Source organism: Rissa tridactyla, chromosome 1 (assembly GCF_028500815.1).
Source record: "Rissa tridactyla isolate bRisTri1 chromosome 1, bRisTri1.patW.cur.20221130, whole genome shotgun sequence".
In the NCBI taxonomy this organism is placed as follows: domain Eukaryota; kingdom Metazoa; phylum Chordata; class Aves; order Charadriiformes; family Laridae; genus Rissa; species Rissa tridactyla.
The window spans coordinates 81,638,303-81,926,660 of NC_071466.1; the positions used below are offsets into that span (position 1 = coordinate 81,638,303).

At 39.0% G+C, this 288,358-nt stretch overlaps 1 protein-coding gene across 1 annotated transcript; it reads right to left on the reverse strand.

Annotated features, from left to right (window-relative positions):
- Positions 1-70,464: 70,464 nt before the first annotated feature.
- Positions 70,465-220,454, reverse strand: ANOS1 (anosmin 1). The gene is made up of 14 exons (XM_054188862.1): positions 220,179-220,454; positions 188,427-188,474; positions 136,412-136,474; positions 133,043-133,265; positions 127,569-127,753; positions 119,228-119,357; positions 109,437-109,639; positions 106,887-107,034; positions 101,774-101,926; positions 83,099-83,193; positions 80,710-80,881; positions 79,239-79,459; positions 76,337-76,478; positions 70,465-75,654 (listed from the first exon to the last, which is right to left on the reverse strand). The coding sequence occupies exons 1-14, from the start codon at positions 220,371-220,373 to the stop codon at positions 75,596-75,598; spliced, it is 2,037 nt and encodes a 678-aa protein (XP_054044837.1). The 5' UTR covers positions 220,374-220,454; the 3' UTR covers positions 70,465-75,595.
- Between the last annotated feature and the right edge of the window lie 67,904 nt (positions 220,455-288,358).

Below are 288,358 nucleotides of genomic sequence, written 5' to 3' on the forward strand. Positions count from 1 at the left end.
GGGACAAGCTTTGCAAGCTTTATGGTCCAGGCATGTTAGCTCCTTCTTGATAAGAAACACATCTTTTTAAGGATAGTTCCAATAATTAATCCAGCAACTTCAAACCGATTAGTGGGTGTCCAGGTCACTGAGCTTATTAATAATGACATCTTAGAGTATTGGTGAGACAATATGTCGCTTCACCTCCAGAGAACTCTAGGAATGTCATCGTCTCCATTTGAATTTCCCTATATCCTTCTCCAGCTTTGTCATACCCAGACCCAAGAATTACTTCCAATTGGTTGACCTCAGAAAGCAAGACCATTTCAGAAGAATGTCATGCACAATTTACTGCTCCATTTCATCTTGCACTCATTTTTCCACACATCTGCGGTTGTTTCCCAAGGTGTCCAGAGCCAGCTGGATACACACTTGTTAAAATATATTCATCATTCTGTAAGTATTAACAATCATCAAGATCCCGATACAAAGCAGTATTTCTTCGGCATTGGCTAACATCAGTTAAAAATGGCAAGGGCCCAAACTGTAAGGAATGAGAGAAATGGATAGGAATCACAGAAACCTTTTCGTTTGAGTCCAGATTTCAGTATTTTAGAGGGTACCAACAGGTGCACTTCAGCACAATAGAAAGCAAGGCACAATCAACCAAACACACGTACGCTTATCCCATGACTAAGTCATTGCCTATACATTACTGTATACCAGTGAGATCCTCAGTAGGTCCCCAAGTCCCAGAGTAACAGTGTAGTTGTTTAGACAGCCAGTCCTTTGTGTAAAGAGACATCATCTACCTTTAGGAAACTGATTAATAGGTCTAAATCAGAAGGTCAGTTTTACCAGTATACATACACAGACACAGGGAAGAGGTAGACCATTGCAAATATGTTCCTGCCCTGAATCACCTTATCTGGAGGAAAGCAAGGGAAAGCCAAAGTTAGGCATCTAAAATTAGGCTGTGGGGATTCCTCACAGCAATCAAAAGGAACATAGCCTGAATATGCAAAACAGACGTGGTGAAATTTCTGATTTTAGAAAAATTAGATTGGGTGAAACTGAAAAAAAGTATAAGCTGGAATAATTTTATGGTTGAATATGAGCCTCCACTCTTCTCAAAACTGGCCACTGTACCAAAGTTCTGGTGAGGAACATAAGAGCAAACCTTCTGGCCCTGATTCTGCCGCGTCTGCATTTTCTGTAAACTTTGCCATCTGAAAGTAGACTGACAGCTGATGATGCAAAACATGGAAAAAGGGAGAGGAGGGTTAAGTGGCTGCAGAAGAACAAAATTTCTAATAACTGTTGCTTAAAGGTCCCCCTGGCTCTCCTTTGAGTCTCCTTAATGAAATAATAAATGTATTTTTACAGGTTTGCAACAGCACAGAATATAGAGATTAAAATATTGTCTAAAACACCGCATCTTATTCTAAGGAGAACATTGGTGAAGAAAATCTGTGGATTATGGGAGGGAAAGGGTGGAGAGTCAATAGGGATTACAAATCCCCAGTGTATGGGATGATCCGCCATGGGTAATAAGTGAAATCTCTACCTCTTTAAACGAAAAAGCTTCAATGTGTAGTCTTTTTTAGTGGCTGATGAAGGAAGAATTAGCCTTGTTGGACATACATTTTCTTTGCAGTTGGTGTTTTTCTCTTAGACTGATATGGTGCTACATTTCTAACTACAGATAAATGCTGTAAGGGTTTTCCTAGCTGCTGAAAATGGCTATATTGCAGGTCAAATTACCCCTTAGAAACACCCAAATGCCCTTCACTCAAGGATACATATTAGTAGACATATTAGGAGATTATGCACCAGCATCCTGGCTCACATTTACCGGGAAATGACCTGCTGAAGACCTGTTGGATGAAGTAATTCCAAAATAACACCTTATTTGCTTTACAGAATACAAAGCAAGATCTTTCATAGGGATACAAGAAAGAAAGGTGCGTAATTCACTGTTGGTCTGAGAGCTGGGCTGATTTGAGTTCCAAATTTGTGGATTGTGGAGACAATTGCGATCAAAAATACCTGATGTGTTTGTTCACACACGTGTAGATTAGGAAGGGGTTTTAAAAATAATGTAACTTCCTATAAATAATTCCCAGCACTGTGTAGGACTGATTTTAGATGCTACATCTCTGGGCATTAGTAACATGTTATTGGTACTAGTCAAAATACTAGTCAAAATACTAGTCAATACTACTAGGATGACCATCATCTCTACATGTCCCCATTTCTGCCTTGCATGAAATCTAAACTGATTGCTTTCATTATGTTACCCCTTATGACCTGCATATCACATCTAATGCACACTTATGACACAGGATTCCCACTTTAATTTTACAGGTATTTGTAATTTTAAGTGCTCATTATAAAACAATTAAAAAATAATAATAAATAAAACCTTTGACTTGGAAAAAAGCAAAGGCTTTGTAGCTCTTTCCCTGACTTTCTGTGGGCAGTGTCTATTCTACCAGTGTCAGGCAAGCACATCAGATCCCAGTGACCTGTCCTTCATGGCAGGCCCTCCGAGGTATGGTCATCAGTACACCTGATGGCTCTCAAGAAGATCTGCTCAATAACCTTCCCTGGCACCGAGGTCAGGCTGACAAGCCTGTAGTTCCCCGAATCCTGCTTCTGGCCCTTCATCTTCTTACCTGTCATGCTGTAAGATAGGCAAGAAGTGTATTCTTCATTTAATAGAATCACTGGGCTGGGCACTGATGTCTGGCTAAACAAGGCTGCTTTTACCTTGAAAAATGCTTAATGCTTGTGTCAAATTGGGAATGCGCAGTGCAGAAGTGCAGTTTGTGGCTGGCACTGACTACCCATATCTGTGTGGTGCTATCAGCCAACATATTTCTGGACTGTCTTTGGTCTCTCCTGTTGGCAAGCTGTGAACACTTGTACTTTGCACAGTCATCAGAAGCCTACAGATTTGTCCGTAGGCATTTACATTTATTTAAAGCAATTTAAATTTCTTCATTTTTTGGAAAAACATAACCTTATTTCCATATTTATTGCAAAATATCTCTTCTGCAGCTGATTTAAGTTGCTGAATCCTCCTCTTTATCTGCCTGTTATATCTTCAGTGATTTCTTGTAAGGTTTTATGCTCTATCACACATTTGTAAGTAAGCATATGTTGCTCTGAGTAGGACATAAAATGCTTCTGCGGTATGACCTCTCTTGTCAATCTACAGCTATAGCAAGAGCAATCTCTTGTTTTCTAATCTAAAAATCAAGGGTCCCTTTCTTCGTCCACCATATAGCAAGACACAAAAAAAAAAAAGGAATATATTTCAAGTGTTTCACTGAATAAGCCATTACCTTGAATAAGGCTTTTGTAATGTCAGTGCACTGTGACTCATGTAATTCAGATCTGAAGCTAATATGCAGTTTGAAAACGTACCCGCTGCTGAGATGATTCCTAAACAGGGAGGCAGAGAAGTGATTATTAGATAGGACAAGACATGAGCTGAATTACTGAAATGTGCAATAAAGAGATCTCAGCCTCTACAATTTGCCTGTCAAAAATGAAGCTTTTAATCAATTTAATCAGTGTAACAATATATTAGCTCAGCAGCCTGCCATCTCAGCATGTAATTTTAACTATAAAGAACATTCTACAAACACTATAAAGCCCCAAAGTGCTCTTTAAAAAAGTGTCTAAAACATAAACAAGGTTTTTAATAGCCTGTGTCAGCAGGACTAGAACAAATCACAGGAATGTAATGAAGAAGCTTTTTCCTTTTTTTCCCCAAAAAGGATTCCACGGCTCTTGCTAGATAATCTGACTACACTCCTCTTTCTTTTGTGGAGGCACAATTTAACCTTGATTTGTCGTCTTCTCTCCAAAATATCACTATTTTTCATGCCTCGTGGAACTACTTATACTAATCTTCATTAGTTCTCTCAGGGTGCTGAAGTCATCCATTCCTAATTCCAACAATGTCCTGGCACACACACTAAAACACAAAGGAATGTTATAACAGTATTAAGGGCAGTAAAAAAATTCACTCTCAAACTGCACTGTTAGAATAAATTTTCATAGGAAAGTATTAACTGTGTATTATCAATAAGTTGAAAGAAGGTGAAATCATCATTTGTATTATTCTGTTGCTTTAAAACATTTCAATGAAGAAATTACTGTAATTAACTTTCTGTCATGTTTTCAGTTTTCCAGTGACTCACTGTGAAAACTGCCTCCCTGAGCCTCCCACATGCACAAAAGTCACCACATATTTGAAAGTGAAGAAAGCTAAAGGAACAGGCACATATACAAGAGGGCTTGAACAAAAAAATGGCATACATAAATGCATTTTTCTGTGTGACCATGAATGCTTGCAGTAGTATTTTAATGCAGTATGGTCTGAAAAATGAACTACAGATTCACATCATAAATGCGCAGTTCTCTATGTGCAGGCAACTACGTAAACTATTTTCTGCTCTTCCACCCTCCAATGCACCTGGCCTGCCCCACAATTATGGGAAAGGATGGTTGTGGCTTTGACCTTCTGTGGTGCCTTCCCTCTTTTGGAAGTTAAGCTAGGGAGCAGTGACTGAACCTTGCAAAGGGATAGAAAAGTGTTCTGCGAGTTGCCTTTCCACAGAGCTGAGTGTGCTGAAAAGCCTAATCCAAACTAGCCCCTGAAGAGAACTATTTGAATCTTTGTTTTGTAAAAGGAGAGAATTAATTCTTGCTCCTCAAAGGAGGAGACAACATGTGCAAAAGGCCAACAGCTGCACCATCACATTTGAATCTTAAAAATCTATCCAACTGGAGAAACAGATGTGAATTTGGAATAAATTTAAGGATGTCTCCCTCAGTGCACTAGTAACAGGGATACAGAAGGCAGCAGATTAAATCCCAGGACTGCCATTTATGCCTAGGCATATATGTAAACTACCACATTAAAGAAGAGACACTTTACGGCTCTGTGATACAGCCTAAACAGCAAAGCGCTTCCCCCAGAATCAGTACTTTTCAACTTCAGTAGAAATGCTCACAAAAGAAAAATAAGTTCATGGAGGTAAAGCACATAGAGACACCTATCAAACTCAATGCACAGGTCACTTTGAAAAAGTACTCTGCATATCTATATATAACAACTGCTCTACCCGTAAAGCTCAGTGGGATCCTGGCATGTTTATCACTTCATATTTGTTGTGCAAATTGATAAGTTGCTTGGAGAAATCTCTGATCTTGTGATCAGTTTTATAAAATGGGATTCTCTGGGGTTCAGTGAATCCCTGAAGATTGCTGCTCATTTGCAATCACCTGTTAAGGAATAATCTGGATTTCATTTTCTTAGTTCTTTCTTATGTAGCTCTTATCATATGAATACATATGGGAACACTTGTCAACTTTGGTGAAAACAGCCAGAGTGAATTTACTTCCACGGTATCCATAGCCCCTTTTTTTCATTTGCTGTGATGAGCAATGTGAATATAGACGTGTATGTATACACACTTGTGTATAACAGTTTGTGTGTGTCTGTGTACTTTGATGACACTATTTGTGAGAACTCTAATGGAATAATCGTATCACTAACACAATAGCTGCATCAAATGCTGCAGCTTCACTAGCATCAGCCATCTTGAACTTATTTTGACTTCCCTCTTCATTCCAAATGTTTTAGATATCCATCGGAGGAGTAATAATTATTACAAACAATTCCTTCTTTTTTTTTTCTGTTGAAAATTGTTCATTGTTTCTGTCAGAAATTGTTGATGTCTGTCTTAAACTATATTCATGGCAAAAAAGATCCAATCTATCATGAACAAATTTATAGAGCTCACATGTGGCTATTTCATAAGTTTTAACAAGGTTAAACATACTGAATAAATCATTCACTTCAAGGGGTTTGCATGGTCTACTTCTGTTTTAGAGCTTTGCATTGTAAAGTAATAAATACACAAATAAAGTTCTGCTAATAGCCACTATTATACAACTGAAATGGGTAATCAAACCCCACAAGATATTTCCTATTTACATGTTGTATTAATTTGATTGACTGTAAGCTATGTGTTAGTCCAGTCAAAATAGATCCCATAGCGTCAAAAACACATCTGGTAGGGAATTCTAATATTCTAGGCACTGTATCTCTTGTAAAATAATCCTTCTATATCTATCAACAGCTAATTATTTTAGACAGCTAATCAATTCAATTATTAGCCAAATATTTCAAATCCTTGGCTTGGAAAATCTTCATTTATTGTAGCAAATGGTGCATTTACACAATATATTCTCTCTGGCGGAGAAGTTAGCTAAGACGCCCCATTCCTCCCTCCCTATTCTAGGATTCATTCTCATGCTTTATTCACTGTCCTTAATACAATTGCTTATGAGGACACAATGTAAACCAGGTCACTTAGATTATTTTGATTTAGAAAAGAAAGACTGAAAACCATTTCTGCATTGCTCCTTACAGCACAGAACAAGTGAGAATACAGAAGATTCTTATGGAGGGCAGAAAAGCGTTCAGAAAAAAGCACGTCTAGATCTTGATATGCAAACAGCCTAAGAATATTGAAATACACAAGGCACATTTCCCAGAAGAAAGCTTTAATTACCTGCATACAAAATATCTGGAAGGACCCTGATGTCAACCTGGTAAACCATCAGTCAAGAACGGAGGACCAACAGGACTGGGAGAGGATGGCTGGCAGTGGCAGGTCAGTTGTCTGGTAGAACTCCATGTCCTAAACTCACACAGAATTTTCCACTTCTTTATTCCAGTAATAAAATATAAACAAAGTTAAACTTGGCAACAGAGAACTGGAAACACTGTTTAACTCAGTGCCTAATCATGAAAGAGTTGGGTTTGTGTTTATTTGCTCCTTTATAGATCTTTTTTTTTTCTTCTGGTGTCTTAGAGGTGCCCAAAACAACAAACGCGTTTTTGGGTTTAATGTTCCCTATCAACTGTAATGGTTCCCTCCTCATGATCTGTCATTTTAGATGCCACCTATCTGTGGTGACAAGGTGTTCAACTAAATATCTTTGAGTCACTTTGCTAGGGCCAAGAGTGTAATTTTTAGATATTTTTTGTTCAAACATTTAAGTTTCCTCCTTGGATCTTGCTCAAAGCTCATGGTGTTATTTGAAAAGTTAAAGTTAAATGAGTTCTAGCAATTAAAAGTCTGTCAGACTGACAGGCCTGTAGTTCCCCAGATCCTCCTTCCATTCCTTCTTGTAGGTGGGAGTCATATTCGCAAACCTCCAGTCAACTGGGACTTCCCCGGTTAGCCAGGACTGCTCATAAATGATGGAAAGTGGCTGGGTGAGGACTTCCATCAGCTCCCTCAGTACCTTTGTGGAGATCCCATCCGCGCCACCATAGACTTGTATGTGTCTGCATATACCTCTTTACTCCTCTTTACTGACTTACGATTTGGGTCTCTTCAGTCTGGAAAAAAGATGACTGAGGGGAGATCTTATCAACGCTTATAAATAATTAAAGAGTGGGTGTCAGGAGGATGGGGCCAGGCTCTTTTCAGTGGTGCCCGGCAACAGGACAAGAGGTAATGGGCACAAACTTGAGCATAGGAAGTTTCACCTAAACATGAGGAGGAAGTTCTTTGCTTTGAGGGTGGCAGAGCACTGGAACAGGCAGCCCAGAGAGGTGGTGGAGTCTCCGTCTCTGGAGACATTCAAAACCCACCCGGACGTGTTCCTGTGCAACCTGCTCTGGGTGACCCTGCTCTGGCAGGGGGGTTGGACTAGATGATCTCCAGAGGCCCCTTCCAACCCTACCATTCTGTGATTCTGTGTGATTCTATGGAGAGATTATAGGCACCAAGCTCAAATGGAAAGGTAAACTAGACTTTTACCTGGTCAGATGAAACCTACTGTAATTCACGTAGCTCCTATGCTTTTGTACATTCCTTATTTTCTTAGCATATCCCACTACTTTTAAACAAGTTTTGAGCCACTACGTGACTACGAATCTTGTAAAATTTATTTGATACAAGCAAATAGAAGGAAGACAACAAATATATTTTAATTTTCAACTTGGGTTCTGCATTCTGATCTCCCACGGAGTTCAAAACACCCTATTAAGCTCATTGTTAGATCATTAACATATATGTCCTTAAAGAACCATGTCTTTATATAGAGAGAATTAGACAGATTACATATGTATTTATATTATGTATCCTTAAAATCCTATGGTTTTAAATGCAAGAAATTCTATGTATAAGAAACTGAGGTTTTAAGAATATTCAAATCACTCTACGCTATAGCAGAAAATAAATCTCTATTAGGCTGATTTGTTAGCTTGCTTTTAAAGAAAGGTCTCTTTCTTTAAGATCTCATATAGTTGCAGGAAAGATAGTTAATCAATATTCTTTAGTGGTTCAGCACATCAAGATTTATATATTCTAAACAGCTTTCTATTTTTTTTTTCCTGTGGGTATTCCTGGGGAAACTAGTACAAAAGATATTACAAACTAAATAGAAGTCTGATAATTAATGTGCAAATGCTAGAGTTACTGGGCATTAATTCTCTAGAAATGACAGCTACAGCCAAATATGATGTGACTTACATGTCAGGGGCATCATGATATAGACAAAGACAAATCTTCAGATTAAGCCTCCCAACAGTAATATTCTAAAAGCCTGAGACCATTAGTTTTTGCTAGGTGCTTATTAATCTCTTTAAAATGGGACTGGTGGCTTCAGTTTCAATCCCCAACATGCACCACAAATGGTCAGATTCTTAGCATTATAAACAGAAAGGCAAAATTAAGAAGAAAAAAAAATCCTTTTGTCTTAAAACCTGGTAATTAAGGACATCTTCTGTAGCCCTGTCATAAAACACTGTCCCTCCAACTTCTTACCATTTTACAGCAAGATCCATTTATCCTACGTACCATTCTGTTGCAGTGTTTGAGCAGAGAGATCGCTCCTCCTCACCAAAATGTGGAGCCATCTGTTTCCTGAGGTCCTGCAAATTATTATACAGAGCTCTCTGTGGATCTCTGATTCCATCAGAGTGGCCTCACATCTACTCTTCCATCATGAGCCTTCAGCTCATTTAATTTATAACTGTTCTCTCAGTTAAAGACTTTGTACTCATGTCAAATCTTTCCATAGTATAATCTGTCAAAGACAATTTTTGGTTAATAGCTTTGATGAATGTGCCAACTCTGTATATTTTAATATAATAACAAAAATGGAAGGTTTTCTGTTATGGGAAAAGAAAAACCTAAATGAATAAAAAATGTCCAGACTTTCCTGTATATTTTTGTTGTCAAATCTGCAAATACGTTGGCTGAACAGCACCTCAGCTAGGATTCTGCTTCAATATCAGCAATGCAAAGAAAATGCCATTCTTATTTTTTGGTAGATACAATAAATATAACTTCATGCCTATTCATACAGTCACAGATATAAAGCATGTCCATACTTGCTCTAATTATTAATGAAGTCCTGCTCCTACTGACTTAATCATCAATTTTTCCATTGACTGACTTGGGAGAAAGGGAAGGCAAGCTTCAGCTTGTAAGGGGCGAAATGATACAACAAATGTGGGATATTCCACATCTTTTCTAAAAATCCTATATTACTGCAACCTCATCTCAATCAATACGACAGCAGCAAAACTCAAGGTGAATACAATGGTATAAATAATTTGACAGATATGATTAAAAAACTGCTGAAAAACAACATGAATTTACTATTATTTCTTAACAAGTCAAGCCATGCTTTTGGCCCAGGCACTACCAGCCCTGACTGTCCCTTCCCAGGCCCCCGGGACTCCCCGACCCTGCCCAGGGCCCAGACCCCGTGTCAGCCCCCCCGGGGCCGTCAGCTCCTGCCCCAGCAATGCTGCAGCAGGGCCAGTCTCCAGCTCCCCACAGCCCTGCCCTGCCCCGACATGGGTACCACTGAGCCAGACACACACGGGCCCGTGACCCATCCTTGTCACTGTCTCCGGGGAGGTGCCCGATGCCCAGGGCTGGGGCCGCCCCTGGCTGCCCTGTGCCTGGCTGGGGGTGGGACGAGCCCTGGCTGCCAGGCCCTGCCATCACCCACCATGGGGAGCCCCCACCAGCCTTGAGGTGCCCTCAAAAATTGAATTCAAATGCAAAGAAATTTACCATACTTCATAAATTTAAAAGTTTTCTAGTAAATCTCTTTAATAGAAGTGATTAAATCTTTGGGTTTGCTTTTATTTGATACAACAATAAAATAGAAGGGGGCTGTTTGTTTGGGTTTTTTTTCCAGTCAGTACACCCTGAAGGATTAGAGTCTTTACCTAACAAACTGTTTTTAAATATTGCTTTGTATACTTACGGACATAATGCACTAAGTAATGCATCCATAAATTGAAAGTCATGTATTTAAAAAAACTCGGGTAGCATTTGTTACAAATTTCCATGAAATTATAAACTGCAAAAAAAAAAAAATTGTTTTAAGATTTCTATCAGAATAAAAACATGCAAATTGCAGAACTGATCATGTTTTCTTGCCAGAACAATAACACGAAAAAGTAAAAGAGGAAGTTTACCATTACATATAAATCGAGCTAAACATAATGAAAAAGCATGTCACAGAATTGTAAAGAAAGCAGCCAAAATGATAAATAAAATTATGCTAGTACGAATTTGTAATAGACCGAAGGAGAGAGAATGAAGATATATAATCCTATCTGCAACTTGGCGCTTCAGCAGAGAGAAAAATATGCTATTCAAGTGGCTGTCCATGTGGTGATGCCCAGCCTGCAGCATAACAAATGTAGTTAGCTTAAATACAAGTATAACTATATTCAAAGATAATATGAGTCTTCATATGACATATTACTTTTAAACTTTGTCTTAATGTTTACTAAATGGTATACCACATGGTATATCACATTACTTTTAAGAAACAATAATGTCATTCAAAAAATTATAAACTCAAAATCCACAGTGTGCTTTCTCTTTTTGGGTGTTTATTTCCTTCCTAGTAAGACTGCAACCTAACCATGCATTATGTCAAGTAGAAGTACATATGAATCATATCTGTCTCTAATCAATACTGAAAATTATTCCAAATCATTCATTCATCGCCATCATTATAAACAGACATATATTCTAACCTTGGTTATACATTTACTCCAAAGATTTTGAGAGGACTCAGAACGAGGACTATTGTAGCTCTAGGAGAAACTGACTTGACTGTCCAAAACTGAACCTATCCTAAAACAACAATGGGCACAATATTACCCAGGACAACTTTATAGATCAGTAACAGGCCTGAATGAGTCACATATAGAGAGTAAGGAGTAAACAGGTGTCCTTTTTTTTTCACCCAGCACACCAGGATATATGATAAAGGAGGAAGAAATCATCTTCAACTTCTACTTCTTCTGTGCTTTCTGACTTCAGTTCTCAGCCTATTTCCTTCTTTTGCCCAGACAGACCCATCTCTTCCTTTAAGTCATCCACGCAGTTCTAGTGACAAGCCTGGGTTAATATTTATATTCATATTCATATTTACAGACCTTAAATGTTAGGGGAAAATAACTATTTGCCTACTTTTCATTATAATGTATAGAAATTTATGTTCCGGATTGGATTATCCAAATCAATATGAGATAGGAGTTGATAAAGTTCATAATATGCTAACTGGAGTCTAGTCAATACATCATGTAATAACTGAGGCATTTTTTTTCCTCATCTCTCAGTCAATATAACCTGATCCTTCAGGCAAAAGAATAGATTTAAGAAGCTTCAGTCTCCTTCTGTTTATTCCAGTATAAATCAAAAGAAACCTGACGAAATGAAATTAGTTTTGCTGATGTGAGGTGCGTGTGAGAAGACATACAAAAATGAAAACTGAAGGTCTAACTTAGATAACAGAAGCTTTTCTTAAGTGCATGCAGAGAGATAAAGAGAAAGAGGATCCACAGCAACAGTGATGAGCGGGGAACAGCTAGAATACTCAGGAGAACATGTCGATAGAAACCAGGATGCCTTTCGTTTCCACTCTTCTCTTTTACAGCTCTTCGATTACACAATGACATACCTCTAGCTGCAATACACAGTCCTGATTAATGTCCTCCAGTTAGTCTGCATTTTTCACAAAATGCAGAAATATATATAATTATAAATGCAAATATATATATATGGGCAGTATGATCATATACACATCCATTGTGATTTTACTTGTATCTCAAGTGCACATATAGTGTACACATAAGAAGGAGGTACAGCTGTCTTATTAGCTAGTAGCTTAGAGAATCACCAGTAACTCAGCAAGCCAGTCTGAAGTGATCTGAAATAGATGGGCTCACCAAACTGTTCCAGCCAAAGTGTTCCATTTTGGGGGAAAAAATTAAATTTTCATCGGACCAGAGAGATGAACACATGTGAAAGTGTGAGCATGGCTTATTGGTAAACCACTCACGGGGGTTCAGATTCTCTTTGTTGTGTGTTGTGAGACATTATTAAACACCCCACAATTTTTTTAGGTGAAACACACCTGAAAAAAAAAAAGGTTAGGCAGCAGCTGATCATGGAATTTCAGGCTGTATGCTAGGAATGATAATACTTACAGTAAAAGTCTACCGCTTAACTCTTACTTTAATCCTCCTGTTAATGATCTGAGTCTGTGCCAAAATGTGAAGATTTGCCCAAAATTTTCAAAGTTTCATACAGCTCAGTATTTTGAAAATAACTTTAAGGATCAAATTACTGGTCTTGACACAATGGCTAAACAAGCAGGTGTTCAAAGTAATCTTTTAATCATGGTAAACTCAAAATAAGATGCCTAAAAGACCATAACAACTCCTTTATATATTTTTGTGGTTCATCTATTCCAGCTCAGTTTTATCTGCAATATCTCTATATTGTGGGATGATTCCTTAGTACCCACCTATACAAGGAATGACACAGTACTGAATCCATAATAGCTTTGCTACACATAGTAAATCTTAAAAATATAGAATGTCTCTTCTTCCTGACATATATAGGCAAAAATATTTGGCTTTAAATGTAGAGAGTAAGACAGAGATTGCTGAACTTTTGAAATCATACATGCTAAAGAACTTTATTTGTTGCACTAATAATTAGCTTACTCTAGCTAGCACAAATTGTGCATTATCCTTTAGAGTCAGGTGGCATTTTATATTAGAAAAATAATAAAACACCCTTCTTTTATCTTGTGTCTGTGTCTCTCATGCATGACTGAAGTCTTTTAAATCTTGAAGCACTGATTAGGTGTATAATTGACCACGTGGTGGAAGCGTTAACTTCCTCTCTCTAATATCCCTAATATTATGGCTTCTTGTGTCAGTTATTTTAGCCTAAAGTAAATATTTTGTATGCACAAATGCAATGTTTTATAGACATACACACACATACACACAGACACTGATGAATGGAATATATACATATTCATATACATTAATATACTTATATATGTGTGTATATATATTTGGATAGACACACACACACTGGTGGATGGGTTTTTAGTTCCAGGCTTTTGATGGCCAACTGCTTGGGATTCCATTTGAGGAAGCTAAACAGCTGAGGATCAAAGGTGTTTTTAAGAAAATAAAACTGATCAATACAAGTCAAATGGGCACACTTGTAGCACAAAGAATGTTAAGGAAAAGAACTGCTTATTTTCAGTCATATGTCTTGTTTATGTTAAAACCCAAAAGTTTAACAAACACTGCTGAGAGTGGATATTGGGACTTATATTTATATATGTAGATATTGTTTTATCTACGTACATATTATGTACAAACAGCATAGACAGATATAAAGTTCATTATGGCTTAAAGTTATTACTGACTAGCGCACCAAATTATATTTGCCAGGCTTCAAAAACGACAGAGGACTCTAGAAGAGGAACTAACATTTTAAGCATACTTGCTGCACATATTGCAGCAATTGTTACTGTTAATGCATTGATTACAAAAGTAAAACACATTCCATTATGTTGGAAGAAAGAAATCCCATTTTAACAAAATGGTCATTAAGTTCCAATGATCTGACTGTACAGCCTTCAGACTTTAGAGCATTTGAGAGGCTGATTGTAGGGCAGAAAGGCAACAGAGTGTCTCTGCAACAGATAGATCTGGAGAAAGTTTGCTGGGTGTTCAAATGGTATAGAGTTTTGCTTGGTGATATAACACATGGAACAACATAATCAGAAATTAAAACTTAGTGGTACAGATAATGAAGTCACACACAGAGAAGGACATACACATGGACACAGAGTTAGTTGTACTAAATAAGGTAGTACTCTATTTAAATCTTCCTGCGTTTATACAGGTTCCTTTAATATAGCCTCCAGATCTGTTCTAGATCCATAACACATATACATGTTATGGAAAAAACTGGAATGTGGAACTAAATGTAATTCCATGGAAAAGCTAAAATAAACAGCCCTTGAGCTCTACTCTTTGGAAAAATCCAAAGAGTCATTGGAATCACCTCTAATGAGACCTAAAGAGCAAATTATTGAAAGAGGAAACCTAAAAATCTGTCTTTCAGGTAGACAGAATTGAGATGAGCCCAGTTCAGAGATGGGAGCTCCACTTCAAGTCTGTCTCCCATAGAACTACTAAAGAAAGCACTAGTTGGTATTTATGGGTCTCGTGCCCATAAACTTACTAGGAAACAGATAATTTGCATCAATTCATCTCAGGAACAACAGTCATTGAAAAGCTACAGATTGTAATGACCTTTAACCACCTAGTCATTTAGTTGAAATCTGAACAACTGACTAGTCCCAAAGAAATTAAAATTGCAATATATATCTTAATCACTCTTTCCTTAGGATGACTCCTCTGACTTTAAAACCAGGCTTCAGCTAAAACTGGTGTATTTCCCACTGAGAGAAAATATGTTGCATCAATTTGGCTGATTTCTGAAAAAGAACAATTCATGTCAGGTTGATTGGCCAACTGTCAGCTACTAATGTTTGGCAACACTCAAAGAGTTACATTTGCAATAAACGTTTCTATAAGTGCTAAGAAGCAGTCCATGAAATTTCTCCCAAGTTTCTTATCTGGTTCGCCCATCTGGTCCTGAAGAGAGCATCGTGTGGAGATAGTTTTGTAGACATTATACATCTACGTGGTAACAGAGGATACAGGTAGAGCTGTGCAAACACTGAAAATGTAGCCCACCTGCAGCAACTGTCTTTATGAAACCTGAAAAAAACCTGATCAAAATACAGGGGCAAGTCCGCAGCAGCTGAGAAGAACAAGCCCGGAGGAGAGCAGAGATGCTGAAAATGCATGATCTTACTCCACAGATCTTGAATTTGCTCTGAGAAAACCCAGTCTCCAAATCAGAGAAACTATTTTATGTTATACCTAATGGTACTAATGACATGACACAGCAAATGAAGCTAAGGAGAAGGCAGCAAAGTTGTGTTCCCTTGTTCCAGATGTGTTTCACATATTCTCCGAAGCTGAAAGTTTGGTATGTGACCATACCTGGAAGACTGTCCTCTCATTCTGAGGCCTGCCAATAGCCAGATTTGTTTTACTGCAGAAGAAAACAAACACACCCATCAGTAGATGTGACACATCATATCGGTTACGCACTACAATCTCATATTTCTTATAGAATTACAGGTCATGTCTGTATTACTAAATTAAATAGATCTAGGGAACAGCTACTTAAATTAAGCAGTGTTAGTTCCAAGCACTGTAACTCGATATGTACTGTTAAACAAGTAGAACCCCTGATATGTCCTTTGTACGTTTTTGGCCTTCTCATTTTGCTCCCAAACCATTCCTTGGACTAGACAAGTGTTGACACGGGCTAGGAGCCATTCACAATAAAGTCTGGATGCAGCTTTCCACTTTTGCAGGACAAGATTGTCTAATGTTATGAATGTGGTCCATTTCACATCAGCTGTCCTCAGCACAGTCCCCAGCATATTTAATGTCCAAGACAGAAGCAGACTTTGCAACAGACACATCTTGCAGCAGGGAGATTCTGATTAGATAAAAGGAAAATTTCTTTTAACCATAACAATGGTCAAAGATTGGCACGGGTTGCTCAGAGATGCTGTGGGCTCTACCTGAACAACCTGATCTGCTTCAAGAGGGGAATAGGACTAAATGACCTCCAGAGGTCCCTTCCAACATAAACTATTCTGCAGCTTTGTGATTCATGTTCTGAGTCAAAATCCACACTAGGCTGTGCACACAGGTAAGGATAATTTCATCCAACAAAAGCTATTATTTCTGAAATTGGCACCATGGATCCGATGGATGAATTTTCCATTTATTTTATGACAGTAATTCACATCATTTGAATCCCGAACAAGACCATTTTAGAAAGATGACATGAGCATCATGTTACATAAGGTAAGCAATAAAACTTTGTGCATTCACTTAACAGACACATCCAATCAACACATGAATTACATCTGGCAAAAATGTGAGAAGAGACATGAGAAAAACTCTACCAAAACCATCTAACTCCTTAAGCAACAGTCCTGAATGCAGGGAACAGGATCTAAACAGCTCTCCACAAAAGTTAATTAACACAATCTCTACCACTAGAAAATAGGCTTGCACAGACAGGATCTGGGTCATGCATGAACTTTGGTATGGACGCTTTTTTAGTCTTTTGAAATTGCGACTTAATTTAGATGTTAGATGTTTAGATGTTGGGGTCCTCATTTTACTGAGTAGAGTTTTCAAAAGTCCTGGAATTCCTCAGTAAAATATGACTCATTTTCAAAATTAACTAACTCACCTAAGAAGTATTTCCCGCTGGAAGTCAAAATGGCCATTAGCTTATACATGGTATGTAACACAACAGAATGTGTGTGTGTCTGCGTATTTTTCCACTATGAGAGTCATCACAACATATTTGTACAAAATGATTTCATATCCATTCCCTTTGATCACAATGATAATAATTTAGATCGTAAAGATATAAAACCAAAGAGCCATTTGCAAATTCTTGCAAGAGTTGAACAAATATGAAACGAAAGACAGATACTGAATATTTGCTGTGAAGTTATAAATTGTATGTCTTGAAATGAGCTTTCTTTCACGCAGATTTTATTATTTTTCTATGGCATGACATAATTAAAAGCACAGAAACATTTAGGTGAAATTTATATATTCCTTGTATTAAATTTATTACCACCACTTTCTAGATTCTGTGATCAAACGAAAATGCGTGATAAATTGTCCTTACCCATGGATCATTTACAAAGTGTACAAAAATTATTAATGGTCCCACCACTTCATGCTTAAGCAGACCTTACTCACAGGGATCACTGGTAAAATAAACTACAACAGGAACCATGTCAATGCATATATGAAGTCCTTAATCTGCAACTGTGCAAATGAAGCAAGCCCACATACTGATGGCAAGCATAGTTTTTCAATACTGGAACCGTTAATGACCAAACAGAAAAAGTTAATTAATATTATGGAGTATTGACCTCAATGATTTCCCTTCTAATATGAAGACATTTGAAAATAAGACTTCACACACAGGAGATTCAAAAGGTGAATAGTTAAAGAAGTATTCCCTTCCCAATTTGGGGTAGGAGATGGAGTATGCGACCAGCTAAAGCAGAGACCTAAAGGCCGTCTGGTAGGGACTGCTCCACTCTGTGCTAGGGCACTTCAGTCCAGTTTCCTCTGACCTCTCTCCTCCATGTCCTTTTGGTTTGACCACCAGCTAGGTGTTGACTACCACAATACTAGTCTTTCAGTGTGTTTTGCTTTTGTTTTTTTGATCTTTCTTTTCTTGTTTCTTTGGAGTGCAGTAAGGCTAGGGAAGGCATTGTAGCACCTAATGCAATGTGGCCCCATTCCTCATTGATCACAAGTCACCAGGAATTAACAATAAAAATTGTGACCCTTAATAAAAAATTACCAAATGTATTAGTTTCAATTTTGGGAAATGAAATATTGCTTTTGAAATTTCTACCTTCGCAACACATGCCTACAATCAGCTGGACATAGCTAGTACTATAAAACACATCCCTTCAGGAGAAACACTGTAAAGGTTGTTTCATCAGGAGGAAAACGGTGGTAAAAGAAGGTGCTTTGTGGATGAATAAAACACCACAGAAGAAAGGAAAATGACTGAATCACCAATGGAAAGTCACAAATAAATATTGTATTTTCTTATATATAAGAATATATATAAGAAAAATGCATCTGCTAAATTATTTATGAAACATAGATTTCATACAGAGGTCTAAATTCTAGTCTATATGTTAAACCTGATCGTTTTCTTCCCCACCCTTTGATTTTGTGGCTTTAGAAAAGTATTATGCTACCAAAGAGGATTAAATTGGATTTGAGATCCATGATGGTGCTATTATTTCAAGCATTTAGGAGCAGCTTTTTGTTTTTGTTCGGCATTAGGCAAACTGAAAACCTTCAACTTATCCTTCCTGCTGCGGTACCCTGTGTAATGTCTGTAGTCTGCTTAGCTGGGACTGATTTCTGGGTACCTGTCGTTCTGTTTTTCTCTTAATCTAGTCCATTTTCAACATTACAGAGAAAGACTATTAACATTCAGTTAAAGCTTATGTAAAATATAGCTTAAGCTATCTAGCAATGTTAATCTTGGCCCTAATACAGCAAAGCTCTTAATATTTCTTAATATTCTCATTACATTCCGCAGAAGAATTGAAAATCAAACATATACCTAGGCATGGAGTCAGCTCGAGGCTTTCAGCATTATCTGTGTTATAACGGTGAAAACAATAAGAACACAGAAAAACTGAACATTTTAAATCAGGAAGGGCATAAGAAATGTTTCTGAGATTAAGTTAAAACCAAGAGAATACGCGAATTTCATTTTTATGCTAATTAATGTAGCTTGGACACAGACTTTTAAACTAGAGCTAGTTGTATAATATCGACACTGATCTTTGCTTAAAAGGTCTCTCTTTCATCTGGAGAGTCAGATGGCTCACAATGGATGAGGCCAGACTAAAGATCTCTCTGGATACCTCTGTGCTGTATTAGTAAAGGGCCGGAGGCTGAGGTCAGCACTGGACCATAGCATCCTTACCGCCTAATTGTTAACAGCACTTCCTGGCTCTTTTTTATTGGAATACTCCAGCTCGCTCTCTCCAAGACAAATTTCTTACAGAGGTGGTTAGCCCTAAACACTGTGGACCAGAGCCAGCTGGCAGCACTCAGCCTTTCAGCAAAAGATCATTCCCTGGACTTTTATTTAGCAATATAGATGGAACTTCAGCTTCCATGGTTGGGAAATAGCTCAGAAAATTAAGCTCCCTTTGCGAGGTGCCTGGCTAAAGATCACATGTCTCTCCTTCCCCTGCTTTTTCTCTTCATGATCTCTCTTCTATTGCAAAGGTTGTGAAATCTTTTTAACTCTGTACATGGATTTCTCAGCCTCTCTGTCTTTCTACAGCTAAAATAGGGTATCATTCCTCTGCCTCTGGTTTGATGGAGCTCCTGAAAACCTTTCAGAAAAAAAGGACTTTGAAAAGGACTGGTTTAGGTTTTAAGTAGTCCTTTCTCTATTACAGTGGATTACACAATCAAAACACAAAATCAGAAATTTTATAGTACCATCAAGTTAAGAAGTTGTTTTTATTCTTCCTGACTTTTTCTTGATTGTCTAAACCTCCCACAGGTCTAAATCAGATCATGACACCAGACAAATGTTTCAGCTTGTTGAATGTTGTGTGTGTCACATGCTATAGTCACAGTTTAGTCTTATCAAATGGATAATGACCGGCTGAAGGACAGAATAAATGTTCATATTCTTGTAGTGATCTGAAGCATTTAAAACATGGCTAAACAACACAAAGGAAAATAATTCCAAAACAGGTAGATCGACGACTTCTGGATATCTTAATGAGAGGAAACATAATTTCCTTCAAGACATTTTCAATAATCATATATTAGCTACCCCAGCCTGTTAGAAATTCTCAGATACCTTCATTTTTCCTTGTGCCTAACACTGACAATAACGCCACTCTCTACATTCGTTTGTACTCTGAACTGTGTAGTTTTGAAATTTGCGAATAGATTCTGCTGCAGTTTTGGATACAAATTATTTTTGATAGAAAACATTCTCTTGGTCTGATTATAATCAGCAAGATATTTTGAAGAGCTGTGAGTATACCAAGGAACAGCTGATAAATTTCTAAGCAAACAAACCAACCAAACAAAACCAAATAAATAAACAAAAAAACCAAACAGAAACAAAAAAAAACTAACCCCAAACCAAATTATTACTCTCAGAAAAGAAAAAAATAAAAGAAAACAACTATTTTTAGTGCATGCACTAAATAGTATATATATCACACTGCTAAGCAAGGCCTTGAACTGCAAGAAAGTGTCTTAAATAAACTGAAAATATCTCAGTAAATGGAGAAGTCAGCTATCACTTCATTTAACTGATTGGTTTGTAGGCAGGATAACATGTTTATGACTCTTCAAAGTGAGTGAAAGAAGGCTGAGATAAATTCTTGCCATTCAAAATGACATAATGGTAACAGTGGCTATGAAAAAGCATGAGAGATTATTCTTGAACAATTGCTGGAAAGTGATACATGTAATTATGGTAGATTAAATAATACAGATTTCTCTAACACAAGGAGAGTGTTTTTATGGCTATGATATGTGTGTGATGACATTAATTTTCCTTATTTTATTGACTTGTGTAAGATAATTTGTACATTGGCAGAAGTATAGCTGTCATAAAAGATATAATATTGACTTTAAAAATGTCTATCAACAATTGTCAAAGACACCATTATATAATGCAGCTAATAATATTGGGCTTGGTAGCCAAGTGTTACGAAAAAATTGCAGCTAAAAGAATCGAGCTAAATATTCTCATTGCTATGGATTTGCACGCCAGGAATCTAGTAAAAATAGCATTGTGTATACATACTTCAGAAATTGGTCATAAAGTATCCAAATGAAAGTTTATACATCAGGACATAAAACACAAAGCATCAGTCACATCACTGGATGTGTGGTTTTCTTACCTAGCTGGATGGACAAGTAGGAGCACTGATTTCAGCTTTTGAGAATATCTGGCATCAGGTAAAACCTTGGAGGCTGCTAAGGATCCTAGCATATGATATGTAATGTTATGGACAGTAACGCTAACAGAAATGTTTTATTTTTCCAAGGCACTAAGTCAAAAAGACATAAACATGGCTTATCTACCCTACTGTCTCAAACTGCAAAGGCACGGCAATTTGCTTCAGTCCAGCTGAACAGATAGAAACTACGCTCCCTTCTGGAAAGAAGATCATCAGAAAAGTTTAAGGTCAGATATACTGAGAAAGTCAAACTTTCCAAAGAAAACAAAAGTTCCCAAGAAATATAAAGGGATATTGATGAATCAAGCTGCCTAAATTCAGCACACAAAAGTAACAGATATTGAAATGTCTGGTATTCAGTCAAGATCAAACCAGAGAACATATACAATTATTTATAGTCTTGGAACTCTACCAAAGCAGCAAATGTAAAAGATAAGCAAGTTCAAAATGTTCCCTAGGTGAATGTTTCTACTCTCAGTCAAGAGAGAACAATGTCAGCTCTGCAAGACAAATGTCACCTTACAGATAGAACACTGAAGTTTGTTCAGGAATATCTCTGTTTAGCCAAACCCAGTATCTTTGTTTTTTTAAAGCAAACAAGATGACAAAAATTTGTGTCACAGCAGAAAGCGAGGCTGTAGCTGAGGTTAGTTTCAGTCCTTCTGTGATATGCTGTAACAGTCAGAATAATACCTAGGCACATGGGGTGAAACCAGTGACACGCAGCTTCTACATTAAGAAAAGATGTTATGTCCAGAAATCCAGAGCTCAGATTACTGGAATGTTTTCAGGTTGGTAAAATGTTCTTTTTATTTACGGATTTTTAAAAAGTATTTTTAAGCCATAATGGCCCACAACTGCTTTAATAAAAGTAAGCTAAGCAAGTTGTGAGGGTGGTGAGGCACTGGAACAGGTTGCCCCGTGAAGTTGTGGATGCCCCATCCCTGGAAGTGTTCAAGCTGGATGAGGCTTTGAGCAGCCTGGTCTAGTGGGAGGTGTCCCTGCCCATGGCAGGGGGCTTGGAACTAGTTGGTCTTTAAGGTCCCTTCCAACCCAAACCATTCTAAGATTCTACTTAAATTTCAGATTACTGAATCAAATTGAATCTTAACATCTCAAAGAAGCACTTCTAAGAACAAAAGTGATCAGAGGGATGGCACACCTCTCCTATGAGGCCAGGCTGGGAGAGTTGGGGTTATTCAGCCTAGAGAAGAGAAGGCTTCTGGGAGACCTTATAGTAGCCTATCAGTACTTAAAGGGTGTCTACAGGAAGATGAGGACAAACTTTTTAGGAGGGCCCCTTGCAATAGGACAAGAGGTAATGGTTTTAAACTAAAGGAGAGTAGACTGAGACTAGATATAAGGAAAAGAATTTTACAATGAGGGTGGTGTAACACTGGCACAGGTTGCCCAGAGAGGTGGTAGATGCCCCATCCCTGGAAACATTCAAGGTGAGGTTGGACGGGGCTCTGAGCAACCTGATCTGGTTGGAGATCTCCCTGCTTATTGCAGGGGAATTTGGACTAGATGGACTTTAAATGTCCTTCACAACCCAAATTATTCTATGAGTCTATGAAGTTTCTCAATTCCCTTTATATATTATCATGATTCCTGTCTAGGGTGGGGTGAGTGGGCACAGAGATCAAAGTTCCCCTGTCCGTCTCCCTCTAGTTGTCTTTTTCATTGTTGATCAAGTGGTCAGGCCACCACAAAACGAGAATAAACAGAGACTGAGGGCAGAATGAGAACAGTACAGAGGAAAAGGTTTTACTTTGTGAAGAAAAAGTTGATGACCTAGGAAAATAGGTTGTGATTTATGGAGCTCATTTTAGCTTTCAGAGTTAGTGGAATTTCATATTTCAGAGTTACATATTTTAATGCTGAACAGAAAGACCAAAATGGTTATATGCAGCTCATACAGACTGGGAATTCCCATGGCCCTAAGCATGTAAGCAAAACTTCTTTACCCCATTTCTATAAGGTCTTTTTTTCTTTTGTTAGCATTTTGCACATTTGACCTCTAACCTAACGCTTGCTGCAGAAAGACCCCATCGCACCCTTTTTGAGTTACGGAACAAACATGAGAAAAATTTCCTTCTTAAGATTCTGCTATACCTCATTTATCTTATCATTGTTTTCACTCTGCAAAGATATGTTAAGCTTTTTCCAAGCCCCCAAGGCAGCACAACAGTATTACAAAAACATTTGCTGAAAGCTCTCAGAAAGACCTCCTACACTGCGATTCCTAGTTGGCTGGCACACCCATGTGTCAGTTCTTTTAAATCATGTGTCTCGGCAGGTTTTACACACGTGCTCATTCATAACGTATAAGCTTCTTGGGTTTGGGGGCTCACTTTCTTTTATCACAGATTGACATATTGTTGAAATTAATCATAGGTTACTTTCCCTTATGGCTGCTGCTGGGAAGTTGGGTGTGTTGGAAATCCTGTTGTGATTTGGGATAAAATATTAATATCAATAGCAGCTGCTTTGTGTTATAATGCTTGTAGAGTTAAATAGTAAGGTAGTTATTCATATTATAAGGTTATCCTGGAAAATTACCATACTATTTGTTGTGTTGTGAACCCTGATCTAAATAGGCCTTAATCATGATTTTGTTTATCTTTCATATGCAGATCTTATTGCCATACAAGGACAACTTTTTTGCAACAAGCATCTATGACTCAAAGTTTCTTAAAGTGCCAATGTCTACCCTTAGCACTTTTAGAGAACCTTATTCCAGCAAATCAAACCCAGGCTGTTTTGAACTGCATTCAGGTCAGGAACATTTACACTTGATGATCATCAGGCTATAGTGTGAACTAAAATCACAGTTTCTAATGTGTCAAACCTGAATTCTACCCTGCAGCTGCAGGATCCCAACAATTTAGAGGTTCAAGCAGATGTCACCTGGTGGTGTTTGTGTTCATTTATTTTGGTCCAGGTGACTTGCTCAGTTGGTGCTGAAAGCTATGCAATTTTAAAAGAATTTTAAAAGAGGTATTTTGAAAAAAAAAAACAAAAAAAACAAAAAAAAACACCAAAAACTGTTGCATCTTTAGAATATTGTTCTTATCAATAACCTCACAAAGCTACCATTGATTTAAATGGAAAATAGATCATGCGCCAAGTGAATTAGGGAATAATTTGTTGCCGGGAATCTAGGCTAGGGATAATGGTTAGGCAATATAATAACTGATGAATATTCAAAACTGGCAGGGACCAAGCTAAGGAGAGGAGAGTAAGAGTTAGTACACAGACAAGGAGATGCAAAATGAGCTGCTAAAGCCAGAGATCTGATTAATCAATCAGCCAGCACATTTATTGAGTAATGCAATGGCATATATCCAGTTAGAGAAACTGGAGGGAGTTCAAAAAAGTCCCCCAGAATACCTAATCTACACACATACTCGTGATGGAATATCATTTGCCCCAGGAAAGTGGAAAGGCTGTTTTGGGAAAGGACATACATGAGACATAAGATAGCTGTGAACAGCTGTCCTGTTTTATTTCAGGGTTTTTTTTTACCCTAGAGGTGAAAAAGAAAGCAAGAAACAGTCACTGCAGTGTCATTTCCTGGACAAATGCTCTCCTGAAGAAGGATGTGCTATTGTGATCTTTCTTTTGTAGACTAACAACAGACCCTGTTCCCTGCAAACATTTTTAATATGTGACTTCTAGACAGACATTCCTTCAGCATGTACATGATAGTGCAAAGGTGGTGGCAAAAAAGATATTAATCTTTCTGGGCTGAAACTAATTTTGACCAATTTTTTGGTGCTGGGAAAATATTTTTGTGCTGCTCCTGCTACTGTTATTGTAAAAAAAACAGATACAAAGCATGAGAAAAACAGTAGGCCTATGGTCCCTGTTTCGTATTTCCTTTGGTTTTTTGCCCTAGAGTCAGGTGATTGGCGCTGGCATCCCAGTCATCACCTTCTGCTTGAGAAAGTGAGCAGGTGATCTCAGATGAGGAAACAGCTCTAAATTATCAGGTTGTGCCACGTAGCTGATCCCTGAGTCCCTCAGGTGCCTGTGGCATCTTTTTTCTAAGGTCTTTTCAAATTTTGCTTTTGAACCACAACCTTTCTCCCAGCATCTACCAACTGTGCCAGCTGCTATCAAATCTGACCTCTTGTTATGCAAAAGTATTTCCAGTCTTTCCTTAAGGCCAATCAGAAAGCAAATATGTACTGCTTTTAAGCTGTCAGTATGAACTACTTCCCTTCTGGGTCCTTCTCATGACTCTTCACACCCTTTGCAACCTGAAGAGTGCATTTTGTGAGTAGCTATATGGGCAGGTGTCTCCACCTCATCTACTCAGTCTTTTGGCTGAGTGTGAATTCTGCACCACTGTATAAGCAACTCCATGTAGGCTGGAAATCTGTTGCCTGTGATAGCATGATGGAGATTGCCGTTTTGTTCCAGCTTACATCGTGCCGCCTTGTAAGATGCAACATGTCTGAGCATGGCTTCGATTAGCTTTGCACGTACCGTTAGCCAACTCAGATATGACCCAGTAACTCAGACTTTCTTGTGATATTTTTGAGCTAGAAAGAACAGGGGCTACCACAGTATGTGAGTATTCCCTGGGCATTAGATAAGAAGAGGTCCAAACTGTGCCAGTAAAAAGTATTACAAACCGCACATAGACCACAGCATTAGTTCTTGTGGTGGTCTTGGACCTAATTACCTGGAGAACTTCCAGAGACAGGAGACAGGGAATCTTTCATAATCCATAACACAGGTTTAAGAGAGATTACATCCTTCTCTCCCACTATTGGTAAGAGAGATTATATTGCTGAAAGCCTGAATTTGTTGAGTTTTAATGAGTGACACATGCATGGGAATTGCATTGCCCAGCAGAGAGAGACAGAAATGAGACTGGTCTGTGTCTGCTTTGGCACAAGTAGCTGGCTGTGACAAATGAAGAGCCTTTGACGCTGACCTCCTATGCTACTCAGGACCCAGCCACTAATAAAGACTATAGAGAGATGCAGAGCTGCAGGTGGAAAGAATCTCACACAGTAGTTAGGAGAACGTGACATGTTCTGCCAGATAAAATTTTGTCCCAGCGTGGAAATGTGTCCATATGGACGCTTCCTGTGTGTGTCCATTTTCTTACTGACCTTAACCTCTAATGCAACAAACAAATTAGTGGAAATCTAGGTCACCAGACATCTGAGACGTAAGCCTTTCCTGTGGACTGTGCCACTGAACAATAGAGAGAAGAGAGTGTGGGAATTGTGTATGCAGTCTTAGAACTGAGGGAAATGCCTGATGAGGGTCTGTTCTCCTCTGGCTCTGCTCCATCACAGATAGCTCCATCCGCTGGCCAGATACACCTCTCTTGCTGCTAGTGGAGTGTGGTGCTCACAGTTTAGCATGTCTAGGCTCCTGCTAACTTGCAGTAAACTGTGGCAAAGAATGCAAATTCTGGGAAGGTGACCGTAGTTTGTTACATGTTGTGGCCTTGATGAGAAAATCTAAGATGTGGATAGGTTTTCATCAGCCCCTGACAGGTATTATTACTCTTTCGCCCCTTTGCTCAGCAATGCTGTTATTTCATGGTGTCAGGGAAAGAAGTAAAACCAGCAAACATACATCCAAGGTCCTTCTTGAAAAAGAACTGATGACAAGTATGATGAACAAATGGGGCACAGAGTGAGGGAGAACTGTATTGACATAATACACATTCATCCTGCAGGCCTGAGGCTTCCCAGATATCCAGAGAGGTTAAAAAACTAATTACTTATTTAAGAGTACTGCCAGAATTAAAGGGGAGCATATTGACTGAGTGGCCTGGGCGTCTTCCATAATATTTTAGGAGAAGTTCATGCAAATGGGGCTCTGCACATATCAGAATTAACCTGCAGGATGGAATATTCTATATACACCTTGTTGTTATTTGCAACATTGAGGAAGAATACTCTTTCTTTTCAACGATCTCAAGCAATTTACAGAGAAACAGTTGTGCATTGAGAAAGAAAACTGAAAAGTACAAATCACACTCTCATTCTCAGAATAGTCAAGGGCCTGATTCATCAGACTACTTAATAAAGTCGCTTATGCTGTATTTTCTAACAGAGATTATAATTTGAATTTTTTTGCTCATCAAACTTTTCTTTTTTTTAGTTAAAAAAAAATCCATTTTCTTTTTTCCTTTGCATTTATTTAGCAGGAAAAAAACCCTACTTTAGCACCAAATCTTATCCATAGGGAAATCTCTCATCCTGTTTAGAAGTGTAGATTACTGAAAGCCACCTGCAGAAGGTGTGATTAAAACAATATGGGAATATTTTTATTGTTGCATTGTACAACTGCAATGTCTTTTAAAAGAGGAAGAAACAGCATGTTATTAATGTAATGTACTAAAACCCCTGAATGATACTTCTATACATTAGGAAATTAGAAAACCAGAGTTTCTTAATGCTTGAAATGTTGCATAGCATAATTCAAATTAAAACAGCTGAGATATATAAAAAAACCTTTAAAACATTCAGATGCATACTGCAAGTGGTGACATATTTATACTGGAATTTCTACATGTGTTTCCTAAAATGAAATTCAAATGATTGACCAATCTGAGCAAAGCACACAAGTTGGGCAACATGAAAAGACGTTCCCTAAGACAGAATATATATGATCCACAGTAAAACATCAAACTAGCATAAGCATCATAATAACAATAATAAGCAGAGCCTAGCAAGCTAACTAAAGAATTTATGCTTGAAAATGTGTCCCACATGTCTAATTTTGAAATTATGAACACAACTTTACTGCTTTACCTGTTAACAGGATGAATTAATACCCTACTACCCTAGATTTAATGCAAGCAATATAAATGTGCTGTAGTGTGCATTAGCTGTCTCAACTTAGTGGTAGAACACTCAGTTTTATTTCTGTCCAGTCCTGTTTATCCATTTCCACTCTTTTCGGATTGTAAACCTAAAAAAGTGATTTTCCACTCTGCTCAGCTTTCATAACAGGCTTATATGTGACCGACGATATGGAGAAATAGGTGGTTGTAATTGCTTTGATAAAATAGAGTTTCAACAGAAAATATTAGTTTGTCAAAACTGAGACTTGGTACTTTCACCGTTGTTAACACAGTGGAGAGAGAGACATTCCCCAAAGGAAAAGCAGAAGAGTGGGCAAAAATGTTATCACTCATGGTCTTTGAAATTGCTCAGATCTATAAACATCCTGTTTTAATACCTGACACAAATGAGAATGATGTTGAAAAACATGTGAACGTGTAGTAATAATTTCCTAAGTCCTAGATGAGTGCTACAAATCTAGATGCAGCAAAAAAACCCAAATTATTCTCTGGGTCAGAAAATTTTAAAATTTAAAATTTTAAAAATTGTTATTTGCAAAAACACTGGTATCGATTAGTTTTTAAAATCCAACTCAGTCTGGAGAAGGTTTATCGCTATACATACAAAGCAGAAGTTATGGAGAGAAGAATGGTTAAGAAAAAAATGCTATTCTCAAGGTTTGCTATCAGCCTAGTTTAGGTCGCTTCTCTCTCAGCAGCTGACTGTCAGTTCTGAATGCAGTTTTGCACTGCATCATCCTCACACTTTAATTAGAGACGGTATTTGTGCAGGATTTTATCCTCCATCAGAGCCTTTGTAGGTGACAGAGAGAGGTGTTGAGATCCTTGTTGCCTCTTCTGAATTTATGTTTCATGATCTAAAAATGATTGTAAGTAAAGATTTTTTGTTAGTAACTATGACTATAGAAGTCTTGATAACATTCAACAGCACGCTGTATGATATGTGTGTGATTTTTTTACCAAAACCTGGATGAAGCAATATTTAGTGTTATTTCTCCATCAGGGCTTAGAGGTTGGCAGTAAGTCATACCTTGTGTGAGTATAATGCAGCTGAAGTGAATATTAAGTGTTCTGAAAAACACCACTCAAATTATATATCCTCTTTGTTTTTCATTGCAAAACATTCCAGCCTGAGACATTGACCCTATTCATCTCCCGTTGAAAATAGTTATCACTAGTACTTAAAATGGATTTCTGGATGTGGTTATGTAGGTTCACTTTTCAGGAGAAAAAGAAAGGAAAACATAAAATAGATGAAAACGCTGCACCTCCGAAATTAACTGGAAAACTCTTATGTTGTTAGAAGTTTAGAAATATTTCAAATGATGAAATTACATGTTTTGTATCATATTTTTGCTGTCTTAAGCTATGAAAAATTAGGATGTTAGGGAATTACATATAGATGTTTGTGATACATATGGATTTTTCAGAATTAAAAAATATATTTGGATTCCCCTCATATGTATTCTTTACCTTTTACGGTAATAGCTTACACAATTATATACAGTGTATAGGACACATGTAATACAATGGCATAATAAACCTGTTGCATCATAACCCGCGTTGGTATTTCACACAAAAATTTCATGAAGAACTCTCTGAATATCATACAATATCATATGTTCCCATTTCCTACATGGTAATACTGAGAAATTAATCTGTAACAGCTCCTTCTGATGAACAAGTGGTAATGAAAGCCTCAGCCTTAGAAATTCCAGTAAGTGATACTGTTCTACCATTTGTCTTAATTTTTTATGAACTTTCAGCAATTATTAGCATTACAGCCCCAACAGTCATTGATGAAAGCTCTTTCAGCAGTACCACAGCCACATATGTCAGCAGAAATTAAGAAACACACAGATATTTCCATCCCCTTCCATAAGTGTATCATTTGTACCCGACTAATGTAACATGAACTGACAATAACTTGGTGTTTGCTGGAGGTTATTTCTAGGGAAAACAAAGCAGATTTTTATCCTGCAAACATACAGTGGTCTTTTTAAGACAGAAGATTCTCTAATAAGGGTGGTCTATTTTACAGGATTTCCTGCATCTAGAAGAATCTATCTTTGCTCTTTGCATTTGGGAAGTTAAAAAGCCAACACACAGGTGGCCAGGAAAGACTGGACTAACCTTTTCCAATTATGAACTAGCTGGGTCATTGGGAGCGCCTGCTGGCATACATTATATTATGCGGGGCAACTGTTTGATGGCAATACAACACTGCCCAAAGTCAATTTTTAAATATATGCAGATTTGCACGAATCCCTAAAAGTGTATGGAAAAAACATACACTTTGTACCAGAACTGTGTGCTGTTGGATCATGAATCATTCCGATATCTCTGGTCTAATACTGATCATTTGGAGTCCCTGCATCTTCTCAACATGAACTACAGAGTAGCATTTTATATTTCTTCCAACAGCCACCATGTGTTTTCAATAAGAGCAGCAGTCTGCAGGTGCAGTTATCTTTTGCAGTACATAAATTTTAAGGAGACCAAATTCTTTTTCTCCCCTAACAAAGACCTCTGAGACTTGCCATGCAGTTGAGACCTTACCATGGAGGTGTAACCTCTGACCTCCACTGCAACATGCAGCAGAAGAAAGCGAACTCCCCGGTCTGTACGGAACACCTGCCTCAAACATCTGCAAGCAGCAGAGTCGGCAGTTTAATGAACTGGCCTGCTCACAGCCCTGTGATTACAATAGCTCTGAAAAGATTCTTAAGGAGGCCAAGACTAAAAACGCTCAGGATAGTATGATTTATAACACTAAGATGTTGACCTTTTACAGCCTTGGTATTATCAAGCCTCATACTTCAGGTTGATGTAGCCCGTTAAAAACAGCAGCCCACTTGCTTGTTGCATGCTAATGCTTTACATGCTTAGTGGTTTTATGCTCCCTTTTACTGATGGAATTGCCCCCATTTGGAATATCCATTGGACAGAAACCCCACTGTAAAAGCTTGGAGAGAAAACCTCTGTTTTCCCATTTCTCCATTTGTAACAGTAATATTTATATCTGCTTATGTAGTGAGTTGAGGTACCTGAATAAAACCTTTTTTTTTTCTTAGAGTTTGCACAATCCAGGCCACTGTAAGGATGTCATATATAAGTCCCCATAGATTCTAGACTATGTCCTACAATCTGTCTTGTCTCTCAAGCTTGCTGGGACTCTGTTGTGGATAACAAAATATTTCCACCCTTGGGTTGTTGGGCGTTTATTTCTTGTGGGGAAGGATGTTGCTTGGAGAGCCGGGTGGCTCCTAAAGGGAAAACGGTATGTAATAGGTTGTTTCAAAAGCATCATTTGCTTGGGAAAGTGTTCTTCTGTGGGAGCAGACAAAATGCCTTTGACAGCCTTGTGGGTCAGTTCTCCCTACCTACCAGGGCCTATATGTGTGCATACGATGAAGTAAATGGCACTTGTTCTCTCAGCTCTACACCATCTGGCTATCCTTTATGAAAAACTAGTCAGATATGAGCTCTTTTTCACGGTACAATAACTGGGGTTGTTTAGCCTGGAGAAAAGGAGGCTGAGGGGAGACGTTATCACTCTTTACAATTGCTTGAAAGAAAGTTGTAGTGAGGTGGGTCTCTTTTCCCAAGTAATGGCCTCAAGCTGCGCCAGGGGAGGTTTAGATTGGATATTAGGAAAAATTTCTCCACCGAAAGGGTAGTCAAGCATTGGAACAGGCTGCCCAGGAAAGTGGTTGAGTCACCATCCCTGGAGGTACTTAAAAGATGTTTAGATGTGGCACTTAGGGACTTAGTGGTGGATTTGGCAATGCCAAACTCAAAGGTTAAGAGTTGGACTTGATGATCTCAAAGGTCTTTTCCAACCTAAATGATTCTAAGCTTAAGAAGTATGGCATTCATGCCATTCGTCTCGTACTGAAAGTAACATTTCTGACTTGCTGAGGATCTGAATTCACACTGAAATCAAGGAACAACACTGATACGCAAAAAAGACTACCCAGGATCAGGTCCTATGTGTCCTTGTTATAAACACGGCATAATTCTTCTTCCACTGCAAAACTTGTAAAACAATTTTCTGCTGAGCCTTTGCCAAATATAAATCTTACTTAGTTATCTAGAGCATCCTAATTGAGTCATTAGCTCTTTCCACTTATCTGATCATTGCTAAGCTTATCTTTCCTATTTGGCCACAACTTTTTCTTTTTCTTTTTTCTATAGCAAAAAGTGCACAACATAGTCTCATCCCTTTCACCGTAATAAGACTGATAAATCTCTAAGGTCCCTAGGATTATAAATGAGGAGAGCTTGCCCTTTGTTAGCTTGAGTGTTTGGAAGCTGAGTTCCCAGACGTATTTATGTACTGCAAATTGCAATGTTGCAGAGTACAACTTGAGTGCCTGGCCTTATTTCCTCAGATAAATTATTTTCCTAAATCTCTTTAAAACTGGATTTATCCAGTCGTGCTCTATAGTGACATCTGTAATGGTGGTACCCTGAGTGTCTTAGACCAGGAAATCTGCTGAACATACTGAAGTTCCCTCTCTCTTTAACTGCTAAATCTCCTTCTAATTAATATAAGACACAGGGGTGGGAGAACATAGGTATAAGACTCAAAAGACAGGTTCATTTTAACATGTTACACTGTCACCATATGACAAAAGACCACTAGGTCTGAGAAGTGCTTGCAGCTACTCAAGACACCCTGTTCAATTTAATTTGAAAAATAGATAAGTTTGAGTATCGAACAACCTTTTAATGTCACGGAAGGAGGAAAATCTGTTAAAGAAAATTTTCTTAAGTAATATAATCTCCTATGGAAGTTTCTTTCCAGCTCAGTTTTTAATGTAACAAACAGTCACGGTTTCTTTTAAATGTCCCTAAAGTTTTCTTCCTGTTGTTCTGTTGTGAGAACAATTCTAACCTAATTAGGATACTCCTTTAATCTGATGGAAAAATTGTGAGCATGGAGGGACAAAAATGTCTGAGAAAGAACAGGTTTACAGGTTCCCAGCTAATTCCATTTCAGGACAGAACTGTCCTGCTAATGCCCCTCTTTTCCACCTCTGATTTGGGTACAGTGTAATTTTTACCTGATGGAAATCTATACGAAAAACAACAGAAAGACTACTCTATCTCAAATGAATCTCTACTCTTCTAGGTATCTAGGAGAGTAAAGAATTATGAAGATCTGCAGGAAGTGTATTCACACTTACAAATTACATATACACCAGTACCTCAAAATTGCACAACAGGCTTTATCCATATCCATGTTGAATCACCAAAAAAATGAATTTTTTTTTTTTTTTTTTTACATGGAAGAATCATCCATCCGATTGAAAAATCCTGTCATTAGGGATTTATCCCAGGGATCACTACTGGCTCCTATACTATTCAGCGTCTTCATTAAAGACCTGGATGATGGGACTGAGTGCACCCTCAGCAAGTTTGCAGATGATACAAAACTGGGAGGAATGCTTGATACAGCAGATGATTGTGCTACCATTCAGAGGAACCAGAAAAGGCTAGAGAAATGGGCAGAGAGGAATGCATGAAATTCAACAAAAAGAAAAGCAAAGTCCTCCACCTGGAGAGGCATAAGCCCATTTACCAGTAACTCACTTGAAAGTGGCTTGAAAGAGAAAGATCTCTGGGTCTCGGTGGACGTCAGGTTGACCAAGAGCCTGTAGCGTACTCTCAAGGCAATAGAGATAGCAGCCTAGGTGGCATTAGGCAAAACATTGCCAGTAGGTCAAGGAAGGTGATCCTTCCTTTTTGCTCATCACTAACGAGACACATTTGGAGTGCTGGGTCTAGTTCTGAGCTCCCCAATACAAGAGAGACATGGACATACTAGAGTGAGTGCAGCAAAGGCCCGCAAAGGTGATAAAGGCACTGGAGCATCTTCAACACGATGAGAGGCTGAGAGAGCTGGGACTGTTCAGCTTGGAGAACAGAAAGCTCAGGGGGGCATCTTAAGCATGAGCATGAACATATGTTGGGGAGAGTAAAGTAGAGTGAGACAGACTCTTCTAAGTAGTGTCCACTGGCAGGACAATGGCACAAATTGATACGTAGGAAACTATGAACACCAGGAAACACTTTTTTACTGTGAGGATGACAGCACTGGAACAGGCGGCCCAGGGAGACTCTAGAGTCTGTATCCTTGGAGATATTAAACACCTGACTGGACGTGGTCTGGGCAACCTCACGTAGTTTACCCTGCTTGAGCAGGGAAGTTGGAATAGAAAGTCCCAAGAGATTAGACAATCTAACCTCATCTATTCCGTGTGATTCTGAGTAATCCAGCCTTTTCATGTTATAATTCGATATCTGTTCTGGGATCCATCTTACAGGCTACATGGGACAGATGGCCAAGATGGCTTTCTGATCTCAGCACTGAGCACTGACTCTGCAGTGTTCATAACCATGGTGTGTCTCTATCTGCACATAAATACTATGGCTACATGAAGCACAGCAGGTCAGATGGAATCATCCTCTGTGACAGATTGTCACTTCATCTACCCTGCTTCAGGGTGGACTGCAGAGAAATGGGAAAACAAGAATCTATTCTTGGGTTAGTCAAGGGTTCATACAGGATACAGGAAAAGTTCTTAAAGTGCCTTTAATCTAATAATTTTAAAAGTTAGGCAAAACTAGGCTAACTTCTAGGACTGTAACATATGACCAGAGACGTAAGAACTTTGTGAGTAAACACTGACCTGATAAGGTGGCAAAGCTCTTCTTCCTCTCCAAGCAGTCGGGAGGCTAATTGTCTCCTCGAGCATTAAAAAAGGTGGAATAAGTATGTTCAATGCCCAAGACAGTTCTGCCAGTCCATGCAAGGTTCATATCAGCTATTTGATCCTCAAAGTAGCAGAGTAACCCTTCCCACACAACAACTGAAGTGCTGTTCCTTTTGACTTTATTATGAAAACAATACTTGTTTTTAAAACTTGAACATCTGTTTTAATTAATTTTTTTCTCCCTATAGAAAATGTACAGGTTAAAAGAGACATTTACTAATGGAAAAGACTGTTTTTCATTAACAGTTACTGGCATGACAAAACAAAACAAAACCCTTTCATAGGCTTAGTTCTAACAATTTTACCTTTCTCGGCTTGCAAGTTCTTCAGTTCTTTTAAAATTATACCACATAAAGCAGAAAGAAATAGTCATTGAAAACTACAATGATAGGATTTTACTGTAAAAAAGAATCAGAAATGAAAGACTATATTGTGAAAAGTGTATGGAGTAATTAGCACATTGAGTTCTTTTGAAAGCTGCTGGCACTGTTTAGAGATTAAGTCAGCCTTTGGCATTGCTGATCATTATTATTTCGGTGTTGTATTTTTAAAGGCGGATTTTAATGGAAGGCTATTGGATTAGTAGTTTGGAAAAAGGTTTGCTTTATAAGGCAGATTTATAATGAAAGTCCATATTCCAAAGGAATCTACCTTTGGTGATGCAAATTGCTATATATGCTTTATGCTGAGCTTTTACCTGAAAAGGCGACTTTGAACAACAGCTAGTTCATCTCTGATCTTGTGAAACAACTGTATCTTTTCCTTTGCAAAAGAAATAGAAAAAAACAAATCCAAAACAGGCTCAAAATTTGACAATTTGCTTTTGAAAGGGAGTTTCAAAAGAGTGTGTTGATACCTTTAGACGTGTCTCAATCCATTTCCTGATTCTTTCATATTTTGTTTTGTCTTTGGAGTTTGAATGAACTGTTGACTTCCTCATCTCCTCATCAAAAATGGGATTTTTATTTTTTTCACTTGTTAGCTTAGATATATGAGAAATATATGGCAAGCCACAAGCCTCCCAAAGCACAAGGTTTTATCAGGGCATTACCCATTAATATTTGTGAAGCAATATATGAGGACAATGTAAATGACACAGTCAGAATCAGCAACCTTTTTCTTCTGTTTTCTGTTGGTTTTTTTTTTTCTGTTAACATTCTATGCGGCTGTCTAAACACAAACACATATTGAAAAAGCAGATATTGAAACTGAATTAAGCTTGCATACAGCAATTTCTGAATTTAGATGGGATACGCTAATTCACAGGACATACATTGTTGTATATTTACTGCAGTTCTAGGGAATACTAGGGGATCTCTACCTTAAGGATAATATGAAATACTAGTATCGTCAGAAACTAGGGACTAAACATTAGAAAAGAATGTTTGTCATTGCCTCATTCCTTCTTCTCAGATTAAAGCAAAAAAGAAAATTTCAGGGTATTCATATTTTCTTCTACAGGAAATCATACAACTTCCTATAAGCACAAATGGTGACATGACTTAGATTTCCAGAAATCCAGAAATTTCTATTTGAGCGTAGTTAAATGTTGCTCCACTTTTGCTGTGATCTTCAGTTCTGTCGACTTATACAGGATTTAAGCAGATCCTGGCCTGAATCAAAATGATCTCCGGAGCCTCAGCTAACATATTATCATGAAAAGAACATCACCAGCAGAGAAGCTTGTAAGCTTAGTTTAAGACAAGGTGATTGTCTTGTTGTAGAATCCACAAATGAAAGCCTCTGAAGTCTGAGAACCGTTCAAAATATTCACAATAACTTCTCTGCTTTTCTTTTTATGCAGGGCAGAATACTTTGGAAAGGCCTTTTAGCAATACTTTTGTTTGAAAATATTTACCGTTATTTAAATATTGCTATCAATCATCTATAATGCTGTGAGGGAAAAAGATGGGAAGAAGATAGGGTAGTCCAACAAGGCATAAATAAGTTTTTTTCCTTCAAGAGAATTCAGTGAGAAGTTAAAATCATTGAGAATTGCATTGTTTATGGCTTTTTTTAAAACTGTTCTGCTCAAACACAAAGCAAGTCATGCTGCTCAAGGAAATCTCTCTTCAGTTTATTCCTAAGGTTCCAATGGGGACCATTATAATCATCAGAAATAATGATAGATCTCAGATATTACAAGTGCAATGAAAACCAGTTCCCTCTGGGACAAGAAACATTTATTCTGAAGACATCTTACAAAGAAATTATTACCAGGATACACAATGAAAGATGAAAACAAAGGCTGCGCTTTTTCTCTATTTGATATGTCGCCCTAGGGTAACATCAGAACCTTGATAATTTTGTAATATTTCTAAATCACTTTGTTCTTATTTCTTTTATGAGCTGGTGGAAAGTAAAGCAATTTTGAGCAATCAGAAGTCTTCCGTTAGCTACTTTATACCATCAGCTCCTAATTACACAAAAAAATTAACATGCCTTAGAGAACTTTACTTTTTACTAGGATGAAGTCAAATTTGAGATTTGCCCTTTTACATAAAAAAGCTTGTATTCTGTGTTAGAATGAGGCAACAATTTTATCTGCCAACATTAGGTGATGTAATTTTTTAAAATGCAAATATATGTAAAGTAACACTCCATACAGATTTAAGCTGTAAATAAAATTATTCTATTCATGATTTTATATTGACTTCTCATTAATATGGTAATATCCTATTAAGTGTAAAGGCAGTCCTTAGAATCAAAGTAAAGATTAAATAAAATTAAACGACTCTGTCACAGCCTCAATCTTTTATAGATACTTTCCAGGTGACTAGTATGCCTGACTGTTAAACAAAGCAAATATGGACCATTTGGAACTACTTGGAAATCCTTTCATCATTTGCTTAAAAGAAATGTGTCCCAAATAGTTCAGCACATCATTCTCTGGAAACCATTTAACTAATTTATAAAAACAAGACCACTGTTGAGAGTGTGGCCTGCATCTACCAGGCATAATGATGCTGCCTTATGTTTGGTTCATTCTGGAAATAATCAGTCACACACGTGCCAGGAATAATAGTTACTACATGCTCAGAAAGTACCCAAACACCAGGGACACGTGTACCTCATTGACTAAGTGAGGAGTATAAATCTACATCAACAAGCATCATATTCTGATATTCATAAGATATTTTATTTCAGCTGCTGACAGTTTCAGATCATGCTTATATCTAATGCATCATAGTTCAAAAATACCATGGAGATAAAGCATATGACCAAGAAAAAGAGAGGGCTGTGGTCAACTGAGAAGTGAAAGCTGCAGAAAAAAGACAAACAGAAGACAAATGAATAGTTTTCTGCGACAAATTTTCAGAGCAGCTGGAGATATCAAGCAGACATCAGTAACAAAATATCCCATTTCTACACATTTAATGTAATATGCAGTTATTATAAAATAAAATTCATACAGACCAATAATATCTGTTAGAAATTAAAACCAGGATGTCTCAGAAGCACAATCTACTTTCCTGGGACCACTCACAGAATTGTGTTGTACAATTTCAGGAAACTCAACAGAATCAATTCCATAACTATTCTTCTCAGAAATATTTTTGGCAGGAACTTGCTTCCCTAAAACTCCCTAATGATCTTTTTAGAAAATCAGCCAGCCGCCTATTCTACCTTTTTCTAAAGCTTTTCCATCCCAGGTAACAGAGTGAACTGGGGAACATTGCTGTATATAAAGAAAAAAGAATACTGAAGGCTGTATCAGTTGCATGTGATTAGAAAGATTTTGTTAGCGCTTTCCCAATAGTTCATATGTTCCTGTGGACTACAAAGTGTCTTTTGCTCTTTAATTCATTCAGCCTATGAAGAATCTCAGCCCATTTTGGAACTGGAAGACACTTTGCCTTCATGGGTGATGGACAGCCACCACACACTAGCATTATCGACAACAGTCTCTTGTTCTCTTGTCTAGTTCGCAAAGTATTTATGGGGATATTGGATATATCCTGTGGTGACAGGATTGGCAGCACAGTCTTCCCTTTAGCACTTTGATGGAAGAAAGTACGTCCCTTTAGTTACATGATTTAATTGAATGTACACTCAGAATAGCTACACATGGGCCAATAGGTTGAAACAGATGTAAATAAGCATGTGTGAGTCAGATTTAGTAGGTGAACTAACCAGTAAAATTTACTTTTACACAGAGGCAACAGACAGAAAACACAACTGACCTACTATGGGCAGGGTACAGAAGTTACTGTCTAGGGGTCCATGGGTTGCCTTAACATAAAATCAATGAGGGTTCAGATTTGATCTTGCAGGATGAAAGGATTAGTGCATCTGAGAAATGTCAAAAAAACAAGATTACAGTGCATGTGATGCCTAAAGAACTGAGGGTTAAGTATGCACGGGGTCTCCGCTGGGTCAGTTTGCTGGATCTGCTCTTTTTCTCCAAAGACAGAGCAACCTACTAGCAAATCTTTGCTGAAAACGTATTATTAACTCTGCTTGCATTATAGTTCATCTTAGAAGTATTATACATTTCATATCGAAAGCTGCATCTTTAAAGTGTGATTAATACAGAGTTAGGTCTAGGTAAGCTAATGGAGGACTTTATGGCTGTGGTAAGACGTACAGCCTGGGAGTGATTGATCAGTTGGAGTGATCTTACTGGCTGTTTGTGGGACAGGAGGGCACCACCAGAGCCCCAGGGGTCGACCCCCGTGCTGGGCCAGGGCCCAGGACCCCATGTCACCCCCCCCCCTTGTTTACAAGCACGCTGACGACAGACCGTCATGGCACTTGTTCTTCCTGCATCCTGCATCATCCTTACTACCATGTGATTTTTGCACTAAATTCTCTGGAATAATAAGAGGTTGTGCTGTAGCCCACTGGAGTGGTTTTACTATAAAATGAAACTGGGGGATAAGTGACACTGCCTGAGCTTCCACATGAAGGGGTGTTAGGATGATCAGGCAAGGGGACCTAAACAGTTTAACAGGATACCCTGGTTCCATCATTTCCATGCTGCCTCTGGAGGGCAGTGACAAGAGAAACTTATCCAAACTCTGGTCTTTGTCCCAGGCCTCCCTAGTTGGAGCAGTCCTATCTAGGGCAGGAAACAAACCAACAATTAAGCAATGTGGCTGGTCAGTCTTCTGGTACTGAAGCTCACTGCCTGGACCTCTTTCACACAGACTCATGGAGGCAACACATACACCTTAATTACACAAACCAACTAAGCATATCCTGCCTGAGAATTTATGATGCTTTTCCTAACTCCACTACCTATCACAGGATCACAGGATGATTAAGGTTGGAAGGGACCTCTGGAGGTCATCTGGTCCAAGCCCCCTACCCAAGTAGGACTATCTAGAGCCAGTTGCCCAGGCCACGTCCAGACAGCTTTTCAATATCTCCAAGACTGGAGACTGCATAACCTCCCTGGAAAACCTGTGCCAGTCCCCAGTCACCCTCACAGTGAAAAACGTGTTTCCTGATGTTCAAAGGGAACCTCCTGAGTTTTAGTTTGTGCCCATTGCCTCTGATCCTGTCACTGGGCACCACTGAGAAGAGCCTGGCTCTGTCCCCTTTGCACCCAGCCTTCAGTATTTGAACACATTACCTGACTCTAGGTACCCTTTTGTACCTGGAGTTGGGCAGTGACTCTGAAAGAAGCAGGTGTGCTCAGTCTGTCAACACATGGCTCCGTGGCTGGTATCACTGCAACAACTTTGGGGTTTTTAGTAATGGGATGGCCTACACGGCACCAGGCTTGCTGGTGTCGAATGGGGTGCATCTTTTTGCAAGAGGGAAGAGGGTGTTCGCTCACGAACTAGCAGGGCTCATTGACCAAGCTTTAAACTAGACTTGTTGGGGGAGAGGGATATTACCCGGCTTGCTCGTGAAAAGCCAAGGGAGGACACTCCAAGGTGTGAGGGACAGGTGGCTAGCAAAGGCCTGTTGCTCTGAGATGTGCTGGGTATGCTGCAGCACACTCAAAGTCTTATGTGGACAAGCAAGGGGCTCCTGAGGCAATTGGAACCAGAGGGTCACAATAAAATGCCTCAAAGGAAGATCATCTGAAGAGCAGCACGAAGGAAATGCAGCCACTCCAGCCTGTAAGTCAGTTTCATTGGCACCCAGCTGAAGTGCCTCTATGCAAACACATGTAGCATGGGAAACACACAAGAGGAGTTAGGGACGTGCACATGCCTCCAGGACTATGATCTCATTGGCATCACAGAGATGTGGTGGGACAACTGCCATGACTGGAGTGTTGGAATGGAGGGATACAGGCTCTTCAGGAAGGACAGGCAGGGGAGATGAGGAGAGAGCATTGCCCTCTATGTCAATGAACAGCTGGAGTGCATGGAGCTTCACCTGGGGATGGATGAAGAGCTGACAGAGAGCTTCTGAGTCAAGATTAAAGGGAATGCAAGGGCAGGTGATGTCACAGTGGGGGTCTACTACAGGCCACCTGACCACAATGACAGAGCAGATGAGGCCCTCTATAAACAGATAGGAGCAGCATCATGTTCACATACCCTGGTCCTTATGAGGGACTTCAACCACCCCAATATCTGTTGGAGGGACAATACAGTGGTGCACAAGAAATCCAGGAAGTTCTTGGGATGTGCCAACAACAATTTTCTTCTTCAAATGGTAGAAGAGCCAACAAGGAGAGGAGACATGCTGGACCTTGTCCTTACTGACAAGGAGGGGCCAGTGGGGAATGTCAAGCTCAAGGGTATCCTTGGCTGCAGTGATCATGAAATGGTAAAATTCAAGATCCTTAGGGCAGCAAGGAGGGTGTGCAGCAAGCTCACTGCTCTGGACTTCAGGAGAGCAGACTTTGGCCTCTTGAGGGACCTGCTTGTCAGGGTAACATGGGAAAAAGCACTGGAGGGGAGAGGGGCCCAAGGAATCTGGTTAGTATTCAAGGATCACCTCCTCCAAGCTCAGAAGTGGTGCATCCCAAGAAAGAAGTCATGCAAAAAAGCCAGGGGGCCTGCATGGATGAACAAGAAGCTCCTGGACAAGCTCAAAATCAAAAAGGAGGACTACAGACGGTGGAAGAAAGGACAGGTAGACTGGGAGGAATACAGAGAAACTGTCCGAGTGGCCAGGAACCAGGTCAGTCAAGCTAAAGCCCAGATAGAATTAAATCTGGCCAGAGACATCAAGGACAACAAGAAATACTTCTTTAAGTATGCCAGAGACAAAGGCAAGACTAGGGAAGATGTGGGCCCTGTCCGGAAGGAAACAGGAGACCTGATCACCCAGGATATGGAGAAGGTTGAGGTACTGAATGACTTTTTCGCCTTGCTCTTCACTGGCAAGGGCTCTGACCACGCCACCAGGGCAAAACCAGGAGCTATGAGAGTGAAGAACCACCCTCTTTAGGAGAAGATCAGGTTCGAGACATCAACGACACAGACAGTGGGACTGAGTCAGCAAGTCTGCCAATGACATCAAGCTGTGTGGTGCAGTCAACACGCTGGAGGGAAGGGATGCCATCCAGAGGGACCTTGACAGGCTTGAGAGGTGAGCCCGTGCAAACCTCATGAAGTTCAACCAGGCCAAGTTCAAGGACCTACACCTGGGTCACGGCAATCCCAAGTACAAATACAGGCTGGGCGGAGAATGGATTGAGAGCAGCCCTGAGGAGAAAGACTTGGGGGAGTTGGTGAATGAGAAGCTCAACATGAGCAGACAATGCACACCTGCAGCCCAGAAAGCCAACCGCATCCTGGGCTGCATCAAAAGATACGTGGACAGCAGGTTGAGGGAGGTGATTCTGCCCCTCTACTCTGCTCTTGTGAGACCCCACCTGGAGTATTGTGTCTGGCTTTGGAGTCCCCAACATAAGAAGGACATGGACCTGTTGGAACGGGTCCAGCAGAGGGCCACGAAGATGATCAGAGGGCTGGAGCACCTATGCTATGAGGACAGGCTGAGAGAGTTGGGGTTGTTCAGCCTGGAGAAGAGAAGGCTCCGGTGACACCTTATAGCAGCCTTCCAGTACCTAAAGGGGGCCTACAGGAAAGATAAGGAGGGACTCCTGTGTGTAGTGATAGGACAAGGGTAACAGTTTTAAAATGCAAGAGGGAAAATTCAGATTATATATCAGGAAGAAATTCTTTCCTGTGAGGGTGGTGAGGCACTGGAACAGGTTGCCCCGTGAAGTTGTGGATGGCCCATCCCTGGAAGTGTTCAAGGCCAGGCTGGATGGGGCTTTGAGCAACCTGGTCTAGTGGAAAGCGTCCCTGCCCGTGGCAGGGGGGTTGGAACTAGGTGGTCTTTAAGGTCCCTTCCAACTCGAACCATTCTGTGATTCTATGATTCTGTTGTGGTTTGGGGCTAATGAAGGGAGAAGCAGAGGCAGTGATCTCTTCTGTGATAATGAATTAAAGACACAGCATGAGGTTCAGGCCAAAACAACTGACTTCTTGTTGTAACTCCAGAAGCAACTCCAGTATTTCCTAATTTTCAAGTGCTCAACTTTTCAACTTAGATATAGTTTAATAAGTTTGGGGGTTGTAATGGAATACAGTTTTCCCTCCAGTTATGGCACAACATAAAATTCAAATGGTATCTAAGTTTTTGCACTCACCTAACAGAGTTGGGTGCATCAGTGACTACGAACTATGTTTGACTAATTATATCTTTCCACTAAAGGGGATTTATTTTAATGTATAATACCATTTGAAAACCTTGTGTCAGCCAAATTCTTTTCGCAAAAACATCTGTGATAACATAAACAACAATAAAAGTGGTCTAGACCCACCTGGAAAATCATGTTTAAGCTACAAACTGAAAAGTAATACAGTCTTCATTTTGCAATTTACATAATTCACATTTTACTTGAAAAGAAAAATAAAAGATAAAAATCAGTGGCACAAATGTTTATTATTTACTTATTATTGTGCATATACATACACAGCCTTATGGTATGCGTGCATACACACATATATACACATGCTGGTTCTAGATACAGTGAGGTTTTATTGATAAGCAAAAGTTGTCAGGGAGAATCTCTGACCTGGGTCAAGCTGATGAGGAAAAACTGATAGGTCATGAAGGTCAAGACCTCTTTCAATTAACCCCAGACCATGTGAATGGCATTAGGTAATTACTGGTTTAGATGTGCCAGGGTGGATTAATTGTGTGTCTTGCATTTAGACATTGCATTTGGACATTGAAGTAGTTATGACTGAAACTAACAGTATACTACTACAGTCTATTACCCGTAAGATGGTAAATACTGATACTTAAATACTACATAAAATTTCAGTTTATAAGCAATAAATTAGCATGATGACCAAAATACTGTCATTAGTCAGATGAACCTCCCTCCAAGGCGTCAGAATGAGAGGTAAGCATGCTACCATTTTATTAAAAGTGTAGCTATAGGCCCTTATCCAAAAAGCATTGAAGTCAATGAATGACAAGAATTGTAACCAAGAAAAATATGGGTATTCTTTAAAACCATTAACAGACAATAAACTTTAAAGAAATGCATATTTTTGATGTATGAATTATAAATTTATTCTATCTGGCGCTATAACTAGTTTTTTATAGCTAATTTGTCTACCTTTCCAACATTCATCATCATCTCAATTTTACTTAAGAGAGCATAAGTATGTTCATAATTCCAATATTTAAATATTTCTGAGCAAGCAGACCACAAAGGGTTTTTCACTGAATTAGGGCTTAGAAGATTTGTTGATTACTCCTTTCTCTACTAGTACCCACTGGTTAAGAAAATTTCGTTTCACTCCTATGTAAAAAGAGGGAAAAAAACAAGAGACGTGAGAACTGGAAAAGTGGAAATGTTTTGAAAGATTTGCCTCTTCTCAATTATCATGTTCCACTTAGGGTGACAAATGGCCTTAGACTGTTAAATTGGTTCTTAATACTGTAAAGCACTTTTGGACTTTAGGCGCACTGTAATTGGGCACACAGAGAAGTGCAGCTGCCAAACATTCAGGGGCATGACTTTTAATTCTGACCTGGCTTGATCAGAAAATTGCACCTCTATTAGCAGCTACAGTTTAGGCCACAAGGCTATTTGTGTTACCCTGGCTTCAATATTAAGTTATGAAATCTCAAAGCTACATAATCAATGCTACAAAATTCTTCAGCCCATGTGTTCAGATGCACAGATCGCTACAAGCAGATCACTTTTGAATGCTGGCTTTCTCCCTGTGTCAAGACATCATGACCCTTGAACAGGAGTCTCCAGTCTCCGCCACTGTCCCCGCCTCTGCTCAGGATCCAGGCAAGCTGGAGATCGTCTTTCCCAGTGAGTGGGTTCCTGGCCCAGGACCTGTCTGCTGGAAGCAATACCAGCTGTGGTCTGAGAGACTGGTTAAAAATATGCTTCCTTCTTTCACAGGGGAAAATATGTGAAGAGCAGCCCTGGTTACAAGCAAATGTACTCTACTGATGGTTGTGTGCTTCAATAACAGTGAATGACTTATGGCCTAATGACTGGAAAAAGAAAAGTGAGAAGAGAAAGTTCAGAGAAGGTGAACAGACGGTACCTCTTGTGCTACAGAAGAGTAGCTGTGTGTAGGTACCTGGAAAAAATCTGAAATACGAAGCTCTGTAAAGCTTTGGAGCAGTTCTGTCCCTCTAAATAGCATAGTGTGCTGGCCACAGTTTGGGCTCACAAGATAAGCTACTGCTTCTTTGAAAAAGAGAATTCTTCATCAGTTTACTAAGGTGGCTGATGTTACATCCATGATATTAGCATCCCTTAACAGCTGTGTCCACAAGAAAGAGTACAGTGATGTTCATGAGAGGGAGAGACTATACTTCAACTAGAGCAGGCTTTAGGCTTTGGATTTTTATAATACAACAAATTAAATCGAAAGACTCACTTTTTCAGAGCACAACAAAAAACTTGTGCTTGGCTTAGCTCTCATGCAGTTTCTCATCTATATGCAAACATTTAGTGCACAAACTAAACTAAAGCAGAACACAAAAAAGCCTCACAAAACAGCTCCGTATCCACCCCATTCTGATTGCTCTTTTTCTTTCTCCAATACATCAGCAAGCCACTCTCAATGGATATTTAGGGAATATATTTTGCCTAAAAAGCACACGTTTCCCAACTGTTCTGCACCTGAAAATACCAGTTAAGCTAAACTAAAATCTTTATATTAAAAGCTTTGAATTTCTATGTATCTGGGATAAAAAAGTTTATCAGAACCAGAATACGATTGCCAATAAGAGGAGGAGCAACACAAAGCGGTCTCTCACAGAGCAGACTCGCAGCTGGGTCTCCACCATTGCAATGAGATGTGTGAACAATAAAATTTTACTTTTTATGGGCTGGATGTCTGCTTTTCCATGGCCAGGTTTATTCCATGTAGAATAAAGTATGGAGGTTCTCTGAACAATCCTTACTTTTTTTAGGCAGGCAATTGGGTAAAGAGAGAAAGAGAAAGACGTTGTGTTCCCTGTGGGATCTTCAGTTTGGGCTGCGCTTTACTAGCTACACTGAAATAAAAAATAATCTCCTTCCCAAAACACGGGGAAAGAGACAAAGTGCCTTATAACAGTCCTTGCCAAAGTTTTATTGCAAAGACTAATGCAGCAGGATTATTGACCTTTTTTGACCTTTTGACCTTGGTTAACTACATCTTTAAAAAAATACCATTTGCTGCATGCATTTTTCCCCATGAATGGGAGTAATTTTTTAACCTTGTGGTATTTGTTAGGCATAGTTCAGTCAGGACTAGGGAGAAAATAAATGTTCCAAACATAGCTGGTGGCATTAGGTCTGAGCTTTATCACTGTAAAAGATGTTTACAAATAGTCTTGTCTTTTTTCTTTTTTTTAACTTTGCACCAGGAAAAAAATACTATTCTTCCTCTCAGCTTGAGAAAAGAATAGAAGATTCTGTCTTGAAATTTCTTTCTTGAAATCCTCATGAGTTACACACAAAATCCAATGGGTAGTATCATTAAAGTATATGAGCAGTCTGGCTATGGTTTTTGTTAATCATTTAAAATGAAAACAGTACATATGTCATTATAAGTTGTAGACCTTTAGAAATATAATCTCTTCTTTCAATTGATGTCCCAGCTTCTTGTTTTACGTGTTGGTTTTAGTGACAGAAAGCACAAACTTTATGACAGAATGAAAGGCTGAAAGCACCTAATTAATTATAATAATCAAAAAGATTCAGATTTCTGTTTGCACATAGTGTGTGTACTTACATTTTAACTGAGACAGAATCAGCATTTCCCTGTACTTTTAAATATCAGAATTACTTTGCAAAAATATAGCAATTTCCATTTCAAAGCTTTTCCTTTTTTCTTTTTCTGCTAGGAGTGTGTCACAAGGAATTATTTCTCCCTGTTCAGTTCTTTACACAAACACGGACTTTATGAACACTCACAGTTATTTTGTGCCCCTTTTTCAAAGCCAGAGAAACAGTACTGTACTGCCGCAATTGTGCTGGTCCTCAAAAATTTCTTTTTTATAATATCACAGTTCCATTCATCTCGATGTTAATTTTTGTGTGTAAATATGTTGCCTTTACAGTCTCAGAACTAGAATTTTACAAAACCCAGAAGTGATAGAATATGGGCTGTGCTAGAAGGAACATCTCCATTCCAGCCCCATTGATTCACTGAGCCCTGACTTGGTGAATTGTAAGGGGTAGTAAGTCTTCCACCTACTAGGTTAATTACAAAAGATATTAAAGACTTAGTCCCAACAATGTTTTGTTCTAAGAGTAGTACCAATGCAAGCCTCTGTTGCACTTGCGAATTTCAAAGATGTCACAAACCACATATTTTCTGCTTTCATTATAGCGCTGATAACATCAGAGCTACCAGGGTCTGTGAAGAGTAATGCAGTCAGCAGTTAAAGCTCTCTCAGCTGTGGCAAATGATGTGCATGGCTCTAATAAAGTTTACTATTTTACAAACGTGCAATAAAAATCCATCACATATTTTAGTGCAAAACAAAGTCTCAGGTGTTTCTGAGATTTTATGTCAATCTACCCACTTCTGGATGAAAAGTAAATGCTAATTATTCCCAAATAGCACTTGTGAGGTAAACAGCTATTTAACTGGGGCAAAGAGGTGAACAAAGGATAATATTCCCACCTCTGCAGGTTTTCCAGGTCAAAAAATGGGAAAATGTATTTTAGATGTAAAGCAAGATAGAAGATACTGTATACTGTAGCAACTGATGGACAAAAACATGCTTCAAATTAAATATTTATCTACCTGATAAGAAGGAGCCGATTTTGGAAAAGCATTCAGCTCTTCTCTAGACCAAGCTGTTATTGGTATCTTGAATTAATATTAATTAAATCACTCAGTATCTCCTTAATCTTCGTTGACTTTTCAAAAGAAATAAATCAGAGTTTTCCATTAACTATAATGTAATATGATTTAGCTAATGCTAGTGAATAGTTCTACAATGTGATCAGTCCATTTCTCCCAAAAGTATTCCAAAGCACTGTATCTCCAGTCCTTGGATTAATAAATACATATGTAGGAAAAAAGAGGGGGGAAAGGTAGGCATGTGAGAAACTAAACTAATCAAAGCAGTTTCTTTTAAAGTTAACTTCATTTTTCTATGCTAGACTTAAAACCTCTAACACCCGCCCTCCAGGTACATACATTTAATGCTGTTTAGTTTTTGTACTGAAACACCAACAATCAAGAGATGCAACCTTAATAAATGCCATTCAGAGCATTAAATCCTAGCCCCTATATGGCCTTATTTTACAGGTTTGTGAAGTGGAACTAGAAAACTTCATTAGCCTTTCAGCCGAGTATAAAAAACCTGAGTGTTAGCCAGTCCTCCCAGTGTAGAGGACTCTTTATGAATAACCTGGGAAATATTCGGGGAGAAAATGTGGCTTGTTCCCAAATGTCTCCAAAAATCTTCCCTTGCATCATAAAATCCCTGGATTCTGCTGCAGGCTGGTACAATTTAGAGGCTGCTTCAAGGATTCAGGGGAGAACAATGATTGATTAGTCCTTTCTTGTTTTGTTTTCCTTTTGTTCCTCTCTTGGGTTACGCAAGGCAACAAATTATAACAGAAAATGGATTAAACTGCTCTGGAAATTATCCAGATCACAAAGAGTAATAGTTCTGAAGAACCACCATATTGTTAACGCCCAGAAATAGTTATGTTTCATTATATGATTAATATATTAATCCATTATGGAACGAATGTCACTGCTCATCCTTTGGTAGTATCCTATAAAAGATGTTATAAGTGTAGTAATAAAGTTTAGACACGCTCAACTATTTATGCTATAGGAACATACTGAAATGTTACTACACTCAATACTATGTTATTCTAGAATGATTTTTTACTGTTAAAATACTGATTTTTGACCAGTGGTAGTGATACTGCTCAAAGACAGCACTGCAGTTCTGCAAACACCTGTATCAATATTTTGCAACCATCTGACTACCATTTTTATCATAGCAAGATTGACTTCCAGCCTCGTTAGTTTGACTTAATCAATGAGCAAACCTTTAGCATTTAGCACACACCTTTTGCTTAGCTTTTGCTGAATATACACTGAACAATACAACTTTAACTAGAAGGGCCTGTTTCTCACTTCTACAGTTAATTTGCCTACTGAAAGCAAGTTTCCTATTAGTTGTGAGGACAACAGCATTTATATTGTGTATTTTTAAGTAAATTCAGTCAGTCTTTAGTCCACCAAAATCATTCAGTATGCATGCTTAGAAAGCTTTAAAGGGGGGTAGTCGCATGCGCGTGGAAGCTTACTTTAGATAGGAGTAGTTCAAAGCATTTACATCAAAGCCTTAATTTTTTTGCCATTAAAGACTGTGGAGGTGAGTTTGGCAGACGCAAAGTCTTGCATTCAAAGCCAGAGGCAAATGTATATATCTCTAGGCTTGTTCTGTTCATGTTTTCATTAATTGCAAAGAATGTATTGCTTTAGGCTTACTTTACACTAGATAAGAAAATCACTTCAGCAGAAGTAATTCTTTAAATCACCCACAGAATTATCTTAGATGCAGACATTGAAGAATTTTGTGGTCCCTATTTTGCTATGAAAAAATATTTCAGACTTCTCTTTATCTTTTGCAAGAAGACCCTTGCCCTCACCAGTAGAAGATAGTTTACTTATATGCTCGGCAACGCTAATGGTACTAATTCTCCAAATTGTTCTGAGATGGGTGAGTTATGGGAATTTCCTCCATTTCCCAATGGGAGGAGAATACTGAGTGGTGATCAAGTGACAAAAGAAAAGATATTTTAGTGGTTCTATGGCTCTAGAGTACAGTGTGGATAATTATAAAGCTTATATTCTTGAACCTGACGTACCTGCAGTGTCCCATGTTACCCCCATTAACAGGAGCCAACTGTCAGTGTCTCTGTTGGCTCCTCAGCTACGTGTGAGAGGGGAAAACAGAAGAAGAGCATTTTTGCTGGTGGAGTTTTTGTTATCTGTGGGAGTTGCAGAGACAAAAATAAAGGAACTAAGGAAGTAGAACAGAAGAGCAGTGAAAAATAAACTGTATGTAAGCTGCTAGTAGAACCTTCAGGGTAAAAAATATTCATTCCTTCAGGATAAGTAAGATCATGGATTTAGACAACCTTATTTTAATATGCTTCTTATTCACCATTCCCAGTTACAGCTAGAAAGCATCCTAACCAGTACCAAACTGGTTCTGGTAGGGAGGTGATGGTTAAAGACCAAGAGTTAAACAAAAAGGGAACACTCACTAAGGTGATCTTGAGCAGAAAGACACAGAATCACAGAATCACAGAATGGCAGGGGTTGGAAGATACCTTTGGAGATCATCTGGTCCAACCCCCCTGCCAAAGAAGGTTCATCTAGAGCAGGCTGGACAGGAACATGTCCAGGTGGGTTTTGAATAGCTCCAGAGAAGGAGACTCCACCACCTCTCTGGGCAGCCTGTTCCTGTGTTCTGCCACCCTCAAAGTAAAGAAGTATTTCCTCATGTTGAGATGGAATTTCCTGTGTTCCAGTTTGTGCCCATTGCCCCTTGTCCTGTCACCAGGCACCACTGAGAAGAGTCTGGCCCCATCCTCTTGACACTCACCCTTTAGAAATTCATAAGCATTGATGAGATCCTCTCTCAGTCTTCTCTTCTCCAGGCTAAACAGATCCAGGATCTCTCAGCCTTCCTCATAAGAGAGGTGCTCTAGTCCTTTGATCATCTTTGTAGTCCTCTGCTGGACTCTCTCCAGTAGTTCCTTGTCTTTCTTGAACTGGGGAGCCCAGAACTGGACACAGTACTCCAGACGTGGCGTCACCAGGGCAGAGTAGAGGGGGAGGATAACCTCCCTTGATCAGCTGGCCTCACTCTTTTAAATGCACCCCAGGATACCGTTGGCCTTCTTGGCCACAAGGGCATATTGCTGCCTCATGGTCAACTTGTTGTCTGCCCTGGACTCCCAGGTCCCTCTCTGCAGAGCTGCTTTCCACCAGGTCAACCCCTAATCTGTACCACTGCATCGCATTATTCCTCCCTAGGTACAGGACACTACACTTGCGCTTGTTGAACTTCATTAACTTCCTCTCCATCCAGCTCTCCAGCCTGTCCAGGTCTCTCTGTATGGCACCACAGCCTTTTGGTGTATCAGCCACTCCTCCCAGTTTTGTGTCATCAGCAAACTTACTGAGGGTACACTCCGTCCCCTCATCCAGGTCATTGATGAATATGTCAAACAAGGCTGGACCCAGTGCGTTTGTCCATCAAGGCGTGGACCCTGGGGAACACCACTAGTTATAGGCCTCCAACTAGACTCTGTGCCACTGATCACAAGACCTTTGTGCTTGGGGTACCAAATGGTTTTGGTTTCAGCTATGGAGAATCACGAAGCATGAAACAAACTTTTCAGAAGAAGCCCTAGCAGAGATGGGGAAGCTCCTTATCCAACATGTCAGCAGTTGATGTGCAATACTTGTGGGGGTAGCAGCCCCTCCAGCTGGAATGAGATCAATATGCAGTCACCTTGAAATGCCTGGAATACTAATGCGGTAATTAACATTAATACTAATGCTACAATTTGCAAGTGAAGTCTAAGGTACCTGGAGTCATCTGTGGTTGGAGAATTTTTGGTCACTGGGTTTTCACAAAGATTGGTGGGTGGGTGTGGGGGTGGGTGTGTAACAAATCAATCAATTTAACAGCCTTAATTAATTATATCCCTATGAAGCGTGGACACTCAGATAGATCCTTTCCCTCCAACTGGAATGGAAAGATCGGAGGGAAGCCAAATTCTTTGGTCTTTCTATAAGCATTAAATTATGACTGGCGTTTTTCAAATTCCAAGGCCCTGTTTGCTCTTACTAAAGATTGCTCTATGTCACACACATGCAAGTAAAGAAATCCTGAAGGATGAGAGCTCTGCCTGTGCTTGGGGCACAAAGGAAAGGCTTTTTTTGGTGTTTGCTTTGGTTTTTATTTTGTGATGAGTAAGAGCTCAGGCCAGAGTTTATAAGCACATAGGACTGAGCTCTCAGTATCATTGTCAACCGCAGAAGGTTACAAGAGGAAAGAAACAGCAGCTCAGCAGGAAAACGCAAACACATGCTGGGGAAGTTAAGGGTTGCAGTTAAGAAATGAAAGAAGTTAATGCTTTGGGAAAATGATAATTTTTCCGAAAATTCTCAGGAAGTCTAACTGTATTCTTGGAGATCTATGGTTTTTCAGGATTGCACAGCTTTTGCATTCTCCCTCACACGCACAAAAATCCTCCAGTGCTATGCACTACATAGTTCTGCTGAGAAGTGAAGCTCTCCATAGGAACAGCTCACCATTTTCTCTGCATTCCAGTGAAGCCAGTGTTGGAACACCGCTAAGGTCCCGGTACCTGGGTTTTTTTGTAGGTGGTTGGATAGAAAAAAGCCTTTTTGGAGGGTCTGCCCGAAAGACAGCGGTAGCAACACAGGGATTACAACTCTCAAGGCTGTGCATTTGCTTCAGCCGTGCATGTATGCATACTAATGCCGTAATTTGATTATTTTTTAAAAGGGCATGCTCGTTGCTTGGTTGGTTTACTAATCAAGGATTTGAAAAGCAAAGGTTTTCTACAGTAGGGATTAAATTATCTGCCTTTATGGTTTGTGTTTCTTTTTGTCCCCTTCTCCCTTTCTTTTTATTACCTGGCTCTTTACTCCCTCCCTTCTCAATATCCCATTTACTCGCCGTTGTTTAAATCCCCTGCCTCCTCAGCCCCACTTCTGGTGCTGTTCTGCTCCCATCTTTCACCACCCTTTGTTTGTTACAAAGAAGATGTGACTGTAGTTACACACCTGCTATTCTCATTTCATGATAGCATCAGAATACTACTTTCCCTGCAATGTGAGACCAACAGCAGTCAGAGCTTTTTGTTGAATTTTTTTTTTTTGCACATCTTTTTGAATATTTGGCATTAAGTGAAAAATAGTCTTTTCCTTTCACATTACTGCTGTTTTGAACAAGCAAGGTTTCAATTTCTTTGAAGATAAGGGAACAAAAAATCTATTCTTTGGACATGTCTTTGCTATTTTGCTGTATAATGACAATATTGACTCTTCTCCTCATGCCATTAGATCATCTACCTCGAGGCCAGGGCAATAAAGATGTTCAATTTCTCTCACCTAACCTTGACATTTATTTTAAAATTGCATATGTTGTGAAGACTCTCTCATAGATAAAGCATATACGTCATAACCACCTCCCTTCATTTCAGATTATCTAAAATGTAAATCCCTGCTCATGCTACCTTTACCTCTGTTTTCTCTAAGTTATTTCAGAGTTGCTTCCTCTAGTTAATTCCTAACTGTTGGAAGTTAATACTTGTTTTGCTTTTAGTTTTGTTTGCTCAGCGTTACCCTGATTTGTGCCTTGAACTTACCCCATCACCATCCCTTTCAAACTGTTTGCACTGTTAACCGTGCCAACTTTCTATTTATTGCCTTTTTTCAGCCCTTTTTTCCAACAGTTGCCATGTGTTTGCTATTGCCATCTGCTTGATGAACATTTACATCTCACTTAAAAACCTGTCTATGTTCACATGGATTGTAGAAGGAGAGCTCTTTTTGTTGGTTTGTTCATAAGTTAATTTACTATCAAACAAAAAGGAAAAGTTACCTGAAGTGATTACTTCTTCTTAGTCTCCATTTTGCAGGGTGGGAAATATAAATTAGTCTTAGGTACAAATGTAGAATGAAGTATACAGTTAGTGCTATGCAACTTTTGTGTATGTATTTATTAACTGACACAGATAAATATATTTAGGGGCAATAGCTATAAAGCTTTTCACAGTTTTTACTTTGCTTTGATTTAGGTTTTCATGGTATCAGCTGCAGTATCTGAGTTAGAAGTTAATCTGTCGCAGCTTTGGGAAATGTATAATGCTAAGATTTCATGGAATGCTATTACTATTTGCATATCCCTCAAATCAATTACATAAATGAAGCCAATAAAGCTACAAGCCAAATAAAGCATTATCATCAGAGCAGCTTTTAGTCATGATTATGTACACAGAACTCTGAAATAGCACTCCTTAAAATCTCTAATTTCATCCAGTTGCTTTTGAATTTACATCAGTGAAACTCAAGGTAAAAAATCATTAATTCTCTTTGCAAAGAGATGTCTATAATATCTTGGCAAATATGAGCGTTGTTTATAATTATTTTATGAACGGAAATTAATTCTACTGTGTATTTGGTAGCTGTATTGGAATATTAGATGTCTTAGAAGATGTGATATCTTCAATACCACATATTAGAATTATTAGATTACCGGATATCTTAGAATATGTGGAATCTTCAATACTGAGAGTATTTTCTGTTATTATTGATGTCTTGTAATGCTACAACTTTTATATGAAAAACTTGAATTCTATATGATCACTTTCACAACTTGTACATTATAAATGAATTTACATCTTCAAGCCCAATATTGTGAGTTTTTCAGTTTTTCCTTAATTTGACCCCTACTGAAAAGTTTCAAGTTTTTTTGTTTGGTGGGGTTTTTTTAATTAAGATGAAAATTCAGGTGTTACCTACTTGGGTCCCATCCAGGGAACAGGCAGTTTAAGCCAAGAATCTGTAATGTGGAAATAATTCAGTCTTCTGCAAAAACTTACACAAGAAGTTAGTTCTTTTACAGCATTTGTACATTGACTGTGAAGCAGAATGGGGAAATTTGGAATTATTATTTTTATTCTAATCATCTGTCAGCAACTTTCACCCTTTTCCTTTGACCTGCCTCGTTGTCTGTATGGTCTAATGAAACTGAGCTACTCTGGGACACTGAGAGAACTGAAACGAAAGAAGAACATGAGGTAGTCAAAGGTTCTTGTTTAATGAACCTTTTTTAACCTCCTACATATTCCTTCTCATTATGTTGATTTCAGTCTTAGAAAAGATTTTTAAAATATATTCAGAGAAACTGCCTGCTGTGGAAAAGTTTGGTTTGTGAGGAATGTGGTGGTATGCCAGTTCTTTCAGCATGGAAAGAGAAAAACTAAGAATGCTTACCAATTAAGGCAATTAAATTCAGCAAGTCAGAAACAACTGCAAAATAGCCCTGCTAAGACTGAAATGATATAACCACAGCGTAACTGTGCAATCCTAGTAAGGATTTGTGAGAATCAGTTCCCGTAAGACAACCTTACAATAAAATTAATTTGTGGCTGAAGACCTTCACCAAGGAAAGTAGCACCTGGGAGGAAAAGAACCGCCTCACTCTTTATGGTGTGACTAGATAGCATAAACCAGTAGAGACTAAATAAAACATTATTAAAGTCGCTACTGAGCAAGGAGATAATGGAGTCCTGCAAAAACACACTCTAATTGGTAGCACCTAAAAGTCAAAATAGCTATGTTGAGTTATAGTAGCTGAGAATGTAGCCTTTTATCTTCAAAGAAGTCCAACTCAAGGAGCTTTGAATCATATAGGACTGAAGTAATATTATTTCTCTCGAGACAGTTTCTCAGTATGGCGACATTGCTACAGGGTGAATTTATTGATTGCATCTTTCATGCTACTGACCATAAGGAAGCTGCACCGTATTTTCTCAGATTGCAAGCTCACCTTTAATGATTTCATCTGCAGTGTTCCTGCCTTGTGGAATGAAAGAGAAACTTGTTAATTTGCCCTTGACCTCAAGGGATAACTGTCATGAAAGTCATTGTCCCCCTTAATTACCTTAATATTTCCATTACCGCTGTTATTTCTAACAAGAGTACAAACTCTTTCCTAACCAGGTCTTGGCAGGAAGGATCTGCCCTTTTCTACCTTTAGCAGTCGGTCTAGCTATAGTTTTAGATGTTCAGCCCAGGTATACTTTCATTCCTCTTCAATTGTACAGAAACAACCCAGTTTGTGCAAATCTCTAATATAAAATACAATTCTACCTTAGTACCATTATTGTAGGTGAAAGTGAATATTGAGCATTGTTAAAAGAGGGAGTTAGTCTATAGAGACTCTGAGATGCTGTAGTAGCTATGAGGAGATGAATAAAACTGTTGTCATCCCAGATGCTGGAATTCCACAGGGAGTAGCAGAACCGACAGAGTTGCAAATATCTGTGACATTATGCAACAGTTAAATCAGGACTCATCAAATTTTTGCAGATTAGCCACATGCCTATTAAAGATCTGAATAAACAATGCTGCCTTCGTTTTTACTTTCTTGTTCCAAACCCAATTATGCTACTTATAAAACTGGTCAATCCAACATCCTCAAACACACCGTGTTCTCTCTGTATTGATTTTCTAGCTGTTGCCTGTTCAGAGACAGCAGCTTAGGATTGTACGTTTACTTCATACACTTCAAATTTTGTCAGCACGTCTTATTCTTTCTCCTCCTGAAGGTATGCAGCTGGATAGTAGCATTTGTGGGAGTACAGCGCCAGTACTGAAGCCATAATAGTAGTACTGGCGAAGGGAAACTGGAGGGAGAGGCAGCAAGTAGAAGCGAAAGAAAAGAAGACCAGAAGGGAATAATTTATCTTGCAATATAGGTGGCTTGTCCTAGCAGCATACTTTAATTACCTTATTAAGCTAACTAATTTGGGTGTTTTTTAAAAATTATCCAATAAAGACAGAAATTCTAGAGTCTAGACTGAGTATTTTTCTTTTTAAATTCCCTGTCTTTACTTATTTTCTACCAAAGAAACACCTAGAAGCTTGAGGATATATTTAGCTATGCATTACAGGATGTTAGGTAAAAAATCAGTCTCTAGCCAGAAGAATTTATTACCCAAATAGATAACCAAGAAATTGCTGTTACCTATATTTCACTAGGACAAAAAATCAGGAAGCAGCAACATTCAGTGATTTGCCAAAGGTTATACAGCAAATTGTGGCACTTTGAATTCAGCTCCGATCCTTCTGTCTTCTACTCCTGGGAAAGAGGTCGGCCTTCCCTGCCGACAGGATGGGTGTCCAGCAGCGTTTTACTTAGACCTCTGCAGTAAGGCTGTACCGGACTAGGTGAGGACTCAAGCTCCTTTGACTATATCCACTTCCGTGGATATACCCTAACAGCCACTTGGTCATTCCTTTTTCCACACGCGCTAAACAGCATTAAGGCAAATGTCACCTGCAGAGCTGACAGAAATAAATTGCGCAGAAGTGATGAAGCATGGAGAATTATTTAGTGATAGCGGAAACTTCAAGTCAATACTGACCTTTACCCAAGTGGCAATATTTCTAGGTGATGAATAACTGCAGAGATACACACAGTGCATACATACCTTTCTGAATCTTTGACTTTCTATGTGGTTTTTGTCTATTTAGCTAGTATTTATTCTTCCTCTACTGTATTTGTCTATTAAAAGATATCAAAATGAAAGCAGTCTAACTGGTTTGGTTTTTTGGTTTTTTTTCCCCCAAAGATTTACTTATTTTATTACCAATTTCAAGACATTTTTTATCTAAAGCAAATGTTAATGTATGACCTTCTGCAATGGCAGTTTTACATCCTGAGGTGACAAACAGATTTTAAAATGCACCTGGTGCCTTTTCTTTCTCAGTCATAAGTGTGCTTCAAAACCTGTGAGAATGTACCATGACCAGCATTGGTGACATTCCTGGAAGAGTATGGTGTAACTCAGAGTTGACTAAGGGCAGCAGAACAGAACTGTCATTGAAACATTTTCTAATTACACAAAAGATTACTGACAATTTTGGCCAGAAGTCCAAGTAAATCACACCACATATTTGCATCAGCTGCATGTGTTTAATGCCACAAATTTTATCTCATGAACTAAAAGCATTCCCAAAAGTACTCTTGAACTGGTGGAGAACTTTGCTGCAGTAAGATGTCTAATTCTGTTAAATTAACAGGGAACACACCATGTTTACAATCCATGCTTTCATTTGAACGGAAGATGTGCTATACAAATAGCTAGTTATTTTTCTTGCATTCTAAAATTGGAAATGATATAGAAAAACAGTGTTTATTGTCTTACTCTATGAGTGCACCGGTAGGTTGTGCGTGACTGGAAAACTCAGTGGAAGGGTGACGTCCTGTAGTGTTTTCTTGGTCCTGCCCTTCCGAGGGGAGACTGGGAATGTTTTCACAGCTCTCTGCAGTTCCTTCCCCTCTGCTCTGCAGGCCCAGGCTGCCTTCTCCAATCCAAGGCTGTAGCGGCAGGGGGAACGACCAAATGATACCTTCGGATTCTGGACATAAGGAGCATCAATTTAGATATAAATCAGTGGTAATTGATAATATGGTTGAAATAATAGTGAATTGATCTATGTTGGTAGTTTCTTTTTTTTTTCTTTTTTTGGTCCTCCACAGTAGATGTATATCCTGGAACAAGAAATCCCATATAGCTAAAATATAAGAAAAAAAACTTTCTTTTTCTTCACTTTCAGATGACAACTAACAAGTCTCTTTTCAACAAGATTCTTATAATAAAGGCATCTGTCACTGTTCTTTTTGAGTCTTTGATTCAGTGGCCATTAAACTACACTAATTTTACAAGTGATTACAAATAGGATTTATTAATTTATTAGTAAAATTATTCGTGGACAGAAGAAATATGCCTAGATGTTAGGTTTATATACGTAAAAATGATCTTTGGAACTTATGAGAAATGCCAAACAAGGCTTTAGTCTTGTAATATTGCACGTGTATGACACCAATGCATTAGTAATGCAGACAAAAGTCAATTCTAAAAAGCTACCACGCATATAACAGATTCTTCTTAAGATATCTATTTCATACTATGAACCCTTTTTATATAAGTACTCTACATTCACTGAAGCCAAAGGAACAGCTTTTATATGTAATGCGATACTATTAGTCCTTTTCAATTTTAACAGAAACCCTCTTTTAGAAAAAAAAGTTCTTTATAAAAGCAATTAGAAGCATCCCTGTATTAGCAATACAGTATTGTTTGAATTGCATACGGCTTCACGTATTTTCTGGAGAAGTACAATAGTGTATTAAGAACTGTTCTATATAGAACAAAAAAATAAGCAACTCATGTTGGAAGTCAGCAGTTTTCTATTTAACCAGTAATAGCTTTATTTTAATTATTATCCCAGTAAAACATAATAAATAATTTTGGAAAATTGAAGACAATAACTGATTTCATTCCTTAAAGAAGGGCCAATTCTGCAGTTATCTCGCTCCAGTTTAGAAATATATTTGAGTTATATTTTTTCCCAGTGCTAGTTCCAAGGCATTTGGTATTCATCTTAAAAATGGCAATTTTCAGAAAGTGTCTTACATTATGGTCCAATCCTGCCCATGTTAAATTCAATATAAAGTTATCACCATTTTCCATTAAATGACTGTTATCACTGCAAATTTGCCAAATTGTACTTTCCATCCCAGCCTGTCAGGGCATTTGGGAACCAATGAGAATAACTTCCAAGTTTCTTGAAGGATGCGCTGAAACATTGAGGAAAAGATATACAAGCATTAACGAGAAGAACTGGGAAAGCTCCTTTCAGGCAGGTTGTTAAGCTATGTTCACTTGCTCTTCTAACTGAAGTTGAGACAGAGATTTGCCCAAGTACTGAACTGAGAAACGGTGCTCCACTGGCCTGGAACTCCAGTTGCTGGTGTCCCTGGCTAAAGCATCTGCCCTTCTCTGTGGCATCCTGCCCCATGCTGGCTTCCTCTAAAACTCTTTCAGAAGCATTTGCTGAGGCTTGACTACGCCTACACTGAGCTTACCCACCTGATTTCCTAAGGACACAGTAGACATTTAAATAGATAATTCACAGTGAAACTTTCCTTGGACTCCAATAGACTAAACTAGGTATAAATAGGTAACAGTGACACACAGGCTTCAACTGGGAACCAGAACAGTTCTGGGAACACTCTTCAAAGACAACTAAGTTTTAACAGTGAGAGAGAAAACTAATTTTTCTTAGTTTTAAACATGCAGAACAATGATTGAATGAAGAAAAATGTCATGGATAGGACACAGAAAGTGCGTGCATTACAATGACACAAAATGCGTGCAACTGATAACTTTGCTGCTTCAAAGTGAAAACCAAAACTGAATGTAAAATGAAAGTCATTGGAGTGACAGCAAAACAAAAATAGAGATTATTAAAGTGATAATAAAGCAGAAAGGCTTTTCTATAATTTTCATCTTGCCAGGAGCTTTTTGGAATGTCAACATACAGTGACCACTGCGTGAATGTTAGAGGAACAGTAACAGACTGGCAAATGAAATGAGGTGAAATGATGCTTGCCCAATAGTTTGCATCCAAGATAGTTATTCGGGTTGTTTGCCCAAACCAAGCCTTGTCTCACTTCAGTATTCTTCCTCCAGTGTTTTCTGGACATCTGTTACTAATGAAGCTGACATAAACTGCCAGTATGGCCCTTCATACGTGCTGAGATACCACTCACATGCTTCTTTTATTACCTTTCTAATAATTATCCTAGTTCTTTGTGACATCCTCCTCTGCAGGATTTTGCCTCCCGAGTTACAAAAACTTCGTGGACTGCCTGGACAGGATTCATATCATCTTACTTTAAGTAGCTTCTGCATAGACATCTGTAGGTTAGGTTTTCATTCAAAGTTCTTTTTTATGATGTAAAAACAATAGACATTTTTAATGAACAGTTACTCAGATCTCAGCACCTTTTAAGTGCTTCTATTGGTTAGAGAGTAGCTAGCACAGATACAGATGTCCTCTCTGTAGAAGTCTCAAGCCAGGACACCTTAGTCAGGTGAGTTCCTACCTCCATGTCTTACTGCATTCTTTCCACGGGTTATGCTTGAGTAGTGATCAGCGACTACCAAGTAATTACATTATTATCACCAAATTCTATGCTTAGATTAGTCTGATTTTCATCTCCATGACCATCACTATGATAGTGTCCGTCTTCTTTCTCTTTTAATTCCAAGCACTATAAAGAGGGCTCTGAACACCCGCAGGAAACGTATGTTTCTCTGTGATCTGGATCTCGGAGCGGATGTAAGCACCCTGCACATTTAAGAATATCTTCTTGCCTTCTTCATTAGTCTCCTGCTTGCCTTTTCTGAGCGAACTATACCCTTCAATATTAATGCTGTGACACGTGTGAATCATCTGACAAGTTTTTAATCTACCAAATGTCATTTATAGCAAACTGTTGTCCACGTAATAAAGGCTCCAGTTCTTCCTACTTAATCCTTACATTATCTAATACTTTTGGTGGACCAACCCACCATTCTTGTTTCTATCTCTCCTCTGACCTTGTGGTAAATGCTTCTTTTCTTGCCAATTTTTAGACTTCTGTTAAGGGCGAAATAGTTCATTGTGATGTGTTGGGTTTTGTGAACCTGTCTCAATAAATCAGTGTATTGGTGTGAGAGAGGTGCAGTTCTTCCTTGTGCCATAGGGTTTATGGAACATTATTCCATGGTCAAGGCAGCTGACATTCTGCTGGGAGTGCCATCTGCTCACTCACATATTTATCTCCGTGTCACATCTGTCCCTAAGCCTTGACCTCTGATCAGCAGAATTGACACAAAAGCCACCTGAGCTCCTGACCCCTTCACCTCCCCGTTCCCAGAGCCTTACAGTAGCTTTTAATCTGTGTAAACTCGTTCCCAGTAGTGTTATTAACATCCACATGGAACATAAGCATGGGGTGGTGTTCAGAGGGTTGGAGGACCCTCGGCAACATTTCAGTAACACCAAGGATTTGGGCTGCTCAGAGGCAGTATGCCTCCCAGAATGTCAAGTCTTGTCAACAGATGGGTCCCACTGTCACTCTCATCACCACTGTCATTGACAAATCTTATGATCTTGTCACAAAAGAGGTGTTACTTGGTGTTTTTCATGTAACCTAATCCTTTAAATTCTTAACTTCATGAGAATTTCACATTCTTTTCTTCCAACCTCTCCCCCTCCCTTACTGTTGCTCTTGTAAAATTATAACTTTTTTATTTACAGAGAAAAACTCAAAACCAGAAGTCCCGACTGGCAAGAAACCAGAATGTAAATTAAAATGAAAACAAAACAAAACCACATATTTTTTGTCTTTAGAGAAGCCTACGATTTTTCAAGCATATACAAGTTTGGTAATTCCAGGGATTATTTTGCCAACCACAGTTAAAAGTACAGTAGAATAAAAGAATACACACTCATCCATCCTTAGGGGTAAGCAGTTGAAGAGAAGATAAATGTCTTTAGTAATAATCTTTTGCCTTAGCTAAACCTCTGGCTGCATTCTTGAAATACTTCCTGAAATACACTTTTGTAAACAGTGCGAGTTCATAGTGGAATGAATCTATACGAGTGCACTGCAACAGACAAAGTCATACTTCTGAAGCATTTTAAGGGACACGTAATATTATATCAAATCAATCTTTTTGTGACATAATGATTAGCTGCTGTGAGAATGCATCCTTCCCTTTCTTTAAATTTATAACAAGGAAGCAGGTTGGGATAAGAAAATTTTAGGGAAAATCTCTGAAACGAAGCCAAAAGTATAAACATTCTATAGTGCAAATAGCAACCCACTATGGAAAAAAAAAACATTGCTCATCTTCGTAAACATTTACTTTTTTTTGGTCATTTTTAGATCCTTTATGGGAGAAATAGACTCATTTTGAAGAAGACTAAATCACAAAGACAATCAGCTGCAATCTAGCCTTTGAAAAGATTTCTCATAGCTTACTTATTGAATCACCTGGGAGGAAAGAACAAGACATTATATATTGGAAAAAGGAAACTTCACACAAATCTGTGAAGCACTAAAACATCTCATAATGTATGCAACAAGGAATGCAATAATATTGCTACATTACCTCTATAAAAAGTAATGGTGATATTATTCAGAAAATTAAGCAACCTAAAATCTATATTAGGCCCAAACAGGCAAGTCTTTTGCCACAAAATAGTCAGTGATCAGAAGATAAAAACTTTGTAAAGCTGACATATAAACAAGACATGCAATTTTGAGACTGAAGAACACAGTGTTTAGTAATTGGAATTTTAAAAAACATCTTGAATTGAACTGAATAATTGAATTTCCTCTTAAATGAGTGGTGAAGAAGCATTGCTATCCAACTCAGGCAAAATTCAAGATACCCAATGAAAAAGTAGGGGGACAGTGGTCAAGAACGAGCAAAGGCAAAATCGCAGAGAAACAAGGAAGCCTGTAAAAATGCTTTTTAGAAGAGTGGATTTCCCATGGCAGAATTCTGCCTGTTAGGGACAAGGCAGAACACAGCAGAGAGGAGAGAGGCTCAGCCAACAGAAGAATATCCAGGATGTGTAAAGGAAAAGTCAGAAGGACTGTTTGTCAAAACGCAAGAATTGGAGAAAACACCTAACCAAGAGTAAGTGCTTCACGTAACCTAGGATCTGTTTTCAAAGTCAACAATGATGAGCTGGTTGCGTTTGTTAATCTCAAATCCGGCAGTACTACTATTAAATTTAAAATGGATTTAAGGGCAGAGGTGACTGTGATTTGTAAAGAGACTTTACAAGAGATGATCCCTGGAACCAGATGGAGCGGTTGCAGATAGCGCTCAATAGCCCTGGGGATATATAATTGCCTTGTTTAGTGCAAAGTCTACCTTAGCAACACAGGGAAGGCATGTGCTTTCGGAAAACTTACCATTAATGGGATTCCAAACACTAAAATGCCTAACTAAATCACAGTCACTGAGAAGGAGATTAAAAGCAATTGGAGGAAACTTGGCCTAAATTTTGCAATAATGGCAATCAGCGTAGAATTTAGTGAAACAAGAGATCTTGTTTCATGCCTTTGCTTACCTTTTTGCCATTCTTACTGTTTTTATGGCAGGAAGAATAAAGAATGTGGCAAGAAACAAAGTAGCAGTTATTATTAAACTGGCAGCGTGGTGTGTCCTTACAGTGCTGACGCTAGTCATCGCTTAGCTAAGCCATACATAGATTTTTTAACGCCGTTAACATGTGTTAAGGGTAATATGACGTTGATAACTAAATGCAGTATTCCAAGATGTCCAGCTTCAAAGAAATGCTGCAACTAAAGACTTCCCAACGTTGCACATGATTTTTTCGGATCCCCATGACATATTAAAAACGTATTTCATGGATTGATGCTATAGAATTTGCAGAAATTTTGTCTCCAAGTTTCTGACTGATTTAGTCACTTCATTTTTCTATCATTTCTCGGAATATCTAGGTGATATTTAAGATAAAAATAAGGATTTTTGAATCATATTTATTAATATTTTTTTCAATCTTCGCCTCATTAAAATCTTTCTTGTTCCCCTCTAAGTCCTTTTTTTTATGGCTTTCTTCCCACAGTGGCTTATCAAAATGTCTTTTTTCAAGCTATGAATATGTTCATTTAAGGGAAAAGCTAAGTATTCTCCTACCATGGGAAAGTTTACTAGGATAATGGTAGCAGCCTGCCAGAGACCAGAAGAAGCTTTCTTTGTTGTTCTTTACAGTGTGCTGGCTCCATGGCAGTGGCACAGCTATTGAATTTGCTGGCAGACTGACTATACCAGAAGCTGCTGAGCAGCAAGATGCACAGCAACGAGGTGCGCAGGGAGACCAGCGTTCACATCTGGCCTCCTTTTATTTCTGGCACCAAACCTCTGGTGGGCTATAGTTGCTGATCTTTATCCGCTTCTTCACAAGGCCTTTAAGAAATTCCATAAGTTTTATTTCTCTTATCTGTGGCTGTGTGTTCATTTAAAAAAGTGACCCTTTTTCTGGTTTCTGAGTCACGATGAACTGTCTAAGGAGGAAGAGAAACATTTACTTGATCTATAAGTATTTCAATATTTCCCCATTAAAGATGACTGTAACGTATGCTTCACAATGCCTGGAAATGGCTTTCTTACAATTGTAGTGCAGGAAGTCATGCATTTAGACTTGTCTTTTGGATATAAAGGAAACCTATTGATTTTGTAAGTCTAAACTTCAGAATATTTCACAGTGACTGCTGCTGAAGCCTCACTGTAAGTTGCTAAAAAATGGAGCAGCACGCCTTTCTTTCCTCTGAAGGTAACTGATTCGTTAGGCAAAACTGGAAACTGATGACTGCAGAAATGCTTTGCTTGCGTCACAGTTTCCCCACAGTTAGGACAGTTGAGGGATTATATAAAGTCTCTAGGTCTCTTCATTGCCTGTCTTCTCTTGTATGCAAATTGCCTCTGATTTTTAATGTTTGACTCTCACTATTCTGCCTATAGCAGGACTTCTACAGAGAGAAAAACTTTTGCTGGAGACCTAATGCCTTGCCAGAAGGACTGAGCAGGTGCGGCTCCAGATTTCAACTGTGATGGGGGATGAACCTCCCAGTGGGCTCAAACCCTGCCTTTAGGAAGTACCACCTTTTCTTCTGACTGACACCCAGTGCAGCTCCTGCTTTTGGTAGCTCAGGACCTTGTTACTGTAGGTGCTCTCATGTTGCATAAAAGCAGAGCTCACTCATTTGTAGTCACTGCTGAAACAACACAAGGGTCTTCTGGTTTCCTCCTTGGAGGCTCCCTTCCTCTACCCAGCTCAAGACCTACAGCCTCTTTACACGCAGTGTCAGGGTTTACCCTTTCCGCTTGTAGGGCCTTGATTTACTCGGCTTTTCTTAAGATCCAACACAGTCCCTCTCCTTTCAGCAACAGTGTTTGACAGTGATGAAACTGACACAGCTATTCCTCCAACACTAGGTGATATTTGTGTGACCACCTGAGATGGGGTAGACCACAAACCCATGAATGTGAGGACCACGTCCAGGGGAAGAGTCGCTTAGGAAAGGTCAATGTGACTTTCCCTGAGCGCATGGCAACACAAGGGAAAAAAGGAAGAGCAGGGACAGCAATACATCACCACAGTGGCAAAACAGTGAAGGCTAGTGGAGACCAGAGGTGTGCTCCCACACAGGTCCAAACACGATGTCTCAATGTTTTGCTCAAATTCTCTCATTCTTGGAGGAGCTGAGCTCCCTGCACAGTGCCAGCAGGAGACACAAAACCCTGTCAGAGTAGCAAGTGGTGTCAGTCCCAGCTAGTACCCCAGCCATGGTGGTACTTCGCACTGTGATCACAAAGTTTCAGCTCTGCATCTGCAGATGTCTGGGCTAACAGCAAATCAAGGTATTTCTATGAGTCTTCTGCAAAGCACAGTTCAATGGAAGTAGGTCTGTGTGGGTTCCAGCACGACGGTTTTTGTGCCAGTCTTCTTTGCGTTTTGTCCACTCTACCCACCCTCACCTAGTCCCCTCAGAAAGGCAGCGTCCTGAAGGTGTGAGGTGTTCCTCTCTCACCTTGCTGTGGACACGGGAGCTCAGGACCATTCTGCTTCAACAGCAAGGGCATCTCCCCCTGACTGACATGGCTCTCTATGCCACATTTGCTCCTTCTTTTGTCAAGGCTATGCTCATGCAACCAGTTACACCACTTCTCTCCCACCTCGCATCGATGGGCATCTCTGGTGCTGAATCTTTCTTCCCTGCTCACCCTACGGTTCTGCAGTGGGATGAGAGACCTTTCCGCAGCATTTTCACTGAAGGCGTTCCTTTCTCTCCACTCCCAGGCAGCTGTGCCCTCTCCCCCTGCCATCCCCAGGCACGGGGCTTTCAACATCTGCAGCACCAGCAGAGGCAGCTGGGTGCCAGGCACCTTCTGCCGCAGCCACAGCAGCCTGACCTGCTCAGCTCGGCTCGGCTCCCCAGAGCCCTCGGTGGTCTCCTCAGAAGCTCATACCCTGCTGAGAGTAATGTATTACTTGACCGAGGACCGATAATTTTGGTAGCTGCAGCTCCCCAAACCAACAAGCCATGGCATACAAAAGAGGCAACACAAATGGGCCGTTGCCATTGTCAATTTAATGTTTAATAATTTGTTGAATGTTAATATGTAAATATGGTAAACTATCAGGTGAGTCCTAATTCATTCAGTTCTGCAAGCTAAGCAACCAGTATGAATTCTCTAGAAACACGTCTGATCAACTTCCCATTTCTCAAGGCTTGTGAGGTAACTAATGTCTGACAAAATAAAAATATATTGAGAAGCTGCAGGTTTCATTTTCTGCTGGCTTTGAATTCCCAGGGCCAGTGTAAGAAGGGTTTCAACACAAACCTACCGAGAATAAAAGAACTTACAAGCACGAGCTTCGAAAGAATATTTTTTGATTTCTTTGTAATTTGACAGGCCCATCATGCAACTGAAATTATTTATGCCATGTGTTTTTTCCCATACAATTTCCTTGATAGTTAAGATGTCACTATTTGCCTTACTGCTGTTTCACGAGTAGTTAGTAAGAGAGGATGTGGAATCCCCATCCTTGATTGTCTACAAAACATGAAAGGGCAAGGCCCTGAGCAACCTATCATCTATGAATGATAGCATGCAATAAACTATTCTAGAGACTTTGAGGTTAGCTGAGAGAAAAAAACAAGTTTCCTAGATAAAGTCCGAAAACAGCTACCGGAAACACTGGCTACATTATTTGATTCATAGTTTCCCAATAATTGCATATATAATTTTTTAAAATAGGAAGATTTTTTCAGTCAAAGGTTGAATTTCAGGGAGAGAATCCCAAAATGAACTGTTCACTCAACTGAGTTACACTGCTCTGTGCAAGCTTTCTGCTGACTGATTCTGAGAACGATGTTAGGTAAATATTAATTTTTTAAATCAAATTTAATGAAATAAAAACATTAATTTCTTGCTATTAGTTCCACATAGGTTATAAAGTTACTTACAAAAGTTACAAAATTGCCCACAAAACAAATGTGGGATCATTTTAGGATTTCATTAAAGCATTGAGCAATCTCTATTAGTGTCTGGGAAAAAAAGATAATTTAAGCTGCGTCAGCTTTGTCATTCTTGATATTGTTCAGGCACAGAAGTTTATATTGTTCCCGCTACATCTCTCTCCAGACTTCTGCTATTCACCCACCCTCCCCTGCTTTGCAGATGAATTGGGATCAGTTTTGCTCAGTATAAGTGATGTATTTAGCTAACCTGAACACAATTTATTGACTTAACAGCATTTATCAAGCTGCAAATATGAGTGATAACTATCAGTTTAATATCCTTCTGTGTGCTTGCTACAATTTCCTGTGGCAGGCATGGCTGTTGTTTAAAAAGACAGTAAGGTTTCCTATTCTCCAAAACTATATTATGTGCATAATAATTTAAATGAGATACAGCTGCAGATACACTTTATATCTAAAAACTAATATTATTTTGTTGACAAGGAGCCCTTTATTGAAATCAGGTCTAAATATATGAATGTATATATATTATCTTAATGGCTTTATTTTTTATTGGAAAGGTATCATAAACGTAAATCTTTATATCAATGAGCAGTGAAGAGAAACCTGCTTTGCGTGTGTCATGTATGACTAAGATTAATAAATGAGACAAGTTCTCACACTGAACATACAACAAAAGCAATGAACAGTGATCCATTATAAAACAAAGCCAAAAAAAAAAATGAAGTTCAGGCAAAAAGATGAGACACATTAATACAATCTTTAGAAAAATGGAAAAGTACAGAGTTCGTTCAGTAATGCACCATTAGTGTTTACTGTATACCTCCGGTAACTCAGCCTTTCATGAAGCACCTTTAGCCAATTAAATGGGATCCTTTGCGATGAGACGTATTTCACTCAAAGCAAGAAAAATGCATATGGATCTTCTTTGTCTTCAGTATGATTCCATAAACACCAAGCAAAAAGAACAGGTGTCCCTAAGTGCTCTGAGAGAACCATTAGCATCCACCAGCTTATTTTTTTCTTGTATATTCCTGTTTTATGAGTTACAGTCTGCTGATTTTGGCTTGCAGGTATGTTCACTGAAAGTCTGAAATATATTTCAAGCAAGTATTGCAGCACATCTCATAAAGGAAATTTAAAAGATTATTTTGAATGTTTGCAATACTGGAAATGGGATGTCCGCGGAGAAACAAATACACGAGATCACTGGCTTCTTTTTGTGCCACCTTCTCTTCTGTCCCCTATCTGCCTCCTCTACCTTTCATTTAGATAAAAATGACAGGGTGGAAATTACAGCTTATCACTCTGCATCTACTAATAACTATGCAGTCTGAACCATTTAAATCAGGCAACAGTTTCTAAATAAAATTATAAAAATATGACAAATATGTTGTCTAATCAGTACTAATCAGCAAACCCAGACTTACTTTTAAACATTGACAATTTTGAACTCATTGCACGTATTTATGACTGGACAGCTTGTGACAAAGGCAATCAAGCTCTATTCGGTGTACAAATACATTTGCACACGAATATAAAAGGATATTTGTGCGTAGCATATTTGCCTATCTATCTCTCCTGAAAAGTGACAAACCACTATTTCCAGAGTTGATCTTCCTTTGAGGGGAAACAGACCTCCCGAATGTAGCTTATTGTTAAGTAACATGAATAAATCACCATCACAGGTGAGGAACTGGGTACAGCGAGCATTCATAAATTCTTTAGTTTCTGTGCCACATGGCACTCTCCGTAAATGCTTATAGCAAGGCATGTATTAAACATTAATCTAGGCTCCTGACAGCACCTTGAGTTGAAGCAGGGAGGCCTATTAAGCACAATCCGGTTAAGGGGGGACAGAGCAATTCGCTTCTGCTCAACCGCGTCCCCTTCGGATCTGCAGGAGCCTCGCACATTGGCTCGATTTCAAAGGTGACGTTCTCAGTGTTCTCCCCCGTGATTTCTTTACCCTTACAGGTGCTGCGTTGACACCGGTGGGCTAACAGTGTTTTGGCTCAAGGTCTTCCTCAAGGAGGCTGGCGTATATCCAGGCGATGACAATGCAACACCTGGGATAAGAAAACAGAAGTATAGAGGGTTTTGGGGTTTTGTACTGTAAAGAGCTTTCATTGTATTCATTTTTTTAATGAAAAGGAATCTTTTGAGTGCATTCTAGTTCTAGATGCACAGAAGCCAAGTGGCACAGAAGCACAAACCCCAAATGAGCAATGCTGTTCAATACATAGCAAATTTTCTTTATTTCATATGATTCACATCATCCAGTCCTTGTTTCTTTAATTCAATGTTGAAGAAAACATTTATTTATTATGGAAGGAAAAAATGAATGGCTATTTTAAATTGCAACACACCAACTATTTATTATGTCATCTTACCTATCCACAGTGATATATCATTCTTGTCTGGATTTGCCGAACCATAATGGCAAATATAACTGAAATAGTCCAACTTGCAGAGAAATTTAACTATATGGGTTTTTCTAAACAGCATTCAGTTATGTAAAAGGACAACCGAACCCCAAAATTTAAGCAGTTATTCTAATGAGAAAGCAACACCAGGAAATTTTGGAGTTTATATTTGAGTTAACAAAATCTAAATGTTTATTAGGCAAGTCAAGAGTAAGTCAAAGGCGCATCCCCAAACTATAGATATTGCATCTGAGAACAACAGAACATCTATGACAATTTGAAACAGTTTAATGTTTGTACTAAGACAGATATTTATATTTATTAAAAGTAAAGAATTTAAATCATAGGTTATGGCACTGTAAAATAGAAAATACTCCAAATCTGGTGTATACATAGATTTCACCATGATTTTCATTCATGAAAATCTTGACTTGCAGGATCAGGCCACTGACAGAGATCCAGCAACATTTAAACTATTTTAAGTTAGTATTACAAAGGGTGAACAAATCTTCACTGTGAACTATCCCATTAAAACAGAGAAAGGGATGGCAAGTTCTTGAGTCTAATTTTTTATTTCAAGGATTGCTTTGCAATGTAAAAGACTGAAATCATACCTAAATTTATTTTCAGATTATTTTGATCACTTTCTAAAGAAAACAAAATGCTGTAGTAAGCAGAGGACAAAGTGGTATGACTTTATACACAATGAAATGTAGACGTAGCAAAGGTACTTGGTGTGACACTGATTTTTCTTAGATGACTATGTCTTCAACTTAAGAAAAACAAAACTATAAATTCTGTATGGAGGAGATAATGTAGCAAGATTTCGATGTAGGATAGTTTATTACCTATGTACAAATTCTAAACATGAAAATAATGAGTAAAAGAAATCAGACTCTATTTACATTTACATTTTTTTACAAACTATTTTTTACAAGAAGTGTATTTTTTTTCTCTAAATAACAGGACAGACACATAAGACCAATCTTTTTGTATTACATACATAAATAAATATTGACTTTAAATGAGTGTTATAGGAACATAATTTCTACAGCCAATTTGGGTAACAGAGAAGCAGTTCTGTTACCTCTACTACAATATAATTAAGTAAAAAGGAAAAATTTTACATATAGAGCTCTGTTAATTACTTTGTAAATTGTACCTTACTAATATATTCAGTAGAGGTAATACAGTCATTACATTTCATGCCCACAACTGAACAATGAGTTTTGGCATGCAAAACCATATATAATCATCAACATCTGCAGGTATTCATTTACATTTTTTAAATAAAGGGTATTCTTAATTATTTAAAACTACATGCAACAGCTTATTAGCATCATATTCCTGGTTACAATGCACAAGTTTGCATAACATTATTTTTAGTAATTGATGTTCACAGGTACTGATCAAAAGGGTAGGAATATACTTGGCACATAGTATAAGAAAATCAATTAATAAATAAGTCAATATCACAACTACATTTACATATACACAAGACAAAAATAATTTTTTTATGGTGGTGTACACAGAACTTAGAACTGTCTGGGTCCCATACTTTGTTCTATAAGGCCCTGATTTAAGAAAGCGTTCAAGCGAATTTTGACATCCATGCTTTATTCGAGACATCACTAAAGCTCATTCTTAGCTGCAGAGGTTTACTTCTATCCCACTGACTTCTTTTGTGCATATGGAAGTTTCCTCTGCCGCGTACCTTCCTGAATCAGGGCCTGCTTATATGAAACTCTCCCTGACCCCAGTTGGGAGCACGCAGATGAAAGTATTGTGGAACAAATTGACTCAGTATTTAGGCTTCTATACAGTTCTGCTAATGCCAACAGTAAAATTCCTGTTCACGTTAGCAATAAGTATTTCTTTGATTTTTTGTATGACCAGGCCAAACGTTAATGTCAATGTTTGCATCGCCATACAATGTCCTCAGCTCTTTCTGAAGCCCCTAAGTTGAAGATGTTCAGCATTTCAGAAGTCAGACCTTCTATTTATTGTCTATGTGCTATACTCTTAATGAATGTTCAAGATGATACACATAGTAGTACATCACAAGCTCTGTCTTATTTGAACAAACAACTCAAAAATGGTCAAAACAGATATAACAAGAACAAACAATTTTCTTCTTAAACAAAAATCACCGATGAACACAAAAAAAAATCCACCTCACAAAACAGTTAGTGAAAATGGCATAATCTTACAATTCTCCTTTAAGAAACAAAGATAAACAAAATGCATCCTGAAGTCAACTGACAAATCCATCAGAATCGTACATAGCAAATAATACATTAGTTTAAAGGTGCATAATATCTAAAAACATCCCAATACCTATATTAACTCTGTATTACACAACATCATTAGAGAAAATAAATCTTTAACTAGTGAAACAAGTAGTGAATTACAACTCTATTGCTGAATTAAATGCTTAATGTGACTTAGGCTAGTAAATTAGGACAATACCCTGTACAATTCAGCGAACAAGGCTTTATGAATTAGGCACTAACAACTTCAAATCCATACTGCTAAATTCAAAGAATAATCAGGAAATCACACATAGTTGGCAATCTAACTTCCGTGCACGAGCTTTGTTGACCTTGTATTTTTCATTTTTGATTTGGAGGGTGACTTGAAAGATGAGCTGATAAATTGATTTGTAGAAGGAAAAAAATAATTTACATCTTAGTGGACTCTACATAATAGACTTGTTCAATACAATTCTACTTCATGAACTCTTTTTTTTTTTTTTGATTTCCAGAATCTACTTTAAAAGTGAAAACCCCTCCATGTTTTTGAAAAGTACGTTGTTACTTTCAAAAGTGGCATGGTTCAAAGAGACTGGCATCAACAAACAGTAACCATTTTGATTCATTTCAGAAGAACGAGGTTTCCCCTCAGGAACCAAGACTAAGGTTATGATTACTGAGGGCTGCTAACTTCCAGTTTATCGCCAAGACAGATTTGGCATCATTGTAATAAAGACCGACATCCATGTTCTATGCCTTACCATGTCACTACGAATGAAATATAATTTCATTAACATTAATCAAGTCACTACAGATTTGCTCCAGCATAACTAGGACAGACTGTGATTGAAGGGTTTGGACAGAAGTTTTCAGAGAAGCCCGAGGTTAATTACTTTCCCAGCTCCCACTGACTCCTGCTCTCAGCAAACACCACAGAGATCACTTCTAGACTTATCGACGCCCTGTGCAATCCAAGTGTCGAAGCAGTGCTGCACACTGTTCTGGTTCAAATTGTGTTTTCTCTGTAAAAACTTGTACGCACAGAACATTTCCATGCTGACAAGTGTCTCTGAAACTTTGGCCTTCTACCAAAATTGAAAATAAACCTTTATACTAGAGATTTTTATGAAGAAGAGTTCATCTGTTAATTTGCTAATGTATTTTGGAAAAGAGGAGATGACAGAACGACAGAGGAAGGAATTAAAAGCACCATAGCCTTTAAGATTTGTAAAACTACTGTTAAAGGCCCAAACTATGTAGCAATAGAAATTTTCTGGGAAAGTTCTTGGTCACTGAGTGCATATCAAAAAAGACAACAAGCAAAGTAGAAAGAGAATGGCAAAAAAGAGCCCTTTAAAACTGAAGGTAGAAACGTATGAAAACTGGAGTGAGTGAGTGAGTGATCAGAAATTAATTGTTTCCTTCACCCCCTGTGGTATCAATCCACAGGAAACACAAAGCTATAAACTTCAGTACAGACAAACTGTATTTGAATATTTTGTGAATTCTCTACTATGATAAACATAACTCTGATCCTGAGTTTCAGGTATGTACTTATTTTCTCTGTATTTACTTTCCAGTTTGTCATCAAGAGAAGGAAAATATATTTACCACTAACGTCTGAGCTCCTCACACTGAATACCTCAGGCACATATGAAGTACAGGTGAGTCTGTAGCATCTGCTGGGAGAAAAAGTGGCCACCTAGTCAAGTTTGACTACTAAGCGTTTGCGTTCCATTAGCCTCATCATACAATGGTTCAGGGAGCAATGGAAACTGTGCCAAAGAATGCAGGAGCACTTTGAACATCTTGAACATGAGAAGCTGATTATGAGTATTTGTATGGACGTTTATTGGCAGATACTTTCCACCCTCTCAGTAATAAATCCAAGCAGTTTCTGTTTACTATCGAAGGATGTCTCTCTGTGTGGCAAATTATTCTAGACAGTTTATATTGCACAATAAGGCAATATGAATTCCCTTATGGTTAAAAAGGGCACCCGTCTGTCTAAATTTGAAAAATGCATTCAAATAAACTATAAGCCAATGTTTTCCAGATGCCAGAATATTGTCACATAATTCTTTCTGTAAGCAGAATAGCACGGAGCCAATACATCCATCCTTCTGTTCAAAAGATCCATGGGGAAAAGAGATACATGCATCAAAAGCCAAAGCCAAAAAGTAGCTCTACGGCTACTTGAATAATAAATGTGCCTCAGAATTTCAAATTCTAAAATGTTCATGTTAACTATTCCGATTTTTCACTAGAAAATCAGTTTTTCTTTTCAAGATATTACTGTATCTTGAAATATTATGTATCAAAAAATGGTAAGTGGCAGTTTAAATTTCATTCTGCCAGGTTCTATCAATTAATTGTATTAATTGCCATAGATTTTCAACAATTCTATTAATTTCCATTTATTTCTTTACAATGCTACATCTATCCTGGATATTTTTTAGCTATTAACTATGTTAATAAAAGATCTACATGCTAAAACATTACCATTTCAGAACAGATGGTTGATAAGAATGTATCATCATTTTCCTCTGTGGTGATACTGCAATTATCAAATACCGACTATTATTTTGGGGTTTCCGCTACTGGTATTTATTTTACTTATGTCCTCAGACATATGGAGATCTTCTTCAACAGCAGAATACACTAGGGTTTAAACTGGTGACAGGCAGAGCTGTAAGTAAAATAGATCATTTAAACACGCTGATGAGAACATGGCCTCCGGTGTTCAAAAGTATGTATACATCACAGGACAACCTTGCAAATATTAACATTGAAGCCACTAAGAGAAAAAGCTGTATACACTGCACTGTTTCAATCTACAAATACAAAAACATTATAATGAACACACTTTTGATTTTCTCACAGGTGTTGCGCTGGATACGATCTTCATTTCGTTGAACAGTGGTGGCACTGAAATGATTCTTGCTGTGTGTTTCATCCTGGCCTTGGTGCAAATACAAGTTGTCATGGCTGAACTACAGAGAAGTAGATACTGATCGTACAGGATGGTAACTTCCACTGGAAAACTGGGTTCATTGCTCCTACAGATATGCCTTTTCCTAGCCTCCATTTGGTAGCTCAGTTTTTCTCTCAGTTATTTGTATAATCATCTGAAACAGTCTAATATTTCTCTGGGGGTGGCTTGTAGTGATGTGGATGATGTTGCTTCAGATGAGGTCCTAAACAAAAGAGCAGGAAAATATGCACACATCAAACCCTGAATATGTAACACCATCATTTATCTGTACTAAAAAGTCTTCATGAGGCCTTCAGCTTGTAAGTGAACTGCCGGTGCCCACAACTATGTGCATATTCAGTCCAGACAACTTTAGTGACTGTGAAAGGATAAAAGGTTTCAAGCAGATGAATCTTGGACTAATTCATTATATTTTTTTGTTGAGCTTCGCAACATTGAGCTGTACTTGTCAGAAACTTATAAAATGCTGGAAATCGCCATTATGAGGCCTGCACTGCTTTAGAAATATGATCAGGCTCTATCCATGCTGGACTGAATGCACCCAGAAAAATCAAATCTTGAAAGCTAAGCAATCCCAGGCCTAGACAGTACTTGGAGGACAGACCATCTTTGAATCCCAAGCACTATAGGCAGAAGCCCAAGAGCTGTGGTGGAATAAATGGCAAATGTCAGACCACAGAAACCGAGTGAGAGAAAGACTGCATTTGCTTCCATCATTGCTGATGCACAGTTATGGGGGAAAAAAACCAGTATTTTCACACATCTTAAATTCATGGAATGCTACTGGAACCAATAAAGACTCCAAGGCTCAAGCTAACTGTTTGCATGTGGAGGACTGAAGTTCTGTCACACGTAACCACATGTCACAATGGGGTACTACGTACTGTGGGGTGAAAATGGAGGCAGGTCAGGTGTTCGGAACGATTTTATCGTAGCTGGCCCTTCCCCACCAGTCGTCAGCACTTGAACTTCCAAGCGGTATAGCATCGATGGCCTCAGATTGGGCACGGTAAGTACATAATGATCCTAAAAATAAATAAATCACATTAATTCTCAGAGCGTCTAAAAATAAAACATAGTTGACCTACTCATACAAAGCAGTAGTTTTAAACAGGTTCTGTCACTCTCAGCATCCACATTCTTAGAATTCTTAGAATCCTCTTAAAAGGATTTAACATACGTATCACTTTGTTGAGAGGGTTTGTTTTGAATTTTTTGCTTGCTGTTGCCTTTGAGCATACTTTTTACCATAATGCGATGGTTTCGTGTATAAGAGGTCCAAGTCGTTCCTTAGTGTTTTTGAAAATGGATGATGTGCTGATCACTAAAAAAATAATAATAAAATTTTAACTTCCTAATAATTCTTTTTAACAAACATGTTCATTACATAAACTTTTTTTTTATTTGTCATCTTTCTGTGAATTCCACTAATTGGTAAATTAATTCATGGCAATTCACAGGTCTGGCTGCCTGCTGCACTAATGAAGATAAGCGTGGCTACACAGATTTCAGCATACTTGTACCAATCACAGCATGAGAATCTGCCCTTCTGTTCTTAATCCCGTTTTTGGCATGATGGCCTCAATTTTCACTGCTCCATACCTTGCGTGGTCACTTACACCTGTGCAAAATAATTTCAGAGTAAGTTTATAAATGCTCCCAAATGGGAAGACGTATGACTAAAGACTGAAGAGCATTAAGGAATCTAAAGTCCTGAGTCACCTTACTCCAAGCTGAAAAAGACCAGTCCCGGGAAGGGGACAGCGGGGCAGTGATGCCGGACAGTGCGGGCACAGCGTGCTCCTGCCACCAGCCAGGCTGGGCCAGCCAGGAATTTGCCGGGCAAGTTCCTGTGACCGGCACTGCACTCAGCACCATGTGGGGGGCTCTAAGCGGGCTGTAGGAATAACTGATAATTTGCTGTTACTGCCAGAGCCCACAGTGAAGGGGAAAGGAGAGAGAGAAAAGGTGGGGGGGAAACGTGTAGCTTTACTGCCGAATTAGTACATATTCTGAGATAGATGGGGCTGCTCTTTATAGACCTTGCTGAAGCTGTTCCACCTCGTATAACATACCGAACAGGTAGGAGAGAGAGAGGAGTGCACACATCGCACTCAGACACTCGCTCTGCCCATTCTGCCCATTCAGGTGCTCCTCCAGCATTTGGGACCTCTGGGTTTCAGCCCCTGTTGTGTAAATATTAAATTTTTATCACTCAGAGGCTACCAACGAGAATGAGTGAATGATCATCACCGTAAAATACCCTAATTGTAGTGGTTTCTGAGAGGTAGAAGATACTGTTTCAGCTCAAATCAGTTGCAATAAATAGACAGAGAGATACATATAGTGATAGATAATTAAATAAAAGGAATCCCCAGACTCTACAGTAGAAAAACAGAGAAAAACAAAGAGAAAACATTAAAGCATAATCCAATGCAAAGGAGTGTTTTAAATAAAACTTTATATGTATTTCAGACCTAACTGGACCAAAAGCTTAAAAAAGGAATAAGAAATTCTGAATAAAATATACACCTGCTCCTAAAAATCAAGATGAAAAGTGAAGTGAAAAGTAACATCTCATGGTCCGTAACTTTGCTTATCATTGTGCTAAAGTGGCTGTTTGAAGCCGAAGGTCTGTGACTGAGTAACCGCTTCAGGCAATCTTGCAACATGGCTGGCTGAAGAGACCAAGGCTGTATCTGCACTGTGCTTCCACGCTGGACTGTGGGTCGAGCTTTGAGGGAATTGGTGCAGATCACACCGAGTCTGTACTAAGCCGTAACAAAACAGCTCTGCACGCCGCGTGGTAGCTTGCCCCATGCTTGTAGAGCATCCGCGGTCAACTTTGTTGCTCTCACCCAGAACAACAGGCTTTGAAACGCGGGTGCCCTAGCCTTAAGGCAGTCTGCTAGGAACTAAGACAGAATGGTGAGAACCTTGCTTTGGATTTGTGGAAAACGCGTTGAATGTAAGATGTGTCCAAAAAAACATTTTACGCATTCTTTAATGAAACAAATGTTGTGAAAAGACTTTCAGCCAGCTCTGCTCTAGACAGAACCGCCTTGATCCACTTCCCTGAAGTGAATGAAAAGACTCCCAATGTTGTTAGCTGACTTTGGATCAAGGCCAGCTGCTTAAGCCTTTTGTTGACTTTGGTGGGTCTGGCAACAGAGTCGGAATGAAGTGCTCTTCACCTGCCTCTGTCAGAGGAGGAACTGAAATAGCAAAGGCCATCTTAAAGCAAATAGGGGGAAGAATTCCAATTGTTAATTCTCACGCTTTCAATAAACAGTGAAATCTACTTCTCCTTTAAATTATTTGTCTGTCAGACAATGGTGCATATTGGCAGAGGGGGAAGTGATTTTTATTTTTCTTAGAGCAATGACTGACTCAAAGGAAGAGAAAATTCTCTTAAATCCGTCAACTTGGATACCAAATAATTAGTAAAAATATAGTAATGACCAAGTTGAACAGCCTGATCATCAAAAGAAAATAAAAACTATTTATTGCCACACAGATGATCTTTTCCTCCCCTCAGGCATTTCTCAGACAACGGTTGCTAATTTGACAATTGTGAACATTAAAATGTTTGATGTGTCATCAAGAAGAGTAGCTGTGCTTTGTTTCTCCAGCAAGGAGGAAAAATTAAGCACTTCCTGCTCCAACTTGCCTGCAGAGCCAGAGAACGCTACGTGTGACATCTGCATTACCACTAAACATTAAAAATAGGCCACATACGCACACGCTTATGAAGCCGCTAGCAAAAGAAAGTAACAAACAACTTACTGCTGGCAGTATCTGCGACTGCGAAATGATGCTGTTGGGTAAGCTGTTCTGCCGGCTTTCTGTGGTTACTTCTGCCCAAGTGACTTGAAAGCCAGTCATGGGCTGGCGAAGGTCTGCCTTAGATATCTTCCAGGAAAAATGCCCAGTGATGTTACCTTCCTGGACAATGAAAGACGCAGATAGGTTCTCGGGTTTGGCCAACACTTTGGGTAGAACTGGCACTATAAATTTGGAAAGCAAAAAGAGAAGCTAAACTTTGAGAGATAATGTTCATTTAGTTCCACAAATCAAGGTCAGACAGAGCGCGCTTTCTGGTGTTACCCAGGATCCTGCCAGCTTTCTGCCATCGTATTTTCAGTGTTAACCAAAGCCCGTCTTTGATATATTCTGTTGGCATTTTGTGCCAAATTTAAACGCCGAATCAAATCCTGTCTGCTGCAGGTGACAGAAAGGAAAGCCTGTGGCATGTAAAGGCATACGCGCCTCATTCACAGGCAACCATCCTGCCGCTCCTCTGTATTTCAGAATACCTGAGCTCTGCTTTTCAATTTTGGGATCACAAAGAAAACCCACAGGACCGCACAGAACTCCATGAGGCAGGAAAAAAGTGAGATTCATGCTCTAAAACTGTAGTACAATTTAATAGGGGCACTCTGATTAGGGGAAACATATGCCTGAGTTGCAGTTGCCCAGGAATAAGGTTGTAATGCTGCAAACTGTCCAGAGGGGCGGTGAGGAAATGGCAATGGTGGCCAGCAGGGCTCTGAGGCGACCCACGAAGCACGGGAGTACCCTTGGGGACAGTAAGGACTCAAAATGAGAGGTCCACCCTCTAGCTGAAGAGAGAGGTTTCCAGACGTGGCTGTCCAAAGCCATGGCTGACCTGACCTAGCGCTGACAGCAACCCTGCTTCAAGCAAGCGGCCGGACTGGCTGAGCCCAGAGCTCCTTACCAACCAGCATCTCCATGATTCTGCAATTTTCCATAACCCTCTGGCTACACCTACCATTGTGAGAACACTGTGAAAGATATGAGTGCCTTTATTTTTTTATTTGAGAGCAGAATTAACCTAAACAAAATCGAACTGAAAAAGCAGCTTGCATCAGTAGCAAAACATTTAAAAGATGGGTTATGCCAGCATGATTATGTTTACAGTTATCATCTGTCACTATAATGAATATAACTGGGAAACAGTTCCTCCTTATAAAAATAAAAACTGTATAATAACAAATGTCATCATACGTTTATAAACAGTCCACTAAAATTATCACCTAATTGACAAAACGGTAATGTGGCAGCCAAAATCTATACTGCTCTGTATTTTAGTTGATTTTTCATATAAGCATTAGTCATATTTTTATTTGTTCTGAATCTTTCATTTCCCATTTTAGAATTGATTTTAAGGACTTTTTTGTTGGTGATTATAAATGCATTTGAAACTATTTAGCTACTTTCCCAGATCATGCCTTACCTCCTTCAGCAGGACAATTAATGTGCTTGTGGTTTTTTTCTTTAAATGCAGAGCAAGGTGGGGTAACAAAGAAAATGCTCTCAGCCTTAAAACGACCTTTAGATTTTGCAGGCAAAACAGTTACTTTATATTTGCATGAAAATGACAGGTCCTTCAGAATCATGTAGTTTTCCTAGAAGAAAAAACAAAGAGATCACATGCTGCAAATAGAAAAAAATAATTGAAAAAAAACTGCTCTAGAAAAAAAATAAATTGAAAAATAAGGTTGGCAGAAGATGAAAAGTTTTCTCCAATAAAATATTTTCATGATATGCTTAACACATGCCAACATGGCTTTTAGTCAGAGAACAAAGCAAACGCTGCCTATGTTATGATTATTTTTAGTAGCAAAACATTATTTGCATGGTATTTGGATACGTCCTTCAATTCTACAAGAGTTCCTTTGCCACCCTGCATCAAAGCAACTGGCTTCCAGCATTTAGAACAGTCTCTCTGACATGATGGCAAGGGGGGTTGCAATGTGAGGATGTAAATGCTAATCGAATTAAATAAATGTAAGAAAGCTGAGTTAAGCTGCTGTAAATGACAGGCTTCCTCTACATTTAACTTTTTTCAAGTGCATTCAAAGTCCAGCATGGCATTATGGATCCATTTTTTCCCACTTTAGTACATTAACTACTTCTAACTTCTTATCAGGAAGAAAAGCTCTACAGCTGAACTACAAAGCACAATTCTCTGTTTAAAGACAATGTCTGGAGAAGAAAACTTTACACAAAACTTAAGTATCCTGCTAAATTCCTACATTGTCTAAAGCACTTTTGAAAATCACATCCTGAAAGCTTTAGCACAAATCATATATGAGAAAAAAACGTTTGGTTTTTTTTTTTCTTTTCCTGGGAAGATGTCCAATAATACCTTACTGGATAAGGTCAGCAGTCTTTCACTGTCTGTTAGATATTTACTTCCCTTCAGAATCACTACTTTCCAGCATTTTTCTGCATAACTCACTCTTTTTTCTAATCCCAAACTGGATTAGTCTAACCTTCACTTGGAAGGCCATTTCCAATGGAACACAGAGATTGGGCTGGGACTTGACTCCTCACCTTCCACCTGCCAAGAGAGTGCTCTAATAGGCTTGACTCCTGCTTAAAATTGTGACAGGACTATTTTTATTTATTGTGACAGGGCCTAAATGCTCAACACTGGAAACATAAGGTCTTTATCCACCTTGACCTATCACACCCAGTACCAAACTTTTTGTAGCATCAAGTTTCTTTTGCTTCCTTGCAATTATTTTCTTCCTCAAGAGAAACCCAGAGTTTCCCAAAGTAGATTGGACCAATTACAGTAAGATGATTTAGACAAAATAAATGAACTAATCCCACAATGCATTTGGGCAGATGTACAAAGAGTCTTTCCTGACCTCTAGTGGAAATAAACTTCTTAAATGTTAACTTTCTATCTTCAATGTGCATAACCTGAAATATTGGGACCAATCATAACATTATGTCACAATCATTTTTTAAATCCACCTCTAATATTTGCTTTGCTGACCCCATGAAACAGTAAATCTTACAAGCTAACAGCCTTCTGTTTGAGAAATTATGTCTTTTGATTTACTCTACTTTTACATGCCATTAACTCCACTGAATTGATCCAGTAGTATAGGTCAGGGGAAGAAGGAAAGGTGAACTGTGATTTCTTCCATTCTTCATAACCCACTAAATCAATTGTGATGCACCAATCACATTACTGTATTGTTCAAATAATGTGTTACAGAGATGGATGACACTAGATTGCAAACAAATTGAGTACGAAGAACTGCCACTGCAATATATATTTGGGCTGACATCCACTTACGTAGAGCTTCTCTCCTAATCTGATATCTGTCTGACTTCCAGATTTAATGTCTAGTATTTTTCACCTATCGTCCTTTTTTCTTATTCCATTATTCTCCTCAGGGTTATGAAACCCACCTGCATGTCTAAAAGAAAACCTAGTTTATTAATTAGTATTATTATTACTGTTCAGTATTTGCACTGTACTAGAGTCCTACAGTACCAGTTATAGATAAAGCTCCATGTTCTATATGCTGTAGAAATATGTAAGTACTTAGCTAAGAAGTTTGTTTGCCTGCTCTTGTTTTCTGAATAACACCGACAACAAAAAATACTATTTCAGCCAAGCGTGGATTTAAAAAAAACCAAACAAACAACAAACCCCCAAACAGTCCAGATTTTATCTTTTGCCAAAGAGGAAAACATAAAAAAGAAACATTCTTATCTGTGAAGCACGGTATAAAGGATACCGTGTTATGTTAAAGAACCATCCTTTCTCTTGCTGCTTAGAAGCTGCTCAGAGTCAGGCAGAAGGCTGAACGGAGACTTACGTAAGTCAGCTCAGTTACTTTCCCAAGTCCTTTGGTGTCATTGTGTGCACAGGACTCCAGTAACCAGTGGACTTGGAATTGATTCATGCTGATATCTAAGTGATATAAAAAGAGAGGAAAAGACATATATTATAATTATGCTTTCACCATTGCAACTTTTCTGGCTTCTCTGGATAAAAATAGAAGGAGTTTTAAGTATCGTAGAGCTGGTAGTTTCTCACTTGTTCCTAAGCATCCTTCAACAGAGTGGAGACAATATTAAACACTTACGTAATTTAAACCTTATATCAGCTAATGGAGATAACTTTAAAAATAGTGAACTGGCTTTTTCACATATGTAAGCATATACCGCCTACATTCTTTTAAAAATCCAGCATTTAAAATGAGCATTTAAAAAAATCTCAATGCTGCTAGTCCTAAACATCCTGCAATGATAGGAATTATTTTGTCAACTGCCTGTGACTGTTTATATTGTCAGAGCATTGCAATACTGCTGCCTGGCACTGCTTGAGAAATCTGTGTCTGCAGACATGTGAAAATGGCTGTAAATCGCGGAGCTTTCTCCTTTCAGAATGTAGCATAAGACCTGTTCAGTATCTGTCCAAACAAAATTCTAGTCTTGACTTTTAGGAGTAATACCAAAGGCTTCAGTTTGCTCCTATTTAAATGAATGACAAAACTTGCTGCAGTATCAATAGTACAAGATTTGAATCAATTTCCAGGTCTTCCAGCTCCCTGTCTAATACTGATTGCATAAGGAAGAAAAACAAAGGGGAATAAAGATTTAGACAAAAGAAGAACAACTCATCAGGCAGTGCACATACATCCTGTCATTTTCCTGGATTTAGTTCTCCTAACACGGGGGACGCAGAATTATGTCTGTTATTATTAATTAGCTTGGTATGACATAGCCACTAATGCCATGTGCCTGATTGTGGGTTTCAGGACGGAAAACAAATACCTTTGATGCCTTAAGGGCTGATCTGGCATTAGACTGCTATGAGCAATTTGGATGCAGAAGGGGAGGATTGTAAACTAAAGAGAAAATAAGTAGTGTCTGAAACTAGCTCAAATGGTATTCCAGTAAAAAGACTGATTAGAAGCTCCTTGAAATAGATTTTTGCAGCAACTATCTTCATAACAACATGTATGCTAATTATTTGTGTGATTTCTTTGGAAACCCAACTTTTTTTTTTTTTTTTTTTTACAAAAGAAATCTATAAAGTAATAACTTGCTGCTTTGTTGGATGTGCTTTCACTTGCCTCTTAGTTGCTGGGCCTTGCCACTTGATGTGCCTATTGGATGAAGACACAAACTCACAGTCCATTTGTAAGCAGGTTTCATCTGATTTCGTCTGTTCCAGTTCACTCAGTTATTGCCTGTCACCTGCTTGCACCCCTCTCCTGGGGCAAACAAACCAAACACCTAGCTTCTTGGGATCTGAAAACTTTGTGCTATGTTAATCACGATATATTAATGATGTACACTGTGTGCCAATTAACCACAGTGACTCTGTATACTATCTGATAATCACAATTTACTATTTTAAACTATCTGCATGTAAGGTGGACTGTGGACTGCTCTTTGTAAAGCTACAAATTGGCTATTTTCACTTATAATAACTTTCACTTGCAATGCGTAAATAAATCGCTCTCTCTTTGGTAGAGATTATCAAAGCCAATTAAGCCTTGCCATTATCGAGCCACCAAGAACTGGATTAAACACATACCTCGGGAAGGTCACTGAATATCACTACATGGGCAACTGAGGATTTATCTTTCCCATAAAGATAGATAAATCCTAAATATCAAGAGCTCACAACTCAGCAACCACATATAGCAGTGTAGACGTTTACTAAGCCTCCGTTCCGTAATGTAATTAAACAGGTTGTAACCCAAGATATTTGGTATTTCCAGCTCCTGGCACAGTAGAATTCTGTTCATATTTTATTGCAGCTCCACCTCCATTCCTTATGTGAGCTTCTGCTCACAGGCAGTTCTTGTCTTCCTTCCTACTTCTCCTCTCCAGCACCAGCAAACTCTTAGTAACCCATTCACAAAGAGCTGTCTTTTCTGATAACTTCTCTGTTTGAGCTAGAATATCATGAAGAAGTTAAAAAAATTGCTATTTCCCTTCCTATCAATTTGGACTGTAAATGCAGGATGAAGGTTTTTAATAAACATAATTTCATTATTTTCTTAATTAAATAAAATGAATAAATGAATCTTGTATTTGACAGTGCTCAAATCTGGTATTTTGATAATAACCTATATTGAAAAGGTGAGATTTTCTTTCTTTCAGTGAGTATGTAATTAAAGTTATTTCAGCAAGGGTTTTGCACACATATATAAAAGTACATCAACAGCTATAAACTGGAATGCATCAGGACGCACCAGCTAAATTTATCCAAAACTTTTTGGTAGAACAGGCCTTTTTGACTTCCCTGAACTTTTATTTTCAAGAGTAAAACTTCTTCAGTTCTCATCTCCATCTTTGTCGTTGCTGTTATCTAATAGATTTCTTCAGCGGAGAAAGACTTGGGAGTCCTGGTGGACAACAAGTTGACCATGAGGCAGCAATGTGCCCTTGTAGCAAAGAAGGCCAATGGTCTCCTGGGATGCATTAAAAAGAGTGCCGTAGCAGGTCGAAGGAGGTCATCCTCCTCCTCTACTCTGCCCTTGTGAGGCCACATCTGGAGTACTGTGTCCAGTTGTGGGCTCCCTGGTTCAAGAAAGACAAGGAACTACTGGAGAGAGTCCAGCAGAGGACTACGAGCGTGATCAGGGGACTGGGGCACCTCTCTTATGAGGAAAGGCTGAGAGACCTGGATCTGTTTAGCCTGGAGAAGAGAAGACTAAGAGTGGATCTCATCAAGGCTTATAAATGGTGGAGGGGAGAACTTTGTAGAGTGGGGCTGATGGTTGGACTTGATGATCCCAAGGGTCTTTTCCAACCTAAATGATTCTATGATTCTATGAAATATCTAAAGGGCGAGTGTCAAGGGGATGGGGCCAGACTCTTTTCAGTGGTGCCCAGCGACAGGACAAGGGGCAATGGGCACAAACTGGCATACAGGAAATTCCATTTAAACATGAGGAAAACCTTTGAGGGTGGCAGAGCACTGGAACAGGCTGCCCAGAGAGGTGGTGGAGTCTCCGTCACTGGAGACATTCAAAACCTGACTGAACGTGTTCCTGTCCAGCCTGCTCTAGGTGACCCTGCTCTGGCAGGGGGGTTGGACTAGATGATCTCCAGAGGTCCCTTCCAACCCCTACCATTCTGTCATTTAAACATAAACATGTTAATTGCTTTTTGTTAAAAAGAAGAATGTAAAAACAGTTGCTAACAATAAAAACAATTTTCTCCTTTTACAAAATCTATCCTATCAGGGTCTATAGCCTGAGTAATTTGGGTTACAAAACTGAAATATAATAGGGAAGTAGTTCCTACTCGAGACAGAAACTTTTTAAAAAATAGGGAAAGGTGAGACATTTCCTGATTAAATAAAGCTAGAAGCATGAAAAACTCAAAGTGTATGTGCATGCATGAAGTATGCATATTAAATGAAATGACTGATTTAGAAATTATCTTTAAATTTTTTAAAAGCAAAAGGAGACAAGATGTATGGAATGATCTAAAAAGCCACATAAGCGACTTAAAAAAAAAAAAAGATTAAAATATGCATTTGTTTTATAAAATTACTCCAAAAGCTCATCACTCTAGAGTTTTTTTATGCAACATTATACATCTGATTTTGTGTTTACAGCACATGCAAAAGAAAAACTTCTCCCAGCCTTCTCTCCAGCAATATACACTCTTCTAGTGAGATCACTACTATAATTTTATTTAGATTCTTGTTTTCAGCTGTCCATTACAAACTCGGTGGTAGCTACTGGACAAGCGATCCAAGCTGCAGTCTAGCGGAATGTCAGCCACTACCGCCAAAGCTCATAGTTCTGAGTTCAGCGCAGCTGAAGTTAATACATGTAACCCACAGACACATCTTTTTCTGAAAAGTCATTGGAGTAGTTAGTGCTAACAGAATATCCAGTATCTAATGGGAATGATTTTGGCCAGTTCTATTAGAAAGCTCTGCTATCCCTTCTACAATAGGTATGTAATACTGAAAAGAAACTGCCAGACTCCTTCAGTCTGGTTCCCTGATATTTCAGGTATCACATTATAAAGCCTTTTTTTAATATAATCAATCACCTTCTTAATAGTTTGGAGTTTTCTTGATTCTGTACTTCAAATTATAAGTCTTTATGAAGCTTTATAACTTCATTGTTCTCATGGTTAGAAAGTATACCGTTTAACACTAAAAAGACTGATGGTTGCACAAACAGTAAGCATTCATCTTTCCCAGAACTCAAAATATTTGTATAGAAACACTGATTTTGAAGGACATACTAAGTGGTAGCACTCATTCGAGCAGCTCTAAGCTTGTGAAATTAGTCAATATAATAATCATTTAAGTAAGAACTCCTTAAAGGACTGTTAAAGCAGACAGCTTATTCAAACAATTGCTTTTAGTCTCAAGCTTTTTTAGAAAGAAAAAGAAAAAAAAAAAAGCAAAACCAAAAATTACTTTAAAAAACCTGTAAAGTTACTGTCATGGACATGACCTTCATCACCTCAAGCTAAATATTTCGTGATGTTTCACAGAGTTGCACAAAACTAATCCTCCCAAATAAGCTACTAGCTAATGGTAATTATTTTGGCTATGATTTTTGAAGTAATTTTTTCTGAAGTATAAAATGAGTTCCTAGCTTTAAGAAAACATTCCTATACAGACATCACATAAGCGTGTTCTTAAAATTCCACATATGCTTAGCTGTTTTACTCAACAAGGGTATGCAGCCAACTTTGCTGGACAGAAATCTTAAATCTCTAACTAGAAATGTATTGATCAGGGGATGCTCTAAAGCATGTTGAAAAGATGTCTCTTGATTCCCTCCCTCCTGTGTTTCACCCAAAAAAGCCTTTAACTCCACATGAGTATCTCCACAAAGCTATCTCTCTATTGATTGTGTTTATGAAGATGTTCTTCATCAGATTTATCTTCTTTCTCCCCCTCCCCAACCAAAACCCTTTAGTTCCATTTCATTTAAAATAAAAAAACATATTTCAGGGTTTTTTTTGGGGGGAAATGCACATTTATTCTCTAGCTTTAAGCTGTAAAAGCATCTCAAAATCCTATTAATGCCAATGCCAAATATATCTGTTTGCCACTTTGAAAAGTTTGGGTTCGTATGCACAATTTAAGCATCTTAGACTGAAAAGTTTTGCTTAAAGTACTGCAACATACCCTAAGTCATGGCTGCGTGATGATTAGTAGGAATACCCTAGGCCTACGTCCTACGCTTGCTAAATCTCATCATCTTGCCACAGAATTTGAAGCTCGAGACCCATCCAGAAAAACCACCCGATACAATGATGATGATAACGGTCTTTGCGTAAAAGTACTTCATCCTTAGAGTTGTATATTACGGTGTTTGATGGGTGGTTGTTGGATGATCAGTCTTTACAATTTGATATAAAAATGCCAATTAATGCCAGCTGTGACAGCACTATTATGCAGGCAATCAAATTACAATAATTTATTAGAAAGAAAAATCAAATGGGATTTGCTGGAAAACAAGCTTTCAGAGCAGACGTATTCAACAACGGCAGCTCAAATTAAGGTTTAATTACAATAAAAATGTCTGGCATCAATAAACACAGTAACATCAAGCTGATTTCTGTATCATGACAGGATTTGAAGTAATTAACAAGCAGTGTCTGATAGATCTTCCAATTCGAATAAAATATGGTTAAAAAGTAAAGACTCTAAAATAAGATATACTTATATGAAAACCTTTATCCGGCAGCGTAAAAACACTAATTTAAAATAAATAAAAAACATATGTCAAATGAGTATTTCAGTAAAAAAGGAAATGGTGTTCTGTATTTTTTGTCAAGTTACCTCAGCAAACTGACTCCCTCCAAAGTATATACATATAATTAATATGCTAACTGTATGTCAAAATGAGTTGTTATCAAAGTTTGGAAGATAATTAGCCATGTGTAAACCTGCTGTCTTCATTCAAACCTAACCTTTCTTCCAACAGAATGCCATAAGGAGACAGAAATTTCTGTGAAGCTATTCAGTAAGAAAATTAGCAAAGAAATTTGTTCTGCATGTAGCTAAAGCTTTGGATTTATTATATATTGTTAAATCTGATACTTCATACAGCAAAAATTGCAATGATTATTTGCGACTGGCCACATGGTTTTTGTTTTTCTTCTCATACTGGGGGGTTAATCTTACAAGCTTCTGAGCACTCTGGCCCTGATTCAACAAACCACTTAAGCATATGAACAGTCGTGTTGACTTCAATAGTTAAGAGTAGCTAATGGATCAGACCAGAAAGTTTAGTAACCACCAAGATCAAGACACTAATGACCATACAAACTAGAGTTAAAAGGTGGTCTTGAACATGTCTTCGATTGTCTTGGACTTATAGGAAGAAGGGGATATAGCAAAATTAAGTAATTTCCTTTCTGGATCATACGTCTTGCAGCATTACTGCTCTAAAAATAGGCTATAGCAAGGGGTAAAGATTTTGTATTTAATATCCCAGCACAGGGAAGAATCTGCTCAGGGCACATGAAGTGCATGTCTCAGTATCTACAAGCTTGATTAATTGCTTCTACAGCAAAGTTATGTTTACGATTTTGGGGAGCTCTGTATAAATCCTGTATCAAACAACACACCATTCAGGGCAAAAATTACTTATCTCATTGTATTGAACGGTGAAGCTGTGCTATGGTATGTAAGTGTAAATGTACCAATGGTAAATGGTGAAATTTATGATCCCTTGCATAAAGAAGAACATTTTATCATCTCTGCAGTGCCCAAAGATACGTGCAAGTGAAAGGCTTCAACACGGCACTGCTTCCAACCCACCATTCTGGCAGAAGGATGAGCAGCAGTGTTTGCTCTACAGTGTAACCTGCCTGTATTTCCACACCAAGAACTATTATGTAAATAGTTGAGATGACAGAATATAATGAAGTGTCTCCTGCTCTCTCAGGCTTGCGCCCCATCTGTTTATCAGGCCACCATTCCTCTCCAGGTCAACACAGAGTTCTACAACACGCAAGTTTCCATAAACACTTTTTCTGCTAAGACTCGGTTGCTGGAGAGGTCCTGAAAAATATGCAGGGAAGGCTTAAATATGGGCAAAATCCAAGTGAATAAAGGAAGCAGTGTTATTTACTACTAGTTGCTTCAGTTTTGGAGACACGATTAGTATAAAGTAATCCACGTGGTATTTGCTGCATTGCAATAACAGCACGACTGAAGAACAGTTAGAGAAGGAACACTTCACGGAATCACAGAATCATGGAATTTTTCAGAGTCGGAAGGGACCTCTGGAGATCATCTAGTCCAACTCCCCTGCTAAAGCAGGATTGCCTAGAGCACATCACTCAGGACGGCATCCAGGCGGGTCTTGAAAATCTCCAGAGAAGGGGACTCCACAACCTCCCTGGGCAGCCTGGTCCAGTGCTCTGTCACCCTCACCGTAAAGTTTTTTCTCATATTTGATCGGAACTTCCTGTGTTCCAGCTTGTGCACGTTACCCCTCGCCCTGTTACTGGGAACCACTGAAAAGAGTCTGGCTCCATCCTCCTTAGACCCACCCTTTAGATACTTGTAAACATTAATAAGGTCTCCCCTCAGCCTTCTCTTCTCCAGGCTTCTCCAGTACTTCAGCGTACTGCAAAGAAGCAAAACATGATCTCAGTCAGTACTTGACCATAACACCTATTTATTTCTTCACATACTGGTTCACAAGTCATTCTATGCCTCTCTGAATCACAGCGTTTCTTGCCAACATTTGAAATCTGAAGCTAATGATAAGACATGGAACAAAGACAGAATAACAAGTGTCATTTTACTTAGGGTAGTTTAGCAAGTGCAAAGTGAGATGTCAGTCTTAGGATACACAGGTAAACACAATTTACCTTCAACTAATCATAAAACGTTGCACCGATATGCTATCGCATTGTGAGCCTCTCTGCACTGCTCTTTTCCCTGTAAAAATTATGTTGTTGATGTGTTCTGTCTCAGGCATTTTAAGTAACTTATCTTAAAAAAAAGAAATTAAAACAGCTCTGGCTCTTTAGCTTCCTGTGCATTGATTCACCCAGTGGTACAAAAAAAAAAAAAAAACAAACAACCACCAAAGTGTCAAATGTTTGGTTATGAAATTCATGGTATTCATGACACCTCTGAGAAGAAGAATGTTTTAATAATCACCTATTCAAGCAGTATGATTAAAATAAACACCAAAACCCTCAGCTGACATTTAAACTTCATTCAATAAATGCTTCCTAACAAAGCAAACTATACTGTTCCCTGCTCTTATATGGAATAAAAGCGGTATCGTTTAAATCACAAAGATTTTGTTTCTCACATTATGCCATTTAAAATAAACTTTATTTCTATAGAACGCATTTTTTGTATCATACAATGATAAGCCTTTCCAAAAATGATATTAACAATTAGTGTGTAATCTAAAGACAGGCCTAAGCCACAGTATTTGTGTCCATATCTAGACTTAGGTAGCCTCAAGGTTTAAAGATGTTTATATTGAGGGATTTAAGTTTGGGATCATCTCTAAGCTGGATTACCTCTACCCTCACTCCTTTTCCCACACACACCATCCCATACAAAGTGAGTTCAACAGTATCTCGCTCTGGTTTCTATTACAAGGAAATTTGCCTCTTGCAAGCTCCAAGTCTCACAATAGCTGCTTGTAGCCTGAATAGAAGCTTCCTACGTTACTGCCTCATAGCCACATTTTCAAAGGTATCTACGCATCCAAAACCTGCGTTTAATAAAAAAGAAAAAAACTCAACCAAACAAGTCCAAGGCTTGCTACAGTTATACATCTATTGAAAATGTCACCAGGTACTCTATCATTAGCTTTCGCCTTCTGTTTAACTTTGACAAACCTGGACATTAATTTAGGTGGGGAGGCTATATGGAGGGTAGGTAATCTGTGAGTCTTTCCCCGTTCCAGAGTGAAGGTACAGACCCAGCTTACCCCTAACTCCGCAGTGGAAGGAGGCACAGAGTTGTACCTGCTACTCCCTTCTCTCTCATAGCCTATGCAAAAGCCATACAGGTGGGTTTGCACGCACGTACAATGCTCCATCAAGTTCCAAAACTGGACTTTCATGGTATGCATCAGGGCGTGCCGTATCAGGATGTTGCTTTGCTGAACTGTTATTCATAAAGTTAATGGCATTAATAGGCAGTTTCTAAATCTGCAGTTTAAGACTACTGAGTCTACGAGAAAACAGAGTGAAAACAGGTTAAACATCTATAAAATCATGTGCTTACAGACAGGGTGAACAGAGCTTGACTGTCTTCTGTCTCTCAAATGTAAGAATTAGTATTCAAATGAAGCTAGAATAAGTGGCTTCAAAACAAATAAAAAAAACCCCACGGTTCTTCAGAGAACAAGCACTTAAAACTCTGACACTCCATAAACCAGGATGTTTCAGATGCCCAAAATTTATGTGATGCTGTTGCAACATTGGATATTATCATTGAAGATAGATGCATTAGAAGTGAATAAATACAAGGAAATCACATTGGGCTCAGGAAATCCCATGAACTAGAAGTTGTCTGAAGCTGGGACAATAATCTGCAGAAGTATCATTACACGCTTACCCTATTCTTATGTTCCTTTGCATTTGCTTTTGACCGCTGACAAGAACAGAATACCTGGTGGGATGGATCTTTGGTCTAGACTACTATGAATATTTTTATATTCAGCTTACGGTTGCAGCAGTAAAAGCAACTGGTGTTTAAGAACTCATTCATCAGCTGCATACATGTGACGTTTAATTTTAGTGTCAGATACTCTTTTTTGGTGTCTTTCCCTCCAACTCTAGCTACTCATTCAAATAGTCCAGTTTCCTTCCTTGTCTGTATTGTTTATGCAACTGGTTTTATGGTCCCCTTATAAACAAGGCTAATTAAACAATACAGGTTAAAAAGAGGCATGTGGAGGAAAATTGACCCAATTTACAAAAAGACACTCATTAGTTTAAACCATCTTCACCATGAGCATGATGACTCACTGCTGATAGTTTAAACTTTCCTGGATCATAAGCAAAATATTCTACTTCAGAACTTAGGCAGGCTAAGAGAGCGCTCATGAGCAGTTATTACCCCGTTGCTGACGAAAAGTATCTTGCTAAACTGCAGTACCTCAGTATCTTTTTCCTCACAGTAGAAATGGTAGCATTGTTCCAGGTACGATAGGTAAGCACACAAGGCAAAGCTTTGACTGAATGAGACCTAGTGATACAGTTTAGGGAAAGAAGGGGAAGAACTGGATGGCAAAAAGCTTCCCGTTTTAGCCCTCAGTTATTCAGACTGCCTAACAACAGACATTGCCAATGACAATCTTAGTGACACTATAAATATATATATTTGTGGGTATATATCCAATTTTTGTATTTGTTGTTAAAATAATGAACTTTATAGATTATGGTAATACTCAAGAAGTAATAAGAAACGTAGAAAACTATACTGGGATGACAGATATTATTGAAGGAACATAAAGATACTGGTTTTGAAAACATTTTTTCCTGAAGAATTAAAAATCAGGTGAGAGTTTATTTATTAGTTGGCCGGTTAATTTTTTTAATGCCTTGAAGTGAGTCAAGTCTTGATAAATAATTTCGCAATGCAATATTGAATGTGTATCTGCAGTACTCCTCCCACATAACAATGCTCTATCTTTGGACTGCACTCATGGACCAGGTAATTTGCAATTACATTTCTATTTGATCTTGTAATGTAACTTCAAAAGAAATCCAGCTTAAATTTGTATTCAGTTATTAAGTTGGAGTATAAAAAGAAGACTTCTTTTAAATGCATAATTTAAGTCAAATTAAATAGTCTTTCACAATTACTAAAGGTGTTCTGGAGTACGATTCAGGTCTTACTGAAGGCTTGAGAACAGCATACATTATGTACATTTTAAAATGAAGCAGTAAGGGGATCAATCGTACAAAGTTAGAACTAGTTTGATTAATGTTCTGGATCAAACCAGTACAGCACAGCCACAATCTGCCTTCAGCAGGCATCAGTGGGTGCCTGCTAAGCAAAATCAATCTTCTGTGCTGTCTGAGCTCTGGGACCACAGTGGGTAGTTTTGATTTGGCTTCTGATAATTTGATTTCCTGGCAGACTTTGAATCACTTCCAACGATATTCCTGGGACTAATCGTTGGACAGACTTGCCCCTAAGTCTCTCACACCAAGGACTTTAACCACCTACCCTGAAAGGTACGGAGGTTTGGAAGCGAGTGAAAGGCATTCTGTAATGGTTTTCTGTTGTTCCTGTGGAAACATGAAGAAATGCAGGAAACTGTGCCCCTGAAACGACTCCCCAGCATCATCCCATTGACAGGCGAGATGCCACTGAGGCTGCCCCTATTGTAAATATGACTTTAAAACTTTACTATTTGTCCCACTAATCAATTGCATACTATTTGAGAAGTTGCACACTACCTGCTCTACCAAACTGTTATTATTTGTTGATGTTTTTCATGACTCCCACCAGCAACATTTTAAGTATAGTTAGCACGTCACATTTGGACATAAACCAACCTGTCCAAGTTCTGTAGTCAGTTTACAAAGTACAACTGGAGATGGTCAGATGCTCCCTTTTTCAGTCTCTCCAGGCAGCAAAAAGGCAAAGAGATTTTAAAAAACAGCAGTGGAATAACAAAAGTTTTGTTCCTGTAACTACATTAGGGCCTATGTAAGACAAAGTAACGGAGGAGTAGGAATCACGCAGAGGATACTTCTGACAGGATACAGGATATTCTTTTAACTCCGGAATGATTTCCCACAACAGCTAAAGCTGACAGCATTACTTACCTCCCCAGTCAGGATGCTGGGGAAGCCCGTAGGATACAGGCCTCTGAGACAGCTGTAGCACATGTGGAAAAGCAAAAGATTCTTGTGCTTGGGGCAAGCTATACTAATTAAATCCCTAAATACAAATGCACATTATGTGTACCAAAACAATCAGCCTCTGCTGAGCTAATGTCTCTGTATTCGCATAAATATGAGGGGAACATATTGGTGTATACTTCGCTATAATTAACAGCAAGGTCTTCTTGTTGAAAGAATGATCTGGACCACGTTGATACTTTCAAGTACAAATATTTTACTGCTTAAATATCTATCATTAGAAAATGGCCAGCTGCTCAAACACTGATCTTCCTAGTGCAACAGTTAGTACCAAACCTAGTGTTAAACAACTACTGCTGAACTCTTTACAATAGCAGCTAGAAACTCCAACTGGTATTGAAGGGTTTCATTAGCTTCAATGGCACTAGTTCTGTGAGAAAGGACCATAGGATAACATGGGGAAAGCTTTCAATTATTTTAAAATCTGACATATGAAATACCTTATTGCAAACCAAGAGTCAGCACATACAGTCACTTCATTTATCTCCCTGAACTAAGTGAAAGTTAATTTTGTTTTCCTAAGATCTGGTTTTAAAAGCATTCGTGGCAGCTTTCTGTTTGCTTTGCCTTGCCTTGCATTTTATTCCTCCCTGTAATTTAATTCATTACTCTTGTTTGGTTGATTTATCAGACAATGGAGGATTCTTTGCCTCTCCCTGCATTAAGTGTTCTTTTTTTTTTCCTGCTTTAGCATTTACCAGGAACACAAAGAAAGAAGCCTGAAGCCAAGCCTTAATGCATTTTAAATATTTGTCTTTTTAAGCAAAACCAAGGGGCAGATATATTGATTTTAGATATCTAGAAGTACTTTAAATGTTTAATTTAAACAGGGGACGTACATGCTCACAGACTTCATTCAAAGAAAACTGAAGGAAACTAAAGCTTTACCTGAGCAAGGAGAGTTACATTACACTCAAATAACAGACACTGAGAAAACAGTACTGAAGGCAGAGTAATGGGTTAGAAAATATTATTGTGACATATTGCTTTGGAAAGAAATCATCATACTAAATTACATTTAAATATTTTCATGTATTATAATTATTGCAGCAAGTGATGAGAATTGATGCAGCGAGCTTATAAAGAATAATTTTTTTCTCCTTCTGTCTATGGGAATTATCTTATTTTCATACCCTGAAGATACACAAATTTGCAGCAATTTGAAGGCTTTTCAGCTGAAGTCCAAAATCTCAGCTCTCTAGTTGCCAAACCACTGAGGAACAGAGGAAGCATAAGGATTTTTTTTTTTTATTTTCACACTTTCAGTCTTGATTACTGCACAAGACACTGAGGATCTTAATTTTTCTAAGTAGCTAATCCTTTTAAGTAAAGGGTTCAGAATGCATCCAGTCTTGGTAATGGATGGTACTCTGTGACTCCAGCACCAAGGAGTTAAAAGTGATTTGTTTAAATTGATTTCAGTGTTTGACATAAATAGCACATAATTTCTAATTTCACACAGTCGAGATGGCCAAAAAATCTGGCCACAAGCAAGTTCTTCTTTTCATTTACAAAAGTGGGATTCATGCTCTTTAAGGAATGTACTGTGTTTCTCTAATCCCAGGCCTAAGTCAGAAGCAGCAAGTGAAAGACATTTTCTTCTTTCAGAAAGAAGCTATTGTATTCATATAATTACAATATGCTTTTGTGATGACTCTGGCTAGCAAAATTATGTGCATTTGCTAAGCACCTTGCACTGCTTGAAGTGTGGAGTTATTTTTGCTAGCGTACATCCTGAAGCAAAATTATTATTGCCATCATACTGAAGCATTCAAACTGAAAGATTATTTCAGAAAGAGATTTATTTTAATGTAAAGTCCAGATCCTACATTCCATTCATGCCTCATGCTTACTGAAGCTAATGGGACTTAAGAAGAACAAGCCTAAATAAGTCTTTCCTGCTACCAAACTGTGGCACATTATGGTGCATATATATGGAAATAGGATCTTCCATCCACTTACTCAGACTTTAACTCAAATGCTGTGTTCAGTTTCTGAGTACTGACAAGCAATCGCTTCTTTACCATATCATAAAGCCAGTCCAGTAACAGTTTGCAACACCCGCTCTGTTGCAGTTGCTGCACAGGATAGAGGTCTGATGCATTCTATCCAGAGGGATGATATAAAAGCAAGAGCTTCAGCCCTGATGTTGTCGTTGTGGTCTTTCACTGTCTTCCTAGAGGCACATCTGCAAATGACAGGAATACATCTTCTTCGTAGTAATGGAAGAACTATCTTTGAATGTCAAGAGACGTCACTGTACATTCTGGAAATCCTAAAGTACATTGCAGTAAACTCCTAGGTGCCCTCTGCAGACCGACATTCATAAAGGACAAATTCCCTGTCATTCAGAAAACAATAACAACATCTGTTTTAGGGCCTTACAGATAGGACTGAACAACTTGATTTAACTTCAGAGTTCTACTTTGAGCAGATGGTTGGACCAGCTGACCTCCAGAGGTCCCTTGCAACTCATTTAAATTATTCTATGATTCTGTTCTATTTTGACCTTTTTAGAGAGAGTAAAATGGTTCAAATTCAAAATCAGAACAACTTCTCAGCTAACAAAGGGATTAATGAAAGTAAAGTAATAATCTAAAACAACCTAGGAACATGTTTGTGTTTCTTAAGTAGTCTGAGACTGCAAGAAATCCACACAAGTCTTTCCTTCTGTTTATTTCTGTAATCTGTGGTGTGCTGTGATGCTACAGTGTGGTGAGGCAATACAAAACTCTTCTATAGAGCCATCTTGGGTTTGGACAGAATTTAAAAAAAAAAATAATGCTCTTAGGTCTAAGTAGAATGGCAGAGCCACTGAATTTGAGAATGCAACAAAAATTTCTGAGAAGCCATTACTATAGAAAATGAGTAACATTCTCACAAAGCGACAGACTGCTGGTTTAGTGGTTGCTAAAGTTTTCAATACAGCTAAAAGACACTCTATATCACCACACCATGCTGGTTTAAATATCTTCATCTTAAAAAATTACAAAATCTAAATAACATATTTATTTCGTCACCTGTGCAACCATCTCTTTTTAGGACCATGAAGTCTATCACAGAAAGTACAAAAAAAATTCAAAATCAAACCAGACAAAGCATAGATTGCGACAACCAATTGAATTTTTGCTTAATTTACAAATGTCAAACATATTCAAGCTTGAGACTCCTATGTCTTGATGTCATGGGAACTGTTACCATTATCAATATTTTTCTTTCACATGGCTTCATGATGTTTTCTTAAATTTTATTTGTTTTAAAGTCACACATCCTAATTTAGGACTACAGAAGTGTTGTTTTTAATAGCAAACCACAAAATAATGAGAACATCATAGCAATCAACAGGGACTCCTGTTTTCACCCACCGTGAAGAAGACAAAGAGGTCAATGCCCTGTCAGGAAGGATTTAAACTCTGATTGCCTGTCTGCGATCAAAACAGCCCAGATGCTAGCGTTTTCCTACCAGTATAGTGGCGTATTCCTACCAGTATTTCCTATGACAGTTGCTTCATTCTTATACCTGCTACAAATCCCTAAACATGACTTGAGACAGTGCAGTTCATAAAGGGGAAAGAAGCGTGGGTACAGTTCCCAACGCAGCTGGCTCCAGTAACTGCTGTCTTTCATAAAGACAAGACACAGCCAATATCCTTCTCCTGCTGTGTTCCTTGCTCTGCAGTAAATTGTCACTAGTAAATTTGCAGTCAGTACCTCATCCAGGTACTACATAACCTCCAAACTCCTGTAAGAGCTTATAGAAGCCACTAGCTTCTCGGGAGCAGGTAACTGGCTATATTTCAGTTCCACACGAGGCAATGGCTCTTGCTGAGTTACTGCATGTGCTGTCACTCAGAACACAGATATTTTCTTCTTAAAAAAAGTAAAGAAAAAAGTGTGACAAACTGCCATATTCTGCCCCTCTTCACACACCTTTGTTATCACTGTTCGTTATGTGAGAGAAATGAAGGCAACTTCCACTGCATGGCTGGGGCATATAGCTAAATACCCTAGTGTATGTCACAGCTTGCTCCCACCACATCACCAAAACGTGGTGTCTGGGTGTCCCTCTTCTGTAACTGGATGTACATGGATTCACACAAGACGAGTAGCTGTACAGTCAGCAACTCAGGAACTCAACTGGTCCAACCCTGGCACAAGGTGACAGTATGCAAGCCCATGTCATTTCTAACAGATCTGTGCCACGTCTGTCTTTGAAGATCTCCAATTTTGGAGATTACACCACTTCCAAACACTATAATTTCCAAGCTATAAGATATTCCCTGACTTAATTTAATGTTAATTGCCTCTTGTCTCAGCCACTATGAGAATGCTGACTACCTTATTTATTTTTATAGGCATTTGTAAATTTTACTACAAATATTACTGCCAGGTATGTAACACAGTGTGGGATTCACCTCCAGACTTAGATGTCAACATTTAAGTAATTACGGTGCAACATCTATTTCTAAGTTTGATGTTCAAGTTACCATTATAATTAGTGGACACCTAGTTCAAGATATCTACTTCAGAACAGGATGAATATTGCTGTCTGGTCATGATTTTTCCTCCATTAACTATAAAAGTGAATTTGGAAAACTCCTTGTAAGGTGAATTTCACTAGGGGTGCTGGCATTTTGGTTATAGGACAGATAATCTTCTGGAAACAGGCTGTCAGTAAAAGGGCTGCAGCTGAATCAATTATTCCACTGGGATGAATCTTGCCTGTAGACTGTGAGTTGCACAACCCGGCCTTACACCTGTGGGAGACATCATCGTCTCCTTATCTTGGAATGATGGAGATTGCACAAATCTTGTCCCTTTTTTTTTTTTCAGTCCAAACTGCTCAGAATTGAACCTCAGGTCACGGAGAGATGTTTGGCATCTCCAAGCCTTCTACAAATGAGTTGTCTAGGCTCCCTGCAGTACTCAGTAAGGAAGAGAAGCATCTCCAGAGAATGATTCAGCTGCTGTGTGGGATGAATTGCTTCAGAAGTCACCTGCTTTTCTTTTTTGACTATAAAAGGAGTTTGGACAATGAGTTGACATCTCACTTCCAGAAGGCTAACGCTTAAGTCCCAAGCTCAGAAAATATAAATCACACTTTGGATAACCAAAACCATATTATTAGGTAAACTTAGTATTCACAATTAAAAATGCCTCAACGTTTATTTAAACTTTAAATTATTCCAGCTTTCCATGAAGTTAGGCAAAAATGAAATATAATGGAGAAAGCTAGAAAAAAATAAACTAGCACAGCCGAGATAGAGACAAACATCTAAAACGTGTATGTAGTCAGGCTGAGTGAAAGCTGGCAGATTTTGTGGAGGAATAAACATTTGATTTGAAAGTATTTGATACAACAGGGCTAGAAAGGTAACCATTCAAACAGGCAGGCACTTTTTAAGAAACAAAAGATACCTCTCACAATCCGCACCATCCAGTGTGACATATTCTTATGTTACATAGCATAACTGAATGGTTATACAGTGTTCAGGGTGGTGCTGCACACATCTAAAGCCAAAAGAACTTAAATATTTCAATGTTTCTCAATAATTTTCAATATTTCAACATTTACAATATTTCAATATTTTTAAGAACTTAAAAAATCTGAGAGGAAAAGGTGATTATCCATTTTGTAGCCCTTTATTTCAAACACAAAAATTAAATGGATTGTATACGCATGCTACTGCTACACATGTAGATTGCTCCAAGTTAAAACACTAAGTGTTGGCACATTTTCAAATAACAGCATATGAACCTGTTAGGGCTAAGCTGGAGCAATGTGTAACAATCTACATGCTCCTAGAGGGCAAGAAAGGAAAATCTCTTTTTTGATTTCTGAATTGGATTAGGCACTCAAAATTTATGGCATTTTCCTTTAGACTGGAAGATTTAAAGATAAAATTGCTGTTAGATTTTTCTGAAAAAGAGAAGGGTGCATGCAGCAGAAAACCAACTTAAAGATTTTTTCAGTGGTTGTGGCCAAGTATTCATCCTGTTATAATCCGAGGCGACTGATAAAGCTTTACATAAAGCCTACTGTGGCGTTAACATGAGCCAGTAAAACTTGAAATTTTGTGCTTCAAGCTACTGTTTAGTTTTTGTGACAACACTGCATTATTTCCATATACTTTCATTTCTTGATTAATTTCTCAACCGACAAAGCCCAACAAGTGATACTGCAGTGGTATCAGCAGAAAATCCACCTGGGAACTGTATGTGCTTGAGACCCTCTGACCACACTCAGGGAGACAACATTCACAGCCACAAAAGCTCTGTTGAACCTAAGGCCAAATTCTACTCCCCTATTTAAAACTTTACAGAAGCAATTTCCACCAAACTAAAAATTACCTCAGGTCTGGGAAGACTCACTTCACTGTCCCAACATGACTGACTGTAATTTTTGGGTAGCTGATTTATGTCATTTCTCTCTGACAGACATTTACACATCCCTAACACAAATAGGAGAGACAATGTGTCACTCTAATGTGACAGTGAAGTAAAGGGAGGGTAGATGTAGGATTTACCTTTGAATGATTGTACAAGGTTCATTGTATTTTATCAATGTTCTGCAGTTGAAGATAGTTACTCCTTAGAAAAAATAGTAAAATAAAAATTTGACAAACCTGTCTTCTTCCAGTAGACTTTGACCTGAAGTTGATTGTCCTGATAGAAAGGAGTTCCAATTTTAAGAAAACGAGCAGGTTTTCTCCTTTGAAATGTTGGGTAAGGATCTACCAGTCCTTTCTGGGGTTTCCCAGCAGAAGATGTCTGTTCCTCTGCAATACATAGAACAATCAGGAATTATTTAATTAAGTACAGTTACATGTAATGGTGCTGAAATGCAGAAAGTAATACTACCTTTAATCCAAATTGTCTTATTTCAGCATTTTACCCAAATTAAATTAGTATAAACTGTCTATAATGGTTGAAAAGCATATCATTTGTTTGAAATTTAGTCAAAAAATATTTTGGACAGAGAGAGAAAAAAATAAATACATTTTAATATGAAAACGCTCTGTAAATTTTCAAAAGAATAATAGAGAAAGGGAGTGTACTTATACCCCCAAGAACAAGAAATGTTAACACATTGACTTTTTAAACAGGCATAGTATCTAGCAGTAGTTCTGTATAATCATTCATAGTCTTAATATTTGTGCAGTGTTTGAATATACACAAAACCCACAGATGGCATTGAGTGTAACCCACAGAGTGCCACACATGGTTATTACATCAAAGTAAATACAGTCCTTTGGTATGCTAGATAAGAACATTCTGGTCAGGTTAAAGATCTTTCCTGCCCACTTTCCTGTTTCCAACAGTGAACAGTCAATGCTTAGGAAAACACTGTAAGAGCAGAATTAACTTTGAGCAATTCCCTTGGTGTTATGTGCCTAGCTTCCAACAAGCAATGGTAAGGGGATGTCCTTCATCAAGTATTTAGTTTGGCAACAGTTCACCAGGGTTGACAACATTTCTAGATATTTTCAGTTGAAAAGGCAGCAATGCTGATTCAAACTGCATTTACATTGCACACTTGCAGATATATCAGTTCTAAGAGGACAGTATTTGCATCAGATTAACAAAAAAAGCTGTATTTAATTCAGTAATAAACCTAAATGAAAAGTAAAGATTCTAATAATTACGAAGTGGCAATTATTAACTACATACTTGAGAGAAAGAGGGAAAGACGCAGGTTTCAATAATTACCGTGAGTAACACGTGAACTTGAACACTGTGCCCTACATGCAACTTCAGCTGACACCCACCTTCTTTTTGGCCAAGTTTTACTTTGTCAATCTTTTGATTAATCTGAGACAATTCTACTTTTTCTTTGCTTCTTTAAAATTAAACTACCAAATATACCTTTAACTTAAGCAAACATACCTTAAACTTAAGCAAATTCTTTCTCAAGATAACCATACTGTTTATACTGCCTAAAAGGAAATCAAAAAGTGATTGAGAGAAGTACAAACTTAAATCTATTAGGTATACCTCAAGTTAAAGTATTTTAATTTTACTAAATCTCTGCTTTGCTATTCTTTGTCTGCTCCACTTCCAGAAAAACCAGGACACCAATTTAGAATATTTCTATATAAAGATCAAGAGAGAGAGTCTTGCTGCATTTCCCAGAAGAGAAGCATGCAAATATAGTGAGGCAATGTATTTCTGAGTGTGGGGAAATACAATGCCAGAGGGCCGGGGTCAAAGCTCACAGAGGTCTGTAGGACTAAATTACTTCAGCGGGTTATGGACTATTCTCTATTCTAACAATAGGAACCGACACCTAAAAAACGAGAGCTTAATTCCACAGAACTGAGTAAGTGACAGTGGGACTTCAGCAAAATTGGCATGTTACTTCTGGAACTACTTCCCAAAGGCCATGAAAGTCCCCAAATAAAGAGGGGGCGTGAATGTCATGTCCTAGATAACATTTCAGGCAATATTTTTTTTTTCTTTTTCATATTTCTCCATCTGCTTCTGAGTAGTCTCAAAAGTACCTCAAGCAGGACTGGCTCTGTACCTAACTAACTTCAGTGAGATTCAGAAGATGAATTTGCATCTCCTCCAGGAGTAGTTTTTATTGTCTTTTCTATGTAAGCTGTAATCTACCCATTTTTTAAAAATGTCCAAAAAGGTCCAAATACACTTCTCAGCAGAGTACTCTATCCACTAAAATGTTTGATACCAGTGGCTTAGGCTCAAAGAATCTTGAATCCTCTACTTCATGGTTTTAACAGAAAGGATGCTCAGATTTGTCGATAAACGTATTATTGAAGTACTCTACTGCAAAACAAATTGCGTTTTAGTTCTTGCAGAGATACTGATTTGCAGTTAAAAAGAAAATATTGCTAATTAACGAAATGGATGTTCATAACTTGAACATAACAGTCATATATTTGAAGTATATGAGAAAACAAAAAATATTTTTTTGGTTTTTGCTCTTAGTATAGTATTACTCCGGTTTAAAAAAAACAATACAACAATTAATTAACCTTTAATCAAAAAATGTCACCACAGTAAAGTGAAATAAAGCACAAGGCATTAGAAAGTCTATACTAATTAGACATTAGTAGATAGCAGACTTTCACAGAAACTACTGATGGACTGGTTTATGAAGTAAAACAACCATGGAGAGGGAAGATTATCCAAGCAAAATTGTGGAAGGAATTTAAATCTAGCTGTGATGATGACAGGAAAGAGGTGCCACTGGGGTGGACAGAAAATGATGAAACCACCAAAGTCACACATGAGGTATAGGGTAAATGAACTCCATTTGGTAGAATATCTGTAAATAATAAATCTGATGTGATCTGCATCAGACTCTGAAAAAAACAATGCTATGTAGGGGAAAAGTGAAACAAAAATCTTCTCCTTGCGCAAACCCGCTGGTGATATAGACCATGAGGGACAGACCATTAGTGAGATCATGGAGAGTGGATACAGCACCACCAGCAAAAGTGTTTCTCACAGTAAGTATAGAATGCTACCAAAAATGACACAGTCCAATCTCAGTTACTCAGCTTCAGTTTAGAGGGTTTTTGTTAGATAGAAAGTCTTTATTTACTATCGCGTTTAAAGAAGATGATGATCTGACCTAACGTCATGACTAGCAATAAAGCCTGACAAACATCAGTTGATTAATGATCCCTGCTCCCAAGAGGGGAAAGTTTATAAAGCTATTCTCATAGTAAAATGAGAGAAAGAAATTCAACAGCTTGAGAGAAAGAAATTTAAGAGCTTGTCCAATGTCACTTTGGCTAGGTGTGTATAATGGCACAATGAACTTTATCCTAGTTACCAGGACACAGCTCAGCCGCTGAGTCGGGTGAAATCCAGACACTGGCCTTCTCCTGTGACCTAATGTAAGGTAAACTCAGTTACGTGTTCTTTCTCGGGGCTGTGACATAATCTGGTGAAATGCCAGTCAAGATGACTGGAATTAAAACTAAACACCTTAAAGTTTGTCACAGAGATCCAGGACTTCACAGAAAGTTCTAATCACAAGAGATAAGAAGACCTGTCATGGAAAGTAGGGATGTGTAAAAAAAAAAAAAAAGGAAATATTTGCTTGTTTATCTAGCAAAATGTTCTTTGCAGAAAGAAAAAGAAAAAAAAAAGAAAAAAAAAGAAAAAAAACCACAAGCAAAACCAATGAAATATGCTTAGGAAAATACTCAGCAAAATGAAAACCTCTCTCATAAACACCAATGACATGCTTCTAGTTGAGCTCAGTGGCTGAGCGTACTGGAATTAAACACCCAGTTCCCACTGTAGGTTTTCTTCTACTACATCTCCTGTGTACATATAGAAAAGAAAAAAACTAAATGTGGTAGCTCAAAGAAACTTGTGTTATCATGCACAATCCTGCAAACTAGGTCACTTTTCCAGGGGATGACAGAAAGCACAGGTACAATCTAGGAGAGCCAGTATGAAAAGGCCATAACTCCTATATTCACTTACATTGGGCTTCACTGAGCATTTAACCCAAACTTGCCTGATGTACACACTTGTGGAGACTCAAGCCCATATTCTGGTATGGATTTCAGGCAAAGATTCAGTGTATTGAAGAGATGAAAACTTGGCCCTCCGGTGTCTCTTAAAATGGACCATAAAGGTAGTGAAAATGAGCTTAATATGGGAAAAAGAAGGGTCTTCAGGTCTATTTTATCTTTGTGGTACTTAACGTGGTACATTAAACTGGGAAGCAAGTGTTGATATGAAGGTCTTGTCATAGCTAACTACTACTTTAAAATATTTTATGTATATCCAAACTGTATATGCTTGCAGAAGGGTTCAGCAACAATAGCAATGTATCGGTTAGGGTGAGAGCAATTACAGTTATGTTACGAAAATGGAGACAAGTGAAGTTTAAATTTCAAATGTACTTTAAAAAAAGAATGTGAATGGATAGAAAATGAAATGCGTTCAGGACAGGATATTTAAAATTATATTCTTTAACATATTATCAAAATTTTGCTGTGTTGGTTAATCGAGGACACGTCAGCAGTAGGGCACTAACTTGGTATTGTAATTATACAAATAGCATTTAACTAAGAATCATGGTTTACTTTCAGATTCAAATATGGTTTTCAATTGTATTACTTAGCATGTGAGGTTTAAAGAAGATCTTAACAAGAAATAACCTGACATCTAAAGATCTCAAGATTCTAATTTGAATGTGGGTCCTATGTGTGCAATAATTTCTTGAGAATTCATTGCATGGAACATTTTCGATTCCTTAATAGAAGAGCTGATGTTTTATATTAGTTCATAGTAGATACACATTTGTGTGGTCCAGGAGTCTGAATTAATGGGCTACTCAAAATAGTCAGGAGTTTGAAAAGCACTGCAAGTTAAAACTGTCCACTTGAGACAAAGACACCGAAATGGTTCTACTCCAGCCACTGACAAATACAGTAAGTATTTATATCTGTATTGCATTTAAAAAATATTAACACCACAGTCGTGCAAACGCTTCAATTTTCGTTGCATTTGTTTATTTCAGGTGAGTAGGATCTAAGATAAAGAATTAGGCACAAACTGTCACCAATTTTTAGATAAGAAATTTAACATTAAAAGCTTACTCAACTTCACCGAGACGGGATCACTATGATATAAACCAGAAAGCTTTAGGAAAATATTTATTTTTTTAATTTGAGAAATCCTTATATAGAATATTCGTATTCCAGATAAAGAAGAGATAAAGCATTCAGGTGATTGAATACAATTACTCACTATTATTCCTGGTGTCCTGAGTCGTGCTAAAATGGAGAGAAACCTTAGCACTTTTTAGGCGTATCTGACCCCAGCGCGTTACTGCCTGCAGTTCGACATTGTAGTTGCTGTTGGGTTGGAGTCCCTCCAAGACCACATAATTTTGGGCCTATAATAGAAAAGAATAAATATACAAAGTAGTTATAGTATTACTGAAACATAGACCCTTATTAAAAGCAGGCCTGTTATCTTAGGCACCCTACTCTTTTGAAATTAGAAAAGAAAACTCATGTAGAAATTTCAACAGAGCAAAATTTCTTTTTAAAAAAAAATGTTTATTCAACTCTGGTTTTCTGTGTCACTTAAAAAGAACTAACCTCCCTGATGTTTACATAATTTTGGCAAATACAGACACCTATTGTTTAGGTCAAAACTAAAAGGGTTTTTTTACATATAACAAGTTTTTTTCTTATGCCAAAATTATTTTAGCCGAAGAAATTTAAACTTCTTATTCCCCAATTTCTGCCTTAGCAAAGAAAACGGAATTTTTTTTTCTAGAGACAGTCATACTGAAGACAGCTAAAATCCAACATTCAGTACATTTGTCAATATTTTCTATTTGTTGAAACTGTTGAAAACAAAAATGAAAAAACCCCTCAAAATTCACAATCAAAAATACCCCCTCATTGGTAAGAATACTTTTCCACTATAGAATGGAAAACAGAAAAGAAAAAATACAGTTTCCATTATTATGGAAGTGTCTTAAATGGGGAAACACCACAGTAGGATTATCATTCTCTGGTCAATAATCCATAAATTAAGGCAAGTCCCAGGGTATTGCAAAGAAGAGCCAAGGCTTCTCAGTATTCTTACACTTCTAAATTTTTTTAATGTATTTATAAAAATGCCCTTACAGCCCGTGTCTCAGACAGAAGACATTACTCCATGATTTCATTAGAATACTTTGTATCTCTGAAGTTTGACAGTCAATCTAGAGTGAAAAACTTTACCATGTATTGCCATATTTAACACTCCAGGGACTGTCAAAAGCATTTCATATCAATTACCCTTACTTGTTTTCTGCTGAGATATTTATAACATTGACTATAATGCTCAATTAATGCTGCTCATACTGTAGTCAAGTTATTTGAATGTCTACCTGGAATGATTTCATGTGGAAATCATTATAAAATTATTTGGACTAGACTACATCTAAAGATAAAAACTGGGTAAAAAAAATCTTCAATGATCTTCAAAAAATAAGATTTTTCCACCCTTAATTTCTTTTTTTTCCAATTTTTTGCAGTTTCAATTTTTAGACAGAAGAGTTGCTATAATGCTCAAAGGACCATTGGTTAGCAATGGCCTCAGGAGTGTCCTGTGGTGGAAGTGAATCTCACTGGCATTGCCGTACAGTTTCATGACTGCAGAAGAAAAGGTACAATGAACCAGGAGTAATATGAAAGATACTCTGAGAGCCTGCCTTTTCTCTGAAATATGCCTTGGCTCTTCCGGATTTCTCTATATTCAAGGTTAAAGAACCAAGTTATCTCAGCCCCTGAAATTACTCCGTATCGTCTACATTTGTGGGGACATTTCCTTTTCCTGCCTGCCCAGCACAGAGGAGGTGGTGGAGGCTGTGCAGCCTCCAGACCCCGATCACCCACCAGTTCCCATTAGAAGAGATGGGAACCATGAGACGAGGCTACCATGGTGGCGCCTCTACTGTGTCCAATCTGCTGTAGATGAGCTCAGCACACAGTCTCCGTTGGCTTTATTTCTCTCAGGGTTAGGTGACTGAGGGACAGAAAGCACTATAATCCTCCAGCTGTCATTCATCACAGTGCAAATGGGCAGCCAGAGACAAAATACAGTGTTAACATAGACATGGGAACAAATTCTCACAATGCATTTATTAAGAGCACTAAGAGTTAAGTTCAGCCTGTTATCTGTAATTGATTCCTTTTTCTATTAATTACTTTAAAATAATATGCAATATGCACAAGTATATCACAAGGCAAAGTTTTCCAGTAAAGCATATTTGATACATCATTTAAGAAACTCATAGGAACTCGCCGCAACCGAAATATGTCAGATCTTTGGTACAGCAGCCTATTCAAAGAGCTTTGGGTTTGTTTTTTCCTTGGACCTATACTGACTATTTAATGGTTATTCTATATGATAGTGTCACAAGTCATATTTGCACAGTGAAAGAACAATGTGACAGATGATGTTAGGCTTTTTAAATAAAACAAGTACTGTATCTTTAAGAAGCACTAATAAAATAAGTCTGAATTTAGAGGACAAAGAGCATTTAACTTTCTATTCATCTTTCCTGCAAAATCTTCTGGTATTTACCTGCATTTTAAGGCAGAAGTCTACTTTTCTCCCTGAGTTCATTGATAGAGACAAAAATTGCCTATGGGGTTGGTGATATTAAAAATGAAGACCACTACCAGCTGCTGAAATTATTGCAATTTATCACATATTTTATACTTACACTCTACTTACACTCTATTTTGTGCCAGAAACAAGCCATATTTCTGTCTCATTTACTATTTTCTTACTTACCCCATCAGTAATCTTCCTTCTCTTTTTTTTTGCTGGGATTACATATTTGCTATATGTCCAGCTCCAGAAGACTTTGTAGTGGTGCACTGGGATATCAGGCTCTTCTGGAAGATCCCACGTAATCAGTACATTTACACTCCCATCATTGTTTGCACTGATATTGGCAATTCTGATATTAGATGGAGCTGGTGGAGCAGATGGATCTGGAATTTAAAACAAACAAAAAGATTCGAAAGTAAAGATCATCTTCAAGAAGGTAAAGATCAGGCATACATGAGATGGATTAAATATTCTCAATAAGTTGAAGAAAATTCAGGCAAAAATTTCCCATAAGTGATATGTCTTCTTGTAAATTCTAGAAATTCAAGCTCTACTGAAATAAAAATTATGGGTTAGCATCTAGTTTTGTCATTATTCTGTGTTGTTGATAGCTCACAAATATTTTGAAGCTTTATCAAAAAGTTCTAGATGATCAGTTTTACTTCTGTCATTCATTACTTTAAACATATAGTGAGTGTAAAACACTCGTGTTCTACAAGTGGCCTTCTATAGTCGTCACAGAATGGTATGGTGGAAACACTGAATTTTTCAGTGTTGCCAGACAATTCTCAGATGATAACATTATGTTTCTACATGTTGAATCTTTCTTCAAAATTCTAGTATTGACATTTACCACCGCAGACATAAACACTTCCTTAGAATAAATATAATGAAGATGTAATGATATATTATGATGTCATAGAAGTCTATAGGTTTTTTTTTTTTTAGAACAGCAAACAAAACTAACTAGCCCTTTGTTTTATTTTCCTATTCTGGTTTAATTTCTGGTCAATATCAACTGAAATATTATTCCTTCAGTTGTCTCTGTGCTGACCCTACAGTCAAGGACACCTGACAATACTGAATGTTAGGTCCTCCTTATGGACCTCTACACAATTTCCGGGCCCTGAATAATATGAATCAATGGAAATTTTGCAACGGATCTTCTGAAAGCCTAATTTGCTATTTACTAACTCTTACTTTTTAATCCTACTTTTTAACTCCTACTTTTTTTCAAATGCCCATGGTAGCCAAACATTGGTGACAAAATATAAGGAAACTGCAAAACCAAAATTTAAGTAAAAGTAAACAGCGTGACTCAAAAAAAATTAAAAGTGAATCAGGCAGAATAAAGGAAATTCATACTAATTAAGGTACGCTATGAACCTGTAGTCAAGAAAAAACAATCAGATCAAAAACCCCATTTTCATGTAACTTTTTAGACAAATGAGCCAACACTTATTTGCCAGAAATAAAACTGAAGGTGTGCAGAGAGGACACCAGGCATTCGCTTACTGCATGGTTCACCTACATCTTTTTATAATGGTAAATGAGCTGTTAAATAAACTTTCCAGGCATACTAAGTTCATCAGATAATCCTTATGACAAACGGTCTCACTGAAAAATTCCATCGTTTAGTTCATTGAAATTGACACATTCAGAATTAACAAAGACGGCATTTCCTTTTTAAAGATCAGCAGATGTGAAATAATGGCTTATTCCTGTTATTTAGCAGGACTCTTGGTTAAATAACAATGGATGCTCCTGTTTCCTCACACATGCCATTTCAGTTAAATAGTAATGGATGCCCCTGTTTCCTCACACATATAATTCAACCGAACTTTTGGCCATAAAAGTTACAAAGCATATTTGAGTTTAAGAATTCTGGAAACTTAACTTAATTTTCAAAAGAACAGGAACTCCTTATTTCTTCTCACTCATTTTTTTAATCAGCTTGCAAGCCAGTTCCCTTTATTTTATTTTTTTTTCTGGCTTTGGAGAAGCATTGCTCTTAATAATTATTTCCTTACCTGTGAAGTAGCCAACAACTCCATCTTAAAGTATACAAAACTATTTATATTGGAGGGGATATATTTAAGACATTAATTTAGTTAAATGGTTTGTACTGTTCTAAAACACAACTTTTCAATTACTTCTATTGTTTAATAAAATAAGTAAATATAAAATGAAATACAGGTACAATAAACAGAATCATGATACATAAATCCAAAATTTTCATTAAGTATTCATTTTCACTCATTTAAAATGTTAGGGTTTTTATATGTTATATGACAATGTATTATGGCAATAAAACATTTATAACCTGAAGTGCAACATGATCATATTACTGTAGGTGAATTATTCAGGTTATCTCCCAGCAGTACTGTGCATCATGTATTATGTATACATAACATATGGGATAGAATTAAAGTGTTTTAGAGAAGATGTCTTCACAAACGGTCAGATATAAGCACAAACAATTCTAATCATAAAACATGTTTGTCTTCATTCTGCATCTACAAGAGACTTTGACAGTCATTAATAAAATCTAAAAGTTAAATGAAATAGCTCTTCTGGAGAAAGTGTTTTACATGATCAAAATTATTTTGAAGCTCTACTCACCAATTTTTCCTAGATCTAAAAACAAATGAACGAATTGACATTCCTCCTTTTCAAATGTTTCTGTCCCCATAGGAATGCAAGACAGTGCGTAATTTTCCTTGTATAAAGTTAGCGATTGACCAGAACAGAGCTTTTATATGTCTCAGAAGCACAAGAATACATTTTTTTAAGGTAAGTTCAAACACCCCTGTTTTTCTCAGCAACATAAGCAGAAAAAGAAAAAAGTAAGGAAGAACTATGTGCATACTGAAACCAATAGATCATTTCCTCTGACTTATGGCAATAGCTATAAGCTATAGCACCAGTCAGCTACAATTTCACCCTGTATTTTTTATAATTGTACAGTTTATTGCAAACATTACTATATCAGTAGCATTTCTTCTGTGTTCACTAGAAACAGTCCAGTCAGGAGACAAAACGCTCATCCATATTTAAAAGAAAGCCTAGTCGTGTTTCTCCTTTGCTATGGAGAGTGTAAACATTGTACTAAAAATCACTGGGTAATTACAGTTAAGGAAAGAGAGAACATCCTCTTAAAAGGAATATACATGTGAAATAATACAGTATTAGCAGAACCATCTTCCTGAGTGTTCCCATTCTTCAAAGTCTCTCTTTTGCAAGCCTCACAAATGTCATCCACAAAAATGCCTTTGAACAGGAGGAAGAGGGGTGGTGGCAGCAGTAGAAGACAGAAAGGAAGGAGATCTGCAGTTGACAGACGTGGAAAGGCGAGACATTGGAAAGTGCCACATTTTCCAGAAGAGCTCTTTTAAAGCTAGTAGACTAAGCTGGAGAAAATAATAAACTAGAAGGACATAGATATCAAAGATGAGCAAAACAATTTATTACAGTTTTGCGTTTAATCATCTGAAAAAAACCTGTCTGATTGTAGAGACAAATAGAGTAAAATATTTCTTGGATTTGGGATCTATTACCTGCAATATGAAGCCACTTAGTGAGCATTTTATACCAGCTGAGGATCCATTCCATATTAAGTATTTCAATACCACTACATAATTTATTAATTTATTTCTATATACTTCTGTGATGCTCATCACTATGGCAGAACTACCATTTTGTAAACCAAAAAAAAAAGAATATTCATCTTGTCTTTCATCTGAAAGGACTGAGTTTCACAAGCAAAACTAACATGTGAGAAGGAAGAGCAGCAAGGCAAGATATTGTGATCTCTGCTATTAGATTAGTAAGAAACCCAAACCCCACCCTCAAAAAACCCAACCAAACAAAAAAACAAAAAAACCCCGCCTAGACCCCTCCAAAGCCCCTCCTCAAAAAAACCCAAAGCCCCCAAAAAACCCAAACCCAAAAAACTGTTAAGTATAAGAGCATGGTCCTCCACAATACATGCCTGCCAGTTACCAGATAACAGATTAGTTGGCTTTTTTCTGTTTTTTTTTTAAGCCTTCACTATTGCATTATTGAAAAGCCATGCCTGTACAAGGTGCTCTGTTATGCTTATATCTATGCAGACATTAAAAGCAGTTTACAACTCATGCTGAAATACTTCAAGGTTTAATAACTGGCACTGGAATATAAAGTTTATATACGTAAGTTGTTTGTTAACCTGACTGTGAAGCTAAACTGTCATTCTGCTGACCATGAAGCTAAGAGCCATTCTACTGTTAGTCTTCATATATCTGTGATTGCTTTGACTGACTGCCCACATGTATAATTCATACACATGAACATTAAATTACTGGAATGGAAACTACTGCCAGTTTTTCAAATTTAAAGTTCTGAAATTTCATATACATGAATTTATCTGAGTGTTAAATCAAAAGCCTTTGGTTTGCAGAAAGAGTGATGCTAGCTGCAGCTTTTCCTTTGCAGTTTATACTACAACTCAAATAAAATAAAAGTCATTATATATATACTAGCGTTTGGCACAGACAGCTGTCCTCAAATCCGAAAAAATTCTGGTCTCAGCAGCCTGACAAATAAATCACTTCTCACTGCTAGAAATGATAGCTTCATTAGGTCAAGGCTGAAGCTGCTGTTCCAGCACATGGAGTAAGTACTGCATTTGTCTGGATTGTATCTGGCTTGAATATACCCAGAGGACTTAAATTCTTGTCTTGCTGGCTACTCAGCCATCACAACCGAAACTCTGTCTCCAGTCCCCAAAAGGGAGGATTCCTTGCTGCAAATGAAAGAAAAAAAGAAAACCCTCACATTGTCACCATTTCAAAACGCATGTCTTCCCACACTCATATCTGTAGACATAGTGATAGAAAATTTATATTTTACAAAATTTTTTCAATCAATAGGATCTAGAAGCACTTTGCAACCTTAACAAAACAGTACGGGCAAGCTGTACACAAGAATCGCATCTCACGCTGTGGCAACGCATCCACTTTGGCTTTAAATGTTGCAACTGTAATGAAAACAGTAAATGATTTGGGATATATGTCAGAGAAAAAAATAATGACATTGGAACCGGAATTCTCATTCTGAGCTGCAAAAGTGATAGCAAGTTTCACTCTCATTTAAATCCTTTTTTATTGAGCTTTTTTTTCTGACTTAAAATGGATCTCCCATTGCTATCTTTTAAACATTAGACTTTCTAACTTTAAAAATCTGCCGAGGCTGCTCTACAGACAAGTTTCCAACCATTAAACAGTTCCAAGGCATAAGCGGGACGACTGTCTTTGCCCAATGGAAATGGCGCACATAAAGCAGCTGTGCAACAGTATAAAAAAATCATTGGTCCCACAGGAGCAACAGAAAGAATTTTATTGCCAGGAGTGGGTGTCTGTTCTGGTTTTACTAACACTCAGTAATGTATGCATGAAATCACATCCAGCATGGTACTTACGGGCTGTGAAAACAATGTTTTCTGCTTCCTTTTTCTCGACAATTTATCCCATGTATGCTAGCAACTACCTACACGTTGAAAATAAAAACCTTTAGCAGAGGTAGAAGCATTGGATGGTTTGGGCTCATTGAGTTCATCTTATAGTCTCTTTTTGTCTCAGAAAATGTCACAGTACCTAACTACAGCCCGGTAAGATAATGCATTATATGGGAACGCATAACACTGATCCCCCTACCTGACTGCAGTCTCTGTTACTAAGAGTTCATTCTCATCAGAAATCATAAGATGCTTGAAAAAAATAGCCTAAAAACTCTTACCCAAATGCAACAAATTAAAAGTTGTATTACTAGTGCCAAGCAGTTGGGTTAGGTTATCCAGTGCCAGCTTAATGGGAGAAAAGCACAGGAACCTTTTCATCCAGGGAGACTGCTTTATGGATTGCAGGAACAGTTCTCTCCTGCTTCCAGAGAAAATGAAGCAGCTTGGAGAGAGACAGTCAAGATAATGAAGAGAAATATATTTGTACCTTTAGAGATCAAAATATTCTGCCAGGCATTGTGTTAGCTTTATTTATTGCTGTTATTGCAAATTGCTGCCACTCAATTTAAGATGAAAAGGAAAGCACTCACAATTTAAAAACCCTGAAAAGTGAAGTGGAAACCACTGTCAAAATAGCAGAAAGTTTTGATCAGTTTTAGCTGACAGTATCCATCTGAAAATCCATGTGCAGAGTTTTACTTCTAGGAAAGAACCACTCTCTCAGGTGCAGTATTCACTTCATCTTCTAGCCACTTTGCTCCAAACAGATAGGCAGAGTCTAATGCCGTTTTCTTGCAACTTTGGAATCACATTTTAGCAAAATGAAGCATTGCTTCATTCCCCGTGAAGAGTCATGCGGACAAGCACACACAAACCCTTCATTTCCTTAATAAAAAAGAAATAAACAGCATAAAAAAATTCTCTCCGCTTAAGCTCTGAATATTTTAATAGATTATCTCAGCTATGTCACTTTGATTATTTATTATTTACAGATTAATGCCATAAATGAACACATGAGGCAGTGTAAAACAGCTAATAAACCTTCACCTCAAATGTTTACAGCATAACAGCATCAAAAGCTGCAGTAGATAAAACCTCAAATCACAATTGCATGAGGAATGGTAATCTGGAATGCTTGATAAGATACTCTTGTTTTCCTGTTTTTGTCTTTTTCATGACTGGGAAATTAAACTAATTTGGATAATACGAAGCTTTATTTAGTGATAGAAAAGTTAATGGAAGTCACATACCTCAGAAGACTTAACATTATTTTGAATAAAACAAAATGTTACTTTGCTGTGTCTCCTTAGAGATCACATTTTTTGCATCCACAAAACACACAAAATAGTATAAAACAGTATTGTGGTAACCAGACAAAATTCTCTCTCCAAATAATTACAGCAGCAATGTTTTTGAATGTTCTTTTTAACAGCTTAAAATATTTAGTGACAGAGACTTTGTGGTGCCATACTCCTCCCTAGATTCAGATTATATATCATGTTTGTCCTCCTTTGAAGAAAAAAACAAACCCAAATAATTTGCTATTCATTATAACTTACAAGCGATTGGTAAAAGTTCAGCATCTTGTGTGAGAAACTGTCCTAGGAATTGCTGTCATGTTTCCTGATCAAAGGCTTTATTTTCGAAGAAAATTCTGTTAAGCCTGACAAAGATAATAATCTTCTCCTGGTCTTGGCACAAGAGGCTGAATTGAAACAGCACAAGAACTAATGTGAATTTCTGTCCACATTTCACATAAATGCAGCACAGTCAGTCAGCAACCTTCCAAAGGTGATGTGCCAAAGTCCGTTTTCCTTTTCCAGACTGGAGGTTAAACGTGTCTGCAGGAGCTCATCAGGGGCCAGTAGATGCTGGCACTCAAAAAACAGGCACATCTGAGCAGCAGCTTCTTGCCTCTGCCAGGCAGGGGCCGCCGCTTCCCACTGAGCTCCAAAATAGTAATTAAATGCCTGTATGACACTATAACTGTTACGGATATGAGTGCCTACTTCAGGACATGGAGGCTAAGAGATACCAATTGAAGCATCCCAGCATCATTCCCGCAGTCACCACCTTGCAGCATTTCATCTGTGTCACCTAGTGCTTCTACACATTTCATGTGGCAAACATGGTATCTTTATAATAACCACTGACAATACCAAAGCCTCTAAAATAGTCAAATGAGCTGCCAGAATAGGATCATTTTGTCTACGAAGCCGATAGCTAACTGAACTCCTTGCCAAGGGCTGGAGTTTAGATTTGAAAATTGTTATTTTGAGGCTCATAGAAGCCTTTTGAACAATGCCGGCTACATACTTTCTGCCATTACCAAGATCCCGTTATTTTATTTGGTAAGAGCATGCAGAGGTACTGCTGGCTCCTGATGTCCTTGTCACAAAGTCCTGAAAGCGCTCCCCACCTCCACCAGACAGCCATGAACAGCACTCCAGGAGAGCAAGTGCTTCAGGAGGAGCTGCAGGGACCACAGAAAAAGAGGACTCTGGTACCTAACATGTAACCATATCAAAACCACAAGCTCCTGAAACACAAACCACTGCCAGCTGGGAGGCTATTCTGAAGAAATATCCCTATGTGCTTATCCTGCTCTTATGCTGTCTCCAAAACCCCACTTTTGGCTGGGGTCAGTTACTGGGCTAAAGAGACCTTCAGTATGACTTACCATGGATTTTCTTATATTCATTACCAATGTAGGTATTTTGAACAATATACTCCTGTGGCTAGCACACTCAGTAGGAGATTAATTTTTTGGAAAGTAATACAAAACCTGCCTGAAAACGTCACGCTCAAGCCAAAAACTCAGTGATATCATGATATACCTTTATGTAATTGCAGTTATAGTTGGTCCAAGCAGAACAGTTGGAAAATCTTTACAAACTCAGTGAAACATCTGACAATGATCTGAGTTTAAAAAAACACCGTTGCCTGATTCAGCAACACAGTGCTATATCTGCTGAAGTGTTGCTGATGAAGAAAAGTAAAGACAAAGCTACTGCTGCTGCTGAGTCCTTGCAGGAAGCTCAAAACAGCTTGAAGGAACAGTATTTTTGATGTGACTGAAATGGTATGCTACTTAAGTATAATAAATTCTTAAAATACTACTTCTTTTATACTTGAAAAGGTTTGTGGTCACAGCAGTAACGGGATAGCTATGCCAGCCAACCTTCCCACCACAGATGTGGTTATAGCACCAAAAAATTATTGAGTCTAATGTATACTTATTCAGTAAGTAATTAAACCACCCATAACAGCAAAAGCACTTCCATGCCTCTATAACTGCATCTACAATAAGACTTTTTCTACCACTGACTATGCCAAACAGCAAGCTAAAAGCTAGGATGGGAACCTGTGCGTGGCAACTGCCTGTACTGCAAGATAATTCTATCTGCAGAAAGAGGAGGAAATGCATTCCTTGAAGTATGCTTTATACCACTGTAAAGATTCTGTCACTACTAAAACAAAGACAAGTCTTTCTATTAGAATCACAGAATCATAGATACTTTTTATCATTAGAAACTACCTCTATTAGTAGAGTGAAGAGTGATAGATCTCATTCTTTAGCATTAAAGTCAACTAGCACAGTCTGGCTATGTCCACATTATCAACTGCCTTTAAGAGACGGCGACCACATCCAGACCATCTGTCTGTTGGGAATAGTTTCTGGCCTGTGCTAATTCCTATACTATGCCTAAAAGTCATCCGGGAAAATTTTGCTTCGTGTGGGTCAAAGGCACACCGGGACAATGACAGCAACTTCACAGGATGGGAAATCCGTTTCCACCTCCCCCATCCACCAATTACTGTTAACTGGCACAGAAATAATTTTCAAAGTTATTTTATTACCCAAACCCTTGCAAAACCAGAAATGTCAACAAAAATTCCTACAATATTTTGTGGATTGGCCGACATGCCTTTCTAATGAACAGAATCATGCTACTTAGCATTTACACCCTTTTTATTCTTAAACCCTTAAGATTAGTGCTAGCAAGGGAAAAGTTACATTAAGAGAGCCTGAAGTTCCATCAAAACAATGCTGATATAATTATTTAGATATAGGCAACAAAGTATTTCAATACTCTGCTAAACATATGTCAGCAACATATTTCTCATAACCAAAAAGAAAAATACGAGAAACCTCTTGGAATAACACACTGAAACCCCACTTCCTTCACGTTTCATGGTCAGGGTCATGTTGTTTGATACCAACCGTGCAGAAAATGTTTAAAAGGAGGTTTATTCATTGAGACCCCTTACTGATAAAAGAATAATGACATCTTTAACCTTTAATTCCTTTGCGGACTTCAAACAAATCTCACACCATTTCTAAAGCCAGTGGCAAAACTACCCAAAACCCCACCTGTTAAAAACCTTCTGCCACAAAAGTAGGCAGATCAGGTTGGGCTCCATGTGTGAGGGAGATGAAGGTGAGCACCAGATATAGTGAACGAAAACTAACCTTTCGAGGATCGGAAGTGTTTGCTGGGTGCCGTGAAGCCTCTCGTCCCGTGCACGTTCACAGCTGCCACACGGAACTGGTACCACCTGCTCGCTCGGATGTCAGGCAGCCGAACCCGCTCCTCTGTAGTCTGGTGGGGAAAATGTCATGCTTACACACATTGTTCTGACATGGCTAGCTGTGCTATCATCTCCCATGCAATACCGGTAAATCAGACTGAAGGGTAGGGAACGCACTGCTTTAATACGCACCAGTGTTGGCAGGCTGTATGCAACCACCCCCCCGACTCTGAGCATCATTCTGCACTGCAAAGCATTTACGTCTGCGAACAAAATCATATAACCACCCAATTTTACAGTGCATTGCAGGTCTCTTCTAGAAAAAGTAACCTTTAGAAAACTGGTGAAGTGTTAAATTCACAAAATTAGTTTTCCACTTATCACAACCTTCACCAATGTACAGGGCCTAGCTGTTCAGGTGTTGATGTTTCAGGGAACTCATTGCCCCAGGCCACAGGACTCATTTCTCCAATTCTCAACTCTCAGAGAATTAGGGGTCCAAAATGGCTTCACAAAATCCAGTGCTGTGAGAAGCCGCCTTTTCTGGTTCACAGGAAACACGAAACCCTCAGGTAATGAATGTAAGCCTTCTTCAGATCTTTGGCACTTATGTCAAAAAGACACCCACAGCTTTAACTCTTCCCTGCAGACCTTTCTCAGGTCATAGGAGATGACCTTTTCTCCAACAACACCCACTGAGACTGCTAGTGTCACGAGTTCAATTTCCACCTTCTGAGGGGAGTGCCTTAACCGCTGAAATATGGAATAAGCATAGATGCACTCTGAACCCTTTCAGTAGGAGGTGCTTTACATGCTCTTACTCTGAGCCCTGCTTTCCTGTGTCTTTTTTTCCCCTTTAAACTTTTAAAGAGCTATCTTCTGCACTGTTTTTTTATTTTTCCTAAGGCAGAAACACCAGAACTGAACACAGCCTCCTCGTAGCCCCTGAATCACTGCCAAGTACAGAAGACGTAGCATTTTTGTAGAACTCACCAGAAACTCATCCACTTGTTGCAGATTTTAGTTTTTCAATCACCTTTCAATTATCCAGTTTTCAATTTATTTTAGGATGTCATGTTTATTGCATTTTAATTCTTTAATAAAAAAAACCACATAAACCTGAACCAAATGTCCTGTATATGTCCAAATCGTTACTGATTATCACTACTGACCAAACATGCAAGCTCATTAAAAACGTAGTGACATCCATTTATTTTCACAAGCTCTGTTTTCTATAACTTCAAAAATCCACCTTCCTTGGCATTATTTCTGTTTTTTGCTCTTTCCAGTCTGTGTAAGAAAGTAGCAGCAGCTGACCTGACTCAGATAGCCAGAACTTGAGGAAGTTGCTTCAGCTCTCCAAAAATGGTATTTTTAGAGCCCTGACCAATACAATTTGTAGGTATTATCCAGCACTTTATCTCCTCATTTTGTGACAAGCAAAATTTAAGGAAATGGATACCTCATTTGTGTGTGCATGTAAAGGAAAGAGAGCCTTTCTGAACTGCACTATGGACTGCTCTGAGACTGGTAAGCATTGCAGACTTTGAGCCTCTCATATTGCTGGTGCTCGGAGTCCCTCTCCGTTCAGACAGCTGTATTTGTCTTTTTAGCACAAGCAGGGGTAAAAGTCCTGATGCTTTCATTGCCTGCCTTATCTTTCCTTTTTTTAGCTTTTATGTTACTGGTAGAGTGAATTATCTCATCCAATGACAGGGATCCCCTAGGCAAGAAAGCCTACCTGAACTAACTTTTACTATTATTTTCATTTTATGGAGCACTCAAATGTCCTAGCTTTTTCCAGCATGCAGGCCCACATACTCAAGAATTTACAGACATGACACTGAACTAGAGTAAAATAAACTGTCACTATATTAACAGAAAAAAACCCCAAGGATATATTCAGGCCACTGCTGCAACTGAGATCAGGGTCCGGATCAATATCTAATTGTAATTAACTAGTTACAACACTGTGGGTTTTTAAAAACAGATTTGCTGAATTTAGTTACAAGGCAAGCATATTCTGAATAGACTTGACCCCAAATTCCTGAGCTAAGGAATCTTGCTTGTCATTTGCATCAGCTCGGTTATTTTGCTAGGACTGATTAAAAGAAAGGATTTCAGTTGTGTCAGTCTTCCATGGCAACCGTGAAATACTGTAACATCAAATAATCTGTCAATCCATATCACCGAAATTATTTTAATTTATGAACATGCCTTGGGCCTATTACTTTCATCATTCGTTTTGTTGGCAAAGCTCCTGTTAAACTCAATGGCACGCGGGAGGTGTAACTCCTGCATTAGAGAGTATAAACTACTTTGGCGCCTCTAAGCAACCTTTACACAGATTTAATAAATTTCAAGAAAGAGCTAAATACTACTGAGATATCTTATACCACCTAAATGGTAAATTGATTTTTTTTTTTTGTTTAATTGCTTCAGTTAGTTCTGATTTCAGTTAGTTATGATTATGAGATCATAATATTCATAGTCCTTTCAATATCTGCCTTATATTAATGTAAGCCCACTAAATAGTATGCTGAGTGGTATTACAGTAATCAATGGACTGTTTCACTGTGTTCATTCCCTTCCTTTCACACTATCAATCCTGGATTCCCTTCTGTAGTGCAAAGATCTAATGGAAATAGGAGAGGACAGCCTTACCCTGCTGAGTTCATAGCTCTACACCTTCTTTTGAAACTACGCACGGTGATAAAAGAATTTGCAGTTCAGAGAGTGAAGGGATACCATCCAGGGTATCAGAAGAGCTGAGTTTTTTTCCTGTGATACAGAAGAAACCTGACAGTGCTGCATCCACTCCTCTATGAAAGGAGAGCAGACATCCTCTGTTTCGAGTGAATGCAATCCCACACAAGGTGGGCACTCTCTAAGAATGCTTAACAAAGCAAGCCCTCTCCTGGGAGATGGAGAAATAAACCTTTACTGTGCAGGACTGGTGGTGAGCTCCAGCAGGGATTTCTTGCTCTCAAGAGTTCAGAAAATTTTTGTGATCCTCAGAACCAGAACTTCAGGTGTCTCTAAAACTTTTAAGTTTTAAAAAAGATTAGTTGCCCGCAGAGTTTAGACATCTCCAACATGAAGCACTAAGGTTTGTCACAATCAAGCTAGCAGTAAATTCCACTCCTTATTTGTCTTAATAAAAGAATAAATTAATAAGTAAACTTCATTATTGTCTGACCATATGTATACATATATGTAAGTGTGTGTGCACACATACTTGGCATCCATTCACACAGCACAGACATGTTCTGTCTGAAAATAATTAACCTGGCATATTTGAATTAACTTCATTAATCAATTTAATATAATTAACTATCTAAGTTTCCAATGTAAACAGTAATACTATTATTTTTAGAAAGCATTAGCACCAAACAGAATTATAAGTTTGTTCACAAGATATATGGTATTCTGATAGGATAGTGCAGCAGGTCCTGCTCAGCTGGTTAAACCTTAAAAAAACAGTATCATAAGAAACCTGGCATAACCACTTAGGACACTGTACATCATAGCCAACTAGGTTAATTGGTATCTTATTTTCCATAGTTTTTATATTAACCAATGGAAATTACTCAAACAGCTAGTTATGTCAAGTTTTTGCAAAAATGTGCAGTAAAAAAACCAAAGTAAACAAAATCTTTTCTTCCTGAAAAGAACTAAAATTGTTTTCAACGTGTTTGCTTTCTTTATATACTTGGAAAGTTAAATAAATAACATATTAATTAATTGAGCCCTCCTCCTTAAAAAGAAAACATCAAAAAAGACCTCATGACACAATAAAATACAAAGGAAACAAGCTTCTTCAAAATTATTTTTTCAATCCCAAGAAAAAATTTACGAGACATGAGAAATTACTTACAAATTAGCTCATGTGAAGGCAATAGGAAATCAAGTTTTTTGAAAAGTAAACACCTTAAATTAAAGTTCCAGAAGACTGGAAACTGGCTAATGTCACCTCCATCTACAAGAAGGGCATAAAGGAGGACCCAGGAAATTACAGGCCCATCACTCTTACTTCAGTCCCTGGGAAAGTTACGGAATGAATCCTCCTGGGGGCTATCACACGTCAAATGAAGCATGTGATTGGGAAAAGCCAGCACAGAGTCACCAAGGGCAAACTGTGCTTGACAAACCTGATCACCTTCTAGAACAAAGTAACCTGCTTGGTCAATGTGGGGTGAGCAGGGGATATTCCGGATTTCTCCAAGGTTTTCAGCATGGTTCCCCACAGTCTCCTCCTAAAGAAACTGATGCGTTACGGTCTAGACAAGTGGTCTGTGCGGTGGGTGGGCAACTGGCTGACAGGCCCCACCCAGAGGGTGGTGGTAAATAACTCCTTTTCAAACTGGCAACCTGTCACAAGTGGGGCCTCCCCAGGGATTGATCCTGGGCCCAACACTGTTTAATATCTTCATAAGTGAACAGGATGATGGGATCAAGTCTACCCTGATGAAGTTTGCAGATGACACTAAACTGAGTGGGGAAATGGACACTTCGGAAGGGAGACCCATCCTGCGGGAAGACCTGGATAGGCTGGAAGAGTGGGTTTAGAAGAACTTTATGAAGTCCAACAACGACAAGTGTAAGGTTTTGCTCCTGGGAAAACATAACCCAGGAGTGCAGCACAGGCTGGGATCTACCCAGCTGGGGAGCAGCTCTGTGGAAAGGGACCTGGGGGTCCTGGTAGACAACAAGCTCAATATGAGTCAACAGTGTGCTGCCTGTGGCAAAGCCAGCCAACAGGACGCTGGGTTGCATCAACAAGGGCATCACCAGCAGAGGCAAAGAAGTCAAGAAGTTACTCCTGGTGAAATTCCAATTGGACACAAGAGGAAAATTTTTCACAATGAGAACAATCAGCCATAGGTACAATCACAGAATGGTAGGGGTTGGAAGGGACCTTTGGAGATCATCTAGTCCAACCTCCTGCCAAAGCAGGGTCACCTAGAGCAGGAACGCGTCCAGGTGGGTTTTGAAAGTCTCCAGAGAAGGAGACTCCACAACCTCCCTGGGCAGCCTGTTCCAGTGCTCCGTCACCCTCAAAGTTTTCCTCATGTTGAGATGGAATTTCCTGTGTTCCAGACTGTGCCCGTTGCCCCTTGTCCTGTCATCAGGCACCACTGAGAAGAGTCTGGCCCTGTCCTCTTGACGCTCGCCCTTTAGATATTCATAAGCATTGATGAGATCCCCTCTCAGTCTTCTCTTCTCCAGGCTAAACAGATCCAGGATCTCTCAGCCTTTCCTCAAAAGAGAGGTGCTCCAGTCCCCTGATCATCCTCATAGTCCTCTGCTGGACTCTCTCCAGTAGTTCCTTGTCTTTCTTGAACTCGGGAGCCCAGAGCTGGACACAGTACTCTATATGTGGCCTCACGAGGGCAGAGTAGAGGGGGAGGATGACCTCCCTCGACCTGCTGGCCATGCTTTTTTTAATGCACGCCAGGATAGCATTTTGGCCTTCTTGGCCACATGGGCACACTGCTGACTCATGGCCAACTTGTTTTTCACCAGGACTCCCAGATCCTTCTTTGCAGAGCTGCTTTCCAGCAGGTCAACCCTTAACCTGTACTGGTGCATGGTAGTTCCCCCAGGGAAGTGTTGGATTCCCCATCATTGCATACTTTTAATATTCAGCTGGACAGGGTGCTGGGACATCTTATCTAGACTGTGCTTTTGCCAAGAAAGGTTGGACTAGATGATCCCTAAGGTCCCTTCCAACCTCGTACTCTATGATTCTATGATTGTTGAAAATTATAACCCCATTTCTTCTTGGACAGATAATAAAAATAGAATATTGGATGAGGAACTCTGATAGAATATTATGAATTTTTTTATAAGAAGATGCAAACAAAAACTTCGCATAATTACATTACATATGGGCACAGGCATAGAGAAATTCAGATCCTCACACACAGCCTTTTTGATCTTCAACTGCTTTTTACATGCTCTCTAGCTTAAGTCACAGAGTAATGAAAAAGCCAGCATCATCTCCCCTGGACTGGAATGCCCCAGGAGTTCTCAGCTGAATGGCTGAGCTCTTCACAGCCTTTGCCTATAATTAAGGTCTCATAGCCCAATGTTTTGGAATCGTACAAGAAAAAATCTCAGTTATAAGGACAAGAAAAGCCCTGAGGCTGTGCACACAGTCACTTTAGTCAAACTGGATATCCATCCTTGTGGCTGATATTACAAAATAAATTCTATTGCATGCGGCCACACTTAACAAATTTGACTGCCTGGTGGGATGTCTAAAACTACAAACACAGAATTACTCTACAGAGACAGAAATTCAGATTACTAGCACCGCTCAAGGGTGTCCAGCCTGTGTGTCCCATAAGGTATACACGGTTCACGAAGCCAGTCAGGCATCCTGAAGTTTGCTCTGAACTGACATCCCCAGTGGGGTCCATCACACAATCAAACACGTGTCTCTTGTGATGCAGAAGGGACAGCGAAATTCTCAGTAAGTTGTAGGAGGCTTCTCCTGACACAGAGATTAACTGAGCCCCTTCTGCCTGCCTGTAACAGACCCCCAGGAAAGGCAGCTGTCAGGATTCTTATCACTCTTGCACAGGAACACGTTTCTGAAACACTCTCGCCTGTACATCCACTGCAAGAAGGCAGAGGGTTCTACATGCTCCACTACTATGGAGCATATATATGTAATGCATGCTTCCAGAAATGTGCATGACATCTGTTTCTGCAATGAGAAAAAGCACAGCACTGTGCTACATTTGCAGTCTGGATCCATCAGCCAGAAGAGTTGGGCTTCTACAGTCTAGCACATATACATGGCACGGTAACAGTGGTGAGTAATTCAGATTTGGCTCGTTTTTGCAACATGGTATTTTCCTAGTAGCAAAGGCAGGAGGTTGTTTGCTGAATATGGAGAACACAGATCTGCACCTCAGTGGAGAGATAATAAATAAGTCACTGCAACTTTATCAGGTTTGCTGGCATGCACGTTCCCTTGGGCTTGCACAAGCAGGGTTTCATGCCAGGATCTGCTGCAGGTGACTTTTTCTGAGCAAGTCTCTAACATAGTGACAGCTGCCTGTAGCACCACATTGAAGCTAAGAACTTCACTGCTGAGTGTTCAGTTTCACAAGCTTGACATTATTGTAAGATAGCTTTTTCCTACACAATCTGAATTGAGAATGAACGCAGATTGTCACAGAATTTAAACTCCCTCCTTTAGTTTGTAGATGGTTCTATTTATTCTCTTTCCTTTTTTTCCTAGCTATAATGACATTTTGCAGGTCTTTTCAAAATCAGCATTTTACTTTCCTTGTCAGCAGGGATGAGGGTGAAGCACTTAAGATAAACGATTGGAACTCTGCCATCCAGGTGGACTGTCAGCATGTTAAAAAACAGATTGAAACTGGGAAGGAACTAAGTGAAAATTTATGCTCTGTTGGCTGCTTCTCATTAAGAAACATTTGCTCATGAATCTTACATTTTCAGTCTGGATTGCACTGAGTGATAAGAGCATGACATCATAGTCTTTCCTGAATTGGGAGGGTAACATCTGAAAAAAACAACTTTACAAAGAATAAAGGTTTTAGTCTTTTTTTTCAGTCTGTTTTATTTAAAAAAAAATAAATAGTCTTTTCACCAATTGTCTTCTCTTATCTTTTTTATAAGACCCAAGCCATGCCTTGGAGATTGTGCACTGAGTCCCACTGGCCTCAAAAGAACTGTCTCTTATGTGCTCCTTCAATGGATTTTGGTATCTAATTCTACATTTTTCAAGAGATTTAAGAGCTTGTGGCTTTAAGAGACTTTGGAAATCCCATCTGAATAGATCATAAGTATATTCTTACAAGAAGGTGCTACTCACTGGCCTTATGAAAATTAAGCCTCCAGCTAGTCCTACAGATTTTTATCTATAGAGAGCAAACCCACAAAATAAACTCATTTTGAAAATGTAAACCTCTGAGTATTTTTTCTTTTGGGGACGAGGAAACCACTATTTACTTCTTTACTGATATATTCACCATTTTTTATGAAGTCATTTTCAATACGTACCAAAAGCATCTGATGTTTCTATAACTGAAAAACTGGAAGTGAAAATACTGAAGTTCAGAAGCCTTGGAGATCTGGGTTCTGTTTCCAGCTCTACTGTGACCTGGAGAGAGACCCTACAAAGGGATCCCTCTGCATGAGCCTCTCCACCTGTAAGTGACCTAACTCTTCTCCAATCTGAACAGGACCTTTAGTTCACAATCTGGAAGCTAGGGATCCATATGGCTTTACAAAGTACTGACCTGTGCCACAGTTTGCCAGTTGGTAGCATCATCCTCACTTGGATGGATTCCTTGATTCCACCTCCTCTGAACAACATAGATCACAGGCTCAATGGAAATATTGAATTTTGAAGACCACTTCACCTCCAGGTCTCCAGACTGAAGTTCTATGAATTTTAATTCTTTCCGGGGTTTCAGTGGAACACCTGTAATAGGAAAGTGCAGACAAAAATATGTGAGTAATTTACAAGATGCAATTAAAGCCTATGTAGATGACGGTGTATAAAAAGTTTTTTAAAAAAGGAGACTGTTGGTCAGACAGAAGGAAGAAAGTGGCGAATGGACAGGCTGATGAGCATGGGAGTTTCAGAAGTGGTCACAGCCGAACTATTTCTGCTAACAGTAAAACTTGTTTTTAAAAAATCTTCTCTTCAAAATTATTTCTTTATTTCATTTAAAAACTAAAGGATCTGAAAGTTGTAAGCTAAAACTGATCTCACAGAAAACACTTTCCAAGTATGCTTTGATGACCCGCAGAAAGATCCCTTTCATCCCAAGCTATACCTGTTGTTCAGTTTTTCACCTGATTTGTCCTTAAACACATCTAATGACAGAATTTCCACAGCATCACATAGTAATCCATTCCAATACTTCTCTATCCTTACCATTAGAAAGCTTTCTCACTACCTTGTTTAGTCTTCTCTGCTGCATCTTAAACTCAATACTTGTCCATGATGTTCATGGATCATGGAGAACAGATTCTTTCTTTCTTTACTCTCTGGAGGAGCCTTTATGTACCACAAGACTGTCATCATGGCTCTGAATGTTTTCTTCTTCAGTCTAATAACCATAGCGCACTCCATTTTCCTTTTAAATCAGTGTTTCTAGACCTCTGAACATTCTTGCAGTTCTCTCTGGAAACCCTCCCGTTGGCCCACAGCCCTTCTCCAGAGTCACGACTAAAACTGGACACAGACTGTGTCTGAGCTCTTACCACTGTAGACTAGAGAAGTAGGCTAGACTAGAAGTCCTACGTTAGTCTGATATACTTAAAAAAGCTGTTTGCCTTCTCCATGGCAGCATAATCTTACTGACTCACAGGCAGCTGTATTGTATGATGTGTCTCTCTCCACTCTTCCCTAAAGATCTAGGAAAGGTAATTCCAAGGCATCTCGCAACAGATGTTCTATCTAATGCATGCTGTCCAATTGTTACATTTCAGAGACAAAGATGTCTCTCTAAAGTTTTACAGTAATTTCTCATTACACAGTGACACTGAAGAACAGTTATTTCTGTTGTTTCTACTGCTGGTAACATCACCTTTTTGAAAACATCTGCAGTAGCTCGAAGGAAAAAATAACTCTTCAAATTTGGCATCTCTTGATTAAATCAACAAATCAAGCGTTAGACACATTTCTCTAGACAGACTTTAGGAACTCATATTTGAGTACGCATCATTTTGTCACTTCAGGTAATGTCAAAAATAAGATTTCTATGCTGACATATAAACCTTCTTAGCAAGTTATCGTATGCACTTTAGTTATTTTGTCATTTCAGTGGGTGTCCACATAAGTCCGGCTGTGTGTGTTGGTTCAATAGTCTCCTACTCAGTCTGCCACATATGACCAAGTAGCAAAATTTCCTTAGGTGAACGAACCACTTCTATATTTTAAGAGATCTTCTCCTAAATCTGATTATAAAATTAGCTATAAGTAAATAAAAATTGATATTGTAGCTCTTGAAGGAACCTAAAATCAACCTGAGGAAAATCCAGTACTTAAATCTGGTTATCACAGCAGTTTAAACCCTGGATATCCTTCAACAGCCAGCAGTCTTAGTCTAATACAACGAACATCACAGAACATGTCAGTTCGCATTTCCACATTTGAAAATCCTCCTTTAATTATGATGTACAATAATCCTACAATTTGCACGTTAAGAAAACTTCCATCTGCTTTGCATTAGGGGCAGTTGGATTCACTTGATTGCAAGTATCCCAGCCTCTCCGCTGTTACGTAATTGCGTGCAGATGGAGCGCAGCAGCACACACAACCAGAGCACAGCACAAGTGCATTTTAAAATACTTTTGTAGAACCAGCACAATCAGTTTCATATCCAGATGTGTAGATCCAATCACTCTTCAATGTGCTTTTTATTATGTAAATGGTCAGCCCTTTCATCGTGCTGGAACAAATTAGTCCTCTGAAGTCTGCAATGCGTAACTGAAGAATTCACATCACTGATTGCTGTATGCATGCAATACCAGAGCCCAGGAAAAATGTTTCTAAAGGTGTGTTTCAGATGGTACATGCATCCCTGTGACATGAAAAGAATAAATGCACTCTGTTCCACCATAAGAATCTGTATCTTAACTGTTGGTTCCCTGGGAATTCCAAAAGTTTCCATGGACAGGTTTTGTACAGTAAAAGGGTACATTCATGGCATCAGTACGATTGTAAACATAGTTGTTCGAAGACTCAGAGATTTGCACCTTTACAACTGTACACTATTTTTTAATGCAAAACTATTTTTCTTTACGCATGACAAGAGCCTTTAAACTGTGGACGGCCATCCGGCTCCAGCTATCCTATTATGATATTGTCATACCATCATACCCTTTAAATATCATAGTCTTCTTTTCACAATTTACCTTGCCCAGATCTGCAGTTTGGTCTGCTGTATGGATTGCTCCCTTACACCTTTCAGATAAAATTAGTTAGGCTGGTTTAAAGAGCATGAACCCTAAACCTTTGTTAAAAAGCGGTCCTGGAAAGTTCACACAAGTAGGTGTATCATCACAGCTGACAGACCACTAACTTCTGAACAGGAAAAAGGTGATGGGTGATTTTTTTCAGCTGTCACCAGCTGAGTGGAGAAAAAGATACATGTCCTTGTCCTTACCTGGGGACGCATACATGCACATTAGACAAAGTGAACCCAATCAAGCATTTTCCATCCCTTACTCTTCCTTAGGGTTTTTTTCTGCATTTTTCAACTCTTTTACTTCTAAGCAGAGATATTGTCCCCATTTCTATCTCTGAAGTACCAAATCTACTTTAGGCACTTACTGTTATTTATAACATCATTATGTCCATATAGAAAAAAAAGAAAAGATGCAGACCATGGAGAAGGGACACTTTCTGAAATACTTCACCAGTTGAGACAATGTAAAGGAGGTGGCAAGTGACAAACGAGTAGGAGAGAACATCTGATATCTCCAGTAAAGGGAACTAAAAATGTGAAGACTATGTAACTGATTAGTAATAATCCCAGCAGAGATGAAAAAATGCAATGATAACAGACAGTTTGAAGATTATAGCGAAAGCAAGCCGGTAAACAATTGGGATAACAAGTAACTGGACTCGTTATGTTAATCCAACAACATTTGCAATATGTGACTTTGGTGCGAGTGTACTTTCATTAACATGCTTTTAGAATTGGGCTTTAGCACGTAGTAATAGAGGACAAATCCAAGAAATAACATGGGTAATTTCTATCTGCTCTTGTAACTAATCCCCAGAGCTTGATCAACGGTGGAATTATAGAAACTTCTGTAGACTCTTAGATTCAATCTGAGTTCATTTTCTAGCTGTGAGCGCTGTCATAATAATCAGTACTAAACTTATTCACTAGATCTTAGTCATGCTTGCAGAGTTTGCTCTTCCTTAGCTACAGGAAGGTCATTTACCCCTGGAGGAAATGAATAGCAAGCTTGTTCTGTTTCTATTTGTCTTTTGTTGCAGAAAGACAGGTTGAAAACGCTAATTAGCTGAATTCATCAGCTGAGAAGGCAGTATAGTGTTGGGCTTTCCTTCCTCTGCAAGACATATATGCTATTACAAGCAAGCACCTCCTGCAGATATGTGATAAGATGTTAGAGAAGGTTAGTTCTGTTCCTATATAACTAGGCTGAACAGCAGCAGACTTTCCAGTGTGGAGTTATACAACCTATCATATCCTGTCATATCCTGCGTCCTCTCCAAATGCATGTCATCTTATTTCATTTGTTTGCCTGTTTGCTTGTTTGTTTTATTTTTACCTTTTCCAGCTCTTTCATTTACTGGAATGCTTTGCAGTTGTGGTATGGAGCCTGATCATGTAAATCATTACACATACAACACAAATGACAGTTTATCACTCCAGTCATTTGTCTCAAGAAGATGAAAGAAATAACTAAGTGATCCATTTTAATAATTTTCATTTTGACAGGTCTTGTGTATAGGAGTATATTAATTTCTTATAGTTTTAAAGGGTTTGCTTTGAACTACCTTGAAAGCAAGAGAATCTTCATCAGTTTTATGCTTACTCAATGTCTATGACTTCTAGATCAAATTTTCCCCATATATGTAAGTAAGTAAGACAGTGCTTCCTGATGGCCCATCCTGCACACTCAAAGACAGGATTCAAAAGTCAAAGCACATTATTTCTGACATACATTCTCAACACTAGGGACATTCAAAAAGATGCATCAACATTTCAGTTAAAGCAATGAACTTAAAAATAAAATCACCATCTCCTTCACATATTTTACCATTTTTCCATCCACAGATGGAAATAAGTCTGGATTGATTCGGACCTAAGCCTGGAGCTTAGTTCAGAGTTACGCTGATTAGGCTCTCCACAGAGAGACCACGCTATCAGAAGAATAACTGATTAATATTTATTTTTTATCACTGAAGTAAGGAGAATGAATTTCTAACAAAACATTCCGACTCTGTGGAACAAGAAAATGCCTTTCATAAAGGGTCATTGTTCTGCATTAGGAGCATATTTTCAGAATATTTCCATGTATAAGGCTTTTTTTTAATTCCAACAAATTAAAATCTGGAGTTTGTCTAAGCAAATAATTTCTTAGTCTATATGTTCTTGCTGATGGATGTCAAGGAAAACCTTTTTTCCACAGAATCTCAAATCAATTAAAACATTTTGAATAAGATTGTCTTACATTTAAATAATGAATTAATATATATATGTGGATATTATAATCTTTCACTACTGTGTTCTTTCATCATTAAGATCAGCAATGCCAAATATACCACATTGATTTGTTCTTTTACAAGATTATCTCACACTTCCTATTCGGTAGTCTTACCTGCTTGGCTTATAAACATAAATGTTATTTGTGGTTAACATGACTTGAACTATTTATTGTTAAATATTTTCCTGCTGCATTCTCTCTCATCTGCATCAAATTAAGTGAGATTTCACCTAAATTGGCAAGTTTGTTCTGCTTAAGATGATTCACAATAGCCACATGTTTACATTCCACAGATTTCCAGACATGGGCTTCACAAGGGGAAAAAAACTCAGAAACTTGAGCAACATTTTTCTCTGGCATTCCACCCTTTCAGTGTCCAGTCACATCTCTACAGGCGCCTCTCCTTTTTCTTCCCATCCATACAAACTCCTACAAAATGAAAGTCCTGGTTTTCTAGGAGACTTTATTATCACCTGAAGTTATTAGCCCAATATGAGTACACATTAATAATCTCTACCTTTGTACAGATTTTTTGGAACTTGGCACGTATGACCGCATCCATTGGAACAGCATTTCTTCACTCCAGAACATTCACTATCAGCTTCACAGCTTTCAACACAGGCAGCTGCAAAACCACTGGCCTTCTCAGGTGCTGGGCAGTCCCCTTGCTTCACAGACAGGATGTACTTAAGGAATTCACAGCTAGTTAGGCATTCATAATTCTTCTTGGGGAAAAGAGGCTAAAGGGAAAACAAAAGAATTGTTTAAAGTTTTCAACAGGAAAAAAAAAAAAAAAAAGTTGTACGTTTTCCAAGACCTCCTAAAGGAAAATTCAGATTTTCAGCTTTTGCAAGACTATCCCTGAAGATTTATATATTCAAGCCACTTCTAAAAAAGCATTCCAAGTACAGAATGATGAATTCCCTCAAGTAAGACCACCATCTTTAATGGAATAAAATTGTTTATATCTGCCAGCTTTCCCTTGTTTTCTTCACATTGGCTGGCTACAAAGTTGCTCAATGACAGATTAAAAACATTCCCAATATAAAGGGGAAGCAATGGTCAGAGAATCTTTTTTTTCCAGACTACCCCACATTCCTCCCTTTGTACTTCATAACACTTTACCCACAATGTCTGATGAAATGCCACTCTAGATAAGTAAGTGAAATCTTCTTTCATTATACTGTTTGGACTGAGTTGGCTAAGTAAGAGAAGATTTTGCAGCATCTTTATGTTCCTGCCAACATACTAGTAATTGTATAATTCTTCATGGAACTGGAACTAAATTTCTGATAAAATGATCAGCAGAAAATACAGATTAAAATTAGCCTTAAATATATTGATTAAAGATCAAAGTAAATGCTACTTCTTTGAGAAATAAAGTCCTAGACATATGAGAGGTTGCTTCAATGCATAGACATTTTATAGCATGTGTACTACTCAGAGGTTTGCAAGGTTCACTTAAAACTGTGTTAAAAATAGCATCTAGCACCCTGGAGAGAATATTGTGTGTGACATGGGGATTTCATCTCCTCTTTTATCTGACGCTTTATTTAGTTTGGCGCAAAAACAGCTAAAGTGATTCCCTTACAGTGATTGGTGGCACTGTAGATGGGCAACCCATGTAACACGTTATCTATAGCTTGCCTTTCTATCTCAGAGCAACCAAAAACCTTCCACTCTGACAGATCTGATTTATAGTTACCTAAGGCTACACAGGAATTATAACCCACTCTCCATCCAACTATTCATGCAACTTCTGCAACCTCCTTCCATATTCAAATGTTTTACTTTCTTATTTTTACTGTTCTCACATTTCTGGCGCAATGAGAAGGACTGCGTTATTATGGAGGCCCAGGTATTTCACTGACTATATGTCAGTTTATTCTCCAAAGCCACTGTGGTCCAAGAATGTGCCACCACGTTACGTCTCCCACCTTGTCCTACAGAACAGTCCAGAATTTTTGAATCAAGATTTTAAGGATGCATTTGGGTGTTACGGTTTAACGAACCTAAAGGCTGCCGAAATGAGCAGTCCTTATATCTCCTACTGACCCCAGTGATCCTTGGACATGCGCTCCTGCTTTTCTCCCCATTGGAATGCACCTGATCCCATGGTTAGCCAGTTAAGAAGCTAAGCCAGCAGGAAACTGAATTTATGGGCAAAAAAAGGAGTCAGGTAAACTGCCTCCTTTCCTTCTTCACACATAAGGTTCCTTTAACATTCGTACACCCAGTCAGTAGATTAGAAGTAACATACCAAGCAGGCATCTTGAGAAACACAGAGCTAAATTGTTGCTTCCAGATTTTTTGCAAAATACAAAAAAATTGAAAACAGTCTCAAAGGAAAGCAGCCTTGTTTAATTCAATCAAACAATGTCTATGGAGCATACGTGAGTCAGAGAGAAAGGAAAGTGGTCCTGTGCGCTTGTGTGTGTGTGTGTGTGAATCTAATTTCAAATCCTAAAACATCACAAATTTGCAGCTACTTAATTAAAAACTTTATAGCTCCCTGAGGCATAATACGTCCTCAAGGCTTCTCCTCCTCACCCTATTTCACAGCTCATTTTTCAGTTAGCTGCTAAATGTGCTGCTCTTCATTATGGGCCTTTGAAGTTCTAAATTTAGCTTCAACCAGAAAACACTAATCAAAGAGGGATGCTCACTGTTTTTAACTACAATAGAACAGTGTTCTACAAATGTTTTCCTTTTAAACCAATTTTATACGTATTTTCACCCATATCTGGAAACACACAGCCTGAGTGAGAAGTGATATACAAGAATGACATAAATTAGATCCACTAAAACTGCTTTATTATACGACCCTAGAGTTTTGTATATAAGCAAGCAGCAATTAATCTGGGTTAAAGAACTCTTACATGAGAAATTTTTACTTTGTCTTCTAATGTAACTACATAGATCAGTAATCCAGTAATCCCTATTTACACATAGTTGGATCTAAATTTTTTTTCAGCTGAAATTAAAGCTTTTCCTAATCATCTTCATGATGCTTAAAAACATTTAAACATAAGACATGTTCTTCTACCAGAAAAAGAATGCCCACAGTGATAAGGGCATTGATTCAGTATATCAGCAAGATCAATATATCAATTAAGGTCACTTCTATTTTCTAATAGGAAAATCCTTGAATACAGTTGTATCTTTATATCGATTTATTAAAATAAAGCAACTTTCTATTGAGATAATATTTCCATTCACTGAAGAACTGCTGAATTCCTCCAACTCATCAGAGGCATCCAATAAAAGCATCTCTTTTTTTGTACTAGTTTAACTGATCTAGGTTTGCTTATTCACAAGGTTATTCTGAAACATGATTCAGAAACAGTTTTCCAAAGACTTCTTCCTGAATAATTATGTATTTTGATAGTAGTTTTCTGAACTAGGACTCCACAACCCAGCTACTCCAAGAGAGATACTATTTTAGAAATCAGATTGACTTTCATATACAGGAAAGCCATCTTTTCCAGCTACCCTGCACAAGGATTTTCACACAATGACATTTTATTTTTTAAACACAGATACTCTTTCTTACTCATGGCCAGAAAAGATAGAAGGGCGGAAGGGCATGTGGTAGAAATAGCGTCTTACAGAAGGGACTTAACAGCACCTTGTGAGAGAAGCTGTGTAGGTGTGGCTGGATCCTGTCTTAAAACTTCAAGTTGAGATAAATGATTTTGTCAGAAAAAAAAAATCTTTTTTTAAAAACTCAAACTTAATATGGCTAAATTGTTTTATGCATATCCATTCGAATGATGACGAATGCTGTAAAAATCCTGTGTTTGTTAGCTGTCCCCTTGAAGCTAATACTCTAAATGAAAGCGACAGCTAGAACAAAGTGAGAAAGAGTGCCCTTGAGCTGACGTACCTCACAGAAGCTTTGGCAGTGGTTTTTCTTCAGGTCCCAGGACTCTTTGCAGGGCTCCAGGCACTAGGAAGAATCAGGAGGCAGAGAAATGTCAGGAAGAGAGAGAAAGAAAGAAACAACCACAAATGACCCCATTTCTTCTCCAGTTGTTTGTTTGGCCCATAAGAAGTTAATGATAGGCTTTAGAAATCCACTTCTCATGAGGATAAGATTGTGTCATTGAGTCATGGTGTCAGAGCAAGGTCATGCCAAGCCATGGTTAGATTACAAGAAATATTTGCAGTATTTCTTACTGTACAAGGCAATTGCCTCACTTGTTTATGTGCCATCCTATTTTCCGCCTTATTGAGTCTAGGTCCTAATACCATTTAACACCGTGTCACTGGATCACAGAGACAATGTCAAAAGCACTACTCGAAACTAAAGAAAGTTAAATCATCTCCTCGCTGACCAGCCCAAAGATTAGACAGGCACATTGCCTTCCCAAGCGAGAAACTATTTCACCAAGCTACGGAGTAAACTCAGCAGAGGTTTAACCACTATTCCTGTATAAATAGACAATGTTCACTGGTCTGTTAGCAAAACCACTTTATTTCAAGTACCATATTGTCATTTCTTCACCTTCAACCTCTACTGCAATGGTTATACACGGAGTTGAGATTCAAACTCTGCAAACCAGAGTCAAGCTTCACAGCAGAGCATAAGTTAAAAACACACTATTGAGAGCATTTACTGCAGCTGAAACATAAATTTAGGCTCATATTCAGGAACCTTTTATTTTCCTTTGTTACATATATGATCTAGGAAAATACAGGCATTGTATTGTTAGTAACACCTACTCCTTCTTTTAATGGTGGAAGATACTTATTGCACCAAAACCAAAGGCCTCTGACATACAATTTAGTATTTATGTAATTTGTTTCTCTTATACATACTATTAGATTGCATCCATATACATTTATGCTATTCAAAAACAAGCGTTAATACATATAGGCTGTATCTCAGCTGTCCAGCTATATCATTAATGTACTAAAAAAATTAGTGTTTTAAAAGTTAAGCATTTTTCTTACTAGCAACAAGGCCTGAAAAATGTAATAAAGCCATTAGTCACAGAGGTTACAGATTCTGGGAATGAAAAATACCACTGAAATATTGTCTCTATATGTATCTTGGTATTTTAGACTCAATTTCTAGCTCTTCAAAATTCACAATGTGCTGTATACAGAGTAATTAGAAGGATACATTATAAAATGTCACTGAAGTCAGTAAGTTTAATTAATTCCAGATTGTTGTTCCTCCTGTGGTATAGTTACTGCACATTTGAGCCCAATTCCACTGTCATGACAATTTTACAATTCTCCTAACTGTCTGATGGATTTAGCTCCAAATTACAGAGGTATAATTGGTGTAAAAATAAAATGGGCAACATTTTGATCACACTGGGACTTTGTCAGTGATCCCCAAGGCTGTCAGGATTTCCATATCCTTGCCTCCTCTGAATTCTTGCTTCACTGCTGCACAGCCACACAGAGTGCATCTAAACCAGCATACCCACAAACTTGAGATGACAACTAGGACCAAGTTCATGCTGACTGGACCACCTTCCTTGCTGGCTCTAGAGCAAAACAGTTTCCTTCTAGTGTACATAAATTTGTCTTTTTCCAGACACCTCAGCTTTCAAATAAACTCTGTGTCCTCATAAACTTTAGCCTGCCTGATTCTGTTAAACTTTATCATCCCATTTACATGTGTCACTCTGTGCTGTATCTTTTATCTGCAAAAAGTTGTGGGTTTTTTCTCATCTTTGACATGCTTTGCTATGAATGTGCATCAAGATGAGTCTACTGAAGAACATACATTTTGCAGTGCTCTGCAAGGTACTGTAGAAAAACATTTCACCCTCCACTCTGTATCTGTCTCCCCCATTTTTAGTACCTCTAGCCAAAGCAAGCACCAAGTTGAAAATTCTCTCAAGAAAATAACAAGTGACGTGTAGTATTCCTCAGGAGTTGATACTGGGACCTGCGCTGCTTAACATCTTTGTCAGCAACATGGACAATGGGATTGAGTGCACCCTCAGCAAGTTTGCCGACAACACCAAACTGTGTGGCGTGGTCAACATGCTGGAGGGAAGGGATGTCAACCAGAGAGAGAGGTGGGCCTGTGCAAATCTCACAAAATTCAACAAGGCCAAGTGCAAGTGGGTGCAAGTCCTGCACGTGGGTCGGGGCAATCCCAAGTACAAATACAGGTTGGGCAGAGAATGGATCGAGAGCAGCCCTGAGGAGAAGGAGTTGGGGGTGTTGGTTGATGAGAAGCTCAACACAAGCCGGCAACATGCACTTGCAGCCCAGAGAGCCAACTGTGTCCTGGGCTGCATCAAAAGCAGTGTGTCCAGCAGATCGAGGGACGTGATTCTGCCCCTCTACTCTGGTCTTGTGAGACCCCACCTGGAGTGCTGTGTCCAGCTCTGGAGCCCTAAGCACAGGAAAGACGTGGACCTGTTGGAGCACATCCAGAGGAGGGCCACAAAGATGATCAGAGGGCTGAAACACCTCTCCTATATGGACAGGCTGAGAGAGTTGGGGTTGTTCAGCCTGGAGAAGAGAAGGCTCCGGGGAGACCTTATAGCAGCCTTCCAGTACCTAAAGGGGGCCTACAAGAAAGATGGGGAGGGACTCTTGATCAGGGAGTGGAGCAATAGGACAAAGGGTAACGGTTTTAAACTGAAGGAGAGTAGATTTAGATGGGATATCAGGAAGAAATTCTTTACTGTGAGGGTGGTGAGGCACTGGAACAGGTGAATGCCCCATCCCTGGAAGTGTTCAAGGCCAGGCTGGATGGGGCTTTGAGCAACCTGGTCTGGTGGGAGGTGTCCCTGCCCATGGCAGGGGGGTTGGAACTAGGTGAGCTTTAAGGCCCCTTCCAACTCTAACCATTCTATGATTCTAGAAAAAGAAGAATCAGGCCTTACACAGACAGTAGCTGAACGCTTTCTGGCAGCTATCGTTCCGTGTATGATAAAAATTAAAGTCAAGAAAATGAGAGTCAGAACTAGTGGCAATAACATATGTTTTCTTAAATCCAAGTCTTCAGAGAATACCAAAAAAAAAGCATACATGTTAAAATTTAGAATTTGGATAATACATTTCTAATAATTTCAAGGTAACTCAGCAAAGGCCTGACCCAAAGCTCTCCCAGACCAACAGGAGTTATTTCACGGGTGTTTAGCTTAGCCTTAATGTCTGAAAGGAAAGCACACAGCATTTCTCACCAAAAAGAAGAGTTTCAAGGAAATACCTAAAACACCCGTGGGAAAACTATTCCCACCCAGCAGGTAAACACATCCAGGTTTTCTGGATTAGTGTAAATGCGTGTGCCTGTTATAAGGACACTGAAATCCTCTATCCAGGATAAGGACAAATCTAGGCCGAGCAGCAGCTTGCAGCTGGTTTGGGCTGTACTTTATGTAATAAAAAAATACCTTGCAGACACTACCACCCGCCCTTGGAAGCTAAGCTTAGGTATGTAGATGGCAGGCCACCAGCAGGCAGGAGGGCAGCAGTGAGGGAAGCGTCCTGGCAGTCCATTTTGTAGATGTCACTGGTCCCTTGGAGCCACCACTGACCGCTGCCTCGGCACCGCCGTAAAGGCTCCTCTACTGCTGGGGCGGGAAGAGATATGAAAGAGAGCATTGAACCAGTCATTACGGGACGGTGGCACCCTTCAGAAGATGATGGGTGTTAATCACACTGACTTTGCTAAATTGAATCCTCCTAAAGCACCTGTTTTTTCATCTCCTGTTGTTAGATCTGGAAGCTGTAGGCTTACTTTCTTCAGCCAGACTGCTGCAGAGTTTTTATTCAGTATTAATCAATTGCATCAAAAGCCAAAAGGAGTGCTAATAGAAAGCACCCCAGCATTTGCCATCATTCAAAATTGGTGTGTGTGGGCACATACAGACTCATACACATAAGTATAAATGTATCTATTAGATACTATTATAGATCCATTAATATCCAGACTGTATAGAATTAGGAACAAGGGCAAAGTACTGTTTCATTCAAGAAATAAGGATTACCATTGCTTTAAAATATTTTGGTTTATATTTTATTTCTTTTTTTTTTAAATTTGCGGTTAATTGTCCTGTTAGAGAAGTCTTTTTTGTTCTAATTTTTAAACTATAAACAAAGCAACTATGAGATTAGCATATGATGCATGCCATTTACATTAGTTAGTAAAGGGATTTTCAAAATAGTCCACCAACACTTAGGAGATGTTGCCTTTGACCCGAATGGAAGAGAGTTATACCAACACAGCAATTCTGAAATCTAATGAATTGCAAAACATCATTTAAGCATTGAAATAAATATTTATTCAAATCCTGTATATTTATTAAATATTATATTTAAATTAAATAACTGAATATGACATATTTATAACTATTTAAACAGTAAATTATTATTTATTTCAGAGTAGAAGAGTCTACCCACAGTATATTTGTCTAATAAGGCTTGTTCCTTCACGAAAGTGGAACCAAGTCATATGCAAACTGTTGCAAAAAGAATGAAATCAAAGTGTGATAACTGGAATATAATTATTCTTTTCATCATCATTCACCATTCCAGTTGCACACATCAGAAAGGTCAGAAACTAATGATTTATGTTTACAGTATATATTTAAGTGTTTTGCTATTCTAAGGTCTTTAATTAATGGAACTTAGATGGTTTTAAAAAAAAGGAAAAAACCACCTTTCACTGTACAGTCTCCCAAGAACTTGCCATGTCATAAAGACAAGTACCTGAAAAATGCATGTCCTTACTATCAGGCACGGAGCAGAGAACATTCTTGGGGTCAGTAATTTTACCAAAGTCAAAGGAGAATATAGTGTTCATCACTCTTACAGAGAACCATATTGTGACAGATACACTTGAATATACAACTGCGCCTGAAAAGAACTGCAAGAAAAGTGATTTTCAATCTGTAAATCTTAGCACAGTGGCAGTAAACACAATGCAAAACATAAACAGGCAGCACGAGAGAAATAACTGATTTTGAGATTTCTTTTTTAATCTACATCTGCTGTTTATCAATAGGAATAGAAATTGTTACTTTCTGTGTCTCAAAAACTGGACTGTGCGTTGTCTGAAGAACACAATTTTTTGGTTTCAGAACAGTAAATGCACAGTTGAATATTTATCCAGTCCAAATCAATTAATAGCATGCTAGCTTGGTATAACAATACTAGGTATTAGCAATATCACATCATAGAACATACTATCTTTTAAAGAGTTTGAACCACTACTTTTCTTCTTTACTATAAGAGTCATAAGGATGCGTTTAGTGAAACTATTTCTCATGATAAAACTGAGGAGACGCATCAGGAAGATTTATAATTTAAAAAATTTCGGCACATCAGTTACTAAAAAATATACTCTCCCATTAGTTCTGGATTATATTTTCCCAAAAGATCCATACACACAAAAAACAATCCTCAAATATTCTCGTCCTAGAAGATACATCTCATTTATTTAATGCCAAAGAGAAATATCAATATTTACACTACTGTTTGAATCAAAGACCAAATTAGATTGTTCAGCCTGATGCATGAGTCTGATTTGGTACTTCTGCACTTAGTAGGAGATGGTCTAAGCCTAAGAGCTATACGTACAAGGAAATAATTTAGCAGAATAAGAGAATATTAATTGTGCATAAAAGTAGGTAAGAATCACAACTCGTTAACAATTTGAATTGAAACATAAAAAAAACATCTTGGGATGGGACCAATCAATTCATCTGAAGGACTTTGCCTGCCTGCTTCAGGAATGAACATAATTTTTGTCAAATCATTTTATAAAATCTATTTATACATTTGCCTCTCAGCTTCCTGTGGTAATGCATGTCCTCATAAACTTTAAGATGTGTGCTTTCTTTCTATAGATTTAAGGCAACTTACTTGAATTCTGCATATAAAAATGAAAGAAGTGTTTGGTTACAAAACTGAAGTTAGACACACTTTTTTAAAGATCCCTGTTCTATTTTTTTTTTTTAATCTCCAGTTTAAATCTTTGACTGGCACTAAGGTGTGGGCTGCCTACCCACCCAGGACACACAGGTGTGACTGTTTTATAATATGCGTTACAAAATGAAAAGCTCAGGTAAACAGAACTACATACAGTGAGAATTTCAGGCACTTAGAGTGAGGAATCCTACAGAGACGAGTAAGCGAATCCAGAATTGTGACGCAAAAAACCCTTTTCTCATTTCCACACTGGATCATTCTCCATGCTCTCCAAAACCCATGCTTGACAGTTTGATTGATTCAGAGGCTTCATGTTGAGTAATGTTCCATGTGAGTGGTTCACTGGATCAGGGTATTGCACTCAAGCTTGTGGGCACCTTTCCTACTGACCAAGTGCACTGCAGCACTTCAGATATGAACCATTTCAGGTGCTCGTGCACCCTATCAGGTCAGGCACCCACAGTACACATCTATCTTGTTTAAAACAAACTCATCAAGGTAGAGATACACTAACTAATCAGTCCGTTCCTCAAGCCAAAAAAATCCGTGACCCCAGCGAGGAGCGTTCAACGGCAGAATCAGTACCTGTCGTATTAGCTTGTAGGTTGATACATGCTGCTTAAGAAGCCTCTGAACCTTTTGTGAGATCCATTTTAAACCGAGTCAGTCTCTTGCTTCTCCGCCTCTTTGGTGTCTCAGCAGACTGAACCACTGGAGCACGAATCATCAACTTTATAGAAACTTGGTGTGACATTTTAGCTCCTAAAATTCAGTTACATTTAATGTAGACTGGGAAAGGTTTAAGTATCTTTAAAACTTTGAAAGTCTAATAGGAACAACTATGAAACGTATTCTGTTATGTAAAATAGCAGTTGCATGTGGCTGCACGGAGTTACTCCTCCGTTCATGTCAAAGAGATTCTCATGAGAATTACACTAGCAATATATTTCCCCTGTAACTGAATAAACAAATGGGTTAAATGACAGAGAAAGGTTCCCTGTCTGTGTTGCCTGTTTTCCCTACTGTAGGTCAGTGAGCATCATGATTTGGTGAAAAGGAGCGATTTTGTATTCGAGGATCAAGTCTTAATTAAATTAGTTACAGTTGGGGTTATTCTGTGACATTATCATGTACACTGGGAACCCAGCTGATACTGTCTGAAAGTATTGCTAATTGTAGAGCTGGTTTTGAATGAAAGCCAGGTCTTAGATTTTAAATGGTCACTAAAGAATGTGCTACTTGGTTAGAGTGATCTGGGTCTTTAAAATCCCTTTAAGGAGCACTTCTTAGCCTTTCTTGAAATGTATTTTTTCTTGTTCTACACTGATGACATCCTGACGTGTACTGTGATGGGGTAGCTGACAAGGAACAGGTTACTAATGTGGAATTTGTTATCATCTGCAAGTACTAATTTATTCTAATTAATAAAAGTATATATATAGAAAGAATAAGAAAAATCTTTCACTTGTAATAAACATTCGGACGGTGCATCCTTGTGTTTTAGAACAGATGACCACTTTTGTATTTTCCAGAAGTCAGCTGCTCAGAAAAAAGTAACAACAAAATACCTGGTCCTGGCACTGAAACTAAGGCATTGATCTCTCTGTGGGAGATGTAGTTACAGCTACCTTAACTCTTCTGAATCCTCTTCAATTGTAAAGTAAAACAGTGCAGCACAAACCTCCAGGGTCCGACAGGAGCAAGCAGGGATTGACAGGGATACGGAACAGAAACCACATGGCCACATTCACATTATATCACATCACACAAGGGTCTAACTGCAGTGGTTGGGATCAATCTGAGGCTAACACCCCGAAAGACGTTTCTGCTTAATTCACATGTGACTTCACCCAGAGCAATTTGGTATTAAAGTACTAAAGGTTAAGTGATGAGAATACAGCATTTTGTGTTGAGTTCTAATATCAGAAAATAAGAGGGAAGATAAGCCATGCAGCAGTGATCTTAGTCAACAGGAATGAAAGCCGTATTTCCTGGCAGAACTTGCTACATCCTTTCTGAAAAGACTAGGAAAAGCTGTTTAACAAAGATCCAAGAAATATCAGTACATATCTAACTGAGATTTATTTTTAATAATTCTTATCTAAGAAGGATGTTGTATATAACTTGCAGGTGAAAAATGGAACTTAGGACACATCATTTGCTTTAGATAATTTTCCAGGAAATAGATTCTTTCTTTTCTCACTGGTTTTGTTTGGGTTTGGTTTGTTGGGTTTTTTTAATAAAAAGATGGTAAATGGCATCTTCCAAATATATTCTAAATACAAACCTACAAAGTGAGACCTTCCTTATCTGGCACCTTGAACTGAAGTCTCGAAAGATATGAACAACCCTTATTCACCTCAAAATGGTGTTGATACTGAAATAATTTTTACAATTACATTTCAAAACCAGCAGTACACGATTTTACTTCTGATTTCTTATCCAAGCAGTATGTTCTCAATTGTTTGTTGTAAATTGTTTCTGTAGATGGGATTGCCAGTGTCTTGGAACCGACCACTAAAACCTCCACTTCACCAAACCACGCAAAACACGGCTACAGTATCTTCCAATTACAAACTCTGAAGGACAAAGAAAAAAAGTAAAATATTCAAAATAATATTCAAATAAGTAAGAAAAGGACAGCATACTATTTCTCTGAAGCTGTATCTTACCGCTTAAACAGAGAGGTGGACAACCCTTGATTTCACCTTCTTTTACTCAGCCTCTTATGGTCTCAGACATACAGCCACTGAAGTTCTAGGTGCGACTGTCCTGTTACCAGCACTTTGGAGAGTGGTCTGGTCACTTGAATGGTCATTTCACGGGAAAATGAAACATTTCTGGGAAACTTTACTGGCTGCAAAGTTGAGCAGCACAGTTTAAACAGCTATAGCAAATAACTGCATTCGATGTGTATTTATTCTACTTGGGTGTGGGGGAACTAAAAGCACACACAGGGACATGTATTACTGCTCTCCACAGTTACGCAAACTTGCTAATATCAAATCAAGAGGTAAGGTAAAGGAAATATTTAGAAGTGTAATTTTTGGATATCTAACGAAAGCATCAGCTTGAAAAAATAATTTCCTTTTCTTAATTGCCTAGTTCACTTCAGTAGACAACATCAGGGATGCCAATACCACAATTTTATGTGTTAGCAATCTGATTCACTGAATGCCTATCAATACTCAAAGCAAATAAAGGAAGTCTTATGACTTAGGATCAGCATCAATATTTCCTGGAATAGAGATAGTTAAAGGGCTAGTCATATTATATTGGTTAAGTCTGTCCAGACCTTTGCGTATACAGAGCAGCATTACAGGCTTTGTTCCTAAAGTGGAGGCTCTGTTTCAAAATTCTGGAGAAAAATGCTGTTCTGACTGCACTGATCTCTGAAAATCCATCATTTCAAATCTCCATATGCTCCAACATCCTGCATTAGAGCACCAGAAAGACCAAGAGCCTTGCCAAGAACTTCAGGTCAAATTTTGTGGAAGTCCATGTAGCCTTTGCTATGAATTCCCAGAATTAAATAGAAAGTGAAAGCTACCTGAAAAGTTGCGCATGTACTGAAAGCAAGAAGCATTTAATGTGTTGGAAATGAAGGAACTGTTTGACATGAAATATTGGGAAAGTAAATTCCTATTAAAAAAAAAAGAAGCCATCATTGCACTGTAGCAGAAACACAGCATTTTAATCTTTGACTGAAAATAACTTTTAGCACTGACAGCTTGATATCTGTCTGTATGGCTTAGTTTTCTGGCATGTCAAACTTTGCCAGCAGAAGTGTTTGTTTGGAAGGACAGAAAAACAATCCTAGGATGCTTTTCATGTTTCTATTCTTTGTTACCAAATCAAAATCATGGCCATCGATGTCAACAGAAAACTGGCTCCCAAACATTAGCTTGTTCCAGACCAGTTCTTTTCAAAGTTTGTTTACAGGGTTTTGTACCAGAAGATGAAACTGAGACACGTACTTTCTTCCCTTTTTCCTCCCTCATAGCCTAGAGCTTAACACAGTCACCAAAAAACAACTTTGAGTTCTTATTTTGTCTGATTTTGAAAAATGGAATTGAACTTAAATCTTCTACATTCAAGATGAATCCCCTAAACTTTAAATATTTGCTGGAGCTTTCTCTCTCCTGTTGAAGCTGTTTTGTCTGGTATAAGCAATGAGTTCTTCTCTAGAGGAGAGCCTTAAATGTGAACCTCACCTTGAAGAGGCATGCCCTAGCAGCACTTTCTGATCCTCATTAAGTTCTTTTGAAGTGTTTCTAATAGGTACAAATATTTTTGTTATGTCTCAGTGCAGTAGCTATTCTACTACCGCTTCTTTGCTACAGAGATAATATTTTTCACACTTTCCTTTTTTCACATCTTTGTTTCCTCTACCAACCTACTCTGGCCTTAAAATTGTTGTTCCAATTATCCTAATTCAAACTGTTGCCTCAAAGGTAATTTTCCTATTCTTCCATCGCCTTACTTTTATGTGCTGCATCAGGTGCCAATTAGTTCTCTTTTTTCAAAACTATTTCTAGTCTTTATTCTAAATCTCCACATTCTGAGGTTTCACCTTTTAAGATATAAGCCGTAGCATTGACAAAATGCTATGAAGCAGCACGTCAAGCCTGGAGCACTAGTGTGCACACAAGATATATAGTGTTGCAAAGTGCAGAAATTATTTTAAATCAAATGAAGAGTGATACAGTCTAAAAAGTTTAAGAAGCTCTCCTCTAACAGACTTCTTTCTGATAGTGATAATAGCTTTAATTGCTTAGTGCCTTCCTGTGCGATTGCTTACGTATGGAATTCTTTGGTAGTGTAGCTGCCATATTAATGAATAATGAAATGAACTACCTGAATTAAAAAACAGTAGCAGTTTTGCTTCTCTGTCTGAACTTTCTTCCTTCCAACTGCAGTCCTGCAGTGCAGTTTACCAATAAACTGATTTATCATGTTTGCATCTGTTCCACCAGTCTATCACAGATCAGTCATGCCAACTCTTTCTTTCTGCTTTTAAAGCTTCTCCAAGATCGCGTTGATAACCTACAGAGTGAGCAACATGGCAGAAACTTTCCACTTGTAAGTCCCTACTGTTTCTAGATCACTGTTCCCTGCCACCCTTTCCATGCAGATCGGGTCCAAAGGAGGTAACCTAGTAAAAATGACTAATATTTAGTGCTAACAATATGGGTCTGCAAAACGTAACAGCTTTTCCTTTCCAGATATTAAAACTGCGAATGGGCTTTCACAATGTGTTTCTAGCAGTAGCGATAGTGATCAGATGATGGATAACTTTACAGCTGCACTCAATGATTTTAAAGGTCTTTTCCAACCTAAATGATTCTGTGATTCTATGAAAAGAAACCCATCTTACATTCTACAATGTCTTTCTCAGAAACTGCCTTTTCATTTCCCAATAGTTGACTATTTGCTTTAGTTATTACATAATACTTTTAAAATAAAAGTGAGCATAAATATTTTGACATTTTATATATGCACAGAATTTTCATTTGGAAAACATGATTCTTTTAATCTCAAACAGACAAGGGAAAGCCTTTTCAAGCTGGCACTTTCCCCTTCCAATCTGTTACAAGGCAGCCTCAGATAACCACACACAGTCTTGTTATAAACACCATCTTGCTATGCAACTTAAAGTGTCTGTCAGAAAGTCAAGTTTTTTGTTGCTTTTTTATAAATGAGTTAAACTAGTACACTCTTCTGATAACAGATGACTCTCCTTATACATCACCCTGCAAATTCACACATACATTTCTGAATGAAAGAGCCGCAACTAAACGTTCTTTTTGCTTGTATCCACCACAGGACTATGGTTTTATAGACCACCTAATAATCAGAGACGACAAAAAAAAAGGGGGGCCCTCTTTGTCTAAATCGTTACTTTGTTTCTCTCCCCTGGCTTTCTGTTTCCCTCCCAGCACTACCATCACCATCAGAAACGACATATTCCGCATTACTAAACAGCAAGAGCCATAGGGCTTTTCACTTCTAATTTCACGCCATAATAAAATGCAGTGGTTGTTTCACTGGGGGACCTGAAAAGCCTTCCTTTGTGAGGCTTGTTTGACGGTCAGGTTAAGTATCACACTCTGGCAGCAGGCATCTGTGCGTGCCGCTTCACGCAGTTATGGCAAGGGGGGAGGAAACAGAACTGAAAAATGAAAAGGAGTTTGTCTTGAAAAAAATATTCATCCCCTACTCTGAAGCAAGCCATTTACGTTCTATTGCTTGGCCCAAATATTTTTAAATATATCTGCTGTCTGCCTCATCGATAAACCAATCGATCTAATAATAGCAAGTCTAGAAAGTTTTCAGTGTCCTCAGAGTTACACTTGTTGCCTTAATGGAAAAATCTATTGACCTGAAGTGGGCAGATGATACAAATTTGTGTAGGTGAGAGGAAGGGAAAAGAAAAGGATCTGAAGAAATAAATCTGCATTTTTATTAATTTCAGAGTAAACAAATTCACAAAAAAAACCCCAGTGATGGTGATCAGCAATAACAAATAAATATGGTGTTTCTAAAAAGTACCAGCATCATATGTAAAAGAAACATTGCTTCGTTCTATAATAGAAGTTAAAATTGTGTTAATCCCAAGTACAACAGGAACAAAATCCCAAAATGTAACAGGAAACTCTGTTCTAAACTTAGTTTTAAATATATTCCCACTACACAAAGAATGTTTTTCTGTCCCATGTTTAGAAACCCTATTGTATCCATTGAATCTTTTGTAAAAAGAGATAACGTGATTCCTTTTCACAATAATATCTTCGTGTCTCTTAACATAGTCTACTGAAACACCAAAATGAGTAAAACTTTATCAGTTTACATGACAATTCATAGAATAAACACAGCTGGATAATAATGTAAAAGTTAGATAGTTTCACATATTGTTTGAAAAAAAAAAAAAAAGAAAGATTGTGATTTAAATAATACAATGTCTGAATAACGTAGAAAATCAAAAGTAAACTAAAATAGCTATCTTGTTTCAAAGGAATTTCTGTCAAAAGTTATTAAATAAATGCCTTCCCTCCTATTATTTTTCAGTGCATGCTACACATAGGCAAGAAAGCACTTAGACGCTAAATTTCTTGATAAATCTAATTGTTGTATTTTTTAGGTTATGGTTACGTGATGGGCATAAGCAAATCTAAATCTACAATGCTACCAGAAGAGGAGCAGTCACGTACTGGGACTAGCACTCCTTTGGATGTAAATGTGCTGAAACAGGCACCTAGATGAAAAAGTGACCAATTTTAGCCAAGTAAACTTCCCCATTCAGCTCGCTCAGTAGCCTCATAAAAAGTAGCTGCCTGGGTCGGGGACGTGCACAAGAGGAAAGGAGAGAGGAGTGTGTAAGCACCTCTTTAATTGATAGCCTGCTCTTACAGCAGCTTAAGCCAGTCATAAAACCACAGTCTAAAAAACAACTACTATCTCGTTTTCCCTCCAAGGCTGAGTAATAAAGGTTGACATTATGCTGTTGAGAGGGAAGTGGGACAAACTGGCAGCTGAGTTAATAAATAAATAGCCCTGATTAAACTATGATAGAACGTAATAAACTGTTAAATCAATCCTTGGCCTTGTGCTGGAAAAATCGAGCTGGATACGTTTTCCCTGGCAAGAGGTCTGGGCCAGTTCACTGGCCATTTCTTCTTCCCGGGCAGAAGGGAAGGCGATTCGGCTGTCCACACTGCGCCCCAGGAACACATTCTGCTTTCAGCGTTCATGAAAGCGGTAGTTCCCTCTGCAGCTCCAACAGGCATCATTGCATTACTTTACAGTGTAAATTTAGAAAGTTAATTGGGCAAGCAAAATTTTCTTTAAATATGAAATTTGGCTGGCAGATATTACTCCTACAAGGATTCTAGGATTGTCACCGAGTATGTAGCTTTTCTTTTTTTTTTAACTTTAGCTTGGAAGCTGAGAATTTTGATTCATTATCGACTGATTTCTAACATTATTAAAACATATTGATCCTTCCAGTCGTGGACTACAATACAAAAAGCACAAGACTGATAGTAATATACGTCTAGTCATCCTAAAGTGACCTATTGTAGTGTGCAGATATTAAGACAATGAAATGGAATACAATTGTGATAAAGGTGATGCTATAGCAGAGCAAAAAATGTAAAGTGGAAATTTGGGATATGTAATGCTTCTAGTTTTCTGCCATTCATCTTAATGGGACTCTTGAGCAAGCTCTCAGAGGAATCAAAGAGAGTAAGATTACGGAAGCATGTTGGTATTAGGTCCCCAGAGAACAACTGTCTGAAAAGCAGCTCTTTGCACAGCACTCTGTATGCTGACAGATGAAATTAATAGCTTGCCTTTTTATGTAAATATATGCGAGGAAATGCACACTGGTTAATGAAGTATAGCCATAGGGTCAAACCAGAAGTCATAATTCTAGATTAAATCAGCACAGATTGCAGGTGCCCAGCAATCCCAGGAACTGACTCACTGTCATTGCTCAGAGGCATCCTAAATCTCATGGTAACGCATATCTAGATAAGGGTACTAGAATACTAATAAGAGTACTAGTTTGGATAGAAAGCATGTACCTTTGAGCTGCTCTGTAGTTACTGTCATTGTAAACTGCAAAACCTGACAATCCTGAAAAATCTTCACTGAGGGCCCTGGAGTTGCGGCAGCTCTAACTGGATGTCAATTTTTACCACTCATCTCAATACCAACAGGGTTAGGTTGGGCAGTAGTGGTACGATGGCAAGGTTGGAGGACTGTGTGCAAAAGGAAGAAAGAAAACAACGGCACTGGATGAGGGGAACAGAAAAGAGGGAGTGGGGAAAAACAGTCCTGCAAAGCTTTTCATGTGAAGTCATCTGTAAGGATCGCAGTACATCCTTGAGGGTATATTAATGTGTAATCAAATACTGCGGCTTTTCATTCAGTCAGGATGCTACCAAGTTTTCTGTTTTCTATATAGCTACCTGTTTCAATGAAATGTTTTAGGGATTTTATTTCAAGAGTTAAACTCTCCCTTGGAAACCAAACATCAGGAAAGAAAGTACATAAGGTAGCTCTACCTCTTCCCCTCCTCAGCTGGACAGGAGAAGAAAATTACAATGAAAGGCTCCTGAGTTGAGATAAGAACAGGGAGATCACTCACCAATTACCGTCACAGGTAAAACAGACTCAACTTGGGGAAATTAACATAATTTATTGCCAATCAAATCAGAGTACAGTAATGACAAAATAAAACCAAATCTTAAAACATCTTCCTCCCAGCCCTCCCTTCTTCCTATGCTCATCTTCACATCTGAATTCTCTACCTCCTCCCTCTGAGCAGCACAGTGGGACAGGCAATGGGGGTTGTGGTCAGCTCATCACATGTTGTCTCTGCCCCTCCTTCCTCCTCAGGGGGAGGACCCCTCACACTCTTCCCCTGCTCCAGCACGAAGTCCCTCCCATGGGAGACAGTCCTCCATGAACACCTCCAGAGTGGGTCCTTCCCATGGGCTGCATTTCTTCATGAACTGCTCTAGTGTGGGTCTTTTCCACAGGGTCCAGTCCTTCAGGAACAGACTGCTCCAGCATGGGTTCCCATGGGGTCACAAGTCCTGCCAGCAAACCTGCTCCAGCGTGAGGTCCTCTCTCCATGGGATCCTAGGTCCTGTAAGGAGCCTGCTCCAGCACAGTCTCACCATGGGGTCACAGCATCCTTTGGGCGCATCCACCTGCTCCAGCATGGGATCCTCCACAGGCTGCAGGTGAATATCTGCTCCACCATTAAACTCCATGGGCTGCAGGGGAACAGCCTGCCTCGCCATGGTCTTCACCACAGGCTGCAGGGGAATCTCTGCTCTGGAGCCTAGAGCAGCTCCTCCCCCCCTTTCTTTACTGACATTGGTGTCTGCAGAGTTGTTTCTCTCACATATTCTCACTCCTCTCTCCTGGCTCCTGTGGTGCAGCGGTTTTTTTCCCCTTCTTAAATATGTTATCACAGAGGTGCTACCACCATCACTGACTGGCTCAGCCTTAGCCAGCAGTGGAACCACCTTGGAGCCAACTGGCACTGGCTTTGTTGGACATGGGGAAAGCTTCCGGCATCTTTTCACAGAAGTTACCCCTGTAACCCCCCCCAGCTACCAAAACTTTGCCATGCAAACACAATACACGAGCCCTACTGTGGGATTCAGCTTCAGATATCTGGGCTGCATATCTACATGCAAGACAGGGACCCAACTTCCCTTCAGCCGATGGAGATCTAGCCAATACAGTCAACGGCATGTGGAGAACCTCTCAGCGGTCCAAATACAGGTATCTCCTACAGGGTGAGATAAGTAGTTCTCTGGAGGTTATGGACTTTACTAACTGCATTCCTGTTGACAATGGAGGGAGCCTGGATACCTCCATGATGTGTAAATTGTATAGAATCCAAAATTCAGGTGTTTGAATTTCATGTCCCACCACTGGTCAAAGTACTGTTAATTTACTTAGCATGATGGGATTGTTGTCTTAGGAAACCATTTCTTTCTCTGAACTGTAATATTCCAGAATATTCCTCAAAGTAGAATACTTCTGTAACAAGTATTTCAGGCACACATTTCTAATCTTGTGGCTGCATTATATTTCTTAAATGTAAGAACACTCAGTCATAAAATTAGATAGCAAAGTATTCATGAAGAGACTTCTGAACAAGACATAAGATATAATCTGGTTTGTTTTGCTACCAGTCACATTTGTTACATGAGTTCAATCATTTTTACTCTCTCAACCCAATTTGAATTTATATAATTTTCAATTGCTGTAACATTTCAAATATGTTTAGACCTATGTATGAAACCACCAAGGCACTATTTGTTGCTTATTCAAACAAACTGTCTTAGTCATTTTATACTTTCCACAGTATTTCTTTGGGCAAGTAACTAGAGACTAATATATAAGCACCTTAGGGTAACCATCCTATATTTGTTTGAACAAATGCACAGTTGATGCTGTATAATAAAAAAACAATTCTCTCTTTTCCCTAACCTCCACAAGACAGTTAGATAAAATTTTTCTACCACCATGTAAAATTGCCACTGCCCAGCGGCAAAAGTGCTAGCATACTGAAAATGCTTACAGAATTACTTGTAACATAAAACAGACAGATAGTCTTTATTGTAAAGCCAGTTGTTACAAGTCAAATCACAAAAACTACCCTTTTTTGGGAACAGTGAAAAATTTTTTGAATAGTGTTTTTTTATACACAACAAAATGAATAATATTTCAGGATTTGACTATTAAAAATATCTTAATAATGTCTGGCTGTGAAGAAATATAATACCTCTCTCCTGCATTTTACAGTTGCTTAATAGAAAGGCTGTAAAAGCATCTGACAAATGTATTCTTCAAGTATCCTAAAATTTGCTTACACATTCATAGAGAAATGACCTGTTTTATGGTTTAACCTCAGTTACTCAGTATCATAGGACCAATTTTGTGCTTGAATTAACATATGCAATGCTCATTAAAATCAATAGGAGCCACCCAGGCAACCAAGGAGACAGAGTCTGGCCCAAAGTGCCAAAGCATCTTAAGAATAATTTATGTATTTGGCAAAAATTCTGGAACAACATTTAGGCCAAGCCACTTACATAAACAATCTTTCCATTCATATCCTTAAAAAAGGCAACAGTAACAACAGCTGTCACAGCTTGTTGTCCAAATACACCTTTCTCTTTTTAATTTTAACCTCTTAATCTGTACCTGCATTTTTAAGAAATTAATTTGAAATGATGTTTTTTTCAGTTCTTTTCTTTTATGAATACAATTTTCCTTCAGATGTTAAAAAGTAGCTTGAAAAGGATATTCTTCTAAATTGTGGCCATTACAGCTGATTTACTTACTTCTTCCTCAGTCCTTTTATGTGTCTTTTTCTTGTTCAGTATAAATACTAAAATCCTTTCCAGGCCTGAAGATGACCAACAGAGATGGTTATATGAAGGTGCTTTAGACATTAGAGCCTTTCCAGAAAAGGGGCATCACTGTAGGCAAAGATGGACTTATCTGTGTTAGAAAATTTATACTTCTTGAGTGTATTTCAGGCTCTACCTTGGTTACTAAGGTTCACGGTATGTACAAAATCATTCTAGTTTAGATGAAGCTTACAATATCATATAATGTGCTTTTAAAGATAGAGCCTATCACAGTTAACACAAATTATTCTGTGCCTGTAACAGCCCTTTTACGCCATCATAATTGCACCACTATAAGCATTTTGCTAGAGGACTATCAAAAAGCTCTACCTCTCCAATCTATACTGCCAAACTAGCTGCTGATATAGTTTTATATTCTTCTCCTCTCCTGGATCTGACAACAGCATAACTAAGGTGAGGTGTTAAGACAATTAACATATTTTTTAAAAGAGAAGAAGAATTCTAGCCAAAGATCATTATAACTCAGTTCTCGAAAAATGTCACTGTATCTCTCCAGGCACAAATCCAATCCAAGAAGTCAAAGGAAAAAAACATGCCGTCCCCATCTGTAATGCATTTTAGACTAATTTATTGCCACTAACTGTTCTCAAGTAACTGACTTGCTCTGCAAATACTATAAGCTAAAGCTTTCATTTAAGAGCTTTATTTTATTTGCTTCATGGATCGTTTTGGCACATTTTGCTATTTCCCACTGCAAAAGTACAGCTAAATTTCATATACTCTGAAAACCTCCATGTAATATCTCAGAAGAAAGAGAGAATACTCTGCAGTTTGTCATTTGCCACATTAATAATCCAAACTGCTCCGCTTACCCCCAAGAAGAACAATCAATCACAACATTTGCTATATGAATCTCCAGAAGTTATTTCCTTCATGAAAGCATTTTACTGATTTTCCTAAATGACACACCATCTTACGGTCAGATTTGCCTTTAAAAAAGAAGTAGAAATGTAGCTTTAAAAGTATCGCTTTGACTACTACAACATAATATACAGTATAGAAGATAAGGACATTTGACGTTTGAAACAGTGACTTGAAAACATAAAGAAAGCAGAAGCAGACTAAACAGTGGCATCTACTTCCCAAATTTACATAAGGAACACTTCCATGAGTCCAAAATACTCACAGTCCTCTCACTATATGCTTGATGGTGTCTACATCCTAAAGCTTTTCAGGATGTTTTTTTGTTTTGTCCTCACACCCAGTTATGCCGGTTCCTTACAAAAGCTTTATTCAACTTTATGCAGATTACACACAAGACAAGACCCATTGTGGGCTTTACCTTCCAGTGCACTGCCTGCTTGTAGAGCCATTCAAACCAAGCACAAATCAAGTGATACAAAACAGAACAGTAGTGTTTTCCAACTCATTGGATCCAGTTTGGAAATTAGAGATGGTGTCTTTACAAAGCAATCGGTGAAGGTTAAGTGAGAGGCATACAAACGTATTAGTCAAGATGTACTTGAGAAAAGGCATCCTCCCCCACTGCTATTAAGTAAAGTACTGCAAGTGAGAGGATACTCAAGCTGAATTGTGTTTTATAATAACGGAGAGCACTTTTGCAGAAATGAGCAGGTGAGGCTCCAAGAACAGCATAAACCAAATCAACTATAGGCAGACGACCTGGTTCTGCCCTCCCTCTCTGTCTGGGCTGCCCATTGTGTTTACTCTTTTGCACTTCAACTGAAAAAGTGAACACACTTTTAGGGTGTCAATGCTGAAAACTCTCCCTTTGCTCATCTCCTCCACCCCGAGAAGTTTTCAGCCGGACATGTGAGCTGACCTTGTTCACTGCAAAGTCAACATAAGGTAGTGGGAGAAAACAAGTAGCCGGCGGAAAGGAAGACTGCCTCTTGCCACGTCAACCGATATATAAAACAGCCTTATGGCCAGCCCACCCCAAAACATATTCTGTTTTGAAATTTTCCTTTTTCCTCATGCATTTACTAAACTGAGAAAACTTTTGGATTTTAAAGTGACCACCAAATAAACCTTTTTTTTTCTTCTACTTCTGCATTTTAAGATGTGAACTGTTCCCATGATCCTCAAAGAAAGGAGTATTGCATTCTAAATTAATAATGCCTTTTTTGCATGTTCAAGGTCTCATATATACAGACATAAATTTGAGCGTCAGAAAACACACTCATAAAGAAGATCGTTATGTCAACGTGCTGCTCTATGGCTGGTCTAGTGACCAAATTCTCACGCTGAAATTAAAATTCCGTCATTAAATCATCTTTGATAGAGAAAATTTGCTACTAGTTCAGGCAGAAAGCTTATACACTTTTGGGCTGGACAATAATATTTGCAATCATATTCTGACCTTCTTACTTCACTGTCAAACTGGCACAGGTGTTAAGAAGCCTTAAAGGAACAAGTTATGGGAGTTGAAGAATTTACCAGGTTGCAATTCTGGGCTCCCAGCTGCCTGCAGCAAGCATTCCCAGATCTCATACGGGGGTATGATACACAAGAGCATACTGCCTTTGTCTGTTCCCACTCTAGAATGTCTCACCTTCTAACCCAACTACACATTCTTTTCTCTGGATCTTCACAAGAGACTTGGGTGCACGCAGTTTTTTTGCAGTGTCTATTCTGGGGAAATTCTCCTTAAAAAAGCTCAGGGGCTTCTCAAGTGCTTCTCAGCAACATGAAGAATCCAGGCTGGAGGAGCGAGATAAGTATTTCTTACTTTTCCTGAAACTAGCATTTTGGTAGATAGTAAAAATGTAAATGAACAGATCTTTATCAAACCCTGAAAAGCTTAAAATGCAAAACATCAAGACATAATACTAGCTAAATTAATAATAATGAAAAATAATCAGAGGAAGGGGAAGGAATTGCATTCTGAAAATTCTGTCATAAGAAATAAGATTCGTAAAACTGAAAACAATAATCACAAGTAGCCAGTACAGCTTCAAAGTCAACTGAAATCAACGATACCTTTGCATTTACTTCAGCAGGCTTTCAATAGGACTGTAATTGCTTTAATTGAGTCTTGAAAGATAACCCGTGATCATATCATGTACATTATCATAATAGATAGTTGAAAACTCAGAATGTTAATCACAAAAGGCCTTTTTCCTCACTTGTTTACCATCTCTGTAGTTTGAATGAATGCATTTTTGTAAATATTTATTCAAGTTCGTATTTTTTTCACCATTATTTTCTAAACTAAGACTTTTACATTGTTCAAACAAATTTATGTATTTCTGTTTACTCAAGGTGTGAAACAGCTTGCCTTCCAAATAAAAGTTACAATTCTGTCCTACCATTTCCTTCCAGTGTAACTCATTTTTCATTTTATCAATGAAAAATTCGCAGGTTGTTGTTTCCAAAGTTGAGCATGTTTTCAGTGCAATGTTAAAACGTGAAACATTTAAAACTTTGTTTACTGAACTTCATCAAATTTATAGAAGTAAACATTGCATGCAAACGTTTACATATTGTTGTAAAAATATCTATAATCTGTCCTAGTAGTTGTTGCCTATCACTTTGAAGGAGCAGTAAAATTATTGTACAGGATTTCGCAGCAACACTTGTCTCCTCAAGCTTTTCTACAAAACAGAAAACATTAATTTCTACACAACCTTGCAACTGTATCAGTTTCCTAGAGCTTTTTATCAGTTTCAAAAATATTGTGTCTAATTACTAACTTTGTTAAACTTGATGGTAACTTCATTTGCATGGCCCATAGGTGTTGCAGTCACGCATTTATAATAAAGAATTGTTCAAAGAAAATGCGTGCAGCTCAAACTACAGTTCTTAATTGTTAAAGCAGATCCAAATTAGCATTCGCAACCTGCATCTCCCTAACAACAGGCTTTCAAGCTGAAAGCAATTTGTAATTCAAAAAGGATTTTGGTCAATAGATTCTGAGCATGCAAAACATGTTTGGCACTTAAGAATTCCAAGACCTGTTGAAAACTTATGAGTTTACATTTTCTTGTTTCCTGTTATTTTTCAGTGAAACATTATAAAATGGGTGTATGATTGGATAAAAATTGGAATTATTCCCAGACATTCAATTTAGACAAGGTTTATTGCTAATATCTGATGAAATCTTAATCTATATTTACAACAGCTCTTTACTTTGACTCCAAATGATGTAATGTCCTTATGGTTTAATAAACAGGAAAAGATGTTGAGAAAAAGAATCTCTTTTGTAAATTTGAAACACATCAGCCGCCTCTTCAAAATGTTTGTCTGTGCATATGTATGGATTATAAGTATAGCTGCTGCAATATGTTTACTCTAATAACCCATGCAGAAAAAATCAGGCTGATTCATTGATTAATTATATAGTTAAGTTGTGTGCAACATCTAATACTGAATGCGCATAGATTACATCCAATTACATTTTTATGAGAATTTATGGTACATAACAAGTCATGAGATTTAAAAAAAATAAACAGTACTTTCCTGTTACAAAAATAGAAAAGCACATACACAACAGTTTATATTTTCCCGTATTTGGTTGTCTTTGGAAGTCTGAAATGCGTACACATGATATGATGGAAGTAATAAATGGTATTAGTATTTCTGTACTGCACCGCACTTTTATTTATAAGAGTGCTGAAGAAACTTCTGAAATAGTTTTCCCATAATTTAAAATGTGATTTCCCCTATGCGGTCTGTTCATGACTTGGGCAATATATGCCTGCCTTTTATTTGCACTGGAGAAGAGGAACGGAGAAGAACAAAATAATAGACTTCTCAAACCTATTACACAGAAGAGTTGCTCACCATTTTGGCCATCACTTTAAGTCTTCTCTCCCTCCCCTCTTCCCCTCAAGCCTACCCCTCTAGCTTGATGCCCTCATCTGACATACCTCCACACCTATCAACTTCTGCAGCTGTATCTGGCCAGTTGGAAGGGCTTGCTAACAAGATTTATGTGGTGAAGGGAATGTAACATTTTAAGGCAACAGAACCATGCTGCAACAAGGAAAATGTATGCCTATATACAGACATGATTATGTCTACAAAGACACTCTGTATTCTTAGAGAAGAGCACTGATTCCAAATGGGGAACAAGACTCCAGAAAATTGGAGGAAGACCACCTCCTGCACAGCTCCCAGATAAAGTACTTTGCCCTGAAGAGTAGAAGTGTTCCAAATAAGTTCCTGATCACGTTGAAACAGATTCAAGTATTATCTCAGGCATGAGAACAAATAAATGTAACATCCTAGTCCGTTGGGGATTTAGGACAAAGCAAGAACTTCTCCCTGAAACCTTAAAGCTGTAACTATACTTTTTTTGTGCATCAGGGGGCACTCAGGTTTCATCTGTGTTTTTATTTCGTATTTGTCATCTTGCATATTTTTGTTAGATAGGCCACCAGTGGTGTGATAATTCAGCCTGTTGAGTGAAAAAACATGGGAAATCATGTAAAGGAATTCTGAAGTCCATTTTAGTAAAAATTCTCTGAGACTGAAACAACATTTATATCAATTTCACTTCTTACTTTCTGAGCCACACAATATGTTCTGCACATTGTCATGATTTTAGGAGACATGCCATCTAGGAAAAAGCAAGACCCACAGATCAAAGACTTGGCTGACAACTTTGTAGATTATTTCATTATGTAACCACTCTTCCACCCTACCCCCAAAAACAAAAGAGCTGCTACAGATGACTTCTGATAGCAACTTTTTCCTCATTGTAGTTTTAAGACACACTAGAACGATTGACAGCTTACAGAATGTCCAGCCAGACATGTATTTCTTTCAAATAAAATTACAAGTATGATCATTATGGGTTTATCCAAATGCTTCGTCCATCCCCATGCCCCACACATATAAAAAAGTTAGCTGTGATTGTTTCCCACACACAGCTGATATATTAGATGCTTCGGTACGAAATTATTCAATCAGAACATGAAACTAAATTTGTCTCAGACTCACCCTTACATATGGTGAGGTCTCTTACATATGATTTAAATAAGAAAATTAAAGTCAGTTTTTTACTGAAGCTGAAAAAAAATACAGAAGAGCAACATAAAAGAGTAGAAAAGTTTTACTGTCACAGTATAAGAGAAGGTAAAGCATTTGATTTCCTATGAACCAGATTATTATCTTTTATATTCCAGGTCACAATATAGGAAATAAATTATTACACTTTCATAACATTTCACATCTCTGTCATCGAACTTCAATCACCATCACTAAAAAGACTGAAATGATTTACACAGCAGCATAAGACAGCTTTACCCAAAGAACCAGAGAGAATAAGTGGGTACAGGAGGGAATGAGACGTGAATTTTTAGGTTTGTTTCTGCATATAAACACAGAGAAATACTCGTGTGATAGATAAATGCATTAGCTTGATGTTTCTGAAGCTTTTTGAGAGGTTCTTTTTGTGGCTATACTGCTTTGATGGTCATATCACAAACGGTGTTGTATTTACAAACTGAGAGCTGATGAAGGTTTTGGTTGCTCTGCCGCCCTCATACTGACTACTTGCTCCTCAGAAAAGACTCCAGAAAAGGACACGTGTTCCGTGCTCATCTTCCTCACCTAACAAACCCCCATCTTAGTATTTACCAGCATTAACGTTTATGAATTCTGTTGATACAGAAACTAGAATTCATCTCTCCCTTTCTTTCTTCCTGTCTTTGGGACAAATGTTGAGGTGCTGCACTCTAACCATCCTGGGCTATGCTAGCATTAGCTCTGAAAGCTCATCAGCATAAACCTGATTATAGTAAAGCACAAAGTGTAATGGTTACATGCAAATTTCGATTTCCAAATGTATGTAACAAGAAATGTATATAACAAGAAATGTATATAACAAAACAGGGATTCCTGATTAGGGATTGACAATAGATTTAAGTTCTGAAGTCCCCCATAGCATTGCAAATACCTTTTCCTACATTTCATATTAGCTCTGCGTACAACACTTGCTTTAACAAGGAACTCTAAGGTAGTATGACTTCAAACGTTAATACATATACATAACAGATCTTGTGCTTAACCCTGTGTAATAACTTCTGAACATTTCTGGAAAGACCAAGCTGTGCCCAGTAGGATAGCAAATGGAGGTGCAAGAAGTAGGGAAAATACTACGTGGGCCACCTATTTACTTATTATTTTCCTGCTCCACTACAACAATTGTTATCACAAGACATTGTGTGTATCAGTACACCGCTAAGAGTTGACTCTCTATTGTTAGCCATGCAGGATTTTACTACAATCAACACAGTAAACGTTCATGCCAGACCAGTATACATTGATAAAGTTAAAATATTTCATCAACCATTATTATCTTTAGAGGACACTAATGTAAAACAATCTATATTAGAGTAGTTTCTCATGTGTAAGAATAATCAAGCTCTTTATCTATTTATCTGTGGTGCTGGAAATAGAGAGCTGAAGTATGGCAGAATTATTTCACACCTATCGGTCTATCACGGTGTCAGTTATCATACAAAAGAAATGAAAAATATCAGAATTAAGCCAAAATGTAAGTCAAGCCAAAGGGAACATATATTACATTATGACACATTGACTATTTCATAAATATCCCAGTAAAGCTTCCACTTTGGCAAAGCCATTTATACTAATACAGTCTAATCCTTTTCCTACTTAACACAAAGAAATGTAATCAACACATAGTTATAGCTAGAAGAATCTGTGAACAGGGTTCATGATTTCCTTGGTAGAGAATATAATGAGTCCTTTTCATTGTCGTGTTATTTACTACACTTTCTTTGTTGTACTGAGATCAGATGTCATGAAAAATGATTATAGAATTCAGTGGTACTATCCAAGCAGATACTAGCGACCAGGCACCCTGGTCCTGAATGTGTATCCTGAAAAAAACTTCCCTAACTTGTTCTTAATTGGAAAAAAAAAGCAACATAAAACTGGAATTAAAATTTCACAAGAAAGCAAGCCTCTCCTCCATCAGAGTTGCCCTTGGTTGCTATTCTCTTTATGTGTCACGTACTCATATTTCTTTCTTCCCCATCTCTCATTATTGATTTATATAATATAACACTTAGATTTGAGTTGGTGCAGACACCTAGCAAAGACATGGGACAGCAAATGTTTCCTTTTTTCACTGAAATACTTCATTCTACAAAGACAGCTGTAGGAGACAAGTAATGTTTTAATTTCAAACACTATTACAGCTTTCTTCTCAAGAAAAAATTCAGTTCGTAGATAAACCCCTGTATGTAATGCCAAACATGGAATGGAATTATTTTTCAGTACAACAGCAGATCTAGTGATATCTGTGAGCTTTATTAATCCAGAAAAACTATGTCCAACAAAGTCCATGGGAGGTAAATACCATTCCGTTTTACAGATGGGGAAGTTAAAGAAGAGAGAGGGAGCACAGGATTTGCCAAGACTACTTAAAGTATATCAGCAATAAGAACATGTGTCTCTCAACTCCATCTAAATCAAAAGAATCTTGCTCCTACCTGAGATACAGTCACCTATAAGCAATTCACCATTTAAAATCACTTTCTATCCCTGGATGACAGCATAGATACCCCCAAGCCTTCAGTACTATGTTCAGATTTTTCTGTGGTGATCCCCATATCCCACCTCTGACTTCTGTTGTGCTCCCTTCACGCCAGAGAACACTGCACCCTGAGATTTCTTCAGGCAGGTGGCTCTGTGATTATTTTCAGTCAAAAATGAGGCTGGTTAGCAAAAACTGTAAATTTTTCCATCTTAGCTTGTTTTGACTGAAGCAGGTTCACTCATTAGAGTAGCAGAGTGGAGAAGCAGTAATCACCAGGATGCTATGGAGGGGGAAGAAGTGATAAACTGCTGGGGACAATAAACTCTTCAGTGGTACTATAAGAACCCAAAAAAGTGTAGTACACGAACCAGAATCTGAAGCCCAGCTTGAAGGAAATATGCGTATAGTGTTAGCCAGAGAAGCTACCTAGTTAGCAACAGACTAACCTGAACTCTGAACAATCGTTAAATGAATGCTCACAGTGGGAAAGCCCAACCAACTGAACTTGAAGAACAGTAAGAGCAGAGAGGATGAAGGTAAATTACAAGTTCCAAAGGAGAGGAGAGAAAGGGGTTGATTTAATTCTCATCCACTGACTTACAGCAGCCTGATTTCTCACTCTCACCAGCAATAAGAGTGAATGAAAATCAAAAAAAACAAGGAAACTATTTAGCCAGTTAGCTAGTGTACCAAATTAAACACTGGCACAACTCTATTTAATGACAATATGGTCATATCACAACTCATTTTAGAATAATGTGTATTTTCTTCTGTATTCCTCTTATAATTGTGAATTACACAAGAAGTACAAGCAGTGTCTCCCTTGTGAATAAAGTCAGCTGTAATTATAAAGTGACCGTATAACCATCAGTCCTAGGTGCAACACTGCTCAGTGATGAAGATTGCTAAAAATTAAGCAATGATACTTTCTTGCAGCTCAAAAGACAGCCTGTGCAAGCCTAAAATTAGCACATACCCCTCCTCCAAAGCATTTTATCTCTTCCTTTAAAAAAATTCACATCAACTTGAATGTGAATTAAATGCTGCTTCTCTTCTTTTTCCTCTTTTAAACAAAATCTACATTTCAAAGGAAACAGACAATTTTATGTTGGATAATGAAGACAGTATCTGACAACTCTTCCTTTTGTGTTTCATGTTTCACATCTCCTTTTTTCTTCATCTTAAGACACCTGGTTTGGCTGGTAAGAAACGCATTGTCCAAGGAAGCACATATTACAAACAATTTTTTCTTAGTATATAACTTAACGATGAGACCTACATCTATACCACAGAATACATGAAGTTGGAAATGACCTCTGAAGGTCATCTAGTCTGACCCCTCTGCTCAAAGCAGAGTCAAAATAAAGGATCACAAGTCAGCAGGAGAGCACCTGGAGTGCAGCACAAAGACATTCCAGCCACTCCAGCCAGTAAGTCAGCTTCATCGGGGACCTGACTAAAATGACTCTATGCAAACGCATGCAGCACAGGGAACAAACATGAGGAGTTAGAGACGTGCACACCTGCACGACTGTGATCTTATTGGCATCACAGAGACATGGGGAGATGGCTCCTATGACTGGAGTGTTGGAATGGAAGGATACAGGCTCTTTAGGAAGGACAGGCAGGGAGACAAGGAGGAGGTGTCACCCTCTATGTCAATCACCAGCTGGGGTGCATGGAGCTCTGCCTGGGGATGGATGAGGAGCCGACTGAGAGCTTCTGGGTCAGGATTAAAGGGAGGGCAGGTGTTGTTACAGTGGGAGATTGCTACAGGGCACCTGACCGGAAAGACCGAGTGGATGAGGCCCACTATAGACAGACAGGAGCAGCCTCATGTTCACAAGCCCTTGTCCTCAACCTGAACAAGCCGGGGACTTCAACCACCCCAGTATCGTTGGAGGGACAACACAGCAAGGCATAAGCAATCCAGGAGGTTCCTGGAAGGCATTGATGATAACTTCCTTCTCCAAGTGATAGAGAAACCAATGAGAAGAGGTGCCATGATGGACATTGTTCTCACCAACAAGGAAGGGCTGGTGGAGACTGTGAAGCTCAAGGGAAGCCTTGGCTGCAGTGACCATGAAATGGTGGAGTTCAGGATCCTTAGGGCAGACAAAATAAAACACAAAAAGGAAGCCTGCAGAGGAGATGGTAGAAGCAAGGACAGCTAGCCTAGGAAGAATACAGAGAAATTGTCTGAGCAGCCAGGGGTCAGGTTAGGAAAGCTAAAGCTCTCATAGAATTGACTCTGCCAGGGACGTCAAAGGCAACAATAAGCTTTCTTCTAGAGGTACATCAGTGTTGAAAGGAAGACTAAGGAAAATGTGGGATCTCTCCGGAAGGAAACAGGAGACCAGGTTACCCAGGATATGGAGAAGGCTGAGGTACTCAACGACTTCTTTGCCTTGGTCTTCACCAGCAGGTGCTTTAGCCATGCTGCCCAAGTTGCAGAAGGGAAAGACAGACATTGGGAGAATGAAGAACCACCCACTATAGGAGAATCATAGAATTCTCATAGTTGGAAAGGACCTTTGAGATCATCAAGTCAAACCATACACACACACAAAAAACCCTACAATGTCTGCCACTAGAGCATGCCCTGAAGTGCCACATCTAGATGTTTCTTAAATACCTCTAGGGATGGTGACTCAACCACCTCCCTGGGCAGGCTGTTCCAGTGCCTCACCACTCTTTCAGTAAGGTAAGGTTATGGAAACCTTACTAACCTTCAGACCATTTCCTCTGGTCCTGTCATTATTCACCTGGGAGAAGAGGCCAACACCCACCTCTCTCCAACCTCCTTTCAGGTAGTTGTAGAGGGCAATGAGGTCTCCCCTCAGCCGCCTCTCCTCCAAGGGCTAAACATGCCCAGCTCCCTCAGCCTCTCCTCATATGACCTGGTCTCCAGACCCCTCACCAGCCTGGTAGCTCTCCTCTGGACACGCTCCAGCACTTCACTGTCCCTCTTGTACAGAGGGGCCCAGAACTGAACACAGGACTCGAGGTGAGGCCTCACCAGTGCCGAGTACAGAGGCACGATCACTTCCCTACTGCTGCTGGCCACGCTATTCCTGATACAAGCCAGAATGCTGTTGGCCTTCTTGGCCACCTGGGCACACTGCTGGCACATGTTAAGCTGGCCGTCCACCAGCACCCCCAGGTCCTTTTCTGCCGGGCAGCTTTCGAGCCACCCCGCCCCAATCCTGTAGCGTTGCTTGGGGTTGTTGTGACCGAAATGCAGGACCCGGCACTTGGCCTTGTTGAACCTCATACAATTGGCCTTGGCCCATCCATCCAGCCTGTCCAGGTCCCTCTGTAGAGCCTTCCTACCCTCAAGCAGATCAACTCTCCCACCTAGTTTGGTGTTGTCTGCAAACTTACTGAGGGTGCACTCAATCCCCTCATCCAGATCATTCATAAAGATATTAAACAAAACTGGCCCCAAAACTGAGCCCTGAGGGACACCACTGGTAACCAGCCGCCAAGACGATTTCACCCCATTAATCACAACTCCCTGGGCACGGCCATCCAGCCAGTTTTTTACCCAGCGAAGAGTACACTTGTCCATGCCATGATTCGCCAGCTTCTCCAGGAGAATGCTGTGGGGGACAGTGTCAAAGGAGATCAAGTTTGAGACCATTTAAGGAACCTGAAGGTGCACAAATCCATGGGATCTGATGAGATTCATCTACAGGTCCAGAGGGAACTGGCGGAGGAAGTTGCTACGCCACTATCCATCATATTTGAGAAGTCATGCCAGTCCAGTGAAGTTCCCACTGACTGGAAAAGGGGAAACCATAACCTTCATTGTTAAAAAGGGAAAAACGGAAGACTGGGGGAACTACAGGGCAGTCAGTCTCACCTCTGTGCCTGGTAAGATCATGGAGCAGATCCCCCTGGAAACTCTGCTAAGGCACATGGAAAATAAGGAGGTGATTGGTGACAGTCAACAGGGCTTCACTAAAGGAAAATCGTGTCTTTCTCTCCAATTTAGAGACAAATGCTTTGCAGGTAGATGATGTCAGTAGCTCTTCCCTTATCCACCAATGCTGTGAACCCATTGTAGAAGGCCACCAAACTTCAGGAAGAAATTTTTCACTATAAGGGTGGCAAGGCACTGCAACAGGTTGCCCAGAGAAGTTCTGGAGGCCTCTTCCCTGCAAGTGTTCAAGGCCAGGCTGGAGGGGGCTCTAAGTAACCTGGTCCAGTGGGAGGTGTTCCTGCCCATGGCAGGGGGGTTGGAACTTGATGATCTTTAAAGTCCCTCCCAACCCAAACTATTCTGTGACTCGATGAAAGTAAGTTTCTCAATATACAGAGAGAGAAAAGGGTGTTGCTGTTATATTTTTTTTATACTGAAGCAGCAGGCCCATGCTCTAGTTACATTAGGATCCTATGTAACTATACGCACAAAAGCTCTGGAAGAAATAATTTTGTGGCCTGACAAGTTTCCCATACAAGTAAAAATGATTCAATAAATGACTACACAATATAAAGAATAAAGGTAACTGCAATGACCAATATGCTCAGCCTTCACAGAATATCTATTTCACCATAATCTTTTGAATAGAAGCAACACTAGAGAGAAATTAAATGATACTGTCATAACAAGCTACATAACTGCAGCATTTTAAGGGCTGGTCAAGTATACATTGTGGGTATGCTTCAGTGTGGGTATGCTTGGGCACAGGCACTACTTGAGGGTGGACTTCAGACATGAACTAGCTACCAGACAAAAAGATAACTAAAAAATACTATGGCTTTAGTATTTCTTTTTCTTGCAACTTCCAACATATCAGTCACTAACAGAGATTTAATCTATTTTATAAATACTGACATGAAGTTTAGTATGATCCCAGTATTTTAGACAGACATAATCCTTCAGTAAGATACAGTTTACAGTAGATGCAGACAGACACTTTATCTAGACGTTCTTGTAAATACTACTCTGTAGGTTCTAGGAGTTCAGGCTGTAATCATCTGTACAGATTTCTGCACCAACAAGGAAAAGCAAATCCTGAAGTCATATGAAGTGTTGTAAGCAGAGCACCACTGTTTAGCTTCAGAATTACACTGAATTACATCTGCAATGACGATACTGCAAGTTCAATGAACTTCAGTGCTGTTCCTCACCCACACTGACACTTTCAGAGAAAATGACACTGACTTTCCTGGGGACTGGATGTTAGTGAAAAACATAATAGAGAAAGCATGTACAAGTGTCTCTAAATTGGGGCCCAAGTGGAGAAATTTATGATGGACAATCACAAATGTTCTGTAACAGATTTCTAGCTTTCCACTGGAACCTCTCACCACACAGTCTCTTTTTAAGTGCCTAAAAAAACATGTCTCTCAAAGTATCCTGATAGTTGTCATTATTTTGGAAGCCTGGTTATGTTCAAGAGCAAACATGGCCATTTTGGATATAAGCTTGACTGACCATATTCCAAAAATATGTACTGTAAACCAAAAATTAAAATCAGGATGACTCTTAAACTAGATTTCAACCAGAAAAAAAAAGTTTTAAAATATCATTTAATGTTAAATAAACAAACAGACAAAAAGCTCACAAGAACCAAAGTATTCACCAAGATGAACAGCTCATCTTCACTGTTTCCATAGCTCAAAGAGAGTCAGCAGTCCCAAACAAATTTCGGCATCTGCGTCAAGCCACAGTTTTCTCAGTGTGGCATAGCTTATACTCCCTGATAGTGCAAAAGTAACATTTTGTGAAGCAGCAAAAACAGGAACAGATATAGACAAATTTAAACCTGCACTTAGATCCAACTAAAACTTACAGTTTTCAAACAAAAATTCTTCCCAAATTCTTTGCTTATGGAGGGAAGGATGTCTCTACTTATCTGAATGGACTAGTGGACCCCAGGGAAGGCAGATAAGTTTTCCCAGGGAAATTATGTTTCAGGACGGAAGCTGAAAGATGAGGTGCGATGATGTGTAGGAGAGCTGGAAGCAGAAGATGCTAAATGTTTGTGTTTCTTTTCTGCCTTTTCATGGCAACTCCCTCTAATAATCAAAGGCACATCCTTGTAAATGCTAGCAAAAGTCACAACAAAGGTTAAGCCTAATCCACATATTTGAAGAATCAAAATGCTCTCCAAGCACATAGCACTTTAAAAACAGAGTTTAAGCAAGTCAAATTTCAAAAGCAAAATAAATGAGCATATTTGAAAATTGTGCATTTCTGCATAGGTAGATACTGGTTTACATAGATAATGCAGCAGAAATAACAAGTAAAAATGTTATACCTCTCCCAGACACCAGTTTTTACCTTATGTTATTTTTAAAAGCCCAGATATGGGAAAAGACAACTAGACTTGAAATATGGATTCTGTATAAAACCTGACATTTCCCTACCCAAGGTGGTTCAATAAAAACCTCCAAGGCCAGGCACAAAGAATTAATATGTGTGTGTTTTTGTAGCTGTCTCCTGCAACTTCCAAATAGAAAAATCATTGCAAGTTTGGAGCTCAGTCAAAAAATCTTCAACTTGAAGGAAGTTATTGCTGGCAGAAGACTTTATATCACTACAGTGTCTTGACTTACTTACACTGAAATTTTGACTGGGTACAAAGTAAGGAAAGCCCTAGGAAACTGCTATGTTGGATTTGTCCTGTGGGAGCTGTGACCAAGTAAAGGTCTCTGGATTCGGGTCTCAAAAAAAGCCTCCTTAGCCAGGCAACTGAATGTCATTGCCAACATCAATTCATCTGCTTCAGTGAGAAAAAAAAATATTTATTTTCAAATATATATAGATACATAGATACATACTGTATTGCTAATCAACAAAAATTATTTTCTCAGTTGTTAAATGAATGGGTTCAGAGCATAGAAACATGTAAAAAACACAGAATAGTTTCAGTGCTTTCAGTAAAAGTCGAAAATTCTGCTATTAAAACACATTCAGATAATTAACGTCTTGAAAATACATCATGGTATCTTACATAATATCTAGTCAAAAACCTTCATATCCCACATAAAGGCTGACTAAGGGGGTCAGGCTGGTATGTATACATTTGGATTGAAACTCCCATTCATAGTTTTACAATTTTCTTTCATACACATTTCCAACATATTTTTACTATTTCTCTCTCCATAAACCAAGTATCACTGATGCACTTGCGATATATCCTGCAGTTAGAATATAACTGGAATAATAATTTAAAAAAAAAACCTTTCTGAGAGATCCAACTGCATGTCATAGTGTTCTATATTAAAAGGCCCAGGAAAAAGGAAAGGACCTGTTAAGATTCTCATCCTTTAAAAGAAACGAAAAGAACTGCAAAAGAAGAAAACAACAGAAGGGTGTCTCTTCATGTGTTTTTCCTTAAATTAGTGTTAGGGAATGTTGGGGGGGCAGTTTCTTCCCCCCCCCTTTTCCCCCTTACCGCTCTCCCTTGCTCTTTCTTTGTTTTTCCTTCCTCTGTGGGAGAATGCTATTATACATTAAAAATGTCTTTTCAGTAATTTGTCATCTGCTTTGAAATCATTCCTTTCAATATAACCTTTTGTTAAAATCAGGCAGAAGAACACGTCCCTTTTCTGCAGAAAGGCACAAATTAAAATTCTACCTCATACACAGTGGATGGGCAAATTCTACTGACAAATTGCATTACATGAGCATTAATACTTATAGTTGGAAGATGAACATATTTGACATACTTAGATCATTCTTTGTGGTGTAAAAATTTGAACTAGTGTACATTATCACTTTCGTATTCTTAAACTTAGATTGAGTATCTCAAGATCCTCCTAAAATGGATATCACTTGACAAATGTTAAACTTTGTACTTTTACAAACTATTCTTACCTACTCATACTGTGTGTACTAAAAGGGAGAAAGCAAAAAATGTATTTTGAAGCATATGTTGACTTAGAACATAAAATCTTGTCTTCTTTTCACCTACGCCAACGTCACCTCTGAAGTGGCAATGCTATTATAACCCTTATTTCCAATCAATTTCATATTACTTGAAGTCCTGCATAAACACAGACTTCAAGGTTGGACTTTTATGACTGCCCTATATATTTCAGTAAGTCTTAAGGAAGTTCACAAACCCACTTCTTTACAGAAAAATGTCCCTCTGCTTTTAGTGGTCAGATATTTAAACTACCTCTCGTGTCCTGAAGTGCAGAGACCATGCTGCTAATGCCTATATTTGTGCATATAAATCTCTCATCTGTCAATCCAGTTCCCCATGAATAGTCTATTTAGGTTGGGTTTAAAGCAGTGGGAAGTCGACCTACACGAGAGAGTTCTCTTGTAAAATGACCGGAGGTCAGTGTTATTATCTCTGTAGGCTACCAATGGTGCATTTGTTCCACCCTGTGTATGAGTCATTCATTTATAATAAGCTCCACTGCTCTTTGAAAGTGCTGGGAGGGATGGGTACAGAAGCTTATCTTCTGTCAATTGGCTAAAGCATAAGAAGACTCAAAAAAGAGATGTCCTCAGTATTTAACTGTTCAACTAGAAGATGATTAACTTTGTTATAAATAAATTAGAGGACTTACATCCAAATCCCAGTAAAAGTATGCTATAATCACACTTTCTATTCAGACTGCCACTTTGTTGTATGTTTCCTTCATTTTTGAAGTTCTCATTGTTTATAAATACCTACTGAAGATGTGTACTGCCATTAGCAACTTCCCATTAAAAGCAAAAGTAGTTATAAAAGCCAGCTAAAGCAATTAGATTAAAGTACAACTACATTATCAAGATGTGATTTTTATATCCCAGTGTTTATCTTTCATGCATAAAATTTAAATAATCCAAATAAAACAAGCTCAATATTCAACTGAAAGTAAATTATGTACAGATTTAGATTCAGATTTTCCAGAGAGCCTACAGGAGTTAGATGCAAAACCCCCATATGGTTTGAACACTGTGGAACATTTCTCTTCTATAGGTTTCTTGAGGGAGTGAGAGAGGAAGGTGAGAGGAAAACACAATAAAACAAAACCATTTCAGAATTCCTGCAATCACTGACATTTGTAAATGGCTGTGGAATTCATGCAAAAAAATTATTCTCCTACTCAACATATTTGTACAACACGTTTACACACTAGCTTAATTCATAGTTATTTATAAATTATAATACAGAAGCATTATTTGAATGTTTCATACGCTCTTCTTATGATGCACTCTTGTCAATCTTGGAATCCCTTAGACAATTTAGCTGCTGTTATTTTTTCCTAACTTATTCCATTCCCCTGAGGCCTCTCCTTAAAAGCCTTTCCACCTGTTCTCTTTATAAGATGTGGCATTTTTAGATGGTAGACCATAGAACTAAAGAGAAGTTAGTTAAGGCTTTCTTAATACAAGAGACAAAGGTGTCAAGACAGATAAATTTCTGTGGCTTTGTCTTGAAAAGATACAGAACAATACAACTTGGCAGCTTGACAATTCTTCCAGGCTTTGTTTACTGTTCTTGCAACATTCACAGTAAATGAGATCACCAATCAGACAAGGTCAGAATATCATGCTATCCAAATGCTGGATAAAATATAGCAGAGAGCATGCAAAGCGAATGTCATACATCATCACAGAGGAGCTCAGATTACTGTAGGCATACAGGACCATGCATCAGTAGTACTTGGATTCGATGCAACATTTACTACTTTGACAGAACATGCCAAAATAACTGCATATCTAATTTATTTAAATAAGAAAATATTTTTACTTCCTTTAATAATATTCTGGAGCCTTGAACAGAAAGTGTAATCATTTTTTTGAGCACAATTGCAGACGCTACAAAAAAGGTGGGTTTTTTTCCATTGCACAATAAAACACTTCTGAAACCTATTCATATCCTTTCCAGGTTATATGATGTCTACTTTCAATTCAAGTACCAAATGTGGGGTCATTTGCAAAGCTGAAACAGTAGAATAGAAACATGGGGCGGAAAGGTCAAAATAGGCCTGACATCTTTACAGGCCTGTCTTCTCACTGACAGATTTCCCAAAACACACTGTGCTTCTTGTTAAGCAAGTGTCACAAGTTTCTTTATTGTCTTCTTCCAAGGTGTTAAACAGCTCTGTACTGTTTGATAACCTGTCATCACCCAACAAATGTTAGTAATAAAGAAAAAATGCACTAGCTTTCCATGACAGCCCTATAAAACATACTCAAGAGCTTTTCCCTAAATTCACCATTTGATAAAACTACAATAAAAAGTACAACTGTATTGAGGTATTTCAGCCTTTCCCCAGAATAAAAAGCAAAAACCAAACTGTAATGCACTTAAAATGTCACTGTGAACTAAAAGATCAATCAAGTACAAGCACAAAACACACTTACCCCACACGCATCTGTTTGAACTGAGCTGATCTACCCAGAAAATTGTGACAACTCAGGGGGAAAAAAAGCCCTTCAAATTGTTATGATATAAGCTCTTCTTTTTTTTAATTCCATGATGAACATCTTCATGTTTTTTTAATAAAAGGTAAGCTAGAGAAGTAAAACCACAGCTTATTTTCTACCAAGGAGAAGATTTCGCAGGCAGATGGCAGAAGCGCAACAAGTCTCCACTAGAAGGATCCTGCTGGTAGGGCAGGAACAATCCCCACCATTTTTCAGCAAAGATATAGGTATGTGATCTACTTACACTACAATGCTGCCTGTTCACTGCTCCTTCACCACCCCACTGCCCTCTTACTATTTCTTTTACAGAATACCAGCAATGTCTTTAACATTTTGATACGGTCTGCCAAAAGTAGAAGTTTAAATAGTCATTAAGTGCGTCATACACTTCACAAACACTTTTAAATCAGTATTACATCTGACGATCTTTCTACCACTGAAGCAGTAAAAAGGGGGAAGAAGAGCTGAATTTCTAATTAATTCCATCTTCCCATATTAGTAATTAAAAACATTCATCTATATGAATAGTGTTTGCAAATCTATTTTGCTGTTGATGTTGTCGGCATAAAAAAAAATTAAAAGGAAATCTTTAAAGAACTGCATATACATACACCACTTCCTTACAATAACTACTTTCAAGTGCATTATAAAATTAATTTGCATAATGTTGGACCCAGGAATAATGAGGAATAATGAGGACAAATAAGTCTTTCCCTGAAGATGATGATGACCTACTTACTTGCCATTTAAGGAATTAAATTCTTCTTTCTGCAAGACTTTCAAACCCTTATTAAACCTAAGAAATATGAAAATCAGATGATTTCCCCTACAGCCAGATATTACTTTGAATGAAGTACATATTGTGATTTTATGCACCACTATTATCCTTTAACAAAAAATATATTTCCACACAATAAAGCTACATTAGTTTAGTTCTCTTGGTTTCAGTTTATTTAATGGTAAGAGTAGAAATTAAAAGGAAAAAACAAGGCAAGAAAGCTACCAATCAAATGTCTTCTTTTTTTAAAACACTAATTTGTAATTCAAATGTATTACGTAACTATGGATTAATTTTAAAATATTCCGTTATGAAACCAAAAGATTTAATTCATCTTTTGAAGAAAATGAGCGATTAAAAGGTGATTATTTTGTGTATCATGACCCCACCAAAAAACGTAGGTCACAATTATCGTAGGAGTTGTGTGTGATGACGCAAATTGAAAGATAACTTTGGGGGAGGAAATTGTGCAGCAGGAACAGCTGAACTCTAAAGAAACAAAATACTTCTGTCATGCAGATACCTTCAATAATAAATAATGGCAGGAAAATAGAACCCCAAATAATATATGAGCAGAACAGATCTCCAGCAGAAAGATGTTAGAGGTTTTCTCTGAGACACTGGTGGTTTTTAAGAAATATTTGCTAAGACAATGATCTTCCAAGGTGGCAAAGACAGGTTTGGTAATGTTTTCATTTATTTGAATACTTACTCATCATCAGCTCTCTGTGTCTCGGTGCTTCTTTACAGCTACAACTCCTAACCTTCCAAAAATCTCACCCAAAAAACTCCAGTTCCCTCCCTTGCTCATAACGCTGTAAGAGTTTTATACCTGCCACCCAGTGAGTGAATAATGATACCTTCAGATATCACTCAACAGTGTGGTACGGAAACAAAAAAAAATTAGCAACCGTAGCCAGACTGATCTCTGCCTGCTGGGTCTGACCATACCTCCCATGAGCACTCCTGCCACCCAGACGCAAGCACAGTTAGTTCTCCTCCCAACAACAGCTGCATGGACCAGGCCGGGGACGTGTTCAGGGCTCTGGATTGTATTCTCAGGCCAAACTGAAAGAATTACAGACATTAGGAAGACCAATACATCAGAATCCACGTGATGCTAAAGCCTGATTCAAGTGGATGTAAGTTGAAAACAATGATAAAGTGGCAACTACTATTTAACCAATATCTTCATTGTTTAGTATGGCTAACAGGGTGTTCCTATTTACATAAAACAAAAAGAAGTCTCTTTCCCTCCCAAAGGAGTTTAAAATTCAGTTAGTAACAATATAGCTAAACATTTCACATAAACCACAAAATTGGAGGTATATCATTCCTAATATATAACTGCTTTAAAAATTGATTCTGCCTTCCTAACTCTGGAAAATTCCTACTATCTTCAGTTCAAAACCCAAGTGCCGTAACTGAACTGTCTTTTCTTGCTCATGCCCTGATTTATTGTGAATATTTAGATTTAATATATTTTGGATAAAACAATATCACATCTGTGAGAAAAAAACATAGGCACCTGTTTTCTCTATCCAAAGTCAGAGGTTGCAAACTCTGACATTTGTTGGAAACCACAGGTTTTACATCTTAAAGCAAACACAACCTTTGATATTCTGGGGTAAAGATCCTTGTTCATAACTCAGTCTCCTGGTTCACACTCCAAAGGAAAAATCCCTCTCCAGAATTAATTACGGCAATCCTTTCATTCCTAAGTGCATCTGCTGAAAATGTATTCCTGAAAAAGGAAATCCCTTTTATGCCTACACTCACCAGCATCAAAATAATACAACGTTGCATAGTTATCTTTTGTCTTCTTTCATTTCAGTGTAGTGGACCCTGCTGGTATTCTTGCATGGGGAACTCCTTAGGTTGAACGTGAATCCAAAATACCTCTTCACATTTCCCATATACATTAAATACATATGTCAACACTTGAGAAACATGGCTATGATTTTCCCCTTCAATTTACACCCCATGTAACTGTTCACTTATATAAAACGAGGATGCAAACCAGTTTTAAATTAGAGTGCAAGAGGTAGCCTTTAGACCCAATTGCAGATACATAAGTGACTTCAGAAAGATTAAGGTACTGAAAAACAGGCCTGAGTTTTCCTGTCATTACCTCAGTTTTGGGGAATTATATCTGTATAGTTCTATGCTACCTCTGTGTGCTTAAATTCCTCAGACCATTAAAACAGCTAAAAACATTTTATTTGGCTAAAATCAGAATGCATGTTTGTTATCCATATAGTAGGTGTGATTGTTATGGAAGAACTGTCAAAAACAGTTACCTTTTTGACCTGTTAAGCTGAGGTTATACCCCGAACTGACTTTAAGCAGAACTTTCTAAGGAAACCAAATGAGGGGGATCTGCTTAAAATCCATGGCACAAACACAGCTCCTTAACAATGCACCGTCTCAGAAACATTTCTGTCTGTTGTGCACAGAGAGTTATTCTAATATACAGACAGTGCTAAAAAGCAATTAACTCTTTAATGCCTGATTAAATATCACACAGTGCTACAAAACAAAACCTCCAATTTCTGTTTTATGACAGACTATGTTCTGTGCCTAAATTGCTTCCCAATTCTTTGCAGGCACTCAAAAGTGGAAAACAGTCATAGCTCCCACTTCCAGCTCAATGCTTTCCTTACAACTCAATGAGCACGTGGAAAAAGGGCGCTTACATCCTTGTCTGTGTGTCTCAAAGACACTTGCCTTGCTCTCAGCACAGTATCCTCATCTACCTAAGCATATTTTTATACCTCCTTCAATGTTATAGTAATCAAGAAACTCCAAGATAGGTCACTTGAAAAAGCACAATCTTGCCCTGTGGATGGATATAAAGCTTGTTTAAAGTCAGTATTCCTTACTTCAGTGGGTTTTGAATAATGCCCTGGGTCTAATCAAGCAAAACTCCCTTTAAAGTCAAGGCTAAGATACAGACATGCACGGTTTCCAGGCTCTGTCCCTTTACAGTACCTTGAATATATTTTATTACTACATTAAAGGTCAATGCAAGTACATTTTGTCTTTGCCACTTAACTAGAGCTATATTTGATCTAACTCTGCAGTTGTCTCCCACAAGAGGAGAAAAGGACCATACGTTTAAACAGACTATTACAGCCTGTTTTGCATCAAGAATTAATTAGGTTAATGAAATGTAATTTAATAAGACAAAATTAAGATTCTGATCTCAACTGAAAAGTTATAAACTTTGTACAGATTCTCTGACTTATGGGAACCATTAAAATTCCTGAATAGTAATTCATGGAGCTGAGCTTAGGGAACTAAGGTTATATTTGGGAAATCAAAATCTCAAATACACTTCCATGTTACATATTTCCCTCTGCATATAGAACACAAAGTTATTGTAAGATGAGAAAAAAAAATACGTACAAGGTTTGAGCAAAGTGAGTGGTGAGACCTGGGAAAACTCTAAAGATTTAAAAAGACAAATCTGTTGCTTGCTTTCAAATAGTTTTACGGCTAATTTTCTTTAGTCTTAGTAGTACTGTCTGACCAGTGTTGCTCCATTGATGATTGGCCTTCTGCTAGATGTTACTTAATCAACTGCTTTCTAGATGACAAAAATTTACAGTTGATTAGGCTGCATAGCTCCGTTGCTATTTCAAAGTTTCTAGGAAGGGATTATTTTTGTGCTCAAATACCTCTAAATAAAGGGTTCTGCAGTGTGAATATCCCTGGATTCTGAACAGTGTTCACTGAAGCAGATAAAGCTAAGTTAAAGAAGCATTTAGTGCTTCAGCATGCCAGCTTCAATAAATATCTGACGGGTATGTGTATATGTGTGTGCACGCCCACGCACGCATTTCTCCCTTTAGCTGCAGTGTACGTCTGTATATAGTGTAGAGTATGCAGACTTAAGGTTTAAAGCCAGCATTTGCATTTTTGAGACCAGAGTTGAGACTGCTATGCTATTATCCTCAAAGCCAGTGTTGGCACAACTCAGTCATTAATGACAATTTTGTGTCCTTTCTCCGTGAAAGAGGGCTACTTAATCTTTGGCTGGTTATCCTCAGCATTGGCTCAGTTTGCTCAGTATTCAGTAGTTCAAATTTCAAACAGCACAGTGATCAGACTCGCTTACTTCCATAGTAAAATCATCCAGAAAAGCAAGCTCCAAAAGACTCAACCGTTTCTATAAGCCCACAATGAAGATCAACGAGAAATGCAGCAGAATTCTGGGGCACAGGGACAGTTAACCAGTATGATTCTTTCCTCCCTACCTATCACAAGGGCTCTAGCAGTGGGGCTTTAGCAGAAGAAAAACGATCACACAAAATGGCCACAAAAATGACCAGAGGGATGGATCACCTATCCTATTAAGAAAGGCTGAGAGAGTTGGGGTTGTTCAGCCTGGAGAAGAGAAGGCTCCAGGGAGACCTTATTGCAGCCTTTCAGTACTTAAAGGAGACTTGTAAGAAAGATGGGGACAAACTTTTTAGCAGGGCCTGCTGCAGTAGGACAAGGGGTAATGGTTTTAAACTAAAAGAGGATAGGTTCAGACTAGATATAAGGAAGACATCTTTTACAATGAGGGTGGTGAGACACTGGAACAGGTTACGTAGAGAGGTGGTAGATGCCCCATCTTTCGAAACATTCCAGGTCAGGCTGGACAGGGCTCTGAGCAACCTGATCTAGTTGAAGATGTCCCTGCTCATTGCAGGGGGGGTTGAACTAGATAACCTTTAAAAGTTCCTTCCAACCCAAACCATCTATGATTCTATGAAAAATGAAAATAACTTGATTCTAACCATTTGTCCAAAAGACAGAAAGTTATCAGCAGGACCATTCAGAGTGACGGCCAACCACAACAACTTCCATCAAGGCCTGAGGCCTGTTCTTCAAACCAATAAACAGTAAGAGCTGAGAAACAAAAACTAGTGTCTGGCAAAGGAGGTATTCTTTATGTTTCACAGTACCACCCAAAAATAAGTAATAGTGCCTAAGTAAGTTTTTTCTAGCAGCAGGTTATTCCACACCTGCAAGTTTACTTACCTATGGAGAATCTAGCTGGTAACACAGTATTAGACTGGAAGGATGACTGATGTGAGCCAACAAAGCAACTGTGAAGAATACGAACTTTCTTTATTTCCACTTATTTCAGTGTCCCATGTTCTAATACAACTGTTTTTTTGACACCCAAAAAATAAAACTTGATATTTACAAATACAGAGCAATACATCAGAGGATCACAAAGTACTGTAAACACTGTTTGGATTTTAACTCTGTTTATTTGTGAGTTCTCAAAGTCCTTGGAGAACAAAGGGATTCCTGTCATCACAGCACATTTATACAGTAATACTTTTGTATAAACATAAACACTGAATCACAAAGTTCTTTCTTCTACTTACCCAAACACAAATATCCAGAAACTTGAGTCAACCTAATTCTTAGGTTGCAGCTTAAATCATCTAACCACTATGGTTCTCTCAGCCCCCCTACCATTTTATAGATGAACATAAGAAACAAATCAAATCATCCATAAGGATGTAAGCAATCAGTATTACATCTGCCTTCTTGTTTCTTATATGCCTAGGATTATTTTATCTATTTAGCACACCAATAATCTGACCAATTCTTATGTGCTCTATTCCAATAAACGGGTTTGCCTTATCCTTTACTAGATGAAAGAAAAACACTCTGCCCAGCAGATCAAGATAGAAATTTTTATTCATTCTTTCTTTTTAGATAAAAATCAAAACATCCATTATCTCTCCCTCTTATGGGTGGTACTTAAATCATGACAGATTGACAACACCAGGAACCACCATTCCTCTTAAATTTTACAAAGCTATGCTTATCCTGCTGTAGCTTTCTTGTGTAAATAACAGTGGCTCAACATACTTTCCAGCAGAGATGTGAGTTTCCAGGCTAAGAAACCTGGAATGTTCCAGCTACTTCAGGCTAATGATCTCTCAAATGCACACTAATATGTTTGATAAAAGTCTCCCAGCATGTGTGCAGAGAATGCTTACCATAAGAATGACAGTACTGTGGGCAGGGCAAATCGCTGACACCATTTCAGACTGAGTTAGATGCTGGAGGCACAAATTAAAACTGTGAGCTTTCATTTCAGTGGGCTTTGACAGATGGAAGAGTGCATCAAATCTCTAATTGTTTAAACCATTAACTCATCTTTCCACCTGCATTATCTTTGGAAAGAGCTCAGCTGGAAGCCTGAAACAATTGCTAACAGACTGAATTCAGGAGTGTGTATTATTCTGAAAAGAAATCAGAGTTGTCTTTTTGAAACAGTCTGTTTATTTGGCTGCAACATTTGTAAACTTACTTATCTTTATTTTCACATTTTCCTCTCAGTTCTGAAAACACAAAAAATAGCCTTTCAGCCTTTCTGCAGAATCAATCAATCAGGAACCACTGCCTTGGCTGCTGGGAACGCGAAAGTTATATTGCAATTCACAGTACATTATGATGATCCCCATTTATCTCCAGTCCTTGTAAATGCCACTGCACATACAGCTCTATATTATGCCTGCTGGTCTTTTGACTTTCAGTTGCTTACAAAACAAAAAACTTGTGTAAGGAGCTGTAAAAAAAAAAAAATAAAAATACCTCTACTTCAAAAAGTCTCTTGAAATGCCTTTCCCAGTCATTTTGCACACACACACCCCCGCCCCTAAACTGGCATCAATGTAAGGCAGTTTGTCATTTCATGTTACTCTCACTATAACATTCAACTCTTACTGTTGTTTTTATAGGGAAGCACCTGTTATGTGCTCAGCACTTCCAAGTACTTGAGAAGAATGGCCTCAGAATTATGGCACTCACACTGTAAAAGCTGACTGGCAAAATGGAGCAGGAACAGCAAACGCTACACATTTACATACAGTTTAGCAGGACTCGCTGCTAATAAAACACCAGAAGACGGTGGGATTTTAAGGACACAACAGGAGCTTTGTGAATGACAGTAGGCAGGAGTAATTTTGGGCTTAGAAAAAATAAGTACAAAAGAAGAAAACATAGGGCTACAAACACGATTAAGGGACTGGAGCATCTGCCATACGCAGAGAGGCTGACAGAGTTGTGACTCTTCAGCCTGGAGAGAATAAGGCTCAGAGGGATCTTATCCATGTTTATAAATACCTGATAGAAGGCAATGAAGAGGAGGGAGCCAGGCTCTTAACAGTCATGCCCACTGGCCAGACAAGTGGCAATGGGCAGAAATGAAAACAAACAAAGAAACAAACAGGAAATATAAAAACTTTTTTACTGTGCAAGTGGTCAAACGCGGGAACAGGTTGCCCACAGAAGTTGTGGTCTTCATCTGTGGAGATACTCAAAACCTGACTGGACATGGTCCTGGACAACCCGCTCTAGCTGACTCTGCTTGAGTAAGGGGGTTGCACTAGAAGATTTCAAGAGAGCCCTTTCAACCTAACCAATTCACTGATTCTTTGGTAGATTTCCAAGAAACACATAGATGGGCATATTGAATAGTGACACTAGTGGAGAGAAAGCAGCAAAATACTGCATAAAGATTTTCAGATGATAAGTTAAGGAAAGGAAAGGTTTTAAACAAGAACTAGGTAAAGATTTGGAGGTTAAATCCAATAGCAAATGTGAAGTTATTGGGGGAATTCAAAACACAACATAAAACAATTTATTGCCATTGTACAAAAATAGTAAACCTCCAGTGCAACACTGCTATCTTTGAAGCATTTGAGTCATCCTTGCAAAAATCTTTCATTGGGCCAGACTCTAATATTAGTCTTTCACAAATCAAGTAGTACCTTGACCCACACAGCTGTTAGTGGGAGGCTGATCAACAAATCTAATGGTTACTGTAATTCTTTAGTGAAATTTTAGTGGAATTCTTCAAGTGGATTACATAAAGGGGAAGTCACTGGTCAAAGTAAACAAGAGGAATGAAACAGACCCTTCACCTGCGTGCAGTCAGTATATGTATATAGTCAGTGGGTTAATATGCATAAGAAAAAAATTCAGTTGTGAAAATGGGTGGATGTTTTCTGCTTTTCTCCTGAACCCACTAAGGAAACTGTATTTCATTTTAAGAAGCAATATAATGAAATTGCCAGGTAACAACATCTGTACGTAGGATAAAGACAAGAATACTATTCTCTACCCTTATGAACATCAGGAATTTTAAGTAAAGATGTATAAGATCAGCTCTGGAAAACACAAATCTAATAACAAGTGTATCTGGGCAAAATTCTTCTCTCAACATTGAACACGCGCCTCTACTCAGAATTTCTCATTAATGTCAATGAGAATTACACTTTCAGATACAGCTAGAATCCATACAGATTTCATTCTGTGACTTTTATTTATAAAATCTATCTTAGAGAAGAAAAAGGAAAAAATGTTCTGAGACCTATCACTTTAACAAATGATAAACAAATCCCTAACAAAAAGTGTCACAAATGCTTCTCAACAGCAGAAGTAGATATTTCGTTTTAGACACTCTGTATATCCAACCAACAGTATTTCAAACACTGACCTATCCTACCCTTCCCTCCCTAGCAGCTGACATTACACTCAAAAATAAAAAGATGAAGTTTCTTTCTACATGTCGTCATTTAGAGGTGACTTTTCCAGTATCAATGAGGGCTACAAATGTGTACCAAAGCCAATGCACTACCTGTGTTGAAAACAAGTTGAATTCTTTACACTGAAATAACAGATTATATTATTATATGTTATGTAAGTACAAAACATTAAAGACGCTATTTCTTCATTTATATAACCCATACCTCAGAATGCTTTAAGTTAATTACTTAGGTAAGTCAGAGTATGAGATACCATCACAGAAAATATGACTAATAGCAGGGGGAAACGGAGGATTCAGCCCCAACTAGATTTTAAATTGCATACCTATCCATGTAACCCATGTCAAAATATTAATTTATTTATTCTTGTTTTTAAAAACAGCCTATGGATGATAGGCATGAAAATATTTTTAATTGCAACATAAAACCCAAACGCTTTGCTATGATGCAAGACTTAAGTCCAAATTGCATAAACATACTGGATCTATCTGATTCCAGTTTTAACTGTCTTCCCCCACTTTGCAGAGCTTCTATTTTACATTTCTCTGCTGGGACAGCTGTTGGCAACAGGAGCTAGATTTTTAGGTAGTTATGTACGTGGAAGTAACAAAGAGAGTGTCTACTTGTCTGGTTCTCTCCCCAGACAAGCTTTTGACCAATGTGGTGTCCAGGAATGGAGATGACTGAGATCCAGGTGCTGGTCCAATGACTGTGTGTGAAGAAATACTGAGCCCAGCCCAACCCAGCCCGTTTTTGCAGCTCCCCACTTTGCAGCTCCACTTTCTCATGCTGTTGTTTATGAGCCCACTTTCGCATTACTCAGCAAGTCTGACAGGATGACAGTAATCTACTGATAAAGTAAAAGAAAATAAATGCTAAATTTTAACTCTCATTATCTAGATGAAATCTGAATGGAACCTGAGGACATAAAGTAAGTTCTACAACATGTAACAGCAATCCTAAAGCTCTGATTTCTAAAGAAAAAGTCACCAAATTTTCAAGACTCAGCTTCATGCTTAATACAGTAAAGATTAAAAGAACCAATTTCAGAACCAAATCCAAGTAACTTGATTAACATTCACTGCTTTTATTAACATATGAACAGAACACACAGATGTTGTCACATAAAACTACATTAGCTTGTGTGTACAATAATTCTCAAGTATTATTTTAATTCTAATCAACAGTAGCAAAAACTTTTCTCCTGGATAAACTGTAGAAAAATGCTTGACCTTAAAATAAAAATAAAAAACCTTCAATGACACAGTATATTTTTTAGGGACTGTAAGAAATTGAAAAACACCAGATAGCCTCTGTAGTTAGAGGTCTTAAAAAAAAAAAAAAAGTATTTGTTCCATTCAATTTCTAATAAAAATCCTTATTCTTCTGAGACCATGAGATTTTTTTTTAAAAAAAGAAAACCAAATACCCACCATAAAATACCATTAAGAAGAAAGAACAGAGTCAAAAAGAGCAAAACACAAGAAAAAAAGAAAGACAAGTCTCTAAAATAACATGAATGGCATAAGCTCAAACAAAACAACAGAACTATGGACAAAGACAGACGAAAAAATGTTGGTTACAAATCTATTTTCAAAGAAATTCCCAACAAACTTCACTAACTACAGTGCCAATTTTACCTCAATACACATATTCACAGCGGAAGCCAACCAGCAATTTATAGGATCCCAAGAAAGCCCTCAGTCTGCTTCGACTCTGTACAAGCAGACAAGTAGGAGTGCTTGATGGCAGTGAATAAATAACCACCAAAAATAACAATTTATTTAATGATCCTATAATTTTCCTAATTATAATAGAGTATTTTTAACATATTGAAATTACCCATCTCATTTCAAAACAGGGCAAGATCTTACTAAATTAAATTACATATAAAATCATTGGTGCATATTTTGCTGCTCACAGTCATGTGGTTGTGACTTGCTCCATTAAAATAATAAAAATAAAAATAAAGAGCCATTTGGGATGTAGGTAGCAATCTACGACTGTTCCTGTGCAAGCTACAACCATTTTAGTGCATTAGATTTGCACGTCTGAAAAATCAGTTCTCAAAGGTATTCATCTTCAAACTAACAGTTGTTGTCTATGCTTGTATTAGAGGGTAATGTTATAATAGCTTGAATTAACTTTAGAGGTACTTCACTAACTAAACAAACTTGAACAATATCTTATCAACAGTTCTCTTCAACTACTATTGGGAGGGATTCCATGGGAAGATTCAGAGCTAGCAAGTGCTGGGAACTTTTCAAGAACGCTCTCCTAGAAGCACAAAAACAGTTCATCCCCTATAAAAAGTAAGAGAAGTAGGCAGACCACGAGACCACCTTGTCTTAAGTGGGAGCTTCTGAGTCTGCTCAAAAGCAAGAGAAGCATACGAGAGATGGAAAAGCAGACAAAATACCTGTCGAGAACTACAAGGGCATTACCAGGGCATACAGAAATGCAGACAGAAAAGCAAAAGCTCAGCTTGAGTTGAAATTGGCCAGAGTTATCAAAAACTACAAGAAAATGTTCTTCAGGTACATAAACAACAAGCAGAAACAGAAGGAAAATACTGGCCTGCTGTTTAACAGAAGAGGTGAATTAGTCACCAACAATACTGAAAAGGCAGAGGTTCTTAATGCTTTCTTCACATGTCATTACCAGCACTGTTGGGCCCCAGGCCCTGGGAACAAAACTCCAGCTTGATGCAAACACAGACCCACCATCAGTGAAGGAAGAGTTGGTATGTAAACTATTACAGGAGCTTGACCCCTACAAATCAACGTGTCCCGATGTTATTCATGCGAGGGTGTTAAGAGAGCTGGCTGACATCATTGCAGGGCAGCTCTCCATAATCTTTGGGAAGTCATGGAGATTGGGAGACATCCCAGAACACTGGAGGAGACTAATGTTACCACCACCTACAAGAAGGGCCTAAAGGAGGACCTGCTCTGTTGATGTGGGGCAAGCGGTGGACATTGTCTACCTGAATTTCTCCAAGGCTTTCAACAGGGTTCCCCACAGCTTCCTCCTAGAGAAACTGATGCATTTCTGTCTAGACAAGTGCTCTGTGCGGTGGGTGGGGAACTGGCTGACAGGCCCCACCCAGAGGGTGGTGGTAAATAGCTCCCTTTCAAACTGGCAACCTGTCACAAGTGGGGCCTCCCCAGGGATCGATCCTGGGCCCAACGCTGTTTAGTATCTTCATAAGTGATCAGGATGATGGGATCAAGCGTACCGTGACAAAGTTTGCAGATGACACCAAATTGAGTGGGGAAGTGGACACTTTGGAAGGGAGACCCACCCTGCAGGAAAACCTGGATAGGCTGGAAGAGTGGGCTAACAAGAACCTTATGAAGTCCAACAAGGACAAGTGTAAGGTCTTGCCCCTGGGAAAACGTAATCCAGGCGTGCAGCACAGGCTGGGATCTACCCAACTGGGGAGCAGCTCTGTGGAAAGGGACCAGGGCATTCTGGTGGACAACAAGGTCAATGTGAATGAACATTGTGCTGTGGCAAAGCAAGCCAACAGGATGTGGACAGGCTGGAGAGGGTCCAGAGAAGGGCCACCAAGATGATCAAAGGACTGGGAAGCCTGTCATATGAGGAAAGGCTGAGAGAACTGGGCTTGTTCAGCCTTGAGAAAAGAAGGCTTAGGGGAGACATTATCACCATGTTCCAGTATTTAAAGGGTGGCTACAAAGAAGATGGAGACTCCCTTTTTACAACGAGTGACATGGAAAAGACAAGGGGTGATGGGTGCAAGTTAATTCTGAGGAGATTCCAATGGGACTCACGAGGAAAATTTTTCATAACGAGAGCAATCAGCCATTGGAATAACCTCCCGAGGGAAGCAGCAGATTTCCCATCATTGGACCCTTCTAAGATTCATCTGGACAGGGTGCTGGGCCATGTGTCTAGACTGTGCTTTTTCCAAGAGAGGTTGGACCAGATGATCCTTGAGGTCCCTTCCAACCTGGTATTCTATGATTCTACGGAAATAATAGAAAAGTCACTGAATTAACTACATTGTATTTTATTGCTGTATCAGCTGTCTTAGACATTGATGCAACTTCCAAATAGAATTTCTCCACTGTGTATCAGATGAAAATACTTGTGCAAACAAAAGGTGCTTCTGTGTTTCAACGTCCCCCTACTAACAAACTAGCTGGATGTTTGCTGTCATCTGTGTCTTACCACAAATCACCTCAAAGAGCTGTGTTACTAAGCACCACAGCCACAAAATAAAGGTGGACACTGGGAGAATCCTTTAGAAAAATATCATCTGAGATATTTAGCTCATATAAAACTCCTCCACTGAGATGCTGAGAAGCAGCGAAAGGAATTTGTATATTTAAAAGGTTAACTCAATCCCCTGCATTGCTTTGAAAGTTTCAGTTAGGTAACGCAATTGTTTGACGTTGCATTGCAAAACACAGAAAACCAAAGCTTGCCTGAAACAAGAGAACATTCTGCTTAAGTTTGGTTATGCTAACAATTTGGCCAAGTTTATATTTATTTATTTTTCTAAATATGGTAACGTTGCTTTCTTAAGGAAAATGTATTACCTTCCTAAAAAAGAATGAAAACATGAGGTAACATGACTGTAAAGTATATGTTAAGTAATTTAAACAGTTGTTGCATTTTTTATTAAAAAATAATATTAATTTGTAGCATTCTCTCACTGATTTCAAGATTTTTTAAGAATGATGAGATTTAATTGCAAAAGTGCAATCCTTAGCAGCGTGGCACAACTAATAGGAATTGTTGCACATTCCTCATATACTGATGTTGTTATACTCTCATGATGACAAAAGCCATCAACTTTGTTTTATTTTCCCCTGATGCAACAGTCAATAACAAATTGGTCCATTTCCAATCCCATTCATTTCAAAGGAAATAAGATCAGTGAAGCAGCAAACTCACTCTTTAAGCGTAGAAAAGAAGTTTTCATGTCTTAAAATCAAGGTTTAGCACCATCGTTTACATACATTATATTATTAAAGCAATAAAGAACAATGCTACTTGGATTTAATCCCATTTGCAATGGGATTAAATGGGTACAAATTCCACAGAATAAAAAATAAATATTGACATTTAAAAAAAGCATACATTCTTGTAGAAATACATTTTCAGGAAGATTAGGGAAAAATACTACCTTCACTATTTTCAGGTAAATTTCCAATGGATGCATCTTTCATGATGTTTATGAGCAGTCAGCATTAGAACATGCAATTCCACTTTGACCCACCAAAGCTCCCAAACCATTGTTGCTTCTATCCAAGCACCACAGAAAGACTCTCGCACAGTAGAATCAGTTGACAATTAGCTTACCTACCCTCTAGGCTTTCAGGTGCTGGGATAGGACAGGGCATCAGTAGAACCACTAGGATTTGTATCAGGAAGTTTTTCAAAGAAATTCAGTGTCAGGCTACAAACTAAATACCCAAACTGAATGAAATGTTCAATGTTGGCATACCTTGGTGCTATTGGAGAAAGATTTTAAAGTGATTGACAGTTGTACTCTTATGACCAAAAATACTGAAAGAACAAAAATGATACACCAGATTTTAGCCAGTGTAAGGTTTGTTGATAACCACAGAATTATATTGGTTTAACTAAGCTGGGTACTTATCCTCAAACATTATTCCTGAAAGAGTAACTCACTTGGTTTTAATTTTTGATATTTTATTATAGGTTGATGTTTCCAAATAAAATATAAACAGATGCTTCTGAAAATGGGCTAAAATGAAGAGCACCTAATCTACAGACAAGAGATTGAAGCAACAAGGCAACTTAAATAAGAGGGGGGAAAAAAAGGACATACCTTTGAACACTGTTTATGATTCTGGCACCAAGCAAGTGACCCATTGTTCTGAAAGACAAAGAAAAAATGTATGAATATTAATATATCTTTAAGACTAGACATGATCACCCTAACAGGTTTAAACAGAATTCACCTTCCAGTTCTGCTTAGAGAATGGTGTTGTGTCACAACACTAGTACCATTCCTGACTCCAACTCCCTTGTGTTGAGTAAAAGACTCAGGCAAGCGTAAAGTGACCAGAGAAAAGTTAGGAAAGCATTTCATCAAGCAAGGCTGGTGCAAAACTGACTTAAAGTCACCTTTTAGTCCATCTTTGTAAACACTTACTATTTAGACTTGCTAGGAAGCAAACAAAAGGTAACACCTTTATTAAAGAAATTGATATGGATTGGTAGTGATTCATGAACAGAAAGCCCATTAGTCACATTTCAATATTGCACAAAAGTTAAAATGAATTATCAAGGAAAGATAATGAATGTCCTTGAAGTAAATGGAAAATTCAATTAAATGTGACATGAGTTTACCAAAAGTCAACCATGCCAGTTTTAGTTTACGTTTTTGGTAATAAAGCGCAATTCTCAGATGAGGAAACACTATAACTCTCATTTATCTTGATTGCAGTAAAACAACCAATACAGTATCACATGCAAAATAATAATTTAAGCTAAAGGAAAAGAGACCATAATGAGAACAGAAAGATAAATATGAAACTGGTAGAGGAACAAACAGCAACCTGCTGTTCTACTAGAGGGCATTCTGAAGGGTCAACTTCAGAAACAGTATTTCCCAGTAAAAAACCCACAGCTCGGGAAAGATAAGTGTGTGTTTCTGGGGTTAACACATGAGACAAAATATTGATTCACTTTCTGTATCGGGAAAGACTGAAACAACATCAGGAAGACCTGACTGACTCTGTGGACTGAATACAAGAAATGGGGTAAAACTTTACAACACAGAGTGCACATTCATGCACTTAGGAACTTACACGTATTTTTTCCATAATTTATAAACTCATACTCTGGAAACAGAACAAAAGTTGATTCTGGTAAATTTCTTGTTCACAATCTGATTACAATGGTGAGTCTATGAGGGAGTAATAGGACGCCCGTTCATATGAATTAGGCAAGCTATTTCTGCTGAGATGAATTTGATTGGCTTCACCTTTGAGTGCCTTCACCTTTGGCAGTGACGATAGACCTGGAAGTAAGTCTCCATGGAAGAGGAATTCAGGTAGGCCAGAATCCAAAGGACGAGCAAGATTAGACTTTTTTCTTTTTTCTTTTTTTTTTTTTTTGTTTGAATAAAGGGAGATGTAAATAATGGAATAATCTATATACATGACTTTTTATGTATAAAATCATACAGATAAAGCCAAAATTATTCCTTGAATGTACAACAACTACAATTCAGAAGCAGAAATAGATACATTAGCATGCATTGAAACTAGACCAGCTTCTCAAAACAGCAGTACTCTGTTCTGATCTCAGCAAAGTTTATAAGGCTGAATACAGTGGCTTGCTACCACAGCTATGAAGCCTACACTTTGAAGCTGGATCCCTCTTAGCAAACCTTTGAAGAGATCATGTTTATGCATGTCTTCATAAATGTATGTAGTAATGCCTTCTCACATGCTCCCAAGATGTGGCCAGTAGGTCAAGGGAAATGATCGTTCCCTCTACTCCACTCTGGTGAGACCCCACCCGGAGTACGGTATCCAGCCCTGGGGTCCCCAGTGCAAGAAAGACATGGAAGTGTTGGAGTAGACCCAGAGGAGGGACAAAAATGATAAGAAGGATGGAGCACCTCTCGTATGAGGAAAGGCTGAGTTGGGGTTGTTCAGTCTGGAGAAGAGAAGGCTCTGGGGACACCTTATTGCAGCCTTTCAATACATAAAGGAGTCTTATAAGAAAGGCTGAGAAAGTCTTGTTACCAAGGCCTGTAGTGACTGGACAAGGGGCAATGGTTTTAAACTGAAAGAGGGTAGATATAGATTGGACATAAGGAAGAAATTGTTTATGATGAGGGAGGTGAGACACTAGAACAGGTTGCCCAGAGAAGTGGCTGATGCACCATCATTGGAAGTGTTCGAAGTCAGATTGGACGGTGCAACCTGATCTTGTGAACGATGTCCCTGCCCAGGACAGAAGGTTGCATGAGATGATCTTTAAAGGTCCCTTAATGCATTAAAGGTCCCTTCCAACCCAAACCATTCTGATCCTGAAGATGGAACACTGAAGATTGTTCAAATCACATACTCACAGAATGACTGAGTTTGAAAGATACCACTGGAGGTCATCTGGTCCAATCCCCTTGGCTCAAGCAAGAACACCTACAGCCAGTTTCCCAGGACCAGGTCCAGGTGGCTTTTGAATATCTCCAAGGTGGGAGACTCCACAACATCTCTGGGCAACCTGTGACAATGCTTAGTCACACTCATAGTAAAAACAGTGTTCCCTCATGTTCAGAGGGAACCTCCTGAGTTTCAGTTTGTGCCCATTGCCTCTTGTCCTGTCACTGGGCACCACTAAAAAGAGCATGGCTCTGTCCTCTCTGCACCCTCCCTTCAGGTATTATACACGCTAATGAGATCCTCCTTCAACCTTCTCTTCTATAGGCTAAAGTCTCAGCGCTCTCAGCCTTCCTTCATAGGAGAGATGCTCCAGTTCCTTCAGCATCTTCATGGCCCTTCATAGGGCTCTCTCCAGTATGTCCTTGTCTCTCTTTTACTGAGGAGCCCCAGAACAGTACTCCAGCTGTAGCCGCATCAGTGTTAAGGAGAGGGAAAGTATCACCTCCCTCGACCTGCTGGCAATACTTTGCCCAATGCAAATCAGGATACCGCTGTCCTTCTTCGCTGCAAGAGCACATTGCTGGCTCATGTTCAAATTGGTGTACACAAGGATCCCTAGGACCTTTTCTGCAAAGCTGCTTTCCAGCTGTGTGGCCCCCAGCATACATTTGTGTATGGGGTTGTTCTTCCCCGGATGCAGGACTTTGCACATCCCCTTGTTGAACTTCATAAGGTTCCTGACAGCCCATTTCTCCAGCCTGTTAAGGTCCCTCTGGATGGCAGCATGACCCTCTGGAACACTCCTACGAGTTTTGTGTCATGAGCTAACTTGATGAGGGCACACTCTGTCCCATCAACCAGGTCATTAATGAAGATGTTAAACAGGACCAGAGCCAGCATTGACCTCTGGGGCACACTGCTAGTCACTGACTACCAACTAGACTTTGCGCCGCTGATCACCACCCTCTGAGCCTGACTATTCATTTAGCTTTCAATCCACTTCACTGTCTGCTCATCCAGTCTGTACATCAACAGCTCGTCTGTAAGGATCTTACAGGAGACTGCATCAAAGGCCTTACTGTACTCAAATTGGTCAAGCAAGTCTCTGCCTTGATGAAGCCATGCTGACTACTCCTGATGATTTTCTTGTCCTTAATTTGCCTGGAAATGGTTTTATGGATTAGCTGCTCCATCTCTTCCCCAGGGATTGAGGTGGGGCTGACCCATCAGGGCCCATTGACTTAGTCATGTCCAGTTTGCTTAGATATTCCCTGACTTGATTCTCTTCCAACAAAGCTACATCTTCCTTGCTCCAGCCTTTCCCCCTGGTCTCTGGGACCTGGCATTCCTGAAGGCTGCTCTTGCTAGTAAAGTCTGAGGCAAAGAAGGCATTCAGTACTTCAGCCTTTTCCATGTCCAATGCAATCAGGTCCTCCATCTCTTTGCGCAATGGGTTTCCCCAGTCTTCCTTTTGTCTCCCATGTACTTATAGAAGACCTTCTTGGTGTCCTTGATGTCCTTGGACAGATTCAATTCCATTTGGGCTTTAGCTTTCCTAAATTCATCCCTGGATGCTCAGACAATGTTTCTGTATTCCTTACAGTTTACCAGTCCTTGCTTCCACCCTCTGTATGTTTCCTTTTTGTGTTTGAGTATTGCTAGGAGCTCCTTGTTCATCCACGCAGGCCTCCTGGCATTTTTGCCTTAGTTCCAATTTGTTGGGATGATCTGCTCTTGAGCTTGGAGGAGGTGATCCTTGAATATTAACCAGTTTTCTTGGGCCCCCATTCCCCCCAAGGCCTTATCCCACAGGACTCTTCCAAGCAGATCTTTGAAGAAGCCGAAGTCTGCCCTCCTGAAATTGTTCCAAAAATCTTCCCAGCTGTCACAAGAGCTTGGCCCCAACACACAAAAAAATAGAATAAAGAACCAGAATCCCTTTTTTTCAAGATATTGTACACCAAAAGGAACAGAAAGTACAGCAAGAAAAGGACAGAAACAATATGGATTTTGATGCACATGTTCCCATCAGACTGTTTGTGGAAACTAAAGCCTTCATGCAGGAATGGACATAAATCTGCTCTTAACCTAAACATAAGTTATTCTAACAATATCAACAGCTAAGCACACTCTTCCATGCCCTGATGGACCAACTGAATTGAAAAAAAACACAGACCTACTCCTACATCAGTAGGAGAAACAAATTTTTGGTTGGATCAGTCATTTGAGTGCACATCCCTTCTGTACTTAAAGAGATGAGCACAGCTTACTAAAACAATTCTGCAAAAATACCAATACCGAGTCACTTCCAAGGACAATTCAGAATCACCTTCCAAATTTTTAAGCTTCTGTTAGCAGGAAAGACAAAAAGATGCAGGATAGGGTAATTAGGCAACAAACTTGCGTGTTTCAGCCACACCAGAAAAATCACTGCCTTCTTCATTTTAAGCATGAAGCTTATTTTGACAAAATAAGCTCAATCACAGTGAGAAGTTCAGGAAATGAAACTAAAGCATTGAACTTCCATATTAATCTTGTACCTTAAGATCCAAACTAATGCAAATTATACTTATGCTTTCACCTCAACTTTTAATCTGAATTTCAGAAACTTTTTTATAAGCCTTGTTTTTCATATGAGCTGTAATGATAAAAATTTCTATTCCTGCATTACCTAAGGAACTCTGGGGATGATAAATGTAAAGACATATCCACTCCTTTCCACTTGCAAGCTTATTTAGGAACAATTTAAAAATTTTAGTTCATACAATTTAATTTCAATATTTTATGAACGTTTATTTTGTCTTATCTTCCCAACAGTTTACAAAGCAATCATTATTTGAGTTTATAATACCATTTTTATCTGCTGTTACTGAAGAATTTAGCCAAAACTAAGATTTGCTAGTGTAAGAATAGATATCTATGAGCACTGTGTCAGGTCCAACCCCTTCAAAAAGAGAGATGCATAAATAGAAGAAATAAAACCTTAGAACAGCCGTAAATAACATATGCTAGTGGGGATACTTTAGTATTACCCTTAATGCTGCATGAGGATTTATTATTTCCATTTACAGATCTAGCCAGCAGTAATGTTAAAACAATATTTTATGTGCTACTTTCAATTTATCCCCCTTTTCTTCTTCATATAAAATGTGACAGAGGTAGCTGATTGCAATAACAGATTAGAAGCAGCTCTCCGCTTTGTTTCAGTTATGCTACTGCTTTCCACTGAACTAGAAAAAGCAGTCCAGCTTTTAAATTATATCTGTTACTTGAGACAATAACGCCATAAATGTCCAGATGTGTGGCTCTCCTACTTCATAATTTTAATGTCTACAAATGTTTTTATTTTTTCTACTGAAAACTATTACCACTTGAATTAAAAAGTATGCTTAGCAAAACATAACAGTATTGTTTAGCAACTTCAACTTCATATGAACTAACATGATGTGAATGAATTTTCATTGTACAAGGTAAAAGAGCAAATTTTACAGGCTTCCTTTGAACAACAGGGTAACAGACAAAGCAGGAATGCTAAATGAACATTCTCCTCCTCCACTCTGCATCTTAGCAAATGGTTAATCTAAATTACACAAACACTCAGCTGTGACTTTTTTTCTGCTTTGAATCTAGTGTACCTAGATGAAAGTGTAATTTCAAACCATGAGAAAATTGTGTTATATCTGTAGCATTTTACATGTTCCCAGATTGCATCCTCAGTTCCCTCACACCTGTTTTTCTTCAGACGCAATCCTGATCTGACATGAGAGTCACTTTTTGTCCTGATCTGACAAAAAATGAGAGTTTTGACTTTGTCTTTAGTAGTGGCTTAACTCTGCTGTGTAGAAATGGCTTCAAGGAAGAGTTAACTACCACTGTTTCTGCCCATCTATAAGCCTTCCACCAGTGTACCTTTAGGGCAACCTTAAAGTATCTTACTCTGTACACTGAAGAGAAGAAACCATGCCATATGGGGCAAACTCCAAATATTCTGTCTGTCCAGCACTGACACGTCACATGAAAGATGTCAGGCAAACAAGACTAAAACAGTCTCCAACATCACATAGTAGATGGAGACAACAGGAACTCAGGCCACCAACTGAGCCCCACACACTTTCACACTCTCCCAGAAAGGAAACTGTAGATAAATAGAATCAGGCCTTTAAAGACCAGGACTGTTTGACGTGTCTAAGTCAAGAGTTTACAAAAGCAAAGACAGGAGGAAAAAAAAAAAAGGAAAAAAATGTCAATTATTACAAGATTTATCATTCAAATTTTTCATAAAAATACAAGCCACAAGTATTTTCAATGAAACTGATAAACTGGCATCTCTAATCAGTCTTACTAGGCTTCATTTCAGCAAGTATATGTGTACACTTACTTTCCTCTGGTAAGCCACAAATGTCCTTGGGCCTAAACAGTTAAGATAGAAACATCTGTGTTCTGTGCCCTCTTATGCCTTGAAAAAAGACAAGTTGTGCAGCATCTCTTGCAAGAAAAAAATGCACGTAGAGAGGCAATGAAGAATCAATCTTCATCTATCTACAGTGTGCCCCAGGGAAAAAAATTAATAACCTTCAAAAGCAAGTAAAAACTGGCCTCTCATTGGAAGAATAGCAAAAAAAAAAAAAAAAAAAAACACCAAAGAAAAAAAGAATTTCCTTCATTTGCATCTCTGTCCATAATTATGTTAGGAGATACAACCCTTCTTTTGAAATGCCAGATATCAGCTGTGAAAAATGAACAAGCCATTTAATCTGCTATGACAATACCTGTATACCTATTATCAGTTTTCAAAGTCTTTTCTCCCCTGCCCAGTCTTCAATTCACTTGTGAATGAAACCACTATCTCTCAGAAGTGGCCTCTCCTGACGACCTCACTGATTCTTTCAAAATGACAAAAAAACACAGAAATAAGCCCTTCAAATAACAGTACCCACTGACGTGAAACAGAGCGTTTGAGTAGACAAATCAATAGTTGCTGCCATGATGAATTTGAAGAGACAGGTTCCCAACATTTTCCTTAACCTTTCAAAAATCTCAACAGCATGAAATTATATGTAATAGTAAAATACAATTTACAGTGTGCCTGACATACGTTTCCTGAATGTGTGCTCACTAAGACACAAATTAATATAGGGACTTATCTATGGCAGTGCTGTGTGTCCCCAGGCCCAACTCCAAAGTGTGGAAATAAGATGCAGAATGGAATGCACAAATTCAAGCTAGTCTTTCCAGTTCCTAGTTATATACCAAAGCATGCACCTAGGAATGAATTTCAGAAAAGCCTGTATACTTAGTGGAGAGAGATACCAAACGCAGCAGACAGGAAATGCAAAAAAACAACAACAAAAAAAATATTTCTCAAAGCCTTTCTCTTGAGATTAAACACAAGCTTGTAGCAGATGCATAGACAGGGGAACCACAGTCCCACCTCTCCTGGGCTCTGGTATGTAGTTATCCTTTTGCACATCACTAACTGTCACACGTTTCTCCTTGAAAATATGGCAGAAAAATGAAAAGCGGTTTTATACAACAGCTTGCCCCAAAAGTCTTTCACTAGAGCAAATTTAAGCCCTTACACACTTTGAAATGACTCTTAGCAACAGGCTGGAGTGAAGACTGAAACCTGGACAACAAAACTGAACGACTCTGTAGAAATGAACAGGAGCTATATGGACTCAGAGACAGTGAATAAGCAATGTCATAAAGCCCAATTACAAGGTCCACCTCTGGGAAATAAGACTGCTCCTTCAAGGATAATTTATGCAAATATATTTTTAGTGCCTTCACTTCCACTTGCTCGTCCAATATATGGCAAGTTTGAAGACCATCCACTGGAGAAGCCATGGATAGAGAAGGATCAGTATGAAATGAAACTACTCGTATAATACAACAGAATCCCAGAAGTATTCTGGTTCCTTGGCTTCCAATCAGGGAAGGTAGGATGGACAAACAATTGTTCTTTTTATAAAGTTTCTTATTTCGTTGTAAATTATGTCTTAAGAAAAAATTAATTCCTTAGTAAGGAGTTTCTGTTGCCTAATAATGGCTTTAATAAGAAATGAAATTCAATAAAGCAAGCATCAAAAAATCTTAAGCTGCATGTTATTGAGCAGGACCATTTCTGGCACTTAGATATATAGGAACGGTATTTGCATGTACAGTTGCAGTTTCCATTATAATCATTTGATTGGGAAACCTCATCTCAACCTGACAGAAAATCAGCAGACCTTGGTTAGTTCTGCTTTCATCACCTCTAAGCTATATTAAACTATGTGACAACCCTAACCACTACTAGGAAGTTCCAGCTAATACAAAACACTGTCATATACTGCAGAAAATTCAAGTCTGCCCAGTAGCTGCCTCTGGATCCCAGTCTCCCCACTTGCTGGCACCTGGACACACAAGCTCCCAAGAACACAGCCCCACTCCAGCTGCTGGTACAGCCTGTCACACACACTGACAGAGCAGACTGGGACTCCAGTAGTCAACCCCCTTGTGGTTGGGGCGTTACTACAGCCCCCAGTAGCCAACCTCCCTGTGGTCTTGCCCCTGAAGACACACTGTGACACACACAGAGCTAGTCAGGACTCCCCAGGTTCTTGCAGTAGCCAAGCCCCTGGAGACACACAGTCACACCCAGCTCACAGGCCACCTCACCCACCCACAGGCTCGTTCAGCTGCCTCTTCACTAGTGTTCACACACTCGCCCGCACTTGCACCAGCCGCTGGCTCCACAGACACACGGGCCGGGTCCCTGTGACCCATAGTCTCACACCAGGGGCTGGCACTTGGTTTCAGTTGCTCCAGTCCCTCTCTGCCTCTGTCCTTCAGCCCACGGTCCCAGCCCAGCGGCCAGCACCCAGACCCCTGCTTGCTCCAGTCACTGACACCATGGACACACAGGCCTCTGCCCTGGGGTCTGACTCCAGTTGCTGGCACTCAGCCCCCCTCACACACATACACACACACAGAGCAGATGCCCCTTAGGCAGGAAAAGACTTAGAAAAGGAATTTAATAAGATAGGACAGACTGCACTGGTCAGGAGCAGGGCATGGCCAGACAAGCATATCAGCTATTTACACACATCTAGCCCTTTTTATCCCCTTATCCCTCTATTTCTCCATAATAAGTCCTGTGCAATCCCACAATGCTCTTTCCTTGCACCCCATAATGTATCCCATACCCCTGGCAGCATCTCGCCTCAATCCAAAAAGTGCTCTGGCATTGGTTCACCTTGATGGGTCTCATGCGGGACAGTGGAGCTGAGGCTCTCCTGGGAAAGGCCGTCTCTCCCTCTGACTCATTTATCTGGGCTCCCATATGCCTTCCGGACCCTGTGCTCCCCTGGGCTTGTGGAGATGGGCCTCTGATGGGCTGATGGCTCCTGTGGTGGGCCTGGGAGCAGCCAGGCAAGGTGTGATTTGGGATCCCCCACCTGCCATTGCCTCTCTGAGCTCTTTCATGGGTCCGCAGACAAGCTTTTATCACACAACCTAACTATTTTATAGCAGTCACAGAGAACGGAACCAAATTCCAGATAGCACAATGTCACACATTCAAGAGTAACAAAAAATGGTTCCTGAAGCGAAAGTGTAAGAACTAGATAAGCAGCTAATGGCTTGTTCCAAACTTTTGGTTTTTCTTGTTACTATTCTCTGTAATTTTCCTACTTCCACTATAGCTTTTTAAGATGGAAGGATAGCAACACTATGCAACATTCAAAATGGGTCATGGCATAATATATACAGTATTATAATATCTTCAGTGTTATTCACTGTTGTTTTTCAAAACTCCTTAACTTTCAGTTTATAGTTTTGACTCCTCCAGAGAAGTTAGCTGACATTTTTACCTTTGTCACGTGTTTCAATGTTGAGTATGCAGGTGTAAGGGCCCTGAAGGCATGAGTAGGCCTTAACAGCCCTGACCTGCCTCACCTGGAGTCTCCACCCTCACCTCCTACCCATGGGCCCAGAAGTCTCATTTCAGCCTGGCTGGGGCCTTCCATGAGCTACGCTGTAGCTGTGCCTGCCTCTGGGCCTGCCTCCTGGATGGACATCTCACCTATGCTGTACGCAGCTCATCTCCTGGGTGTACCCTGTAGCTTCTCTCTCTCTCTCTCTCCTGGCTCGACCTGGCACCCAAGGCTGAGGCCTCATGTCCTGCCCTGTCTCTGTCCCCATCTCCTTTTACAATAGAATCATAGAATAGTTTGGTCTGGGAAAGACCTTTAAAGGTCATCTAGTCCAACCCCCCCTGCAATGAGCAGGGAGATCTCCAACTAGATCAGGTTGCTCAGAGCCCCATCCAGCCTGACCCTGAATGCTTCCAGGGATGGGGCATCTACCACATCTCTCCGTAACCTGTTCCAGTGTCTCACCACCCTCATTGTAAAAGATGTCTTCCTCATATCTAGTCTGAACCTATCCTCTTTTAGTTTAAAACCATTACTTCTTGTCCTATCGCAACAGACCCTGCTAAAAAGTTTGTCCCCATTTTTCTTATAAGCCCCCTTTAAGTACTGAAAGGCTGCAATAAGGTCTCGCTGGAGCCTTCTCTTCTCCAGGCTGAACCACCCCAACTCTCTCAGCCTGTCCTCATCTGAAAGGTGCTCCAGTCCTCTGATCATCTTTGTGGCCCTCCTCTGGACCCATTCCAACAGGTCCATGTCCTTCCTGTGCTGAGGACTCAAGAACTGGACACAGTACTCCAGGTGGGGTCTCACCAGAGCAGAGCAGACGGGCAGAATCACCTCCCTCGACCTGCTGGCCACGCTTCTTTTGATGCAGCCTAGGATACAGTTGGTTTTCTGGGCTGCAAGCACATACTGTCAGCTCATGTCCAGTTTTTCATGCACCAGTACTCCTAAATATTTGTTGAACCTCATGAGGTTCACACAGGACCACTTCTTGAGCCGGTCCAGGTCACTCTGGATGGCATTCTGTCCCTCAGGCATGTAGAACAGCATAGCATAGCGTACTGTAGCGTGGAATAGCATGGACTATTTCAGTTGGAAGGAGCCTACAATGATTATCTAGTCCAACTACCTGAACAATTCAGGGATGACCAAAAGTTAAAGCATGCTATTAAGAGCATTGTCCAAATGCATCTTAAACGCTAAAAAGCTTGCAGCATCGACTGCGTCTCTAGGAAGCCTGTTCCAGTGTTGGCCGCGCTCTCAGTAAAGAAATGCTTCCTAGCGTCCAGTTTAATCCTCCCCTGGCGCAGCTTTGAACCATTCCCTCCCGTCACTGGATCCCAGGCAGAAGAGCTTAGCACCTCCCTCTCCACTTCCCCTCCTCAGGAAGCTGTAGAGAGCAATGAAGTCACCCCTCAGCCTCCTTCTCTCCAAACTAGACAAGCCCAAAGTCCCTAGCCACTTTTCGTAGGACATTCCTTCCAGCCCTTTCACCAGCTTTGTTGCCCTCCTCTGGATGCATTCAAGGACCTTCAAATCATTCTTAAATTGTGGGGCCCAAAACTGCACACAGTACTCAAGGTGAGGCTGCACCAATGCAGAATACTGCAGGATAATTATCTCTTTTGAGTGGCTGGTTATACTGCGTTTGACACACTCCAAGATGCAGTTTGCCCTCTTGGCTGCCAGGGCACACTGCTGATTCCTATCGAGCAGGCTGTCGACCAGCACACCCAGATCCCTTTCTGCTCTCCAGCCACTCCTCTCCCAGTTTATATTTGTGCCCAGCGTTACGCCATCCTAGGTGCAGAATCCAGCATTTTGACTTGTTAAAGTTCATCCCATTAATCATTACCCAATGCTCCAATCTATCTAGATCCCTCTGCAAGGTATCCCATCCCTCAAGAGAGTTAACAGTACCTCCCAGTTTGGTCAAACTTGCTTATGGTGCATTCGACTCCTGTATCCAGATCATTCATGCACACATTAAACAGGACTGGCTCTAGAATTGAATGCCGAGGAACACCACTGGTCACCAGATAGATGTAGCCCCATTCACTACAACCCTTTGAGCCCTGCCCTTCAGACAGTTCTTCATCTGGCGCACTGTGAACCATCTCATCCCACAGTTGCCCCCAGCTAACCCTGACCCTGGCTCATCATTTGCCATGCCTGGGGCTGTTGATGATCCCATTACCAGCACCCAGCTCTGCCTGTCCTGTGAGGCTTCTCCCCTCGGAGAGGCCATGGCTTGTAATGGCATCACCATTGGCTCCCAGCTCTCCTTCCCCTGCGAGCCATCACTGAGCCTGACAGGAGGAGACTGTGCTTTGTGGTCTATAATAACATCTTCATTTTTTCATGATGTATAAGAAATGTCCTTAGACTTTGCTCTAGTTAAAAGCACAAAGCAAAATTTCAACAACAGAACCACATAAAGATCACCCAAACCAGGCAAAACAACAAAACATGTAAAACCTACCAAAACAAACAAAAAATCACCGAAAAAGACTCTAACATGAGAAAAGGAGTCTCATTATTAGGTATTAGGTATTAATCTATTAGTCACATTGTGTATTAGTATTAGTCACATTGTTTAATATATTACCATCAGACACTTGGATAACTTTATGATGAGTGTGTTTTATAAAACCTTATGTAGAAATACAGCATTAAGCTTAACTATGTATATGTATTTCCTCTGCCATCTTACAAGTACATACGACTGTTTCCATAAAAAAAAAAAATTAACTGAGCAACAGTATTCTGAGAAGAAAGTCAAAGGGAAGAACGCATTTTGGAACATACACCCAGTGTTCTTCTGTTACTGTGACTAGCCAGTGTGATCCCTCACAGCTAAATCAAATGTACATCCTCCTTAGCAGAAGCCATTTCTATACTACAGATGTTTAAACTGTAGAAAAGTAAATGTTGGTTACTGGTTAACCCAAAGTAATTAAGTTAAAGAGGTGACTGAATGCAAGAAATAGTTATAAAACTGATCAGCCTAACAATTCATTCTGGTGACATAACTGCAGTTTGTAAATATAAACCAAAATTAAATTATCATGGGTAACAGCTTGACTAACACTGCAGTCTAATTTTAAACATCTGGGCTTAACACCATAAAATGGATATCACAAATAATTTTTAGAAAGTCTTAGTCCTGTTTTCTTTTGGGCTTACACTAATGCTGCCATCACCTGTAACGTGCTAACTCCTATCACAATTATATGGTGGGTCCTCCTGTAGATGAATGGGTACAAATAGAACTGGATTGACCTAAACCTTGCATTGATATTTCCTGAACAGTTCATGCAAAGTCATCGTCAACCTTTGTTTCTATTACAGTGTTTTCATTAGAGTTTACACTGAAATACTTAAAGCCACAACTTCACATGCACCAAAATTAAAACACAAAAGAAATATTAAGATCAGTGTAATTACAAAAGAAATTAAGTAAAATCAGCAACAATCACCTAAATTGTGAGACACAACAGTACTTGTTTTCTGGCTGTCATCATTAGTAGGTTCCTAGAAAGACAGTCATCAAAATCCAAAGGTCATTACCAGAGAAACAGTAAGAGATTCAGTAGTTTTGAAAATGCAGACTATGTATTGCTTGGACCAAATTTTCATCTCAAGTATGGAACACCTTTTCCTTTTTTACAGCAGTGTCTTCTCAAATGCATAGAAAAACTACTAGATAAACACAAGCTGTTAAAACAAATGAGCCACAGGAATCCATGTGTCTCCACCGCACTTGTGAGTTATGACTGCCTTCTTGTGGTTCCACAGACTTCACTCTTACCACTTCTAAGAGTGATCTCAACTGAGGTCTTATTCTACGTAGCAGAAGTTCCTATCAATCTGTAAAAGAATCCAGATGAAATAAACTTCATTTCACTAAGCAATAGGAGGAATTAAATACACTAACTTGAAGATATTAAAATTAAATATGGAATCTTACACTAAGGCATATACTTTGGGCCAAATTCTGCATACATTTCTTTGGGTTAAGTAATCCAGTTGAAGTGAACAGAAACTAATCTAATAGCATTAATATGGGAAGCAAAAGATGGCTTGTCAACTATTTGTTTGTAGGCCTTATTTCAAAACCCCCACACTTGCAAAAACCTAATGTGCCTTTTTTGTCATGTCATAAAACAGATTTGCTGTACAAGTGAAATAATGGCGCAATAAAACTATATGCTGGCTCAAGGATGTGATAGAAAGGTAGCCCACCGGGAAATTAACACCGAAAAGAGCAAAATACATTTTTAGAATGCAATCTTTACCCATGCAAAATACAATATAAATGTAGACACACATGACCTACTTTAGTGTACTTAAAAATACACAACTTATTTACCAAAAAACAGTAATATTCCATGTTTCAGAAATGCATGCATGCTGCTTTTGATGCTGATTTGCCTTTATAACTGAAAATTATAGTCTATATTATTCTTCTGTATAATTATAAGATTACTGGTTAGTTGGGTGGTTCCCAAGAGCATGTGATGTGGTACATTTACCACAGGCTGCATTCGCTTGCACTCACCGGCACTGCCTACCAGCTGATCATTCCGGAATCAGCTACAAACACCCCAGGGTGTCTCCACACTAGGAAGTCATGTGAACCACACGAACACATCTGTTGAGCAAAACAACTGGTGTTGATGGACTTGATGTCTGCACTACACATATGCCAACTTCCCCTTTCCCTTTCCCTTCAACTAGTTCTAGTCTGGTCCCATGGACACAATGCCCATTAGTCACTAAAGCACATTAGGTCCCCCTGGATCATCTCTTCCAGTTATGTTCATCCAGAAGAAATCCGCTGCATGAACTCTCAGAGTGGTCCATGACACGAATCAAAAGATGATTGTGATGCTCATGAGGCTCACTCCAAAAGCAAATTCTGATCCACGTTAAAACACTAACGTGCAAATGCATCTCAGACACTTCTAACATCTCCCACAAACACACAAGAGTAGTATTTCAGTGCTTCCTGCTAGACTAGATTTTCCCCAGAAGCCACGCTGTTTCAGGGCCATTCAGGGCAGCGTTCCTTTCTGGGCTTGCAAAATGCTTAGGGTTCTGGTGTCTCACGTCCTTAAGAAACTAAGAATTAAAAAAAAAAAAAAAAAACAACCACAAAAGAATAATAACCATACATTTTTAGATCAACTACAGTATCCATTATAAACAGTTTAACTACAAACTATATGAATACAGGATACGCCATGCAAGTTGCACTGTCATGGAGTCATTTCTGATTACAAAACTGCTAAATGCATTAAATGCGTTGTTCTACATACTGGGCATATGATGTTTTACTATATTTTCTCCTATTCTGTTCCGGTATCTATGGGAGGGACATCATTATATCCTACACTTCCATCTTTGGCAAGAGTATGTATGCACACCTACTCTTAAAACTTAACAGTTCTTCAGTAGTCATGCTATTGACTCAATACCAGGCACCATCAAATTTTACGCTCACGCTCTTCTACTTAGCATACTAATTATTTCCAGTGTAATTGCATGAAATTCACATGATAAATTACAGGAATGTACTTCCTTTCTTTTTGGCATGTCTTACTAGTTCAGAAGATACTAAATATTTCAACCAGTAGTAGCAGCCATATCTATCACAAGCTGATGGATGCATATATTTTCATTTCCCTTTAAAAGAAAAACAAACAAGCAAATAAATGAATAAATTCCATGCAGTACCGTTCTCAACAGAAAATATTTGTGACAAATATCCCCTATCTTATTCCAATTGTCTTGATATATTATTATAAAATTTCTCCTCTTTCATCTGTGAAAGGCAACAAGCTCAATAAACATCATTGGCAATATAAATACTTTGTTTCACTATCACAAGTTCTTTTAATATTGTAAAAGCATGTAGAAAAGTGTAATCTCAGCAGTAAAAAACAACACAAATAATGATCTTACAGATGAAACATGCAGTCTAAAATTTGACTGTAATTATACATTGGTAGTTCCACAGACCCATTCACATTTATAAATAAAGTTTTCTGTACAAAAATCCGATTTTAGAAGAATTACTGAAGTGCATAGCAAAGCTCTCAAAAGTAACAAGTGTCAAAATTAACACCATCCTTGTAGCTTTAACAGTTGTTTAAAACAGTCTTGAGGGATTTTTTCTATAGAAGACCTGGCTCAGTGAGTGAAGTGCACTTCACCGGAGCTGGTATTTCCTAAAAACATTTGCAAAAGGGTTCTGTGGTCATTCGGGAATTAAAGAACTGTCCAAATTAAAATGACCCTCGGACTCATAAACAGAACAGCCTATCTTCGATCTGAACAAAAAAACCAACACAATATTGTTAACATACACTCAGAAAACACTAATTCAAAGAAACATATGTCAGCCACATAAAAAAAAAGCTTTCACCACAAAAGTTAAAGCAGCATTTCAGGAAGAAGTCTCATTTCCCAGACATATTTTAATTGCTATAGTCTTTCCATACATCTGCCTTCATTGTAGACATTACAAAAAGACAGACAAGATGTAATGGGTACAGTTTAATTAGCCCACAACTTTATTGTCTCGTCTTTAAAGCACAACCCAACAACAAATCACACCGTGCAAGTTAACACTCTTTTCTCCATTGCTCCTACTGGTTTGGCCCTCAGCCTGTCCCTTCCAAACCAGCTCTCACTTCTGTAGAAAGCCAACACACAGGACTGCCATGTTAAGCCAATAATAAAGACTGGTGGATGCCAGTTGCATACTGGACAGATACCACATATCACATCATATAATGAATGTCTTCCTCCTAATTGTATCATGTAAAAAAGAGGAAGTCACGACCCCCTTTCTCCTGACCAGCTCAGTGTTGCTCTCTTTCTCCAGCTCCCAGACCTGTAAACCCTGTTCATATCTGTCTGCAGACCACATTTTTATTCCTACCCTATTTTAAGGAATTGCAACAGCTCCCGAAACAGCAAAGGCTGCAATGACAAAAGTTGTGTTGACAATGGATGAAAAACAGGCAACAAGTGAAGGAGCATGTAGAAGGGTGAGTGAGTCTCTAACTTTCCACTTGAAATTTAACATGCCTGCTAACCTGATCCTAGTTGGGATCCTTTGGCCCTGCAATGCCAATAGTATATTCCTGAGGAAAGAACCAGCCTTTTAATGCAGGTTACAATAGATACAATCTATTTCTTCCAGTTTTCTTAGGAGCTTTTTCCAGCTTGTTAAGAACTGTATGCCACAAGAAACATATATTACATGGGACAATTGCTGCAGTCCAGTCTTCTAGACCACCCTGCAACCAACCTAAGACTGTGAAAGGACAGATGAGAGGGAACGGAAATCAACATGAAATTCTATCATTTGAGATAGATATAATATACTAAAACTACTTATACAGTTTGAGCTACAGCGATATTAACTGGATCTTTCTACAGTAACAATCTTCAGCAGAAGATTTACGTTGTGTCATCATAGCGTCATAAAACTTTCCACAAACATGAAAGCCTTTCATGTGCCAGCTTTCTAGAATACAGTCTGATAACTACCTAATGAAGACATACCATAAAAAGAAAATAAATCTCTCCAAGGCAGGACTGAAGCATTTGTCATTAATAAGTCTGGTTACCAGAGTTATAGCTGTTATGCAGAGCAATCATTTCCTGAGAGGTCCATCATGTTTCAGACCTTTCTGGCATCAGGTGAAAGAGTTAAAAATTAAGACAGGTTAGTTTGCATTTAAGTTATTTAAAGGCTTATAACATGAGAGAAGTCAAACCTCAGCCTACATCCCTACCCAAGCCACAGTACCTTAAAGCCTCCAATTAATGTAAACAATTGGATATGGAATTTTCACAGACTTCCACTGCAAGGATCACACCGGCTCTGAAGCCTAGCATTTTATTTTATATCTTGATGTAAATTACCAGCCACAAAAGAAAAGCATTATAATATATATCCTTAAGTTCACAAAATGTGGACAACTGAGGTTCATACCAGTTGTCAACATCTTGTATTATCAACAGGCTTTTTACATTAAAATTTTGTTTCTCTTTTTGCAGAAGAGACAAATATTTTAGTTGTTCCATCTTTGGAAAGTCTCAGATACTGGTAGCATGCTCCATAAGTTCTATCCCAATTATAATGTTTCCTTCCATTTTACCAGCCTTCTCACCTGTGTAAAGCAATTAAGAAAGACAGTGAAGTGAAATGGGTTGTGGTACTACAAATATGTTGATAATATTAAAGTTTCTTTTTCATTGGACTGAGGAGCTCTGCTTGATTTGCTTTCTCAGTGGGAAGGTTATGGATGAGAACAACTTGACTGAGGCTCGATCTATACCAGATGGATCTACTAGGTATGAGTAAGCATCTTAGGGGCATGAAAATTTGACATCTGCTCCTTTTTATTAAGAGGGTAAGCCATGCCTGTTGATGAAACTTACAGGGATGCTTTGGAATCCCTGAGGGCACCTGGATACATAGAATGACAATCAGTAACTGGGCAATATCTATTTTTTTAGAAAAATATATTTATTTACTGTCTTTAGTGGTACTCAGCTCTGGTTACATCAAAAATTGCTTCTACCTTCCCTTACCATCTGAAGGAATCTCTTCTAAAAATATCTTAATTTGAAGTCAAGGTGCGTTGCATCTGGGAAATAACTGGCAATTCAGTTTCACTTTGTCCTCATGGTATAGTATCATTTACTACCACTCTGAATTTTAACAGATGATGTCAAGATGGTAACAAATTCAAGCTAATTGTCTTTAATCGGCATACTGGGAGATTTCTTGGTGTTATCTATAAATTCTTAACAGACATTTCCAGTACATTTGCACTGGCCTAAGCTTATTCCCACTGAAAGTGCTGGAGACATTACTATCAACTGTAGGGATATGACTCAGGCCAGCAGTGACAGCTTCTGTATTAAACTACTAACCATATAAAAGGAAGAACTAGTAAGTATCAGTCAGAAGGCTGAAAGATCTCCAGCTAGAGAAAAACACATGAGCTTACACTACATTAATGTGTAAAGCGTTTTATTTTTAAAACTACCTGTGAGTCATGCTTCCTATCCCAAAACAAAGGTAGCCAGTACATTCTTTAGGAAACTCTAAGTGTTTGTTCCTTTCTGCAATTTGGAAAATGGCTGAGGTTTGGTTTAACTTTCAAAATTAGTCCATGTTGCTGCTCTTTTTTTCTACTTAAGAAAAGGAAGATTTTGAACACCGGAAGGAGGCTTGAAATAATTATTATTTGCTGTTAAACATTTAATCGCCACTGAAATTACAACTTTGGTGCTTTCCACTGCTCAAATGTTTATGTGTGGTGTTCTATGATTAAACAAAATCTTTTACAGGATGAGCAAATATGCTGCATGTGCAGCGTCAAATGCATTCCTACTCTGCTTGGTCAATGAGGATCCATTGGATAGAAAATGCATGAAATTTACCAAAAGCCTACTGTCTTTCACACTTATTTCATTTAATAACTCAAATAAAATCCAACAATAAGCTGCTAACTGCAAAAATCTACATCATCTTTCCTTATTTATTCTGACAAACACGTCCCTTAGCTGCTAGTAAGTACTATATGAAGAGTGACACACACCTCATTAATGGAATGATTTTTGCCTCTTTGTGTCAGTTTGCCTAACCTCAAATGTTCCTTCCACCTACTGCACCTTCCAGACCGACCAATGCTTGGCTAATTCGTGATCTCTCAGTTCACAGTTGCATAGAAAGAAATCTCAAAACAGAAGCCTCAAGCTCTCCTAGTTCCAGTTCCCTTACCAAAATTGCTAGATACAAATCAAACATCAACTTACTATGCACTCTTTGTGACTAAGAAAAATGGGGGCAGATTATAATGTGATTCATTATTGTCTAGCTGTAGTTACACAAGTAACGTGATTTCATTGTTTTCAAAGTAGCTATAACCATAATTTAACTGGGACAAAAAACAAACAAAAAACCAAACCAACAGCTCATTGAATTAGTTTCTATGTAGGAACAAAAATTCTGAGAAAAAAATATTGATTAACAGTCACTGTATTAGGACACATTGTTATTATTTGTGTTACCTCTCCTTCCTCAGCTTTCAACTATTTGCCACCTCACGTATCAGTTCATCCATGTACTAAATTCCAACAAAACACAGTCTTACAGAAAGTAGGATTAAGAAATGAATTTATAGTGTCTGGGTCCAAAAATGCCCTGAGGCCTGACCGGCCTCCAGGTACTACTGGTTCCAGTAGTACAAAGAAATCATTAACAGTTAAAAAACACTATCAGTTAACTATAAATTATGTACAGCCCCAGAACTATGGCCTAAATCACAAGATGACATGAGAAATCATGTTCCTGTATGTAAACCATGATTACTTGTGTTCTTTTTTTTTTTCATGTAAGTTAATGTGAAGAAAGCTCCCCCAAAGAGTAATCCATAAAAAGGAAAAATAGAACTATGCTTAAAAATTCTTATAAGAATGGCAAGGAAGGTTGAACTATGTTTGCATCGGATTAAATGTGCACATTATTCTCACCCAGTCTTCATCATCAACCTCAATCTCTTGTTTCTCTGGACAGAAAACATTTGTCCTGAAGGAATCTTATTATTTCCCTCATATTATCTTATTACAGGATCCATGGCAACTGGATTGCAACCCTCACAGGCAGAAAAAACATAAAGTCTTCACTATCTCGGAGAAGTTTGCAGTTTGAGTTGTGACCACTTGAGAAATTACAGTGGCACCAGTTTGTGAAACTTCTAACTTGAGAGATCAAACTTCTAACTTGAGAGATAACATCCTTGTACTAGACTGTGCCCAACATACTGCCTGGGGAGGCCACTTCCTTTCTCTACTGTATGGGAAAAAAACGTGTACAGCTCTTCTCTCATCACATGACCAAGCTTTACTACATATGTGCAACATAGTAAATCCAGCACTTCTGAAAACACAGAGCACCTGTATAAAAGCCAAAACTTTTCCTAAAGAACTGCAATTACTACGTAATTCGGAATACACGTAAGTAAATCATAGTATCTAATATAGTATTAAATATAGTATCTTGTCAAGAGAGCAGGTTGCCATCACCAGAACATATTTCTGGTTGAAAACTCTCTGGAGAGTAAGTTCACAATGTTTGGAGAGCAGAAATTGTTCAGAAAGCCAAAGTAGCCTGTTTCTTTGTCCCCCTTTTCTCATAATGCATCAATGTGGTTCAAGTCTTTAGGAAAGACAGAAATGAGGAGCAAGCTGCCACCACCAGCACACACTCAGCCCATAAACTGCCTCCAGACTCCCAAGTTACTTTCAGGAAAGAAATGAATGAAAACAAGCTGAAAAGAAGCCAGCCACAGGTCAGCAGCGTTACCTGAACAGGCTGCACACGTGAGCACCCCTTGTCTAGAACAAACGTAATGCTTATTTTCCTGCATTGGTATGTATGACACAACCACAAATTATCTATAACTTTGTGGTGCATTTTCTTGGAGATTCTACCTGTTTTACTGGACTTTCCAATGAAGACAAAAGGATTTTCAAACCACAGTTTTGCTAAACTACAAACAAGAATAATTAAACTTTTTAAAACAGGTAAAACTCCATGCAACTGAGAAAAAAACAAAAAAAAAAACAGAAATGAAAAATATTTACAAACAACTCTTCTTACGTCCATTGTGTCTGTTCCCTGTTTCCAGACTTAGTTTCAATTAATTGTCACAGTAAAATCTACAGTCCCCTCTACTCCTAGACATTTTCTCTTCCCACCATTGTCCTCCCCGGTGTGTGCCTGCCAGAGGTCACACATCTCCAGCTTTCTCCCTTCTGAGACTCTCCGTCTCTTCTTTTGCTTTGCTTGCAAGTTCTGGAGCCATGCCTTCCTCAGGAATCTCAGCTGCTACCAGGGCAGTCACTCCCCTTGCAAGCTTGAGTCAAGTCGCTTCTCTTTTAAAAGAACGTGAGGTAACATACAAACCAAGAAAAAAGAAAACAAAACATGCAGTGTCCATAAAGGTATAATAAGACATGGGGGGCTATTTTGGTGAAAGATGCATGTATTTTCCTGTATTATGTTTTCCATGCATTAATATTTTTACATAATTTTGATGTTATACCTCTTTGACAGTCTAGAGAAACATTGGTGAAAATACGGTTCAAGGAAGTCAAAGGAAATTTGATATAAACTTTGGGCATGGTCGTTCCCAAAATCTGGAGAGATTTTATATTCATTTTGGTGGATGAAAATAAACGTGTGGTTCTTTTTAATCAGACATGAAAGGGACAGGACTCCACTTTCAAGTTTAAAGGGTCCGCTTACCTTTTCAACACCCCCAGTTCTCCACCTTCCCATCCTGTGATCTCTTGGACATTAAAAGACTAAAAAAAGGATAGAGCTAGAGTTGGGATACCAAGTTCACAGCACTCTTCTTCTTTATTGAAAAAGGCTGCATGGGCCCAGTGTTCATACATGGACCTGATCCAGCGGAAATCAACAGAAGGCTTTTTCATGGACTTCAAAGGTTTTTGAAATATAAGGCCTTATAAAGCTCAGCTGTGGGAAAGGTCAAAAAATGAAGATTCTTCGTGTAAACTCCTAGGCAAGTGCTTTTTTGGTGCAAGATTTACATTTGCTAGGCACTGACTACTTAATATCATTATGAATGTGTCTTTTTTCTATCATATTTCTTCTGAACTTGGGTCACGAAAACCCCACGCAACACTACAGGCTAGGGGAAGAGTGGATTGAAAGCTGCCTGGCAGAAAAGGGGAGGTGTTGGTAAACAGCCGGCTGAATACGAGCCAGCAGTGTGATCAGGGGGCCAAGAAGACCAATAGCATCCTGCCTTGTATTAGAAATAGTGTGGCCAGCAGGACTAGGGAAATGATTGTCCCCCTGTACTTGGCACTGGTGAGGCCCCACCTCAAATACTGTGTTCAGTTTTGGGCCCCTCACTACAAAAAAGACATTGAGGTGCTGGAGCATGTTCAGAGAAGGGCAACGAAGCTGGTGAAGGGTCTAGAGCACACGTCCTATGAGGATCAGCTGAGGGAACTGGAGTTGTTTGGTCTGGAGAAAAGGAGGCTCAAGGGAGACCTTGGCACTCTTTAGTTACCTGAAAGGAGGCTGTAGCCAGGTTGGGCTCTGTCTCTTCTCCAAAATAACACACAATAGGACAAGAGGAAATGGCTTCAAGTTGTGCCAGGGGAGGTTTAGTTTGGGTATTAGGAAAAATTTCTTCAGTGAAAGGGTTGTCAAGCATTGGAACAGGCTCCTCAGGGAAGTGGTTGAGTTGCCATCCCTGGAGGTATTTAAAAGACGTGTAGGTGTGGTGCTTAGGGACATGGTTTAGTGGTGGACTTGGAAGGTTGGACTTGGTGATCTTAAAGGTCTTTTCCAACCTAAACAATTCTATGATTCTATATTCCTAATACTCAGTCATTAATTATATTTTCAATCTTTAAAAATATGGATGCTAAATAAAAGTACTTTGTTTTTCTGCTTACAGAAGTTGGATAGGCAATCAAATTCAGATAATCACAGAAAGCAAAAATTCACACAGAATAGCCAATGGAGATGCAGACCAGCTTGTGAATAACAATCTCCAGTTGTAGACACACATAAATTCAGCACTCACTCTTAAGAGGCTTGCCCTTTGCAAAATGACAAATGTTCAGCATCTGGGAAATCAGTCTGGTTTTCAAGCTGTCTCAAAAATGTACTAGGGTTTTTATTTCCTTACAGGGAACTTACTAAACCAAACACACTTCAGAGCACTAGTTAATCACAGAAACAACCCATCCCCAGACAATGAATAGTGTTTTAATAACAATTTTAATATGAACACTACCTAGTTTATACCCTCTCACTCTGTGGTAAGTGGATACATGTTTCAATGGAAAAAGGATTTACATTTTAGAACTCCCAGTGTTTTTCTTCCTAAAGCTTTCTAATGCTTTTCAAAAGCAACATCTCTCTCCCCTCCCTGACACACCCCTGTGACATTAAAACTATGCTTTGCCCATGTTCTCTATACATAAGACATCTGCCCCAAAATTTATTAGGAACATTCCTATTTGTTTTTATTGCATTTGGTATCAGGCACATTTACAAAATTAAAAGCAATTCTAATTTCATGAACAAGAGCAAGATAGAATAAAGAATTTTTTTCTGATATGTAAGCATCCACAAGTAAAACGCAAGAGAAGTATCTTGGCAGCTCTTACTGTTCAATACAATTGTTCACCCATTCGCTTACATTTTCATACAGTTCATTTAATTTGTATTTAAAACTTACACTTGAGACACAGACAAACAGGCACATCTTGGGAAAGCAATGGTAAAGGTTAAAGTCCCAAATCTGAGAAATCAAAACTGCTAGAAAACAATGACCAGGCTCTGTAACCCTTGCACTCACATCAACTGTGCAAGCCTTCATTGATGCCAAAGAGATTTGAGGTTGGTAATAAGAAAGTGAACATAACTCCCACTCCCAAAAATTGGGGAGGTTCATACCAGACCTGGATGCAATTGCAAAGACTAACGGTGGCTCAATTCCACAATACCATGAATAATGCAGGTTTTTTCACTAGATGCAACCATCATTATTCAAAATGAACCTTTCATCTTCAAAGTTTTTACATAAGATCACATCAGAAGATCTGTGCTCCTCTTGTTCACAACAGCAGATCTCAATAATAAGAGCACACCAAATGCCAGAATAATTATCCAGATCATATGCCAGATGAACAATAAAAACAGAAGAATGATTGGGAATTTTAACAAGTTTTGGGAAAATCATAAAGTAATGACAAATGTTTAAATTTGTCCATGGAAAGAAATTAAAAGCAGTGTGCTTCATGAGACATATGAAAGTCAGAATTATTTAACACAAGGACTATTTTTGGAAAGGAGATGAGTACTGAAATGGCAACACAAGCAGATGGCACACATTTCCTAAGTAGTAACATGTAGAAAAGATTGTGAACATGTCCCAAAAGATCTAAGCAAACTCGGTACCTGGGTAGCCTATACATTGGAACTGAAACATTCCAGGAACACACTACATATCTACTACATCTCATTACAAAAGTAGTACATGTCTTTTCAAAAGATTTCATGAAAAGTAATTTACAGTTTCAGAATCATTCAAGACAGTTACAATAGATGGTTTCTTCATGATCTCCATCTTTTCTACAGCAGGGCACAGAGGCACATGCACCCTAGATTTTTCAGGCTGGCCTACTGCTTTCCCATCTGGAATCAATTGCAGATTTTTGCAGGTGCAGTCACTTTGGAGTTACAAGCAATTTGAAGGCAGATGTGCTGGCATGTAGACAACTAGCTGCCTGACTTGTAGGTAAAATCTGGTATTGGGTATCTAGAGGTAATCACTCGCAGACTGTTTGCTTGCAGATATAAAATCTGAGAACCTTTTATTATTTATTTAAAAGAATTGCCTGTTTTCCCTCAACAACTTCAGTTGTCCTGACGGGCAAAAGTCCACCTATAACAGCGAAAAGAACGTCTTACCACCATATAGTTATCAGTCATTCAACATACCAAACTTTTAAGGCTTTATTGTTCCCTCTTACAGCTATTAAACGTTATGCAACATACAGACATATTAACTTAAAATAATATTTTTCCATCCTTTAAAAAACAATTTTGTCTGAGCTTTAGCTGATCTAGCTTACTACTAATTCCTAAATACTAATTTTTAGTACATTACTATTAAATTTATACTAAATCACACTTACAAGGGGAAATCTCTCAATAGTTTCGCTTCATATATCACGAATCTGGCTTATTATTTGAGGGATGTTTACACTGTGTCAAAAGGTTCAACTGGAACTCATCCACGGTCCAGAGAAGTTAGCATAGGTATGAATACAGAACACCTATGTGACCAAGCTCATCCACACTGTTGCTGGTACATTTTTAAACAGTACCCATATGAACGAGCTTAACGCAGTACCTCGTGAGCCTATTCAAGCAGCAGCCGCAAATCTGGATCACACTACGTATACATCCCAATATATCTGGATTTCCTTCAAGAATAAAGAAATGAATTTGCTAAGATTCTATTTACTATTGAACACTACCCAAACACACACACAAGAAACAAAAAAAAAATCAAACAAAAAAAAAACCACAGTGAGATGTACCAATATCTAAAAATACGGGATAAAACCAAATCCCGTTGGATTTAGTTTCAGCATTTTGGTTTTAATGCACTGACAACCATAAATGGTCATATATAAACATGTAAGAAAATGTAAATAGTGAAAATGAATTCAGAACTGACTAACAATATTTAGCGCATATTATATCTGCAAAACGTAGCTACTACTGTTCTCCGTTCTAGTCACTCCTCCACATTTGGACTGCTGGGTCCAGTGCTGATGAGAGACAGAGACTCTGTGGAGCAAGTCCAGCAAAGGGACACTAAGATTAAGGAATTGTAGCATCTCTCACACGAGAGGAGGCTGAGAGAACTGGGATTGTTCAGTCTGAATGGAAAAGGTTCAGGCAGTTCTCATCAATGTTTATAAATGTCTGATGGGAGGGAGTAAAGAAGATGGAGCCAGACTCTTCTCAGTGATAACAGAACAAGAGGCAATGGGCAAAAATCAAAACAGGAAATTCTATTTGAACAGAAGAAACCACTGTGAGGGTGGTTGTACACTAAAACAGTTTGCCAAGAAGTGCCATCCAGCCTCAACTACTCTGTGAGCATGTGGCTGTGGCCTCTATTTATCCCTGTGACTCCATACAGCAAACACGGACAGTGAGTCTAGCTGGTAACTACCCCCTAAGCTCTTGCCCCTGCCATTCTTCCACCTTCTGGCATGTTCTACCACCCTCTCAGATTCTGACCAAGTAAACAAGACTGACACCTCCTCGACCTTAGCAAACTTGTCAAGTTTCACATATTAAGCAGGAAGACACTTGAGAGGTCTGTAACAAATGGCAGCTAAGACAAAAGATCCATGAGTTCACAGCTCCCAGTAAACACTGCTCTCCATAACATTTTTATGCCGTACCTGCAGCCTATGCGCTTACACTGCTGTTCAAGCTCTTATTCACATAGAAAACTTTTAATCATGCTTGCTGAACATGGCTCAGATGGCTGGCAGTAGAGGATAAAATCCAAACTATGTTTTCACTCAACGTGAAAACTGAATGCTAAAGGTCACTGCCATGCCTGATCCCCAAAGTGGAAGGAGTTCATCCACAACTAATGTCACAGATGGGAAAGACTACACCCATAGACAGCAATGCAAGAAATTTAGTTTCACTCCACTAAAACAGAGAGGTTATACAGAAAAACCTTAGCTGAACTAATCTGAGTATTCAAGTTTCTTTTTCAGCTAGCTATACGATGTCCCTATTTATATCCATAACCTTTTCAGGAATACAAAAACTTGTGCAGTAAACCCAGATTCACAAAGAAACTTCAGATAAATCACATTAGAATTCCTAACTTTCTAATTCACCAGCTAAAACACCTGAGAAGGGAACTGCCTTACTAAGAAAATCCTAAGGGAGCAAATGTATCCAAAGACATCACCTTTCTTTGCAACCTCAGTCCCTAAAACAGCATGCCTTCTTCCACACAGGATTCACAGTCTTGATGTTTCTTGTGCAGCCGGGTGCCTTAGCCTCCCCTTTCATTCCAAACTAGAAGAAGAACTGCCCTTCCCATCTTATAAGGGCAGCTTACTAACACACAGGCATGCTCTTTCAGACAGCAGCCAAACAGGTACAGCACTGATCATGACACAGGACCCTCAGGTTCAAATCTATGACTTCTCCACTGTAGACTGGACGCTTGATTGTCATGCTCTTGGTTGCGGGAAGAATGTTCTCACCATCCTCCCCTGCTCAGCTGATTTACAGAAAATTTTACCAGAAACAAAGCACAGCAGTAGGAAACATACTTGTCAGCGCAATTATCCAGGAGCATGAGTGGATTCCAATGAATGCTACAGTTACTCCCTCACACATGTTATGCAACAGTCATTCTAAAACCCCAGTCTCAACACCCCAAATAGCTAAAAGTGGTGAGTACCCTGAACATTAGGCTAGAGAGGCATGTTCTCTTTGCCCTACTCTTTCTGGTCGCAAATCAATGAATGCCTCATTCAGTGCTGTCCAGTGGTCCAAGTTCCACAGCTGGGATAAAAATGCTTTCTCTCATCTGCAAAAGTCTAAAGCAAGCTAAAGCTCAATGGTGCACGCACTCCAGGAAGACTGAAGAGGTATGCTAGAGTCCCTTCATTCATAGATTGAATATCATTCTCTACTGTGGATGAGTATATAATTAATATGCTGTTTTATAAAAGAAGAAACCACTATGACCCATTCTGCTTACATTTTTGTTTGTTTGCTTTTTTATGGAAGGACTTTGCGCCAGCATGTTTTGTGTGAAAGTTCTCGGTCTGTAAATAGGCCATAGACAGAAATAAACCGTACATATTTCATTGGGCTGTAACACCCATGTGGCGCAATATCAATCTCATATCAATCACAAATGTCCTTTGGTGAAACCTCTATGTATAATTCCCCAACACCCCCAAAACTGGAAAACTCCTGGCCACGGTAATTTTATAGCAAAAATCAGGCATCTGTGCCTGTTCAACAGGCAGTCTGGAGATCACAGACTGTTCATTTAGGTGACTAATTCTTCTTCTAACCCACATCAATAGCCTACACCAAAAAAAAAAAAAAAAAAAAATCTTTGACCTGTGAATCGGTTAAAATTATTTTCAACTGAGAATGCACCTTTAAAATAGGCTTAGAACTGCTTCCTAAAAGTAAATTATCAATTAATTATCAATTTATTTAAAAAAAAAAAAGAACACCTCTCTTGACCCCTTTACAAATAAAGATGGTAAAGAAACATGGGTGAAAATTCTCTGTGGAGGAAAATGAATGAAAATCTCTTGTGAACATATTGGAAATTTGAAAAATATGAGTTGGCATTCAAACAAGGGAGCTAGCAGGTATAGAATTAATCATGATTTCCTGTTCATACTACTTGGCCCTCATTCCCTGTAAAAGGTTGTTAGTGATGTGGTTTTGGTACCATGAACTATGTGAAATGAACTCTCTCTGAAGGCCTCTTGGGGAGGCACCATGTTGTTGGTGCTTCCCACAGAGCACCCAGCTGCTATCTCCCTGACCCTCACCAGTGAGGCTGTGTCTAAAGTAGGGCTGAGAAATGCACAGGTCAGTCTTCCTTCAGTTCTTTTCCTAACTGGGAGACACTAGAGTTCCTTCCTGCTCAAGTTCGGATGAGCTAGTGTTTAGTTCGCTTCAAAGGCTGAATCAGATTACAAGATAAGTGGGCATCTGAAATGAAAAGAACTCCAGAAATTGCTACCAGTTGAGATGAAAGGGGGGGAGGGAGGTGTTTAGAAGGTGGGAGAAGAGAGAGGGAGGAAAGGAGTGTCATATCCTTTAGCCCTCATGGAATAATGTGGCCCAGATCTGCATGTCCTACTGTCCACTGTGTATTATCACTCTGCTGTGAGAACATCGGATGCTTGCTGTACTCTGAAAGTCCCTCCTTAAAAGACAATGGAAATCTTAACTTTTATAAACGAGAGCACTTTATCTTCCAAACATTACAGTCGTTTCATGTCTAGCAGAAATTTAAACCCTGGTAATTTAGACAAATTACCGTGGGTTTTAGCAGGTTGGGGTTAAAATGCCGAGATTTTCAACTGATTACAAAAAACCAGCCAGTTATCAAGTCCTAACTGAGTAATTTGCAGCTTATTGCACCCTGGCTAATTAAAATGTAATCACTATTGTTTGGCAACGTGCATTCTGTCAGCAGTTTTACATCGGAGAAGAAATCTTGCCAAGAAAACACAAAAAAAAGCCTTTCACCAGGAATTGGCTTGATCTAAACTGCCTCTTTAGCCACTGAAACTGTAAAACAAATAAATTACAACGGCCTGACAACGCAATAAAAAAAATACTAATCCCTCTCCAAGATAATGAACTGTTTTAACGGGTACCCTCCTTTCAAGCCATCCCGCGAAGCGGCGACCACGTTGACAGCAAGCGCTCTGCCGCCCCCGGCCCCAGCGGAGCTGCAGGAGAAGCCCTGGCGCGGGGCCGGCCCAGGCAGCCCCTTCCCCACCGCCCTGGGGCGCATCCCTGGTCTCTTTAGTCCAAATCCGGTTACAGGCACCGAACACCTCCTGCTGCCGTTGAAACGAACGCATTAAGTTTTCCTTTCACGCTGACTTTTTTTTAAATCGGGTTATCCTTAAATATCGCTCATACCAGCCTTCTGCGCCAACACCTTAGCCCTGGACGTTGCCTTACCCAAACCATCTGCCCCAGCGGTTCCAGTGTCAGACTGCCCAGGAAAGGCACAGCGCAAGCGAGGGTGCGCAGGGTGCGCTCCCCGCCCGGTCCCCTGCGCCCTGCAGAGACGCGCCATCCGGAAAGGTGGAGGTGGCTCCCTTCCCACCGGGATGGCCGGCCCTTCCTAAAGGGGCTTGGGGGCTCGGGAGGGAGAAGGGCTGGCGGTTTAGGAGGCTTTCCATCATTTGGATGGGGTCCATTCGGTTTAATACTTTCACAACGTAGAGCAAGTGGGGAAGGGAAAGGTGCGTGTGTAACTGGAAACTGGAAAGGACGGGCAGGTACTCGCTGCTGTTACACCACTTCCCGCATTGCTTCCAGCGCAGTCGCCTTCGGGGCTCACTCTCGCTCATTTCATTTTATACCTCGGGGTTTTCCGCCACTTCAGCCCCATTCACCCCGATTTCCCCATTCCCGTTAGACAGAGACGTGCCCTTCTGATTCAGAAAAAAACTCATCCGCACCCTCACCTTCCAGGAGGTCGGAACCAAGCATTACACGTTCCCGATCATCGCTCTTAAAAAATAAGCACAAACTTTCCCACCAGGCTGGAGACGTGAACCGCCCGCGGGCGGCAGAGCGCGACGGCTCGCCCGGCCCGCGGGCAGGCGGAGCCCCCGGGGGATCGCCCCAGCACCGCCCGTCGCTCGCCAGCACAAGCGCACCCCCGGCCCGGGAGCACCGTGCCGCGGCCGCCCCGCCCGCTCCACGGCTCCGGACATCACCGGAGGCAGCGCCGAGCACCTGCGAAGGAGCCGGGGCAGAGCGGTGCCCCCGCCGCGGGCTCAGCCCCGCCGCCCAGCCGGCTGGCGAGCAGCTGACAAGCGACGTGCTGGCAGCCCCACGATCCGCCGCCTCCTCCCGGCGACCGGTCACTCGGGGACCCCGGCCGGCACCCACACACACCGGTGGGTCTCGCCGCCGCGGGGCCGTGCCCACCTGCCCGCCGCCTCCAGGTGCCGCCGGCGGCACCCGCAACGCCCCGCTATCCCTCGGGCAAACGGCCCCCCAAGTTTGCCAAGAGGCGCCCCGGCCGTCTTCTCCGTCCCCACCCCGCGCCCGCCGCGCCGGTGCCGGGGGACCGGGCGGGCCGGGCGGCGGCGGCGGGGCGCCCCTGAGCGGCGCCATGCCCCTACCTGGAAATGCTTGAAGAAGGCGGAGATGCGGGTGATCTGGAGGCTCAGGCACCTGGAGGTGCATCTGGCGGTGGAGAAAGCCTCGTCCTGCCTGCGGGGAGCGGCGGCGCCAGCCCCCGGCCCGGCGGGGCTGCCGCAGGCGGCCGTTACCCAGAGGAGCAGGGCGAGGGACGCGCCGGGCGCCCTCCGCACCATCGCTCTGCCAGGAGAGGAGGGCAGAGGGGCGGCCGGGCGCTGCGGGGAGGGGGGCAGCAGGCGCCGGACTGAGCTGCCGCTCGGCGGGCTGGTGCCGGGCTGCGCTGGGGGCAGACACCTCCGCGCCGCAGAAACTACACAAGAAAGTTCAATCATTCAACTCTCCTCACCCCCCTCCCGCCTGCCCGCCCGCCCCGGCCCACAGCCCTCCCCCGCCCGGCAGCGGGCGGGACGAGGCTGACAGCGGCCGCGCCATTGGCTGCGCCGAGCGCCAGTGGCGGGGCGGGCGGGCCGTGTGGCCGCGGGCAGGTCGGCCCGGCGGCGCCGTCGCCGGGCGGTCGGGCTGTCGCTACCAGACCCGCCACCTGTGGGGCACCGGGGTGGGCAGGGGCCGGCACAGCCTCCCGCCCCGTCCTCACACAGGCGCGGGCCAGGGAGGGGGGTCCCACGGAGCGGCGGGGGCGCGCGGCCCGCGCCCGACCCGCGTGGCCGTTGGTCACCGGCCGTTAGCGCGGGGCCGGCAGCCGGCGGCGTGGGGCCCGGCCCGCCGCCCGTGCAGGGCCGGGCGCGGCGGCCTGGACCAGGCCGGGGGGAGCGTCACGGCCCGTCCGAGGCTTTGTATGTCCGCAGCCCTGCTAAGCCGCCGGTCCTTACAGCCTCGTCTGCATTAGTCTCTTTCCTTTCGTCTTTTGTTTCTTTTCTTTTTTTTAAAAACTCTGTGTTTCTTACAGCGAAACTCTGCGGTGAGCATTTGTCCCAGGGTGAAACCCATAAAGGCTCCTCTGAAGAGTTATTTAAGAATGAAAATCTACAAGTCATTAGTCCAAATACCTCTGGGTAATAGCTGCAAAATTAAAACAGTGCCTTGAGCTTTAAAATGGCTCCCATACAGTATACGGCAACTTAACGTTGGCGTATCTCTGCGCTTTCACTTGCAGGGCTGGGAGCGCATGCCGAGGTTTGTGGCACAGAGGTTGTGTACGACATTCCTTCCCGTACGCCCTATGGACTGCTCCTGGTGCCAGTATGTGCTACTCAGAAGAGCAAGTGGATCTTTTCTCACCAGAGCCTGTGGATTGAGCCTCCTGAACTTGAAAATCCCAAGGTTGTATGAGCTGAAACAAGAAGTCCTTAGGCCATTGCAGTAGTTAATGGTAGATTAGCTCACTACCATCAGTAGTAGTTTAACATTGTTGTCAAACAGACTGCAGGAGTCGTCTTTACTGGAACAAATTTTAGCGTAAGTTAAGTGCTCATTAGGAAAGTCACCTAAACTCTCATCAAAAGACAGCAAGGCCTTCAACCACTCTGGCTTGTACTAATTTTACATGGCTATAATTCCTCTCTTTATGGATGTTCTTAGGTACATAAATGTGAAATGAAGCATGTTCCCCAATGTCATTGTTCTTACCAGACTATATGCATACGCTTTCCATACACCCATATATATCAGAAAATCAAAGTACAAGAAGGTGTGCTAAATCCAAACTAATAAATCAGTAGTTAAATTCTATCTTTAGATTCTAGCTAGAATTTTACTAGCTTACCACAAAAGGCGCAGATTAAAAAGAGAAGAGAGTTCTTGTCGCAGGTATTGCTAACATACAAATAAAGTAAGAAGTGAGACAAAGTTTAGCTATTACTTCGCACCTTACAGTGTCTGTTTTCAGCTGACCAGAAATCTTCACTTGAAAGAAGCCAGGAGGCTGGATTCACTCCTGCAAGTGCTAACAAATTGAAATGACATTTTGCGCCTTTGGATGCTCAAGGGAGCGCAGTTGCCAGAAGATGAGGTCACCTGCCACATCCTGGCACTGAAGTTGCCTCACTGCTTGCACTGTGTAAGCGTTCCCTGACGGCTGTTTTGGAAGTGCCCCTGGTCAGGCAAGGAAGACCATCTCAGCTACACCTCCAGAAGTCTCCCCCATCTTTGGAGCTGGAGTGACTGCCTACTTCTTGCAGTGAGCTGATGTCCTAAGTGTCTCAGAAATGCTGTTCCCGGTGCTGACTTATTTTGCCTCTAGAGAACCGGTTACTTCGCCTAATCCAGCATCCTTATATTTAAAAAGAAAAAACCAACCACATTATAGAACAGCACAGAAATAAATGCACAGGCCTAGCAATATTGCGACAAATAGTGGTGAGCCCGTTCAGGCCTCGGTACTAAGTTCAGGACTTCCCAGTTTCTGGCTAACTTTCATAAAGGTTTTCTTAAGCCTTTACTGAAAATTTCGCAATTTATTTTGCCTTGAGTCAGAAAAAGAAAATTGCTTCACTGATTCATAGTGTTTACAGGTACACCAAATGCTTTCAACTTTTGCCATATTTTAGCAGATAATAAGAACTGCCTGAAAAAATATGTAACTATCTGTAAATCAGATGCAAATCTACAGAGGGCAGATGGTTCTATAGATACATCCCCTCCGTGTTACTACTAATGCAATTTATGTTGTATATTATAAACCCTGGCTTTGAGTAAAAGAGTACGAATCCTGTTTCTTTTTATAAAGTCTGGTAGCAGAGGGCATAGAGCCCTTAATAATTAAAAAGTTCGTGAATACACAGTTTACTCAGTTGCTTTTGTTTGAAAGGTCATGGTTACAGAGATCATCAGCGTAGTCTGTGAATTCCTTTTTAGTGAGGGCTGACTTGGTTAGCACACAAAAGACTGGCTGTTCAGTTCCAGTAAAACGGTATTCACACAGGTCCCGTTCCCTTACATAGAGATTAAGAAGCAGGCTCGGTGGCTCAAGAATTTAGTAGGTAATTAAAACCCACTATGGGCTAAATAGCCAATAGTGGGTTTAGGCCAAAAGACAAGATACGCAAGTTTGTAAATACACTCGTTTTAAAGAGGTTACAGAATACAGAAATTTGGAAATGAATAATATATACAAACCAACCAATCTTTAAAGATAATCATAGTCCATAACCACATAAATAGACATAATAGACACATTTGTACGTTTTGCTCCCTGAACTTTTTGTCAATACATTAATACAGTATTAGAAGTACTAGAATTAATACCAATAAATTCTTGCAAATGCAGAGCATTGATCTTATGTTAAAAACACAGCTATTATTATCCTGCCTGTGCCTCAGAGCAGTCTGACGATGTAAAAACAAGCTTTTTCGAAGACCAGCTTTGCGAAAGTCGGGGATGGTTTTTTTTTTCACAGGAGACAGCGCCACATGCTGGTGTTGTGAGGTGGGAGCTACTGGGCGTTGTATCGATTTATTTCTGTTTAATGAGTTGGTTTTAATCGATTTTAAATGAAGCTGACTGCATCTTAAGTAACCACTTCTTATTCCAAAGGAATTACCAACATCAGGTTCTATTTTCAGGTAAACAAATAAAGAAGATGTTGTTATTGTTAAAATATTTGTTGGTTTCATATAAGCTGCTGTGTTCTAGCTCACTGATTTAGTTTATTATATTAAATCACCCCATGTGATTTAATGTGTCATTCTTTACTCAATTCTCTTCAGCTTTAATTATGTTATGTAAAAAATTATTATAATTCTGTGTACAACACAATCCCCCAAACCCTCCCCAGGAACTCAACTTGCTGGGGTGCCTCTCTGAAGTGCCTGCATACTAATGCAGGCAGTATGGGGACCAAATATGATGAGTCAGAGATCTGTGTGCAACTGCATGGCTGCAGTCTTGTCAGAATCACGGAGACATGGTGGGGTGGCTTCCATGACTGGAGTGTTGCAGTGGAAGGATACATGCCCTTTAGGAAGGACAGGATGAGAAAACGAGGAGGGGGAGTTGCCCTTTATGTGAGAGAGCAGCTGGAGTGCATGGAGATCTGCCTGGGGATGGATGAGGAGCCAACGGAATGCTTAACGGTTAGGATTAAAGACAGGACAGGACAAAGTGACATTAGAGTGGGTGTCTGCTATAGGCCACCGGACCAGGGAAAACAAGTGGGTGAGGTCCTCTACAGGAGGCCCTCCTGTACAGGAGCAACCTCACGTTCACAAGCGCTGGGCCTCATAGGGGACTTCAACAGCCCCAATACTGGCTGGAGGGACAACACAGCAGGGCATAATCAATCCAGGAGATTCCTGGAGTGTGTTGTTGATAACTTCCTCCTCTGAGCGATAGAGGAGCCAACAAGGAGAGGTGATCTGCTTCGCACCAACACGGTATGAAGTTGAGACTTCATACCAACACAGAGGGGCTTGTTGGACATGTGAAGGTCAAAGGCAGCCTTGGCTGCAGAGACCATTAGATGTTGGAGTTCAGAATCCCAAGGGCAGGAAGGAGGGTGAAAAACAATCTCATAACCCAGGACTTCAGGAGAGCAGACTTCGGCTTCTTCAAAGATCTGCTTAGAAGAGTCCTGTGGGATAAGGCCTTGGGGGGAATGGGGGCCCAAGAAAACTGGTTAATATTCAAAGATCACCTCCTCCAAGCCCAAGAGCAGATCATCCCAACAAATTGGAACTAAGGCAAAAATGCCAGGAGGCCTGCGTGGATGAACAAGGAGCTCCTGGCAATACTCAAACACAAAAAGGAAACATACAGAGGGTGGAAGCAGGGACTGGTAAACTGGGTTTACTACAGAAACATTGTCTGAGCATCCAGGGATGAAGCTAAGAAAACTAAAGCCCACATGGAACTGAATCTGTCCAAGGACATCAAGGGCAAGAAGGGCTTCTATAAGTACATGGGAGACAAAAGAAAGACTAGGGAAAATGTGGGTCCATTGCTCAACAAGACAGGAGATCTGGTTAAACAGGACATGGAAAAGGCTGAGGTACTGGTGGCCACCTTTGCCTCAGACTTTACTAGCAAGAGCAGCCTTCAGGAATGTCAGGTCCCAGAGACCGGGGGGAAGGGTTGGAGCAAGGAAGATGTAGCCTTGTTAGAAAAGGATCAGGTCAGAAAATACATAAGCAACCTGGACATGACTGAGTCAATGGGCCCTGATGGAATGTATCCACAAGTGCTGAGGGAGCTGGGAGATGTCATTGTGCAGCTACTCTTAATATAAATCTTTGATCAATCGTGGCCATTGGGAGAAGTGACCAAAGACTGGAGGACAGCAAATGTCACTGATATCTTCAGGAAGGGAAAGAAGGAGGGCCTGGGGAACTACAGGCTGCTCAGCCTCACCTCTATCATTGGGAAGGTGATGGAGCAGCTAATCCAGAAATACATTTCCAGGCACATTAAGGACAAGAAAATCATCATGAATAGTCAGCATGGCTACATAAAGGGTGTCTTGCTAGACCAGCTTGATAGACTTCTGTGATGAAGTTACTAGCATGATAGACAAGGGGAGAGCTGTGGATGTTGACTACCTGGACTTCAGTAGGGCCTTTGACAGAGTCTCCTATGTGATCCTGATAGGAATGCTATTGATGTATGGGCTGGATGAGCAGACAGTGAGGTGGACTGAAAACTGGCTCAATGGCCAGGCCTAGAGGGTGGTGATCAGTGGCGCAAAGTGTAGTTGGAGGCCAGTGACTAGCAGTGTGCCCCAGGGGTCAATGCTGGGTCTAGTTTTGTTTATCATCTTCGTTAATGACCTAATGATGGGGCAAAGCGTACCCTCAGCAAGTTTGCTTATGACACAAAACAAGGAGGGGTGGCTGATACGCCAGTGAGTCATACTGCCATCCAGAGGGATGCTGACAAACTGGAGAAAGGGGCTGTCAGGAACCTCATGAAGTTGAACGGGGAAGTGCAAAGTTCTGCACCTGGAGAGGAACAACTCCCTACACCAATGTGTGCTGAGGGCCACCCAGCTGTAAAGCAGAGGTCTCTTCCAACATCAACCCTTCTGTGATTTGAACAATACAATGATTTGAACAAAGAAATGCATTTTCAAGTGCATTTCCCAAATAAAAGAAGGAAGCTAAATAGAAAATAATTACCTTAAATGTTTACTTTGAAAAGTAAGTGTTTGCCATAGTCTTCATTGAAGTCTACAGGTGTTTTTTCAGAAGTGCTTACTTAATGCAGCAGTGCAGCTACATGGGCTTTGTGATTAAAGAGACTATTACATGTGCCACCTACACTGCATGTTTAGTTCACTAGTATTCAGGACACGCATGAGGACGGTAATATATTATGATACACAATAATTCAGATGTAATATTAGATATATTTGTAATTTATTTTAACTGTACTTACAGACTTATGAAGGTTTGGGAGATGGTTGGCTTACCTGTGATTTCTTGATTGTGATTTCTTGCTAGCAGCAGTTCACCAAAGAAACTGCTAGAGCTCTGATAGATACTGGTCTTTAATTTTCTCTCTGAGTTTTGAATCCAGCCTGTGTCTGCTGTAGTTTGCTGCTGCTCAAGGGAAGCTGAAAGCATTTGCCATGGAAAATGAAGTGATTTTGAAAGATACTTCCACAAAATCATTTATTTCTGCAAGTAAAACAATGGAAGCCAGAACTGAAGAATGAATTTGTGCCAGAAATTATGCCATCTGTGGACAAACCCATATGCCTGTGAATGGGAGGATGAAATAGACTTTTTTATGGCTTTGAACATTCCCTCAAGGACCAAATAGAACCCTATTCCTGTGGTAAGGGCCACATCGTAACTCTTTTTTTTCCCTGGGCTCTTATAGGTGGCCTATAGCCTCCCTTCCAGATGCGATCCCTGAAATTAATGACCTTCTCAAACTCCTTTTGAGGAATAGGAATTTCATAGGTGTAGCATTGCAATCCTTATAATAATACTTTATCCCAGGAGCAAATCAATAGGAATTTTGTGAGTCACCGCTTTCTCTTGTACAAGGGTAATCAGTAGCAGGTAGTAGGAATATTAGGAGTGCAGTTAGTAGTCTCAGTGGAAGACAGGATGAAATAATGGTTCATTGTTCCAAAAATCTCATCACCTGAGTGTAAAGCAAGAGACAACAGATGCTTATCCAAAGATTGCTGGGGAAATGCAGGAAGCCAATTAGGTAATTTTGAACTATGTGGTAGGCCTCATTGCGTGTGTAAGAAACACAAGAGCAGTGAGGTCTGAGGAGGGGTTTGAAGCAAATGATGGGATAACTTTAGGCAGATCCACTGAGCACTCTTCCCAAACATAAGAAGAAACATAACAGAAAGCATGAAGGTGCTTATTTTAAAATGTAAGAACTTAAAAATAAATGCTGACATCATCGCTTGACTGTAAGAAGGATTGGATTTTTCAGTGTTGAACTAGAACTTAATGTTCAGCTTCTTAATGCAGTGTGGAAGAGAAGAAAATTCAGAAATACAGAGATAGAAGAGATTACTAAAGCAGAAGGCTGGGAAAGTACTCTTTGCTCTGTTGTTGAAAAATGAAAATTTGCTATTATATCAAGAGCAGAGAAAAGAAGTCACGGTGTTTAGGATGGAAAATGGTAAGAGTTTATCTGCATGAATCGATAGAAAGAACTGACTATTAGAGACACTATGCCAAAGAATGCAGATTTAAACAAACTTTGATTTTCAAGATGTGGAGATCCAAAGCCTTAGAATCAAAGATAGTGCCCAAATGATACTCCTGAATGAGGTTTCATCCACAATACTAAAGAAAGGAGATAAAACGAGACAAATTATGAACATACTGAACCTGAGACAGCCATAAAGAAAGGTCGGAGGCAAACAATGCTATTAGCTGAAAGAACGTACTTATTTCCTCCCAGGGACTCTCATCTTCTTCAGGGTCACATAGAATAGGGCAAAGCCAAGGCCTCACCCGCTCCAAATCTGTGTCTTCAACTAGTTTGCAAAATAAGTTTTCCAATAAAAATATATCTTACTGGCATGTTCCCAGCTGCCTCTTGTCACCCCAGTCATTAGTCTGATTTCTTGTTTCAAACAGACCATAATTCTTTGTCTTGTGTTTTGTATATCCCATACTTATCTTCTGGTTGAACTAGAGCATGTTTTTAAACAGGCACCCACTCCTTATATCAGCAAAGAAAACAATGTAAAAATCAACACATCGTTGGGGAAGTTTTTTTGTGTTTGTCCTACTTTAAAAACGTACCTTATTTCTAGTCTGACTGCAATGTTTGTTTATGTTTAGACATTGAACTTTTTTCTGCCTTTTGGGTAGATGAAGACTGCCTTTCGTGTTGAAATCCACCTGAAGATAGATCGAGACCCATCTGAGGATAAATCTGGGATATAAAGGGAGGTTACTTGCAGACCACGATTAACTTCTTTTATAAATTAACCAGACTGAGATTTCTTTGTGAAGTTTTGCTGTATTGCAGGTTTTGTAAACCTTCTGTTTTTTCAGAAACTTTACAACCTTGGGGTGCATACCTTAGGTATAGTATTCTAGTAATGGACATATAGGACATGGTATTCTAGTAATGGTGTCAATAATACCATGCAGATGTAATGTGATATCTATAGTCTGTCTTATATAGTTAAGAGCTACATTAATTTTATTCACTGTGTTACACTGGGAGCTCATGTTCAGTTGGTTACTCACCAGATGCCAAAGGCTTTCATAGATACAGGCTTTCCAACAAACATTTTTCTGTCCTGTGAGTGTGACCTACTTTCTGTGTTCCTAGCTGTACAATCTTGCATATGGCAGCATTCAAATGCATGATGTTTAAAAATGAATTCAGATTACTAAGTGATTCAGAATTCTCTCTATATTATTTATCACTCAAGTCAATAATCATGTCATATGGAAACTTCATAAGAAGTGATTTTATTGTTTGTTTCTAGATTACCAATACACGAACTAAATAACACTAAGTCAAGAACAGAAAGCACTTACTAATTTCTGTTATGATTTCACATTTACAGTTTTGAAGATGGTATAGTTATCAAGATTTTTTTTACAATCTGAATAGCACAAATGTTTTACATTGATTATTGCTGAATGTCAAATTTTAGTTAGAAAGTCACATAACAATAAGCCAAGTGACATGTTTTTGACATTATCTTTGCCAATCAGATTTGTAATCGCCTCAAAAGATAATGTCAGATTTGCTTTGTATATGTGTATGAAAAGTGTTTTCATGCATTTATTAATTGAATTTGCTGCCATACTTGCCATTGTTGCTTTTGCCAAGGAGAAGCAGACCTATCAAGGTGAGGGCCCTCTTGGGCTAGGCTGCACAAAGAGTCAACCAATGTACGCAGCCTGAAAGGAATATGTGACACAATTGAAATAATTCTTTTTAATTAGCCTCAATCTCAAGCAACTATCCAGCCTGTTACACAGCACATATCAGTTCTTCTCAACTCAGATCACTGCATAATTTTAGTACCATCTATCCTTTAAGATTTACTTGCAAAATATTTAAGAAAGCAGCATTCGAGATGACAGAACTACAACATAATGAATTGATCCTTTATAAACATATCTAGCTAATAACTATAAAGTCTTAATATTCCTGTTCAATGTTTACAGTAACATTTTTTGTACAAAAAATAGCTAAAGGTAAGGCATGGTGTATAAAAACATTCTGTGTTCCCTTGAATTAAGCTGAAACCTTTTGATGTGCTCGAGAGGTTGTTGTTTGTGCACTCTGTCCTTCAACCTAAAATAACACCAAAAGTGATAGAATGAAAAATGACAACAATTAAGAAGAAGCTGAACCTGCAAATTTGTTTTTATGGATTTTCCTGCTCTGTGTTGCAAATGTTAAGATTTAAAATACAGAATAATTCAGACTTCTATTGTTCACAGTTCTCTCTTCAAGGTTAATTAATTTTGAAATGAATAGAATGAAAATACATATTTGCCTGTATCCCCAGTTTTTTATTAATTGTACGAAAAATGCTGAAGTATGTACCAATGCTTTTGCATGTGCAGACAGACACATATGTGGAAACTCATGAGAGTGGCGAATGACCCCAGGTAAGTTGCTTTGTTTGCCTCTGTTCACTTGGCAATACATTTCAAAATGGTGCTGTTCCTTGTGCCACTCAGAAGAGCAGAGGGGCTGGTGGCAGTTGCATCACTCCCTGCAATACCAAAGCTTAAGAGGATATGACCAACCGGACAATACAAATGGGGATATCAGTACTGATATCTGCCTTCCCATGTCTGCAGTGTCTTTATTAGAAAATATTTTAGTGAACTGTGCCAGTCCGTCAGTCCTCTGCATGTACCAGTGCCTGAGATTCTTCCTTTTCAGGTGCAATTCTTGTTGTATTTCGTGAGGTTCCTGTTGGCTCCTTCCTCCAGTCTACCTGGGTTCCTTTGGATGGTGGCCCTGCCCTCCAGCACGTTTACCGATTTCCCCAATTTGAAGTCATCTGCAAACTTGACAAGGGTGCAGTCTATTACCACCTCCAGATCACTGATAAAGATGTTAAACCTGACAGGTCCCAGTGCAGATCCCTGTGGTATCAACTTGTCACGGGCATCAACGTAGAGTGCTACCCACTCTCTGACCCTGCCTGTCCAACTAGCTTTTTACCATCTAGTTGTCCAGCCATCCAGACCATGATGGTCTAATTTGACTAAAAGAAGTAATTAGTTATGGCTTAGCTAGACAAGCATAACGAGTCTGTCAAAATGTGGACTAATCTGTCCCCTACACTAGTAAGCAGAATTCCTTCTGATTACCTCCAAAGCTAATTTTGTAACTGCGTATCTTAAGCAACATAGTTGATTTGTCTGATTTGTCTCTACAAACATCACTGAGCAGATGAAGTTTGGCAGCTTGCCCAGTATCAGTTTATGTATTTATGATATCGGGTACCCATCAGGCCTTCACTAGCAAGAAATAGTAGTTACAGGAAACTCCCATTTTCTCTTGGTTTTTTCTCACAAAAACTCTGAAAATTTAGTTCAGAGTTTGAAGTAGTCAGACCTTAATAGTAAAATAGTGATAGTGGGTGGCTTTCCTACAATATACATTCCAATGTACTTAACTTTTTGTGCACAGTTGATGCCACTGCATACACGAATTAAATAGGGAACCCAAAGAGTTTGTTACAGTCAACTGACCTGAACAACTAATCAACCTTGAAAAGAAAAAGTGAAGCAGTTTGATACTTATATTAAAGCACCTCCTGTTTGTGTTTGTAATGAAGCCTTTTGATACAGGAAAAATAAAAAAGGAGCAGTGTTCCAAATATACCAAAATCAGTTGTTGGTATTGATTTTAAGAATAATAAAATATTTCAGTATTTTTTCTTACTGTCACATGCCAATAGTAGTGCTATAGGTGAATATGCTGTTGATGATATGCCAGGAACTAACCAATAACTATAAAAATAATACAGTATAAACTTTGCAAATTAACAAATTCACAAAAAATATTGATTCTTACAGTTGTTGGGGTTTTTTTATTATTTTATCTAAGCAATAATCACCCCAAAGTGATATGTTTTCAACATTTTTGTTTCCAGGAGATTGTTTTGAAGTGTAGTTTAGTTCCAAATTGGAGTGAAACTCTTTTTTGAAGTGCTGCATTTTCGATTTGTATTAGAATGCCAAGAACTGAAAAGGTCTGACCTCAGTCTTGTCAAAAACTGTTTAATAGTTTAAATATCTAGAAAAAAAGGTGTGTGTCTTTGATGTCTCGGTGATCTGTAGCAAGATATCGATCCTCCCTCAGAGAATGTTTGCTTTTTGTACTACTCTAAACTTCTCTGAGTTGGTTGGACTGATATTAAACTGGTGTTGACGTTAAGCTGTTCTTTGTACACCTTTTCCCACTTGTATCAAGTCCATTCACCCTAGTCAAAAATATCCTTCGCCCCACCCCCACAGAAAAACAAATCACAGTTTTAATGTTTGTTACTGCAATGACGAATACCTGTGTTGTTTTATATCATGGTCTTGACAGGAAATACCATATTTATTGGCCTCTTCAAGTCATTGTTGTAGCTTTCACACTTGTATAATGCTCAGCCTTGTTTAATAATGCCTGTCTGATCATCTATATTGCCATAAAGACTTTAAAAGAAGAAAGATAATGTGGTCATCAAATTTTTTATTCTTACCAAAATTCTAAAATTCTATGGTTTGTCATAGTAACTGTGCCAAAAAAAAAAAAAAAAAAAAAAAGAGAGAAAAAGGGAAAGCAGATTTTGGCTTTCTTAAAAGATAGTATTGCAGGGCCATTAGAAATAAAATAATGAGAAAATACTGTAGTTTCTTTGTTGCTATGTAAGGCAGGATAAAAAGAATGGTACTGAATTTTTAAAAATAAAAGAAAATAAAGTTGTATGTTTATTATAAATGACATCAAGTCTTCTTTTTCACTTCAGTCCTCCTAGCCCAGGGCATTCCTGACAAAATAACATGACTGAATTCAACCTGTGTGTTTTAACAGCAGTAAACCCCTTCATGAACATTATAGCTTTTGAGAGCTATTTAATTATGGAGTTTGCCCACCTTCCTTGTCATCTCATCACCACAAGGGTGAGATTGTTCACCCTCCTGAAATAAAATTTCATGACTTTGAGGAAGCAAGGTCATTTACTAGCAGTAAACGACATTGTGATAGTACTGTATAAGAGTTTAGAAGACTTTAACCATCCTAAAAGCCCATTGATTTTACTAAAGCTTATTTTCTCAGAATTGAGTAAATTACCCCAAATAAACTAATTCACCTAGTTATTTAAAAATAAACCTGGTCAATGTGAAAGTGAGTGGTAGGTTCAGAATATAAAAGAAAAAGGTTCGTTCTTTTCTTCCGTCTGAGGAAATACTTTTATTTTAAGGTAATCAAATTGGACTGGTATATTTATTATACATGCAGCCATACCATTTTATTCCATATTGCCCAAGTCTTCCTGTCCCCAAAAACTTCTTGGAAATAGACAGATGAAAAATCTGTGCAACTGCTAAATAATGGTACTGTTTTAGATTGTCCTAAATACATAGAAACTTGAGCTGTAATTGTCTGTATGGTCCTTAGTTGCCATGAGAAACATCTACCAGTGCAGCCCAAAATTGGCTGTGAGACTAGAGTTCTGAATGAGACACTTACACACCTACTTTGCCAAATACTGGAATGGTGTTTTCATGCTAATTTGCTGCACCAAGCTGGAGATATTTACTTAGTTGTACTTTGCGTGTTGCTTCCTGCTGAACCCAGGAGGATTCAGTCCTGATGTGACAAAGATATACACTGCCATGGCTGAATCTGAGAATTGAACCAGTCTCTTGGAATACAGGATTTCTGCCATTCTTGTGATCCATTTGTGTAAAGATTTAGGTGAAGGATTCAGCTCTTTCAAAATTGGGGTGTATTTATTTCCCATAGAAGAAGACAGCTTCATCTTCATGCTTTTTGTGCACCACATGAGGGAGAAATCCTGCAGAAAATGTGAGATTTGATCACATAACTAAATACCTTAACATGATGTACATGTGAAATGAGCACAACTAATTGTCAGGATAATTTAGATTTTGCATTGTAATTCCTATTTTGGAATGCTTGAACTTGCGATTTTAATACCACTGGTTTTAGCTGGGGCTTTATGGCATATAATATATTAATATCTAAAATTCACTTGCTTAGTAGTTGTCCTGTATCTTCAGCAACTACTTTTTAATAGAAATTATAAGACATGGATGTAATATGAAGTACATGGCAACATAAGAGTCGCATTATAAAGGAGCCCTTCTGCAGAAAACAACCTCGAATCTAATGATCCCTAGCTGATCCAGTTTAAATGAAACAGTAGGATAAACAAAAGTGTGTCTCTAAGTAAGGATTTTGATTCTGAAGGGGCAATTTATTTGAGAAATTATGAGAACCAATTAGAGACAATGACCGGATTGAGAGTTTAAGGACTTTAATATAGAAGAGCCATGCACATTAATTCAAAAGAGCAAACTCTATCTGGAATTTGCAGGCTAAGCAAAGAAGAAAAGGTTGCAAACAACATCCCTGGGCTTTTAGGGTAAAACTACCTTCAAAATTGTATTGGATATAAAAAGAGAAATTGGTAACAAGAAAAAAAGAAGGAATGATTTTACTTACCGATAGAAAGAGTAGGGGTAGAATAATAAGGTAAAGATAAAGCTTGCAAAAGATATTTAAATACGTTAATTTAATGCAGTACATTTAACCAGAATTATAAAAAAAAGAATGACAAAGTAAATCTCATATGAAGGTGGAAGTAGTAATGAAATGCAAGATTTTGTTAGTGTAGCTCTAAAACAACTTGCACGTAGTGCTTCAATTTTCAATACAGCTGATGATGCGGAACACCAAACAATGGGTTCCAGTCTTCCTGCAGACCAGCCGTGTGGCCTCTGCAGTTACGTGCCACAGGGCCTCCTCTTGCCACATAATCTGACGTGTATAAAACATAATAGAGCTAAGAATTCCCGTGTAGAAAACTTACTTATACTGAAAAATGAAATAATGTTGTTATTTGCAAATCTCTTTAAAATTGCTGTATCTTAGGAAGATCTGCAGACTTCAGAGGCTGTTTAAAAAAAGAAAAGGAAAATCCAATGGAACACAGTCAGAGACTTCACAGACTAAGATTCAGGCCTCTCTTCTGTTGAATTTTCTAGTGTGACCTTGGGCAAGTCTCGTAACTGTCCCGTGCTTCATTTCCACATCTTCAAAAAGTAGCTAACAGCTCTTCCTATTCCACAGAAGCTGTGTGAGGGAAAAGTATGTGAAAGACTATGAAGTGATTATACGCAATGTGAAAATCTATCCAAGGAAGAGTGATATTCATTTACTTACCTGTTTCATACAGCTGTCCACTTTTCAGCTGCTCACTTCTTGTTATCTTCATAGTCACTGGAAATAAGTACTTCCAGGGCACGAATCATCTCATCTTAAAGGGGACATCAAAAGTAAGTCAGCTGAACACTATGCTGAATGCCTGTTCCTTTCCTCTGACTCCAAAGAAAGTCTCTGGCGCAAATGCCTCTAACTGCAGATATTTGGTCAGATTACTCACACTTAAAATGTGCTGAGTTCCTTATAATAAACATACAGACGAAGTGTGGGGCAGTTAGTCAGGCAAAGATATACCATCTCCTCAGTGTCAGTTAAGTGCCCAATACTAAAGCAATTAGCTCTACAAAAATCATATCCTGTAGAGCATATAGAAGGTAGACATTTAAACATGTTTGAGCGTCTTGCTTTCTTATAATGCTGAGGGAGGATATGTGGCTTTCCATGCACACCCTAAAAATACAAATCCAACTGTTACCTGTAGTCTTGAGAAAATATATTTAATATGTGAAAAAATTTTTATCAGAAAAAAGTTGTGGATGACACTTTCAGCCAGGAGCTCTACTCCTTTTATGCATACCTACTTATTTTCGGAAAAATATTGGCATCTCTGGAAATGTCTTTTGAAGACATTCTTCAAATTCAACTATTGAAGTCCTGAGGGTACTTGTAGACTAAACCACTGCTTATCACAGAATCAGAGACAAATAGGCTGAAACAAAGCTCAGGAAGTCATCTACTCCATGCTTTTGCCCACAGGCAAAATCAACTGTACCTGTCGACTCTGATAGATGTTTACCTAACCTGTCCTTAGAGATTTCCAATGACTGAAACTCCGAAAGCTCTTCAGGCAATCTATTCTATCTTGTGCGTCGTGATCCATGTCACTAGAAAATTTTACTTAATATCTATCTTAAATCTTCCTGTCTGTAATTCAAGACCATTAATTCTTTTTTCATCCTCTCTAGGCACTGAGAATTGATTATTTCTTTCTTCATTCCAGAAGAATTTTACATACCCACAGATCATAACAATGCCATCCTCTTTTTACTGTTTTTCCTGAAGCATTCCTATTAGTACACGTTTTCAGTCCCTCCTTCCTAAGGTCTTTTTATTATTATTTTTTTTAAGTCCAGTTAATTTCATTGTTCTTTTCAGTTAGACCAAATGATAATTCTACCTTTGAAAGATAGATCTTTTCCAACTTCCTTAAGCTTTGAAGAAGGCCTTAGTAAGACTGAATGCACCCATTTTTGTTAGATAAACCTCATTTATATAGGGTATACATGAGAAAATGAAAATTTTTATCAAGTGTTAAAGAGGAAGGAGTGTGCGATCACAACACTGCAAGTGATGTCCATTACGTGGCATGTAGACTAGGTGACAAACATAAAAGTCTGATAATTCTTTCTTTTATCCTAGCATCTGAATGATGTAAGCATTCGAGGGTAAGAGTAGTGAGGCAGAACGTACCAAAAAAAAAGTTGTAATATAACCATATATTTAGAAGCATTATGAGTATATACCCTTATAAAAAGTTCTAAAATGTCCAAAAATTCATAATCTTTTGTGGCAGAAGTAGATAAATGTTACATACTTTTAAGGAAGTTTTGTACTACCCTGCATATATTTTGACGAAGACTAGAGTCACAAAAAGTCTTAGTTACTCAACTTCCAACTTTGGCAATTAGAACATTTTAATCTCTTGAGACAGATTAATAGTTGTTAGATATTACCACCCTATACCGATTTGCCTTCTCGACAGCAGAATTGCACAGAATTTCCTTACCATTAATGTTTCCAAAGTTTGGGTGGCATAATTCTAGAAAGTTTCTTAAAGCAGTAATTTTTTAAATTTATCTTATTTGAGAGCTGCTTAGGCCAGTATACCTATATCTTAAATTTATGTTGTGTATTCAAGACAACCAATTAATATCTGATGTTGAATTTTCTCTATAAATGAATTAAGTCTTCATGTGGTCAAAGAAGAAATCATGGAGGTTTAAGTACTATAGTTAAGTGATGAGGGCATTTCTTTAGGGTTCAACAGAGACAGATAAAACTTTCTGCTGCAATTACCAGTTCATCATTTATACAAAATACCACAGATCCATGAGAAAACCAAGAGAACATCCAGTAGATTAGTGACTGGAGTGGCCTTTCAGGCAGGATTTAAACAATCTGGATTCAATTCTTTGCTTCAAATGTGGCAGAAGAGTAGTTTGAAAATAGGTTTCTTACCTTCAAGCACCACTGTGAGGCTGAGTTGCAACAACTGAGTTTTAGGCAACTCGTACATGAAGTCCAGGTGGAGTTAGCTACCACAATAGGAAATTCAGAGCTGCCACCATATTGTAGGTAGATGCCTACAGTATCTACTACAGGTAGATACCTACCAGTAATCAATGGTGAACACAAAATATGTTTTATGTGTCGGGGATTTTGATGATTAACATCAAAAACCCCTTTCCTTCTTCCCTCCAAAAAGGTTTGTATCATATAGCTTAGGATGGGCAGAAATCACCCTCTTTCCTGTGGAAGGTTCTTCTGTACAAAAGCGTCCATGATTTTGAGGCTGAAGAAATAGTAGGGTCACCATGTCTCTGAATTGGGCATTCAGGAGAACAGAGTCTTTGATTTATAAACATATACATATTTCATAATCAAGTTGAGGAGAGCAGGTAAGAATGCAAGGCTGCAGTTGGCCAGAAAGAATGTCCTAATACCAGGCTGAGTTATTTTGTTCTAGTTCTCTGTCAAATGTAAAGCTGACATCTTCTTTGGGAAATGATGCATTTTCAGTAGGAGGCATAGAGAGCCCCAGTCCCACAACAGCTCAGACCAGGTTATGATCCTTATCTATCCTCCACACCAAGAAGTGTGGAAATGCGTGTTTCAAACTTCTTCAGCTGAGCTGGTGCTTGAGTAACTGCTGTGGTCATGGAAAGACAACAACAAAAAGCACCACTTCATCTGCAGGAACCTAAATTCCACCTGCTCCTACAATAGATTAACAAATATTTTTGTGAGACAGCACTTTGCCCTCAATAATCTGTCACATAAAAGGAGCCACACTAAATTATGGCAGAAATCTGGCATTTGTACATGGTTTGAATAGGAGATGTAGGGGTATCCTTCCAATGTTAGTGTGCATTTGGTGTAGGTCGCAAGGTTTTGGTAGTGGGAAGGGAGCTACAGGGCTGGCCTCTGTGAGAAGAGACCAGAGGCTGCTCCGCGCTGGACACAGCAGTTTCCAGCTGACTCTGCAACGGATTTGCCAGAGGACACAGCTGAGCCCATGAGCCAAGCCAGTGGTGCCTCTGGGAAAGCGTATTTAAGAAAGAGCAAAACACTGCACAGCGGTGAGGAGTGGGGAAAAAAAGCATCAGAAATAATTCTACAAACAGCGAAGTCAGAGAAGAAGGAAGGGAAACAGGTGCTCCACACGCTGGAGCAGATTCCCCTGTAGCCTGTGTAGAGACCATGCTGGAGCAGATATTCATGCTGCAGCCCATGGAGGACCCAATGCTGGATCAGGGAAAAAGTGTGAGGAGGAAGGAGCAGCAGAGAAGAACTACTATGGATTGACCACAATCCCCTATTCTCCATCCCCCCTGCACCACTTGCTGAGGGAGGGGGTTGAGGGGTTGGGAATGAGGGAGTGAAGTTGAGTCTGGGGAAAAAAGGTGGCTGGGGGATGGTGTTTTAGTTTTTGTCTTTGTTTCTCACCATGCAGTTCGACTTTTAATTGGCAATAAATTAAATTAATTTTTCCCACGTCAAGCCTGTTTTGCTTGTGATGCTAATTGGTAAGTGATCTCCTTGTCTTTATCTCCACCCATAAACTTTTAAAATCTTATTTACTCTCCTGTCCTATTAAGCAAAGAGAGTGAGAGAGCAGCTGGCTGGGTGTCTGGCAGCTACCCACAGTCAACAACCACATTCCCACTACAGGATAATCGTTTATATTAAACATTTTTTCATGCTTTTTAAATATAGTTTACATATTTGATGTAAAGAATGAAAATAAGGAAGTCAGTTAGCAAGTCCTTTCCTATCCTATATTTCTATCTCAAACTCCATACTTCAAAAAATTACAAAATAGTATTCAACAAGCAGACTTTCTGACTTCCCTATGCAGAACACAAAAACGTGAAACAACCATCTAAAACTCTAAAACTTCAGATCTTCAGTGCTTTCACCTGCAAGAAGCTAAACAAAAACACTATGTACTTTCACTTGAGAAATAGCAGTCCTTACTAAAAACTACATTAAGAATCCAGCCCACGCTCCTTATGGTTCCATTTCTGATGTATTATGTTCAAATGTGTCAATTAACCGAGATGTTATTCCATCCTAGTAAGAAACTGAAAATGTTCAAAACAGCAGGAGTTTTATATTTTTACTTTATTGCTTTAATTATTTTAGCAAGAAATTACAAAATTTTAAAGCCAGAATGAAATTTGTTTATAATGATAATGGTATCTTTTTGTTTAAGAAAAGAAGCAGACAGTCTTCATTCACACTTTTCAATATGACTTCAGAGTTTAAAATGATGCTTTAAATATGAAGTTTGTTTTAAGCATTTTATCTTAGAATTTTATTGAGATTCCATATAACAGATCGGGAATTGGGCTACATCATTTGTTGCATAATTCATACTTCATAATTAGCGTGGTTGAGTTTTATGAATTAATAAGTGCATTCATGGGTTTCTGGCTCTACTTACTTCAGTGTGATAGTATTGAGAAAAGTGACAGATTTACAGTGGAAAAAAATTGGAACAAAAATTCTTTCTTGTAAGCTACTTATGGCAAGCTGATATATATGAAGGGCTAGGAACTACAATTTACAAGTGGTACTGATTAAAGTAAAAAGTATAGCAAAGGAGGCAGTATAATAACCCATTTTCTCAATAAACAGATGATGAACAAGATCTGTGACATAATTTCTGCCTAAGTGCCAGTATTAATCTATTGAAATGTGCTCCAAAAACTCAGAGAAAGGCCAGGCTGCAGTGCAGGGGGACGGGCAATGGGGGTTGTGGTCAGCTCATCACATGTTGTCTCTGCCCCTCCTTCCTCCTCAGGGGGAGGACTCCTCACACTCTTCCCCTGCTCCAGCACGGAGTCCCTCCCACGGAAGACAGTTCTCCATGAACATCACCAGCGTGAGTCCTTCCCATGGGCTGCAGTTCTTCACAAACTGCTCCAGCGTGGGTCCTTTCCATAGGGTGTAGTCCTTCAGGAGCAGACTGCTCCAGCATGGGTCCCCATGGGGTCACAAGTCCTGCCAGCAAACCTGCTCCAGCATCGGCTCCTCTCTCCACAGGGTCCCAGGTCCTGCCAGGAGCCTGTTCCTGTGTGGACTCTCGCTGGGGGCACAGCCTCCTTTGGGGCACCCACCTGCTCTGGCGTGGGGTCCTCCGAGGGCTGCAGGTTGGATATCTGCTCCACCATTAACCTCCATGGGCTGCAGGAGGACAGCCTGCCTCATCATGGCCTTCACCATGGACTGCAGAGGAATCTCTGCTCTGGCACCTGAAGCACCTCCTCCCACTCCTTCTTCACTGACCTTGGTGTCTGCAGAGTGGTTTCTCTCACATATTCTCACTCCTTCCTTCTGAGGACACCTGCTGGTGTTGTGCAGGTTTTTTCCCCTTAAATATGTTATCACAGAGGTGGTATCATCGTCGCTGATCAGCTTGGTCTCGGCCAGCAGCGGGACCATCTTGGAGCCAGACAGCACTGGCTTTTTTGGACGTGGGGGAAATTTCTGGCATCTTCTCACAGAAGTTACCCCTGCATCCCCCCCTGCTACCAAAACCTTGCCACACAAACCCAATACACAGCTCTTGTCCCATTTTAAGTCCACCAGTACGCCCAAGTCCTTCTCTGCAGGACTGCTCTCAATCCATTCATCACCCAGTCTGTACTGGTGCTGGTGATTGCTCTGACCCAGGTGTAGGTCCTTGCACTTGGCCTTGTTCAACTTCATGAGGTTTACATGGTCTCACTTCCCAAGCCTGTCAAGGTCCCTCTGGATGGCATCCCTTCCTTCAAGCATATCAGCTACACCACTCAGCTTGGTGTCATCCACCATTTGATGAAAACATGTTTTGTATAGCCTTGACTGAACCTGCTATAGCCTGTTGGGTTTTTTTTCATTAGACCGCAGGTGCAGTCTGAGAGGTTCTGCCTACTGAAGTGTAGGTTTAGGCTTGAAATGAGTGCATATAAGGATTTGGTGTTGGTTTCAAGGCCTTTTTTGGTTTGTTGCAACACTATGTAACTTTTGCCTGCCTATCACAGGAGAAAAGCATCAAACAGCGTAATATTAAAGTGTGACGAAGGTTAAATTGTATAACAAACAATAGTGAAATTCTTAATGAAAGCTTTATGGCAGGATTTTTCTTCTTATCACAGAAGAAAAAGCTTTGCTTTTTTGGAGTCATTCCAAGCAATCAAAATGTTCTCTCAGAGTATTCATTCTGCAACAAATTATGCCTTCATCCTATACTACTTCAGAAAGCCGTGTTTTACCTCAAGCGTAGATGTCATGGTGCTCTGCTGTGTTCTGATCTAACAGCACTTTCATAGGCTCCGCTGAGACTCCACCAACTTCACTATATTTCAAGTCCATAAAGAAGATTTAGACCAGATCCTATAAATTCAAGTGTTGTACAAATAAAATGTTTGTCTGATGGCTACTATTCCAAAGCCCTCAGTACAGTGTAACTTAGTAATATGATCTCAGCCAATAGTTATATTTTTATGCAGTTAGAGTCGTAGGCCGAGAGTTAGTAACCTCATGTTCTGTTCCCAGCTATGCCTCAGATTTACTGTGCAACCATAATCGGATCTGATGTTCTCTCTGTGCTTTGGATTGCTGTTGCACAAGGACAATAATATTTCTTTACTCTGGAAAGCCCTTCTGAGAAATAGGTGTAAAAACTATTAATCTGTTGATTACTTATCGTATTATCCGGAGTGTCAAAGATAACATTGCTAATGCAGCTATTGATTACATTAGGACTCCGTGACTTTGAAATGGGCTTCTGCAGTATTTAGGAATGCCCTTGGATTTTGCTTTCAGAAGGACTCAATATCTTCTAATGGAAACAATAGTATATGTTATGGCTATTGTAGCCACATCATGAGATTCAAACCAATGTAAAGCATTGGAATTAAATTTTTGCTTTTTGTACTCCAAGTTTTCTGGTCTAATTATTCATATCCATCAGTGCTTTCTGCATGCCAAGCGATACTTCCTGTCAAATGGAAAAGAAAAGGTTTTATGCGGTATGGTCCTTTATTCTTTTATTATAGCTAACATCTATCTTTCTAGCTTTATATACTTCAATATAAAATAATGATGTAAGAATTACCTAATATAGTTACGCTCTTGTTCTGTAAATTTTTTTGTACAGTGATAATTGATCTCTTCATGTTTCCTTCAGAGCACTCCACCACATGCTATTTCCAGCTATTTCATGCCATATTTTATATTCCTTTCCAGCCGAGTTAAAAGATCTACTCATAATAAACCTTTAAACCTATATTCTGCCTATATACATTCTGCCTATATTAAGCCTATATTCTGAATTAATATTTTTCCTTTTGTCAATCTTTCCTCTAACATACACTGTACACAGAAGATGCATATCATAGTTAAATGCATATCATAGTAAAAAAGCACTCTTTTTGATCTACCTTTTGCATACATTTATAATGTCCTTCACTTCCTTCCTCTAGCATCACTATCCCTTCCATTTTCCCTGTTGTATACATAACTGTCTGTTCTGTTATTGAAATACCCATTAAAAGTCCACCTTTGCAATGGCATTTAAGATTCTGCGAAGTTTCCCTATGCTGCAAATACAGAATAACAATATCTATTCTGGCACAATGCTTTGGAGTAAAGCCAGACTTCTGAATGGGGATCACTGGCATTTTATTTTACAGTTCAGACAACTGCATTTCCTACAGTAGCATACTGGAGCACAAAATTAACTTATGAATATGCATGGATGCTACCTAGTATATTTTTTTCTTCATTACCTTTGATATTTTAGAGCTATGATGCACACTCGACAGTTTCATGAAATGAGACAGTTCGCATTGTTGGGTACCTTTTGTCCTTTGTTCTAATAAGAAAGTATATTCAGATCCTCTGAGTTATTAAATGGAGTTCATATTGTGTGTACAGAGCAGGAGCACCTCTAATGAAGATGCTGTGCAACAAATCCTGCCTCTCTCGCAGTTAGTGAGCTCTGTGAAGATGCCAGAACGGGAGCAGAGGCACTTGTAGACGCTGTGTATATACAACACATGTAACAACAACCCTCGGTCTCTGAGGCTGTGGATGCAGCTGGCTTTGAAGGCTCCTGGACCCTGCAGGAAGGCCTGGAAAATGTCTTACCTGGACACGTGGGGCTACTACGGTTGGATACAATGTTAGGCAGAAGAGACGTGGGAGATTACTGAGGTAATGTCCCGTAGAAAGTGTTTTGTCTTTGACGGCCTCACACTTAAATGCTTCCAGCTATGACATTTGGTCTTCAACTCATAATTCAGTTAGAGACAGAAGACTATGAACAACAAAGTATGAGAGCCATCTTTTTAAAAAGATTTTCGTAATATATAAGAAGTTAGGTAAAGCATGATTGTTGTGCCCTTCATAGGATAAATGGGGCAAATTCTACACCACCATAGGCAATTCTGACTGTCAGAAATGAAGTGCCATTCCTGCATTGCTGCACACAATTCTTTATGGTTTAAGTGAAGGAAGAAGGCATGTGGCAAGAGCTGGAAGTCTCTCATTTCATGGATCGGAGATATTCTGGACAAGGAAACTAAAATTCCTAGTAAGGGAGGAAACCTGCGGTATTTGAGGAAGATTGTTGTCATCCTACTCCAGTTGGTTGTCCTGAGTGATGAAAACGTAATGTAATCCTAAGTGCTGACCAAGTTTTATCCAAAGGTCAGGCTGAATTATTAAAAGAAATGCTGAATTTATTTGGTATCAAATCATCTGTACTAAGGGTCTCATACAGTTGCTATTGAAATCTGGCCTCAAAACTAAATGAAGTAATGTTCAAAGTTATGTCTGTAACTACTAAAAATGGAAAAGACACAACGATAATGGAGGAAAGAATAATCCTTTATATGTTCTTCAATATGAAAGTCATATATTCTGCTTTGCTGTAAAGTGGCTTATGGGTTGCTATATTGTCTTCTGCATTTCATTAAGGCACTTTTACAGCAGTCTCTGAATACACCAAGGACTGGTCCTGACAGGGAGTTCTGACCTTTTGATGAATATTGTTTTGCCTGTAAAGCAAGCTGATGGTTAACCTTATTCCCAGTGGGAAAACGTCCATGGTACGAAGCCTAGCCAGTACCCAGCAAATCTGGGACAAATCCTCAACTGGTGCAAATCATGATGGGTTCTGCAAGTCACTATGCAACAGCTGAAATCCAGCCTCAGTAAAGTCAATGATGAAATTCATATTGCTGCCAGTGGAACCAGGATTTTACACTTCAGATTCAGCTAATACAAAGTTATAAAAATTATAAAAAATTATAAAATAATTTTTAACTGCTCTGTAATATGCCACTTAGAGCATAGTGGAAGCTTTGAATTAGAAGTATCCTCTAGCTCCACTGTATCATATCAGGGCTTTCATGCAGAGGACTTTGCATTCTCCCATGCAGCATATATTGCGTATGGAATAGGCTCAGACCTAATATAAAAGAAGATCTTGAGCGCTTTTCTCCTCATAACAGTTCACGGTGGGGAGGTGTGAATTTACAGCGTGGGGCTGCAACCATGCACAACACATCCTCTGGTGACTGTGCAGCATCTCCTCTCTCTGGTTCCTTGGCTGTGACACATGGCATTGAGAAAACAGAAAAAAAATTGGTGCTTGGTGCTTCAGGCTGCATTAACAAAGTTCTAATATCCAGGCAGGGGCACGGGAAGTGGGGCAAACCCTCTTTTCTCTCCTCTTCTACCTCTGTCAAACATCCGTTCTGTGTTTTAGGTCTTCTCATGAAATGAAAGCCAAAGTAGACTCTTCTCCGATATTTATTTTTAAATTACACCTTATCGCTTTATCTACTGTTCAGCCACTTCTCCAAACTACGTTATGAATTTATATGGAAATACTTTAACATAAAAATCATGAAAAGTGCCATGGTGTTGAAGTGCCTGACATTTAGTGCTTTCTCCTATATTCCTGTTTATCTGTTTTTGCTTTCCATAACAAACACTTGCTTTTCCCTCCAAATGTCATTCTGCCAAACATCTTGAGTCATGACCTTTATGAGTTAGACAAACTGAGCAACCAGAAATACATAGCCAATTTCAGTAACTTTATTTACTTTAAAAGCATGATGCAGCTGTAGGCCACTTAGAATGAAGTTGTTTTATGACTTCTATACATTAACATAGATCATATCGGATCGTATTTGGCCTGGATTAACATAGCAGTTTTCACTGCTATGCTATCCACTGCTTAGGTGAACTACACTCTTAGAAGATATAATTGCCAAAGAGGTGGTCCTTTTCTGATCTTTTCAGGAAGTTTCAGTCCACAAATGCACCTCATATCTGATAAGAGATTGGCTTTATCTTTATGTAACGAAGAAGCAGGCATTTCTGAGACAATCATTACATTGACCAACAAAGCCACACCTAAGTGGATATGGATAGTAAAATAAGTTTTACTGTAAGTACAAGTATCTCATAGGTTTTTAAAATAGATCTATAGGTTCTTCAAGAATATCTCAAATGAATAATGAATTTTCATTGTTGGAGCTCTGATGTGTAAAACATTGAAGGCTCACCAAAATTATGTTCTTTGCAGCCCACATATGTGCAGCTGATTCACTAGTCTACTTATAAGTAAGGATGATATAAAATGCTGGACAGTTTTGCATTAATAGCTTAAAGTAGTAGTGCATAGACTAAAACTTATCATCATAAATATGTTGGAAAAGATGTAAATTACCTTTAGTGACATCTAATCCAAGAGAAAACAAACTGTATTAAATATTGTAATTGCTTATCTTGCTAATGCCTTATATAGAACAGATTGTGTAAAAAATAAGCAGTAAGAAATGACTAAGTAATTTAATGTGTAGACAATCTTTGATCACTCATTCTCTAGATATGTGCTGAAATGGGTGGGTTTGCATTTTGGGTGTTTTACCAGGTATTTTCTTCTCCGATTTCTTCTCCGGAAAAAAAAAAATCCCTCTCTCTAATATGAAAGACCACCATCAGCCTCCTTCCACTGAAACTGAGTTCAGCTTCATTCATGTTTCTTCTCTGATTTGAATAGTTCCATAGACACAAGCCAATTCCAGGATAATTGTAACCAGAGCTTTTCAACTAAACACAAAACCCGGAAACTTTTGCATGGAACTTTTGGGGAAAAAATGAAACAAGTTAATGGACAAATTAATTTTATAAAAGTATTTCAATTGTCTTCTGCCCAGTTTCCCTCAAAGATTTGAAATAGAACAGTTCCTAAATTTTTTTTAATCACTAAAGAATATTTTTGATCTGTATTCATTTTTCTTTTTTTTCTTTGTTGCCACTGGATTTAATTTAAAAAAATCTGTGGGATTAGACACTTTTCTTGTTGAAAAATGGATGAGGGTAACTTTACTCTTTACAAAAGTTCTAATATTGAGGATATTTTGCAACATTATGGAGCAGGAAAAAAGGAACAAAAAGAAAGATAAAAGGGCTGAGTAAAATAACATTGATATAAATGAATTTATATCAATAAAAAGGAAGATTGATGTCATAAACACTGCAAGTTTAGACTATTTGTTTTTTGTCACTGAGAAATAAAACATAAATTTTAGCTAAGAGCAAACAAAACCCAAGATTTATTTAAAAGACTGAAATGACAAATATTAATGAAACAAAATAAAAAAATTCTGAATAAAGCTTTGAATGTGTAAGAGCTTTTCTTTATGTTTTTTTTCCTAGCTATATCATGGGTCTAATAAAAATATTTTCCTTCTGTACAAATTTTGACTCCAGTGAGATTAATGATATCTTTCTGTGAGAAAAAACAGAACCAACAAATCTTTCAGGGAAAACATATTTTCTTTAAAAAAATTAATAATTATTTTTCATCAAAATTATGACAGGAAACAATCTCTTTCAATAAAACATAAAATCAACTCATAAATAGTTACAATTAAGAATTTAAAGACAATGTTCACAGGATTATTTCACAACATGGTAAAAAAATTACATCTAAGTACCTGGCATCCATCGAACTGCTTACGTATGAAGTTCATTAATTTTATGAGGTCCATTCTTAGCAGTCAGTTTATCAGATTTTCTTCTAAGATCCTGCTTTCGGAAAGGAAGGAGTCCACTTTCACAATAATTTTTGGTCAGCATCAGCTTCAGCTTTCATCTTCTTGAATACTGTTGGGAATACATTAGACCTTTAACACTACTCTAAACAGGATTTTTATGCTTTAATGCATACTTCAGGCCTTTGCGCTCAAGAAGGGTAAAACCCATCTGATGATCATCACATCACAGTTAAAATCTGACTGGGGTCCCAATATGTAATTTAATCCATATGTTCAGAGTAGACGGGCCTGCAGTACGTAACCAATAGATATGACTTAGAAAGCTAGAATCACATATGCTTGAAATAAATGTCAGAAAAGAGAAAAAGCACAATTTCTTATTTTAATGGTAACACATGAAACATTTAGATGCACTAGGTGCATTTAGCAGTCTATCAGTAATTCATCCACACCCCCAAACTTGGTTAGTCTAAAAGGTCATGACCATTCTCTCATTGATTCTTATTTAAATGCCGGTCCCTCCTAGTGTCTTAGCAGAACAGGGGTTTTTTAACATCATTGCCCATTTTAAACCAAGAGTGGATTTTAAACACATACATGCAAACTGTTACATTCTCTGCGTTTTATCTTTCAGGTAGTAAGATGTGACACTGGGCTGTCATATATTTCTGCAGGAACATATAGGTAGGTAAATATGTTTATCATAGGCTATACCATACATACAATATACTATATAGGCCATATCAGAGGCTGTATCATGAGCCTCAGCATGGTCTTCATCTGCAGTGTTCAAACTTGGATGCCCTTGCCATCTTCATCTATATGTTGTAAAAGTGATGCTTGAGCCCATGATTTCACTTGTTGGAGCAGCTTTTATTGAGATCATGTTATACTTTTTAGATTTAAGTTTTCCTTAAATTGTTTTCTCTGAAAGATTTAAAACATGAAGCAAAACTGAATTATTACTGTTGTTGTTGTTAGTATTATCGTTGTAATTACTATTATTATTGTTGTTGTCGTTGTTGTTGTATTACCTCAAGGTTGCAACTGATAAAATTCATAAGTAAAATTTAAATAATGTTTTATAATGTTTTTGTGTGTCTCATTGTATCTGCAGGTAGAATGAAAATAATTTGCATATAATGAAACACCCTTTTTCACAGGCAACATTTTAGCTATTTTTTTCTTCATTTTTGTTATTTTATTTTATTTATGAATTGTTATTATCTGGATTCAGTGAAATGTAAGTAAAAAATTATTGTTGATCCAACACATCTTAGATCCTACATGACATTGTCTAGTTTGGCAAAAATAGTAATTCCTAATTTGTGATTGAATAAAACTGATATCTGAAAAAAGATTAGATAACAACTAAAATTTCAAAGCAAACTGACCTAAAGGAGTTTCAGGATAGATTCAGCAATGCAGCAGCCAGTTCTCTCTTCACAACCTCAGCTCCTAAAGACTTCCTGCCAGTTAATCTGGGAAAAATCATATAAACTTTTGAGAAGGTTCTGTCTGCTGTAAAAGCTAGATTAGAAACACCTGAGAATGAAATGCAAATGATAACACAAAATTATGAGACACTGAATCTGCTTAAATGAGAAATATTGATGAACATCATGAAAGAAATGATAACCAACGTAGCTGTCTGTGAAAAAATAGACTTTAAAGGTAATTAGAGAATGAAGTAATCCACACCCTTTGTTCATAAAGGGAATGTGGAAAAATCTACTCTGGCATGAACATGAACTCAAGCGTATATTGTATCCATTGAATGGATCCTGCCACATAGATTTCAAGACTGAGGAATCCACTTATTATGAGGGGGTTTGGATTTACGTATTTAGAATAATGAAAGCCGTCAGCTTGTGCATAAGTATGGACCTTCCAAGGGTCTTGGGACTTCAAGATGTTGAACAAAATCTCTCATTGACATTAGTGGGAAAAAATTGGGCCCGTGTGTCGGTATTTTCAGAGAATTTTAGTCTGTATTAAACTTCCAGCGATTAACAAGCCTTCAGTGGAATCTAAAGGCCATGGAAACTAAAATAAGAAAATGTTCCTATACTCCTTTATATAACACCTTGCAAGGATCCCTAATTATAGAAGCAGTTATCGCCAAGAATAACAGGGACATATGAACCCAGTGTTGAAATATCATAACTATTATCCCCTTACGTGATTTAACTGTTCCTCATTTTTGTGAAAAGAAAGGACACCCCTCAGCCAGAGGAAAAATGGAATTTAGTAATACATAAACGGCAATGACATTCTCAGCACCAATCCTTCTCCCGGATGAGAAAAACCAGTCTTGTATTAATTACCCATGCACTCCAGATCCATTTTTGAAGTTACTTTGTCCTTCAGTTATTTCTACATTCCCAAAATGCCTCATGCTATTACATCAGTTTTCCCTTGAACTGCATTAATATTCTGTAGTCAAAATGAGGAAGAACTAGCGCTAACAGTTAACTACATTAACAGCACATAAATACCTCTGCAAAGGGAACAGGAATTAAAGCAGTGGTTACAAGAAAAAAGGTTGCACTGGGTGAAATAACCTGTTGAGGCAAAATTCTTGACAGCAGATGAATAATGTACAAAGGTGTTAAAGCCTAGCTTAGTACTACTAATAGGAAAGGAAATGCAAATTCATAATTCTGTAGATATTCAAGGCAGCAGAAAACACATCTCACTCTCTATGAAGACTGTTGGCTTGCAGCAAGGTCTGCTTACAAAGTCTGTAGTAACCAGCAGCACCTAATTCAGACAGTCTATGAGCTACTCGAATCACTGATGCAAACTTACCGGTTCCATTGTTACCTGCCTACAGCAGATACAAGCCTACAGCTTGCAGACTTCAAGTATACTCTTTTTAATTAAATTTCAGAAGAGTCCGTATCTGACGTGTCTTTGGCTTTCTGAGCTGTTTCACTCCATATGTAGTATTAGACCTATCCAAGCACATATTTCATGGTTTTGTGATCTTCAAAGTAAGAAAAAAAGAAAAAAAAAAAACAAAGCTGTTAAAATATCTGCAGGATGCAGACATTAGAATCTAGTTAGTGCTTTCTCTGAATCATTTCATAGTAGGGCAGGCATGCTCTAAAATGCATTCAAGTTGATGGGGCATATTTGAATTTGCATTGAAGTGGGAACAGGTCCACGTTAGTTTAAGCTTTTATATGTCTTAATGCAAGTTTTAGCCGTTCTTGTCTGTAGCTGATTGAAGAGCAATAATACCCAATGTATAAGAATAACTAATGTCTGCTAACTACGTAATCTATAGCCTTAGCCCCACTCATTCATTGCTGTTCTTCTGTTTTCTTGGGGCTTTGCTGCACTGTCCTATGGCTCCGAACTGTGGGCTCTGATACCCCAGACAAGCTGCAGAATAGGAATGATTAGTTCAATCAACCCTCTACCATCACACCAGGGCTTCTCAACTTAATCTTTTTAAAGAAATTATACTTAGTCTCCGCTGTCTATTCAGTCTTTTGTTTCTTATAGGTATTGCCCCCAAGAAGACAAAATAACTTTGGAGTCATCGTGTCCCTTAGAGCTAATGTAAAACTGAGCAGTTTGCAGAGTTTTCCACTAATCTGAGGCTGCCAGGACAACAAGATTAGGGGATGGCAGCTGTTGTGTTTCTTTTCTCTTATGAAATTCAAATAAGATGGGAGAAGGATGGTAGTAGAAGAAAATACTGAAAATGGGTTGCATTATACAGAGTTATTTTCCTTCTGTTTTTTTTCTATCACGGGGCAGATTAAGAGAAGAGACATTCATATTACTCCTCAGAAGTAGCTCATTATAACATGATGAATGAATGAGTGAATGAAAGAGTGAATGGGAAACAGCAACCTTAATGGAAGCGTAATCCCAAAGGTGAAATGAAGTTTTATGAAATTTTATGTTATGAACTTTTATGTTGACGAAGTTTTTTCTGACTCCAAGACATCTTGTCTCTAAAACCCTCAGGACTCAATTCACACAGATTGTGTTGGAGAGTATAGAGAGGATTTTTGTGGGAAACTTGTTTAAATGATTATTTCTTTCATTGTGTGAGCTGAGGTGTTTTTTTAATTTTTTTTCATAACAATGGTCCAGATAATACAGGTGGATATTTATGTTAAATAATTCAGACTAAGGACAGGCATACATTACAACATTTCTAAATATTGTGAAAAATACATCTCATCAAATGGGCTGATTTTGTTATTTTTGTGGACATATGTAGATCTGATACAGACTTTTGACAAGCCCTTGACTTAGTGCTACATTAGAATTTGTGGTATACAGTATCAGGAAAGCAAGTATTAAGTAACTCTAAATATAGCTGTCACTGAAGATTCCCTTTTTTGTAATGTTGTTTTGTGTGGTGTTTTTGTGTATTTTGTTCTATTTGTTTGGCTTCGACTCAGATTCTATTTAAAATTTTTCATCATTAAAACTTTTAGTTAATTATTTAGGTAATAGTGGTGTTAAGTATAGCAGTTTGAGAGAATCTTTTTCCTAAAAAATGTCAATTGCATCAATTTCATACATAATATGTGGAATGACTGAAATATATTTTTGTTAATATCTGTTTATCTCAATTAGAGTATGTAAAAGAAGTGCACTGTGTAGAAGTTATTCCTCCATGTTTTTATATCAAACATACGACATATTTAATGTTTGAAGTGTCCCATATCCCACATAGTAAGACTGACAATGGGAAGTAGACCGGTAATGTGTGCATGAGTCATAGAAATTTCCTTAGCACACCACAGAAACATCAGAAGGCTGATGTTAACCATTCAAGGGAGTTCACCTGTGCCTTCTTAGGGATCTCTCCAGGTGTAGGACTGTGCTCCAGAAGAGCCACATTCTACCTGAGAAAGGAAGTCAAAGTCAATGAATAGGCAACCAGGTTGCTGCTTGATTTGAGTGAAAGGGGAAGGTTTGCTTTGGGCACAAGTCAGCGTTGAGAACTGCTGTGAGATACTTTGCCACAATGCGAGAGAGTGATTTAAGATAAAGAGTTATCCAGACAATCTACAAGTAGACTATAGGAGTTGATTTGAGGATAATTCAAAAGAGTGAAGTAGAGAGTCTTGGGGGCTTCTCCTTCCTACTTCCTAAGATTCTTTGGGTGAAAACCTTATATGATGAGGTAGGTGCATTTCTGTATGATGCCCCTGGTCAAGAAGATTTTAACTGTCTTTAATGATGAACTCTGTGGCTTTGATAGAACTGATGGACTGTAGGTTCAGTGTGATACTGGTAGTTACTCTCCTTCAGGACTTAAAGCAAAGCTGATTGTGTTTAACTTAGCTTTATAGCACAGTTACGTTGGTTTATATCTTAACTGGTGAAGCTAAGAGCACTTCCACATTTTGGTTTCCACGGGAAAAAAAATATAAATATGGAATGATATGGAATGCTCTGATAATTTCCTTCATCTGGATAACCAGAGGCAGGGATCATAGCACACACCCTGACAAACACCTTGTTATGGTATGGATTGGCATCACTGCTACTACAGTATTAAGGATTCAAAAGCAATAAGAGCTAAAGGACCACCTGGAAAACACAACAGCTGATCAGAGTAGGAAAAAAAGTAAAACAAGGGCATAACTGGGAACAGAGAAGGTAAGGTGGTCCCGTTGGAGTGTCAGTACCATGTTTGCTCACCTAATCATACATGTTCATAGGCAGATTCAATTTATAAAAGAGTTTCATGAGAAGTTTTCTCTTCTATAATAATAACTGAAGATTATATTTTATCTTCCATGTCGAATTTAGGGAGTCAACATTCTGAGAACAAGACAAAATATAGGTAAAAATCCCTCTGCATCCATGCCCATTGGGGTTTTTGTCGCATGCAAATCTGGTGGGGGTATTGTTGTTGGTTTTGTTGGTTTGGGTTTTGTTTTCTGTTTTGTGGTGGTGGTGGCTTTTTTTTTTGTTTTAGTGGTAGGAAAGATAGTTTTGAAATAAGATTGTAGCAGAGAACAGAGCAGTATGTGGTTGTGTGCTAGGAAACAGCAAAACTCAAGAGAAATAGACCAGGAGGAACTGTAAGTTGCAAGTATGGATCAGTACAAGTCAAGATTTCCTCCGGCATAAGGAACTACAACAATGTCTTAGATACTCTAAAACTGAAAAGCTACCATGTTGTTATGCCAAGTAAAAAAAAAAACAACATACTTTTGCTATTAAAAAAAGGAAAGTGACAGTTTAATAATAAATCAAGGTACAAGAAATAAAGAACTATTGTCGTACAAAGAAATAAATAACTATTGTTGTGCAAAGTTCTTTTGTTGGGTCTGTTGGTTTGGTTTTTTTTATTTAATCTGAAATCAGAAGGAGGTGAAAAAACAAAGAGGGAGAAAGAATGTGTTACCAATGGCATAAATCCAACTGAAAGAAACAAAAGGTATTCTGTTGTTTTTTTCACATAAAAGTGAATTGCATTTGCACTCTTAAAAATTCAAACTAACTGTAGTGGAAAAAGTAAAAAAACTGCATACTGCTACTAAGCCAGGGAGGGGGAGGGCGGGGTGTTGTACAGTAAAAACCAATGCCCGAGAAAATTAGTCCCTGTAGTTGTCGACAGAATGAGGATGCAGTTGTATCAGAACTTCATACAGTCCCTTGTGAGTAACGAATTGCAGAGCCCTGAAATGGCAAAACACCTTTCTTTTCTAGGCACAAAATACCGCCCTCCATCAACTTACACTTGACTGCTGTCACTATGGCTGACTTGATTGTGACCTTGGGTAAGTCCCTTAGTTCATGTGTGGGTTTTTTTCCGTTGACTTCAGTGTTAGCTCAGTCCTTCGACCAGTCTGTGCTTACTAAAAGCACTGATATCCATCGTCATTCTCAACAGATAAAATAATTTCAGAATTTTAAATTCCTGGATAAATGTGAGGTATTATTAACTCTCGTCTCCTCTTTGCTCTCTCTCAGGTTTTTGGAAATAATTTGCAAGCAATTGGATCCTGCAGTTGCTGGCCCTTTTGGGAACTGGCTTTTTTAAGTAGGAAAAATGACATTGCTGTAATTCTTAGCCTGTGGAGAAAGATGACCTTACATAAACTTATAAATGTCAAATTCTGGCAAGAATAGAGACAGCCCTGTGGGATAGTTTGAGTCAACTATATATGTTATTTTAGAGATTCAGATTAAACCTGCCATCCAAAAAAAAGTTCAGTCAAAAAGAAGGGGGTCATCTATTAATCATATTACTGGGTAAAGATAATGTGGTGCTATGTTTCAACGTTAGTTTAACATATCAGACCCAGTCTTGGACTTACAGAAAAGGATAAAGGCCTTCTAACTGCCTGGGTCCAAGCATCAGATCTGAAGAGAATTTGTAGATCTCTACTTAATAAAGATGGAAGGTAAGAGATTGCTATTATAGTGAAACAGGAGTAGAATGTCTTCCTTTATTTCTCCTGTTTTCTTTTGACAATCAGCTTTTGTCTCTATTGTGATGACATGCTTTTTAAATGAGCAGAGGCAGAGAAGAGAAAAGAAAAGCTTCTTCTTTCTGGATATTGAAGGGAAAGGTGAAAATGTACATGAAAAATTAGCCCATTTCCACAGAACTTCTTAAGGCAGGCTATTCAATGCTTTTCTATCAGTTTCTGAAATATTTCTACTTGTAACCAAAATTATACGTCAGGTATTTAATGTGATTAACATAATCTCTGGCTTGCTTTAACTCATGTTAATCAGACCAGGCTACCATAATTACTCATTTAAAATGTATTTAATTAAAATTATTTTTCACACTGAAGGACATAAGATCTTAACTTGACATTTTATGCAATATGACTGCAAAGAATATCAAAATATAATACAGCTTCAAAGCCCATTTTTGATAATTTTTATGGTGATAAGAAGTTAATTCTAGCATTGTTAAGAATATGACCCATGACTGCAGATCTTTATTAATAAAAAAGATTTCAACCCATTTTGTTTCTTAAGTGTCCAGATGCTGTAATATATCCTGGAACACTAGCACTGGAAATCACAAATTACTTAAGGTGAGAGATAAAGTAAACCCTTATCTCTCTTCTTTGCTACTAACTGACTAAAGTGAAAATTCATCTGAAAGGTTTTAGTGATGACTTTAAGAGACTGTTTAAAATTGCTGCTCACTGAAATGAGGACGCCATCCACAGTACCAGCAGGTTTTCCCACGCTGTTTACTGACCTGCAGAATCCCTGCTGCTCCAGTGTTTGGCTTTTCTTAAGCACAGACCACCAGTTGTGTTAAATTATTCTGTAGTACGTGCCTGAGGAATTAGGTGGATTCCAGTGCCTGAAATATATGCCTCTCTGTTGGCATAAAGCTTCCATCTAATTTTTTATATGGAAGCTATATTTTGAAATTAAAAGCTTCTAAAATCCTACTTCCAAGGAACTTGTTTAATAGAGTGTGCTGCACTGTAACTAGGTTATAAAAAGTTTGATATATGCCTTCCATTGTGTTTGCATAGGATAAACAGTCACACAATCTAGTAAACTTTAGAATAAGTACCTTGATTAATACTGTTTTACAGACAGCAGATTTTATCCATACTTTTTTTTTTAAACTCTCTATTTTGATACATCCAAAACCATGAAAACCATGACATGCTGCTTACAAGCTTACTTTAAATATTTAGGAATTATCTGATCTCACATTTGAACTTGCATCAGTGTAGGACAATAACATGTATTACCGCTGATTGTCTTTTCTGTCTAGTGAACAAATTTAACAAGATGAAGCTTGAAGACACCAGTACCACCAAAATAAAAAATAAAAATCCATATTTTTTCCATATTTTTAATTAATAATATTTTAATATTAAAAATCCATATTTTTACCTCAGTGCCTGGGAAGGTCATGGAACAGATCATCCTCAGTGCCATTACACGGCACATGCAGGAGAACAGGGCGATCAGGCCCAGTCAGCATGGGTTTGTGACAGGCAGGTCATGCCTGTCAAACCTGATCTCCTTCTATGATAAGCTGACCCACTTAGTGGATGAGGGAAAAGCTGTGGATGTTATCTACCTGGATTTTTGCAAAGCTTTTGACACCGTTTCCCACAGCATTCTTCTGGAGAAACTGGCTGCTCATGGCCTGGACAGGTGTACTCTTCGCTGGGTAAAAACCTGGCTGGATGTCCGTGCCCAGAGAGTGGTGGTAAATGGAGTTAAATCCAGTTGGTGTCTGGTCACAAGTGGTGTCCCCCAGGGCTCGGTGCTGGGGCCGGTTCTCTTTAATATCTTTATCAATGATCTGGACGAGGGGATTGAATGCATCCTCAGTAAGTTTGCAGATGACACTAAGCTGGGCAGGCGTGTTGATCTGCTTGAGGGTAGGTTGGCTCTGCAGAGGGATCTGGACAGGCTGGACCGATGGGCTGAGGCCAATGGTATGAGGTTCAACAAGGCCAAGTGCCGGGTCCTGCACTTGGGTCACAACAACCCCATGCAGCGCTACAGGATTGGGGCAGAGTGGCTCGAAAGCTGCCCGGCAGAAGAGGACCTGGGGGTGTTGGTGGACAGCCGGCTGAATATGAGCCAGCAGTGTGCCGAGGTGGCCAAGAAGGCCAACAGCATCCTAGCCTGTATCAGGAATAGCGTGGTGATCTGGACTAGGGAAGTGATCGTCCCCCTGTACTCGGCACTGGTGAGGCCCCACCTCGAGTACTGTGTCCAGTTTTGGGCCCCTCAGTACCAGAAGGACATTGAGGTGTTGGAGCGTGTCCAGAGAAGGGCTACAAAGCTGGTAAGGGGGTCTGGAGGACAAACCTCATGAGGAACGACCGAGGGAGCTGGGGTTGTTTAGCCTGGAGAAGAGGAGGCTGAGGGGACACCTTATCACGCTCTACAACTACCTGAAAGAAGGTTGTAGAGAGATGGGGGCTGACCTCTTCTCCCTAGTGACAAGTGATAGGACGAGAGGAAACGGGTTCAAGTTATGTCAGGGGAGGTTTAGATTGGATATTAGGAAACATTTTTTCACTGAAAGGGTTATTAAACATTGGAATAGGCTGCCCAGGGAGGTGGTGGATTCGCCATCCCTGGAGGTGTTTAAAAAAAGGGTAGATGGGGCACTTAGGGACATGGTTTAGAAGTGGTTTTGTCAGGGTAGGTTAATGGTTGGACTTGATGATCTTAAAGGTCCCTTCCAACCTCAGCAATTCTATGATTCTGTGATTCTATGATTTTAGAAAAACATTAGTATAGAGAACTTAATTAATTTTTCTGTGAGATTATTTAGAACCTTAAGACTCAATTTCCAAAATAACTGCTTTTCATTTTCTAGTTCAGCCTATGCTTGCTTATAATAAGTTGTCTACGTTTTCACAGCTGCTCTGTATTTATAGTCTAATGGGAAATTTCACTTGTCAGGGATGGTATGACAAATAAATGTCCCATATGTGCATTTTATTCTTAGGTGTGTCTTCTTATCAGCCAACAAAATGTCAAGAAAAATAGTTTGAAGCCATTTAACTGCACACACACAGAGGCTGTTTTTTTTCTGTGCCACATCCCAACCGATTGAGAAGTGAGCTGCAGTTCTCTTATAGAAGAGTAAAATTTTACTGACCTTTCAGACCTTCTTGGATTCTTTACTACAGCTATTCCCATTTCAGGAACTCTTGAGTGGGCAGATGGAAGTTGTCCACTTCAGTGTGGCAAGGGAGACCTGTAATAAATCTTCTACATGCCATCAAAATTTTCTATGCAGTATCTTCAAGACAGTGTGTGAACTTCTCTGTTTTCTCTCAGTTCTTTCCTAGGATAAAATGTACACCACATCACAAAGACTTTGTGAACCAATCGTAACATAGCACTTCCAAAATTCCTGAAAGACTGAGGCTCTCCAGCCCTATTTCCAGAAGGGAACCTACACAAGACCTATTCCTCTGGAAAACTCTGTTGGCATGGCCTGTGCATCGAGGCCATGTTGGCATGGCCAGTGCATTTGCTGTCCACGCATGGGTCAGGCAAGAAAATAAAGAAAGTCTTGATATCATTCTTGCTATTGGTAGACATAGCGGATGAGCCCGCACATTACAGCAGATATACGCTATTGACAGAGGTTCCTAGAGTAAATGGGACCTAGAAGGAATTATTAACGACCCTTCACATTTTTCATAGACATCTTGGCCTATTTAGTCCATAATAATTAGTTCCTATTACATTGTCAAAAGGAAGTCATAATGAAAATGGCAGCTTCATTTTAACTTACCTTAAAGCTGCCAGACAAGTACTAATTACTGAGAAATATATTGCTTTTTTTTTTTTAACAAGAGAGAGTAATATAAGACCTAAATGAATTAGACATGATTTGTGTAAGTTATGATAGAACCAGCTCTGAATTGGCATATTTCATGCCAGTTATGAAAGATAAAAAGCCTGGCAATATCCACAAGAAAGATCAAACTTTCTTTCCTAATTTTCCTTTGGCAAATGATGTGGGATATATCAGCTTTGATCAACAGGGAAGGAAAGAAGTACAATGCACAGGAAAGCTGATTTGACAAGTAATTATCAGGAATGTCAAGGCAAACAAGGTCCCAAATAGAACACTTAAGTGTTAGGTAAAACTTCTCTATTATCAAACATCTAGGGTTGAATTGATTTTTCTGCCTCTCTCTCTAATGACTTACCCCCTGGAGGTGTTTATCTTCCATTACAGTCAATAAAGAAAACCCAGGCAGAAGAAAAAGGCTGAAATTAGGTGAGATGAATCCCACTAGTATTCAAGAATCTAAGTATTCTCTACCGTCCTTTCTCCTGTGACTAGTACTGGACTACGGCATTAAAATGTGATTCCTACAACTATGATGAATAAATGAATTTCATTTATACACAGTGGAGAATAAATATCTCTATTTACAATAATGGGTAATATTTCTGCTAGCTGTTAATGCAATAGATGGAGTGCTGTGCTGTTGTAGTAGAACCATCCAGCTAAACAAATGTTAGTGCTTAGTACTGAGAAAGGCACTTGCATAAAGAAGTGTTTGGATATATTTTAGCATAGCCTACCGTGTGATATGAATAAATGAAGGAAATTATAGGCCCATCAGTCTTACTTCAGTCCCTTGGAAAGTTATGGAACAAATCCTCCCGGGGGCTATCACACGTCAAATGAAGCACGTGATTGGGAAAAGCCAGCACAGAGTCACCAAGGGCAAACTGTGCTTGACAAACCTGACCTTCAACAACAAAGTAACCTGCTCAGTTGATGTGGGGCAAATGGTGGACATTGTCTACCTGAAATTCTCCAAGGCTTTCAACAGGGTTCCCCACAGCTTCCTCCTAGAGAAACTGATGCGTTACAGTCTAGACAAGTGCTCTGTGCGGTGGGTGGGGAACTGGCTGACAGGCCCCACCCAGAGGGTGGTGGTAAATAACTCCTTTTCAAACTGGCAACCTGTCACAAGTGGGGCCTCCCCAGGGATTGATCCTGGGCCCAACACTGTTTAATATCTTCATAAGTGATCAGGATGATGGGATCAAGCGTACCGTGACAAAGCTTGCAGATGACACCAAATTGAGTGGGGAAATGGACACTTTGGAAGGGAGACCCACCCTGCAGGAAGACCTGGATACGCTGGAAGAGTGGGCTAACAAGAACCTTATGAAGTCCAACAAGGACAAGTGTAAGGTCTTGCCCCTGGGAAAATGTAATCCAGGCGTGCAGCACAGGCTGGGATCTGCCCAGCTGGGGAGGAGCTCTGTGGAAAGGGACCTGGGGGTCCTGGTAGACAACAAGCTCAATATGAGCCAACAGTGTGCTGCTGCGGCAAAGCAAGCCAACAGGATGCTGGGTTGCATCAACAAGGGCATCACCAGCAGAGACAAAGAAGTCATTATCCCACTCTGCTCAATGCTTGTCAGGCCACACCCGGAATGCTGCGTTCAGGTTTGGTCCTCGCTATACACAAAAGATGTGGACAGGCTGGAGAGGGTCTGAAAAAGGGCCAGAAGGCTTAGGGGAGACCTTAGCACCATGTTCCAGTATTTAAAGGGTGGCTACAAAGAAGATGGAGACTCCCTTTTTACAACGAGTGACATGGAAAAGACAAGGGGTGGTGGGTACAAGTTACTCCTGGGGAGATTCCAATGGGACTCAAGAGGAAAATTTTTCACAACGAGAGCAATCAGCCATTGGAATAATCTCCCGAGGGAAGCAGCAGATTTCCCATCATTGGACCCTTCTAAGATTCATCTGGACAGGGTGCTGGGCCATGTTGTCTAGACCGTGCTTTTTCCAAGAGAGGTTGGACCAGATGATCCTGTGATTCTATGGTTCTATTAAGTCAAATGGCAGTACACTTTTCCAGACATTATTGCCAAAATAATCTCTACTTGTTTGAATTACTCTATAAAGAACTTCAGTTGTCTTGAGCTGACTTGGTCCAATTATTTATTACGAGTGAAATAAATGGGATAACGCTTTTCAGCTTTTGCAGCTTACCTGTAGCCATATCTGTGCTGTTAATAGGCTCCCTTATACACCACATAAGATCTACCAGTTGCCAGCACAGTTCAGGATTTCCTATTAAAATGTATTTTTGCTAAAGGCAGTCATATGCGATGCTGGTGGCACAGTTCCAGAGAACAGTAACTTTGCAAAGCATTTAAGAACATGTCAACAGAAATGGCTAAAAAGTGTTTAACTTAAATGTTTAAGTTACAGCTTACTTAAGTAAGTGGCTAAATGTTTTATTGGACTGCAGCAGCTACGACGCAAAAAACCACAAGCTCTCTGTTCCCTTGGGAATTACTATATAAACTCATTATGTGTACAATTTCTGTCCAGAAGCAGGCTTCTCTGAGCCCAGCAAGATCTTCTGGGTCTTTAGTGGTATGCCAGTTCCACCACTCTGTGGCTGAATGTCATGCCCTATGGATCTGCTTATGCAGACCCTGAACTCGTCTCAAAAGCCAGGCTGACCTCCACCCCACCGGTGCCCTACCGTCACTCCTGCTGAGCCCTAAGTTTGCCTTCAGTGCAGGACAGACAGAATCTTTCTGAAGGTCAGCGCCCAACCCCTTAACCCCGCTCACTCCTAAAGTGGGTTCAGAGCCTCTCTGCATCCAGCAGGTCCATCAAATAAATTCTTCAGTCGTACACAGGGTTCCGGTCGTTAATCGTCCTTACTGCTTTCTTTCATCTCTTCAATAATTCAATTTCTGCCACCTTTGCTTGAAACCATAGATTTTCAAGAAGAAAAGGAGCAGGTTTCTTGAAGGGTTTGCTTGTGGAACGATCTTCATACTACAGTCAAGCATTGACAGAGTGACAAGCACAGGTGATTGTCAGGGTTGACCTTAAATGAGACTGTAGTGATGATATATCCTCACATATTTTTATAATGTTTTTATAATGTAAGTCATCAGCAAATACTCCATCTCCCCTAGCAATGTAATTACACTGTTGCAAATGTGGTGCATTTACAGAGTGGCAAATGCATTTATCTTCTCTTATCCACTTACCTGACTTGCTAAAGGTTTTTAATAATCCCCAAAGTAATGGGAGCTGAATAATTCATGTCCAAATTAGATATGCATTAATGGTCCCAGTGCAGTTAACTGGAAAACTAGAAGCTCGCTTAGTGCATGCTTATAGCAATAAAACACTTTGAAGGCTACTGCGACCATAACTGCTAGGCTGGATAAAGCTGAGTCACTAAAAAGCGGTGATTTAATCTTTCCTGTTTACCTTCTCTGAAGTACACTGCTTGTTGAACCACTGCCGTAAAAGAACACTTTAGTTTGCATGGCAAAATAAACACATTTTTGCTATCTTTATTTGCAAAATACAATCATTTAATCATACTTTGTTCAGTGAAGCTGATTTTATACATTCTCTGCAATAGTTTACTTAGCATTTTAAAAAATTGCTAAATCACCTATATATTGAAATTTATGGGACTGTCTGCACAGCTCTGGTAAATTTTTCAGCATTATCTCAAACTTTTAACACAGTGACATTTCTGTTGAAATAAGTTAACCACGTTCAGCTAAGTCTCTCTTTTGAATAAAAACATAAGAACCTTTTTTAAACGACGAGCTTGAAGCTATAGTTGAGCAGCTGACTTATCTGGGGGTAGCAGATGTAGTACAGTATGTAGCAGGATGTGCAGAAGTGGGTGAGCATCTTGTGTGCTAGAAGGGAATATTAAATCTTCGTGTTCGCATAGCCAATACTATGATTACTCTACGTACAGTATTTCCTGCGTATGCTAAATCTGCGAGCATCTCTGTACCGGTTCACAGCAGAGGTAGGTGCGTTCCACCCGAAGGCTGAGCAGGGTGGTGGCAGCCGGGACAGAAGGTGGCACTGTTGCCTTTGCACAAAAGCAAGTCTAGCCTGGCAAATTAAAGACATTAGTACTTCAATCTCTTCGTTAAATTCTATCCATGTATTTACACGGTTTAGAGCTGTAAAAGGAATATGCAGTCAATTTTACAAAGGTGTTTAATCTTGTAATCTAACATTATTCTTTTTGATCACAAAATCCTCTCTTTTTTTCTTCCTTAGCATTGTTGATTTAAATGTGATTTCATATTATGCTTTCTATTATGGCTATAAACATAAACTCTCGTATAGCAACAAACTTCTCTCTGACTTGTGCGTTGTGGCTTTACTGTCGGTGTGGTGAACCTCTTACCATATTTCTCTATAACACTTCTGTAGCCTCCAAAAAGAATAATTTAACCCTTCTTTACCATTTCTGTCCCGAAGTTTGTGAGTAGTTGAAAGGCTCTAAATATGGTAGGCCAAAATATATAGACGACATAGCTGTGTATTCCTTTTTGCCTGTATGCAACCATTTTCACCTCAAGGCAGCCCCAATGTTCAACGGAGATCAGCATCTGAATGAAAGAACAGATGACTTGAGTGAGTGGCGCATGGTCTACGCGATGTCACTGAGGAGTAAGCAGAATGCAGTTGTCTTTGTCCCTGCTCTCCCTCCCTCTTCAGTTTGTTCTTTGCTCAACAAACAAGATTCAAGTTCCTATTTGATTCATTACATTGATACACAGATACATCATTTCATTTATTTATGAATATAGAAGAATGTAAGCACAAATTCGGAATCTTCTGAGCTCCTTAACTTCCAACAGACAGGCAGGCCGTTGCTTCGGGGTGGTAGCCTAGGTGAGAATATGAGGGGATAATAATAAAGAGGAAAGAGAAAAAAGATACCGTAACTTTATCTTTTAATTTTTGTGTTAGAAATATTATTCTTTATACAGTTAGTGATGCTATAATGTTTCAGTATAAAATAGTTATATGTTGTAAAAAACCTAGTTAAAATTTTAATATGTAAAACACTAAATGCCCATGTAAATTTTACCACAGCAACAGCTATAGAATAATGGAATAAAATAGTTTGGAAGGAAAGTCTGAGGTCATCTGCTACAACCTCCTGCTCAAAGGAGGACCAGCTTAAATCAGGTTGCTCAAGTTCTTGCGTAGTCGGGGTTTGATTATCTGCAAGAATTGAAATTTAAATGTTCCCCAGGCAAGTCATTCCAATATTTGGCCACTCTCGTATCCTTCTTTGCTACAAGGGCATAGGGCTGACTCATGTTCAGCTTTGTGCACCAGGTCTTTGGCAAAGTTTCTTCCGTGCCACTTCCCAGCCTGTGCTGGTTCAGGGGCTTGCTCCACACCAGCCAGGGGCAGGACTTGCATTTGCCTGTGCTGAACTTCATGTGGTTCCTCTCAGCCCATTCCTTCAGCCTGCCGAGGTCCCCCTGAACCATAGCCCTGCCTGCTGGTGTTACCAGCCACCACCTCTGATCTGGCATTGTCCTCAAAGCTTCTGAGGGTGCACTCCGTCTCATTGTCCAGACCATGCCTGTCTGCTTTGGGGGATGCTCCAAAAAACACACTGAAAGAGTAATTAGAAAAGGTGAATGGAGGAGCATAGGGAGTAAGAATTATGGGTGTCCAGGAAGTCTGAAGTTTTTCAGAAAAGGAAAATTCATTTCTGCTCAAATGACAGAGGTGGCTGAAAGAGAGCAGGAATGCAGATTACTGACCCTAAGGTTCAAGAGACAAACAAGTGGTGAAGAATTGTTTCATTGGAATTAAAATAGTCAGGCAATGGTCGGGGAAGGGTTTACAATACAGCTGGAAGGCAGGAACTTCTGAGGAGCTCTCTACAAAACCGGGAGAGGAGACAAGCAGATTCAGTCGTATGTTTTTAGCAAAGGAAATCAGTTCATATTAAACCGCTCTTCCTTTGATTTTTGCAAATGTTTTTATTCAGCTAATGAACTTACTTAAAATTATTGTTACTGTCTTAATTCCTGTGAAAAGTACTAGAGTGCATCTGGATGACACAACTGCATAAGGGTTAAAAAAAGGAGTCACTAAAGTTCCAAATTGTTCACATTTCAATATTATGACTGGGCATCCTGTGACAAAGAGATAAAAAAAGAACATTCCTCTGGAAAGGACTAACCCACTGCATTGATAAATGCTAAAACTGTGTTCTGTTTCTATTTAAAATGTAGCCAAGTTTTTCAATGAGTTGGAATTTCAGTTCAGTCATAGCAAACGTGAAGCAATACTCTGCTCGTTTATTCATTCTAGGGTGAGTATTACCAGGGAATTTTCTTCCATTACATTATGCTTAAGTCTATTGTTCCTCCATTGGACAAAATTCCCACTGTAATTATAGGTATTGTGCTTTCCTTAAATTGAAGTGATTTCTAATTATTAGTTTTCTTTCAGAGAGACATGAAGGTTGAAATATAGAAAACCACTGTCCCATTCCCAACCTTAGATCTGACAGATAGGAAAATGCTGGGCAAGAACATGAAACCAACAGTTTTAGTTCCATCAATAAAGAGCAAAATTTGTATAAAGAGTTCCCTTTAAATAGGGGAAAAAATATTCAAATCAGCTGATGGTTATAAGTGGAAGTATGCACAGACTAACAATAAGAAGGCAAGCCAGGTTGTGTGTCAAGTCCCCAGTTCTGGACTTAAGAACATCCTTTTGGCCCTTACCCCCTTTTTTTTCAGTATCTGAACCTGAATCTTAATCAATTATTTAAATCAGAAATAATGTGCAGACAAACTTGTGAGTGCATAAAACTGCCACTGGTAGCAAAACCACTGGCAAAAACAGCGGTATAAAATAGTAACAAACTGGTTTAGGACCTAACATTATTTCTTAATGCATCTGGACAAAATTCACTCTCTCTGACCTGTGGGAATTCAAACACCCCCAAAAACTTCTTTTTTGGTCTCATTCAACAGTTTACATTGAAACTGTTATGGATCAAGTGAAGCAGCTAACTTCAATTATGATTTTAACTTTGGATTAATTTGACATTTAGAATAAGAACAGGTATCATGCAAATAAGGCCTGAATGGTTTTCTCTTAAATCTGTTGCCATTCACCAACGTGAGGAACAAATTTGTCCCTTAATTCACCTTACTGTAAAATGGACAAGACTGTCTCACAAGACGTCCTTGTAAGTATTACACTAACCTCTCTGTCCTACATATCATCTTAACCTATATTACCTTCCCCAGTTAATTAAATCAGAAAACTGCTTTAAGTTTTTTTAAACATCGTGTACATTTATACTATCAGATAAAAAATTGAAATAATAAGGAGCAAACAAAAATTATCTGCAAACGCTATTGACTTTTCAATTAGCATTTCTTCAATCAATATAGTATATTGATTGAAGCCATTTCTGAAATAGTCCCAAGATCCAGTCTTGAATCTCTGCAAATCTCTCATGTAAAAGATGAAGGAAATTTTTGTCTTCGGCTGAACTGAGCTGTTCCTGCATGGACAAAGATTAATTTTTTGAGTTACAAAATGCCATTTAGGTTGCTGGTGAGATCTTCATTTCTTAGCTTAAGGAATTAGAGCATCCTGCTCTAATTGACCCTACCTTGAGCAGAGGTAGGACTAGAGGTCTCTTCCAAACTCTTGTGGTTCTGTGATCTGATTCATTTATGTCAGACACATTTTGTTGCTTTTCCAGGTGCCTCCTTTATATGTGTGTTGAGGATTACCACCCTGTTTAATAATTTTGGTTGAATGGCATGCTTATCCTCTCCTCAGCCTCTTCAGCTTCTAGCCTCACATATTAATGTAAATGACCATAATACATCCTGCAGCTGCTACAGCTGTCTTCCAGGAATGATCAGAGCTCTTTTTCATTCATCTGTAAATATAAGGTCATGAGATTACTGTTGGCCAAGAATTAAACAGATAAAGTCTCTTCAAGTTCACCTTACCAATGTTTCATCGCTTCCCTTCCCATGTTTGGCATGTGTCCCATAAGAGTTCCTGAGCAACCAGTGGCATACTTCAATGTCATTGTTAATCTCTGGTTGTAGAATGTTTATTTTGGCATTGTCTAGACAGTCGAGTAGATTTTCTGCTAAAAGCTATTAAGAATCCTGCTGTAGCACAAGAATCAGTCCTCAACAGCACCACCTTGAGACAAATTATATTATGACGTTTTTGTGTGGACTATGGGCCTTATTATGTATTACTATCTATGTACTAATTGATACACTCAGCCAAACTCATTTTTGGTAAATCAAAGATGTCTCAATAACACTAGAAATACGATTAATAAAAAATATCACATATAAAAAGTTAAGGACTGTAGTGGGTTTATTGTTCTTGAATCCAAATCTGTCAAAGGATATTTATCAAATTGAGACAGCTACATCTAGCTCTCTGATTTAACAGCAGGGACTCACTTTCCTCACTTTGTATTTATTACATCTTCAACTCATTCTTATTATATCTTCAAATATTGTCTTCAAGTGTGAAATAAATAAAGCCCTTTACTGCACCAGACATGCATGTTAATGGACACAGGCCATGAAGAAAAGTGACTTAGTCATTAACAGCTGAAATTATGTTAAGCATCTGAGTATGATTTCATTTCCTCTGGTTTCCTTTTATGTGTAATATACCTGGATTTTTAAAGGTAATTATTAAAACCACACCTTTATTTTTTGTGACTGCACATTTAATTTACGGACACAAGCATACTTTTGCTAAAACAAAAATAAGTATAGAAAGTGTAATCTTAAATGGAAAAAAAATCCAACTGTTTCAACTTCAAAGTACTTACTTATGAAGTTATATATCTAGAAATTATAGCTGAATATCACAAATGAAAGGAGAAAATTATTACCAAATGTCATGATGTTTAATTGTACATAGGAGCATGGGTGGCTATTTACAAAGCAGCATAAATAAGAAGATATTCAAATGTCTTTGAAAGTTGCCTTTTAGTACAAACTTGACTATTGAATTCAAAATAAATAAATGTTCATCTCAAAGTGGGGAAAACATTATCAGATCAAAAGAATGTGAGAATTCAAACCTTTAGTTAATTTTTAAAAATGGTAAAAGAGTATGTCAATATTAACTTCTGTGAGATCAGAGAAGAAAATCAGGTCTTTACTATTTTTAATGACTTTGATTCCTATCATCTTTGGGCAGTAAGTCTTTTAGATACTGACTATCTATCTATTAACTCCAATTGTGAAACATAAAATAGTGTTACTAAAGAAAAAAAAAAGAATAGCATTATTACTGTGAAACCCACAGCCTTTAACAGATGAAATCTTGAGAGAAATGTGACAATTTACTTTAATGAGTTTTTCATCAATTTATAGTCTACTTCTTCAGCAATAATCCAGGATTTTTTGTCTGGTTAAAAGCATTTGCATTATCACCATCAAACCTGAGAAATACCGAGAATTGAACTGTGTGCTTTTATTTTCTGTAAGTCTTACTGGGCCTGGTGCTTGGGTCAAACTGAGTACTCAGAAATAATGAGAAGATATTTTAAGGTATTTGTGGACACTCTGATAACACTGCACTCCGAGATAGTTCCCATATTGAGATGTGGCTCCAATGGCCAGCATGCTGAAAAGCACGTCTGTCTTTCCTGTTCCCTTGTGTGTCTTTCCTGCTTTCACAAAGGTCACAGCATCCTCTGGTCTCCCTGTTTCTGATCACAGGAATTTTGCCTCTTTATGCAAGCAGCGTTACTGCTCATTACATTAACCCTGATAATCTAACTAGCTAATAACCTGGAAGACCACTAAGCAAGAAGTGGAAAGAAAGATTTGACACTGTTGCACCAAGATCTCAAGGGTCCCCCACTTTTTGGGTAGTCGTCTAGAAGTCAAAATATTTAGCTGGGGAGGGAAAAGCTTTTCCCTGGCCGTGTTTTAAAACCTCCTGGCCACAGCTCTGTGATGAAGGACCATGTCTGCTCATAAGTGGTGATTATCATAAGTGTGCAGGTTAAGATGATTGTTTCATATGAGTAGATTAATGTGACCAATAGGCGTCTATTGTCCCAGGAAGATGAAATTGTATTTGTGCAGACCAGCAGCAAAACTCATGCACGGCTTCTGCATGTGAGCTTCTTCGTCCCCCTATCAGCTCAGGTGTCCAGGTACCTTTGGAAAAGCAATTGTTCCAATGAGAGTTTGCAAAACATATGGCACAGATTATTTTATTAGATAATAGAAGAGAGTTTGTGTTATGTGGGGTGATTAGCAGTCCTAGTACTTGCTGTCCCTCCTGAAACCTCTAGCCTAGTGGACTTTGCCTTAGGACCATGTTATAGGAAACTATTCAAGACTAAACAATACTTATTTCGACAGTAATTAAGCCATGGTGATATTGTAAGCTGTTGCCTGGCAACTGCTAGGAGATGACAAATTAATTCCTTTTTTAAACTGATATTAATTGCTTCATTTTATCAAGTTAAAAAAAAACCACACCAAAAACCATCAACATTATAATGAATTTAAAAGTAAAGGAAAGAGAAGATAATGTGAGGAGGGGAGGGGACGAGAAGTGAGAATAAACCATGTAAAAGGAAACTGAGTTAGAACAAAACAGTGATTCATAGGGTAAAAAAGAAAACACACATAGAGAGGAGAGGAGAGGAGAGGAGAGGAGAGGAGAGGAGAGGAGAGGAGAGGAGAGGAGAGGAGAGGAGAGGAGAGGAGAGGAGAGGAGAGGAGAGGAGAGGAGAGGAGAGGAGAGGAGAGGAGAGGAGAGGAGAGGAGAGGAGAAACCGTCACAGAACAACACCTGTAAGGACATAAACAATGGGATCCAGACACCAAACAACATGACGAACAGTCATGCTGGGTTAAAAGAACTAATTCAAATTTCTTCTTTTTGGCAAAGGCCTATATGCAAAACAAGGAAAATTCATCATGATGAGGTTACCTAGAAGGAACTTATTCTTTTGGAGAATGGGCACTCTTGAAGTTTACAGAGTATTTTATTTAAAAGAAATTACTTTTTCCCTCTTTCCTTAAGGAGGGCTCTTTCCAGATTCAGGTTTTGGAAAAACACTGACGTGTCTAAAAGATATTTGCCTTATACGTGCCCAGGCAACCTGAGAGCAACTGCAGCAGTAGTCAAGAAGTTGCAATCAAAACAATGTTTGCTACTTTTTGGGACCCAGTGCTATATTCACCATGGTTCCATGACTGATGGTCTCAGAAAGATCCAATGGCTCCTGCCTCAACTCGCTTTTGCTTAGTTACTTTACACCAAGGACTTAAAATAAGCCCATAAAAAAAAAGAAATTTTTGCTTTTATTCTTTGGATAACTGTGTTCTGACAAAATTTTGCCTCCAGATCTCAGGAGGTAAAATTAAATAGCTAGATTTCGATGATCAGCAGAACTCCATTCTTATATAGATTTGATCTCAAAGTGCTTTCAAAAACTGAAGAACATATTAGTCTTCAGTGTGGGAACACTGCCTTACCGATGATAATAGTATTTCTGGGTTGTATTTAATCTGGACGAACTACCTTTTGATAAAATAAAAACATATTGATTTGGTAAAAGTTTTCTTAAAGAATTGCCATGATTTGCATAATAATTTCGTTGGTCCAATATGGAAGACCTTGTCAGAGTGACCTCAAATACCTCAAAAGATCCCATTAGTAACATTATTTATTTAAGCTGACTTTGAATGAATAAGGAGGTGTAAGTTCAGGTACTTGCTGTATCTAGACGAGAGCAAAAACTTGAAACTGGATCTTCAGTAATGAAGGTAAGTGATTTTATCCCACATTGGGATAACATCCTCTCCCGCAATGTGGATTCCAAGGTTTTAAAATGTTCCCTGTTTCCCAAATTACTATCTGCAGCATTTTTCATGATGCTTATTGGAGAGGGCCAAAGGCTTTCTTCTGCAGTGAACAGGACAAGTTGTAATTAGCTGAGATGATGAACATCAGCTAGATTTGTGCCAACAAAGGTCTTTGTAATTAGGTCACCTGATGACTTGGGTTTAAAGAAAGAAAACAAATGCATATTATAGTACAAGCACATTAACTTCAATACAATTAGTGTAATTGCAGTGCAGTTATAATGCAGTTAAAATTTGTTAAAAATAATTATTGCTAATGTACCTGAATTATGAAGTGTATTTAGAAGTTTGACTTCATAGTTTCATTTTCTGTATAACACCAGAAAAATTGCTTTTTCATTACGTCAGCTGTCACAAATGTTTGTTGTTGTTTCTCTGAAGCTTTATAAACAGCCACTGGGCAAAAATCCCTGGTATTCCAGCTGCAATAAGAATGTCCAGTCAACTGCATGATCAGGCTGTCTATTCATATGACACCAGTGTTTTTGTTATGAGAAAGGGATTTGGATTGACCTTCCCTTCTACAGCATACAAGGTCTTCAGATTTAGTGAGTCTAGGTTATGTTGACTCCTTAACACAACCTTAGGTGATTCCTGATGTGATCAGCAAAGGGACAAGGATGTGCCAGTGACAAGCACCACATTTCTCTTAGGTGCTCAGTTCCAGGAGTCAAAGTTGCAGCTGCAGACAGTGGTCACCCTGCCAAGGGAGAGAAGAGGGCATCTCTGCTGTCTACAAAGAAATGCTAGCATACTGTCTCTGGTTTAACCCTAGAGCTAAGTCAGGGATATGAGAAGGTACTTAGGTAAAATTAGATTTCATGCCTAAAATGATCTCTGGGATTTAGATGCTGAACGTATCCCTTTTGGTACTGACAATTGGCTTACTCTTTTTTTCCTGCAGTCTTGTAAGAGGAGTTACTGCCACTCACCTTTAAACACAGTGTCTTAACTTGATTTGGGCTGAGCCAGAATGACCTCAAACAGTCATTGGTTGTGTCCCAGGTGAGCATCCTCAGTGCTGCCAAGAAGGGGAGAATTCCCCTCCTCCCTCCACTGCCCCACCACGCAAGGTGAGAGAGCACCAAAGGAATCTGATCCAACTGCCCACTGGCAAACGCACTCTGCTGGGAAGAGAAAGCAGCAAAGCTCTCTGAGGGGCTTCTGCAGATTGTTTCCCATGACCTTTTAGTGCAAGATCCCTAAACAGCTGTGGGAGCAGGGGACAGAACTTTATGGATTACATACACCTCCAGTGCAGCTTGCTAGAGAGTGGTCTGCCTTTTCTTAGAGACAGCAAGTATTTGAGTGCTCTCTTGAAAGTTTAAATACCAAAGGGAAGACTATGGAATAACCTGCATAAACAAATGACCTTCCTTAGTTTCCGTGAGAAAGGTGCTGGAATGCATCTTGAAAGAGATGGGTTTCCATCCTTTCCTAAAGCCCCTGATCTCAAGGGTGTCTTGTGAAAAAGAGAATTGCAAGAATGCAGGAGGAGCTGTGGTCTGTCAGTTCTACTTAGCTCTCTGTACGTGGAATTAAGTTACTAATTGGAGTAGGAAGCAGTAAGAGAAGTCACATGCTTTTTTGCCCCAAAGATCTTGAAATTAAAAATACTTGAAAAGCCATTCTTAACATAGAACTGAGAACTAATTGGTAGTGGCCGTACACAAGGAAGCTTTCATTATTTTCATCTTGTGAAATATTCTTTAGTATTTCAAGATTCTTGCTAGTACTTGGACGGAAAAGCATTATTAAAAGTAAAGAGATTATACTGAGGTGAACTTTTTAACATGAGGTACTCAGTCTCTTGCCAGAACTCAATGATATTTATCATGTGAGAATGTCTACCAGCTGAAAAAAAAAAAAAACCCAAACCAACCAACCACCCGTAATTATTTTTCAGTTGTAACAATTCTGTAATAAAATAGTCCTTGGAGTAGCATGGGTGTTGCTCACAGGCATCACACACAAAGCCTAAGTGACTATGCACAGTCAAATGGATAGGGATAGCTATTTGTGGGAGACCTGAGTTCATTTTGCTGTGAAAAAGTAGGTAGTCCAGTAACGTAGTCCAGTAACAGCCTTTCTCTGACAGTTATTTCCAGCTGTATATATTAAGTGGATCTCTTATGCCTATTCGGACGTTCTCTGACTAGCAAAGCTGTAGGAGTAAAAACCAACAGGTCTTTAGTGAGACTCTTCCACTCCACTCCATGGGACAGCAGCTGCTGTGTGCGAAGAGTGTTTTATGCGTAGCCACTTCGACTGACGTTGTCCCCATAGAAGTCCCCAGATCTTCCCAGTGACTCAGATGGATCCAACCTGGAGCTAGGTACTTCCAGCATTCTGAGCTGACCTGGGCACCATCTGCCTTCCGGGTTTCAGCGAGGCAGTAGCAAGCCCTTGCTGCTCAAACAGGAAAGACCCTAAGGAAAGGGCATTATGGAGACGATCAATGGGGAAGCACGAATCAGAAACGTGGGCTTTGTCAGACTCTGCATAAAGCATATTCTTCTGCATGATGAAGGAAGCTCAGTATATGGGAAAATATTATTATTTAATGAACTCCCATTGTCATTCTCATTTGAAGTTGCTAATGAGGCTGAAGTCAATATCCTTCATCTGTTCAGTAAAGTGAATTCCTCTTCCTGACAGTCTTAGATTGCCAGTGGGTAGACGCAGATTTGTGAGAAGGACTAAATGGTGTTTACTGTGGTGACTGATTATCTCCTGAAGAATCATGTGTTTTTCTCCAACAGTAGAGGATATAATTTAATTAGGCTGTTATTTTAAATGTTCTGATTTTTTTAATGCATTAACTTATGGCCTGTGGCTGATAGAAAAGAAATTAACACTGACTCCTTTGAGTGTGGAATGAATTGCAGTTTGCAAGGGGAGAAAATTAATTATAAATGCCTGCTATTTAAGTTTTCCAGATTCAGATGATAAATGAAGCAATTATTACATGTCAAGTATATAAACAGTAATTCGTCAACATTTCAGCTTATTAATTCTAACATTTGCCATTCCATGTAACATATTTATCACATTTTATTGCTTGTTGATGAAAAATCTAGCATAGTTCTCTCAATTATCTTTACACAGCTGCATAATGAAGCAACAAAGTAGGGATGTATATCACAGTCCTGAACGCCACGAAAGGGTTCTTATTTGTCTTGACTTCAGCTCAAAATGAAGCACCAAGACCTCAGCCTGGCCCAGCTACAGGCACCTGTCCTCATTTCACCTTCCCAACCTTGCTTTCAAGGTGGTGTGCTGCTGAGCTCCTGATTGCATTTCAGACCCTGTTTCTGCCAACTACTGCGTGCCCAAGCCCCGCTGACTCATCCTGCCTGGATGCTCCTTCCTGCTCTTTCTAATCACATCTGTGTGGCTTTCCTCACGCTTTCTCTGTACTTAGAATGCCCTGAGAGCACCTTCCACCGTTTTCAGATTTCTCTCTGAAGCCCTGGTGTTCCACTGTGCTCTTTGGCATGTATCATCCATTCCTTTCACCCTCTCGTTTTGGACACAGCTGTCTAATCAGGATGCTCCAAACTTTACCTTACGGACTGAGAAGAGAGGCTCAAGCAACCTCTTTACTAAGACAGACAGCTCTGATTGTTAATGATCTGTTTATGGAGCTGCTGTAAAATCTTCCTGTTCTGCACTACTGCTTTAGTCTGGAGGCTCTTCTGATACAGGCCATGTGATCAGACAGATCACAGGTCGGACAATCTGGGTTTCACAACAGCTTTGGGCTGCCCTGTGACGTGTGATTCATTGCTTTATATCCCTGGGTGAAATCGTGGTCCAAGTTACGTCAATGGAAAATGGCCATGACTTGAACCCCTGACATTTTGTTATTCCTTAATAAGGTTAGGCAACCAGGTTTTTGATAAATCCAGTGTGAGAAAAAGAAAGCTGATATGAATCTCTCAAGCTCATCATCATGTTTTGGGGTAGAAGGAGGGATGTAACTGATGGTTAAGAGGCTTCCTGAAACTCAGCGGTCATTCAGGGTTTACAGTACCTCAGCTACTGAAGCAACCTGTACAGGGGATCATGAGGCTAGGTTTTTGGCAGGTGTGAAGGGAAGAAGAGTTTGGATTAAGTTACTTAAAGCTAAAAATTAAAACCGAGAATCACAAAAAAAAACCAAAACTGTTTATCTGTGCTCAATAGAGTGAAAAGATTTTTTTACGTACAATATGTTTATTTACACATCATATATGTTGCATCAGAAAGCCATCACTCAGCTGATTCATCTCCTTATTGGCTTGTGATCCACTATGACACCTAGAGCCTTCTGTGTGCAGCTGTTCCCTAGCCAGCTATTGCTTAGTGTTTCAATGCAGATGGTTATTGCTGCCTAAAAGTGTAATTTTCTGTTTATTAAATAGCTTTTTTTTCCTTTTTCCATTTGTCAAGGTTACTCTGAACGTTAGTTCTGTCTACTGAGCTGCCGATAGCTCCTTCCATTTTTATGCTGTTTGTAAACTGAGAGCGTAATCTGTCATCATTTAGTTAATTGATAAAAACTTTCATCAATTCCAAGATAATCCGGTTTAATTCAGCTGCTACTGTGAACTAAAAAAGATAATAAAAATTTGGGAAAAAGAAAATGATTAAAGATTAGGGATAAACTTCTGAAATCACTTTAATGGGGTCTCTTGGATGCTGACAGTAACAAAATAAAAACATACTCAGAAAAGTGTGCTTCTACCTATTTTCCAGAAGACAAAACCAGAATAATTTGCATTAAGAAAACTTTACACTTCCTTTACAGTAGATACTTTGGAAAAAAAAAAAAAAGAAAAAAGAAAGAATTTTTATATTATTTCATGCTTTAGAATTGTACAGAATCTGCAGGGGATAAAAGTAATAAATGCATGCCACTTCTGGAATCTAAAGACTTGGGGAAAGGAAGATTAAAACCACGATTTACAAACCAGTTATTTCAGAGAAGACATGTATGCTGGCAGTTATGCAAATGGAGGAACTGGCTACAATATACTCATTTTAGGCTTACCTGTAACTGTAATATACATATATATAATATACCTATATGCTAATAACCTCTAAGTCTTCTAGTCTTAAGGCTGCATCAGCCCCTAAGACCACTTAGCCACGAACACATGGTATATTTGCCCTATGTAATAATAGAAACCTACCTTTCTGATGCGCATCTGTGCACCAACAAACGCAATCTTACTCCCCCATTGACAAGACTGAGGCTGAAGCCGATTGCAGGTGACCAGGATGATGAATGCAGCCAGTCCTCATTGTCTCGTGTCCTGGAATCACACAAAACTCAGTTCTTCTGGGCCATCCACCCCCAGAACCACATCCACAGCATCTCCCTCTGAGCTTATCAAGCCCCATGTTAAGACCAGCTGAAGTCTTGCGCCTGTTTGAAGCAGGTCTCTAATATCCTTTATCTTTTTTGACTGTTTCAGAGTATAACACGTTATAAGCTATGGCACATCAGGTAACAGCTCTTGCTCCAATGCGTTCAGGAGCTGAGCCACTCAATTCGTTTGTATGTGGTATCTCTATCCTTATTATGAAACAGTTTGTTTAAAGGAGCTGGCACAATATTGTCAGCATAAGAAAAGTTGGCACCAGAGTCTAATTATGTGATATAAAAGCAATGTTTGCATTAGTTATCATAAATGTCAGCCTCGGTTGCCCTAACACGGTAAGCAGGCATATAAAGAAATAAAGGGAAACTTAGAGAGAAACACCCAACTTTGTAAGATTAGTATTTAATTTTAATATTCAGCAGTTTAAAAAACCCCCCTAATTTACCCATACAAGACATTAACAGTGTAATATTTAAGCACAGATGGAACAAATGACAGGCTGATAGTGTTTGTGCAGAAAGCTGCAAGGGACAGTAATAAAGCAATAGCGGAGGATGTTACAACATCTGACAGCACCCACCTCACAATAATTTATGAGCTCATGAATCTGAAATGTTAGTTGACAATCTCAAGTTTGTTCCGTACTTCCACCCATGCCTCAGGGACAAATAAATGTTATCTCTTTAACGATGGTCTCTTCCCTCCTCTTGCTGCAGTTCAAAGAACTATTTGCAGATGTTCAAAGTTACTTTCCTTCATGAGAGAGGCAAGTTATTGCATTTCTCTTAAGAAACCGGGCTTTTCTCTACATATGCCTAATATGCATATCAGGCTGTGCTGTCTGTATGCTGTCACAGTGCACCTGGAGTACTGTGTCCAGTTCTGGGCTCCCTGGTTCAAGAGGGACAGGGAACTACTGGAGAGGGTGCAGGAAAGGGCTACCAAGATGATGAGGGGACTGGAACACCTCTCTTATGAAGAAAGGCTGAGGCATTTGGGTCTCTTCAGTCTGGAAAAAAGACGACTGAGGGGGGACCTTATCAACACTTCTAAATACTTAGAGAGTGGGTGTCAGGAGGATGGGGCCAGGCTCTTTTCAGTGGTGCCCAGCGACAGGACAAGAGGTAATGGGCATAAATTTGAACATAGGAAGTTCCACCTAAACATGAGGAGGAACTTCTTTTCTTTGAGGGTGGCAGAGCACTGGAACAGGCTGCCCAGAGAGGCGGTGGGGTCTCCATCTCTGGAGACATTCAAAGCCTGCCTGGACGCGTTCCCGTGCAACCTACTCTAGGTGACCCTGCTCTGGCAGGGGGCTTGGACTAGATGATCTCCAGAGGTCCCTTCCAACCCCTACCATTCTGTGATTCTGTAATGTTAGCATATGAAGTGTCATTGTGGCATTCACCATGTGACTATGAATAAGAGAAGTATAGCGTTTCTCGTTTCTCTTTCACACTCTTCTACGCTCCTAAGAACAGCACACATAGGTATTTCTGAGATGACCACCTTGTTCTGAAGAATCTGAATTTGTTTTAAATTCTTCTTCTCTATAATGATACTTACTTTCATTTTCTAACATTTTTAACGAGAATTGAAACAGATGCTTAATTTCATCTGAAGAGAATCTGAAGCAGTGTCTTGGAGATGTACGTGGCCCTACTTAATTTAACTTCTTTTAGCAATGTTTGAGAATGATTTAGATGCTCTTTGTTGACTTTCTTATGAAGCATGCTAGAAAAAGAGAGGATCATGTACTAAGGCTCTGCCCTCCTTTGATACCACCAGTGGGAAGCGAGGGATAAAATAAGGTCTTAATGGGCATGTTTTCATAAAAAGCGAGACAAAAATTTCACCAGAAAGTGCAAACCAAGGGCTCTGACTCGGTTTGTGGCTACATTGTATTTGGACAGCTCTACCTGAAGACATTGGATTAATAAAGCTATCCTGAGGTGGAGCCATTCCTGAATTTCCTCACTTTTAAGAGCAGCTTACACTGGACTTGGCTGACACTGCTGAATGTGCTAGCAATTCAAAGCTGCTACATGGCAGAGCAGATATCTCTGTCCCACCCATCCAAGCGGCAAAACAAGCAGAGAAGTCCCAGAGCAGGGTTAGACCCTGACTTTTGCAGCCGGTTTCACGAGCCACCAACCACCCGAGGGCAAACCTGTGCCGCCAGGGCAGGTCCCTCGTAGGCAAAGGAGCCCAGCGGGGACGCTGCCGAAACAGTGGTGGTGCAGAGCAAACGCCAGCCCGAACGACAGCCTCAGCGCCCCACGGCACAGGTTCGTTGACCCACTTCTATGCTGTGACTAATTACTGTAGACGCAGCAGCATGGTAATGCAACTATCTTGCTTTCTGAAGCCCAGTGAGGACTCTACTGGATGCTGCGTGGTTCGATTGGTATATCTGAGCGCATCAGTCCATTCAGAGGGATCTCTTTACGCTATACCCAGCTGGAGGCTATAGACACCTCCTAGGAGATGTGATAGGAATATTCTAATGAGTGCATTCTATTGAAAGAATCCTTACAGTAAATAAACCAGATTTTTTTTTTTTTGCAGTGGATACATACACTGACATTTACAGAGATAATTACATTGTACAGAATTGATACCTTTAGCTACAGTAAAGGGTCTCAGAATACCCTCCAGGCAGCCTCAGTAGAACTGTTTATACAAAAAAAAAAAAAAAAATTAATAGCAAAAATCTAATAAGGCTGATACTTGTCCAAACTGGTCTCGTTTGGAGCTGGACAAGAAAAGGAAGGAAAATATCTCAGGATCTGAAAGGTATTGAAGGGAGACCACTTCAGATATTTCTGAGCATAAATCAACTCGATAGTTAAATTAAGATGTACGTGGTGTGCAACTTCAGCTCTCTCAAAATGCAAGGCCTGCTTTTTTTTGTAGGCCTTCCAGCAAAAACAGTCCCAAAATAAAAATACATAAATCCATTCCAGTCTGGGCTGCCTGCAGGGAAGTGAGAGAAATAAAATATCCCAACAAGATGTATTTATGACATCTGGAGCAGGCTCAGTACAATAAGCTTCTGACCAAAGGCTGAATCACCATTTGCTAAGCCACCCGCAGTGACAGCTAGCAGAGATGGAACATAGCAAACCATTTACCTAATAATCAAGTAACAGAAATGGTCTAGACCTTTTTAACAAAATTATCTTTAAAATATTTCAATATAAACTAAAAAATTTGACTAATAAAACTCCTTAATTTTGGCCAGGAGCACTTGCATTAAGTCACAAAGGAATGTAACTGGTATCTTCTCTGTTTCCCATCATCACCATAGAAATGAAGCAGGTAGTGCTACAGTTTCAAAAATTACCAGATACCAAGAATTTCCTTGCCAGGACAGAACAACATTATTTACTGTTGTGTTTGGTTGGAGGTTTTTTTGTTATTTTCTTGACGGGAAACAGGGATAGCACTGTGATGAATATCAAAACAGTTAGATGATTAAAAAAAAAGTCATTATCTGCTTTCATTGTTGACAAAATTAAAGATATTATAGAGAAGGTAAATGTTCCATGCAAATATAGGTTCAGTGAATTTGACTTACGGAATTGCTTGCACATCACCAAAAGTAATCCCGTGAATATTAATCCTGTCTCTAGGTTAAAGAACGAGCAGAAATGCTGTAGACTAAATTTATCAATATTAAATATAGAAGTAATTTAAATTCTAAACATGTTTTAATCCTGACAGCGTCTGATACAGAAGTCACATACCTGTATCTTTAGACAAAGAGAAAAAATGTGCTTTTCTTTTTTTGTATGCTTCCTCCAAAGTCCTTTACATCATCTGGATCCAAAAAAATTCCCCAAATGATTTTGCTGTTGCACTTAAGCTGACAGCGGGAAGCATAAAGTGCAAGAATACCTGGCTTTCCATTGAGCCATTACACAAGTAAAATATTTGACATAAATTGTTTCCTTAATTTTGCAGATGCTTGCCTAGCATTTGGATTTGCTAAAACCTTGTACTTCAGTGCATATCTCTTTATTTCATGCCTAGTTTTAAAAGTTCTTATTCTGTCAGAATCTTTACAATCAAAACATTCAAAGTAATAATTTTGTTTAAGCACAGAAGCTTGTTCTGAATAAATAGTCTATCAAGCTCTCATTTAGAGAGAATATCTGTAGAGAGGAGGAGAGTAAACACAGAATGGAAGTTTACAGAGAACCGAGAAACATTTAGGAAAGTACTAAAGATGAGAATGTTTTAAGTTGTCGTCAGGTTTCCATGTTGTTGTATTTACTCATTGTTCTTGGAAGTGTGAAAGTGTGAATGCAGTATTGTCTCCACTGAAATCAGAGGAGCAGGAATTTGTTTTCTGATGTGGGTCCGGGTGTCTATACAGAGGTATATCATATCGCTTAGAAATGGGTTGTCTGAAAAGTACAGAGAATATTCTAAAGGAGCCTTGGTTTGCAATGCACCTGGGGAAAACGCTGTACTTTCTATTGCAACCTAGTCACATGAAGGCAGATTTACCTACAGGAATTACACATATGACTAATGTTCTTTCTAAGGGATGCGGTATCCTCATTAATATGTAATTAACCAACCCTATGAAAGAAAGGAGAAAACCAAGCTGTCCTACATCTTGGACTCCATTCTTCGAAAAGTTCTTTCCAAAGAAATACCAGCATTCATGAAACTGTGGATACCAGTCCATGGAGCTCACATCCTGCCTATTTGGCTTTTTCAGGTGTACATCCAGTTTCTAATCTCCTCAGCACTTAGTCTTTTTGTGGCAGCATGTAATAAAATCCTGAAGCTGCTCTGAAATTCATACTTCCCAAGAGCTAAAGTGATGGGTAAGGATCTTTGCAGAGGTCCAGAGACAACCTGCCTGGCCTGTGCCCTCCAGGTAAAACCTCTCTGCATTAGTAGTCAGCCAGCAGACTGTGCCAGTAGTGGTCAGGAGCTCTGGGTGGGACTGGTGGGATGTTCCTGACCCTGTCAAGCTGTACTGTGGCACCCCAGTGCCTTGAAAGTCTTGGTAGGGCGGCATTGGTGTGCTTCTCAGAACAGAAGAACCACTCGGCTGCGTCATTCCTGAGCATCCCTGGTTTGGTTTTGGTTTAGTTGGCTGAAGCGTGGAGGGGGACAATGCCAAGTGGAGAGGCTCCAGCTGTCACCTGGCCAGCCACCTGCCCAGGGGAGGTCTCACTGCAGTGGGCAGTGGCAGGGCCCCTTGCACACCAGCCCCATGGGTCTCCCTTAAGCACTGGACATGGTGCCAGATGATGTATCAGGAATAGCGTGGCCAGCAGGAGTAGGGAAGTCATCGTGCCTCTGTACTCAGCACTGGTGAGGCCTCACCTTGAGTATTGTGTTCAGTTCTGGGCCCCTCTGTACAAGAGGGACATTGAAGTGCTGGAGCGTGTCCAGAGGAGAGCTACCAGGCTGGTGAGGGGTCTGGAGACCAGGTCATATGAGGAGAGGCTGAGGGAGCTGGGCATGTTTAGCTTGGAGAAGAGGAGGCTGAGGGGCCTCTACAACTACCTGAAAGGAGGTTGGAGAGAGGTGGGTGTTGGCCTCTTCTCCCAGGTGAATAATGACAGGACCAGAGGAAATGGTCTGAAGCTGTGGCAGGGGAGGTTTAGATTAGATATTAGGAAGAATTACTTTCCTGAAAGAGTGGTCAGGCACTGGAACAGCCTGCCCAGGGAGGTGGTTGAGTCACCATCCCTAGAGGTGTTTAAGAAATGTCTAGATGTGGCACTTCAGGGCATGCTCTAGTGGCAGAGATTATAGGTTGTTTGGTTGGACTCGATGATCTTAAGGGTCCTCTCCAACTATGAAGACCCTATGATTCTATGATTCTATGTTACCCAGAAAAGTGCAGTGTGCACAGGGGTTTACAGCTGCATGCTGAAGCCAGGACATGTACTTGGGAAAGCAGTGTGTGAGCTTGCAAGACCTTCTGGTGCATATTTGGAAGATTACAGGCCATCCAGTTTGAGTCAACGTTGTCTGTTAAACCAGGACTGCTGTTCTTTCCTCCTCAGGTCAGTCCAAACACAAGTGAGAATGCGAGTCCACCCATGAGGAAAAATTTTCAGGGATGCATATCTCACGCATGAAACAGAGCTGAAGCATATTATAATACACATCAGGTCAAGGAGCACTTCAAAGGCTGTTCTAGCTCTTGTGTAGGACCTTGTTCCCTATAGCTGCAGATCAACAGACCTTTGTAGTTGTGGTGCCTGATCTCTACTGCCGTGATGAGATTTGGTGAAAAAGAGAAAACATTTTTCTCAGTATTTGAATTTATCTTTCAAGTTTCTTCTGTTCATAGTGTTGCAATATAGACAGTAGTGGCTTAGTTCGCTCCAAAGAACTAGTTGTGGATACATACAGTCTTTTTTATGAGAAATTTTCACTGCAAAATAATCAATTATTAAAGCACCGTATCTCTCATATTTGTCTTCACATTTTTTAGCCCATTTTATGCAACCAGAGTTCCAGGTGGGCAGTTTGTGATAATCAAACACTAAATAAAGAATTATGTTTTGTAAAGTATAATGCCACAACTGACAAAATCTCATGGGAAAATACAGAACGGGTCACATTTCTGTCTTTGGTGCTGCATCCAGTTTAATGATGAGCTACTGAAATTAGAGATGCAGTTGTCAGACAGGCATAATCCTCTTCAGTTAGGGCTGCATATGCCATTAATTTTACTTTCACACAAACTGAAGCTCACATTATCCATTTTCGTCTCCATATTCTTCTCTTCCCTCGCTAGGTGGCACTGCGATGTACATTATTAGAGACAAAAGCAGCTTTTGATAGAACGTAAAAACAACACAAATTTCTGAAGAAAACCTAAAATGACAGTGGCAAAAATGTTTGCAAATGTACTGGAGTTCTCAGAGATGCCTTGTAAAAAGCATGTCTCATTTCCAGTCCATGAATTTTGTATCCTCTCTACCTCAATGTAATTTTGAGATGACTCTGTTAGGGAGGAAGGGCTGTTTTCTGGAAACAATGCAGGATTTTATTTCCATAGCTGTCAGTTTGCTAAAAATTGAGAATGTGAACATGCTTGCGGGTATTCTGCAGGAAAACTTAATTACACATCTTGAACTTCCGATAATTTTTGTAGCTTCTTGAAAGAAGTTTATATCTAGGATTTTTTTTTTTCCCACCCAGCTCTAGCACTACAGTATTTCAGATCAGGAAGATGAGCTTTGAAACACTTGCATATATCAAAAATACTGTTTGAGTTCCTGTTTTTATGACCCTAATTACTCTTACACAACTTAGTGAGCTGTTTTTTGAAATCGCTCTTCTCCCATCCACTCCATGAAAAAAAAAAAGATTGCACAGCAGGAGATGTTAGCTGGTACACAACTTTTCCAATGTTATTGCAATGACAGCTTTGGGTTGGTGGTTGACATTAAAATGAATGACAAATATTTTCCAGCACAGTTAGTTCAAGAGCCAAAGCCATGACAAAGTTGTTTAACAGTATAGTTATTACAAAAAAGAATTGACTTTTAGAGACTTTTTAAAGGAAGCCTGAAGCAACATAGAGGCACAATGTCATATCAGATAGTAGCACCACTTTTTTAACTGGAAAATAAACCTATTTGAAAATGTCAGCTCAACAATTGTTTTGCATTAACTAAATGCAATGATATCGGCATCTCCAGAATCTGAGACACTGTTTTCCTTTATGTTGCTATGATACCATATTATTATTTGGTATGATATGCTTTATCATCAACCAACATAAGAATAATGGTCAAGAGGAAAAATGAATAATTCAAATCAAGAAAAAGCTCTCTTTCTAAAAAATGCTGTTTATCACACAGTTTCCCTCTGAAAAGTGACCCTGTGAAACCGATATCTGTGGGTTTCATGTTTACTGTCTTTCAATAGCTCCAGCATCAAATATGGTTACTTTCCAAGCTGTTTGCTTTTTTAACTGCTATTTCTGCAAACTCATCTATGGTCCAGACTGATTTCCTGGCTCTCTGAAGTAAGAGAACACAAGATACTAAAGATTATTGTCACAAGGGGACCAGTACAGCCCCTTATCAAGCTGGTGAGGTTAAATAGGTCCCCAGGAGGCAGCTAACTAAATTATTCTCATAGGAATGGGTAAAGCACAATAAGCTCTACTTGCTCATCAAGAGTAAAAATGGGGCAGCTGACATTTTCACTAACATTTGCAGAATCAAGCCCAACATCCTTTGTTTGGTGTGTCTTTGGCTGAGTGACCTCCCGTCACTGGAGGTCAGGGAGGGTGTAGGAAATTCAGCGAGGAGCCCAGGGGCCCTGAGCGCACCCAGCTCGGAGGAGAGGAGGGGAAGATGCAGGGCAGCTCCATCAGCTACAGTCGCACTCTTCCGTGGAGCCGGAGCCACAGCAGCCCTGGCTGTGACCCACAGGCCCTCGGGAATGCATCTCAGCTGTTTGATGACGTTTATCTACATCTGAAGAAATTCAGTCGCGCTGCTGTAGGGCCTGGGGCACTTGTGGCCAGTCAAGTAGCATTTGCTGCTGTTTTGAAATGGAGCTCCCAACAAATTTGTAGTTCACAGGAAATTTTTAACAGTTTCGCTTGAGCAGATGATTTAGAGTGAAATCAAATTTTGAAATGTAATTTCTCATGGATTAGAAATCCTTCTTCTCTGCAGTGAAGACATCTTTTGCCATTAACACAAGAAAGCTTGAATTAATACACCAGGAAATCATCAGGGTTAGAAGGGGTCACTTTTAAAATTACTCGACCCAGTAAAAGTGAACTCAAGTTCATGTTGTTTAAGACAAAAGCACAGAAATATCTGAAGAAAAAAAGTTATAACTCCTGCCCTGCATTCAAATAGTCTGTCTAATTCTGTGCTTTGTGTCCTTATCTTCTCCCATTCTGGTAATTACCTCTTTAACCATTAACCACCCTGGAAATAGGCAGTGTTCTGTAGGCACGTGGTACTGAGTGAAATAAATACACTGGTGTGGTCCTCTCGAGAGCTGTGCTGCTGCACACCACACTGGCCTTGATGGCACGAAACAACAATAAGGAATTTTAACAAAACAGAGCAACTACTGCTATTCCGTTATTCCCTATTGCAAATATGCCAGGCTATTTTGTTAACCAGCACACTCATACTATACTCTTCTTTGTCAGTTTAGAAGTGTCCAGTGCAAAAATTTAAATGTATGTATCCCATAATATTTATATATTAATGTGTTATAAATTGTGCAATTTTACATACTTAATTCTCAACTGTTTGCATGCTAACACAAATTAAAGATGACCGATGTTGTTTTATGACATGCAAATTAATCTCACCTGACTCATCAGAGCCTTATCATTTGTTAGGAACAGTGGGACCAAAAGACCACAACTAACTATGTGGTTGCCTTTTCCTGAAAAGAGGGAGTCTGTCGCACTATGCAGTATCATGAGGGGATAAATGAATTTGCTATAAATGAACTAGTTTGGCTACCAAAATCAGTACAGTCCCTGATGGAAACATCCGCCTGTGCTGATCAGTTATATCTGATATGTATTAGCATATGAAGTATGCCCATAGGTGAATTTCAGAAAAATTCAGTCTTGCAGTATAAGCTACCTTTACCCAGAGATTATCTTTACCCAGAGACTACCTTTACCCAGAACACAGACTGCTCGCTTCAACATCTAAATGAAATTTCCACCACTGTGTGGCAGGACAATAAGGATGGATGCAGCATGGTTGATATCTGCTAATTTAGAAAACAAGAGGAACTATATCCATGAAAATTGCCTTTCACAAACAGTATAGGTATTCCTTTATTTGGGAACATGGGATTTAACATTGCCTCTCCCATATATTTTTTTTAAAATACCTGAGGCCTGTAAAATGCCATGGATCCATAGCATCAAATACATATAGCTCAGAGGGCCCTGAAACAGTTGCATGGATTTACTTGCTTTGAGTAGCTGGCCACACCCAAGAATTCAAGGAATCTGCTTGGGTATACAATTCTCTTGGCAATCTTGACACTACTTTGCATTTCCATTAAATGTCTGTAAAATCCCAGTTACCACCACAAGTGTGCATCTCTACAGATCCCATCAGGCCTTCACATAATTGTTTGTCTAATGCAGACCATGGTGGAGCTGCACCTGAGGCACGTTTGATGTGATTTGTTGTATGAGCAAATGAAGCTGAGGATGACTACTTGTACCTAAAGAGTCACTCACTGCGGTAACTTAGGATTTAGCTGGTGCATGAACTAGTTTTATTTTCAAAGCCATAACCTGCACTAGTGAAATTTGAATTCACAGTTTTCAAAATATGCTCAAATGAGCTCTGCCAACATTACCTGCCATTCCCAGTGACAAGGATGACAAGTGACCGGAATCTCTTGATGGACAAATTTGAACTTAGCTTTTTAACTGCAAAACCCAAGAACAAGAGTTCATGTGACTAGCCATGCCACGTGTGTTACTAGCACTCTCTTCCTTGGATTAAAAAGGAATAAAACAGAATTAATAAACTCTAATCTAATTTGATAACCTCTTCACATAAACTTGGAATTCCCGAAGGAGCAGTCAGATTTTAATGGCTGGTCAGCAGATCCTGTTAGCTAGAACAGAGCAACACTTAGTAATATTTGTATAATTGTCATTACAATATTTGTAATTTGGTTTTGTATGGTCATACTTCGTAACTTCAGAATTCCGTACTAAAAGTCTCAGCTGTTTCAAAAGCAGGCAAGTTACAACATAGCCATATTACAGATAAATACAGACTATAGCTGCAGCTACACACAGGGAGAACACTAGTGCTGTACTAATACAGGACTAAGAGAATGAAGACCAGGAGGAAAACATACTTTTCACACCTACAGACCATGAAGCGTGAGCGCTGTGTGCATACGAGCATAAATTATGCGCACAGACCATTTGCAGCGCTGTGAGAGTAACGCAAGCCTTTAGCGAGCGTAACACAAATGAGCTGAATGCCACATTCAGCATCCTGACCTCCTCTCTCACGGATGAGTCCCAGCCAGTAAGGTTGGCAGCAACCTACGTATCAACTGAGTCAACGAGAACTCTGTAGCAGAGCACCGTCCTGCTCATCAGCTTCTGAAATGATTAAATTATGCGGTGCAACTCTAAAATTATTTTTGCCTTCTTGACTGATATTGAAACATTAATACTTGCCATTTAATCATTTCTTCCAAGCTGAATTTGTAGTATAAAGTTGGACAAGAAGACGGACTTCCCTGGCTTCCAACCTCGAGTGCTAGATTAAAAAAAAAAAAAAAAAAGGAAAGAAATGATGCAGAATATTGCCTGCATTTCTGTATGTGTCTGTTTATATATTTATCTAATTCTTCTTAATTTTTTATTGTTTTTAAGTAGTTGGCGAGTGGCTGACTATATACCAGCATAACCCTTGAGAACTACCATTTCTCATAAATAAGTTTAATTTGCCCGCCATCAATTCTGCATGCCACTGGCTATTTACCAAGTATTAGTATTTGTGGTGCCATCAGTGGACTTCTCCTCACACAGCAGTAATCAGTGCTCTAGTAGCTACTCTGCCACCTCTGCCAAGCCCCTGTTAGTCCAAGAAATGAAGCAGGGCACTGACTGCTGATTTACAGGATACAGCCTTGCAAAAGGGTGAGAAGAGAGTAATTGTCCTTGCCTCCCCACTCCGCTTTATTTTACTTCCTCTTCCAGTCATTTTTTGGGTCATTTCTATGGTGAGGAGTGCTTTAGCACTTTTTGCGTTATGTGCTCTCTGGTCTTGGATTTGCCAGTGGATATCTCACACTCCTGCCTACTGTAACCATGACTGCTATATTCCTACTTTTTTTCCAAAGGTCTCTCCAGTTTTTTGTGCTTGGTTCGGTTCTTTCTAAACACCAGCAGACTGAAGCAGAACCTTTTCATGCACTCTGAGAAAGGTAAATGCAGGCAGCATTAGTTCATAAGCTGTTGCTCAGATGAATTTGAAACTCATTAAATTTGGTTTATTAATATTTATTTATTATCATATTATCTTGAGATCAGACACTACTGGGTCTTCTTTATGCTGCATCCCATGCATCCCCAAAGAGAGCACCCTGCCCCAAAGGGTTGCCAACCATATTGAGACAAGCTGTGGGAAAGGCGTATGGCACAATGGAAATGGTCAGTGGAAGGATGGCAAATGCCGTGCTCGTTCTACACTTTTACTTTGAGGTGCATTTAACTAGAGGGAAAGAGAAGGGAAAACACAGGAAGGAAGCCTGAAGGCTTTGTGAAGTGAGGAGCGGGGTATAAAAAAATTTAGAATATGCAACTGGCAATGCGATTCCTTTTTTAAAAAATGAAGGAAGCTTGGACTGAAGGAAAAAGACATTATCTTTCCTCTGACTTAAAATAC

Coding starts and splice junctions, on each gene's coding strand:
- ANOS1 (XM_054188862.1), bottom strand. CDS start 220,373: ATGGTGCGGAGGGCGCCCGGCGCGTCCCTCGCCCTGCTCCTCTGGGTA. Junction 188,475..220,178: donor CCTTCTTCAAGCATTTCCAG/GTAGGGGCATGG, acceptor TTTGTCTTTCAG/AACAATGGGTCACTTGCTTG. Junction 109,640..119,227: donor ACACTTCCGATCCTCGAAAG/GTTAGTTTTCGT, acceptor TTTAAATTCCAG/ATCCATCTGCTCCACCAGCT.